Source organism: Coregonus lavaretus (genome assembly GCF_964263955.1).
Source record: "Coregonus lavaretus genome assembly, chromosome: 12".
Lineage (NCBI taxonomy): Eukaryota > Metazoa > Chordata > Actinopteri > Salmoniformes > Salmonidae > Coregonus > Coregonus lavaretus.
This window is the reverse complement of record NC_139999.1, coordinates 27,021,463-27,309,820: the sequence shown is the minus strand read 5'-3', so window position 1 is coordinate 27,309,820 and position 288,358 is coordinate 27,021,463. Positions and strand designations below refer to the sequence as shown.

Sequence of the window (288,358 nt, the reverse complement as noted above, 5' to 3'; positions counted from 1 at the left end):
AACTTTCCATACACCAAGTCCCTATCTACCTTTCATTGACCCCAACATATACATTCCTTATACATGTAAAGTAATCAATAAGTTCTAGTATGGTAACATGAATAAGTATATTTCAAGCTAGAATCCAACAATATTAAACACCAAGTTGATGGTTTATATTTAGGATAATTTCTTACAGCTTTGTCATTCTATTTTGTATTTATCTTATTTAATGATTTCATATATTTTACACGTGATAAGGCCACACAGAGGGCCAGAGATAATTACAGACACCTGTAATAATCTGAAGTACCCAAAAGGGCCACTAGACCTGTTTAAGACCTTCAAACAGGTCAACATTCAGATCCTAAAAAAGTTATACAGCTGCTCCATTGAGAGCATCCTGACTGGTTGCATCACCGCCTGGTATGGCAACTGCTCGGCATCCGACCACAAGGCGCTACAGAGGGTAATGCGTACGGCCCTGTACATCACTGGTCCAAGCTTCCTGCCATCCAGGACCTCTATACCAGGCGGTGTCAGAGGAAGGCCCTAAAAATTGTCAAAGACTCCAGCCACCCTAGTCATAGACTATTCTCTCTGCTACTGCACGGCAAGCAGTACCGGAGCGCCAAGTCTAGGTCCAAAAGGCTCCTTAACAGCTTCTACCCCAAGCCATAAGATTGCTGAACAGTTAATCAAATGGCTACCTGGACCATTTGTTTATTATCTATGCATAGTCACTTTACCCCTACCTACATGTACATATTACCTAAATTACCTGGACTAACCTGTACCCCCGCACATTGAGTTGGTACCGGTACCCCCTGTATATAGCCTCGTCATTGTTATTTTATTATGTTACTTACTTTTTCACTTTAGTTTATTAAGTAAATATTTTCTTAACTCTTATTTTTCTTTAAATTGCATTGTTGGTTAAGGGTTTGTAAGTAAGTATTTCGCTGTAAGGTCTACACCTGTTGTATTTGGCGCATGTTACAAATAAAATGTGATTTGATTTGATTTGAGATGTGATAGCTTGTGATAGATTACATAAAATCCTTGAAAGATACCAAAATTCGGGTAGTTTACCGATAAACCTCGAAGGTAATATACCCTCCCTTTGCAACCCTAGTTGGGAGTGCCTTTCTTCTTCTTCTTCCTCCTTTTTCTCTTCCTTTCTTTCTTTTCTCTCTCCCCCTGTGAGAGCATCTGGGAGAGGTCTTAATTAACGAGTAACCGATCTGTTAATGATTCATTCCTGCTGAGCTCCTAACGAGAACGGAGGCTGATGTCTGGGAGGAGGAGGAGAAGGGGGAAGAGAAGGAGGAGGAGGAGGAGGAGAGCAGGGGGCTGGCAGCCCCAACGAGCTGTTGATTAATACAGGGGCTGCTGGGCTGTGTCTCCTGAGTCCTGCATGGTGCTGCTGGGTTGACACATCCTCAGGCACACACACCTGTGATTCCTCCCAGTCAAGGACACGGTGACTGCCTTTGTTGTTCTGAGCATTAAAAAGAGCTCTCATTGCATTAGAAACAATCCTCCAGAGAGGCTTTCTGTGAGTGAATTCCAAAGCCATAAAACTAAGTAATGCCTCATCAGTATTGGATCGACCATATTTATGCTTGTTTTAGCATTACTTTGGAATTTTGTAAGTATTCTGTGTAAAAGAAGAAGGAATGGCAATGAGGCTGTTCCCTAAAGAAGATAACTAACTCTGCACACCTTGTCAGCCTCACATACAAGGCATACAGTATTTACCACTATGTGTGTGGTTATTGTTAGGAGGGGTCAATATGTCCCTCTTTTCTCCTCCTACTTCCTTCTATACTGCGACACTCAGAGGCAGATAGAAGGGAATCAAGAAGAGGCCAAGGTTCCAGCGTATTATCTTGAGCTGTAACACACTGCTACATTATGATGTATTTATCTGTTCTTCACAGGAGTGTGACTATACAGACAGCTGGAAAAAGGCCTTCCATCACTTCTCTGCGTGTGAGTGACCCAAACGGTGTTTGTGTTCCTGCCCTGGTGTCAGTGGATCCAGTGGGTGGGTCCCTGTGTGGGCTGGCCACTGTGTTCTTGTCACTCTGTTCCATCAGCATCTCAGCTCCTGGTCTTCAGAGAGACAGGGGTCAGATTAGAAACCTATGCTGAAAGACATCTTTCAATTATACAGCTAAGAGACAGGGAATAGTAAAGGAAATTGACTTGCATTGACATTGTCAGTGAGCCTGTGTGCGTGCACATGTGTCTGTGTGTGTGTGCACATGTTGAGTGTCTATGTGTGTCTGTGAGTGTGTATGTGAAGAGGTTGGTTTGGTGCTAGTGAGATATGTTTTTTCCTTTAAGATCAACAATCCCATGGGACTACTCTCTCACCCTCTGACCTTTTTACATGGCTGCCCCTGCACCTGTCACAGTGGTGATAAGGGCATCAACATTGATTCCAATTACTGTCCAACACTGGCCATCAGGCTGGGATCAGTCACGGGCCGTCAACATCACATCCTCTATAGTCGACAGGGGATGAAATAAGGTTTAGTTTAGATGTTCAAGTACACCCTGATCCATGTACCCAGGATGGTGGCCTATATCCCAGACAAATAATACGGGTTCTGAGGATCATTTTGGTCCTTTAACCTCTTTCGACTTTTCCAATGGATTTGTGCAATATTTTAGGATCATTCTGTCATGCATGTACACAACAGTAAAGGTTACAGGAGTCTGTGTTTAAGGCTGTTGCTAGAATGATCTGAAGCACAATAACCAACCAGTAAGTGTGCAGAGAAAGTATGAGGAGCCAGTTCAATGAGGGGAAATGATATACGACCATGGGGAGGCAGTGGAGGCACAGAGCAGTGGCACACTCATTTTTTACTCTGCTGTCACAAATGTATTTTTAATGAGTGTGCACCCCTGACTCCTCTGCACAGGAAAGGCCCTGTTCTGTTCTGTAGGGCAAGTCTGACCCTAATATTTTCTGAGAAGCAGCGGGCTGAACAGACCTAGACCCACATACTATAATGTAAATAACCTTCAGCCTCTGCTCTATAGAGACATCCATCTGTCTGTGGCCTGGTTTTACTGCATAGTTTACTGCATTAATTTAATTTATACCAACGTTAAAACATTTTTTGTGAAGGGTTCAGATCACATTCAGGTAATAATGTTCAAAAGGTACATACAGTGCGAGGTACGTCAGGTAGATACAGTGCATTCGGAAAGTATTCAGACCCCTTCCCTTTCTCCAAATTTGGTTACGTTACAGCCTTATTCTAAAATGGATTAAATTAAATCATTTCCTCATCAATCTACACACAATACCCCATACTGACAAAGCAAAAACAGGTTTTTAGACATTTTAGCACATTTATTAAAAATTAAAAACAGAAATACCTTATTTACATAAGTATTCAGACCCTTTGCTGTGAGACTCGAAATTGAGCTCAGGTACATCCTGTTTCCATTGATCATCCTTGAGATGTTTCTACAACTTGATAGGACTCCACCTGTGGTAAATTGAATTGATTGGACATGATTTGGAAAGGCACACACCTGTCTATGTAAGGTCCCACAACTGACAGTGCATGTCAGAGCAAAAACCAAGCCATAAGGTCGAAGGAATTGTCCGTAGAGCTCCGTGACAGGATTGTGTTGAGGCACAGTTCTGGGGAAGGGTACATAAAAATGTCTGCAGCATTGAAGGTCCCCAAGAACATTCTTAAATGGAAGAAGTTTGGAACCACCAAGACTCTTCCTAGAGCTGGCTGCCCGGACAAACTGAGCAATTGGGGGAGAAGGGCCTTGGTCAGGTTTGTGACCAAGAACCCGATGGTCACGCTGACAGAGCTCCAGAGTTCCTCTGTGGAGATGGGAGAACCTTCCAGAAGGACAACCATCTCTGCAGCACTCCACCAATCAGGCCTTTATGGTAGAGTGGCCAGACGGAAGCCACTCCTCAGTGAAAGGCACATGACAGCCCACTTGGAGTTTGCCAAAAGGCACCTAAAGGACTCCGACCATGAGAAACAAGATTCACTGGTCTGATTAAACCAAGATTGAACTCTTTGGCCTGAATGCCAAGCGTCACGTCTGGAGGAAACCTGGCACCATCCCTACGTTGAAGCATGGTGGTGGCAGCATCATGCTGTGGGGATGTTTTTCAGTGGCAGGGACTGGAAGGCTAGTCAGGATCGAGAGAAAGATGAACGGAGCAAAGTACAGAGAGATCCTTGATGAAAACCTGCTCCACAGCGCTCAGGACCTCAGACTGGGGCGAAGTTCACCTTCCAACAGGACAACGACCCTAAGCACACAGCCAAGACAATGCAGGAGTGGCTTTGGGATAAGTCTCTGAATGTCCTTGAGTGGCCCAGCCAGAGCCTGGATTGGAACCCGGTCGAACATCTTTGGAGATACCTGAAAATATCTGTGCAGCGACGTTCCCCATCCAACCTGACTGAGCTTGAGAGGATCTGCAGAGAAGAATGGGAGAAACTCCCCAAATACAGGTGTGCCAAGCTTGTAGCGTCAAACCCAAGAAGACTCAAGGCTGTAATCGCTGCCAATGGTGCATCAACAAAATACTGAGTGAAGGGTCTGAATACTTATTAACCTGTTTTTGCTTTGTCATTATGGGGTAAAATGAGGGATGAGGGAAAAAAACGATTTAATCAATTTTAGAATAAGGCTGTAACGTAACAAAATGTGGAAAACGTCAAGGGGTCTGAATACTTTCCAAATGCACTGTATGTAAAGTAACGAAAAACAATAGAGAAAAAATAAAATAAGCATTATTTGTCCTGTCTGTCCCATCTCCCCTCTCCCTCCCGCTTCTTAGTAAGTGCGACCAATCGCTATTCCCCCCTCGCTCCCTCCCTCAGGTCATTCCTGTTTCTATCCACAATATAAGAGGGGGATATTATACTGAACAAAAATATAAACGCAACATGCAACAATTTGAAATGTTACTGAGTTACAGTTCATATAACGATATCATTCAATTGAAATAAATTCATTAGGCCCTAATCTATGGATTTCACATGACTTGGAATACAGATATGCATCTGTTGGTCACAAATAGCTTTAAAAAAAAGTAGGGATCAGAAAACCTGTCATTATCTGGTGTGACCACCATTTGCCTCATGCACCGCGACACATCCCCTTCGCATAGAGTTGATCAGGCTGTTGATTATGGCCTGTGGGATGTTGTCCCACTCCTCTTCAATGGACGCACACACAGGTAAAGACATGCATACGCACACACACACGCTAGCACACACACTCTACACACACGTACATTGTAATGTTGTTGTATGGTGGTATTATACATTATACATTATGTATTGTGGATATGTAGTGGTGTAATAATGTTATATGGTGTACTGGTTTATCTTTTGTTTTATGTGTGATGTAAGTGCCTTAATGTGTTTGCCTTAATGTGTTTGGGACCCCAGGACCCCCTTGGCAGCAGCTAATGGGGATCCCTAATAAATCCAAATACAAATAAATACAAATGGCTGTGCGAAGTTGCTGGATATTGGCGGGAACTGGAACACGCTGTCGTACACGTCGATCCAGAGCATCCCAAACATGCTCAATGGGTGACATGTCTAGTGAGAATGCAGGTCATGAAAAAACTGGGACATTTTCAGCTTCCAGGAATTGTGCACAGATCCTTGCGACATGGTGCCGTGCATTATCATGCTGAAACATAAGGGGATGGCGGTGGATGAATGGCACGACAATGGCATCCGCAGGATATCGTCACGATATCTCTGTGCATTCAAATTGCCATCAATCAAATGTAATTGTGTTCGTTGTCCGTAGCTTATGCCTGCCCATACCATAACCCCACCGCCACCATGGGGCACTCTGTTCACAACGTTGACATCAGCAAACCGCTCGCCCTCACGACGTCATACATGTGGTCTGCGGTTGTGAAGCCGGTTGGACATACTGCCAAATTCTCTAAAACGATGTTGGAGGCGGCTTATGGTAGAGAAATTAACATTCAATTCTCTGGCAGCAGCTCTGGTGGACATTGCTGCAGTCAGCATGCCAATTGCATGTTCCCTCAAAACTTGAGACTGTGGCATTGTGTTGTGTGACAAAACTGCACATTTTAGAGTGGCCTTTTATTGTCCCCAGCACAAGGTGCACCTGTGTAATGATCATGCTGTTTAATCAGCTTCTTGATATGCCACACTTGTCAGGTGGATGGATTATCTTGGCAAAGGAGAAATGCTCACTAACAGGGACGTAATTAAATTTGTGCAGAACATTTGAGAGAAATAAGCTTTTTGTGCGTATGGAACATTTCTGGGATATTTTATTTCAGCTCATGAAACATGGGACCAACACTTTACATGTTGCGTTTATATTTTTGGTCAGTGTACTTACCGGGGAAGCAATTACTTTCTAAGGAATATTTTGCACATTACTAGTAGCCTATGTTGTGGACCTTATTATACAGACAAATATTCAATAGACAAGTAACAAAAAAACAAAGCAAAATACACCAGATAGAAATGTACAGTTAAATCTTTATTGAATTCAAAATTAAAATGTGTGCGATCTATGTTTACCTGGTACGAAAAGGGCAAAGGAGGATTCAAGGGGAATAGAGAGAGAGAGAGAGAGAGAGAGAGAGAGAGAGAGAGAGAGAGAGAGAGAGAGAGAGAGAGAGAGAGAGAGAGAGAGAGAGAGAGAGAGAGAGAGAGAGAGAGAGAGAGAGAGAGAGAGAGAGAGAGAGAGAGAGAGAGAGAGAGAGAGAGAGAGAGAGAGAGAGAGAGAGAGAGAGAGAGAGAGAGAGAGAGAGAGAGAGAGAGAGAGAGAGAGAGAGAGAGAGAGAGAGAGAGAGAGAGAGAGAGAAGCCTGCTGATTTCCTGGTGGGGGGAAACCCTGGAGCGTGCTGCTGACACTTTACTAATGTGCTGGAGGAGAGGACAGGGAGGAACACGGAGGAATACATTTCCTGGGCTGTGCCTGTGCCTCGGAGGGGTGGAGAGAGAAGGAGAGAGAGGGGGGACCGGGGGGAGAGAAGAGGTGGCAGGAGAAAGGCGGAAGGGATGCCTGCCTGCGCCTTACATACGTTTCACCAATTTGCTGCTTATTCTTGGGTAAATTAAGGAAACCATGCTATCAACACTCACCCCATTTCACCATGATTAATGCACAGTTTACATGCACATTAATGCATTATACACATGACTGCACTTTACATTTGGACTGTTCTATTTGTTGGTGTCACACCATAACTATCTATGACCTCCTGAGGATGAGGACCAGCAAGCCATCCATCACCAGATAGGTACATTCCCCTATGTACTGAATATGACAACTAGTGATCATATGATACAAATACAACTATTGGTTTAAGAACCATACAATCAGACAGAATTGACCTTTCAGGATAACTCACAGCATAACAGCATATTACAATATCAGAAATATAAACTAAGGAAGAACTCTTCCTCTGTATGCTATTGTAGGTCTGAACCATGCATCAATGATTCAGTCCATAATGAGAGGTGAGTCTATCAGATTGATCTTTTCACGTTGAGGAGTGAGATCAGAGGGGATTCACCCCACTCTCAGTGAGTCCATTTGTTTTTGTATTTATTAGGGATCCACATTAGCTGCTGCCACTCTTCCTGGGGTCCAAACACATTAAGGCACTTACAGTACATATAAAACAAAAGACAAAACAGTACATCATATAACACTATTACACCACTAGATATTTACAATTCAAAATATATAATACCACCATACAACAATATTACAATGTACGTGTGTGTAGAGTGTGTGTGCTAGTGTTTGTGTGCATATGCGTGTGTCTGTACCTTTGTGTGTGTCTCTTCACAGTCCTCGCTGTTCCATAAGGTGTATTTTTACCTGTTTTTTAAATCTGATTATACTGCTTGCATCAGTTACCTGATGTGGAATAGAGTTCCATGTAGTCATGGCTCTATGTAGTACTGTGCGCCTCCCATAGCCTGTTCTTGACTTGGGGATTGTGAAGAGACCTCTGGTGGCATGTATTGTGGGGTATGCATGGGTGTCCGAGCTGTGTGCTAGTAGTTTAAACAGACAGCTCGGTACATTCAGCTTGTCAACACTTCTTACAAAAACAAGTAGTGATGAATTCAATCTCTCTTCCACTTTGAGCCATGAGAGATTGACATGCATATCATTAATGTCAGCTCCCCGTGTACGTTTAAGGGCCAGCCATGCTGCCCTGTTCTGAGCCAATTGTAATTGTAAACACTACTGAACAGTAGTCCAGGTGTGACAAAACTAGGGCCTGTAGGACCTGCCTTTTTGATAGTGTTGTTAAGAAGGCAGAGTAGCACTTTATTATGGACAAACTTCTCCCCATCTTAGCTACTGTTGTATCAATATGTTTGACCATGACAGTTTACAATCCAGGGTTACTCCAAGCAGTTTAGTCACCTCAACTTGCTCAATTTCCACATTATTCATTACGAGATTTAGTTGCGGTTTAGTGAGTGATTTGTCCCAAATACAATAGACACACTGGCATTACTCAAAGCCAGTGCCATGTTGTTAGTAAAGATTGAAAAAAGTAAGGGGCCTAAACAGCTGCCCTGGCGAATTCCTGGTTCTACCTGGATTATGTTGGAGAGGCTTCCGTTAAAGAACACCCTCTGTGTTCTGTTAGACAAGTAACTCTTTATCCACAATATAGCAGGGGGTGTAAAGCCATAACATATACGTTTTTCCAGCAGCAGACTATGATCGATAATGTCAAAAGCCTCACTGAAGGCTAACAAAACAGCCACCATAATCTTTTTATCATAAATTTCTCTCAACCAATCATCAGTCATTTGTGTAAGTGCTGTGCTTGTTGAATGTCCTTCCCTATAAGCGTGCTGAAAGTCTGTTGTCAATTTGTTGTCTGTTGTCTCACTTTACGGAATTCAAAAGTACAATGCTTGTCTTTTATAATTTGGTCAGATATACTTGGATGTGTAGTGTCAGCATTTGTTGCTGACATGTCATACCTAAGTTTGCTAATCTTGCCAATGAAAAAAACATTAAAGTAGTTGGCAATATCAGTGGGATTTCTGATTAATTCAATGAATGATGGGGCAGTTTGCCTTTTTTCCAAAAATGTCATTTAATGTGCTCCAAAGCTTTTTTACTATCATTCTTTATATCATTTATTTGTGTTTCATAGTATTAAAAAATAAAAATAAATTACAAACGTTTTTAATGGGGGTAGATCAGCTTTAACATTGCAGATAGATTGTAACTTCCATCAGTGTAATTGTCTGCATCACTTCCAATCCCCCATATGTTTTTTTCTCGCATATATATATATATATATATATATATATATATATATATATATATATATATATATATATATATATATATATATATATATATATATATATATACACACAAATATATACATATATACATATACACATACATACATATAAATACATATACATACATATACAGTGGGGAGAACAAGTATTTGATACACTGCCGATTTTGCAGGTTTTCCTACTTAAAAAGCATGTAGAGGTCTGTAATTTTTATCATAGGTACACTTACCACCTACCAACCAGTAAGAATTCCGGCTCTCACAGACCTGTTAGTTTTTCTTTAAGAAGCCCTCCTGTTCTCCACTCATTACCTGTATTAACTGCACCTGTTTGAACTCGTTACCTGTATAAAAGACACCTGTCCACACACTCAATCAAACAGACTCCAACCTCTCCAGAATGGCCAAGACCAGAGAGCTGTGTAAAGACATCAGGGATAAAATTGTAGACCTGCACAAGGCTGGGATGGGCTACAGGACAATAGGCAAGCAGCTTGGTGAGAAGGCAACAACTGTTGGCGCAATTATTAGAAAATGGAAGAAGTTCAAGATGACGGTCAATCACCCTCGGTCTGGGGCTCCATGCAAGATCTCACCTCGTGGGGCATCAATGATCATGAGGAAGGTGAGGGATCAGCCCAGAACTACACGGCAGGACCTGGTCAATGACCTGAAGAGAGCTGGGACCACAGTCTCAAAGAAAACCATTAGTAACACACTACGCCGTCATGGATTAAAATCCTTCAGTGCACGCAAGGTCCCCCTGCTCAAGCCAGCGCATGTCCAGGCCCGTCTGAAGTTTGCCAATGACCATCAGGATGATCCAGAGGAGGAATGGGAGAAGGTCATGTGGTCTGATGAGACAAAAATATAACTTTTTGGTCTAAACTCCACTCGCTCGTGTTTGGAGGAAGAAGAAGGATGAGTACAACCCCAAGAACACCATCCCAATCGTGAAGCATGGAGGTGGAAACATCATTCTTTGGGGATGCTTTTCTGCAAAGGGGACAGGACGACTGCACCGTATTGAGGGGAGGATGGATGGGGCCATGTATCGCGAGATCTTGGCCAACAACCTCCTTTCCTCAGTAAGAGCATTGAAGATGGGTCATGGCTGGGTCTTCCAGCATGACAACGACCCGAAACACACAGCCAGGGCAACTAAGGAGTGGTTCCGTAAGAAGCATCTCAAGGTCCTGGAGTGGCCTAGCCAGTCTCCAGACCTGAACCCAATAGAAAATCTTTGGAGGGAGCTGAAAGTCCGTATTGCCCAGCGACAGCCCCAAAACCTGAAGGATCTGGATAAGGTCTGTATGGAGGAGTGGGCAAAAATCCCTGCTGCAGTGTGTGCAAACCTGGTCAAGACCTACAGGAAACGTATGATCTCTGTAATTGCAAACAAAGGTTTCTGTACCAAATATTAAGTTCTGCTTTTCTGATGTATCAAATACTTATGTCATGCAATAAAATGCAAATTAATTACTTAAAAATCATACAATGTGATTTTCTAGATTTTTTGTAAGTAGGAAAACCTGCAAAATCGGCAGTGTATCAAATACTTGTTCTCCCCACTGTAGATACTTTTGTACCTGTTTCCTCCAGCATCTTCACAAGGTCCTTTGCTGTGGTTCTGGGATTGATTTGCACTTTTCGCACCAAAGTACGTTAATCTCTAGGAGACAGAACGCGTCTCCTTCCTGAGCAGTATGACAGCTGCGTGGTCCCATTGTGTTTATACTTGCATACATTGTTTGTACAGATGAACGTGGTCCCTTCAGGCATTTGGAAATTGCGGTCTTGGCTGATTTCTTTTGATTTTCCCATGATGTCAAGCAAAGAGGCACTGAGTTTGAAGGTAGGACTTAAAATACATGCACAGGTACACCTCCAATTGACTCAAATTATGTCAATTAGCCTATCAGAAGCTTCTAAAGCCATGACATCATTTTCCTGAATTTTCCAAGTTGTTTAAAGGCACAGTCAACTTAGTGTATGTAAACTTCTGACCCACTGGAATTGTGATACAGTGAATTATAAGTGAAATAATCTGTCTGTAAACAATTGTTGGAAACATTACTTGTGTCATGCACAAAGTAGATGTCCTAACCGACTTGCCAAAACTATAGTTTGCTAACAAGAAATGTGTGGAGTGGTTGAAAAATGGGTTTTAAATGACTCCTACCTAAGTGTATGTAAACTTCCGGCTTCAACTGTATGATATACCTGAGCTGTTGTCAGACAGAAGTTAAAACCTTCTGGTTTCTGGGAAATTGTCATTTTACATAAAAAGGGGTGGTCTGAATGGAACTCCTGAAAGGTAACTTTATAATAATAATCTGGGGAAAAGGAAGGTTCATAGTGATCGGGGTCATTTCCAATAGGGCAATCTGGATCCCCAATAAAGGGTGAAACAGTGGCAAGATGCGTCAGGTCATTTAAGTTCACTTCTTTGGTCATGACCATCTGGTGGGCAGGAGATACTGCTGTTTCACACAATCTCCTCACCAAGGTCATCAGGCATGAGAACATACAGAACATTCTTGACCCATCACCACACAGGTGCCTCCCTGAGATGCTAGGATAAAAAAAAGAATTTATGCACTCACTAACTGTAAGTCGCTCTGGATAAGAGCGTCTGCTAAATGACTAAAATGTACAGAATAAAAATATTCCAAAATATGCATCCAACGCCAATATATTCTGTAAGACCATAGTACGCATAGCCACAAGTTCAGCAGTTAATTCTTCAATAGCATGACATAGGCAGCATAGCATGATCCTGACCAGTTTGTAGGCAGATAATAGTAGGCTTTCCCCCCACACACATAAATAGTTCCACTTACTGTACTGAGGAAGTAGGTTTAGCATACACACTGGTATTATTGAGTCTATAATCTATTCTCAATGACATGTTAGGGTGGAATGTTACATTTTTCAACAGTAAGGGTAGGGTAAGGTTATTGTAGACAGAAAGGTTATATTTACAGTGACTTTCCCCCAACTGGGGACCAGTTCCATTTTCTATATAACCCAAATAACCTGGGGGAGAGTATGCCCTGGTGATGGGTTGCTTGGGCAGAGAGGTGTGATTATTAAAATCAAATATTCTCATATAAAAGCACCTCATCCTCCACCCAATCAAGCTCTCGGTCTGAAAGGTTACCTGCTTTGGTCCACATCAATATTTCATAAGCATTAAGGGGTATAGCTAGCAATGGCATAGTCTCAGCATTGTCTGGTAACAGTCCACAAACCCAACAATCGGATACATTCTGTAGTACAGAAACATTACTAGCTACTTGTAAGAAAGTGTTTGACCCGGGGGAAACCCCATAATGTTCATGTTCTCTTTTTCTTCTCTTCAGCTCAGCGGGGTCATCAGAGTCCAGGTTCAGGTCGGCGGGGTCATCAGAGACCAGGTTCAGGTCAGCGGGGTCATCTACTTCTGGGCTTTCCCCTGTGGAAGCCGGGTCTCGTTGGACCGAAGAGGTTGGGGAGAGGTTACTAGCACGTTCACCCGCCTCTGGCTCGAAGTCTGCTACAACCCAGAGGATACCCACAGCCACAATAGCTGCGAGTCCCAGGGTAAGCAGAGTGCTCCTACTGGGTTGTAGGAGTAACAGGAGTAGCATCTTCTTCTGGCTCACCTACTTGCTTACAGTGGATCCTGGTGTCTTTCCCTAAGCACTTTGCCAGCGTTGGGGTGGTGAGAGCGACACGATGTGGTCCCTTCAACATTTGTCGTGCCTCCTGACCATTACCCAATCTCCAGGCTGGAGATCGTGATAGGTACGGTCGTCTGGGGGAGTTCGGGCCTGTGAGTCAACAGCTCGAATACAGTTAGTCAGAGCTATACAGTGCTTAATTATAGTGTCATTCAACAGATGCAGATCTTAGACTGCAGCTGGTGGTGTGGGATTCCTCATGCGATGTGCCATCAGTACCTCATGTGGACTGAGGCCAGTTTTCCTGACTGGGGTGGAACGCATTGAAAACAAGGCTATGGGTAGAGCATCCACTCAGGTAAGTCCTGCTTGAGCACATATTTCTGCCAGTTTATTTTTCAGAACACTGTTGTAGCGTTATACAAGTCCAGAACTTTCCGGGTGAAACGGTACATGCAAATGTATCTTAACTTGCATCATGTCACACAATTCATTCATTATCTTTGAGTTTAAATGTGTCTCCCAATCTTAATCATAACTTTGTGGTACACCGAATCATGGAACAATATCATGTAACAGGCATTTAGCCACAGTCTTTGCTTCCTCATTAGATGTGGGGAAGGCTTCAATCCATTTGGAGTATCTTTCAACCATTACCAACATATATTTTATTCTTTAACAGACAGGCATGTGAACAAAATCACTTTGCTTATCTACAAAAGGGCCCCAGGGGACTGGTAGGCTTGACAAAGAGGTCGGTACTGGCTTTCCTGCGTTGTGTTCTTGACAAATTAGACATTGGGCACAGATTTGTGCGGCGATCATAGTAAATTTGGGTGCGTACCATTCTTTTCTACAAGCACTTACCATCATTCCCCCTTTGGACACATGACTCACACTGTGATTCATCTTTCCAAAAAAACAACAACACTGCCAGTTAAATAAAAATAAACTAAATCAGAATAACAAATAAAATTAGAATTACAACCCTTGATAACTCCACAAGGAAATAATTTGATCCCATAAGGGAATTCAAGGAATAGTCAAATAGAGCTTCCCTCACACCACTCATGCACTTGTTGTGTGTAAGTAGCTCACCCCCCCTTTGTGCTTTCTTCACAGTTCAGGGGCAGCGCGCTGTCTCTCTCCTTTTCGCCCGTCCCAATCAGAATTAGAATTATTGATAAATTATAAAGAAAAAAAAGACTGAGATATAAATACAAATCTTGTGAGATTTGTATCAACAACAATACACTTCTTCATACTTTTCATATTTTAAATTTCAACCAATGTCACTGATCTTTCTAGCGAGGGTGATCAGGCCTCACCAGAAGGTCAGAACAGAGGTCAGAGGTCATTCAAGAACATTAAGTGAGTCTGTTCTTTCCCTTTTCTTTCCCTGTACTTCAGACTCATTGTTTTAAATCATGTTAAACATTCTCTAGACCAGGTTTACATGTGATTTTTCAGTACATTTCTCATCAGGAGAACTTACATGTGTTCAAACAAAATTCGGACAATAGACACTTCAGTACATTTAATGTGTGTGCCCTTTAAGATGCATCCTTTCTAACCGTGATGAACCTACTAAAACCAAATAGAAAAACCCCATACAATAAACCAGACACGGTATTAACACCACTAACAAATATTCATAAGTATAGACGGGTGGGTTGTGTGTGTATGCAGGTGTGTTTGTGGTAAAACTTAGGGATCCGGGTACCTTTATACTTTATAGTACTGCAGAATTTCACTAACTGCTCTCCCAAGGCACCTGCCTCAGGAAGCATTTCAAAGGGAGAGATACAGAATCATTGTTAAACTCATCAGAAAACTTGGTAGTGGACATTCCATCAGTCCTGGAAGAAAAAATAAACATGTACTTAGTTCACTATGCTACATCTTAAATCAGTCCTAAGAATGAATATTCAGTACTACTATGCTATGTACCACCCTCCCTTTTTCAATGGAGCTTACTGCATTTTGGGCAGGAAGCCTTGATAAAACCATGTGTATACATAATCATACTGGAGACAAATCAGATGATATAGGGTCCCATTAAGTATTTAATTAAATATTTGACATTGGATTTCTGTCGTTTTGTATTGATGGGAGTTGTAGTCTGTAAGGGATTTATACCATATCTCGTTATTACCTGGGTTCTAGGCACTCCTTAATCTTGGCGATAGACAGGATGTATGGTCCAAAATGTTGGGCAATGGTGGTTAGGTCCGAGTTCTCCTGCTTCAGCTGCTGCAGGTCGTGGAGCTGTGCTAGAATGTGGTCAAACACAAATACCATGTCAAAGTATGGAACAAAGCACATGCATCACATCCAAACACACGTGTAAAAGCATTGAATTAGATCATGATGCATGTTACCAAGTCCACATTAACATACATATAACAGATCGATATTTCGCTTACGGGTAAACCTTACCTTCATATATCTCCTGCTCATTAGTGTCCCTCTGAAAGGTCTCCTCCCAGATCTAAAGGGAAATAATCATCCTCTAAGGCAAAATTCAGTTTATATTGAACAGTAAACAATTATTCATGTGCACCAAAACATGTGAGCTGCTGTCTAATCACTCCTAGACATCCTAAATATGTCCCCACTGTTAGATATGGGGCCTGTGGAGGTACTTCTTCAAACAGGGTCCTCATGTTCTCCACAGAGCAGTACTGAGAGGTGACATCTGCTGATGTAAAAAGGGCTTTATAAATACATTTGATTGATTGATTGATCTGTCCGTCGATATGCAGGGAGCGGTCCAGGATCTCATCCATGGTGTCTGTGTTGATGAGGGAGTGGTACTTGGTCAGGTCCCTGTGTAGCTCCTGTAACTGGTCCTTCAAGTTCTAGATCTCAGTCTGGAGGATTTGGGTCAATAAAACACACACACACACACACACCAACACTGTCACCCTATGGCCGAGCCCCAGGGCATGTCACTGAGGGGCGGGGAGTGGCAGGACATGGAGAGGGGTGGCCCAACCACAGGGCATTAGGGCACGTTCACTCTGTCTCATATTTATTACGGTATTTCCTTGCCGCAATTGTTAAGGTGTTGAAGGATCAAGTGCCACCCTCAAGGGTTATGCACAAATACTTCAAATGAGGATGAGGTAAAGATACTATGTTTCATTTTAAGGCTCTAATTATGTACTTGCGTATCTTTCCCAGCCTATCTATCCCATTTTATATCCCTTAAGTTCAATATTACATTTTGTTCACAACTTCTCCTCACTGCTAATGTTCCAGAGAGAGTGATTCCTAGTTGAAGCGTGTACTTTAAAACCTTAACTCAACACTCTGTAGAATGCCATGTTTACAACTAACAATGCAAAACATTTGCTTGTCGAGTTCCAGTTCAGAAAATAACTTTGCTATAAAAATGGAGAACAGTAGAACCACAGTACCTTGCTTCATCTATTTGCAACAAATGGAAACAATAAACTATTGTAAACTGTACTTGAGTCCCTTAAGTGCACTGTTGAGGCCTGGCTTAACTGAAGACAGCTAATTCTTGCTGTCTCTAGTGAGCTTTAAGACAGAGACACCAGGACAGGCAGACAGTGGGTCCTGACCTGGCTTTCCTCACTCCTTACCACCACCACTACTACTACTGACACCAACACCACCACTACTACTGCCACCACCACCACTACCACTGGAGTAATAGTTACAGTGCCTTCAGAAAGTATTCATACCCCTTAATTTATTCCACATTTTGTTGTGTTACAGCCTGAATTCAAAATGAATTAAATATTTTCTCACTCATCTACACACAATACCCGATATTGACAAAATGAAAACAATTTTATAAAAATCACATTTACATAAGTATTCACACCCCTGAATCAATGCATGTTAGAATCACCTTTGGCAGCGATTACACCTGTGAGTCTTTCTGGGTAAGTCTCTAAGCGCTTTGCACACCTGGATTGTACAATATTTGCACATTATCCTTTTAAAAATTCTTCAAGCTCTGTCAAGTTGGTTGTTGATCGTTGCTAGACAGCCATTTTTAAGTCTTTCCATAGATTTTTAAGCCGATTTAAGTCAAAACTGTAACTAGGCCACTCAGGAACATTCAATGTCGTCTTGGTAAGCAACTCCAGTGTATATTCGGCCTTGTGTTTTAGGTTATTGTCCTGCTGAAAGGTGAATTTGTCTCCCAGTGTCTGTTAAAAAGCAGACTGAACCAGGTTTTCCTCTAGGATTTTGCCTGTGCTTAGCTCTATTCTGTTTACTTTTATCCTAAAAAACGTCCTAGTCCTTGCCGATGACAAGCATACCCATAGCATGATGCAGCCACCACCATGCTTGAAAATATGAAGAGTGGTACTCAGTGATGTGTTGTGTTGGATTTGCTCCAAACATAAAGCTTTGTATTCAGGACATGAAGTTCATTTCTTTGCTATTTTTTTTGCAGTTTTCCTTTAGTGCCGTATTGCAAACAGGATGCATGTTTTGGAATATTTGTATTCTGTACAGGCTTCCTTCTTTTCACTCTGTCATTTAGGTTAGTGTTGTGGAGTAACTACAATGTTCCATCCTCAGTTTTCTCCTATCACAGCCATTAAACTCTATAACTGTTTTAAAGTCACCATTGATCTCATGGTGAAATCCCTGAGTGGTTTCCTTCCTCTCTGGGAACTGAGTTAGGAAGGACGCCTGTATCGTTGTAGTGACTGGATGTATTGATGCACCATCCAAATTGTAATTAATAACTTCACCATGCTCAAAGGGATATTCTGTGTCTGCTTTTTTGTATTTTTACCCATCTACCAATAGGTGCCCTTCTTTGCGAGGCATTGGAAAACCTCCCTGGTCTTTGTGGTTGAATCTGTGTTTGAAATTCACTGCTCGACTGAGGGACCTTACAGATAATTGTATGTGTAGGGTACAGAGATGAGGTAGTCATTCAAAAATCATGTTAAACACTATTATTGCACACAGAGTGAGTCAATGCAACGTATGTGACTTGTTAAGCGAATTCTTATTCTTGAACTTATTTAGGCTTGGCATAAAAAAGGGTTTGAATACTTATTGACTCAAGACATTTCAGCTTTTCATTTTTAATTAATTAGCCAGAATTTCTACAAACATAATTTCACTTTCACATTATAGGGTATTGTGTGTAGGCCAGAGACACAATATCTCTATTTAATCAATTTTAAATTCAGGCTGTAACACAACAAAAATGTAGAACAAGGCAAGGGGTGTGAATACTTTCTGAAGGGACCGTAGCTATTCCATTATATTGTACACCACTTTAACAGCCCTTCCTAACACTTAATATCACCATTTTAACCAAATGTTTGCCATAGTTTACCATTGTACTGTACACCATGAATGAGAGAGGGCTACTGTATGTATGTTGCAAATGAAACATTGAATAAATACTGTATAATTAGCCAGTAGGTAAAGACAGATATTCTATAATTACCGAAAAAGTTTATCGGCACACGACTAGAGAAGCCATGCAGCTTACCTGGGCTCTGGGATGCTTTTAGTCCAGATTTTCTTGCCTGGCACATGCCTTGATACAGCAGTAGAACTATACCTAGAGCAAGTGTGATTGTTTGCTGTGAGCGTCTCTCTCTCTCACCCTGCCATATGCATTTAGTCCTGTGAGTATCCACCTGCTGCCGCCACCACTGATACCAATTTAAGACATTGGCAAAGGCAGTGATATCAGTGGCATGGAACAAATTGGCCCCGCCACTTCTGTGTGTGCCTAGCTACCAGATAAATCCTGGAAATGTCTGTGAAATTCTGGTAAAAATAGTGCCAGCCTGCTCAGTGCCATCCCTGCCCACTCCGCATCTTACATGGAGTGGCACTGGTTGGGAGGGAGGACAGTCAGTATGGTGGGGGTTTGGGAACCTGTGAACAGTTGGGAGTAATTTATGTGGAATATTGGTCAGGGAGCATGTGTCACTTGTGTCCACATGGACTTGTGTCCACATGGACAGTGACCCTCTCTGTCTGTGTCAAAAACCTACAACTATAGCTTACGCCAACTAAGAATCAAGGCTCTCGAAGGAGACATTTTGATTCTGTTAAAACTCTGGTAACAGCTAAGCCCAATGCCCAATGCTTGAATTTGAGTCCAGGCATCCTCACTGGATCTTATACTTCAGCCAAATACATTCATACCCAATTTGTGTGTGTATAGAGAGGCACACTGTCATACAGTGGGGGAAAAAAGTATTTAGTCAGCCACCAATTGTGCAAGTTCTCCCACTTAAAAAGATGAGAGAGGCCTGTAATTTCATAGGTACACGTCAACTATGACAGACAAATTGAGAAAAAAAAATCCAGAAAATCACATTGTAGGATTTTTTATGAATTTATTTGCAAATTATGGTGGAAAATAAGTATTTGGTCACCTACAAACAAGCAAGATTTCTGGCTCTCACAGACCTGTAACTTCTTCTTTAAGAGGCTCCTCTGTCCTCCACTCGTTACCTGTATTAATGGCACCTGTTTGAACTTGTTATCAGTATAAAAGACACCTGTCCACAACCTCAAACAGTCACACTCCAAACTCCACTATGGCCAAGACCAAAGAGCTGTCAAAGGACACCAGAAACAAAATTGTAGACCTGCACCAGGCTGGGAAGACTGAATCTGAAATAGGTAAGCAGCTTGGTTTGAAGAAATCAACTGTGGGAGCAATTATTAGGAAATGGAAGACATATAAGACCACTGATAATCTCCCTCGATCTGGGGTCAAAATGATCACAAGAACGGTGAGCAAAAATCCCAGAACCACACGGGGGGACCTAGTGAATGACCTGCAGAGAGCTGGGACCAAAGTAACAAAGCCTACCATCAGTAACACACTACGCCGCCAGGGACTCAAATCCTGCAGTGCCAGACGTGTCCCCCTGCTTAAGCCAGTACATGTCCAGGCCCGTCTGAAGTTTGCTAGAGTGCATTTGGATGATCCAGAAGAGGATTGGGAGAATGTCATATGGTCAGATGAAACCAAAATAGAACTTTTTGGTAAAAACTCAACTCGTCGTGTTTGGAGGACAAAGAATGCTGAGTTGCATCCAAAGAACACCATACCTACTGTGAAGCATGGGGGTGGAAACATCATGCTTTGGGTCTGTTTTTCTGCAAAGGGACCAGGACGACTGATCCGTGTAAAGGAAAGAATGAATGGGGCCATGTATCGTGAGATTTTGAGTGAAAACCTCCTTCCATCAGCAAGGGCATTGAAGATGAAACGTGGCTGGGTCTTTCAGCATGACAATGATCTCAAACACACCGCCCGGGCAATGAAGGAGTGGCTTCGTAAGAAGCATTTCAAGGTCCTGGAGTGGCCTAGCCAGTCTCCAGATCTCAACCCCATAGAAAATCTTTGGAGGGAGTTGAAAGTCTGTGTTTCCCAGCGACAGCCCCAAAACATCACTGCTCTAGAGGAGATCTGCATGGAGGAATGGGCCAAAATACCAGCAACAGTGTGTGAAAACCTTGTGAAGACTTACAGAAAACGTTTGACCTGTGTCATTGCCAACAAAGGGTATATAACAAAGTATTGAGAAACTTTTGTTATTGACCAAATACTTATTTTCCACCATAATTTGCAAATAAATTCATTCAAAATCCTACAATGTGATTTTCTGGAGAAAGAAATTCTCATTTTGTCTGTCATAGTTGACGTGTACCTATGATGAAAATGACAGCCCTCTCTCATCTTTTTAAGTGGGAGAACTTGCACAATTGGTGGCTGACTAAATACTTTTTTCCCCCACTGTACATATCCTTTAAAAATATATATTTCCCTTTATTACTTTCCAACCCCACCACCCCTTCCCTAATTGGAGTAAACTAGTGAACAACAATGTTTAGGTCTCTACTTCCAGTTTATACATCCTATAAACATTTTATGGACACAGTCAATTTTACAATAATTCTATTTTGTTTGTTTTTACTCCTGAACTTCCTCTACCCTCAACCTCTCCGATCATTTTCATGATGTCCATCCGGTTTGCTTCTATATGCCATATATTTCTAACTCTTCTCTTTCACAAAAGCTCTCAACCTATAACCTATATACTTATTATGGACACAGTATGCTTTACATTAGTTATCTTGTTGTTATTATTTGTTGTTAGTTGTTATTAGTCCCATCCTTCAACTCCATTCAACACCTCCCATCTATCTCTTAACACCATCCATATTGGATTTCTATTTGCCATATATTTTTCAACTGTACTGTGATGTTTTACAAAAGTTCTGAACCCTTCTATTCTCATTGTTTCTACAGATTGTAAATTGAAAATAAACATTTTTGCTAAAAGTATTATTATATTATTGATCGATTGACTATGACTTTTCAGATCACCCAGTAGTGCTATCTGCAGGGTTAGCTCCAGGTAAATATTGCAATCCTTTAGCCATTCCTGGACCTGTGTCCAAAAACAAGCTACAAATGGACAGTACCAAAACAAATGATCTAATGATTTTGTCTCTTCGCAGCAAAATCTGCAGAGCTGGGAAGACTGTATCCCCCATATAAATAACATTATATAGGTAGCAAGAATTTTGTATAATAATTTAAATTGAACAATTATACGTTTTGAATCCGGCGTCGTTTTGCGTATCAGTTCATAAACACTATGCCATGGAATCGGTACGTCAAAAATCTCTTCCCAACTATTTTGCAATCTATATGGGACGGCTGTCAATCCTTTGGTCCTTAAAGGAAACTGGTATACTTTTTTATTTATCACAATTATCTTTAACCAATTATGTTCTTTAATGCAGGGCCGACAGACAAGTTCCTTACTTTTTCCCCCTTCCACTTTCCTCTTCCATTTTTGCGGTAATGCTGCAATTATTTGGTTGTAATTTTGGGTAGAGCAGACATTTCCATATGTTTTTGTTAGCTGCATGTGCAACATAACTCCACCAGTCCTACCTATGATATAATTTACGAAGATTATCCTTTTTTTAAATTTTATTTTTCAAAAAGTAATGTTTTTTTAATCAATTAGTATATTTGAGTTTAACCACAATATTTGTTGCATTATTTGTTCTGGAGTTTCTGGAGGATTATATTGAAATTGCAACCAACTTTCTATGGCTTGTTTTAGAAATAGTGATATTTGGGAGATTATTTCCTTTTCAAATAACTGAAAGTGAGAGGTTGTAATCTGAATAAAGGGAAAAAGGCCATTCTTGAACATCGGGTAAGACAATCTTACTAATTTGCTAGAGAACCAGTTCGGATTTAAGTATAACTTTTGTATGACTGAAGCTTTTAGTGATAGGTCTAATGCTTTAATATTTAATAATTTCTGTCCTCCGAACTCATATTCATTATATAAATAGGCCCGTTTAATTTTGTCTGGCTTGCCGTTCCAAATAAAATTGAATATTTTTTTCTCATATAATTTCAAAAACTGTTCGCTAGGTGTAGGCAACACCCTAAGCAAATAGGTAAACTGGGATAATACTAAAGAGTTAATCAGGGTGATTTTTCCACAAATTGACAGGTATTTACCTTTCCATGGTAGCAAGATCTTATCTATTTTTGCTAACTTTCTATTAAAATGTATTGGAGTGAGATCATTTATTTCATATGGGATATGTATTCCGAGTATATCCACATCACCATCAGACCATTTTATTGGTAAACTACATGGTAATGTAAATTTTTTATTTTTTAGTGATCCAATATGTAATATAGTACTTTTTATCATATCTCATCTTTTATATGTGTGAATGATATTGAAATATTACATTCAACCTTATACACTGAAAGCCAGAGATGAGGGGAGATTTCAGAGCCTTTCAAGCCAACGATTATATTTTAAGGCCAAAAAGACTCACAGGGCTGCGGTACTAGTTGCCCTGGTGATGGGGCTGGGCGGCGCTGTCCCAGCAGCAGTAAGGGCTCCAGACAGCGAGCAAACTCACACCTATAGTCTGTGTTAATCTGAGGGGAGAGAGAGATCATCTAGGTCAGAGTTTGGCTAGCACCTTTCTTTGAGGGAAGAGACAAGACATTTACTGTAGGTCTAGTATACTGTATACAATACTAATTCTACATGACAATGTTGAGTAAAATCACATTGTTTTGTAAGGTCAGAATAGACGGGTCACACTCTCTTTGCTGCTTTGCACTGGTCGCATTCGATGAGGGAGCTTCACAATCCTCCTCAGCCTCTCAGTTTCTGTGGAAGAGAGAGACGCCATGCGTGATGCAAACCTCTGGTGAATTTATCCATTCTATCTTTGATTCTCCCCAGAATATGAAGTGCCAGTACTCACATATCCCATGTCCAGACACTCAAACTTGTTGGCTGAGCTGAGGAAGGCTGAGCAGGTGACCAGGTGAACCTTTGAGAGGGCATCAGTGAAGGTCAGAGGTCAACCACACTGGAGGGCTGGTGAATAATTAACTGTTCATGTAATAACTAACAATATATACCACTGTCAATTTTATTTATGGGTATCATTTAGCTCCATATGAGTTTGGCAATTAGTTATACACTGTTAATTCCAGACCTGGGGATATGGAGATATGAATTAGGGGTGTCTGATGACCTAACCTGCAATGTTGGCAGGAGGACTGCAAGGTGTGATATCTGCGCTCCTTTAGCGCCTTCTCCTTTTCTTCATGTTGGCTGCAAACACACACACAACATTACCACTTCACAACTATCCCCTCGATGCAGAGGATTAAAGAAATACCCACACAACAACACAGAAACTCATGCTCCATATATCCAGGTCCTTATCTATAGTCTGCTTCCCATTACAAACACATACACACAGACAGACACAGAGACAGAAACACACAGCCTGCCATAAATAGCCTTTAACTCCCTTCCGGGAATACAGACAGTCACTTGTCTGCTTCCAGGCAGCGGTGCAAGAAAGATGGAGGACTAAGGGCACAAAAATCTAATTAAAGATCTCTACACAATGCAACCTGATACACTTCCTCCCTCACACACTCCAGAGTAAGTAATGCTGCAGTCCAGTGGCCCCAAGGCTGTAGCTTCCTGCTCCACTAGCTGTGATGGAATGCTACCAGAGAGTAAATATCAATACCTCAGAGGTTATCTACACATTTTCATGGATTATATGTAACCATGAACTGCAGCCGTGGACATGGAATGATGAGTATTGTTTTGAAGCAGTCCTCACTCTGTTTGCCTTGCCATTCTTGTTTTAATTGTGTACTGTAAAGTCTCTCTCATGGGGCCAAATGGAAACTAGCCTACACCAGGGTTCTGGCATAAAATGGCTGCAACACATTCTTAGTGGTAAATTAGGTTTGTTAACCCTGTACAATGTAAGGCACTTTGAGACCTTGGGGAAATTGCTAACTTCAATCTATGCCTAAAATATTGCCTATCCATTGTCTTTATGGCATCAAAGCAACAGTTTCATAGTAAAGTAATGCAGTACCTGTGAGCCACTAGCAACATAATTTTCTTCCTCTCTTTCCTGACAGATGAGAGCAGAGAAACAGTTCATCACAAGGACCAGTACAAATTAAAATGTATGCACTTACTACTGTAAATTGCTCTGGATTAGTGTCTGCTAAATGACTCAAATGTAAAATGGCTGTGGGCTAAGAAGTCATCCACTAGTAGTAGGCCTACCGTGAAAAAGACTGTGGTCCTTGTTTGCCACCCTCTATTTGAGCAAATAACTGTCTGGGGATTTAACTTCTAGTGAGTTTTCTCTAAAATGTAATTTTGTGGTACACATTGTTTTGTAATTGTACCAGTATGTGTTTGGTTTAACTCCATTCATAGAGTTTTTGGTGAGTGCAGAAGACCTTTAAATCTTTTCACAAAAAGAGCAAGAGAGACACCCAGTGGTGAGGCACCATCATCACATATTCCAATTTGGAACTATATTTATTTTCTTGCACTTAGATAGTTAAATTTCACAATGTTTATTTAATACATTTGTATCTCAATAACAACATTATCAATACCATCTGTTTTTTCCAGGTGACCTGAAAAGAGTCCTTTAGTGATGTCTTACCTGTATACTGTTGAAGAGGTTGCAGATTGCGTTCTCCTCTTCCTCCATATTGGAGCACACCTCCCCTATCATGGCCCTCAGCATGATAATAGCTTCACGGGCCTGCAGCTCCTTCACTGCCTACAGAGGAAGCAAGGCTCACACATGGACATGGTAGATATTCTCATTCACCTAGAACTAACCTGTAGCTAAACCAAACACACATGATCATATGCTTTATCTCAAACCCAAGACCCAGCCTGTAGCTTTTCAAAATCAACAACATAAGGATCCTATACTATGGCATGTAAAATACAGCATGGAAACAATTCAGAGTTGCTGAAGGAGATTCATATTTTAACATACTACATAGGCCATGGAGTTGTGAGGACTATACAGATAAAACAGGGATTTCCAGAGGGGGTGACTGCGAACCATCGATGTTATACCACACAATGTATCTCGAGAATAAAAGTAAATCCACTCACCAGCACTGCCTGGTCTAGAATCTCACAGCCTTCCCAGCTAGAACATTTGGTTCCTTGGAAGTTGTGGGAATGTACGTTTTTGGTTTCCCATTGGTTCTGGGAACGAAGCCATACATTTCCTGACCGGTAAAACTGAACATTTTTTAAACGTTCTAAGAACGGAAGTGAACATTTCGCCTGTTCTATTCTTAGGTTGCATGGAAGTTCTGAGAACGTTTTACTCTGGTTCCTTCTGGAAGGTTTAATTTACTCTGGTTCCTTCTGGGAGGTTTAATTAATGCTCTGAGAATGGAAATTATAGGTTATTTTGAGTTTTTTTAATAATGTCCTCAAAAATGTCACTGAATGTTTCAATAAGACTTTAATAACACTGCTATCTTATTTGTTTTACTCCAAGCACAGATAGGACACATGTAAATTCATTTCCTTAGGCATTAATCAGGCAAACACATTTATTTTTTATTGCGACACCGCATCAGTGAGATTCAAACCTATAATCTTCTATTCTCTATCCATGGAATTAGTCCATTGCGCCCCCAGGATGGAGCTAGCATGCCATGTTGTTTTTTTTACGCTTACAAAGCTGTTCATTTTTGTCAATTTAAACAGACCCCATTTCAAAGGAAACAAGCACTCCTTAACGTCAGGTGTGGCCAATTAGTGGGCGTGGCCAACACACCTGAACACACTGAACAAGATAGAGGATAGAGAGAGTTTTGTTGATGCTGAGAACGGAATGTATGTGTTTTCAAATAACATTCTTAGAACGTTCTCTGAATGTTACTAAAGTTTTCTTGTGGCTTTATGAAAAGTTTCCTTAACATTCTCAGAACAATTTGAGAACATGACTTTGAATACAACCATGAGGAAACCTGTAGAAAAACGTTATGCTGAAGTACTGAAAATCCCACAGAAGAACTGAAGTACTGAAATTCACACAGAAGAACATTGTTTCTTAACGTTCTTGGAACAAATGAGGAAACCTATTGGAAACATTATGCTGAAGTACTGAAATTCCCACAGAAGAACGTTGTTTCTTAATGTTCTCTGAACTATTTGAGAACATTCCCAATGCCAAACCAATTGGAGAAAGTTCCTAGAACATTACCAAAATTTAAATTAAATCTAACCATGTTTGAACTTTTAGGAAACGTTCTGTCAAAGTAATGGAACACCAAGAAAATACTGTAATGTTTCTTAAATGTGCTGAGAAAGTTCCAAAGCCAAGCAACTATCCTGCACCATTCCCAGAATGTTATGGGAAGGTTGCATGCAAAACAACCATAGGACAACCACGCTCTCACCAAGCTCTAAGAAACATATGGTTCTCAGAACGTTATGTGCTAGCTGGGTTGCAATTATTCTGTCGCAATGTCAATGCAGTGTGTCAGGCTCTCCCTGTTGAATTTCAAATCGAATCAAATGTTATTTGTTACATGCTTCGTAAATAACGTGTAGACTAACAGTGAAATGCTTACTTTCGGCCCCGCTCAACAATGCAGAGAGAAAGAAGATAGAGAAATAATAGACAAGTAAAACACATAATAATAAAAGTAATAATAAATACACAATGAGTAAAGATAACTTGGCTATACATGGTACCAGTACCAAATCGATGTGCAATAATTTGGCAGAAACATAAATTAGATTTACTCACAGTGTTCCTGTGTGAATCTGGTGTTGCTGTAGTAGGAGCTTCACTCCTTCACACTTGTCTGAAACACTTGATGCAGATAATAGACTTATTCTCTGTGGAGAACATGATGTAGGGCTCCTTATGGAGAGCTGTGGAGACAAACACCAAGTTAAACCATCACTATCACATCACTGTTCCTTTAATACATATTTCAATGCAATGAATAGTATTCGAAAAATATTCAATAAATAAATAATTGTTCTTATGCAAGGGATAATCAACGAAGGGCTATGTGTTCTCTGGAAAATAATGCACAACGTGGAATGTGTGTTCCACGACGCGTTACCAGAGTCTACCTAACCTTCCACAGTTGCATTATTTTCCAGAGAATGCATAGAGCCCTGAGTTGATTATCCCTTTTATACCATGGCTATACATTAACATATTTGCTGCTAGAAATGTATTCATTTGCCAGTAGAAATGTGACAACACCCTGAAGTAGCTAGCAAGTTTACTAGCTAGCTAAGCTACAGTAGTTGCCTTGGTAACCAACCAATTTATACGGGTGTAATAACAGTGGTGGTTGATGCTTTTTGCCTACACGGAAATTACGATATGAAACGTTGATTTGGAAACCTTCTGACCAACTACTGGGTCAGGCGGCGCCCCTCTGTCTATTTCATTTGTCGTAGTAAATATAAAATGTTATAGATTGGTCTGACTAAAATGTTGTGCAAAGACCCGTTAGGAGCTTGTTTTCAATAAATGTTCTGTGTCATGTGTCTGATACTAACAGTGTGTTAGTTGTCTGTGCATAACATTTTAGTAGCGAACAAAGAACAGAGCACCAGATGGCCTAATCTTACAGGAGTACGATAACTGGACAACACCCACGCCCAAGGCCACAATCACCAGATCCTCCTCACGAGTTCCTGGACACACACAAAACATTTCATTTGCACGCACACTCATTCTCCACTTCCTTCTACTGGTCGGGTGCCAAGGGCAGAGGACTCTGCCGTGCACCAATGGGGCTTCTACTCTGGACAGAGCAGACCCGCCTCCTACGCCTCGGGAACCAATCAAGGGACTAGAAGAAGGACCCCTTCCTTTATGTTACATTGTATAAAGTAATGCTGCAAACTCTGTTTTAGACATCCTTCTCAACTGTCTCCATAAGAGGCAATTGATTGGGTCCATGCATGTTAATTAGCAGGATCCCATGCATGTAGCCTAACAGTACAAGATATCTCTGGGTTTAATAAACTGCCTTTTGCTTAAGCAAATTCCTCTCTGTCTAGCGTCGTTGGTTTGTACTCCCTCTCCTAATTATGTGTTCACCAACACATATCACATGATTTCTGATAATAGTTCTCGATTGTATCGACTGATTGGCACCCCATACTATAGCAATCAGTCGATATAATCGAGAACTATCATCAGAAATCACACGATATGAATCAGACAGTGGGGCACCGCCTGACACACTAAATTGACAATTAATGACACAATAACGCCAGATAACATTTCCAGCATGGCCGACAACCAGACCTCCGTTGCCCGCCATAGGAAGCAAAATGGTCATTAAGAAATAATAAATGAGCATTGCGTTTGCAGCTCATAAATTAATACAATAATTTAAAACGTAGTTATAAACGTCACCTCTGTCAGATGCTCTGAACGAGCTTCAGGCATAGGCTACATGAAACATTAACTGCTTTTTTCACTCATGCTTATTCACTTCATTTTACAGGGATGCCAAGGATTTCAAGCCAGGGATGCGCTGCAATCCAAACCCAAAACCCAGAAACTGTACATAACTGGTGTGATTGGGATGGCGTGCAGGCAGGAGCATCTGCTGAAGTTCCTTAACCTGAAGAGAGGAAAGAAGTATGTGGATGGATGCATGAGGGTGGATGGATGCTTCAGATGTATAGCTGATGCATTTTAGTTATATACAGTGCATTCGGAAAGTATTCAGACACTTTCCCTTTTTCCACATTTTGTTACATTGCAGCCTTATTCTAAAATGGATGAAATTGTTGTTGTTTTCCTCATCAATCTACAGACAAAACTCCATAATGACAAAGCAAAAACTGGTTTTTCGAATTTTTTGCGAATTGATTCAAAATAAAACGCATAAATGGCTTATTTACAGAAGTATTCAGACCCTTTGCTATGAGACTCGAAATTGAGCTCAGGTGCATCCTGTTTCCATTTATCATCCTTGAGATGTTTCTACAACTTGATTGGAGTGCACCTGTGGTAAATTCAATTGATTGGACATGATTTGGAAAGGCACACACCTGTCTATATAAGGTCCCAGAGTTGACAGTGTATGTCAGAGCAAAAACCAAGCCATGAGGTCGAAGGAATTGTCCATAGAGCTCCATGATAGGATTGTGTCGAGACGCAGATCTGGGGAAGTGCACCAAAAAATGTCTGCAGCATTGAAGGTCCCCAAGAACACAGTGGCCTCCATCATTCTTAAATGGAAGAAGTTTGGAACAACCAAGACTCTTCCTAGAGCTGGCCGCCCAGCCAAACTGAGCAATCGGGGGAGAAGGGCCTTGGTCAGGGACGTGACCAAGAACGTGATTGTCACTCTGACAGAGCTCCAGAGTTCCTCTGTTGAGATGGGAGACACTCCCAGAAGGACAACCATCTCTGCAGCACTCCACCTATCAGGCCTTTATGGTAGAGTGGCCAGACGGAAGCCACTCCTCAGTAAAAGGCACATGACAGCCCGCTTGGAGTTTGCCAAAAAGCACCTAAAGGACTCATATCATGAGAAACAAGATTCTCTGGTCTGATGAAACCAAGATTGAACTATTTGGCATGAATGCCAAGCGTCACGTCTGGAGGAAACTTGGCACCATCTCTACGGTGAAGCATGGTGGTGGCAGCATCATGCTATGGGGATGTTTTTCAGCGGCAGGGACTGGGAGACTAGTCAGGATCGAGGGAAAGATGAACGGAGCAAAGTACAGAGAGATCCTTGATGAAAACCTGCTCCAGAGCACTCAGGACCTCAGACTGAGGCAAAGGTTAACCTTCCAACAGGACAATGACCCTGAGCACACAGCCAAGACAACGCAGGAATGGCTTCGGGACAAGTCTCTGGATGTCCTTGAGTGGCCCAGCAAGAGCCCGTCCTGGAACCCGATCTAACATCTCTGGAGAGACCTGAAAATAGCTGTGCAACCTGGCAGAGCTTTAGAGGATCTGCAGATAAGAATGGGAGAAACTCCCCAAATACAGCTGTGCCAAGCTTGTAGCGTCATACCCAAGAAGACTCGATGATGTAATCGCTGCCAAAGATGTTTCAACAAAGTACTGTGTAAAGGGTCTGAAGACTTATGTACAGTTGAAGTCGGAAGTTTACATACACCTTAGCCAAATACATTTAAACTCAGTTTTTCACAATTCCTGATATTTAATCCTAGTTTAAATTCCCTGTTTTGGGTCAGTTAGGATCAACAATTTATTTTAAGAATGTGAAATGTCAGAATAATAGTAGAGAGAATTATTTATTTCAGCTTTTATTTCTTTCATCACATTCCCAGTGGGTCAGAAGTTGACATACACTCAAATAGTATTTGTTAGCATTGCCTTTAAATTGTTTAACTTGGGTCAAACGTTTCGGGTAGCATTCAACAAGCTTCCCACAATAAGTTGGATGAGTTTTGGCCCATTCCTCCTGACAGAGCTGGTGTAACTGAATCAGGTTTGTAGGCCTACTTGCTTGCACACGCTTTTTTAGTTCTGCCCACATATTTTATATAGGATTGAGGTCAGGGCTTTGTGATGGCCACTCCAATACCTTGACTTTGTTGTCCTTAAGCCATATTGCCACAACTTTGGAAGTATGATTGGGGTCATTGTCCATTTGGAAGACCCATTTGCGACCAAGCTTTAACTTCCTGACTGATGTCTTGAGATGTTGCTTCAATATATCCACATAATTTGGTGGATGGTGTTCTTCGGCTTGCAAGCCTACCCCCTTTTTCCTTCAAACATAACGATGATCATTATGGCCAAACAGTTCTATTTTTTATTCATCAGACCAGAGGACATTTCTCCAAAAAGAAGATATTTGTCCCCATGTGCAGTTGCAAACAGTAGTCTGGCTTTTTTTTATGGCGGTTTTGGAGCAGTGGCTTCTTCCTTGCTGAGCGGCCTTTCAGGTTATGTCGATATAGGACACGATTTACTGTGGATATAGATACTTTTGTACCTGTTTCCTCCAGCATCTTCACAAGGTTCTTTGCTGTTGTTCTGGGATTGATTTGCACTTTTCGCACCAAAGTACGTTCATCTCTAGGAGACAGAACGCATCTCCTTCCTGAGCGGTATGGCGGCTGCGTGGTCCCATGGTATTTATACTTGCGTACTATTGTTTGTACAGGTGAACGTGGTGCCTTCAGGCGTTTGGAAATTGCTCCCAAGGATGGACCAGACTTGTGGAGGTCTACAATTTTTTTTCTGAGGTCTTGGCTGATTTCTTTTGATTTTCCCATTATGTCAAGCAAAGAGGCACTGAGTTTGAAGGTAGGCCTTGAAATACATCCACAGGTACACCTCTAATTGACTCAAATTATGTAAATTAGCCTATCAGAAGCTTCTAAAGCCATGACATCATTTCCCTGAATTTTCAAAGCTGTTTAAAGGCACAGTCAACTTAGTGTATGTAAACTTCGGACCCACTGGAATTGTGATACAGTGAATTATAAGTGAAATAATCTGTCTGTAAACAATTGTTGGAAAAATTACTTGTGTCATGCAAGAAATGTGTGGATTGGTTGAAAAACGTATTTTAATGACTCCAATCTAAGTGTATGTAAACTTCCGACTTCAACTGTAAATGTGATATTTCAGTTGTTTATTTTTTATACATTTGCAAAAATTTATAAAAACCTGTTTTTGCTTTGTCATTATGGGGTATTGTGTGTAGATTGATGAGGAAAAAAAACAATTCAATCAATTTTAAAATAAGGCTGTAACGTAACAAAATGTAGAACAAGTCAAGGGGTCTGAATACTTTCCGAATGCACTGTAGGCTACTGCACATTACACACGACAGAAAAACATAAAAGCCCATATATGTAGCTAGCTATATACTCTCTTGGGTAAGTCAATTAAACTAGCTCCAGTAGGCTAATCTTTTTGAGTGTGAACTGTATTATTGTTCTGTATTGTATTATGCTGTATATACAGTACTAGTCAAAGGTTTGGACACACCTACTCATTGAAGGGTTTTTCTTTATTTGTACTATTTTCTACATTGTAGAATAATAGTGAAGACATCAAAAGTATGAAATAACACATATGGAATCATGTAGTAACCAAAGAAGTGTTAAACAAATCAAATAGCCACCCTTTGCCTTGATGACAGCTTTGCACACTCTTGGCATTCTCTCAACCAGCTTCATGAGGTATTCACCTGGAATGCATTTCAATTAACAGGTGTGCCTTCTTAAAAGTTAATTTGTGGAATTCCTTTCCTTCGTAACGCGTTTGAGCCAATCATTTGTGTTGTGACAAGGTAGGGGGGGGGGTATACAGAAGATAGCCCTATTTGGTAAAAGACCATATCCATATTATGGCAAGAACAGCTCAAATAAGCAAAGAGAAACGACAGTCCATCATTACTTTAAGACATGACGGACAGTCAATACGGAACATTTCAATAACTTTTAACGTTTCTTCAAGTGCAGACGCAAAAACCATCAAGCGCTATGATGAAACTGGCTCTCATGAGGACCGCCACAGGAAAGAAAGACCCAGATTTACCTCTGCTGCAGAGGATAAGTTCATTAGAGTTAACTGCACCTCAGATTGCAGCCCAAATAAATGCTCACGTAACAGACACATCTCAACATCAACTGTTCAGAGGAGACTGCGTGAATCAGGCCTTCATGGTCGAATTGCTGCAAAGAAACCATTACTAAAGGACACCAATAAGAAGAAGAGACTTGCTTGGGCCAAGAAACACGAGCAATGGACATTAGACCGGTGGAAATCTGTCATTTGGTCTGATGAGTCCAAATTTGAGATTTTTGGTTCCAACCGCCGTGTCTAGGTGGATGGATGATTTCTGCATGTGTGGTTCCCACCGTGAAGCATGGAGGAGGAGGTGTGATGGTGTGGGGGTTCTTTGCTGGTGACACTGACAGTGATTTATTTAGAATTCAAGGCACACTTAACCCGCATGGCTACCACAGCATTCTGCAGCGATACGCCATCCCATCTGGGTTGCGCTTATCATTTGTTTTTCAACAGGACAATGCCCCAGCACACCTCCAGGCTGTGTAAGGGCTATTTGACCAAGAAGGATAGTGATGGAGTACTGCATCAGATGACCTGGCCTCCACAATCACCCGACCTCAACCCAATTGAGATGGTTGGGATGAGTTGGACCGAAGAAGAGTGAAGTAAAAGCAGCCAACAAGTGCTCAGCATATGTGGGAACTCCTTCAAGACTGTTGGAAAAGCATTCCAGGTGAAGCTGTTTGAGAGAATGCCAAGAGTGTGCAAAGCTGTCATCGAGGCAAAGGGTGGCTACTTTGAAGAATCTAACATCTAAAATAGATTTTGATTTGATTAGCACTTTTTTGGTTACTAGATGTGTTATTTCATAGTTTTGATATCTTCACTGTTATTATACAATGTAGAAAATAGTAAAAATAAAGAAAAACCCTTGAATGAGTAGGTGTGTCCAAACTTTTGACTGGTACTGTATAAATATATATTGTTTTTTATTGGTCGGGTTTCAACCCCTGGTATCATATAAACACACATATGACATGGAAGAATGCATAGAATTGCAGGAAATTAGCTTAAAACAGCAAAACATATCTCTGCCCCATGCAAAACGTGTAGAATTGCAGGAAATTAGCTTTAAAACTGCAAAATGTTCTCTCTGCCAACAAGAGGGGTGTAAACAGTTTGGGGTCGCATGGGTTGCACGGTGGGGGTTTGTCGATGATAAATTACATTATCCATCCGGACCTTTCCCACCTAGGAAATGTGTGTGACCGGACCGTCTCAAATAGTACTTGAGTACCCTGTTATATAGTGCATTCGAAAAGTATTCAGACCCCTTGACTTTATCCACATTTTGTTACATTACAGCCTTATTCTCAAATGGATTAAATAGTTTTTTCCCCCTCATCAATCTACACACAATAACCCATAATGACAAAGCAAAAACAGGTTTTTAGATTTTTTTGCTAATTTATTACAAATACAAAATGTAAATATTACATTTACATAAGTATTCAGACCCTTTACTCAGTACTTTGTTGAAGCACCTTTAGCAGCGATTACAGCATTGAGTCTTCTTGGGTATGACGCTACAAGCTTGGCACACCTGTATTTGGGGAGTTTCTCCCAACCTTCTCTACAGATCCTCTCAAGCCCTGTCAGGTTGGATGGGGAGCGTTGCTGCACAGCTATTTTCAGGTCTCTCCAGAGATATTCGATCGGGTTCAAGTCTCTGGCTGGGCCACTCAAGGACTTTCAGAGACTTTTCCCGAAGCCACTCCTGCGTTATCTTGGCTGTGTGCTTAGGGTCGTTGTCCTGTTGGAAGGTGACCCTTCGCCCCAGTCTGATCCTGAGCGCTCTGGAGCAGGTTTTCATCAAGAATCTCTCTGTACTTTGCTCCGTTCATCTTTGCCTCGATCCTGACTAGTCTCCCAGTCCCTGCCACTGAAAAACATCCCCAAAGCATTATGCTGCCACCACCATGCTACACCGTAGGGATGGTGCCAGGTTTCTTCCAGACGTGACGCTTGGTATTCAGGCCAAAGAGTTCAATTTTGGTTTCATCAGACCAGAGAATCTTGTTCTCTTGGTCTGAGCATCTTTAGGTGCCTTTTGGCAAACTCCAAGTGGGCTGTCATGTGCCTTTTACTGAGGAGTGGCTTCCGTCTGGCCACTTTACCATAAAGGCCTAATTGGTGGAGTGCTGCAGAGATGGTTGGCCTTCTGGAAGGTTCTCCCATCTCCACAGAAGAACTCTGGAGCACTGTCAGAGTGACCATCAGGTTCTTGGTCACCTCCCTGACCAAGGCCCTTCTCCCCCGATTGCTCAGTTTGGCTGGGCGGCCAGCTCTAGGAAGAGTCTTGGTGGTTCCAAACTTCTTCTATTTAAGAATGATGGAAGCCACTTCGTTCTTGGGGACCTTCAATGCTGCAGAAATGTTTTTGTACCCAATCAAGTTGTAGAAACAACTCACGGATGGAAACAGGATGCACCTGAGGTCATTTTTGAGTCTCATAGCAAAGGGTCTGAATACTTACAGTACCAGTCAAAGGTTTGGACACAGCTACTCATTCAAGGGTTTTTCTTTATTTGTACTATTTTCTACATTGTAGAATAATAGTGAAGACATCAAAACTATTAAATAAAACATATGGAATCATGTAGTAACCAAAAAAGTGTTAAACAAATCAAAATATATTTTGAAATTCCACAAATTAACTTTTAAGAAGGCACACCTGTTAATTTAAATGCATTCCAGGTGACTACCTCATGAAGCTGGTTGAGAGAATGCCAAGAGTGTGCAAAGCTGTCATCAAGGCAAAGGGTGGCTATTTGAAGAATCTCAAATATAAAATATATTTTGATTTGTTTAACACTTTTTTGGTTACTACATGATTCCATATGTGTTATTTCATAGTTTTGATGTTTTCACTATTATTCTATAATGTAAAAATAAAGAAAAACCCTTGAATCAGTAGGTGTCCAAACTTTTGACTGGTACTGTATGTAAATCATGTATTTATGTTTTCTATTTTTAATACATTTGCAAAAATTTCTAAAAACCTGTTTTCGCTTTGTCATTATGGGGTCTTTTGTAATAAAGAACCATATAACTTTGTCTTTGTGTAATTACAGAAAGCTTTGGCCAAAAATGTCATTCCAAAGAGCGATTCAGTTCATAATAAGAGCTTGCGATGCAGTACGCTGATGACGAGTTCTCTTTTTTTGACAAGTGCTTTGTATTTTTTGTTAATGAGCGTTATACATGCAAAGCAAAAAGAAAATTAGAGAAAGACAGTTTATTTATGCACATGGAATGATCTTTTTTTACAGAGTGTGAACACACTTATTTGTCTTCCCTCAATGTTCTTGTTGTCTGTATTTTGTATTTGTCTCTGACTTGACTCTGTGTTGTTATTGGAGTGTGTGGTGTGTTCTGTTCTGTGTGTCATAACATAATGTATTGGTCATGTTAAAGGTGACACAAAAGCTACTTAAAAATGTTTTTCACACAAAGTAAAACCCTCCTGATAAAAAAAATGAAGAAAATAATCGAGTAGTAACAGAGATGTTGCTCTTGGTCGTGTGGTTGGCTGTGATGATTTAATTGATGAACACATTTTTTTATTTTATCCATTTCAGAATAAGGCTGTAACGTAACAAAATGTGGAAAAGGTCAAGGGGTCTGAATATTTTCTGAATGCACTGTAGACTATGCTGCAGCAAATGTAGGCCTACCTGTCACAAGAAAAATAGTTACCATGATGAGATGATAGATCTACATGCATTGTGAACTGCGCTCCAATCTGAGATGGGCTGTCTGTCCCCACCCTGAGCGTTGATGATTCATCATGCAGAGGCTGTAGAGAAGCCATATTTAGACATCACATATAATTTAACAATTCCATTTCACGCCATGCTTTTCATATAAATTCTTTATTATAATTTACCGGTATCTCACAGTTATTTATCCCGGGAAAAGGGAGTGGTTTTGGGCGGTAAATCTCGGTAACCGGGTTCCCGCCATTCAACCCTAATTCCAGCTCCACTGCAGACATGTGGAGTAGCTCCCTCAACACCTTCCAGGCCTCAACATCTGCTGCCTTCCTTTTTTTTATGCTGTTGGAGGAGGTGCATCACTGCAGCTGGGCACAACTTCTGCTGCAGAGGGAACCGGCTGTGTTCTCCCAGTACTCCCTAGAGAGTAGTGACAATTGTTACTGAGTGGACTATCCTGGTTAAATTAAGATGAACAGAACTGAACAGAGCAACTTTCTCACCGATCCAAATTGATGGCAGGGGTGTACGCTCTATCACGCCTCTAGTCAGGTCTCTGTAAACCAGCGTGGCTCTTTTTCTTCTAAAAGATGGCATCTGTAGAGAAAAATAAGACAATGACAACTAAGTTTGATTTATTCTAAATGAAGATACTGTATAATATTAATTACATTTAAATAATCTGATACATAGGACACATAATGATCTTTCATAATGCATGACTAGTGGAGTTACTTTGCTTACACTCAATTATTTTCTTATAGGGAATCTAAAGACGGTTATTGGTAGGAAGTTGTGCTTCGCATGGACATAAGTAGTCTGAAATGGTTCCAGAGACAGGTGATGACACATCTTTAGGCTTCAACAAGGAAGGGACAGGAATATATTGGGCATCTTGGCTAATGGATGATTATTGTTAGAGTTATAATGTACTATCTAATACTTGCTTAGTCCAGTGGTTCTCAACCTTTTTTGGTCATTGTAGCCCCAATCACATCTTGCTCTGCCAATAATGCCCCCAAAGCACCCCCTCATACGTATTTTAAATATAGACATATTATCATATGAAATGAGTCTTTCTAAGTACCCACTTTGGATATTGGTTCCTGGTTGGGAACCACTGGCCTAGTCTATCTACATAAGCCACATCAAGTCATGGTTTTGTCTATCTGTTCCTTTCATCCCAATTGTCATCTTATTTGATTGGTGTAAACTAAGGATAGAGGGATTTTGCTCCATAACGCTTATACCAGTCATTTAATTTATTAAAGCGAGAGATCAAGAGCGCCTTCACGCTTAAGGACATAGGCTGCATCCTGATTCTCCATCCCTTTTCAGAAGTGTGCACTTGCACACTCCCTGTCATGGATTTAAAATTATAGGAATGGTGTAAGCATTGGCTAGAGGGAGTTTACATCCATGCGAGAAAGTGTACTAGTGAAATTGACTATATATATTCAGATCAAATTGCACTCAAGAAATGTTCTCCCCTACTATGGGTCATATTAGCTGGCTATCCTGGGGTAAAAACACTTTTTAAAATCCATGACATTATCTTTGTAAATCATAGTTTAAAAAAAGAATGTGATTACGTACCTTTGACGACGGGAAAGGACGTCAGAAGATCTTCTAGTTATAGTTACAGCACAATAAAAATTGTCATTACCGCCACCAACTTATACGGGGTGTAATAACGGCCGTGGTTGATGCTTTTTACTTGTAAATTACGATATGAAACGTCGATTGGAACATTCTGACCAACTAGTGGGTCAGGCGGCGCCCCTCTGTCTGATTCATATCTCATGATTTCTGATGATAGCTTCCGATTATATATGATATATTACTATCGACTGATTGGTTCTGTACGGGGTGTGCTAGCTTAGCTAACCAAACCATCATCTTAGCTTTCTGTTATGAAAATCAAATTCAACAATGCAAATAATGTTTTCAATTAGACTTTTGCTTTCAAATGCAGCAAAAAAATTGAACATGTAAGAATGAACTTCATAGCCATTCAATTATACCGTGCATTCAGTAGAGGTGCGTGGGTAAAATCACCAGGGAAGCCAATCCATAAAAAAAAGCCATATTACAACCTGTGTTGTGATATTTGCGTTGTTTGCTCTATAATTAGTTCATATGCCTTGACGCCGTTACATATAGGCCTAAGGCCGAGACAATAAGAAGACAAAGTGGCAGAATAAATTCAACCACACATTTGTTTCATTACAAAACCAGAGAGGAACATCTGTCCGGTGAAGTCCACAAAACATATTGCATGTAACAAACAGTTACATGATTTACAGCATGGTCAAGCAAGGTAATGTTTTCGACATTTTCGGACTTCTAAACAACTATTGATTTAGAACCACTAGTTACCGGAAGTCGCAAAGAAAACAGGAGCTGCCTCCACTATTCCAGCACCATTTCAACTTCAACATTTCAACATCATCTAATCACCTATGCTTAGTCTAATACAACTAAAATATACCAAAACGATTTAGTCCCAATCAACGTAAGCTAAATATGATGTGGCTGTCCATGGTACTGATTTCTGTGTGTGGCGTGTGTGTGTGTGTGCGTGCGTGTAAGTAGAAAAAACATGTTGACTCACCCTACTTGTAGACAAACGCCAATGCCATCCTCCTCTTTCATGTTGCCTAAACGGTCTATGACTCTGTCATACAGTACACGCTTTTACACTGAACAAAAATATAAACGCAACATGCAACAATTTCAAACATTTTACTGACTTACAGTTCATATAAGGAAATCAGTCAATTGGAATAAATGTATTAGGTCCTAATCTATGGATTTCACATGACTTGGCAGGGGCGCAGCCATGGGTGGGACTAGGAGGGCATAGGCCCACCCACTGGGGAGCCAGGCCCAGCCAATCAGAATGAGTTTTTCCCCACAAAAGAGCTTTATTACAGACAGAAATACTCCTCCGTTTCATCATCTGTCCGGGTGGCTGGTCTCAGACGATCCTGCAGGTGAAGAAGCCGAATGTGGAGGTCCTGGGCTGGCATGGTACAGAGTATGTGAGCGGAGTCGAGTGGTTGAAAATTGGGCTCATTGCTCATGGAGCGGTGCTCCATGTCCTTTCCAACCACTCCCTAAAAACAGCTCAGCGCTCACAGGAAAAAAAACTGCTGCTCCAAATTCGCTCCATTCATTAAAATCACAATTTAACTAACACCCATTTATTTTTGTGACTACCTGGACCTACCATTTGGTTTTGAAGCATTGAAACCAAACCATATGATTTGAATGAAAAGTATTTGAATAAACATGAAAAGGTGAATGTACGAAGCACACATCATTTAAAATAGGCTACATGTCATATTAAACAGCATAAATAGGTCAGGAGCCAGACAGGGAGCCTAAGAAGGAACAAAAATGATTTATTTAGGCTATATTATTTCAATTATTTCAAGGCTATAGCCTACAAAGAAATACATTGTGAAGCGTTTGCAAGTGCGACACAATAGGCTGGTAGGGAAATAAAGCGCTCAGCATTTATAGTCTATAAATTGCGCATATAGGCTGTAACTTACTTAGAATTAAATACAAATTAAATGAAAAATTACATATTAGTGCCTTTGAATTCATTTTTAGAGTTTGGCCAGTCTGTGGCTTCAGGCTCATGTGATGATGTTTTTTTTCTTCTATTGGTAGGCCTAAAGGTTTTTAGGCAAAATAACCCAATCAAAACGGAAAGCTCCTTGAACGTGGGTTTATGCCAGGCCTATTGGGCCAAAATCATATATGACCTATTGTATAGATAATAGAACAAAAATGAACGAAACGTTTAAGAGATCTGATTTTTAGTTTTTAAATACTTTTCTACAATGACACACTTAGTTATCTACCCACCTCGTTCCTTTCTTTTAGCATGTGCACGTAGTAAATACACCATCATGCTTTCGGGATACGTGTCTTTTCAGATTCCACAATGATTCTTTAGTTGTGGACACTACATCACCGCATGCTGGGCATGCCCTGAACTAGTGAAGTGAGCGCTACTGGAGCGAAATTCGAGTGGGCGAGAAGTCCGATGCTCCAGCCTTTGGGAATCTCGCTCCACCCTCCAGTCAAATTGGGCACGCTCCGCTCCGCTCCTCGCTCTGCTCCAGCTCTGCTCCGCTCACATACTCTGGCGTGGTTACACGTGGTCTGCGGATGTGAGGCCGGTTGGACCTACTGCCAAGTTCTCTAAAACGACGTTGGAGGCAGCTTATGGTAGAAAAATTAACATTAAATTATCTGGCAACAGCTCTGGTGGACATTCCTGCAGTCAGCATGCCAATTGCACACTCCCTCAAACTTGAGACATCTGTGGCATTGTGTTGTGTGACAAAACTGCACATTTTAGAGTGGCCTTTTATTGTCCCCAGCACTAGGTGCACCTGTGTAATGATCATGCTGTTTAATCAGCTTCTTGATATGCCACACCTGTCAGGTGGATGGATAATCTTGGTAAAGGAGAAATGATCACTAACAGGGATGTAAACAATTTGTCCACAACATTTGAGAGAAATAAGCTTTTTGTGCATATGGAACATTTCTGGGATCTTTTATTTCAGCTCATGAAACATGGGACCAACACTTTACATGTTGCGTTTATATTTTTGTTCAGTATACTTTTTGCTGTCCTAGGTTACCTGGCTAAAATACTTGCTCGCTAGCCTAACTTCCTTTCATGGGCAACGATATACCAGGCTAGCTAGTTAACATTAGCATACTATATCTAGCTACATGTTGAACTTCCATCCTCTCAGGCCAGGGGCACAATGTATGAATTTATGGTTGGATCAGAATCGCCGTTATAATCATTTGCCAGTACAGAGAATGAACTAAAACCACAAATCCCTATCTCTATCCATGGCTAATTTAGGAAAGGGACGATTTTAGCTCTAGCCACCGGATGACAACAACACATTGAAATGCAACAATTCAAGTTTTATTTTCTGTCAATAATTACGTTTGGCTTCTGATGTGATTGATCTGAAGCCAAATCCAAACTGTCTCCCCTTGACACTTTTTCTTGGTGCGCCAGGACCATTCACAGCTGAGCTAACTCAGTTTAGCTCAATGCTGATTGGCTATTATTTTTTATTTTATTTTATCAAGGGAGGCCAAATACTCGCTGGCTTCCCTTGCATTCAATGCTATGGGCGGCAACAATGTCATGCTCTTTCTGACCAGACAGCATCAGATAGATACCCTACACATATTGAGACAGAGGGGCGCTGTTTCGTTCACTCGGATGCTTTCTCAGGTGAGATACATTCAACAGCCTTTTGCGAATTGAAGGAAATTACTGAAACAAAGAGACTAAATAAATTAATTTGTATCTTGGTTAAAAAAAAATGGGGAAGCTTGGCCTCCCTTGGCATCCATGAATACACGCCACTGCGTGCATTATAGGGAAATAATGCACGCTTTAGAATGCCCTTCAAGCCAATCAGAAACAAGTATTCAACAATGCCATGGTATAAGTAAGGGATAATCAACTAGGGGCTATGCTTTTCTATGGAAAATAATGAACAATGTGGAAGGTGTGTTCCACAACACGCTAGCAGAGTGGAACTGACCTTCCAAGGAGTTGCATTATTTTCCATAGAACGCATAGAGCCCCGAGTTGATTATCCCTTTCATACCATGGCTATAATTTAAGACATTTACCGGTAGAAATGTGTTCAACATCCACTGAAGTAGTTAGCAAGTTTACTAGATAGCTAGCTACAGTAGTTGCCACGGTAACCAAACAAACAGACTTGCTACTTTAGCTAACCAAACCCCCAGCCCTAGCTTGCCATTATGAAAATCGAATTCAACAATGCCAATAATGTTTTCAATTTGACTTTTGCTTTCAAAAGCAGCTCAAACAAACCTTGTAAAAATTAACTAGCCATTGAATTCTACCGTGCAAATATACTGTGCGTTATAGGGAAATAATGCACACTCTAGAATGCCCTTCAAGACAGTCAGAAATGAGTATTCAACAATGACATGGTATAAAATAAGATAATCATCCATGAACATTTTGACAATTGTGTCAATAGGTTATTATTAAATAACAATGTAATTATACCTAAATGCCACTGAGCACTTGTTGTAGTGTGAACATAGTACAGGTGGCACTCACAGCACTTCCGGTGGCCCACTTTGGTGCGTTTGGCCAGGGACACAATCTCATGGTGGGAGAACATCTTGGCCTTGTGTGTGGAATCCCTGGAGGCCCCACACAGGGGCTGGCTACACATGTTACAGTAGTACATCGCCCGTGTCCTGTAACACTCACACATGCACATGTGCACGCACACACACACGCAAATAAAACACACACAATGATCCATAATAATTAATGAGCCATGTTAAGAGCTATAGCATGTCATTTCTGAGAGCATCTGTTGTGTTGTACCTGTTTGTTACTCTCCTGGTCACAGTTGGCACACTGGACTGTCTCTTCACAGTCATCAGTAGAGTTGTCAACCAGGAACTTCAGCAGACGGTCCCCTGGTGGGAGTGCGTTCATTCCCTTTACAACTGATGGGTTCAGCAACAAAAACACAGTAAAACATTCTTCCTTCAGATTTCTATTTTCTGCTACACTGATCATAAAAAGTAGTGAGTTGCATTCCCATGTCTCTCCAGGAGATGGTGCATAATCATATCTAATCACAGAAGCTTTGCTACAATTCTTTCAATTCAGTACATGACAGTACTTTGTATTACAGGCAAGATGAATGGCATCTCATAAACATGTCAAACATTAATACATTTTAGAGCATAGGCATGCACCCTCTAACATTGACACACAGTATTGGGACGTACCATTGACTGGAAAAGAATAGGGGAACTACTCATTCATCCTTGGTAATATTCTGCTAAACAATATTAAAACACACTTGTATTGGTGAATTGCAAGACCTTCAGGAAATTCCTCTTGCTTCTGTTAGGCCCGTTGGTTCCTTGTTATGGGAACATACGTTTTTGGATTCCCATTGGTTCTGGGAAAGAAGCCATACGTTTCCAGACCGGTAAAACTGAACGTTCTTTAAAACGTTCTGAGAACGGAAAATGAACATTGCCTGATCTGGGAACGCACATTTTTAAGTTGCAGGGAGGTTCTGAGAACATTTTACTATGGTTCCCTGAAAGTTTTTCTGGGAGGTTTTATTAACGAGAGAGAACGTAAATTATAGATTATTTAGATTTTTTTTTTTATCACTGAATGTTTCAAGTAAGACTTTTAACAACACTGTTAGCATGATTTGGTTTAATTGTTTTGAACTTCAAGCACATATAGGACACATGGAAATTAATTTGCTTAGGCATTAAATCATACAAACACATTCCTTTTTTATTGTGGCACGGTATCAGTCAGATTCAAACCTATGATCTTCTGTTCTCTAGCCATGGAATTAGTCAACTGCACCACCACGATGGATGCCATGCTTTTTTGTCTATTCAAACAGACGCAATTTCAAGGAAACAAACACTCATTAAGATCAGGTGTGGCCAATTAGTGGGCGTGGCCAACACACCTGAACACACTTAACAAGATTGAAGATAGAGAGAGTTTTGTTGACGCTGAGAACGGAATGTATATGTTTTTAAATAACATTCTTAGAACGTGCTAGCTGTGCCACTAGAGATCCTGGTTCGAATCCAGGCTCTGTCGTAGCCGGCCGCGACCGGGAGACCCATGGGGCGGCGCGCAATTGGCCCAGCGTCGTCCAGGGTAGGGGAGGGAATGGCCGGCAGGGATGTAGCTCAGTTGATAGAGCATGGCGTTTGCAACGCCAGGGTTGTGGGTTTGATTCCCACAGGGGGTATGAAAAAATAAATAAATGTATGCACTAACTGTAAGTCGCTCTGGATAAGAGCGTCTGCTAAATGACTAAAATGTAAATGTAAAATGTTACTAATGTTTTATTGTGGTTTTTATGGAAAGTTTTCTTAGTGTTCTGAGAACATTACTTTAAATGAAACCTGCAGAAAACGTTATGCTGAAATACTGAAATTCGTATGATATGTTTTACGTTTGGTATGGTTACATAAGACAGAAGGTTACTTTAACGCAAACATCTAGCAACCCAAAGGTTGCGTGTTCGAATCTCATCATAGACAACTTTAGCATTTTAGCAACTACTTACTACTTTTTACTATAGCTACTTTGCAACAACTTAGCATGTTAGGTAACCCTTCCCCTAACCCAGGGGAGGGCAAACATTTTGGCTCAAGGGCCACATTGAACTTTTGAAACCAAGTGAAGGGCCACATACTATATGCGTGACAAAACATGTGAAGCCTTTGTTCACGTTGACACACAACTAGTTGTAGGTGTACGTATGCTGCTAAGATTGTAGAATAATTATGTCACTGTACCATCTCTACCCTTCTAAAGTACAATCAGACTCACAACCACAAAAGTGCAAACTTTTGAAATATGAAAAATGCATGTTTATATGATTGGAAACAGCAGATGTCTGATACAGCACTGTAAAGACCATCTCAACTCCTAAAGTACAATCTGAGTGACAAAACGTATATAATTTGAGTTCATTATTTGTGTATGGCCTGTTTATGACAGCATATTATGGAACAGTTCTCATTTCACCTCCACTCTAAAAAAGAACATTGTGAGCCACATACAGAGCATACATAAAACAACATTTGGCTTCATGTTGATATATAGATGGTCTATATATTAAAGCATATTACTGAACAGGTCTCAAATAATCTCAACCCAAATAAAGTACAATCTGAGCCATTGTAGTAAGTGTTCAGTGTCAAATGAATGGGGACAAGGCCAGTATCCAAGTGCATTGCTGGATAGTTCTCACTGCAATAACCATCACCATAATAAAAAATACATAGCCTAAGACTGTTGAAAACAGGGAAAGAAAACATAGGCCTGACCTACCCCACTCTTGGTGATTTCGGTCTTAATGTGAGCAAATGGGTCTATTCACCTCTCTTGGAAAGGGCATCAAAGTCTGGTGTCATTGTTTAAGTAGAGATGCTCAGAACAGCAGACAAGTGGTAATTTGTTACATTTGACCTGTGACGGGATTTGTTGTAGTTCATGACTGAGAAAGTTTATTCACATACATTTGGACCTGAATAAAACCAGCATCCTCTGGGCGTGCTTTTTCATGTTTGGAAAAGTTAGCCATAAAACTGTTCTATTGTGGCTGTGTTGTACTTCTCCTTTAAAGCACTGTCACACTGGATGTCGATGAGCTCCAGTTGTGTGTCTGGTGGTGCTTTCTCGCTGTCGAAAGACAGCGGGCATGATACAAGCTCCAGCTCAGTCTCAATCTTGCCAAAGTCTGAGAAGTGGTGGGAGAACTCAGCATGCAAATTGCTGAATGTGCTACTGTATGTCACAGTGCTGCACAGCGGTGTGGGCGCGTTTAGTGCTGCCAGTGTCGGGAAATGAGTGAGAGACCTGTTGCTCATTTGTCTGGAGAACAACATACACTATATAAACAAAAGTATGTGGACACCCCTTCAAATGAGTGGATTTGAACCACAAAGCCATGCAATCTCCATAGGAAAACATTGGCAGTAGAATGGGCTCAGTGACTTTCAACGTGGCACTGTCAAAGGATGCCACCTTTCCAACAAGTCAGTTCATCAAATTTCTGCCCTGCTAGAGCTGCCCTGGTCAACTGTAAGTGCTGTTATTGTGAAGTGGAAACGTCTAGGAGGAACGGCTCATCCACAAAATGGTAGGCCACACAAGCCGAGTGCTGAAGCGCGTAGCACGTACAAATCGTCTGTCCTCGGATGCAACACTCACTACCGAGTTCCAAACTGCCTCTGGAAGCAATAACTGTTCGTGAAATGGGTTTCTATTGCCGAGCAGCCGGACACAAGCCTAAGATCACCATGCGCAATGCCAAGCGTCGGCTGGAGTGGTGTAAAGCTTGCCACCATTGGACTCTGGCGCAGTGGAAACGCATTCTCTGGAGTGATGAATCACGCTTCACCATCTGTCAGTCCGACGGACAAATCTGGGTTTGGCGGATGCCATCAGAACTCAAACTGCCCGAATGCATAGTGCCAACTGTAAAGTTAGGTGGAAGAGGAATAATGGTCTGGGGCTGTTTTTCATGGTTCGGACTAGGCCCCTTAGTACCAGTGAAGGGAAATCTTAACGCTACAGCATATAATGACATTCTAGACGATTCTGTGCTTCCAACTTTGTGGCAACAGTTTGGGGAAGGCTCTATCCTGTTTCACCTTGCACAAAGCGAGGTCCATACAGAAATGGTTTGTCGAGATCGGTGTGGAAGAACTTGACTGGCCTGCACAGAGCCCTGACCTTAACCCCATCGAACACCTTTGGGATGAATTGGAACGCCGGCTGCGAGCCAGGCCTAATGACCCAACATCAGTGCCCGACCTCACTGTGGCTGAATTGAAGCAAGTCCCCGCAGCAATGTTCCAACATCTAGTGGAAAGCCTTCCCAGAAGAGTGGAGGCTGTTGCCGTGACGTGCCTTTCATTATTGTGATAACTATTATTTCTCGAATAATTACCTACTATGTTTAATTGTTACTAGATTAAATTAATAATGTAACAATTAATTCATTAGGAATTTGGGGCACCACGGGAAAAGTTGTTTAACAAGTTACCGTTTCCCGAATTAACTCTAAAGATATATTGATATCTCTTATCATTTAACAGTCATTTATTCATCATTTACCTCATATCAGTCTCATTCTGAAAGTCTGCACGAACCCGGGTCTTACTGATCATTCCGTACCACACAAATTAATTTAATTATTTATTTACTAACTAATTAAAAATGATAACACAAGATACACGGTATAAGTAGGGATTAGAAACTTAATACAATGAAAACGGGTCTCTAGTGGACTAACACAATAATACTTGTTACAAAAGATGGTGATTTAAAGAGAGAGAGAGAGCGAGAGAAAACACTTGGATACACATGGACCTATACTCATAGTAATCCTAATAATTTGCCAAGAACTGCCGCCCGTTTGGTAAGAAGTAATGCATGTATTTACCTGTTTGTCTTCGTCGTCTCTGTTGGACCCAGGCCTTTGTGGGAAGGGTTGATTGGGCCTTCTCTTTTAGATGTAAGGTTCAGATGTAAGGCTCAGATTGTCCACAAGAGGTCAAAATGTCCTTCTTCTTTGTCGTCTGTTTACTTTCACTCGTTCTGGAAGTGGTCTTCTGAGGACGGCTAATCAGCCATGTCGATGATCCCCTGTGGGGTGATGAGAGCAGTGTAGTAGACAATGGTTTGAAGAGAGTAACAGGATGGTCCCACTTAAATTCACCTTCTTAGATACAGTACTTAGAACAGCTACTCAGCCGTAACATTGATTGTTAGTGGAGGCAACTTTGTCGTCTTCACCTCGTGTTGATTTTCAGGGTCGGGAGCAATATGGACAACTGCTGCAGCTTGAGGTCCGTCTAGTCTAATCTGATCATTCTTAACTCAGTCTTTTATGCACTCTGGTAAAGAGGGACGTTTCCGTTATACTGACACGCTCTCTGAGCTCCCTCGGGCGTGGCTAGTTACGAGGCAAAAGTATTATTATCACTATGATTTTGTTAGAAAGCTAAAATCACATTCCTATCTTCACGGAAACATTGTCTTCCTCCTTGATATTTTCTACACAATGTAAAGGATGTCAACCTGATATACACAGTGTAAAAGCTCTTCAAGTCACAATGTTTTCGTTATAACGCCTTTATACCATTTTTAATGACATCACAAAATAGACATACATTTTCCATATTCCATTTCTCATCATTCCCAACATTTGGATGTTGAAATATATTGTCCCAATGTTCATTGTTTGATGTTGAAGTTTTTGGGCGGCAAAAGTATCTGAAACAAAGGACATTCCCTTCACCATACTACAGGGCCAGAGATTCTCCTATCTCCGTGGGTAAGAGAGTCTGGTTGTTGTCTGCCATTGTCCTGGCTGATATGAGGCCTTTGATCCTCACCCAGGGAGAGTAATGAGTGTTATAGCAGCAAAGGGGGGACCAACTCCATATTAATGCCCATGATTTTTGAATGAGATGTTCCACGAGCAGGTGTCCACATACTTTTGGTCATGTAGTGTAAGTTTGGCCTTGAGCCCTTTCACGTTGGAATACAGTTCATGCATTCATTTTTTTCCAAGCAGGCAGACACTGTGTCATATAAGTCCGAGCCCCTGGTTGTCTGTCCCCATTATCGATTCCATTGCAAGAAGTTCCTCTGTTATTTCAAAGTTATCATTAATCCAAAAAAAATCTAAAATTAAAAGTTGATGTCAGTACTTTCATCCAGTGAGATAGAAAAAATATTGAAGTCTTTCGTTTTCTTTTTCAGCTTGGAGGTTAGCTCCTTGCCTATCACTTCCACATGATAAGCACATTTTCTCGAATTGGCTTTTACTGTCCGGACAAAGTATGCTAGCAGTCTCCACCATACAGTCTTTCACAAACTCCCCTTCGGCGAAAGGCTTGCACAGCTTTGCAATTTTATGTGCCACTTTGTAACTTGCCTTAGTTACCGATTCTTGAGTAGAGGACTGTTTGGTAAAAGGATTTTGTTGGGCTTGCAAGTTTGTGGCAATTGTAGAGGCCTTGCTTGCCTTTTCCTGGGAGGACAGATTGCTAGCATAGTTAGCATGCTTCCTTAAAAAATTACGACTGACGTTGTATTCCTTCAAAACTGTGATATTTTCTTGGCATATCAGACATACAGCCTTCTGTCCCACATTAGTGAGCACACGACATTCAGAGTCCACTTTTCTCTCTTTCGCCTCACTCATTTTTCATGTCAACATTTTCAAGAATGGACGGTGAACGCAGATTCGAATTGAGAGCGTGAGCACAGTGTGGCTGTCTGAATTTAGGCCTAATACGAGCAGCTACTAGGCTACAGTGCCATCTATCATAGTTTGTTTGTATAGCATGGAAGAATACATTTTTTGGCAAAAAATATAATTACATTTTATAAATGTTAAAAAGTGCCCGCGGGCCGTACTTTGCCCGCCTCTGCCCTAACCCGAACCTTAACCCTTTAACCTAACTCCTAACCCTAACCTTAACCCTAACACTAGCCTAGCTAATGTTAGCCACCTAGCTAACGATAGCAACAACAAATTGGAATTTGTAACATATTGTACGAATTGCAATTTGTAACATAATACGAATTGTAATAGAGCTCGCTTGCTTGTTGTCATAAAACCCGGAAATGATTTACCTCTGTTTCGTTCAACCATCCCTATGGGAACAATTAATGGGGAAAGAATAGGGTTTTGGAATAAACATAGAAAATAAGGTCTGAGGTTAAGACAGGCTTAGGAGATCTTATATGTTTTGTTCTGTGAGATAATAGCAGGTCAGTTAACATAACCTTTATGAATTATGAAGCTTTATGCAAGGTCAAACAGACAGGCTTGGATGAGATCTTTAAGGTCAGACCCAAGCCATCCCCTGTACCCGGACTTTAAACTACTCCCCTCTGGGTGCAGGTATAGGGCACCCCCAGGCAGGAAAAACAGAACTAGACAATAATTTGTGCCAGGTGTGATATCCCTCCTAAACTGGCCGGGCTAATGTTCCTATCCACCCAGTAAGGCCAGCAGGCTAGACTCTTTTATTGGTATGTAACTGTTATAAATTTTGTATTGTCAATTTGTTGTCTACTGTATTTAAACGCCACTTTAAATGTATACATGATACTGCAACAAAATGTTTAATGGGGACAATAAAGTCAGTAAAGTTATGTGCTTTATCTGCTTTTTTAATAAAATAAATTCTTCAAAATCCACAAAAGGTGACTTTAGCTGATGAAGACTATCTCATAGAACAAAAAGTATAAGATCTCCTAAGCCTGTGTTTACCACAGACTTTATTTTGGCAGTTTATCAAAAAACGCTACAAAAATGCCATTAATTTTCCTCATAGACTTTGTCCAATGAACCATGGAGGAGTTAGTGCCTACAAAGAGACGCCATTACTATCTCTCTCTATTCGTAACATATAATACGAAATGGATGATGGACATCCACAAATGAATACCTACCATACTAATTGGAGTGTTCTGGATTTACATTTACTATGTGACGTCTACCCTTGAGTCCAGGTTGCAGCAGCTAGCAAGCAACAAGAAGAAACTATGAATTACAGGCAACATCCGCACTGAGCTGAATGTTAGAGCTGCCGCTTTCAAGGAGCGGGACATTAACCCGGACGCTTATAATAAATCCCACTACGCCCTCCGATGAACCATCAAACAGGCAAAGCGTCAATACAGAACTAAGATCGAATCCTACTACACCGGCTCTGATACTCGTCAGATGTGGCAGGGCTTGCAAACTATCACGGATTACAAAGGGAAACCCAGCCACGAGCCGCCTAGTGACACAAGCCTACCAGACAAGCTAAATGCATTCTACGCTTGCTTTGAGGCAAGCAACACTGAACCATGCGTGAGAGCACCAGCTGTTCCAGACGACTGTGTGATCACGCTCTCCGTAGCCAATGTGAATATGACCTTTAAACAGGTTAACATTCACAGGTTATCATTTACAGACGGATTATCAGGACGCGTACTCGGAGCATGCGCTGGCCAGCTGGCAAGTGTCTTCACTGATATTTTCAACCTCTCCCTGACCCAGTCTGTAATACCTACATGTTTCAAGCGGACCACTATAGTCCCCGTGCCCAAGATCGCCAAGGTAACCTATCTAAATGACTATCGCCTGTAGCACTCACATCTGTAGCCATGAAATGCTTTGAAAGGCTGGTCATGGCTCACATCAACATCTTCCCAGACACCTTGGAGCCACTCCAATTTGCTTACCGCCCCAACAGATCCACAGATGATGCAATCTCTATTGCACTCCAAACTGCCCTTTCCCATTTGGACAAAAGGAACACCTGTGTGAGAATGCTGTTCATTGACTACAGCTCAGCGTTCAACACCATAGTGCCCTTGAAGCTCATCACTAAGCTAAGATCCCTGGAACTGAACACCTCCCTCTGCAACTGGACCCTGGACTTTCTGGCGGGCCACGCCCAGGTGGTGAGGATAGGCAACAACACATCCGCCATGCTGACCCTCAACACGGGGGCCCCTCAGGTGTGCGTGCTTAGTCCCCTCCTGCGCTCCCTGTTCACCCACGACTGCGTGGTTGCGCACAACTCCAACACCATCATTAAGTTTTCAGATGACACAACGGTTTTAGGCCTGATCAAATCAAATCAAATGTTATTGGTCATATACACATATTAAGCAGATGTTATAGCGGGTGTAGCGAAATGCTTGTAACTACAATGACTACTGACTACGATGAGAGGTCAGGGACCTAGCAGTGTGGTGCCAGGACAACAACCTCTCCCTCAATGTCAGTAAGACAAAGGAGCTGATTTTGGACTACAGGAAATGGAGGGCTGAGCACAGCGCTGCTGCAACTTCGACAGGGCTGTAGGGGAGAGAGTATAGAGCTTCAAGTTCCTCGGTGTCCACATCACTAAGGATCTATCATGGTCCAAACACACCAACAGAGTCGTGAAGAAGGCACAACAACACTTTTCCCCCACAGGAGGCTGAAAAGCTTTGGCATGGGCCCTCAGATCCTCAAAAGGTTCTACAGCTGCACCATCGAGAGCATCTTGACTGGCTGCATCACTGCTTGGTATGGCAACTGCTTGGTATCCGACCGCAAGCCGCTACAGAGGGTAGTGCGTACAGCACAGTACATCACTGGGGCCGAGCTCCCTGCCATCCAGGACGTCTATTCCAGGCAGTGTCAGAGGAAGGCCCAAAAAAATGTCAAAGACTCCAGCCACCCAAGCCACAGACTGTTCTCTCTGCTACCGCACGGCAAGCCAACAGGACCCTGAACAGCTTCTACCCCCAACCCATAAGTCTTCTAAACAAGACTGCTAAATAGCTAATTAAATGGCGACTCGGACTACCTGAATTGACCCTCAGAGTGGGGGACTGGGAATGGTGCCAAAGGTGCAACCATACTGTCACAGATGACAAAAGGGAAATCAGATATTGTTGCCATGTCAGCAGGGGGAAAAATACCTTAAATATTTAATAATCTCCCCTTGATTAATAAGGAAATCAGGATAGAATGGGTATCATCACCAACCCCTATTCTGCAGTCTTAGAAATGTTGAAATGAAGGCAGGCTTTTTGGCTCAATTGTAGAGAAAAGCTATCTTCCTTTGAACAACTCAAAAGGATTTAGAGGATACCTGTAGCCCAGAGCCATGTATTTAGAACTCTCTAAGTATATGGCTCTGCTGTAGCCCACCTATGCCTGTTGAATCTATAATAATTGTGGAATAGTCCTACCCTCAAAATGGGGTTCGTAGATGATTTCAGCTGGTCTGTAGCCGAAGTGTAGAAAGATGATAAAACTGTTTTGCCCAGATAATACTTTATCAGAAAAATATGTAAAAATAAATAAATAAAATGATATAATTGAATACATTGTTTTCTTATCAGTTCAGAAACATATCACTCAAACTGGGTCAAAGAATCTCTCCTGGCTGAATCTATCCCCGATTCTTGGATTTCATCTATTTATCTAGACCGGATATATGGTTTCAACAAACACCGCCTCTTCCTTTCTGGACAAGAATCGTTGGCCAACATGGCTCCGATTGTGAGTACTCACGGTGAAATATGTTGTATAGCTAACTATAAGATGTTTTATTGTCTGTCGTTTATTGTACTTAATGTGCACGTAATAAATCCACATTGGACTGTGTTTCCGTGAGACCAAATAAGTAAAGGAGTACCAATAAATGGCTTTGTTTACCAGTTGGGCCTGCACCCAATGAACCACGTTGTAGCAATTTAGTTAATGCGTTAGCGAGCTAGTCGGCAACTGTGTAGTTGTAAACGTGAACCATTGGCAAGCCAGCTGGCAATACACTAGATATAAGTTGTCGTGCTAATTAAAATCCGATTAATGGCACTTTTAAAAATGTATATAAAACAAATGTTGCCAAAATGTTATACTAAAGTCGAGTCTCGCTAGTTAACAAACGTCAAGCTAACGAGCTAGCTTATCATATTTCCTGGGCCCGGTTTCCCAAAAGCATCCTAAGGCTAAAGGCAAAACGGACGAGTGTGCTCGCATACTGCCTTAATTTAAGACCATCGCTTGAAAAACGAGAAAGAAGCGGCAATAGTACTTTTGTCCATATTGGACGCCGTAGTCAAATACACTTCCTCAAAGTAGTTTGAATTAAACGAAGGATGCGTTCGTATAGTCACTCTGGCTATCTAAAGTTATTCCGATTTCAGAGCACTATCGTTTGAGTGCCAGAACGCAGAATAACTGATTAATTTACGAATGTGCAACACCCGTTGAATATGACCTGTGTCAGTAAATGTCGAGAGAAAATACGTGATTTAAATTGTTGCCAGCAGCACAGTTAGTCACCAAAGCTCTAGATAACATAAACAGCCTAACCAGCTCTACTATGACAGGTAAATGGTCAGTGAGGTGTTCTCTCATTTGTGTCTTGAAGTAACTAGCCAACTTTAGCCAGCTAGCTTGGGTACTTGACTGCCATTGTGAGGTCAGAACGCTCTGATCAACCCTACTCCTTGGCAAGAGCGTCCAGTGTGCGCTCTCGAAACGCTCTGAATTTACCAATGACAATTGGACAATGCTCTGAATTTACCAATGCCGAGAGCGCACTCTGGTACTCCAGAGTGAATTTGTGAGCACACCCTAAGATGTTTGGTGCAGTATTTTGGCTCCGAACTTAGGCTTGCCTCAAATGTGGGGTATGCACGACCACTTGAAATAACACTTGCGGAACACCAAAATGAACAAAAACGTTAAATGTTGTCATAATATATCCATGAACTGATGAGAAGCATGCGCGGACGCCTTTAAGTACATCGCTAGAACCATTGCGCTCAATGGTTCTAACGACATACTTAACATTAAGAAGCTTTTGGGAAACCAAAAGCTAGCTAGTTTTAAACACAGATTATCCATTATATTGACCAGATACTCAAATGGCTTATATAAAAATGGAAATAACTATTTTCAAAAATGGAAGGCAGTCAGGAGGCAAGATCAGGTGGTACCATTCTAGCCAATGAGAGTGCAGGTACATGTGTACAACAGGCACAACTCCTATATAGTGTTTTTTCCCCTCAAAGGATCTGGGATATCACGTGGCCTAATTATATCAGTACACTCCTAACAACTTACGCATTATGAAACTTCTAGTTGATCAAATAAGCCGCACATAGCAAATAAGACCCATGTGGCTCAGTTGGTAGAGCATGGCGCTTGCAACACCAGTGTGGTGGGTTTGATTCCCACGGGACCAGTACGGGGAAAAATTTAACCTGCTGGAGAAAGATTTTGAGCCCAGTTATCCCTCTCGCTTCGCTTCTTCCTGTTTTAAACAACCTAGCACCAAAGACAGTACAGTATGAAGATGGGCAGAAACTGCTTCTTCAATAGAAATCCCAGATCACACTTGTAGGCGAGGTCATGGCGATGTTGGCTAGCTAAGCTCATGCGCAGAAACATGTCGTTGGGTCTGACGGTCGTCACGCACGCCAAAATACGCATGTGCAGGCCATCAAATCAAAGGCACTCCTTCGATATAACGTTTTTTTTGACGAATGAAAATGTCAGTTTGTCACTCACGAGGTTGGTGTAATAACATGTTCAACTACTTAAGACATTGGCTGGTTGTGCCTTTTAGATTTCGAGCAAATTAACAAAGGAATACATTTTTCACTTTTCTCATTGACTTCTCAAACCCCAGCTTGGTCTGTTTCTCAAATGTTCCCGGAAGTCTCGCAATGCTGCGCCTCTGGGTTTAGAAACACTGTGCTAGCATGTTAGATACTTGAACGAAACCATCTGGGGTGTGTTCATAATGCCGATTCTGTTGCAAAACGTTTTGCACCAGAAAACATTTACTCCAAACTGAGTTTCTATTGGACAAATTTGGGTAGGTCCCTCCCTGTTCCATTTGGTTCTTAAACGGTAAACAGCTTCCGTTGCAAGGCGTAATGAATACACCCCTGGTGTCGTCTTTCAGTATTTATCAAGTAGTTTGGAATAACGTTAGCCCCTCTGCAATGTCTTGACAGAAGAAGCAGGTCGTCAAAAAGACCAAAACAGGTGGCAAGAAGAAGAAGCAGGTCCTGAAGTTCACCCTGGACTGCACTCACCCAGTGGAGGATGGCATCATGGATGCTGCCAACTTTGTAAGTAGCAGATGTTAGAGAAAATAACATGCAATATCCTAGGGCTGGGAATTGCCGCGAAGTTCACGATATGATATTATCGCAATACTTAAATGCAGATACCATATTATTACGATTCTATATGTATTGCTATTCTATACTATTATTGCGAGGGATGTTCCAAACATATTGCTCACTATATATCATGAGAAAATGAGTTTTGATCATTCATGGAAATAATTGCTGAAAACATGTTGGCTCCCTATTTTAAAAAGATGGAGAACAATACTGGAGTTTTGGAACAGGCACAGCTGATGTTTAATGAGCATTAATTATTCAACAGCAGTCAAGGTTGTTCTGGCTCTGAGGCCTATAATGCGCTAATGTTATGTTAAGTGGACCATACAGAATATTTTCTTAATTTATAGACTAATCAACGCTGATTTTACGGGGGTGTGCGTGTGAGTTCGCTGATTCTCTCTATTGGCCTATATGTCCATTCAGAAAGTTTCCTAAAGTAGCCTGTCAGAACTCCAGGTCTTTAATAAGAATCAATCACTCCTGTCATGATTTAATCTTGTAAAAGGCCTATTTTCAGTAGCTTAGGCTACATTATTTCTCTCATTACGGCGTCTTCTCTTTGAAGAACCAACCCCGAACGGTTATGTCTGTGACTGTGTTCATTGGCCTGGCCAATTATCGTAACCTCAAATTCCAAGACTGGCACAGCCCTAATTGTAATGTTATTTTTGGTGTTGATGAGATACTCTGCAGAAAGTAATTAGCCTAGGCACAGAAGAGACTGAGTGAGCTTCCTGCTAGCCAGCTGCACAGAAAGATGGATGGGACACATTTCCAATTCACTGGTATTTAGCTATGTTTTTATCGATTGTAGGGCTGTAGCCACTGAAATCTGGTCGTCTTTACTTGAAAGAATAAAACCCTTAAAATCAAAATGTGCCACTAGCACAATACAGCTAATGCTGCACAGCACTGCATCTCGCCCGGCTTGTAGCCTCAGCGAACGGTGTGGGGCACTACCACACAGCTAGCAAGCTAGCACTCGTCGTGGAAATGGGGGTTGTGAAACATGAATTTGGACCAATCCCCGACAACCCATACATCATTTTTGTCTCTGAAAACATTTGAATGACAGTAGTGATTAAAAACATATTACTTTATATTTCCGTCAAAAGGTGTCAGATGACTGAAACACCTTCAGGACTTTCCCATACTTCTTGGAAAGACAATGTTACATTGATATTACTGTGATATGTTGAGGAATACTCATTGCAAAGAGCAAATATGAAAACAGATTTAGCAGGTTTCACAAAAAGGGCTGTCCCACAGATCTGAACGTTCTTAGCACGGCACTTGCTTTACATTTAGGCTCATATTGTGTAAATGTAATGCACAGTATTGGGATTATTAGACATGGGTAACAACTGCCACATTAATGTTTTCAAATGATTTATGTATTTTGACGACCACATTATTGACATTTATTGAAAACAGATTTGTTTACTGTTATTTGGGGTAGAATTCTCGCATAGCGGCCATTGTTTGTCGCGTCAACCTAACACCCTAATAATATTGGCCAAAATACTATTGCGATATTTAACTATCGATTGTTTTATTCGTAATTATTTTTTTATTACTTCAATATCCTATTAAATATGTCCTACTTTATAGAGAAGGGCCATATTACCTATTTCAATGTACAGTTGAAGTCGGAAGTTTACATACACCTTAGCCAAATACATTTAAACTTAGTTTTTCACAATTCCTGACATTTAATCCTAGTACAAATTCCCTGTCTTAGGTCCGTTAGGATCACCACTTTATTTTCAGAATGTGAAATGTCAGAATAATAGAGAGAATGATTTATTTCAGCTTTTATTTATTTCATCACATTCCCAGTGGGTCAGAAGTTTACATACGCTCAATTAGTATTTGGTAGCATTGCCTTTAAATTGTTTAACTTGGGTCAAACGTTTCGGGTAGCATTCCACAAGCTTCCCACAATAAGTTGGGTGAATTTTGGCCCATTCCTCCTGACAGAGCTGGTGTAACTGAGTCAGGTTTGTAGGCCTCCTTGCTCGCACACGCTTTTTCAGTTCTGCCCACAAATGTTCTATAGGATTGAGGTCAGGTCTTTGTGATGGCCACTCCAATACCTTGACTTTGTTGTCCTTAAGCCATTTTGCCACAACTTTGGAAGTATGCTTGGGGTCATTGTCCATTTGGAAGACCCATTTGCGACCAAGCTTTAACTTCCTGACTGATGTCTTGAGATGTTGCTTCAATATATCCACATCATTTTCCTTCCTCATGATGCCATCTATTTTGTGAAGTGAACCAGTCCCTCCTGCAGCAAAGCACCCCCACAGCATGATGCTGCCACCCCCGTGCTTCACGGTTGGGATGGTGTTCTTCGGCTTGCAAGCCGCCCCCTTTTTCCTCCAAACATAATGATCATTATGGCCAAACAGTTCTATTTTTGTTTCATCAGACCAGAGGACATTTCTCCAAAAAGTACGATCTTTGGCCCCATGTGCAGTTGCAAACCGTAGTCTGGTTTTTTTATTGGGGTTTTGGAGCAGTGGCTTCTTCCTTGCTGAGCGGCCTTTCAGGTTATGTCGATTTAGGACTCGTTTTACTGTGGATATAAATACTTTTGTACCTGTTTCCTCCAGCATCTTCACAAGGTCCTTTGCTGTTGTTCTGGGATTGATTTGCACTTTTCGCACCAAAGTGCGTTCATCTCTAGGAGACAGAACACGTCTCCTTCCTGAGCGGTATGACAGCTGCGTGGTCCCATGTTGTTTATACTTGCGTACTATTGTTTGTACAGATGAAGATGGTACATTCAGTCGTTTGGAAATTGCTCACAAGAATGAACCAGACTTGTGGAGGTCTACAATTTTTTTTCTGATGTCTTGGCTGATTTATTTTCAATTATTTATTCACTTTAATTAAATTATATTATGACTTTATTTAATTCCAAGTTATCTCATCTCTATAGTGCTCCTGCCTATGCTGTCTGACAAAATCACTATTTTAGTAATTAATTAATATGCCATTTAGCAGATGCTTTTATCCAAAGCGACTTAGTCATGCGTGCATTAGTAGTTCTATATAGTAAATAAGGCATACTTTTATGAGTGCTGAATACCAACTATCAATCACTTAGATCATTTACATTTTAGTCATTTAGCAGACGTGACTTACTGTTAGTGAGTGCATACATTTTCATACTGGCCCCCCATGGGAAACGAACCCATGCTCTACCAACTGAGCTACAGGGGACTACATGTATGTTCACGCTCGCGAAGTAACTGCTTTCTATCCCTCTCGATCTGTGTTCACTCTTCGCTGTCTGCTTCGCACAGACCAGACAAGTTTAAGCGGGCACACAATGGATTATGGTTATTGTAGTTAATTACCACGTTTTCTACACTAAACTATGTAGAATATTTGCCTACTACAGTTGCACTGTTCAGGCTTCATCTGATTTATCTCTACAGAAACTGCGCATCGAGCTCACAGAAAAAAACTAACAAAGTGGAATTCAAATAATTGAACCGACGTCAGTCAATTAGTTGTTTAAAGACAGAAAAATAACACATTTCGGTTAATCGCTCAACCCTAATTCAGAAAAAAGGGAATTAGTAAATGAAGTCGTATCCTGAAAGTTGCAATGACACTTGTCTTTTCTTACTAGCATTGATTTTGCTGATAGCTGCTTTGAGGAACTTTTAGATACTATGACTGATATGTGGTTGTCGTACCTAACTACCTTAAGTTAAAGGCATTAACTGTAAATTCCTTTTTATTAGAGCGTCTACTAAATGTTTAACATGTACATTTATATTGACGGAATATTTGCAGCAGGATGTAGCATTCATTACAGCTTTGGTCTTGTTGGTTAGGAGCAATTCCTGCAGGAGCGCATCAAGGTCAACGGTAAAGCTGGGAACCTGGGTGGTGGTGTGGTGTCCATTGAGAGGAGCAAGAGCAAAATCGCTGTGAATTCTGAGGTGCCCTTCTCCAAAAGGTATGTTTGAATCAAATCTTGATTTAGCTTATGAATTGCCCAGCTTGCAATGTGATGTGCCGAGCAACATAATTTGCCATTTTGTGTTGTCTGATGGTGGGACTTGGTTTGTCTCCACAGTTATGCATGTAAGGGGTATTGCATTTTCACCTGTTCAATTAGGAAGGTGGATCTGTCTTTTGCTCTAAGTTGTGTGATGTGTTTGCCATGTTGCTTCTTGTTAAGCCTCTTGGCACTGTTTTGTAATCGATGTTAGGCCTTTATTGTTTTAGTTGTTTTGCCTGATGGACAGTCTGGGGCAAATCCATGTATCATTCATTATTTGAAGCACTCTTAAAGTGAAGTGTTTGAAATAAGGTCTGAGGCTCATAAAATACTATTATTAGGGGGACTGAGATGTACATGAATAGAAAAAGTTAAGAGACATGGATAGAACGCATGTTATTTTTGGACTTCAGTCAGCTTTATTGATGCTGTGATCTGATCAATGTCTCCAGCAGTGAACATGATTTTCATCTGTCGTTTAAAAAAAAATGTTGTCACCATGTATCCTCAGACATTCATTGATTCTTAAGTACCTTCTGAAGCTATATTTAGGCCTATATGGCAGGAAATTATAGAACACTAGCAACCCCCCCCCCCTCCCCCACCTGGTAAATAATTTGACATTTATACTAATAATAATGGATTTATTTTATATCGTGCTTTTCATTACAAGAACAATCTCAAAGTTGCTTTAAAAACAAATTTGGGGATCTGGCAGTACTTGGGCAATGGTCTTCCACATCCTCAGATGATAGGCAGTTCGGAAAGGTATCTTGAGCGGAGGGAGCATTGATGGTACAGCCAGGCAGGGTGGTAGAAACATCTGACAGGCCCCGGAGCTCTTCATTGGGCACCTGGTCGTCGCCTACGTTCACAGCTCCTCCTCCTTTGGTAGGGTCAATCGTCCACAACTGAAGTGTAGCACCCACCTGGGTGATGCTTAGGCGACTCTAAAAGCGCCAGTAAGACCACCACACCTCAGTAATAATCTGAAACCGTCCCCATATGAGGCAAACCTCTGTATCCTCTCACCGCAGTCCACGTTCCAAATGCTTTTGGTGTCTGAATATGCTGCTAATATTCTCAACAACAAATCATGGCACTTGTTTTGAATCAAATTTCCCCCTCCAGTGTGGGTTGACTTATGTTTCAGATCCTATATTTTAGGCCTAGCGGTTATTTGAGTCATTATTATCCTTACTTTTTTGCAGATTTCCTTTTTTTATGTATTCTTTCTAATAACGATAAGTAGAAACTGGGGGGAAAAAAGACAGAGGATCACATACACAAAACCACAGATCCTTTAAAATGACTAGTTCTAATATCTAATTCTATTGTTTCATCATTGAGGTTTTACCAAAAGCATTGTGATGCGTCCAAAATAAACAAATGCATTACACAGTGGAATATAAAGTGGCCAGTGGCATGTCCCCGGATGTCATGCTTCTTTTGAGCCTAAAAAGAAGAAAATAAGCACAATTGTAGGAGCAGATCCCGCTGTAGGGATCTTATAATAAAGATGGTTGCAGTACAGGCAGGGAAGCAAACCGGGCTCTTTAAAACAAGCCTTTTTACATCAGTACCCTCTACATCTGGGATGGGCAACTTTAATGGGGGTGGGGGCCACAAAATCTGAACATCATCATCATGAGGGGCTGCAGTGGCTCATGGGTCTGCGTACCCACATCCATACCCACCCATGCAGTCAGAGCTGGCCCTAGCCTTTTGGGGGCCCAAGTGAAATTTTGTTGTGGCCCAGCACGTTTTAGAGTTAATTTCCTGCAATTCCAAAAATGTTGCCATGGGGTGTAGAGAACATTTGGCAGTTTTAAAGCAAGTTTGCTGCAATTCTACACATTTTGCCATGGGATGGAGAGAAATGTTTGCAGTTTTTAATATGATATGAGTGCGAGTGACTAACAAATGCAATGGGTGCCCCCCGGTCGGTAATTCGACCATGATTGCTACGAGTTTAGATAGCTGACTAGACTACTTTACCAATCTAAAAAATGTTAGCTGACATGGGCTAATTGAGTGACTGTCAGTGAGTACATTTACATACACACAAATAATTCAAAATTAAGCTGGTTATGGCAATAGTCATGTAAACACCTTACTCATAATCAAAGTAAGCATACGCCGGTGAAAAAACACCTGGTTTTCTGAGCAATCTTTCAAATTATTAGGACATGTGAACGCCTTAATCAGTTATAGCGGTGTATTTGAACTGCGCATGTGCTAGCATGAGCAGCGCAAGCTTCTTTCTTTTGCGGGAGTGAAGTGAGTTCGGAACAACTGAAAGTATGCATCATATAAATAGTTTTCATATAGAAACTTATGTCCAAACTCAGAATCAAATATGCTTCACAAAAATAAGATGGTCGCTGTGGTAGAACCTTTTTATTTTGATTGGCAATTTTCTGCATTTATCAAAGTCCCATCAGGTAGCCCAATTTCAGATGTGTCCATGTAAACATGATTATTAGGGAAATCGTTCATCTTGCAAAGCAAGGTTTAAATCGGAACTATTATATTAATGTATTCACAATCGTATTATTGTGTGCATATAACCAAACTCAGTGACTGACATAACAGGAGAAACCGCTAATGTACAACAACATTTCAAAATTGCAGCTTATGTATTCTACTATTCTAACTCAACAGTAAATTGACTGAGTTTCTAAATATATATTTCGTTTTTGGAAATTGATCCACGGGCCGCCAGTTGCCCATCCCTGCTCTACATACATCCCTGTATGTATAGTGTCTCTGATATGGATAGGTTCAGTACTTTGGACTAACAGATTGTTTGTTGGTCAGCTCGGGCCCAGATTATTTACAGTTGTGAGACGTGAATGCCTTTTGTGGCTAGCATTAATGCAAGGTGACTTGTACATCTTGATTTAATGGGGGTCAGGGTTCAAATTATACGTTGACTCTTGGCTAGCCCCGAAGTGTTTTTGGGGTGCCCGACGTCCATCTTTGACAATTGTCGGGGGGGCTCACATTGATATTTCAATTGTGAAGAGAGAGCCATGATTTGTTATGGGGGTGCCAAGCCCTGCTGTATGTGAACCCTGATGGGGGTGCAAATTGTTTAGGAAATTGTAGATAGAAAAGTTAAACATGGAGTTGATTCAATGTTCTGCAAGTCATTTTGTCTGTTTATCTAATTGAACTGTAATGTTGCACCCTCCTGAATAAACCCCAGGCCTCGCATGATAAGTTCTCAAAATGTAAATCGAACAAATTTACAGTACACCTTTGTCACAATGTAATCTTCAATGGGGTTTACGTTGCTGACACTGCTGGTCTTTCCTCTCCTTTCTGACAGGTATTTGAAATATCTGACCAAGAAGTACCTGAAGAAGAACAACCTGAGGGACTGGCTGCGTGTGGTGGCCAACACCAAGGAGAGTTACGAACTGCGCTACTTCCAGATCAACCAGGATGAGGAGGAGGAGGAGGACGAAGATTAAATCCATGCCACTGTCTTTTGTCAATAAAATTTCAAAAGAACAAAAGCTTCTCACATGGTTTTATTTGCTGATTTGGTACTAAACCTGCATTTTTGAAAATAATTGTACATACTCTTGCAATGAGCTGGTTAGACTTGAGAACCCATATTCTTTATAATGCAAATATATTTGTGCTCTGTGCTTACATGCAGTTGACCTGCGAAATATTGCAAGCAAGAAACTATTTGTTACAAAGGCCTTTCTACTTTGACAACACTCAACATTGAAACTGACAGTTGATTGCATTCGGTTTTAGTTATGTGTTCAATAGTGTGATAAGTTTATACATAAAAAATAATAATGTCTCTTTATCAATTAATGCTTCAAAATAGTAGTGTAGTAAGTGTTAGGTGCAATGACTTCTCGAATCTGCTTTTAGATAAATGACGGCTTCTAAAAATGACGTTTCCTTCGTTTTATGTGGTCCATCCATAGAGTGTATGGGCAAAGATGGTTTAAATAAAATGATGTAGAAGCTGCTTCTCCAATAGAAATCCCCGATCACGCTTGCAGGCGACGTTGGCTGGCTTAACTCATGCGCACAAACACGTAATCGGGTCGAACTGTCTTTCGCGACGAACTGCGCATGTGTAGCCCGTCAGTCACTCCTTAGAAAATGAAAACGTATCAGATAGTCACTTTCACGAGGTTGGAGTAATAACATGTTAAGGTACTTAAGACATTGGGTCGAATCGATGTGACTTTTAGATTTCGAGAAAATTAACTAAGGAAGAATGTGTCACTACACTCATTGATTTATCAAACTCTGGTCTGCCGAGTGCTGTACAAGCTTTCCCGGAAGTCTCGCGATGTTGGGCCTCTGGGTTTAGAAACTCTGTGGGATGATCGCAAGAGCGTCTTGTTCCGGCGGTGGTAACCTTGACAACTATTCAAGCAAGCGACTTTGCACAGGCTGCGCACTTGCCAATAAATGGGATTTCTTGTCAGTGAAAGGAAGTTTGTTGAATACAAGCCTTTGCTAAATACTTTCTAAAACCGAAAGGAAATGGCCTACTATACTTGAAATTGCCAATTCAACCAAGTCTACTGTAGGCTACAATAATGTCACGAACGAACGCCCTCTCTCTTTAATGTAGGCTAGCTGATTGGTTACTTTGTAATATTCGCACTTCTGCACACGTAGCCTACATCAATCAAGTTACAATATAGACAAAATGACCGCTACCTAAAACCGATATCATATTGGCAGGGAGAGGACTGTTGTCATTGTTATAATAGCCTACATTTCGTTAAACGACAATGTTGGCGGTTATTCAAACCCAGTTTGATTTAGATCGATTGTCTTACTGGATACATTACGTTGCATCAAATCTATTTGAAACGAAATGCAAAGTGGGGATTGAATCCCCCCACCCCCCATACCTTGGTGTAACCTCAATTTCTACGGGTTTGCTTGGGAAAATGGGCAAAGCGACAGGCTGGCGGTGCACACAGTGGCATTACTACTTGCAGCACTGCTCACGACTAGTAAAAGTGGTAACTAGAGGAGCATGCCTAACTAGTTATGGTGAAAATTATGGGATGGATTGTCATGGCAACAGACCAGACGTCACAATTTGGGCATGTGTTCCATTTTTGTCTTTCTTATTTTCAGACTGGAGGACTTGGATAGAGAAGAGTTGAAAAGGAAACAGATTTTCCCATACAAAAAGAGGGAAGCCATCTTTCTTCAAAATATAGAAATAAATTGTATTCACACAAGACACATACAATTATTTTCCGGGAGGCACGAAGAGGTGAACAGTGGCATTTTCAGGGTTAACTTTCAGAGAGGGTTTTTGGTATGCGATAAAGATGCCTGGGTCGTTAAGCTATGAAGACGAGGGACAAGACGACATGGATTTTGAAGACGAGATACCAGGTGAGGGAATGAAGTAAGGGGAGGGGGAGTTTCTGCCCTGAAGATATTTTGCGCTGCTATACGCCTAGTTGAATGTGGGGGAAAGGGCTTGCCCTACGTTCTAGGAGGAAAGAGGAGGGGTGGGGTGCAGTAAGCATTCCAATTTATTATTTTAGTACTACCCGTTTTCCTCAGGGGCATAGGTTTGCACTTGTCACCACTGTTTCATCTTCAAATATGATATGGCCGAATGAAAAGCCGCCATCTGTGGTAACCTACTGAAATGACCCGGTCCGAGAAAAGGACAACCGCAGGCATCAGTGCATTCTTGTGAAAAAAATATGAAAACCACCCGAACTCCATTTTACTTTGACTGCGATCAACATAGATAGCCTACTAGATTTTTGTTATTAGAATTGGGCACATGCACAATTTTGTTGGTGCTGTTTTGAGGGTGCACCGTTTTATACTCTTACCATATAATGTTTTGTATTGTTTCTGTATGAGGTCAGAAGTTGCACCGATCGATCACATGCTGTGACAGCTGAAAAAAAGGTATTCGTTATCTCTAAATTAATGTCAATATACGTCCCATCTCACCCAGGTGCTACTGCACCATTATCTAAATTGTGCAGCTGTGTCCCAATTGTTTTGAGGCTCTTGTCCAAAGTCAGCAGTGGCCGCGGAGGTGCTGGTCTGTGTCTCTGAAGCCACGTGTAACAGGAAAACAATGGTTCAGAGCAGGGGTCCCAAATTACATTCAGCCATGGGCAGATTTTTCCTTGAAAGGATGGTCGGGGGACCGGAACATAGTTGTAAATAATTTGTAAACTGCGAATTGACTCCAATAATCCCTAACAGTGCCTTCAGAAAGTATTCATACCCCATGATTTATTCCACGTTTTGTTGTGTTACAGCCTGCATTCAAAGTGGATTAAATATATATTTATTCTCACCCTTCTACACACAATGCCCCATAATGACAAAGTGAAAACATGTGTTTGCTAATTATTTAAAATTAAATACAGAAATATATAATTTACATAATTATTCACACCCCTGAGTCAACACTTTGTAGAAGCACCTTTTGCAGCGATTACAGTTTTGAGTCTTTCTGGGAAGTCTCTGAGCTTTCCACACCTGGATTCTTTGCCCATTATTCTTTTCAAAATTCTTCAAGCTCTGTCAAATTGGTTGTTGATCATTGCGTGACAACCATTTTCAGGTCTTGCCATAGATTTTCAAGTAGAATTAAGTCAAAACTGGAACTCGGCCACTCTGGATCATTCATGTCTTCTTGGTGAGCAACTCCAGTGTAGATTTGGCCTTGTGTTTTAGGTTATTGTCCTGCTGAAAGGTGAAATCATCTCCCAGTGTCTGGTGGAAAGCAGACTGAACCAGATTTTCCTCTAGGATTTTGCCTGTGCTTAGCTCAATTCAGTTAATGTTTTTTATCCTGAAAAACTCCACGGACCTTAACAATTACAAGCATAGCCATAACATGATGCAGCCACCACTATGCTTGAAAATATGGAGAGTGTTACTCAGTAATGTGTTGTATTGGATTTGCCCCAAACATAACACTTTTAATTCAGGACAAAAAGGTTTTGTTTTGCATTACTTTAGTTCCTTGTTGCAAACAGGATGCATGTTTTGGAATATTTGTATTCTGTACAGGTTTGCTTCTTTTCACTCTGTCAATTATGTTAGTATTGTAGAGTAACTATAATGTTGTTGATCCATCCTCAGTTTTCTCCTATCACAGCCATTAAACTCTTAACTGTTTTAAAGTCACCATTGGCCTCACGGTGAAATCCCTGAGCGGTTTCCTTCCTCTCCGGCAACTGAGTTAAGAAGAATGCCTGTATCTTTGTAGTGACTTTGATACACCATCCAAAGTGTAGTTAATAACTTCACCATGCTCAAATTGATATTCAATGTCTGCTTTTTATTTTTATTTTTTACCCATCTACCAATAGGTGCCCTTTGTAAGGCATTGGAAAACCTCTCTGGTCTTTGTGGTTGAATCTGTCTTTGAAATTCACTGCTCGGCTGTGGGACCTCACAGATAATTATATGTGTGGGGTACAGAGATAAGGTAGTCATTTAAAAATCATGTTAAACACTATTATTGCACACAGAGTGAGTCCATGCAACTTATTATTTGACTTGTTAAGCAAATGTTTACTTTACATAACAGGGTTGAATATGTATTGACTCAAGACATTTCAGCTTATCATTTATAATTAATTTGTAAACATTTTGAAAAACATAATTCCACTTTGACATTATGGGGTATTGTGTGTAGGCCAGTGACAAAAACTCTCAATTTAATCAATTTAAAATTCAGCTGTAATACAACAAAAATGTGGGAAAAAGTCAAGGGGTGGGAATACTTTTTGAAGGCACTATTTGAGAAAAACAATAATTTCAAACCTTGATTACATTGGGATGCTTCTCTATTTATGTGTGGGAATACTTGGGAACAGACTTCCCAAATTTAAATCACTGTGAACTCATTTCCTGGTGATTTTACAGTCTTATATCCAAGAACGAAAATTATATAAAATTTTAAACGAAATGCAATCAATTGAATTTACCACAGGTGAACTCCAGTCAAGTTGTAGAAACATCTCAAGGATGATCAATGGAAACAGGATGTACCTGAGCTCAATTTCGAGTCTCATAGCAAAGGGTCTGAATACAGTTGCTCTAAACCAGGTTCCCCAATGGGCGGCCCGCGGGCAAAATTCAGCCTGCAGGTGAGAGATTAATTAAGTTAAGTTTAATTATATATATATATATATATATATATATATATATATATATATATATATATATATATATATATATATATATATATAAATCTACACACTACCCCATAATGACAAAGTAAAAACAGGTTTTTAGAAATGTTTGCCAATTAAAAAATAAAACCTTATTTACATAAGTATTCAGACCCTTTGCTATGAGACTCGAAATTGAGCTCAGGTACATCCTGTTTCCATTGATCATCCTTGAGATGTTTCTACAACTTGATTGAAGTCCACCTGTGTTAAAATCAATTGATTGGACATGATTTGGAAAGGCACACACCTGTCTATATAATGTCCCACAGTTGACAGTGCAGGTCTGAGCAAAAATCAAGCCATGAGGTCGAAGGAATTGTCCGTAGAGCTCCGAGAAAGGATTGTGTCGAGGCACAGATCTGGGGAAGGACACCAAAACATTTCTGCAGTATTGAAGGTCCCCAAGAACACAGTGGCCTCCATCATTCTTAAATGGAAGAAGTTTGGAACCTCCAAGACTCTTCCTAGAGCTGGCCGCCAGGCCAAACTGAGCAATCGGGGGAGAAGGGCCTTGGTCAGGGAGGTGACCAATAACCTGATGGTCACTCTGACAGAGCTCCGGAGTTCCTCCAGAAGGACAACCTTCCAGAAGGACAACCATCTCTGCAGCACTCCATCAATCAGGCCTTTATGGTAGCGTGGCCAGACAGAAGCCACTCCTCAGTAAAAGGAGTTTGCCAAAAGGCACCTAAAGAAACAAGATTCTCTGGTCTGATGAAATCAAGATTGAACTCTTTGGCCTGAATGCCAAGCTTCACGCCTGGAGGAAACTTGCCATTATCCCTACGGTGAAGCATGGTGGTGGCAGCATCATGCTGTTGGGATGTTTTTCAGAAGCAGGGACTGGGAGACTCGTCAGGATCGAGGGAAAGATTAACGCAGCAAAGTACAGAGAGATCATTGATGAAAATCTGCTCCAGAGTGCTCAGGACCTCAGACTAGGGCAAAGTTTCACCTTCCAACAGGACAACGACCCTAAGCACACAGCCAAGACAACGCAGGAGTGGCTTCGGGACAAGTTTCTGAATGTCCTTGAGTGGCCCAGGCAGAGCCCGGACTTGAATCTGATCGAACATCTCTGGAGAGACCTGAAAATAGCTGTGCAGCGACGCTCCCCATCCATCCTGACATAGCTTGAGAGGTTCTGCAGAGAAGAATGGGAGAAACTCCCCAAATACAGGTGTGCCAAGCTTGTAGCGTCATACCCAAGAAGACTCAAGGCTGTAATCACTGCCAAAGGTGTTTCAACAAAGTACTGAGGAAAGGGTCTGAATACTTATGTACATTAGATTTTTCAGTTTTTTTATTTATTTATTTATTGCAAAAATGTGTGTAGACTGATGATGAAAAAAAAAACGATTTAATAAATTTTAGAATAAGGCTGTAACGTAACAAAGTGGAAAAAGTCAAGGGGTCTGAATACTTTCCAAATGCACTGTAGTCATGGGTGTTATGGAGCAAACTGACTCACAAAATACTGTACTTTAAAATGATTTGTACAATTTAATAAAGAACAGCTTAGCTTTAATAGGAGGAGAGTTCTCTACAATTTCAGCACATAGTCTGCTAGCCACAACCTGAGGGATAACACAATCACTGATGCATGTCCCCAATAACCAAAGACTTGTGGTTTAAAAAGGAAGGGTAAATGCATGCAATTGGCTATGAAAATGTGTAATTAAATAAATCCTTCTTGTTATGTTTAAGTTGATTCTTCATACGTTTTATATACACTACCAGTCAAAAGTTTGGACACCTACTCATTCAAGGGTTTTTCTTTATTTTTTACATTGTAGAAGAATGGTGAAGACATCAAAACTATGAAATAACACATATGGAATCATGTAGTAACCAAAAACGTGTTAAACAAATCAAAATATTTTTTAGATTTTAGATTTTTCAAATAGCCACCCTTTGCCTTGATGACAGCTTTGCACACTCTTGGCATTGTCTCAACCAGCTTCATGAGATAGTCACCTGGAATGGATTTCAGTTAACAGGTGTGCCTTCTTAAAAGTTAATTTGTGGAATTCCTTTCCTTAATCCATTTCAGCCAATCAGTTGTGTTGTGACAAGGTAGGGGGGTATACAGAAGATAGCCCTATTTGGTAAAAGACCAAGTCCATATAATGGCAAGAACAGCTCAAATAAGCAAAGAGAAACAACAGTCCATCATTAATTTAAGACATGAAGGTCAGTCAATACGGAACATTTTAAGAACTTTGAAAGTTTCTTCAAGTGCAGTCGCAAAAACAATCAAGCGCTATGATGAAACTGGCTCTCATGAGGACCGCCACAGGAATGGAAGACCCAGAGTTACCTCTGCTGCAGAGGATAAGTTCATTAGAGTTAACAGCCTCAGAAATTGCAGCCCAAATAAATGTTTCACAGAGTTTAAGCAACAGACACATCTCAACATCAACTGTTCAGAGGAGACCGTGTGAATCAGGCCTTCATGGTCAAATTGCTGCAAAGAAACCACTACTAAAGGACACCAATAAGAAGAAGAGACTTGCTTGGGCCAAGAAACACGATCAATGGACATTAGAATGGTGGAAATTTGTCCTTTGGTCTGGAGTCCAAATGTGAGATTTTTGTCTTTGTGAGATGCTGTGTGGGTGAACGGATGATCTCCGCATGTGTATTTCCCACCGTAAAGCATGGAGGAGGAGGTGTTATGGTGTGGGGGTGCTTTGCTGGTGACACTGTCTGTGATTTATTTAGAATTCAAGGCACACTTAACCAGCATGGCTACCACAGCATTCTGCAGTGATACGCCATCCCATCTGGTTTGGCCTTAGTGGGACTATAATTTGTTTTTCAACAGGACATTGACCCAATACACCTCCAGGCTGTGTAAGGGCTTTTTTACCAAGAAGGAGAGTGATGGAGTGCTGCATCAGATTACCTGTCCTCCACAATCCCCCGACCTCAACCCAACTGAGATGGTTTGAGATGAGTCGGACGGCAGAGTGAAGGAAAAGCAGCCAACAAGTGCTCAGGATATGTGGGAACTCCTTCAAGACTGTTGGAAAAGCATTCCAGGTGAAGCTGGTTGAGAGAAGGCCAAGAGTGTGCATAGCTGTCATCAAGGCAAAGGGTGGCTATTTGAAGAATCTAAAATATAAAATATATTTTGATTTGTTTAACACTTTTTTGGTTACTAAATGATTCTATATGTGTTATTTCATAGTTTTGATGTCTTCACTATTATTCTACAATGTAGAAAATAGTAAAAATAAAGAAAAACCCTGGAATGAGTAGGTGTGTTCAAACGTTTGACTGGTACTGTATTTTCCCCCAGTGTATAAATCAGTTTTGTTCTACACTTAGTGAAAAAAACATTAGAAACACCTTCCTAATATTGAGTTGAACACCCTTTTGTCATCAGAACAGCCTCAATTCGTTGGGGCATGGACTCTACAAGGTGTCGAAAGTGTTCAACAGGGATGCTGGCCCATGTTGACTCCAATGCTTTTCACAGTTGTTTCAAGTTGGCTGGATGTCCTTTGTGTGGTGGACCATTCTAGATACACATTGGAAACTGTTGAGTGTGAAAAACCCAGCAGCGTTGCAGTTCTGGACACTCTCAAACCGGTGCACCTGGCACCTACTACCATACCCCATTCAAAGGCACTTAAATCTTTTGTCTTGCCCATTTACCCTCTGAATGCACACACACAATCAATGTCTCAAGGCTTGAAAATCCTTAATCAACCTGTCTCCTCCCCTTCATCTACACTGATTGAAGTGGATCAATAAGTGACATCAATAAGGGATCATAGATTTGACCTGGTCAGTCTATGTCATGGAAACAGCAGGTGTATAATTGTGCATGCAGCATGTTAACCGTGCATGATGCTTTCATGTGTGTTTTTCATATAGACCCAGCCAGGCTTGACAGCAGTCTAATGAACTTCAGGATTGGCAGGGGCCCTTCACAAGCCATGGAGGGAGAGCTGAGGACCGACAGTACAGTAGCTTCCACTGTTAGCTGTCACAGCCATACAATCATCACTCACTGTCTCAAATCATTCAGTTGTCCTTCCCGTTGTCTAATTTTTTGTCATGTCACTAGCACAGTCCCTGTGTCTCAGTTTTACATGTTGCTACTGCATCTCTTTTTTATGGTGTGGTCCTTCTCTGAAATTTAAAGATTATCATGGGCTTTTATGTGCCTACTAAAGTCATCCCTGATTGGTGGGGGCTATTTTTGGAGACTCCACTGTGAAAGCTGACACCGTTTTTGGTCCAACCTTGTGTGTATGTGACGTGTGTGTGATGCTTGCCCAAGTATATGTGTGTTTTACATGGGCAAGCATCACCTTTTACACTTGTCACCACTACATTTGTGTTCAACTGCACATGTATGTTCTAATTACACTTTCATAATATACTACTACCATATAATTTTTATGGTGCGTGAGCAAGAATAGCAAACTTCAAAGGAACTCTAATGTTGTAATGTTACATCTGCCACCACCAGGCTCCTACTGACTTGCCCTGAATTGACCCACAGTACATAGCTAGCTCACTCACACACCATCACTCTCTACCCTTAGATCTACACTGCCCTGCCACCATTTATTATCACTAACTTCCAAGACCCAGGAGCAGGGAAGTGAGTTCACAGTCAATGACTACTGCTCAGACTCCTACTCTTGCTCTGCACAGATTTGCAAGAAGATGGCTTACTGAGTATCATGAAGTCATACAGTCTGCTACACTATGACATCATATCCGCTACTAGATTGACCAAACTTTGGAGTAAATGTGTGTGAGTTCGCTTTTGTATTTCCCAAGACATGACTAGAGTGGGCTAGAAACACCTTCTCAATGAGGGGAGAACCCTGAAGTCAATCGCTCTCCACAGGGCAACATTAACTGGGTATTTCCATAAGGAGCCTGTCAAAGACAGAGGCCCAATGCGTTTTCCGGCACTCATGGTCCTCTGTAGCTCAGCTGGTAGAGCACGGCGCTTGTAACGCCAAGGTAGTGGGTTCGATCCCCGGGACCACCCATACACACAAAAAAAAAATGTATGCACGCATGACTGTAAGTCGCTTTGGATAAAAGCGTCTGCTAAATGGCATATTATATATTATTATTATATTATATTAACTTTCCACGAGGGAGAGGGTCATGAATCTCCCCTCTAATGGAACGGTCCAGTGGCCAAGCCCTTGCAGGAAGTTCAGAGCGGTGCTGCCTGCCCACCGTCCACGCTTTAAAGTGGGCACAGTGTGCGAAGTGGGGCTGCGGCCTGGTTCAAACAAGAAGTCTGTGGTTCAAACAGGGCCTGGTGCCAGCTGCCCTGTGACACATGCCACATTGATCCCCCTCAACACCTGGCACAGTCAGATCCGCACAGCCAGCCACCAGGCTGGTTACCAGGCAGCCACCTCTGGAAGACATCACAGAGCATTTAGAACAATAGCTGCCAGAATGCCAGAGGCTCCTCTCTGGGATCACACATTTAGATGTGGTGCCTTACATACATTCCATGTGCAGACATCATGTGTTTATCTCAATTACATTTATACAAGTGGCCATTTCTGGTCAACTTGGTGGTAGATAATGGTGGGTGTCACATATCAGCAAGGAGGAGAATTATATCATTTTCTTGAGCCGGTAACAGACAATTTTTTCTTTCTCAACCTGCCTGTATTTCAACTGCATTTCTTCTCCTCATCTCAGTCAATTGCATCATCAGTGCATTTGAATGAACTGTAACATTAGCTGAGTTGTCGTGATAATGACATGCCTGGCAGGCAGCAAACATGTACAGTAGCTCAGACATGAAAGAGCTCCCATGAGATACTGCAGACATGTTGGCCTATTAACTATAGCGCTTGAGGCACTAGCACCATTATGCATGTGTATGATAGAGCCTCAATCTACACAAGTGGGAAGATGCATCCAGTTTAGTCAGTGGTGAATGGGAATGTATAGATAGACAATTATATGGGTCTCTCATTGATAATGAACCTTGGAAGCCCCTAGTCTGTGTGGCCCCTCCTGACTAGCCTGGCTAAATGGAGGATAAGTTGATTGCAAGCCAAGGTTTGTGCTTAAGAGACAGGGAACCCCTCCTCCCTACTCAGTGTTCCTCTGGGAGTGGTAGGCTGCAAGGCTAGTCTAGTGTTGGCTGGCTGAATGACTCTAATACACTGGCTGCATATTTCATGCCCTCCAGTCTGTGTGTTTGTGTATGAGGAGTGTGTCTCTTTATAGTGATGTACTGTCTACCGTCTGTCTTACTCCTCTGTGACCCACTGTGTCCACACTGAAGTCTGGCACGCCGTAGTACACCGTAGTCAGCATGCTTCTATGTATACAACAACATTGAGACAATACAGTTGATGGATGACTACAACCCCACTTTGAGTTTTACCTGGCTGACAGGATATAAGCTAAAAGGGGAGGATGGATAGGTGATGATGACTACCAGAAGCCCTATCTTACAGTAAGAGTAAAAGTTGTGTATACGTGTATCATGTTGTTCTGAAGGCCATGTTTGTGTTTGTGTGTCAAGTTGAGGATGAGGAGGGTGAACGCAACACTGTCCCGCTCACACCTCTGGACAGCTTCTTCTCTGATGACGACTCCCTCAAACAACAGAAGAAGAAGAAACCTAAAAAGATGGAGGGCAAGATGCCCAAAGTCAAGAAGAGGAAAAAGGAGGTAAGCTCTATCAGACTACAAACATTTTGTGCACAATAACACACAACCTGTAAGAAGCTACAGTAGATGTTGTGCCATAAACTGTAGTAGTCCCTTGAGCAGCCATTCATATTGGCTAGGATTTAACTACAATTCAATAGTCTTTGTTTCTTGGACTATCCTCGAATCTCAACGAGAAACAGTAGAGTGTCTTTGGTTTAGGGCCATGAGTGCCAGTGTAAGCTGTGGGCTTTGAGTGCCAGTGTAGACTGTGGATCAGGAGGAGTGCCTGTGCCTGTGGTAGTCAACATGGACGGTAGGTTAGGAGTGCTAGAGCGTGTGCCAGTGGGTGCCAGTAACAGTGTTGTAACAGAGCTGTTCTGACAGCTGAACTCTCCCAGGCATTAGTTCCTGACATTCAGGCAACAGGCTTTAAACAGCAGCACTGAGCTGGGACTCTCAATAGACTACACCACAACCATTATATCAAAACAGACATCAAACAACTCCTGAATTGTATTAGTTTCCATGGCTGCTCCTTAGATTATTGGCTAATTGAGGTTAACCACTAAGTGTGCCTTGAAAAATATCATAGTAGAGTCAGGGGAAAGTGTTTGGTGTAACACGGTTACAGTGAGCCAGGGGAAAGTGTTTGGCGTAACACAGTGACGGTGAGCCAGGAGAAAGTGTTTGGGGAAACACAGTGACAGTGAGCCAGGAGAAAGTGTTTGGGGAAACACACCCACATGAAATAATACTACAGTTTACTATAGAATACTACAGTACTTACTATAAAAATATGTAGTAAACTAAACTGTAGTATATTGTAGAATACTATACTACACACTGTAGTATCCCTCGATGTAGTACTTACTATAGCATTTTGTAGTATACTGTAGAATACTATAAACACTACAGTATTATCCCCCCAAAAACACTGCAGTAAATACTACAGTATACGACAGTCCACAAAAACACTACAGTAAATACTATAGTATATACAACAGTATGCTACAGTAAATACTACAGTATTCACTCTAACGTGACTTAAATCCGCAAAAACACTACAGTGACAACTATAGTATTTATACCATAGTATACTATAGTATTTTCTTATGTGGTTTTCCCTCTGTCATTTGAGGGCCTTGCCCTTTATACAGTTTGTGTTGGCTTTGTGTTGCCTGTTGCTCATCTGTGTGTCCTCTGCCTGGGTTTGGGATTGACCAGTGTTCTGAATAGTGGCGGTGACAGAGCGGGGATGTCCCTGTCCACGGCTGCCAGCGGCACTAGAAGGAGCTCTGGTGGCCCTTTGGCTGGCCGCGAAAAACACAGAGCACTGGACCCTGTCATGCTAATGAGGGGTCCCCCCTCTCTTTCCCCTCTGTCACACTCTCTCTTTCTCTCAATCACTCTCTTACCATGCTCAGTTCACAAGCTCTGCTCGACAGTACACTGTACATGTTCATAGGGCAGCACTCCCTGCTAAGGGAAACCACGACTAGCTGTTATTCACTTAAAATCTCTCCCCAAAGTCTAGTGTCAGACATGGGTCACGGATCAATGGAGGTTACATCCCCACCAGTGGGCCTCTCTCCCCCCAGGTCAGTCTCAGAGCTGAGGGAAGGAGCCAGCTGTGCTCAGACTCCCTCCAGCAGGGCCCGAGCACGCCACAGGAGAGCTGTTAGTACTGATGACTGGCTAGATCTGTTTTAAGGAGAGAAATCCCTTTAGGGGACTGTGCATGTTGATAGTAAGCAGTGTTTTTTTCACACTGTATAATTGTAAGGCTTGGGGTGTTTAAGGTATCGTGAGGATACGTTTGTATATTCAACCTGACATTTATTTCTGACATAATGGCTGAACATTGTAAAATTAGTATCTACTAATTTAATTTAGTTCTGAAAGTCCTTAATTCATCCGAAATGAAGGTGATACAAAGGGAATACATTATATAAAGGAATAAACAATTGGAATTTTCTTTAAGACTTTCTTTCTTTTTCCTGATCTCCCAGCAGAGTCCTCCTCTTTGTTTCCACTCTGATCTTGTGCCCTGTGATGTGTTTGTGTAACATTGAACCCTCTGCACTGTGCAGTCAGTGGTTGGGTTAAGACTCTTCTCTGTAGTTACTCTCTCTGGATTAACAGTGGTTCTGGTTCCCTGCCTCCATCACCCCCCACCCCTTTTTCATTTGAACCCCCCACACTCATTCTCTCTCCTTCTCCGTATGCATAAATGAGATTTGTCTAGACGGGCGCTGGAACACAGGCTCTGCAACCACAGGGCTCTGCATAACAAGCTCGTTATGCAAACGTGTCTGATTGGATGGCGCTGTTCCATTGGCTGCTGCTGCTATAGAGTGAGGGGGAGAGAGAGGAACAGAAAGGGGGAGAGAGAGGGGAAGAGAGAGAGAGAGAGAGGGGGAGAGAGAGAGCTCCAGACTGCACGGTTTGGTCGCCATAGCAACACAGACGGACTGGCGATGGGGTTGGCAGGCGCTGCGGCAACATGAGCCTTTCCTCTGCGCCGCAGAGCGAGACGCCTGCGAGTCTCTCCATGGATCCACACAGGCCTACTGTGCAACGTTCATGCACGCACACACAAACACACGCACGAGCGCGCATGCACCCACGCATACAACCCAATGCCATGCCAGTGCTCACTCATACGCTCCATCTATAAACGTTCAACTGCGTAGCCTTCCAGATGTTGCGATAGCAAGGCCATGGAGACAATACTTATACAATATATGCCCTAGTCTTATTGACTGGCTAGGAGGGGGAGATGTGATTGGCTGGGCTGCTGAAGGTGTATGTTGCTTTGTTGTTGCTGTTCTCTATGTAAGCAGCATGTTTAAAGTTGAACGTGCCTCTGATGATGCCTTCTATGGAGCTCTCAACAAGCTGGGAGCTAGATATTAACTCAGTTGATTAAATGTTAATTGTTATCCAGATTGTATGGGGGTGGAGGAGTAGGAGGTCAAGTCAAGAACAACATTATTCATGTGTTTTGCTGTATGCTCTTTCTCCCTCTTTCCTCTTGAAATACAAAGACTGTGTACAGTTGAAGTTGGAAGTTTACATACACTTATGTTGGAGTCATTAAAACTTGTTTTTCAACCACTCCATACATTTCTTGTTAACAAACTATCGTTTTGGCAAGTCGGTTAGGACATCTACTTTGTGCATGACACAAGTAATTTTTCCAACAATTGTTTACAGACAGATTATTTGACTTATAATTCAATTCCAGTGGGTCAGAAGTTTACATACACTAAGTTGACTGTGCCTTTAAACAGCTTGGAAAATTCCAGAAAATGATGTCATGGCTTTAGAAGCTTCTGATAGGCTAATTGACATAATTTGAGTCAATTGGAGGTGTACCTGTGGATGTATTTCAAGGCCTACCTTCAAACTCAGTGCCTCTATGCTTGACATAATGGAAAAATCAAAAGAAATCAGCCAAGACATCAGAAAAAAAATTGTAGACCTCCACAAGTCTGGTTCATCCTTGGGAGCAATTTCCAAACGCCTGAAGGTACCACGTTCATCTGTACAAACAAAAATGCGAAAGTAGAGCGACTTACAGTTAGCGCATACATTATTTTATCGAACCCACAACCCTGGCGTTGCAAACGCCATGCTCTACCAACTGAGCTACATCCCCTGCCGGCCATTCCCTCCCCTACCCTGGACGACGCTGGGCCAATTGTGCGCCGCCCCATGGGTCTCCCAGTCGCGGCCGGCTACGACAGAGCCTGGATTCGAACCAGGATCTCTAGTGGCACAGCTAGCACTGCGATGCAGTGCCTTAGACCACTGCGCCACTCGGGAGAGACAAAATGGGACCACGCAGCCGTCATACCGCTCATGAAGGAGATGCGTTCTGTCTCCTAGAGATGAACGTACTTTGGTGCGAAAAGTGCAAATCAATCCCAGAACAACAGCAAAGGAAGATGCTGGAGGAAACGGGTACAAAAGTATCTATATCCACAGTAAAACGAGTCCTATATCGACATAACCTGAAAGGCCGCTCAGCAAGGAAGAAGCCACTGCTCCAAAACCGCCATAAAAAAGCCAGACTACGGTTTGCAACTGCACATTGGGACAAAGATCGTACTTTTTGGAGAAATGTCCTCTGGTCTGATGAAACAAAAATAGAACTGTTCGGCCATAATGACCATCGTTATGTTTGGAGGAAAAAGGGGGAAGCTTGCAAGCCGAAGAACACCATCTCAACCGTGAAGCACAGGGGTGGCAGCATCATGCTGTGGGGGTGCTTTGCTGCAGGAGGGACTGGTGCACTTCACAAAATAGATGGCATCATGAGGAAGGAAAATTATGTGGATATATTGAAGCAACATCTCAAGACATCAGTCAGGAAGTCAAAGCTAGGTCGCAAATGGGTCTTCCAAATGGACAATGACCCCAAGCATACTTCCAAAGTTGTGGCAAAATGGCTTAAGGACAACAAAGTCAAGGTATTGGAGTGGCCATCAATCCTATAGAAAATGTGTGGGCAGAACTGAAAAAGCATGTACGAGCAAGGAGGCCTTCAAACTTGACTCAGTTACACCAGCTCTGTCAGGAGGAATGGGCCAAAATTCACCCGATTTATTGTGGGAAGCTTGTGGAAGGCTACCCGAAACGTTTGACCCAATTTAAACAATTTAAAGGCAATGCTACCAAATACTAATTGAGTGTATGTAAACTTACATTTACATTTACGTCATTTAGCAGACACTCTTATCCAGAGCGACTTACAAATTGGTGCATTCACCTTATAATAGCCAGTGGTACAACCACTTTACAATGTATTTTTATATATTTTTCAAATGTTAACATTTTTAATTTTTAGAGTATATTTTAAATTTTCATTTGTTTTATATATATATATATATATATATATTTTAAATGTGGGGGGTGGGGGTAGAATGATTACTTTTATACTATCCCAGGTATTCCTTAACTTCTGACCCACTGGGAATGTGATGAAAAAAAAAAAAGCTGAAATAAATCATTCTCTCTACTATTATTCTGACATTTCACATTCTTAAAATAAAGTGGTGATCCTAACTGACCTAAGACAGGGAATTTTTACTAGGATTAAATGTCAGGAATTGTGAAAAACAGAGTTTAAATGTATTTGGCTAAGGTGTATGTAAACTTCCGACTTCAACTGTATGTTAGTGATATTTGCTTAATCATCTGTCTGTGTATAAAATGTATCCTGATTGATTGACAGACAGAGGGGGTGGGATTGTATACTGTAAACAATGTGTGTGTGTGTGTGTCAGGGAGGAGGAGGTGGAGGAATAGGAGTTGGTGACAATGACCCGGAGGAGCAGGCCTCAGAGCGGGACGATGACCATCCACTGCAGCGTCCAGAGATTGGCTCAGAGAGCGAGAGCAGCACCTATGCCCCCGCACCCACCACAAAGAAGAAGAAGAAGAAACCTAAGGAGAAGAAAGAGAAGAAACCCAAACGGAAGAAGAGAGAAGAGGAGGAGGATGACGATGATGATGACGATGATGATGATGATGATGATGATGATGATGATGAAAATAATAAGGTACAGTAAGCGTGTCTCTGTTAAAGCATCTCTGTGTAGTTTGACCTGTATTTGTGTTGTCATAGACTGAAATCTTACTTGTGTTGTTCTGTCCCAGGAGCCCAAGTCGTCCAGCCAGCTGATGCAGGAGTGGGGTCTGGAAGATGTGCAGTATGGCTTCACAGAGGAGGACTATACAACCCTCACCAACTACAAGGCTTTCAGCCAGTTCCTCAGGTACTCTACATGTAGGGTCATCATTTATTGCTTGTCTTGTCTATGGATGACTGTCATGGCTTTGTTGCTTAGTTGTTGCTTGAATCTATCCAAATAAAAACTGCATAGAGAAACTGGAGCAGTGTGGTGAACACTGGACCTTTTTTTAGAGAGAGGGGGAGGGGAGGGGAGGGGGGAGATGGAGGCTGAGGCTGTGTGTGACAGCCTGGACGTTCAGAGACTGAATGTATTGACCTGATATCTTAGAGAGGCCACTGTGCCAAACCACAAGACACTGGCTGATAAATCACAAACATGCCACGCACACAACACAGATGGGTCACCACTAGTTCTGGGGAATAAAGATACAGGTCACTCTAGTGCAGATTGTTATATAATTAACTGAGAAAATAACAAGGTAAGACTACAGTGTTCTTTCTCTTTCCCTGACTTTTCTCAGGCCACTTATTGCCAAGAAGAACCCTAAGATCCCCATGTCGAAGATGATGACAGTGTTAGGGGCCAAGTGGCGCGAGTTCAGCGCCAACAACCCCTTCAAAGGCACCTCCGCAACCGCTGTGGCTGCCGCGGTGGCTGCTGCTGTGGAAATGGTCACTGTGGCCTCGCCCATCTCTGTCAAAGAGATCACTACCCTACCAAGCTCTCAGCCTGGGCCAATCAGAAAAGCCAAAACCAAAGATGGAAAGGGTAAGGGCTGTCTGTCAAGAATGTGGTATATCAGAATGTATAGAAATATAGTAATAAAGTACCCTCTATACCTATCTGGTCTGTGCCTGATCTTGTTGTCCTATAGGGCCTGGGGTAAGACGGAAAACAAAGACTGTAAAGGAGGTGAAGAAGAAAAGTAAAGGGAAGAAGACCAAATCAAAGAAGAAGGCATCCTCGGTAAGGTTTGGAGCGGCACAGGTCTCCTTTCTTACCTTCAGTCACATTACTATGACTTGAATAGATACAGTAGGTTGTTGTTCCCAAACTCTAGTATGGATGAGGTATGTGCTTATTGTGTTAGTTATACAGTTACCAAAATACTCATTTATGGTTTTATGTCCAAAGTTGAGTGTGAACATTACTGGCTCTCATTGCTGATTGACTGTGAGGTTGTGAATGACTTGTGTCTGTTGGCAGAGTGAGGAGGACTTTGGACTTGAGGAGTCGGACTTTGATGATGTCAGCATCCACAGTGCCTCTGTGCGCTCTGATACCTCTGTGAATGCCAAGAAGAAAGCCCGGAAGGGTCGGAAAAAAAGGAAAAGTATACTATTCCTGTTATCTACACTAACCAGTTCCACTAGTTTATATCCTCCCATCTTTTCATAACCCTCATAACCCAATGACTGTTAACTGCTGTGTGTGTAGACACAGACTACATTGACTTGTATCTGAGTTTCCTGTCTTGTGTCCAGGAGAGGATGGGGATGGCTATGAGACAGACCACCAGGACTACTGTGAGGTGTGCCAGCAGGGAGGGGAGATCATCCTGTGTGACACCTGTCCCAAAGCCTACCACCTGGTGTGTCTGGACCCTGAGCTGGAGAAGGCCCCCGAGGGCAAGTGGAGCTGCCCCCACTGTGTGAGTAGTACACCTTAACCTTGACTCACTAAACACAACAGAAGTACATCATCACTATCACATTATGGCAGAAGTGCATTGTTACAACAAATTGCATTATCACTATCCCTCATCTGTGCATTCAGGAGAAGGAGGGCATCCAGTGGGAGGCCAAAGAAGATGATGATGATGATGATGATGATGAGGAGGAGGTTGCGGTTGAGGAAGAGGATGACCACCTGGAGTTCTGCAGAGTGTGTAAAGATGGAGGGGAGCTGCTGTGCTGTGACACCTGCCCCTCCTCCTATCATATCCACTGCCTCAACCCTCCCCTGCCTGAGATACCCAATGGGGAGTGGCTGTGCCCACGCTGCATGGTGAGTGACAAGTTCTCCCACCAATCAGTGTTCAGTCAGTGTCACATGCTCCACAATGGTCCAGTTGATGAACCATGTTATTTGTGAGAATGCACTTTGCTCTCCATTAATAAAATAGACTGCTGGAAACAAAATGAAAGTGTCACCCTCTGTGCAGGCTCCCAAGAGAGAACAGAGATAGACTAATGAGGATAATACCATGTTGTCTCACACAACTCTCTTTCCCCCTCTAGTGCCCACCTCTGAAGGGGAAGGTACAGAGGATTCTCCACTGGACTTGGGGGGATCCCCCCTTACCCACTGAGGTGCCCCCTGGCCCTGATGGAGAGATGGTGGACCCGCTGGTCAAGCCCCCCCTGAAGGGCCACCCGGAGAGGGAACTGTTTGTCAAGTGGGCTGGTCTCTCCTACTGGCACTGCTCCTGGGTCAGCGAACTACAGGTGAGACAATCAATCAATCAATCAATTTTATTTTATATAGCCCTTCTTACATCAGCTAATATCTCGAAGTGCTGTACAGAAACCCAGCCTAAAACCCCAAACAGCTAGTAATGCAGGTGTAGAAGCACGGTGGCTAGGAAAAACTCCCTAGAAAGGCGAAAACCTAGGAAGAAACCTAGAGAGGAACCAGGCTATGAGGGGTGGCCAGTCCTCTTCTGGCTGTGCCGGGTGGAGATTATAACAGAACCATGCCAAGATGTTCAAAAATGTTCATAAGTGACAAGCATGGTCAAATAATAATCAGGAATAAATCTCAGTTGGCTTTTCATAGCCGATCATTAAGAGTTGAAAACAGCAGGTCTGGGACAGGTAGGGGTTCCATAACCGCAGGCAGAACAGTTGAAACTGGAATAGCAGCAAGGCCAGGCGGACTGGGGACAGCAAGGAGTCACCACGGCCGGTAGTCCCGACGTATGGTCCTAGGGCTCAGGTCTCTCAGTTGGCTTTTCATAGCCGATCATTAAGAGTTGAAAACAGCAGGTCTGGGACAGGTAGGGGTTTCGTAGCCGCAGGCAGAACAGTTGAAACTGGAATAGCAGCAAGGCCAGGCGGACTGGGGACAGCAAGGTGTCATCATGCCCGGTAGTCCTGACGTATGGTCCTAGGGCTCAGGTTCTCAGAGAGAAAGAGAGAACGAGAGAATTAGAGAGAGCATACTTAAATTCACACAGGACACTGGATAAGACAGGAGAAGTACTCCAGGTATAACCAACTAACCCCAGCCCCCCGACACATAAACTACTGCAGCATAAATACTGGAGGCTGAGACAGGAGCGGTCCGGAGACACTGTGGCCCCATCCGAAGAAACCCCCGGACAGGGCCAAACAGGAAGGATATAACCCCACCCACTCCGCCAAAGCACAGCCCCCGCACCACTAGAGGGATATCCCCAACCACCAACTTACAATCCTGAGACAAGGCCGAGTATAGCCCACAGAGGTCTCCACCACAGCACAAACCAAGGGGGGGGCGCCAACCCAGACAGGAAGATCACGTCAGTAACTCAACCCACTCAAGTGACGCACCCCTCCCAGGGACGGCATGAAAGAGCACCAGCAAGCCAGTGACTCAGCCCCTGCAACAGGGTTAGAGGCAGAGAACCCCAGTGGAGAGGGGAACCGGCCTGGCAGAGACAGCAAGGGCTGTTCGTTGCTCCAGCCTTTCCGTTCACCTTCACACTCCTGGGCCAGACTACACTCAATCATATGACCTACTGAAGAGATAAGTCTTCAGTAAAGACTTAAAGGTTGAGACCGAGTCTGCGTCTCTCACATGGGTAGGCAGACTGTTCCATAAAAATGGAGATCTATAGGAGAAAGCCCTGCCTCCCGCTGTTTGCTTAGAAATTCTAGGGACAATTAGGAGGCCTGCGTCTTGTGACCGTAGCGTACGTATTGGTATGTACGGCAGGACCAACTCGGAAAGATAGGTAGGAGCAAGCCCATGTAACGCTTTATAGGTTAACAGTAAAACCTTGAAATCAGCCCTTGCCTTAACAGGAAGCCAGTGTAGGGAAGCTAGCACTGGAGTAATATGATCAAATTTCTTGGTTCTAGTCAGGATTCTAGCAGCCGTATTTAGCACTAACTGAAGTTTATTTAGTGCTTTATCCGGGTAGCCGGAAAATAGAGCATTGCAGTAGTCTAACCTAGAAGTAACAAATGCATGGATAAATTTTTCTGCATCATTTTTGGACAGAAAATTTCTGATTTTTGCAATGTTACGTAGATGGAAAAAAGCTGTCCTTGAAACAGTCTTGATATGTTCGTCAAAAGAGAGATCAGGGTCAAGAGTAACGCCGAGGTCCTTCACAGTTTTATTTGAGACGACTTTACAACCATCAAGATGAATTGTCAGATTTAACAGAAGATCTCTTTGTTTCTTGGGACCTAGAACAAGCATCTCTGTTTTGTCCGAGTTTAAAAGTAAAAAGTTTTCAGCCATCCACTTCCTTATGTCTGAAACACAGGCTTCTAGCGAGGGCAATTTTGGGGCTTCACCATGTTTCATTGAAATGTACAGCTGTGTGTCATCCGCATAGCAGTGAAAGTTAACATTATGTTTTCGAATAACATCCCCAAGAGGTAAAATATATAGTGAAAACAATAGTGGTCCTAAAACGGAACCTTGAGGAACACCGAAATGTACAGTTGATTTGTCGGAGGACAGACCATTCACAGAGACAAACTGATATCTTTCCGACAGGTAGGATCTAAACCAGGCCAGAACTTGTCCGTGTAGACCAATTTGGGTTTCCAGTCTCTCCAAAAGAATGTGGTGATCGATGGTGTCAAAGGCAGCACAATCATCTGTCTGTTTGTCTGACTGCTGCTGAGGGGTTTGTCAGAGTTATCACAGTGTTTGAAAGTCAGCAATGGTCAAATATAGTAGCTTACAAGCAGGGCTGTGCACAGACCTTTCAGGGGGCAGGTGCTCCAAAAAATATAGATTAGACTTTCATAATTCATATCTAGAAATTCATAACAGGCCTACTAACTGCCTCAGTTTTTTTGTTGTTGCATATTCCTATTTATTTCTGCAACAACACACTCATCACAAGTTTTAAGCAATCTAGTTACAGTGAAGATGAAATTATAGTCCTAAAAAAGCTTTCCAGTTTCAATGACTCACCCAATGAAGTGCAGCTCACTCGCTGACAATGGCGGAAGCGCTCGTGCCAAAAGCCTACCTCTCTCTTGTTTTACTTTGTAAAACAATGTTCGCTCAAAAGGCCAATTTGGAAGTTGATAAAATATTTTGGTAGCCTACAGGAGACAGATTAGAGTCTTCTCTTTTCAGCAGTAGCAATTTGCTTTCCAGCCTGTGTTATTCCGCAATTTTATTTGAAATATTATGAAAGGCCTGTTTTGTCTTCATGCTGTTCACTGACAGATCTGCTGCACGTTCCCGACTGTAGCTATGTCTTATTATTGTTATTGGGCTACACACAATCCACAGCTTTAAAAAAAATAAGCTATTGGCCCTCTGTGGCTGTTCCCTCTGCTACCGCACTGCAAGCGGTACCAGTGCACCAAGTCTGGAACCAGCAGGACCCTGAACAGCTTCTACCCCCAAACCATAAGACTGCTAAACAAGACTGCTAAATAGCTAATCAAATGGCTACCCGGACTACCTCATTGACCCTTTTTTAACTAACTCTCTTGCACTGACTCTATGCACACACACTGGAATCTACATACACACACACACACACACACACACACACACACACACACACACACACACACACACACACGCTGCTGCTAGTCATTTTACTCCTACCTATACAGTATGTACAGTACATAGCTACATCAATTACCTCATACCCCTGCACATCAACTCGGTACATGTACTCCCTGTATATAGCCATGTTATTTTCTACTCCATATATACTGTATAGCCATGTTCTTTTTACTCATTATTTTTATTCGTTATTCACTGTGTCACTATTTCTATTATTATAATTTTTAAAAATCTTATATTTAACTCTGCATTGTTGGAAAAAGACCCATAAGTAAGCATTTTGCTGTTAGTCTACACCTATTGTCTACAAATAATATTTAATTTGATTTGAAATGATAGGCCTACTCATGGTGTAGTAGACTATACAGAATTATTTCATCTCTTTCTGAACAGACAATATTTCCATTTATCACAAGTTGCTGCAGCACCTCTAGTACACTTCCCGCAGCTATGATTCTATAGTGCTGCACATAGGCTATCAGACGACCAAACCCAGTGTTGATGATGATGTGAATCAAGTGTTCAAGTGTTATGCTGCTGTGGCAATACTGTTGATATTTACACTAGGTAGCTTGCTACACACACTTGACCTGTGATTGCATTTCAAGCCATGCATGTTTGGATACCGGGCGTGCACAATCTCCGTACATGACAGACTGGGAAACAACAACAAAAACGGTATACATAAAAATATAAATTATACCACCATCCAAAAGGGCACTTGGTGAGTGGGAGGGCAAAGGGGCAGGTGCTGGTGCCTGGTAGACCCCTATCTGTGGACTTGGCTGCTTACAAGACAACACGTCACAGCACATTGTCACAAATATGACAAGAATATGGAAAACAACTTCATATCATACTTTTCTGCAGCATTGTTGGTTAAGCCCTTGTCTCTGTGGTGTGTGCAGTTAGAGCTTTACCACGCAGTGATGTACCGTAACTACCAGCGGAAGAACGACATGGACGAGCCCCCTCCGTACGACTACGGCTCTGGGGAGGAGGAGCTGAACAATGAGAAGAGGAAGAGTAAAGATCCGCAGTACGCTGCCATGGACGAGAGATTCTACCGCTACGGCATCAAGCCAGAGTGGATGATCATCCACAGGATCCTCAATCACAGGTGCTCACTCCAGACACACACTGTCCTCTCCCTGTAGGGACATTCTCTCACCCGGACTCACACTCACCACTTTACATACAGTGGAGGAAAGACAGTCATATCTACAGCATCATTAAACATTTTGTCCCAGGTTTGAAATGTGTACAAGTCATTTTCTTTGTATTCTGAGATTCAATCCAAAAGCTCACAGAGTTGTGATGGTCATTGTTACTTGCGTTCCCTGCAGTTATGATAAGGATGGAGATGTGCACTACATGATCAAGTGGAGAGACTTGCCCTATGACCAGTGCACCTGGGAGGTGGATGACTTTGACGTCCCTGATTATAACAACGCCAAGCACTCCTACTGGGACCACAGGTCAGCTCAGATCTCACACTTTGTTTTAGCTCTCTCTGTCTCGCTCTGTCTCTCTCTCTCTGTCTCTCTCTCTCTCCCTCTATCTGTGTCTCTGTGTGTGTGTGTGTGTGTGTGTGTGTGTGTCTCGCTCTTTCTCTCTAGTACACACACAAGCATTTTTCTTCACATGATTTTACAACCTGAGTTGACTATTTGTTTGTTTACTGGGATTTGACAGGGAGCAGATGATTGGTGACGACCAGCGGCCCTTAGTGGTGAGAAAGGGAAAGAAGGGCAAAGAGGAGGAGAAGAGGAGGGAGAGAGAAATCCCCCCTGACGCCCCAATTATAGATGTGAGTGACCATCATTACTAGGGACTAAAACATACAGTCCTATTGGCTTAACAATCAACTGATATACCTCTGGTTGTTCTTTCTCTGTCACTAGCCTACCATCAAGTTTGAACATCAACCCTGGTACATCAATGCCACTGGGGGCACCCTGCACCCGTACCAGCTGGAGGGTCTGAACTGGCTACGGTTCTCATGGGCACAGGGCACAGACACTATCCTGGCAGACGAGATGGGCCTGGGCAAGACTGTCCAGACCATCGTGTTCCTCTACTCACTCTACAAGGAGGTGGGTGAGGAGGACAGGCTCATACAGGACAGGGGTCAATTTGTTTAGTATTAATGTTCTATGACATTATTAAAGGAAAGGTTTTATTTTTTACAATCAAATCTCTATTTTTGATGTAAATGGAATTTTATAGAAGGGTCCAGACACCTTTTTCTATAACATACCATTTACATCAAAAATAGACATTTGGTTGTATAAAAGAAAACGTATCTTTTGGGTAAATACAACACAATAGAATCAGTACTGATTAAAGTAATACAATTTATGTTGCGTATATTGTCAAATAGTGTCTTTAGTCATGACTGAAACATGTCCTCCCCTCTCAGGGTCACTCCAAAGGGCCATACCTGGTCAGTGCTCCCCTGTCCACCATCATCAACTGGGAGAGGGAGTTTGAGATGTGGGCCCCAGACTTCTACGTGGTCACTTACACTGGGGACAAAGACAGCCGGGCGGTCATCAGGGAGAACGAGTTCACCTTTGAGGACAGTACAGTCAAGACAGGCCGCAAGGTCTTCCGTATGAAGGTATCCCCATAAACTACAGTTACAATATATTGAATCTCAGTGAACATCGACAAGCATGTAATTTACATAGAAAGGAGAATGGTTGTCATATCTAGAATCTCTGTTTTTGTCTTGACAGAAAGGCACTGCCATCAAGTTCCATGTTTTGCTGACGTCATATGAGCTGATTACCATTGATCAGACCATTCTGGGCTCCATTAACTGGGCCTGTCTAGTGGTGGATGAGGCCCACAGACTGAAGAACAACCAGTCAAAGGTAACCCAACACCTCAAATTAAACCAATGCATTCTATAAATGGATGTAATTGGTCATTATTGTCTTTGTCACTGGCAAATTGTCTAATAGTCTGTTTCTTAAGATCTAAATTCTGATTTCTTTACAATCTATTATCTATATATTATCTATATTCTCCCTTTTCAATATCATCAACCTTGTATAGCATTATGACTCAACTCTATTTGTGGCTTGGTTGAGCCTCTAATGTTGCTGTCACTGTACCTCAGTTTTTCAGAATCCTCAACGGGTATAAGATCTACTATAAGCTGCTACTGACTGGCACTCCTCTGCAGAACAACCTGGAGGAGCTGTTTCACCTGCTCAACTTCCTCACCCCAGAGAGATTTAAGTAAGAGCTGTACTGTACCTCCTCCTGTGGCCCTCCATTTGCCTGGCAGTCTGCCTATGGGGCCTGCTACCTGCTTCTGTAGCGGAGAGGAAAGACCTACAGGGTCCTCCTTACAGTACTACCTGAAGCCAATGCTTCCATTGCTCATTTTAACATCAACTGTAAAATGTGTCTATAAACTGTTTTCCTGTGTCTGTGCTCTCTCTGTCTGCAGTAACCTGGAGGGTTTTCTGGAGGAGTTTGCAGACATCTCCAAGGAGGACCAGATCAAGAAGCTGCATGACCTGCTGGGCCCACACATGCTCAGGAGACTGAAGGCTGATGTCTTCAAGAACATGCCTTCCAAGACCGAGCTCATTGTACGAGTGGAGCTCAGCCCCATGCAGAAGTTAGTTAATCCTCTTCTAGTACTTTTCTATTGGACCTCCCATTGTTGTATAAAACCTCTTCTGAGTTGGACCCCAGGCTTAATCCCACCTCTCACCTTTGACTTTTGACCAACAGGAAGTACTACAAGTTCATACTGACGCGGAACTTTGAGGCGCTCAACTGCAAGGGCGGGGGCAACCAGGTGTCCCTGCTCAACATCATGATGGACCTGAAGAAGTGCTGCAACCATCCCTATCTGTTCCCCGTGGCAGCCATGGTGAGGGAGGGAGGAAAGATAGGAGAGGGAGGGAGGGGGAGGAGAGAGGGCAGAGGGGGGAGGCCATGCTAGAGGCTAATGGGAAGGACTGATGTTTAGGAGGACGTGTGTGTTTCTAAATGTGTGTATTGTAGAAGTTTACAGGTTGCCAACATGCAGGTACAGTTGAAGTCGGAAGTTTACATACACTTAGGTTGGAGTCATTAAAACTAGTTTTTCAACCACTCCACAAATTTCTTGTTAACAAACTATAGTTTTGGCAAGTCGGTTAGGACATCTACTTTGTGCATGACACAAGTCATTTTTCCAACAATTGTTTACAGACAGATTATTTCACTTATAATTCACTGTATCACAATTCCAGTGGGTCAGAAGTTTACATACACTAAGTTGACTGTGCCTTTAAACAGCTTGGAAAATTCCAGAAAATGATGTCATGGCTTTAGAAACTTCTGATAGGCTAATTGACATAATTTGAGTCAATTGGACGTGTACCTGTGGATGTATTTCAAGGCCTACCTTCAAACTCAGTGCCTCTTTGCTTGACATCATGGGAAAATCAAAAGAAATCAGCCAAGACCTCAGACATTTTTTTGTAGACTTCCACAAGTCTGGTTCATCCTTGGGAGCAATTTCCAAACGCCTGAAGGTACCACGTTCATCTGTACAAACAATAGTATGCAAGTAGAAACACCATGGGACCACGCAACCGTCATACCGCTCAGGAAGGAGACGCGTTCTGTCTCCTAGAGATGAATGTACTTTGGTGCGAAAAGTGCAAATCAATCCCAGAACAACAGCAAAGAACCTTGTGAAGATGCTGGAGGAAACAGGTACAAAAGTATCTATATCCACAATAAAACGAGTCCTATATCGACATAACCTGAAAGGCCGCTCAGCAAGGAAGAAGCCACTGCTCCAAAACCGCCATAAAAAAGCCAGACTACGGTTTGCAACTGCACATGGGTACAAAGATTGTACTTTTTGGAGAAATGTCCTCTGGTCTGATTAAACAAAAATAGAACTGTTTGGCCATAATGACCATCGTTATGTTTGGAGGAAAAAGGGGAGCTTGCAAGCCGAAGAACACCATCCCAAACGTGAAGCACGGGGGTGGCAGCATCATGCTGTGGGGGTACTTTGCTGCGGGGGTGCTTTGCTGCAGGAGGGACTGGTGCACTTCACAAAATAGATGGCATCATGAGGAAGGAAAATTATGTGGATATATTGAAGCAACATCTCAAGACATCAGTCAGGAAGTTAAAGCTTGGTCGCAAATGGGTCTTCCAAATGGACAATGACCCCAAGCATACTTCCAAAGTTGTGGCAAAATGGCTTACGACAACAAAGTCAAGGTATTGGAGTGGCCATCACAAAGCCCTGACCTCAATTCTATAGAAAATGTGTCGGCAGAACTGAAAAGGCGTGTGCGAGCAAGGAGGCCTACAAACCTGACTCAGTTACACCAGCTCTGTCAGGAGGAATGGGCCAAAATTCACCCAACTTATTGTGGGAAGCTTGTGGAAGGCTACCCGACACGTTTGACCCAAGTTAAACAATTTAAAGGCAATGCTACCAAATACTAATTGAGTGTATGTAAACTTCTGACCCACTGGGAATGTGATGAAAGAAATAAAAGCTGAAAGAAATAATTCTCTCTACTATTATTCTGACATTTCACATTCATAAAATAAAGTGGTGATCCTAACTGACCTAAGACAGGGAATTCTTACTAGGATTAAATGTCAGGAATTGTAAAAAACTGAGTTTAAATGTATTTGGCTAAGGTGTATGTAAACTTCCGACTTCAACTGTATGTTTGTTTATTAGTGAGAGTTGACTGTCTGTGTGTGAGGGGCTGTGCTCTCTCATTGGGTTATTTACTCTTTGTGTAAATGAAGGAGGCACCAGTGTTACCCAATGGCTCTTATGATGGGAACCAGCTGGTCAAGTCCTCAGGCAAACTCACCCTGCTCCAGAAGATGCTGAAGAAACTCAAAGATGAAGGACACAGAGTTCTCATCTTCTCCCAGATGACTAAGATGCTGGATCTGCTTGAGGACTTTCTGGAATACGAGGGCTACAAATACGAACGCATCGATGGAGGCATCACTGGGGGGCTACGACAGGAGGCTATCGACCGCTTCAATGGTAAGTTACGCTGCTGTTCTGTCTTTCTCCAGCAGGGTACAGCACAGACAGCACTCATACTCAAACACTTCCGTACACACTCCATGACTGTGTGCCTTGATTTCTACTGCAGCACCGGGCGCTCAGCAGTTCTGCTTCCTGCTCTCCACCCGAGCTGGAGGCCTGGGCATCAACCTAGCCACGGCAGACACCGTCATCATCTACGACTCAGACTGGAACCCTCACAACGATATCCAGGTACTGTGGGACATGGTACACACTAACACAGGCTGCATAATACACTGTTGTCTGTATGCATTAGAACCATCACAGTGTTGTCAATAGTCTCTTTCCATTTCTCTTCCTCCTTGACTCCCTGTTCTGTTTCTTTGTTTCTATATCTGCCTCTCTCCCTCTCTCTCTCTCTGTCTCTCTCTCTCTCTCTCTCTCTCTCTCTCTCTCTCTCTCTCTCTCTCTCTCTCTCTCTCTCTCTCTCTCACCATCTATCTGCTGCAGGCGTTCAGCAGGGCCCACCGTATAGGTCAGAACAAGAAGGTGATGATCTATCGCTTTGTGACGCGGGCCAGCGTGGAGGAGCGCATCACCCAGGTGGCCAAGAGGAAGATGATGTTGACCCACTTAGTGGTGAGGCCCGGCCTGGGCTCCAAGACCGGCTCCATGTCCAAACAGGAGCTGGACGACATCCTCAAATTTGGCACTGAGGAGCTCTTCAAGGACGAGATGGAGGCGGCCGCTCGGGCCATGGGTTCCCACCAGAAACTGTGTAAGACTAATGATACGCACACTGACTACACTGGACTACACTGTGTCACAATTACAACTAATTTTTGTATGAAAAAGTAAAACCTGTTTTGCCAGGAACATATCGTAGTTTTTAACTGATTTGAACTAGATATAAACCAATCTGTGTTCCTCTGATACAGTATATTGTGATACTTGTGTTTACTCCAGGGGACATAAAGGATGGAGATGAAGGTAGTGTGATCCACTATGATGACAATGCCATCTCCAAGCTGCTGGACCGTAGCCAGAATGCTACGGAGGACACTGAGATCCAGAACATGAACGAATACCTCAGCTCCTTCAAAGTGGCCCAGTACGTGGTCAAAGACGAGGACGCAGAGGTGAAGACACTCACACACACACACTCAGTCAGCATTGGAGGTGTCTATGTCTAGGAGTGGCTCTGTTATGTATTCTCACTGTGTGTGTGTGTGTTTCTGTGTGTGTCTGTGGGCATGCGTGTGTTCAGGAGGAGCCCCAGCGCGAGATCATTAAGCAGGAGGAGAATGTGGATCCAGATTACTGGGAGAAGCTGCTGAGGCACCACTATGAGCAGCAGCAGGAGGATCTGGCCCGCAACCTGGGCAAAGGCAAACGCATCCGCAAGCAGGTCAACTACAACGACACGTCTCAGGAGGACCAAGGTTTGCCTCATACTGTACTGTACACTCTGGCCTGCTTTTCTCTTCTGCTTTAACAGGAATTATATGCTTATTCCACCTCCTAGGGAAAAGTTTAGTGAACTAAGCATCACTCTAGAGATAACTCTGGTAACACGAGTGGCATGCTATACCTCCCTTTGGTTGTGTGTCTATATCTATAGCAGGTTGCTTGAAAATATTGACACATTTAAAAGCTTGATTGCTTTATGTTGGTTTAGCTTTACAGTATGTAAGTTGTGTAGAGGTCCTCTGTAACACTACCCCCCATAGTTCAACGATAGGTATTTGAGACTGAAGGGGAACCATTTTAAAACCCATCTATAGCAAAAGCACACTCAGAGACGAAATGTTGATGAAGTGCACAGTCCACCAGTGTAGTGGCTGGGAGGACAGAGCAGACAGAGGCTCTGCTGCTAGTCAGTAGTAGTCAGTAGAGGATGCCTGCCCCCTAGTGGAGTAGTGTCAGTGTGCATGCCCACTGTAGTGGTCTGCAGTGCCAGCCCCCCCCACCCCACACCCCCCACCCACCCCCCTAGTGGGCCCCTGCAGAAGTGAATGCACTGTGCTGTTTCTCTCTGATCTGATCTGTGGCTCAGAGTGGCAGGATGATCTTTCAGACAATCATTCCGAGTACTCCGTGGGGTCCGAGGACGAGGACGAAGATTTCGAGGAGAGGCCGGAAGGTGGGTGTCAATGAGACCTGCGTAATCACTACGTTATAGATAACTCGCTCAGTGCCTGCTCTGCTCTGAGTAGATGGGCCTGGAACCTATCATTGGTAAGATGTTGCTGAGGCACCTGGCTGATGGTGGGAGTGTTTCTCTGTAGGTGGGCGCAGGCACTCTCGCAGACAGCTGAAGAGTGACAGGGACAAACCTCTGCCACCCCTGCTGGCACGCGTAGGGGGCAACATCGAGGTAAGGAAGGAAGCAAGCACTCTGGTTTTAATGTAGTATACATCGTGTGTGCGCATTGATTTGACAAATGGGTATAATGCCATGTGCCAGGTGCTGGGGTTCAACACCCGTCAACGGAAGGCCTTCCTCAACGCCATCATGCGGTGGGGCATGCCTCCTCAGGACGCTTTCAACTCTCACTGGCTGGTCAGAGACCTGAGAGGGAAGAGTGAGAAAGAGTTCAGGTATTTAAATCTCGTCTTGTATCCAGGGGTATTTTAACTGGGAGTCAACGGCATCTCAACAGTCTACTGTTCACCATTACATCCATTCAAATGCATACCTGTCTGTGTATGATGGCTCCCTGTCTCTCTAGGGCCTATGTGTCCCTGTTCATGAGACATCTTTGTGAGCCGGGGGCAGACGGGGCGGAGACCTTTGCAGACGGGGTTCCACGAGAGGGGCTGTCCCGCCAACATGTCCTCACCAGGATCGGGGTTATGTCTCTGGTTAGGAAAAAGGTACACATCAACCAATCATTAAATAACACTCCATGGTTACATTAATAAAACCCACAGAAAGCAATTTGTTTGCCTCCTAACTGGGATGAGAAATGTCTTGTAGCGTATGTTTAGATTTAGTAAGGCTGGTTCCCTGCCTCTAGCATCTGGTTTTAGATAGCATGTCTTCAATACAAAGTATAGAATGGTGGAGAAACCCAGTGTCCTCTCATAGATTGTTACCTCACTGTTGTCTGTATCCAGGTCCAGGAGTTTGAGCATGTCAATGGAAAGTACAGCACTCCAGACTTGATCCCACTTGGACTGGAGTTGAAGAAACTGACCGAGAGTCTGTCATCTGACCCCAACACCCCTGTCCTTGCCAGCCCTGCAGCCACACCCCAGCCTCCTGGCACTCCTGTCCCATCAGGTCAGAGTCACATTCGTTTTTTTGTTTTTTACCAGGTTTGTCTCATTGAGATAAAAAAAAAACTATTTTCCAAGAGAGACCTGGCCAAAATAGCAGCACACAGTTTCAGACATAATTACAACATAAAACACAAAGCACTACAGTTTAAAAACATACATTTACACATTGAGCAGGCAATACATATTTGGGGAGGTGTGGTGCATCTAGGGGTCAAAACATTGACAGCCCCTCACTTTATTGTCCACCATAGATTTGAGCCTAGCTTTGAACTCATTCAAGGAGACGAGCTCCTGCAGTTTCATGTCCATTTGTAGCTTCTTCCAAGTGGTGACATGAGCTACACATCCTTACCTTGACCAGTGTGTGTTTCACTTATGTTAGTTCGTTAGATTCATTAGACAGGAAATGAGAGACACTGTTGGTGATTGTTTTGCTGTTTTTACAGAGAAGACGGACTCAATCTCAGGGCCTACTGAAGACAAGGAGACCACAGAACTAGAGTACAAGAAGCTACCAGAACTGGAGGTCAGAGTTCACTCCTCTTCTTCTGAAATGTCCCTTTATTGCCCTGTCTCTTATCCTTCTCATCCCTCTCTTTTACTGTCTTCATACTGTACTTTTCCCTTACATCTAATTTTAAATGTTCTTATCATTCAAAACATATATCACCTTTTAATGTAAACTGACTTCTTTCTTTCAACTATTCTCTCTCTCTCTCTCTCTCTCTCTGTCTCTCTCTCTCTATCTGTCTGTCTGTCTGTCTGTCTGTCTGTCTGTCTGTCTGTCTGTCTGTCTGTCTGTCTGTCTGTCTGTCTGTCTGTCTGTCTGTCTGTCTGTCTGTCTGTCTGTCTGTCTGTGATGGTTGTCTCTCCAGACTCATGTAAGAACAGAGTCATCTTCCCAGGTAGAGAAGACAGACAAGGCTCCTGACAGTGATGAGACAGTGAAGGGCAGCACAGAGGACAAACCAGTCTCCTCAGAGGAGAGTAGTGAAAGGACAGACACACCCTCCACACTTACAGAGACATCCACCAATCCTAAAGAGCCTCCATCCAAACAGACAGAGCTGTCGTCCAATCAAAGCTCACCAAAAGGTGAGTGGTGCATTGCATGGTTATTATGATCCAATGAGATGTAAACGGTTAATGTATTGGCTTTGGTTTGTCCCACCTCAGAAAAATCAGTTGTAACATTTCTCTGTTTTCATTTGGCCATGTGTCTGTCTATGACCCCCTAGCGGAGCCTTGTAGCGAGACAGAGAAGTCCTTAGATAAAGCAGACAGTGATGCTGCCCCAGCCAAACCTGAGGAGAAGGAACTGAAGCCAGGTAAATGCAGAACAGGAAAAACCTGAAAACCTTCTCACTCTTTGAGTAGCAAGAGTGAAAGACACATTACTATATATTAGTGAGATAACACTTTTTCCTGAGAGTGGAACTCAAAAATGGAATCTAGTCAATCCATTTACTTAGTTGTTTCAGATGAGCCCAAGAGCGAGGACATGCCAGGTCCAGAGGGCCGGCTGAATGGTGAGAAAGAAGCACAGGAGGAGACGGAGGACGTCAGGAGGGAGGTGGAGAAGAACGGCTTCAAAATGAGGTTCATGTTCAACATTGCCGACGGAGGCTTCACAGGTGAGGGATGAGCAGGAGATACAAATAATATGATATATGCCATTTAGCAGACACTTTTATCCAAAACACTTACTCGTGCATACATTTTTCGTATGGGTGGCCCCAGCGGGAATCAAACCTACAATCCTGGTGTTACAAGCGCCATGCTTTACCATTTGAGCCATACAGGACAGCTAAGGTGTAGGAAGGAACACTACATGTTTGGTCAGGTTTAATGTTTGTTATTCTCTGTCAGAGCTACACACCCTGTGGCAGAACGAGGAGCGGGCCGCTGTGTCATCTGGGAAGATGTATGACATCTGGCACCGTCGCCACGACTACTGGCTGCTGGCTGGCATCGTAACGTATCCTTCCTCTGCATCTTACAGAGCTGTTCAGAATTCACAGTGCACAGTAATTCACTTGTCTGGTCTCAGAGGAGCTGAAGTCTTTAAGCAATTTGTGATGTGAAGTTCTTTTTATAATGTTTGTTTTCACTGATGGGGGAACCTCAGACATGGCTATGCCCGCTGGCAGGACATTCAGAATGACCCACGTTATGCCATCCTCAATGAGCCCTTCAAGACTGAGATGCACAAGGGGAACTACCTGGAGATGAAGAACAAGTTCCTGGCTCGCCGCTTTAAGGTGAGACACTTGTTGCTGTCATACAAACACATTTGTGAACATCCTGAATCTGAATAGTGGGCGAAACAACAGCAGGCAACTCTCTCTCTCTACTCGCTCTCTCTCTCTACTCTCTCTACTCTCTTTCTCTCTACTCACTCTCACCCTCACTCTCTCTCTCTCTACTCTCTCTCTCTACTCTCACTCTCACTCTCACTCTCACTCTCTCTCTACTCTCTCTCTCTCTCTCTCTCTCTCTCTTAATCTTTTTTATTTCACCTTTATTTAACCAGGTAAGCCAGATGAGAACAAGTTCTCATTTACAACTGCGACCTGGCCAAGATAAAGCAAAGCAGTGCGATAAAAACAACAGCACAGAGTTACATATGGGGTAAAACAAAACATAAAGTCAAAAATACAACAGAAAATATATATACAGTGTGTGCAAATGTAGCAAGTTATGGAGTTAAGGCAATAAATAGGCCATAGTGCAAAATAATTACAATTAGTATTAACACTGGAATGATAGATGTGCAAGAGATGATGTGCAAATAGAGATACTGGGGTGCAAATGAGCAAAATAAATAACAATATGGGGATGAGGTAGTTGAGTGGGCTAATTTCAGAAGGGCTGTGTACAGGTGCAGTGATCGGTAAGCTGCTCTGACAACTGATGCTTAAAGTTAGTGAGGGAGATAAGAGTCTCCAGCTTCAGAGATTTTTGCAGTTCGTTCCAGTCATTGGCAGCAGAGAACTGGAAGGAATAGCGGCCAAAGGAGGTGTTGGCTTTGGGGATGACCAGTGAGATATACCTGCTGGAGTGCATACTACGGATGGGTGTTGCTATGGTGACCAATGAGCTAAGATAAGGCGGGATTTGCCTAGCAGTGATTTATAGATGGCCTGGAGCCAGTGGGTTTGGCGACGAATATGTAGTGAGGACCAGCCAACAAGAGCGTACAGCTCACAGTGGTGGGTAGTATATGGGGCTTTGGTGACAAAATGGATGGCACTGTGATAGACTACATCCAATTTGCTGAGTAGAGTGTTGGAGGCTATTTTGTAAATGACATCGCCAAAGTCAAGGATCGGTAGAATAGTCAGTTTTACAAGGGCATGTTTGGCAGCATGAGTGAAGGAGGCTTTGTTGCGAAATAGGAAGCCGATTCTAGATTTAACTTTGGATTGGAGATGCTTAATGTTAGTCTGGAAGGAGAGTTTACAGTCTAACCAGACACCTAGGTATTTGTAGTTGTCCACATACTCTAGGTCAGACCCGTCGAGAGTATTGATTATAGTCGGGTGGGCGGGTGCCAGCAGCGTTCGATTGAAGAGCATGCATTTAGTTTTACTAGTGTTTAAGAGCAGTTGGAGGCTACGGAAGGAGTGTTGTATGGCATTGAAGCTCATTTGGAGGTTTGTTAACACAGTGTCCAATGAAGGGCCAGATGTATACAAAATGGTGTCGTCTGCGTAGAGGTGGATCTGAGAGTCACCAGCAGCAAGAGCGACATCATTGATATACACAGAGAAAAGAGTTGGCCCAAGAATTGAACCCTGTGGCATCCCCATAGAGACTGCCATAGGTCCAGAAAACAGGCCCTCCGATTTGACACATTGAACTCTATCTGAGAAGTAGTTGGTGAACCAGGCGAGGCAGTCATTTGAGAAACCAAGGCTATTTAGTCTGCCAATAAGAATGCGGTGGTTGACAGAGTCGAAAGCCTTGGCCAGGTCGATGAAGACGGCTGCACAGTACTGTCTATTATCGATTGCGGTTATAATATCGTTTAGGACCTTGAGCGTGGCTGAGGTGCACCCATGACCAGCTCGGAAACCAGATTGCATAGCGGAGAAGGTACGGTGGGATTCGAAATGGTCGGTGATCTGTTTGTTAACTTGGCTTTCAAAAACTTTCGAAAGGCAGGGCAGGATGGATATACAGTGGGGGAAAAAAGTATTTAGTCAGCCACCAATTGTGCAAGTTCTCCCACTTAAAAAGATGAAAGAGGCCTGTAATTTTCATCATAGGTACATGTCAACTATGACAGACAAAATGAGGAAAAAAAATCCAGAAAATCACATTGTAGGATTTTTTATGAATTTATTTGCAAATTATGGTGGAAAATAAGTATTTGGTCACCTACAAACAAGCAAGATTTCTGGCTCTCACAGACCTGTAACTTCTTCTTTAAGAGGATCCTCTGTCCTCCACTCGTTACCTGTATTAATGGCACCTGTTTGAACTTGTTATCAGTATAAAAGACACCTGTCCACAACCTCAAACAGTCACACTCCGAACTCCACTATGGCCAAGACCAAAGAGCTGTCAAAGGACACCAGAAACAAAATTGTAGACCTGCACCAGGCTGGGAAGACTGAATCTGCAATAGGTAAGCAGCTTGGTTTGAAGAAATCAACTGTGGGAGCAATTATTAGGAAATGGAAGACATACAAGACCACTGATAATCTCCCTCGATCTGGGGCTCCACGCAAGATCTCACCCCGTGGGGTCAAAATTATCACAAGAACGGTGAGCAAAAATCCCAGAACCACACGGGGGGACCTAGTGAATGACCTGCAGAGAGCTGGGACCAAAGTAACAAAGCCTACCATCAGTAACACACTACGCCGCCAGGGACTCAAATCCTACAGTGCCAGACGTGTCCCCCTGCTTAAGCCAGTACATGTCCAGGCCCGTCTGAAGTTTGCTAGAGTGCATTTGGATGATCCAGAAGAGGATTGGGAGAATGTCATATGGTCAGATGAAACCAAAATATAACTTTTTGGTAAAAACTCAACTTGTCGTGTTTGGAGGACAAAGAATGCTGAGTTGCATCCAAAGAACACCATACCTACTGTGAAGCATGGGGGTGGAAACATCATGCTTTGGGTCTGTTTTTCTGCAAAGGGACCAGGACGACTGATCCGTGTAAAGGAAAGAATGAATGGGGCCATGTATCGTGAGATTTTGAGTGAAAACCTCCTTCCATCAGCAAGGGCATTGAAGATGAAATGTGGCTGGGTCTTTCAGCATGACAATGATCCCAAACACACCGCCCGGGCAACGAAGGAGTGGCTTCGTAAGAAGCATTTCAAGGTCCTGGAGTAGCCTAGCCAGTCTCCAGATCTCAACCCCATAGAAAATCTTTGGAGGGAGTTGAAAGTCTGTGTTGCCCAGCGACAGCCCCAAAACATCACTGCTCTAGAGGAGATCTGCATGGAGGAAGGGGCCAAAATACCAGCAACAGTGTGTGAAAACCTTGTGAAGACTTACAGAAAACGTTTGACCTGTGTCATTGCCAACAAAGGGTATATAACAAAGTATTGAGAAACTTTTGTTATTGACCAAATACTTATTTTCCACCATAATTTGCAAATAAATTCATTAAAAATCCTACAATGTGATTTTCTGGATTTTTTTTCCTCATTTTGTCTGTCATAGTTGACGTGTACCTATGATGAAAATGACAGGCCTCTCTCATCTTTTTAAGTGGGAGAACTTGCACAATTGGTGGCTGACTAAATACTTTTTTCCCCCACTGTAGGTCTGTAACAGTTTGGATCTAGAGTGTCACCCCCTTTGAAGAGGGGGATGGCCGCGGCAGCTTTCCAATCTCTGGGGATCTCAGAAGTTACGAAAGAGAGGTTGAACAGGCTAGTAATAGGGGTTGCGACAATTTCGGCGGCTACAGGATGCAAATTTCTGTTTGAAAAAGCTAGCCTTTGCTTTCCTAACTGCTTGTGTATATTGGTTCCTAACTTCCCTGAAAAGTTGCATATCGCGGGGGCTTTTCGATGCTAATGCAGTACGCCACATGATGTTTTTGTGCTGGTCAAGGGCAGTCAAGTCTGAGGAGAACCAGGGGCTATATCTGTTCTTAGTTCTGATTTTTTTGAATGGGGCATGCTTATTTAAGATTGAGAGGAAAGCACTTTTAAAGAACAACCAGGCATCCTCTACTGACAGAATGAGATCTATATCCATCCAGGATACCTGGGCCAGGTCAATTAAGAAGGCCTGCTCGCTAAAGTGTTTTAGGGAGCGTTTGACAGTGATGAGGGGTGGTCGTTTGACCGCGGACACGTTACAGACGCAGGCAGTGATCGCTGAGATCCTGGTTGAAGACAGCGGTGTATTTAGAGGGTAAGTTAGTCAGGATGATATCTATGAGGGTGCCCATGTTTACGGATTTAGGGTTGTACCTGGTAGGTTCCTTGATAATTTGTGAGATTGAGGGCATCTAGTTTGGATTGTAGGATGGCCGGGGTGTTAAGCATATCCCAGTTTAGGTTACCAAGCAGTACGAACTCTGAGGATAGATGGGGGGCAATCAATTCACATATGGTGTCCAGGGCACAGTTGGGGTCTGTAGCAAGCGGCAACAGTGAGAGACTTATTTCTGGAAAGGTGGATTTTTAGAAGTAGGAGCTCAAACTGTTTGGGCACAGACCTGGATAGTATGATAGAGCTCTGCAGGCTATCTCTACAGTAGATTGCAACTCCACCCCCTTTGGCAGTTCTATCTAGACGGAAAATGTTGTAGTTGGGGATGGACATTTCTGAATTTTTGGTGGCCTTCCTAAGCCAGGATTCAGACACTGCTAGAACATCAGGGTTGGCGGAGTGTGCTAACGCAGTGAATAACTCAAACTTAGGAATGAGGCTTCTGATGTTAACGTGCAGGAAACCAAGGCTTTTACGGTTACAGAAGTCAACAAATGATAGCTCATGGGGAGTACATTCACAATTACATTTACGTCATTTAGCAGACGCTCTTATCCAGAGCGACTTACAAATAGGTGCATTCACCTTATAGCCAGTGGGATAACCACTTTAAAAAAAAAAAAAAATGGGGGGGTGGGGGGGGGGTGGGTTGGTTGGAGTAAAGGGGGGGGGTAGAAGGATTACTTTATCCTATCCCAGGTATTCCTTAAAGAGGTGGGGTTTCAAATGTCTCCGGAAGGTGGTGAGTGACTCCGCTGTCCTGGCGTCGTGAGGGAGCTTGTTCCACCATTGGGGTGCCAGAGCAGCGAACAGTTTTGACTGGGCTGAGCGGGAACTGTGCTTCCGCAGAGGTAGGGGAGCCAGCAGGCCAGAGGTGGATGAACGCAGTGCCCTCGTTTGGGTGTAGGGACTGATCAGAGCCTGAAGGTACGGAGGTGCCGTTCCCCTCACAGCTCCGTAGGCAAGCACCATGGTCTTGTAGCAGATGCGAGCTTCCACTGGAAGCCAGTGGAGTGTGCGGAGGAGCGGGGTGACGTGAGAGAACTTGGGAAGGTTGAACACCAGACGGGCTGCGGCATTCTGGATGAGTTGTAGGGGTTTAATGGCACAGGCAGGGAGCCCAGCCAACAGCGAGTTGCAGTAATCCAGACGGGAGATGACAAGTGCCTGGATTAGGACCTGTGCCGCTTCCTGTGTAAGGCAGGGTCGTACTCTCCGAATGTTGTAGAGCATGAACCTACAGGATCGGGTCACCGCCTTGATGTTAGCGGAGAACGACAGGGTGTTGTCCAGGGTCACGCCAAGGCTCTTCGCACTCTGGGAGGAGGACACAACGGAGTTGTCAACCGTGATGGCGAGATCATGGAACGGGCAGTCCTTCCCCGGGAGGAAGAGCAGCTCCGTCTTGCCGAGGTTCAGCTTGAGGTGGTGATCCGTCATCCATACTGATATGTCTGCCAGACATGCAGAGATGCGATTCGCCACCTGGTTATCAGAAGGGGGAAAGGAGAAGATTAGTTGTGTGTCGTCTGTGTAGCAATGATAGGAGAGGCCATGTGAGGATATGACAGAGCCAAGTGACTTGGTGTATAGCGAGAATAGGAGAGGGCCTAGAACTGAGCCCTGGGGGACACCAGTGGTGAGAGCACGTGGTGCGGAGACAGCTTCTCGCCACGCCACTTGATAGGAGCGACCGGTCAGGTAGGACGCAATCCAAGAGTGAGCCGCGCCGGAGATGCCCAGCTCGGAGAGGGTGGAGAGGAGGATCTGATGGTTCACAGTATCAAAGGCAGCAGGCAGGTCTAGAAGGACAAGAGCAGAGGAGAGAGAGTTAGCTTTAGCAGTGCGGAGAGCCTCCGTGACACAGAGAAGAGCAGTCTCAGTTGAATGACCAGTCTTGAAACCTGACTGGTTTGGATCAAGAAGGTCATTCTGAGAGAGATAGCAAGAGAGTTGGCTAAAGACGGCACGCTCAATAGTTTTGGAGAGAAAAGAAAGAAGGGATACTGGTCTGTAGTTGTTGACATCAGAGGGATCGAGTGTTGGTTTTTTGAGAAGGGGTGCAACTCTCGCTCTCTTGAAGACGGAAGGGACATAGCCAGCGGTCAAGGATGAGTTGATCAGCGAGGTGAGGTAAGGGAGAAGGTCACCGGAGATGGTCTGGAGAAGAGAGGAGGGGATAGGGTCAAGCGGGCAGGTTGTTGGGCGGCCGGCCGTCACAAGTCGCAAGATTTTATCTGGAGAGAGCGGGGAGAAAGAAGTCAAAGCATAGGGTAGGGCAGTGTGAGCAGGACCAGCAGTGTCATTTGACTTAACAAACGAGGATCGGATGTCGTCAACCTTCTTTTCAAAATGGTTGACGAAGTCATCCATAGAGAGGGAGGAGGGTGGGGGGAGGGGGAGGAGGATTCAGCAGGGAGGAGAAGGTGGCAAAGAGCTTCCTAGGGTTAGAGGCAGATGCTTGGAATTTAGAGTGGTAGAAAGTGGCCTTAGCAGCAGAAACAGATGAAGAAAATGTAGAGAGGAGGGAGTGAAAAGATGCCAGGTCCGCAGGGAGTCTAGTTTTCCTCCATTTCCGCTCGGCTGCCCGGAGCCCTGTTCTGTGAGCTCGCAATGAGTCATCAAGCCACGGAGCTGGAGGGGAGGACCGAGCCGGCCGGGAGGATAGGGGACATAGAGAGTCAAAGGATGCAGAAAGGGAGGAGATGAGGGTTGAGGAGGCAGAATCAGGAGATTGGAGGGAGAAGGATTGAGCAGAGGGAAGAGATGATAGGATGGAAGAGGAGAGAGTAGCGGGAGAGAGAGAGCGAAGGTTGCGACGGCGCATTACCATCTGAGTAGGGGCAGAGTGAGTAGTGTTGGAGGAGAGCGAGAGAGAAAAGGATACAAAGTAGTGGTCGGAGACATGGAGGGGAGTTGCAGTGAGATTAGTAGAAGAACAGCATCTAGTAAAGATGAGGTCAAACGTATTGCCTGCCTTGTGAGTAGGGGGGGACGGTGAGGTCAAAAGAGGAGAGGAGTGGAAAGAAGGAGGCAGAGAGAAATGAGTCAAAGGTAGACGTAGGGAGGTTGAAGTCCCCCAGAACTGTGAGGGGTGAGCCATCCTCAGGAAAGGAACTTATCAAGGCGTCAAGCTCATTGATGAACTCTCCAAGGGAACCTGGAGGGCGATAAATGACAAGGATATTAAGCTTAAATGGGCTAGTGACTGTGACAGCATGGAATTCAAATGAGGAGATAGACAGATGGGTCAGGGGAAAAATAGAGAATATCCACTTGGGAGAGATGAGGATTCCTGTGCCACCACCCCGCTGACCAGATGCTCTCGGGGTATGCGAGAACACATGGTCAAACGAGGAGAGAGCAGTAGGAGTAGCAGTGTTTTCAGTGGTAATCCATGTTTCCGTCAGCGCCAAGAAGTCGAGGGACTGGAGGGTAGCATAGGCTGAGATTAACTCTGCCTTGTTGGCAGCAGAACGGCAGTTCCAGAGGCTGCCTGAGACCTGGAACTCCATGTGGGTGGTGCGTGCAGGGACCACCAGGTTAGAGAGGCAGCAGCCACGCGGTGTGAGGCGTTTGTATAGCCTGTGTGGAGAGGAGAGAACAGGGATAGACAGAGGCATAGTTGACAGGCTGCAGAAAATGGCTACAATAATGCAAAGGAGATCGGAATGAAATGAACTAAACATCTGGGAAAGGAGAGAGCGGGGCCTCCCTCACCACAACACCCAAATATAACTCTCCCAACTTCCACCTCAGAAACTATAATTGTTGTAAACTACAGCGGTTCAATGTTTTCTAGGAATAGACTAACTTAGTTTATTCAGCTAGCTAACTAGGTACAGTATTCTTCTGTGAAAATCGTCCAGGGCACCTAGTCTTAAGACGCCACAGCCAGCTAGCATGCCGAACTCCAACAACACGGTTTAGCACCAATACTCGGCCACAACAAACCACCAGTGTGTCAACACGCCAAGCAGATCGTTCGTGTCCGTGTCTAACGTTGTGGGTTAGTCCCGACAGCTTGAGCAAGTCCGTCGTCAACTTATTCAGCCAGTTAGTTAGCTAGAATAGTTAGCATACTAGCTAGCCATTGCTTTCAGACAAAGAAGAAACCCCTCCTTTCACGGCACGAACACACAGAGAAAGCCAAGCTAACGTTAACTAGTCACCCATGTCCCGAATTCCTTGAACGACTCTGGCTACCAATATGTAAAAACAAAACACAAATGTAGGTTATAACTTACCCCTAGCAGCTACTGTTAGCTAGCCAAGTGCAAAGCTAGCCACTGAATTGAGTCAGCCAGTTCGCGTCTGTTTGCTAGGTCGTTCCAGCTATTGTTTACTAGTAGCTATCCAGGTAGCAACAAGCTAGCTAAATTTCAAGCACAGTAGCCACTTACTACCTAACGTTAACGGTTCAGACAATGATTAGCCAACAACAACATCCATTTGGTTGCAGCTAGCTAGTTGCGATGATCCGGTGTTAAAGGTCCAGTGATTTAGTGATTCCGGCAGAAAATCCGATATGTTCTGGGTCGATAACGCGCTGTGCAGACAGTGCAGACTGGCCGATAATAGTCCAGGCTAGAGCTGGCTGGTAGGTAGTGCAGGCCACGGACAATGGTGAAAAACCGCTAACGGTGGCTAATAGCAAGTAGCTAGTTAGCTGGCTACTCCCGTCCAGTAGACAAAGAGGTAGATAGCCGGGATATGGGCCTGGCACGAGGCTAGCTCAAGGCTAACTGGTGCTTGCTTCGGGGGCAGTGGTGATTAGCCTACAGCAACATCCATTCAGTTGCGGCTAGCTAGTTGTGATCCGGTGTTAAGGTCCAGTGATTCAGTTATTCCGGCAGAACATCTGATGTTCTGGGTGAAAACCGCTAACGGTGGCTAATAGCAAGTAGCTAGTTAGCTGGCTAGCTAGTTTCAACTGGAGATTCTAGATAAAGGTGAGTAAATAAATATAATCCGTTCCACATTGAGTGAGGCGGGTTGCAGGAATGTATATTTAGTAGAAGGATGAAAAGTGTGATAGGGAAATATATGTAAAATACAAAACAAAATAAAAAAAACAGGCTATTTACATGGACAAACAGAGAACACGACCGCACTGCTACACCATCTTGGATATCTCTCTCTCTCAGCTGTTGGAGCAGGCTCTGGTGATAGAGGAGCAGTTAAGGAGGGCAGCGTACCTGAATATGACCCAGGACCCCAGCCACCCGGCCATGGCCCTGAATACCCGCTTTGCTGAGGTGGAGTGTCTGGCTGAGTCTCACCAGCACCTGTCCAAGGAGTCTCTGGCCGGGAACAAGCCAGCCAACGCTGTGCTGCACAAAGGTCTGTCATCTCCCAGTGTGTACACAGCAGCAGGACTAAAACACTGTCTACAAACTCAAGATCTGGGTGAATAAAAATTAAGTATTGCATCAACTGTAGATAAGATTGGATACATTAGTGCATTCTTGTCATTGATGGTGCGTGCATGTGTGTGTGTATTCCAGTACTGAACCAGCTGGAGGAGCTGCTGAGTGATATGAAGGCGGATGTGACGCGACTTCCCAACATGTTGTCCCGGATCCCCCCGGTGTCTGCCCGACTGCAGATGTCTGAGAGGAGCATCCTCAGCCGCCTCACCAGCCGCGGCAACGAACCTCCGCCCCAACAGGTACTGTACAGGCATGGGCTCGGTTATGGTGATAGGTGGGTTAGGATTTGTACAATTAGGTTTAGTTTGGTTGGGACAAGATTAGGTTCAGGGTTCTGTAGGTTTGGCTTTGTTTAGTTGGGGTGGTTTGGTTTGGTAAGTAATTTTGGTTGATTCCTTCATTGACAGGGTGTGTAAAATGTGTTCTGTACTCTACCTCCAGCCGTTCAGCCAGGGCTCATTTGCCTGTTCCCAGATGTACAGCACTGGTTTTGGGGGCAGCTTCCGGGGGCCTGTGGGAGGAGCCATGGTCAACTACAGCCAGATGCCCCTGGGACCCTACGTCAGTGGTAAGAGGCCTGTCTCTGCATGACTGTATTTCTAACTGTAGGATAAGATGTTTCATATCTGATCAGCTGAGGACAGATGGAACACTGTAAGATGAAATGCTACTCTGCGTCCCTTTCTAATAATATGTTAGGGAATGAATAGCTTAAAATGTTTTATGTGGGTCATTTATTTTTCTGAGAACACTTTCTTTGGTATTCCTGTTTGGTATCCCTTCACCCCCCCCTCCCCAAATTATTCCCCCCTTGGGGCCCCCTCTTCTAGTGTCCAACGGCCCCCCACCCCCGTCCAGCCACCTGGACAAGAAGTCCTGCGACCCGCTGAGGGACGTCACCACCCCTGATCTCAAGTCAGGCAAGCCCAGTGATGTCATCTGTATTGAAGATTAGATCAGCTACCCCAAAACTGATCTGGAGTCAGCCAAGCCCAGGGATGTCAACTATTATATCAAGGATTACAGAATCCCCCCCCCCCGACCCCCTCCTCATCCTCCCCTCCTGCAAGAAGCTCTCTGTCTATGGATCAGAGGATAAACCTAGGAATAATACATATATGTATTTATCTATCGTATCAATTGCACTTCTATCTTTCAAGGATTCTTCAACATACTTCATGCAGTAGCTATTTGCTTTTATGACTTAGGTTGGTGAGTCAAGCAGAGGAACTGTCTATTAGGATGTGAGAGTCAAACGACTCAGACGCCAGACTTCTGCTACCTGACACGTGGAAGGGAAGTGATCTTATAGAATGCCTGGAACCGCCCTGTCTGAAGGGGAAAGTCTTGGCTACAGGAAGAGCAGCAAAAAGTGAAAGTACACATGGTGGATGAGCCGGTGGAGGTGCCAATGCTCTGGAGCTGCTGTAATGAGAATCATTTGTGTCTATTCGTTGACTTTAGGCCTGGCTCTGCTCCTTCATTCCGGGTCTTTTCCTTCTGCGTTCATCTTTGGCCTTTTCTTTGTGCATCGGGACTGACCTCTGCTGGAGCTGTGTGCTTTAGCTACGTACATATAGAAGGAAAATAGAACTATGAAGGCATAAGGCTCCCATCCTAGAATTATAGAGATGATAAGTGGGTGCTGATACGGCAGCCAATTCTCTGATTATGTTTACTACATGTTTGTTTTTATAGTTTTATGGCAGAGCCTTGAGTTGGAACTTGTAAGAATAAAAGTGACTTTAAGGAAGTACAGCTGCACTATGCCTCAACCCCTAAAGACTGCCATCTCCCTCCTCTGGAGGAAGTGATCCTAGTTACAGAGCTGCATTCGCTACTAATATACCAGGGTTTCTCCCTTGTAATGTACATAGTTCAAGAGACTGCTGTTTATTTTGCCTTGCATAATCATTGTGAATTTAACGCAAACATGCATAAAACTGGAACAGGCTGGATTAGTGCAAAAAGTGAAGATCACATAGAAGTTACTAGCCTATTTCTGCAAATGTTACGTACATGTTTTCTTTAACATTTGAATGTGATTATTGGCTGTTAAGCCAAACCCCAGGGCCATGAAGAGTGTGTGCTATAAACAGAATCTCCTCCTGTCCATCATATGGTTGGGATGTCAAGCTAATTGTGTGATGTACATGGTGCTGGATGGGAGGGATCCTGTCGCCTTTACCATATACAGTTATTGTGTTATAGTTCCCCAAAGCCCCTCCCTCCCTCTTCCATTGTGAGAAATGAAAAACTAAAAAGTGCTTACGACACTACGTCACCTTTTGGCCTAGGTTTAATGTTTTCCATGAAATGTGCGTTATTGTGTGTTCTTCATGTTAAGGTAAAGTGTTATTTCAGAATGTACTGCTTTAGTGCCACTAAAATAGGGCTGCTCACTCCATGTCCCTGATGGCTAATGTCCCAGATTGTATGCTTGATAATCTTATAAGTGGGTGGAATTCTTTCCATTGAGAACTGAGGGCAGTGGTTGAATCAGATAGATAATTCAATCATCAATAGATTATAATCTTCATAGAGTTTGATAGCCATCAAGGACCAATGTTGGATAGCCATACAGTAAAAGTATCAAAAGCTGTTTTGTTTTCTTGTTTTTTTATGTTTAGTTTTATATGGGTTCCTTGGAAGGGAACTGTTTATTGCATTACGTGTTGTGAGGACTAAACCGTATCAGAGCGACAGCATGGATTCACTTGACAATACTGTTTATTCCAACTGTCTGCTAATGTGATTGTCCAAAGTGAAACTACCTTTTTATATGTTCAATGAGACTTCATTTGTTCAGATTTTTCATGAATGTGTGTTTTACATTTTCTCATTGAAAACCTTAAAGGCCCAGTGCAGTCAAAAATGTGATTTTCCTGTGTTTAATTTTTTCCACACTGAGGTTGGAATAATACTGTGAAAATGATGAAAATGCCCTTTTAGTGTAAGAGCTGTTTGAAAAGACTGGCTGAAATTTCAGCCTGTTTTGGTGGGATTGATTTTTGGTGACATCACCAGGTGGTAAATTTGTTAAAAGACCAATAAGAAAGAGAGTTCCAAACCTCTCAATAACAGCTAGTTTTCAGTTTGACCTCCCCACTCAGACCAGACAGTCCTAGCAAAATTCTTGCTTGAGATATTGTTCTTTGCTAAGAAGCTATTTTTGTTTCATTTTTATCATTTAAATTTAAGTTAATCACAGTAAGGTACTTAATTGTTACCCGGAAATGATTTTATATTAAGATAAGATATTGGACCTTTAAATGCGATGTTTGCTCTTATTTTTCTCTCAAAGACTAGCGGCATGACCTATTTGTATTGTTTTTAATGACACGGCTATAGCGCTCATGTGGAGGTCTTGAGAAAGGATTTGTTTATGGACTGTCCTGAACTGAAGAGATTACTGTATACAGGATGTGATTGTAGCTCTGCTCTATAGGCTTTTTATATGAATGTCCTGAGGTGCTCTGTTGGCTGAATAGTGTTACTGCTCAGTGTCTGTCTTCTCAGACAAAGCACTTTACCTGAAGTTTAACTGAGTGCAGTATCACACGGCCTTGACTGATCTCATTAAATTACAAACACAACAATAGATATTGGCCAGTTAAGATAGGAATTCCTAACAAATAGGGCACATGTCAGTTCTTAGGCTATTATTTTGCACCCAATTGAGTGTGTGTTTATCAGTGCTGTTCTGTCCATGGAGTGTACAGTCCCAGTGTTTCTGTTCAGCCTGTTACTCAATTTTTAAGTCATATGAGGGTCCCTGTGTGGACTAGCTATAGTGTAGGTTTGGATGGTTTGGACAAGACCCACACCTTGTCATTGATTGGATTAGTGTCCCTGGACAGCAGCATATAACAACGCTATGTACATACTAAGATTTACAGTGCTTTGTCTCTCTCATACTCTTATCGATCATGTATCTAGCTACACAGTATGCATGAGAGAAACTGAATGTTGCAGGGTAGTTGCCATAGAACTGCAATGTGCGCACAGGATGTGTTCAATCAAATCCACATGTCTGTTTCCTTACGGAGTGCCGAAGTGACTATGAAATCAAAAGTGTTTAAATGAAATGCAATCAAACTGAAGTCAGTATGAATGTAATGTGTATGTAAGAAGGCCTCAGTCTAATACTATAAATATATTTACAGTGTATGTACATGCTTATAAACAAGGCTTCAAAAGCTACCAAAAGACCCTGGTAAAGGCACCTTTGTTGCAGTGAATGTACAGCATGTGAAATGTTTTGTATGAAGGTTCAATTTGGTAAGGTTCAGAGATGGTTGCTCTGTGTAGCTAGCTTTGAGAGAGACATTGAATTTAAGCAGTGTTATAATGGTACAGATGTTTGTGCTAAATTGCAAATGAATGAAAAACAGTGAATTGTCATCTTTTACTTTGGACTCTGTGTATTTGTTCAATGTGTTTTAATAAATCCTCTCAACAACAATAGACATACCTCATTGCTTAAATGCACATCTGAGAAAATAAGCAAATTCTCAGTTTGAGTATGCGTGAACTGTGAAGTTTGATATTTTAAGTTGACTTTCTGTTGCTCAGAGTGAAACCCACAGGGTACGCAGACGACACCATTTTGTATACATCTGGCCCTTCATTGGACACTGTGTTAACAAACCTCCAAACTAGCTTCAATGCCATACAACACTCCTTCCGTAGCCTCCAACTGCTCTTAAACACTAGTAAAACTAAATGCATGCTCTTCAATTGAACGCTGCTGGCACCCGCCCACCCGACTAGAATCACTACTCTCGGCGAGTCTGACCTAGAGTATGTGGACAACTACAAATACCTAGGTGTCTGGTTAGACTGTAAACTCTCCTTCCAGACTCACATTAAGCATCTCCAATCCAAAGTTAAATCTAGAATATTCCTATTTCGCAACAAAGCCTCCTTCACTCATGCTGCTAAACATGCCCTCGTTAAACTGACTGTCCTACCGATCCTTGACTTCGGCGATGTCATTTACAAAATAGCCTCCAACACTCTACTCAGCAAATTGGATGTAGTCTATCACAGTGCCATCTGTTTTGTCACCAAAGCCCCATATACTACCCACCACTGTGACCAGTACGCTCTTGTTGGCTGGTCCTCACTACATATTCGTCGCCAAACCCACTGGCTCCAGGTCATCTATAAATCACTGCTAGGCAAATCCCCGCTATATATATCTCACTGGTCATCCCCAAAATCAACACCTCCTTTGGCCGCCATTCCTTCCAGTTCTCTGCTGCCAATGACTGGAACGAACTGCAAACATCTCTGAAGCTGGAGACTCTTATCTCCCTCACTAACTTTAAGCATCAGTTGTCAGAGCAGCTTACCTGTTGGAGGAGCAGCTTACTGCACCTTTACACAGCCCATCAGAAATTTGCCCACCCAACTACCTCATCCCCATATTGTTATTTATTTTGCTCATTTGCACCCCAGTATCTCTATTTGCACATCTATCATTCCAGTGTTAATACTAAATTGTAATTATTTTGCACTATGGCCTATTTATTGCCTTACCTCCATAACTTGCTACATTTGCACACACTGTATATATATTTTCTGTTGTATTTTTGACTTTATGTTTTGTTTACCCCATATGTAACTCTGTGTTGTTGTTTTTTATCGCACTGCTTTGCTTTATCTTGGCCAGGTCGCAGTTGTAAATGAGAACTTGTTCTCAACTGGCTTACCTGGTTAAATAAAGGTGAAAATAAAAAATAAAAGGAAGGTTGGCCGCCCAAAAAATACATGGAACAGGACAAATGAGGAGGAGATGAAGATTGCAGGAACCACCTGGAATGAAGTCAAGAAAACGTTCCAGAACAGAGTTTTCTGGAGATGCAGCTCTGAGGCCCTTTTCTCCAGTAGGAGCTGAAAGGAATAAGCCAAGTAAGTCAAGTTGCCCTGAAACAAAAATAAAGAGAATTAATAAACTGTAGAAAAGCTTTTCTGATCTCTGTAGATGTGTTTTGAACTGTTTATAGTTTGATTTTAGAACTGCAGGCTTGTTAATGGGGCCTGACCTCCGATCTAACCTCATCCTGATGTCTGCCAGCGGTCCAGGTCACTCACTGCCTTGCCGTAAAGTAAAATGTACTTAGGAGCAGAAATAGAGCCATTGACATAATAGGTCAGAGGTCAAGATATTCAGCCAATCACAGTTTTTACAGTACATTATTATCTTTCCTTGACTAGATAAATTGGCTTCATCAATAAGTGCATCGATGACGTCGTCCCCACAGTGACCGTACGTATATACCCCAACCAGAAGCCATGGATTACAGGGAACATCCGCACTGAGCTAAAGGGTAGAGCTGCCGCTTTCAAGGAGCGGGACTCTAACCTGGACACCTATAAGAAATCCTGCTATGCCCTTCGACGAACCATCAAACAGGCAAAGAGTCAATACAGGACTAAGATTGAATCGTACTACACCGCCTCCAACGCTTGTCAGATCTGGCAGGGCTTGCAAACTATTACAGACTACAAAGGGAAGCACAGCCTCGAGCTGTCCAGTGACACAAGCCTACCAGAGGAGCTAAATCACTTTATGCTCGGTTCGAGGCAAGCAACACTGAAGCATGCATGAGAGCATCAGCTGTCCAGGATGACTATGTGATCACGCTCTCCGTAGCCGATGTGAGTAAGACTTTTAAGCAGGTCAACATTCACAAGGCCGCAGGGCCAGACGGATTACCAGGACGTGTACTCCAAGTGTGCACTGACCAACTGGCAAGTGTCTTCACTGACATTTTCAACATGTCCCTGACTGAGTCTGTAATACCAACATGTTTCAAGCAGACCACCATAGTCCCTGTGTCGAAGAACACTAAGATAACCTGCCTAAATGACTACCGACCCGTAGCACTCACGTCTGTAGCCATGAAGTGCTTTGAAAGGCTGGTAATGGCTCACATCAACACCATTATCCCAGAAACCCTAGACCCGCTCAAATTTGCATACCGCGCCAATAGATCCATAGATGATGCAATCTCTATTGCACTCCACACTGCCCTTTCCCACCCGGACAAGAGGAACACCTACGTGAGAATGCTATTCATTGACTACAGCTCAGTGTTCAACACCATCGTGCCCTCAAAGCTCATCACTAAGCTAATGACCCTGGGACTAAACACCTCCCTCTGCAACTGGATCCTGGACTTCCTAATGGGCCGCCCCCAGGTGGTAAGGGTAGGTAACAACACATCTGCCACGCTTATCCTCAACACGGGGGCCCCTCAGGGGTGCGTGCTTAGTCCCCTCCTGTACTCCCTGTTCACCCATGACTGCATGGCCAAGCACGACTCCAACACCATCATTAAGTTTGCCGACAACACAACCGACAACGATGAGACAGCCTATAGGGAGGAGGTCAGAGACCTGGCCGTGTGGTGCCAGGATAACAACCTCTCCCTCAATGTGATCAAGACAAAGGAGATGACTGTGGACTACAGGAAAAAAAAGAGGACTGAGCACGCCCCCATTCTCATCGACGGGGCTGTAGTGGAACAGGTTGAGAGCTTCAAGTTCCTTTGTGTCCACATCACCAACAAACTATCATGGTCCAAACACACCAAGACAGTCGTGAAGAGGGCACGAAAAAGCCTATTCCCCCTCAGGAGACTGAAAAGATTTGGCATGGGTCCTCAAATCCTCAAAAAGTTATACAGCTGCACCATCGAGAGCATCCTGACTGGTTGCATCACGGCCTGGTATGGCAACTGCTCGGCCTCCGACTGCAAGGCACTACAGAGGGTAGTGCGTACGGCCAAGTACATCACTGGTCCAAGCTTCCTACCATCCAGGACCTCTATACCAGGCGGTGTCAGAGGAAGGCCCTAAAAATTGTCAAAGACTCCAGCCACCCTAGTCATAGACTGTTCTCTCTGCTACCACACAGCAAGCGGTACCGGAGCGCCAAGTCTAGGTCCAAAAGGCTTCTTAACAGCTTCTACCCCCAAGCCATAAGACTCCTGAACAGCTAATCATGGCTACCCGGACTATTTGCATTGCCCACCCCACCCCCTCTTTTATTCTGCTACTACTCTATATATTATCACTTTAACTCTACCCACTTGTACAGTTGAAGTTGGAAATGTACATACACCTTAGCCAAATACATTTAAACTCAGTTTTTAACAATTTCTGACATTTAATCCTAGTAAAAAGTCCCTGTCTTAGGTCAGTTAGGATCACCACTTTATTTTAATAATGTGAAATGTCAGAATAATAGTAGAGAGAATGATTTATTTCAGCTTTTATTTATTTCATCACATTCCCAGTGGGTCAGAGGTTTACATACACTCAATTAGTATTTGGTAGCATTGCCTTTAAATTGTTTAACTTGGTTCAAACGTTTCGAGTAGCCTTCCACAAGCTTCCCACAATAAGTTGGGTGAATTCTGGCCCATTCCTCCTGACAGAGCTGGTGTAACTGAGTCAGGTTTATAGGCCTCCTTGCTCGCACACGCTTTTTCAGTTCTGCCCACAGAGTTTCTATAGGATTGAGGTCAGGGCTTTGTGATGGCCACTCCAATACCTTGACTTTGTTGTCCTTAAGCCATTTTGCCACAACTTTGGAAGTATGCTTGGGGTCATTGTCCATTTGTAAGACCCATTTGCGACCAAGCTTTAACTTCCTGACTGATGTCTTGAGATGTTGCTTCATTATATCCACATAATTTTCCTTCCTCATGATGCCATCTGTTTTGTGAAGTGCACCAGCCCCTCCTGCAGCAAAGCACCCCCACAGCATGATACTGCCACCCCGTGCTTCACGGTTGGGATGGTGTTCTTCGGCTTGCAAGCTTCCCCCTTTTTCCTCCAGACATAACGAAGGTCATTATGGCCAAACAGTTCTATTTTTGTTTCATCAGACCAGAGGACATTTCTCCAAAAAGTACAATCTTTGTGCCCATGTGCAGTTGCAAACCATAGTCTGGCTTTTTTATGGCGGTTTTGGAGCAGTGGCTTCTTCCTTGCTGAGCGGCCTTTCAGGTTATGTCAATATAGGATTTGTTTTACTCTGGATATAGATACTTTTGTACCTGTTTCCTCCAGCATCTTCACAAGGTCCTTTGCTGTTGTTCTGGGATTGATTTGCACTTTTCGCACCAAAGTACATTCATCTCTAGGAGACAGAACGCGTCTCCTTCCTGAGCGGTATGACGGCTGCGTGGTCCCATGGTGTTTATACTTGGGTACTATTGTTTGTACAGATAATTCAAGCAATTGGAAATTGCTCCCAAGGATGAACCAGACTTGTGGGGGTTCAATTTTTTTTCTGAGGTCTTGGCTGATTTCTTTAGATTTTCCAATGATGTCAAGCAAAGAGGCACTGAGTTTGAAGGTAGGCCTTGAAATACATCCACAGGTACACCTCCAATTGACTCAAATGATGTCAATTAGCCTATCAGAAGCTTCTAAAACCTTTACATCATTTTCTGGAATTTTCCAAGCTGTTTAAAGGCACAGTCAACTTAGTGTATGTAAACTTCTGACCCACTGGAATTGTGATACAGTGAATTATAAGTGAAATAATCTGTAAACAATTGTTGGAAAAATTACTTGTGTCATGCACAAAGTAGATGTCCTAACCGACTTGCCAAAACTATAGTTTGTTAACAAGAAATGTGTGGAGTGGTTGAAAAACAAGTTTTAATGACTCCAACCTAAGTGTATGTAAACTTCCGACTTCAACTGTACATATTACCTCAATTACCTCGACTAACTGTTGCCCCCGCACATTGACTCTACCGGTACCCCTTGTATATAGCCTCCCTACTGTTATTTTATTTTATTGCTGCTCTTTAATTATTTGCTATTTTAATTTTTTACTCAACACCAGTAACTTTTCTTGTTGGTTAAGGGCTTGTAAGTAAGCATTTCACTGTAAGGTCTACACCTGTTGTATTCAGCGCATGTGACAAATCAAATTTGATTTGAATTGACCAAAATGTTTGTAGCTAAAAAGGAAGATGTGTTTACTGACTAATTGTTACACAGTACTTATAAAACACGTATTACACTAATATTGTCATGTACTTATCTTTCTCTTTCTTCTCTACTGATGTGCATCTTAGTTCAGTTGACATTAGTATTTTTTCATTTTCACATTTTAATATTCCTCAAGTCCTTGGCTTGGTGATGTAATCACTAACATTGTTCCAAACTATTCCCCCTTTCACCCCGAGTTTCCCATCCTAATTCCTCTTGACCCACCCTCTACATCTGCATATTTGCTCTGATTGGGGCATGTGCCATACTTTAGCATTTCTATTGGCCAATGCCAAGACTTTTACTCTGTCATTGGCCAATCATGGCTGAGAGAGCCCTTTGGCCTGCTTTGTGTCTGTTAAGCAGCAGGGGGCAGGAGATTGGAGGAGGGAGGGACTAAACAAGAGGGGAGATAAAGGGAGGGAAGAGGGACAGAAAGACAGGGCAAGAAATTGTGAGAAAGAGAGAGTGGAGGGAGAGAGAGGGAGGGACTGAACCATAGAATCTAGAGAGAGGAGGGAGTAGGGGGGAGCCTCATTCAGAGCAGCTAGTTTGAGGAGCGGAGCTGACTTGATGTGGGAAAGTAAACAGTATTTCCAGTCTATTCTGCCGGAGCCCTAGGAGCTCTTAAAGAAGACATACAGGGGAATGAGTGAGGAACCAGTCAGTATATAAGTAGAATGTTCATGGGAGGTAACCAGGATTAAAGAGTCCACAGGGAGTAACTGAAGCTTGTTGGAGGAAATACTACTGAGGACAAGAAGGTGAGAAGTGTATTTTTAATGTCTTCTACAATACACACACTCTCCCTCTTTTCTGTTTTACTTCTCTGCATGGTCACCAAGACAGGAGCTTTGTCGAAGTGGCCTTGGATGGAGTGGGGGTGGGTGAGTGGTTGTGTTGTTTTGTGCTCTCAGTTCCTGGGTCCGACAGCTTGCAGCTTGGGGCAGCTGAGTTACGGAGGAGGAAAGGAGAGCAGAGGCAATACCCAAAGCCGGGTGGCCTCTTTGTTGAATACACACTTTCACAGACGATTACACCAGGACTAACCTTCAGAGAGGGCTGTGTCAGGGGCTTGACTACCCATCTTATCAAGGGTAAGACCATGAGGCACTCTGGTCCAGAGACATACACCATCTATAGGGAGGATCTATACCAGACAGACAGAACTGGGCCAGAGATACTCCACTGCACTATATACACATTACTGTACCACCTCCATAGCCCCAGGCTGAAACAGGAGTCCTCTATCCAGCCCTAGTGTAGGGGCTGCTTCCTGGAGTACAATAGCCCCTCCCTGAATGAATTTCACGCTGCCTCATCCCCACAGAGGAGAAAGGAATGGGGAGAGGGGGACCTCTGATCTGCATTTTGGAAAGATGTAGTGTCTCCCTCGCTAGCCGGATGTCCCAGCATTCCCTGAGTCAGACTGTTAAACTTTTGTTTGACAATCAAGTCCCATTAATTAATAGTCCATGCATGTCTGGCCTGGAGCTTAAACCACAAAGATTCTCCTATGAATGGGACCCCACTCGCCTTTTCCTCTCACGCCACAGCCAATACACAGCTGAGGCCTTCCCACTCCCGGAAGCCCTAGGGGAATGAGTACAGACAATTATGGATGAAGACTGTCATGAAAATAAAAGAACCATCATAACCATTTAAAAAATAATTGGAACGAACGGCTGACTGAAGACTGGGTGGTCGGCCATTCGTGCGGTTGAGCCCGTTTCTGCGGTAACATGAAACTTTGTTGCTTCTTGCTGAAACAAGCAAGGTGTTGTAGCAAATAAGTATTCTAGGCAACACCCCCCTCCCTGCAGCAGCAGCACACATATAAATATAATATATTTATATGGCAGCATATGCAGTCAGGAGCAGAGGATAAAAAAAAAACAAGCGGTTATAACAGTGACTGCGGTCATTTGGCTGACCAATAACAGTCATCCAAAATTCCATGACCATCTCTCTGTTTGCACCGTGTCACATCCTTCATGCTTGCTGTAACTGTGCTTGCTGTAAGTTGCATTCGTACATTTATAACAAAGTGACATCCCTACGACTGCATCAAAGGGACAGCCCAACCTCCCTCTATTCTGTATACTGTTACTGAACAACAACCCTGGCTGGCCGAGACTGAACAATAGGGAAATATCAACAATGAACATGCACACAAAGCTCCAAACCGAGCTTTCATTGGCCAAAGAAAAGATCAGTCAGATAAGCCAATGACAGAGATCACAATGGAGAGTGTGGGAACAGGTCAGTGAACCTGCTGTCACACAGTGACGTGTTGGTCATTCTGACACCCAACCATAACCCTAGATGGGAGTGTTTGATTATTAAGGACTTACCATACACCTAGATCGGAATGTTTGATCTTGGTTAAACTCCACATGCCTTTAAAATCAAATAAAATTGTATTTGTCACGTACACAGTTTACAGCAGGTATAAAAGGTGCAGTGAAATGCTTACGTGCTAGCTCCCTCAACATTGTAGTACAGTATCAATACCAATAAAAATTCAAATTCAAATAAAAAAATAAGTAATTCGAAGAAGGTAGTGTGCATAGTAATAAAACGGATATGTACACAACAGGATGTACAATATACATGTATGAATGTGCTATGTCAAGTATGACTGTGTTACAAATATAAACTGGATTTATATTACAATTACATTGTTGTTACTGAAGTGACTTACCTGCAGTATTTGGACTTAGGTATGTATAGTCAGTACAGTCAGTGGTCAGAGCCCAGATAGAGAGGCAGTGGAGATACAGTAATACTCACTGTGACCTTGAGTAGTGTGACTACCATCACACACAGTGGGCACAGCAACAGCTTCTGTAGTGGAGGGCAACTGAAGGCCAATGGGGCTCTCGTATGAATGATGTATACCTGAATGTCTGAACAGTGCAGATCATGGCAGTGCATCATGAATGTTTCACTATGCTGACCATACAGTCTATGATTCTGACACACATTTGTTCTCAATGTTCAGTAATCAGTACACTATAACACAGCATTCTGTATTGTATAACACAGCATTCTGTATTGTAGCTTATTGTAGTTTACAATGGAGCTTACATCTGGAGAAAAACAAACTGGGTTCTGGTGTATTTTTTAACATTTAAGTCATTTTAGCAGACGCTCTTATCCAGAGCGACTTACAGTTAGTGAGTGCATACATTATTTTTCATACTGGCCCCCCGTGGGAATCGAACCCACAACCCTGGCGTTGCAAACGCCATGCTCTACCAACTGAGCTACATCCCTGCCGGCCATTCCCTCCCCTACCCTTGGCCGATTTTGCGCCGCCCCATGGGTCTCCCGGTCGCGGCCGGCTACGACAGAGCCTGGATGTGTATGATTAATTCTACTCTAAATCTGACAGTCAGATAATCTAAGTCCCTATGCTAAATGTTTGGCAGGAGTTGTTTGGGGAATCAAGGAGGAGGAATACAATCCATTAGTATGGGTTACAAACACTCCCACTCATGGAGCTCTGGTTTTGACAGCTAAAGGATGACACAGTCAATCTGGTCAGAAGCAGTTTTCTTGTGTCTAAATGGGTTGTCTCACACCCCTATCTCTTGACAAGATGATTTCCTTTCGGATCTTGATATTCAGAGAAAGGAGGAAGAGCTGCTTTGGACTGATATGTTCCATTCCATCTCCTGTCTAGTAGAGAGTGGAAGTTTGGAAACCAGTCAAACCACCCTCCATAAAACCAAGGAAGACCCTAGATAAAAGAAGGCTGTTTTAGCTGCCTTCTGTAAGATTTCCATTGCTGTTTACTCAGTCTATACTCGCCACCAGCTGCAGCTCTGTTCTATTGTCCATTGATGCACCCTGACTCCCTCTCCCTGTCTGACCAATGACTGGCCCGGCCTGGGCATTATGCGTGCAGCCAGCACTGGACTCAAGTCTTTGTGGGTGAAATTGCACATTCAGTTCAGCAGATCTCTCCCAACTCATGTTCGAATTCAAACACATCTCTATGAATCCAGCTTGCAGTTGCACACTCTATACTCCCCAAAATTTCATCATTTGGCAATATGTGCCTTCCTCCTGTCTGTAATTTCACCATCTGCTTTTGCATCCAACAGTGGACAGGGAGTGTTCTGGAAGTCAAGCTCCAACCATACCCCAAAGACCTCCTTGTCGCCTCTACACCTTCTCCAAACATTACCACACCACGGCTGTGCTGAACACTTTATTTGCGTTAGGGTGTGTTTGGGTGTGTTTGTTTCATTTTAATTCTGCAAGGTACTGTGCCCAATTTCCTCAAGAATGCCTTTAGGACAGAACCAGTTCAAGCTTTGTTTCCTCTTGTCCTAGTCTCTTTTGACAGGCAGTCTAAAGGATTTTTCACACCAAGTTTGGTTTTTAAATGTATGTTGTACTAAAGTATTTCAACATGAGGAGGGGGTTTCCTGAGTTTGAAGAGGCTAGTCAGGCAACAAACAATTTTCTGCTGGAAATGTCAAGTGCATTTTTTATGCAAAAAGTGACATCAAATTGTATTGGCCACATGCGCCGAATACAACAGGTGCAGACATTACAGTGAAATGCTTACTTACAGCCCTTAACCAACAGTGCATTTATTTTTAATAAAAAAGTAAAATAAAACAACAACAAAAAAGTGTTGAGAAAAAAAGAGCAGAAGTCAAATAAAATAACAGTAGGGAGGCTATATATACAGTGGGGTACCGGTGCAGAGTCAATGTGCGGGGGCACCGGCTAGTTGAGGTAGTTGAAGTAATATGTACATGTGGGTAGATTTAAAGTGACTATGCATAAATAATTAACAGAGTAGCAGCAGCGTAAAAAGATGGGGTGGGGGGGGCAGTGCAAATAGTCAGGGTAGCCATGATTAGCTGTTCAGGAGTCTTATGGCTTGGGGGTAGAAGCTGTTGAGAAGTATTTTGGACCTAGACTTGACACTCCGGTACCGCTTGCCGTGCGGTAGCAGAGAGAACAGTCTATGACTAGGGTGGCTGGAGTCTTTGACAATTTTGAGGGCCTTCCTCTGACACCGCCTGGTATAGAGGTCCTGGATGGCAGGAAGCTTGGCCCCAGTGATGTACTGGGCCGTACGCACTACCCTCTGTAGTGCCTTGCGGTCGGAGGCCAAGCAGTTGCCATACCAGGCGGTGATGCAACCAGTCAGGATGCTCTCGATGGTGCAGCTGTAGAATTTTCTGAGGATCTGAGGACCCATGCCAAATCTTTTCAGTCTCCTGAGGGAGAATAGGCTTTTTCGTGCCCTCTTCACGACTGTCTTGGTGTGTTTGGACCATGATAGTTTGTTGGTGATGTGGACACAAAGGAACTTGAAGCTCTCAACCTGTCGTGCCCTCATAGCATTCTCACGTAGGTGTTCCTCTTGTCCAGGTGGGAAAGGGCAGTGTGGAGTGCAATAGAGATTGCATCATCTGTGGATCTGTTGGGGCGGTATGCAAATTGGAGTGGGTCTAGGGTTTCTGGGATAATGGTGTTGATGTGAGCCATGACCAGCCTTTCAAAGCACTTCATGGCTACAGACGTCAGTGCTACGGGTCGGTAGTCATTTAGGCAGGTTATCTTAGAGTCCTTGGGCACAGCGACTATGGTGGTCTGCTTGAAACATGTTGGTATTACAGACTCAGTCAGGGACATATTGAAAATGTCAGTGAAGACACTTGCCAGTTGGTCAGCACATGCTCGGAGTACACATCCTGGTAATCCGTTTGGCCCTGCGGCCTTGTGAATGTTGACCTGCTTAAAAGTCTTACTCACATCGGCTACGGAGAGCGTGATCACATAGTCATCCGGAACAGCTGGTGCTCTCATGCATGCTTCAGTGTTGCTTGCCTCGAAGCGAGCATAGAAGTGGTTTAGCTCGACATGAGCTCATTCATTTTCATTGTGCAATTGTATTGTGTCCTAGTAGCTGTAAGATGTGCCATTGCTAGAGTATTTAATCAATATTGCTCAATGTCAAAGATTTTAGGGGACGCTCTGCTCGAAAGATCAGATCAATTACACCAACAGAACTTATTATGAAACATTATTTTGCCAGTCCTGCCTTTCCTCCTCTGGAAAAACCCTGGTTTTATACATGGCGGTAGACTACTAAAGTATTTCACTCTGAGGGAGGAGCAGTTCTCATTGATTTTATCCCACAGATCCTCCATTATACTGAGCAGAGCCTGGCTCTGACATATCACATACAGCACAACATGGCCGTGACCCTCTGACCTGTGATCTAACTCCCAGACAGCCCAGCAGTTCAGTGACCAATGCAGAAACAATGCTTTCTGAGGGTGAGCAGAGGTTTTCCCCTACAAAAGGCTCATTATTTATTAGAGCAGTAAGTGGGCCGGCTGGAGAAACTGGGTTTGTGGTACAGTGAAGAGGATAGAGCCCATGGTGGGCTGGGTCCACACATGACTAGAATTGCACCGACCGAGTGAGGATATGGTCTTAGTATTACCCCTGAAGAAAAGTGACTGCAATTCTCAAACCTGGCCTACTTTGCCACTCATGTTTAATACGTCTCAAATTAAGACTAGAAAAGTATCCCTGTGTAGTTTCAAGCCATCACCATGCCAACAACATTATAGCACCTCACTCCCTAAAACTGACATAATTTCCTCATAGAACTGTCAGGAGACTGCTTGTGTTGATGAGGCTTGTAAAATCGTAATTGACATTGTTGAGTCAGACTTTGTATTCAGGGGAGGATTTGGGATGAAAACGAATTGTGCAATGATCTCCAAATGGGCCAGCTCCAAACTCTTTTCCCGCATAGCCGCCCATGGTTGGGTCCACCCCACTGTACCCTATGCTGTCATTCCCCAAGGGGGCGTGCAAACAGGCCTATCAGGGTCAGGAATGTTCCTGCAGAGGAAACTAATCAAAATGTAAAGCAGATGCTGTGCTATGAGACTTCACCAGAACTCCAGGACTCAAGAGTGGTGCTCTGCTACGGATACAGAGCCGCCCTCTGCATGTAGGGAAACCCCCCCAGCTATGAGGTTGAGGTATTTAGGCCAGACACGTTGTATGTAGTGAGAGGAATACCCTATTAAAATGACAAAAAAAAAACTAATGGGCGCATCACTCTCAGGGTATAGATATCTCTATTAATCTTCAGGTAAGCCCTCTCAGACTGTTTAATTATGCTAACAGCCTTTCTCAGCCATTTGTCCATTTGTCCTTCCTTTGTGGTTCTGGAGGCAGCCATAATTCTGCCATGCTTAAAGGATTGGAATTTTTCAGTCCTGAGAAAGCAAACTAGTCAAAACAACCTGTTACTAGTGACCCACATTCAGTAATGTAGGTAATACAGCATAGTGTTCACAACAACTCAACTCTGACCAGACTTAACTATTGTGGTTTTTCTTTTGATCAGATGATCCAGTGAAAGGACTTAGTGACCTAGTTTTGCCTGTGAATCCAGGAATAGACTGTTTCCCTGCAAAATCTCTTACAGTCGTCTAAATGTTATTTTGTATTTCAATACATTTCTATGTAAATAGTATGAGCCTAATGTTTCCAACCTGGCGTAACATAGTAAATGTAAATCCGGGACACTCTAATTAGTATGATAAATTAAGTTTGATATGGTATGTATTCATTTGTGGATGTCCATCATCCATTCAACCAACAAATTGCAAAAATCTCTGAAGCTGGAGACTCTTATCTCCCTCACTAACTTTAAGCATCAGTTGTCAGAGCACCTTACCGATCACTGCACCTGTACACAGCCCATCTGAAATTAGCCCGCCCAACTACCTCATCCCTATATTGTTATTTATTTTGCTCATTTGTACCCCAGTATCTCTATTTGTACATCATCTCTTGCACATCTATCATTCCAGTGTTAATACTAATTGTAATTATTTTGCACTATAGCCTATTTTATTGCCTTACCTCCATAACTTGCTAAATTTGCACACACTGTATATATATGTATTTCTGTTGTATTTTTGACTTTGTTTTGTTTTACCCCATATGTAACTCTGTGTTGTTGTTTTTATCGCACTGCTTTGCTTTATCTTGGCCAGGTCGCAGTTGTAAATGAGAACTTGTTCTCAACTGGTTTACCTGGTTAAATAAAGGTGAAATAAAAAATAAATAAATAAAAATTTCTTATGATATGTTACGAATTACAATTCTTATGATATGTTACAAATTGCAATTCGTACGATATGTTACGAATTGCAATTCGTATAATATGTTACAAATTTGCAAAACGTATGACATGTTACGAATTCCAATTTGTTGTGGCTAACGTTAGCTAGGTGGCTAGGTGGCTAACGCTAATGTTAGCTAGGTGGCTAAAGTTAGCTAGGCTAGGGGTTAGGGTTGGGATTAGGGGTTAGGTTAAGGTTAGGGGAAGGGTTAGCCAACATGCTAAGTAGTTGCAAAGTATCTCAAAAGTAGTAAGTACAGTTGAAGTCGGAGGTTTACATACACCTTAGCCAAATACATTTAAACTCAGTTTTTCACAATTCCTAGTAAAAATTCCCTGTCTTAGGTCAGCTAGGTTCACCACTTTATTTTAAGAATGTGAAATGTCATAATAATAGTAGAGAGAATTATTTATTTCAGCTTTTATTTCTTTCATCACATTCCCAGTGTGTCAGAAGTTTACATACACTCAATTAGTATTTGGTAGCATTGCCTTTAAATTGTTTAACTTGAGTCAAACGTTTTGTTTAGCCTTCCACAAGCTTCCCACAATATGTTGGGTGAATTTTGGCCCATTCCTCCTGACAGAGCTTGTGTAACTGAGTCAGGTTTGTAGGCATCCTTGCTCACACACGCTTTTTCAGTTCTGCCCACACATTTTCTATAGGATTGAGGTCAGGGCTTTGTGATGGCCACTCCAATACCTTGACTTTGTTGTCCTTAAGCCATTTTGCCACAACTTTGGAAGTATGCTTGGGGTCATTGTCCATTTGGAAGACCCATTTGCGACCAAGCTTTAACATCCTGACTGATGTCTTGAGATGTTGCTTCAATATATCCACATAATTTTCCTTCCTCATGATGCCATCTATTTTGTGAAGTGCACCAGCCCCTCCTGCAGCAAAGCACCCCCACAGCATGATGCTGCCACCCCCGTGCTTCACGGTTGGGATGGTGTTCTTCGGCTTGCAAGCTGCCCCCTTTTTCCTCCAAACATAACGATGGTCATTATGGCCAAACAATTCTATTTTTGTTTCATCAGACAAGAGTACATTTCTCCAAAAAGTAAGATCTTTGTCCCCATGTGCAGTTGCAAACCGTAGACTGGCTTTTTTTATGGCGGTTTTGGAGCAGTGGCTTCTTCCTTATTGAGCAGCCTTTCAGGTTATGTCGATATAGGATTCGTTTTACTTTGGATATAGATACTTTTGTACCTGTTTCCTCCAGCATCTTCACAAGGTCATTTGCTGTTGTTCTAGGATTGATTTGCACTTTTTGCACCAAAGTACGTTCATCTCTAGCAGACAGAACGCGTCTCCTTCCTGAGCGGTATGACGGCTGCGTGGTCCCATGGTGTTTATACTTGCGTACTATTGTTTGTACAGATGAACGTGGTACCTTCAGGCGTTTGAAAATTGCTCCCAAGGATGAACCAGACTTGTTGAGGTCTACAATTCTTTTTCTGAGGTCTTGGCTGATTTCTTTAGATTTTCCCATGATGTCAAGCAAAAAGGCACTGAGTTTGAAGGTAGGCCTTGAAATACATCCACAGGTACACCTCCAATTGACTCAAATTATGTCAATTAGCCTATCAGAAGCTTCTAAAGCCATGACATCATTTCCTGGAATTATCAAAGCTGTTTAAAGGCACAGTCAACTTAGTATATGTAAACTTCTGACCCACTGGAATTGTGATACAGTGAATTATAAGTTAAATAATATGTCTGTAAACAATTGTTGGAAAAATTACTTGTGTCATGCACAAAGTAGATGTCCTAACCGACTTGCCAAAACTATAGTTTGTTAACAAGAAATTTGTGGAGTGGTTGAAAAACAAGTTTTAATGACTTCAACCTAAGTGTATGTAAACTTCCGACTTCAACTGTAGTTGCAAAATTGCTAATTAGCTAAAATGCTAAAGTTATCAATGATGAGATTCGAACACGCAACCTTTGGGTTGCTAGACATTCACGTTATACACCTACCCATCCACCCCGACCAACCACCCTACTTCGTTTTTGCCTTAGGTAACCTTCTGTCACACCCTGACTCATGGGACTCTTGTATGTTGAGTCAGGGTGTGGATATTCCTGGATGGAAAGGGATCCTGTACATGGGAGGAGATTCAGGCTGGGATGGATCGCCGTCCTTGGGAGGAGACAGTGGAGGCCCGGTTTAGAGAGGAGCAACGGCAACACAGAAGGCACCGACCGAGGAGGAAGCCCGAGAGGCAGCCCCAATATATTTTTTTGGGGGGGCTAAAGGAGTGGTCGGGGAGCGAGAGAGAAGAGCCCCGACCACTGCACCCGGTGGGTTTCCAGATTGAGTCCATACGACCATGGGAAGAAGAGTGGGAACAGTTTTATACTGAGGAGTCGGAGGATGACGACGATGATGAGTTTCTGTTCCCTAACTCGTGGGGGCTCCCGGAGGAGTCCTCACTGGAGGAGGAGTGCCGAGAGAGAGAGAAGGATCGGATCTGCAGGGTAAGAGAGGAGGCCACCATATTACGGGGGCTGATAGCAAGAATAGAGCGGGAGAGCTCCATTCAAGAGGAGGCACTGCAGGAGGCTCGTAGGGAGAAGGAGGAAGTAGAGGCACGGAGAGAGGAACTGGTTACGCAACATAAGGAGCGTGGGTTAATAGAGGAACCCATGTATGCAGAGATACGCACTGTATCGCCAGTGCGCATGCACAGCCCAGTGCGTTCTGTGCCAGCGAAAGTGGGCAGCCAGCCAGCCAGGACGTGTTGTGCCGGCTCAACGCTCCTGGTCTCCAGTGCACCTCACCAGTCCTGTACGGCCCGTACCTGCTCCTTGCACCAAGCCAGTGATGTGTGTCCTCAGTCCGGCCCAGCCCGTTCCTGCTCCTCGCATCAAACCAGTGGTGCGTGTTCCCAGTCCGGCCCGGCCCGTTCCTGCTCCTCGCACCAGACCTGTGGTGCGTGTTCCCAGTCCGGCCCGGCCCGTTCCTGCTCCTCGCACCAGACCTGTGGTGCATGTTCCCAGTCCGGCCCGTGCCTGCTCCCCGCACCAAGCCAGTGGTGCGTGTTCCCAGTCCGGCCCGGCCCGTTCCTGCTCCCCGCACTAAGCCAGTGGTGCGTGTTCCCAGTCCGGCCCGGCCCATTCCTGCTCCCAGCACCAAGCCAGTGGTGCGTGTTCCCAGTCCGGTCTGTTCCTGCTCCTCGCACCAGACCTGTGGTGCGTGTTCCCAGTCCGGTACGGCCCGTGCCTGCTCCTCGCACCAAGTCAGTGGTGCGTGTGTCCAGTCCGGCACGGCCCGTGCCCGTTCCACCGGAGCCGGAGCAGTCCGCTCCACCGGTACCTGATCCAGCTCCGGTCAGTTGCTCCACTCCGGAGCAGAGCAGTCCGCTCCACTGGGGTCCAGTCCAGCTCCGGTCAGCTGCTCCACTCCGGAGCTAGAGCAGCCCGCTCCACCGGTGCCCAGTCCAGCTCCGGTCAGAGGCTCCACTCCGGAGCCAGAGCAGTCCGCTCCACCGGTGCCTAGTCCAGCTCCGGTCAGCGGCTCCAGTCCAGACCCAGACGTCAGCCCCTCTCCAGGTTCGGGGTCTCCCACACCAGGGTCCAGACAGGGCTTGGAGTATCGTGGGAAGAAGGAGAGGGGAAGCAGCGCGCCGAGGTCCAGACCAGACCTGGGGCGTAACGGGGAGGCTAAGAGAATGTGGTCGTCACGCCCGGAGCCGGATCTGCCTCCGAGGCGGAATGCCCACCCGGACCCGTCCCTGTCATGTCAGGTTGGTGCGGTCGGAGTCCGCACCTTTGGGGGGGGTGTACTGTCACGCCCTGACTCATGGGACTCTTGTATGTTGAGTCAGGGTGTGGATATTCTATGTTAGTTTTTCTATGTTGCATTCTAGGTTGTGTAGTTCTATGTTTGGCCGGGTGTGATTCCCAATCAGAGGCAGCTGTCGCTCGTTGTCTCTGATTGGGGATCATACTTAGGCAGCCTATTGGCATTCATTAGTTGTGGGATCTTGTTCCGTGTGTAGGCTTGTTTTGTGTTTAGCCTGAGGACTTCACGTTACGTTGTTTTGTTCGTGTGTTTATCGTTTAAATAAACATGTATGCATTTCACGCTGCGCCTTGGTCTGACCCGTCCTTCAACGAACGTGACACCTTCTGTCTTATGTAACCATACCAAATGTAACATATTATACTAATTTCAGTGTCCCAGAATAACGTTTGCTGTGAGACAAGTCTGATGTCTCACACCATTGTTTGTTCTGGAATTTAGATTGGAATGAAACTAAAACCAGTGGTGGAAAAAGGACCCAATTGTCATACTTGAGTAAAAGTAAAGGGAAAGGGAATGGGGATACCTAGTCAGTTGTACAACTGAATGCATTCAACTGAAATGTGTCTTCCGCATTTAACCTAAAAATACCTTAATAGAAAATGACTCAAGTTAAAGTGAAAGTCACCCTGTAAAATACTACTTGAGTAAAAGTCTAAAAGTATTTGGTTTTAAATATACGGTACTTAAGTATCAAAAGTAAAAGTAAAAATCATTTAATTATATTAAGCAAACCAGACGGCACCATTTTCTTTGTTAATTTATTTACGGATAGCCAGGGGCACACTCCAACACGGACTCACTAAACAGCATGTGTGTTTAGTGAGTCCGCCAGATCGGAGGCAGTAGGGATGACCAGGGATGTTCTCTTGATAAGTGCATGAATTTGACCATTTTCCTGTCCTGCTAAGCATTCAGAATGTAATGAGTACTTTTGGTTGTCTGGGAAAATGTAAAAAGTACATAATTTTCTTTAGGAATGTAGTGAAGTAAAAGTAAAAGTTGTCCAAAAATATACATAGTAAAGTACAGATACCCCAAATAACTACTTAAGTAGTACTTTCAAGTATTTTTACTTAAGTACTTTACACCACTGGCTAAAACAAACTAAAACAATTTTGTAATAGGGGGAACTGGAACCCATTCCAACATGATTCCACCTTTAAGTTTCATCCTGATAGATGCCAGCACCCATACACAAACTACAGATTAGAGTCTTAGTACTGTGTAAAGTTTAAACAACGATTAGTAATTGAAAAAAGAGCACAAAGTAAATAGGCTTTACCAAAATAATTTATCATGTATTTGAAAAGGAGGTTCCACTTGAAGTGTCTTAATACCTTTGTATTTTTATGGTAGTTACATAGGTATGTTAGTACACTTTATTAGTACTTTTTGTGGTTTGTGTATTTATACATTTAACAATTTATATGTGTTTACTTTGTAAACAAAAACTCCTATCAGTTTATAAATTGTAGCTAATTTTGGGAAGTCAGGTGCATGTCAGGTTTTGTCAGACAAGGAACATTATTTCTGGTATTTCTTCTTCAACATTTGTACTATCCCTTTGTCTCTGCTCTCTGTTCCAGAGCTTATGTCCACTGTGACCTATCAGCAGCAACAGAGGGAGGAAGAGGAGGAGGAAGATGAAGAACAAGGAGAGAAGTTTGAGTTTGACGACAGTGCTGATGAGGAGAAAGACCCAGTGGAAGCCAGTCAAACATCAAACGAGTCATCTATGAAGGCCACAAGGCAACCACAGGACAATGCAGTAACAACACCCCCTGCACACTCACAACAGCACCTCAATGCAATGCCCCCTGCTGGTCAGGAAGACAACCCCTCCCAGGGACAAGTCTCCATGGCCTCTTCAGGTAAAGTGTTCTTTCTATTACAACACATTGTGAGTGACTCTTCTCCACTGGTCTCATAAGGTGCTGCCAGTTCTTAAAGGGATTTCATAATAGCTTCAGACAGACAGTCATAAAGAGAGACGGGTTCTAATTGGATAAAGAGCAGTGAAACTCTGGTTGATATCAGTATGCTATTGACTACCTGACTGAGTCATGTTGCCAAACAAGCTCTGTTAATTACACTCCTTGCTAAAGAGGGAGATTTAAATATATGTGAACTTCTGTCTGACAAAATTAAGTGATTAGTGCTTAGTTAAAATACTTCTCACAAAGCCTACTACGTGTAGTAATCCGTTAAGTGGGTTGTGGAGCATTTCTCCGCTGCACTGGGGAATTCTGGGGTTGATGATGCTGTACGGTGGAAGCTTGTTACCCAGCGGATGGTGGAGGAGACGGGCGTAAGGCTGGGACTTAGCCCTCCCAGGTCAGATGAGAGGGTTCACATTGTCTCTGGATAAATTAAATAATATTTTGGACAGGAATATCTTCCATAAAAGCTGATATACACACAGGACCTATATACTGCTCACAATAAAATTCCCGTGGTCTGTTTTCATCAGAGATTGTCTTCTTGGAGACACAGGACTGACCGCTCTATTCATAAAACAAGGTCAATTAAGATGAAGTAAAGATCAAATAAGAAATACTTTTGTTTAGTTTGGCTCATATTGAGACCTATTTAGATATATTCCAAACTTTTTAACTGTCCTTCCCATATGGTACCCGTTGTACAAGTTATAGTAACAAACACAAACATGAAGTTATAAAAGAAAAGGTTTTCTTGGCTAATGTCTCCCGCTTCATTTCTCCCCACAGATGTTCCAGATATCGACCCACCCAGGCGGTAAGAGACTCCCTGCTTTCACAGTATGCTGGAATCTGCATTACATCTTCAGGGGCTGTGTGGTTTGGCCTCGTAGGAGGAAACATCTGTCTTCATTAGGTTATCAATGTACTGTATTAGCATGACCCAAAATCAGATACATCTCTATTTTCATAGAGGAAGGGCGTGTCAAAGTAAAAAGGTTTAGGACTGATATGTTTGGAAAAGGAAGTCAAAGGAGATGGCAAATATGTGACTGAGGCTATGTTGGAAATAAAACTCTTCCATGTCTAACATATTGAATCAGTAGCCTTAACAGGTACTCTGTAGTCTGCAGGTTATAGCAGTTTGCAGTATAAAAAGTTGTATATGAGTTAGGGGGTTCACTAGAATGTACATTATAAACATGTTATCAACCAGTGTAATGTATCACCCTCTTAAATTTGTGGTCCCTGTCTTGGTAGGGGCCACTGGTCATGGTTAAGTCCCAGCATGATGGTGTGCTAGGAAGTGTGCTGGGAAACCTGTGCCGATAGGAGAGCCAGGGCCTGCCATTCCTGTGGGCTTTCCTGTGCTGAGAAGAGGGGTGTATGTGAGTGACTGTGATAGTGTGTGTTTGTGTGTATCTCTCTGTGTGTGTGTTTGAACAGGGTTGGATTGTGAGAGAAGGGACTGTGGTCTCTGCGATTTCTCCTCTGGAAGATTTCTGCTGAGTACACTGTTCCACTGTGGGTCAATATTCTCCCTTTCCTAGTGGAGCTATTAATAGCTTTTTCCGCCAACAAGGTGTAAGGTGTGTGTCAGCGCGTTTGCTCTGTGTGTCTGTTTCAGCTCAGATTCAGATATTTTTGCATCACAAAGAACACTTTGTAATATAAACATTGTTGCAGAACATGCATAACATGTCTACAGGTCTATTCAACTCAGGAAAGCAGTGGTATTGTGTTTGTGTGTGTGTGTGTGCGTGTGTCTAGTTGCATCTGTAGGACCTTTGACAGATACCTTTCATTAAGTGACACCCTTAAGATTAAAAGTCCTGGACAATGGTCACCATGACAACTTGACACTTGACATTTATATGGCTCTGCTTTATGTTCAGTTGAGCTGTAACCTTACACTAGAGGGGCACACATTTAACACTCCACCTAAGCAACCCCACTTTACAACACTCCTTTTTCCTGCATTCCACACTTCCTTGCTGTCTGCTCTGCACAGTATTCTGCTTAGTGGTAGATCTGCAAGCTGGGTTTGCAAGCTGTTCAAGTAAACAATGTTACAAAAGACACAGATACTGTATACAGACCTGTGTACGCTGACAGGGGGCAGACGCAAGATGCAGTTGCTATAGCAGGTGGTGTGTTGTTAAATCAAATCAAATCAAATTGTATTTGTCACATGCGCCGAATACAAGTGTAGACCTTACAGTGAAATGCTTCCTTAGTGAAATGCTTACCCAGGCAATGTAAATAGTCTGGGTAGCCATTTCATTAGATGTTCAGGAGTCCTATGGCTTGGGGGTAGAAGCTGTTGAGAAGCCTCTTGGACCTAGACTAGGTGCTCCGGTACCGCTTGCCGGGCGGTAGCAGAGAGAACAGTCTATGACTAGGGTGGCTGGAGTCTTTGACAATTTTTAGGGTCTCCTCTGACACCGCCTGGTATAGAGGTCCTGGATGGCAGGAAGCTTGGCCCCAGTAACGTACTGGGCTGTACGCACTACCCTCTGTAGTGCCTTGCGGTCGGAGGCCGAGCAGTTGCCATACCAGGCAGTGATGCAACCAGTCAGGATGCTCTCGATGGTACAGCTGTATAACTTTTTGAGGATCTGAGGACCCATGCCAAATCTTTTCAGTCTCCTTAGAGGGAATAGGTTTTGTCGTGCCCTTCACGTCTGTCTTGGTGTGCTTGGACCATGTTAGTTTGTTGGTGATGTGGACACCAAGGAACTTGAAGCTCTCAACCTGCTCCACTACAGCCCCGTCAATGAGAATGTCTTGATCACATTGAGGGAGAGGTTGTTGTCCTGGCACCACACGGCCAGGTCTCTGACCTCCTTCCTATAGGCTGTCTCGTCGTTGTCAGTGATCAGGCCTACCACTGTTGTGTCATCGGCAAACTTAATGATGGTGTTGGAGTCGTGCCTGGCCATGCAGTCATGAGTGAACAGGGAGTACAGGAGGGGACTGAGCACGCACCCCTGAGGGGCCCCCGTGTTGAGGATCAGTGTTGCAGATGTGTTGTTATCTACCCTTACCACCTGGGGGCGGCCCGTCAGGAAATCCAGGATCCAGTTGCAGAGGGAGGTGTTTAGTCCCAGGGTCCTTAGCTTAGTGATGAGCTTTGAGGGCACTATGGTGTTGAACGCTGAGCTGTAGTCAATGAATAGCATTCTCACATAGGTGTTCCTTTTTGTCCAGGTGTGAAAGGGCAGTGTGTAGCGCAAAAGAGATTGCATCATCTGTGGATCTGTTGGGGCGGTATGCAAATTGGAGTGGGTCTATGGTTTCTGGGATAATGGTGTTGATGTGAGCCATGACCAGCCTTTCAAAGCACTTCATGGCTACAGACGTGAGTGCTACGGGTCGGTAGTCATTTAGGCAGGTTACCTTAGTGTTCTTGGGTACAGGGACTATGGTGGTCTGCTTGAAACATGTATATATTACAGACTCAGACAGGGAGAGGTTGAAAATGTCAGTGAAGACACTTGCCAGTTGGTCAGCGCATGCTTGGAGTACGCGTCCTGGTAATCCGTCTGGCCCTTCGGCCTTGTGAATGTTGACCTGTTTAAAGGTCTTACTCACATTGGCTACAGAGAGCGTGATCACACAGTCGTCCGGAACAGCTGATGCTCTCATGCATGTTTCAGTGTTACTTGCCTCGAAGCAAGCATAGAAGTAATTTAGCTCATCTGAAAGGCTTGTGTCAATGGGCAGCTCACGGCTAACTTCCCTTTGTAGTCTGTAATAGTTTGCATGCCCTTCCACATCCGACGAGCGTCGGAGCCAGTGTAGTACGATTCGATCTTAGTCCTGTATTGACGCTTTGCCTGTTTGATGGTTCATCGGAGGGCATAGTGGGATTTCTTATAAGCTTCCGGGTTAGAGTCCCGCTCCTTGAAAGCGGCAGCTCTACCCTTTAGCTCAGTGCGTATGTTGCCTGTAATCCATGGCTTCTGGTTGGGGTATGTACGTATAGTCACTGTGGGGACGACATCATCGATGTGCTTATTGATAAAGCCAGTGACTGATGTGGTGTACTCCTCAATGCCATCGAAAGAATCCTGGAACATATTCCAATCTGTGCTAGCAAAACAGTCCTTTAGCTTAGCATCTGCTTCAGCTGACCACTTTTTTATTGACCAAGTACTGGTGCTTCCTGCTTTAGTTTTTGCTTGTAAGCAGGAATCAGGATGATATAATTATGGTCAGATTTGGCAAATGGAGGGCGAGGTAGAGCTTTGCACGCATCTCTGTGTGTGGAGTAAAGGTGGTCTAGAGGTTATTTTCCCTCTGGTTGCACATTTAACATACTGGTAGAAATTAGGTAAAATGGATTTACGTTTCCCTGCATTAAAGTCCCCGGCCACTAGGAGCACCGCCTCTGGATGATCGTTTTCCTGTTTGCTTATGGCCGTATACAGTTAATTGAGTGGGGTCTTAGTTCCAGCATTGGTTTGTGGTGGTAAATATACAGCTGCGAAGAATATAGATGAAAACTCTCTTGGTAGATAGTGTGGTCTACAGCTTATCATGAGATACTCTACCTCAAGTGAGCAAAACCTTGAGACTTCCTTAGATATCGTGCACCATCTGTTGTTTACAAATATACATAGACCACCACCCTTGTCTTACCAGAGGCTGCTGTTCTATCCTGCCGATACAGTGTATAACCCACCAGCTGTATGTTATTCATGTATTCGTTCAGCCACGACTCGGTGAAACATAAGATATTACAGTTTTTCATGTCCTGTTGGTAGGATATACATGCTTGTAGTTCGTCCACTTTATTATCAAGCGATTGTAAGTTGGCCAATAGTATCGATGGCAAAGGAAGATTAGCCACTTGTCGCCGGCTCCTTACCAGGCACCCCGATATCTTTCCACGAAATCTCCTTTTCTTTCTACTGCGAATGACGGGGATGAGGGCCCTGTCGGGTGTCTGGAGCAAATCCCTCTCGTCCGACTCATTAAAGAAAGATTATTCGTTCAGTTCAAGGTGAGTAATTGCTGTTCTGATGTCCAGAAGCTCTTTTCGGTCATAAGAGACGGTAGCAGCAACATTATGTACAAATTAAGTTACAAACAATGCGAAAAAACACACAAAATAGCACGGTTGGTTAATAGTCCATAAAACGGCAGCCAATCCCCTCCGGCAGCCATCCCCTCCGGTGCTAGGTTAGACTCGTTATAGTAACTGTTGTTACAATGAAGATCTAGCTAGCCCATCATCAGCATGGTCAGCACTATTTCCAGAGAGACAAGAGGAAAGCCAAGTAAACAAGGCTCCCTGGTCGACTGTGTTCTGTAGTTAGAGGGAGTTGAAACACATCTAAGGCCTTCCATTCAGGCTGCTCACACTGTGCCTCAGTCTATTCTATTTGCATTGAAAAACGTTTGCCTTTTCTTCTGCTGTAGGCCTATGACTCACAGGGGCTTGTATAGACAAGTGAAGGGCGTAGGCCTACAAAGATTAACCATAAAATATATACTTTTCCAGTCTTTTAAACATTGAAATAGTATGTGTTCTCAAAAAGTGTTCTGTTAAATCCCCATTTGAAACCACAGTAATGAGACATGCATTCTGTATGAATTTTACAGAACAGGTTTCATGGTGAGGCATTACTTACGCTGAGCCACATTCTACCCCAGCATCGTTTTTCTAATAATTTATTTTAGAAAGCTCTTATTCATAGAAAACTGCTTGAGTAGACATTACTCTGTAAAAATTCTTGGCTGTAATATGCCATTCCTGTGCGCTGCTTCCTGACTGAGTCTGGTGTCTTTGGGGGAGGCAGTGAAGGTGAAGAGTTGAAACGTTTATTAGCAGACATTACTAGAAAGTGGATTTGAAGTTTCAACATTACTCAAACAAGCTTTAGCTAACGCTTTTATTGTTGTCTTGCCAAAGAAGGTAACGCAATGATATATACAGAAAATCTGGCAAGCTATTTCTGGCTACAAAATATTTCCTACACTACTAAACTGTGTAATTCTGTAAACATTGTGGACTGTCAGGCATGCCTGGAACAGGGGAGAGGTACAGTATCTTGCTGACTGATACAGTATTTTGCTGACTGATTGACTTTCTGGCTGTTGGCATAGCCGAGAGGGATGGTGGGAGGGATGCATTTAATGAGATTGGTTTCTCCTCCATCCCAGATCTAGCTGTATAATCAAGCATGTGGGAGGATTGCTGTAACTCTCACTGGTAGCTTGAAAACATAAGCAAGTGGTATCTCTTTACAGAATACCTACAAGATCAGTATTGGGAGATGTCTCAAAGGCAATAGTCTAGGGCTAGTTTTTATTTCAATCTAGTCATTATTATGGTCAGGCTTTAGGTATGGCAGGTGATCAATGGCTATCGTTTAGGGGGAACTTTCATGGCTCACAGTTAATATAACAAGCAGGAGGTACGGTCACAATATCATATTCATGGTCTCACATGAGTTCACCTGGATCAGATGACTCTCTCCATCCCTCACAACAGAAGTCAGCAGAATCATCACACCACAGTGAATAGGACTGACCAACCTAGCAGAAATGAGCTGCACTAGGAACATATAGCTGTGGCAGGTTTAAGGAAGTGTTACGCCTTGATCACATCGACAGCGTCATTGCGTTTTGGTACACCAGAAGTAAATTCATTTCCAATGGAACGCTGTGTTTGCCTTGCAGCATTGTATTGCAGAAGCAGTTGCAGTGCATTCTGTGTGGTGCATACATTGGATTTATCGAACGTATGCATCAAATTGAATGCGTAGACGGCTTGACAGAAATGGTAGCAGAAGGTGAATGTTGAACTTTTGTTGCACACATTTCCAGATGATGCTGCGTACCATTTTGCGCAATGACACTGTCGGTATGATCGAGGCGTTAGCATGCTGAGACGGCAGTGCTTCAGACCCTTTGCCCCCGGCTCCTCCTCCTCCTCCTCCAAACTGCAATTCACTTGTAATGAGCCACACAGCACCCAGGCTAGAGTGGTCATAACTGCTTTCCCTACTCTGTCTGATATGTTCCAGGGTCTCTGGCCCGGTCGAGCTCGTTGAGCCCATTGCTGCAGCACCTTCAGTGGGAGAGCAGCCCCTGGAGGAGTCCCAGGGAGGGTCTGGTCCTAGAGACGTGTTACCTGTGGAGAACCAGACCGACTCGGAGGACCATAGTGTGGAGACGGAGAAGAAGAGCTCCAGCCTGAGGGAACACTCTGAAGGTACAGAACTGCATAGATACAGATACATGAAACATGATATAGACAGAGGAGAGCAAGCTTACACCAATTACAGTATAGGCCTTCATAACCTTCACCACCATTGTTTTAAAGGAATAAACAAAACTGTATTGGTCTGTAATCGTTGCGTGGAACCTCCAGAGGGCAATGGCGAGCACACACACTCTCCCTCCCATGATTTGATTTCAACATGGACATGACATGAATTCAATTAATTCAGGATGAGGATCAATAGTGGACTATTGGTCTATTTCCACCAAGGGAAATTGCTCTGGCTGACATTAGGCTATTTGAAGGTGGTCCACTAAAAGACTCTGTAAGGAGCCTGACTAAGCCCTGCTCCACTTTACTCCCTGTTCTTGTCGATATTGATAAATGTAGGCCTCAGTTGAGGTTTATAATAGTAATCTACCTTAAATGTGGTGTAAAAATGTTTGTCATCATGTATGGATACCGTCAAAATCTGATTTAACAAAGTGTACCTCCGTTTTGTGATCAGTTAGGAGTGCTATCATTATTTTTCTATAATTGGGTACCATTGGGTTGTTGTGTTTTCAGTGGACCAACGTGTCATAGGTAGCCTACTGGCACCATGATATGGCTAATGAACCATTGCCTGTTTATAGCCAACAACCAATAGCATTATACCTCTCTGTTCAAGCCTGTGAACAAAATCAAATCAAATTGTATTTGTCACATGCTTTATAAACAACAGGCGTAGACTAACAGTGAAATGCTTACTTACAATACACAGTAAATGTCAATAATGAGTAAAAGTAACATGGCTATATACAGGAAGTACCAGTACTGAGTCAATGTGCAGGGGTACGAGGTCATTGAGGTAGCTTTGTACTGTACATATAGGTAGGGGTAAAGTAACTAGGCAACAGCATAGATAATAGACAGTAGCAGCAGCATATGTGGTAAGTGTGTGTGTGAGTGTATGTAGTGTGTGTGTGTGTGTTGGGGTGTCAGTCAGTGTAAGTATATGTGAGTGTGTGGGTAGATTCCAGTGTGTGTGCATAGAGTCAGTGCAAGAGAGTTATTGGAAAAAGGGGTCAATGAGGTAGTCCGGGTAGCCATTTGATTAGCTATTTAGCAGTCTTGTTTAGCAGTCTTATGGTTTGGGGGTAGAAGCTGTTCAGGGTCCTGCTGGTTCCAGACTTGGTGCACTGGTACCGCTTGCCATATGGTAGCAGAGAGAACAGTCTATGCCTTCGGTGGCTGGAGTCTTTGACCATTTTTTGGGCCTTCCTCTGACACCACCTGGTATAGAGGTCCTGGATGGCAGGGAGCTCGGCCCCAGTGATGTACTGGGCTGTACTCATCACCCTCTGTAGCGCCTTGCGGTCGGGTACCTTGCAGTTTCCATACTAAGCGGTGATGCAGCCAGTTAAGATGCTCTCAATGGTGCAGCTGTAGAACTTTAATTTCAGCATCCTGACCAACATTCCAATAGACTGATACAAATCTATTCGACAAATGAACTTTGATAACACTGTGGCAATTTATTCATACTACAGTATGGATATTCTGTGTTACTATCAGTACTGTATTACTACAGTGTAATAGTACATTTGTAACCGATTAATAGATTCTGGTAACTGGGCTCTCCGTCATTGAGTTCAATACCACCTTTACACTTGCTTCTGGTCCTAACATTAAGACCAGTTTGAGTCCTAATCCCAGGACTACCATCAAGCAATGCCATACTGTGCTAAAAAGTGTTTCACCAAACCAAGATGAAACTTGCCTGAGTTCTGTTGTGTTTCCTTCTGGGATTGTTGGGGAAAATAAACTCAGCTTGAAGAAATACAATCAGGCTGTTTGAAATAACAAGCACTGTTCTCAGAAGACTGAGTCAGTTACTTTGCAGATCTGCAGATAGTCAGGCTGATTCAGTTATTCCCTTTTCGTTCGGTACACATTCTTCACAGAGAGAGGATGTGTCTGTGTCTGTGTGTGTGCACGCTTGCGTAGGTAATCCCTATTGTTGTAGAAGAACACTGTCTGTTTTGTCTCTCTCTTGGACTGTGTCCAAGGTGATTTAGAACCTTATATAGAGCCGTGGTGGCTAATCCATGTCAGAATACACATCTCTCATCAGATTAATTGAATCCAGTGATTGTTGATGTTTGAGGTTTATAAGGAACCATTCCAGACAAATCACAATTTAAAAAAAAATCAATAAAGCCCCTAAGATAAATTAGGCTGAAACACTCTCAAAGCAGTTAATGACAAATCCTGCGGACCGTGGAGATAGGGTCGGTACATTACAAACAAGGTGGATATAATCATGCTGCCACAATTCCACAGCACAACTTAACACAAATAACAGCACTAAGTCCCTGCTAATATAATCAATTAACTGTTTATGTTTTCAACACTATGATATACATCTAATTGATGTAAATGTATTGACAATTACTACATAGAAGTGACAGAACCTTGGGGTATAATGTTTGGGGGAAAAAGCTTGTGGTTTTGCTCTTGAAGTTTTGTTGCTTTGCAAAATAATCACTGACAGGCCCTCCACCTGGCTCTGAGGTTTGGAATTGTGACTGGTCCTTACTGTCTTCCCCAATAGGTGAAGGTGTGGATGATGCTGAGGCCAATGCAGAGCTCCAGACAGGGAGCCCAGAGGTGATCTATGATGACGTGCCCTGTGAGGGACCACTCTCTCCTGACAAAGGTGAGTTCTGGGGCAGGGGCAGGGGCTGGGGCCACTGACTGCTTTCATTGGATGTCTCCCCTGTCTGATACTGCACCATGAGTCTTTGGATCAATGCACATCAGACATGGGTTCAAATGCGATTTGGTTCCTCTTAGATACTGCGTTGTGCTTGATTGAGCTTGAGGATCTGCTGTCTAACAATGCACTGTCAGTCTTTGGATCACTGTACAGTCTTTGTGCTTTGTTGATGTCAGTATATATATGTGTGTGTGCGTGTCAGGGGATATGATCTATGAGGATGTGCACAGAGAAGAAGTGCCCCAGGGTGCAGGCAACGGTTGGAGCTCCAGTGAGTTTGAAAGTTACGACGAGCAGTCTGATACCGAGAGCAAACTACCAACCCGCAGCAAGGTAGGAGAGATGGTGTTCTATTGTATATGTCTGTCTGTCTGTCTGTCTGGCTATCTGCCTGGTGTCTGTTTGGATTTTTGTGTTTATGTTCAATGCATAAGACATGACTCAAAGAGAATTTTTCACCCATTGCTACTGCTCTATTCATGTGAGAAACTGGTGGGGAAAATACAAAGAACATGAAACATGTATCAGCCCTGTCTGGGTGGGTTAATATTCTCGCTTTGTGTCCTGAGAATAAACAAGCTTTATTCTCACTTGAAAGGCATCAAAGTCATGACACTGTCTAGGTGCGGTATGTTATAACCATACAGCAGGTGACTCTCTCTCTCCTCCACATGGTGGCAGTATATCATTGACGTTGTGCTCTATTCTGGTCAGACTTGATCCAGTCTCATCCCTTTTTATATACCATGTACAGTACCAGTCAAAAGTTTGGACACACCTACTCACTGAAGGGTTTTTCTTAATTTCTTTTACTATTTTCTACATTGTAGAATAATAGTGAAGACATCAAAACTATGGAATAACAGTAATCCTTCTACCCCCCCTCCCCCACCCCCCCATAAAATAAAACAAAACTAAAAAACTAAAAAAAAGGAGTGGTTGTCCCACTGGCTGAATGCACCAATTTGTAAGTCGCTCTGGATAAGAGCGTCTGCTAAATGACTTAAATGTAAATGTTAATAACACATATTGAATCATGTAGTAACCAAAAAATTGTTAAACAAATCAAAATATATTTTATATTTGAGATTCGTGAAATAGCCACCCTTTGCCTTGATGACAGCTTTGCCCACTCTTGGCATTCTCTCAACCAGCTTCACCTGGAATGCTTTCCAACAGTCTTGAAGGAGTTCCAACACTGGTTGGCTGCTTTTCCTTCACTCTGCCATCCGACTCATCCCAAACCATCTCAATTGGGTTGAGGTCGGGGGATTGCGGAGGCCAGGTCATCTGATGCAGCACTCCATCACTCTCCTTCTTGGTGAAATAGGCCTTACACAGCCTGGAGGTGTGTTGGGTCATTGTCCTGTTTAAAAACAAATGATAGTCCCACTAAGCCCACACCAGATGCGATGGCGTATCGCTGCAGAATGCTGTGGTAGCCATGCTGGTTCAGTGTGCCTTGAATTCTAAATAAATCACAGACAGTGTCACCAGCAAAGCACCCCCACACCATAACACCTCCTCCTCCATGCTTTACGGTGGGAACTACATATGTGGAGATCATCCGTTCACCTACTCTGCGTCTCACAAAGACACGGCGGTTGGAACCAAAAATCTCAAATTTGGACTCAAGATCAAAGGACACATTTCCACCAGTCTAATGTCCATTGCTTTTGTTTCTTGGCCCAAGCAGGCCTACTCTTCTTATTGGTGTCCTTTAGTAGTGGTTTCTTTGCAGCAACTTGACCATGAAGGCCTGATTCACACGGTCCCCTCTGAACATTTGATGTTGAGATGTGTCTGTGACTTGAACTCTGTGAAGCATTTATTTGGGCTGCAATTTCTGAGGCTGGTAACTCTAATGAACTTATCCTCTGCAGCAGAGGTAACTCTGGTTCTTCCATTCCTGTGGCGGTCCTCATGAGAGCCAGTATCATCACAGCACTTGATGGTTTTTGAGACTGCACTTGAAGAAACTTTCAAAGTTCTTGAAATTCTCTGTATTGACTGACCTTCATGTCTTAAAGTAATGATGGACTGTCGTTTCTCATTGCTTATTTGAGCTGTTCTTGCCATAATATGGACATGGTCTTTTACCAAATAGGGCTATCTTCTGTATACCCCCCACCTTGTCACAACACAACTGATTGGCTCACATGCATTAAGAAGGAAAGAAATTCCACAAATTAACTTTTAAGAAGGCACACCTGTTAATTGAAATGCATTCCAGGTGACTACCGCATGAAGCTGGTTGAGAGAATGCCAAGCGTGTGCAAAGCTGTCATCAAGGCAAAGGGTGGCTATTTGAAGAATCTCAAATATAAAATATATTTTGATTTGTTTAACACTTTTTTGGTTACTACACGATTCCATATGTGTTACTTCATAGTTTTGATGTTGTCACTATTATTCTACAATGTAAAAAATAGTAAAAATGAAGAAAAACCCTTGAATGAGTAGGTGTGTCCAAACTTTTGACTGGTAGTGTATGTAGAGTACAGTATGGGGAAGTTTTGGCAAAAAATATTTGATTGAGCTGGTGCTATTGACACATAGATTTAGAAAACATTCTATGAAATGACATCATTATACAGAGGGGAGCGATGACCTGCTTGTTATGAACACTTGCTTGTTATGTTTGGGCAGAAACAATGGTGGCTTTACTGAAATGAATATCACATTAGGAGGTAGCCTATGAACATCCCCTCCTCCCTCTTCATGTCTGCCTCAACCTCCCCTCCTGCACTCACTTCCTTCACCAAGATCATTGCTATTAGTCTAGGCTGACATTACCCTTTGACCAGCGCAGCGCTCTAAGCTTCCGCTCTCCATCCTTGTGATTAATCCAGGTGTTGCCTTGCTTGTTTTGTCTTGATCCTTTTCTCTCAATTTCCTGCTGTCTCATCTTCCTTCCTTCATCCCTGTGCCCTGCTGTGTGGTTTAACGCCACCTGCCCTGACCTGCCTCACACCACACTGCCCCAACACCTGTGGTGTTCCCGGTACTGTAGCAGTACTCCCCTGACGTGCGTCGGCTGAGGGAGCGTTGTGCCAGGACCAAACGTGAAATAGCCATGAGGCTGGGTGGGAAAAACAACTATGACACCAAGGTATATCGCTGGCAGTAAGAAAACACAACATGACACCAAGGTATATCGCTGGCAGTAAGAAAACAACATGACACCAAGGTATATCACTGGCAGTAAGAAAACATAACATGACACCAAGGTATATCACTGGCAGTAAGAAAACACAACATGACACCAAAGTATATCACTGGCAGTAAGAAAACACAACATGACACCAAGGTATATCACTGACAGTAAGAAAACACAACATGACACCAAGGTATATCACTGGCAGTAAGAAAACACAACATGACACCAAGGTATATCGCTGGCAGTAAGAAAACAACATGACACCAAGGTATATCACTGGCAGTAAGAAAACATAACATGACACCAAGGTATATCACTGGCAGTAAGAAAACACAACATGACACCAAGGTATATCAACTTAGAACTCAAAATTACAGCACCCAGGAGGCTATGCAAGGATTACAATGACCAAAGCCAAAATATGCCTGCTGTAGTTTGAAGTGCATTATACCTGATTAGTTATTCACATGATTCACTTTCTTTACCATCCTGTCCTTACTAATGTTTCTGTGCTATTCTCCAAACTGTCGCTCTCATGAGAGATTTGTCTCTCTCCTTCTAGTTTAGTATCAGGACAAGTTTTGGGGACACATGAATAAGTAAAACACATTTACATCCATAAACACGTTGCCAGTTGCTCCCAGTTGATAACCTAGTTTCCTGAAGTGGCATCATTTAAAAATACCATCACCATGGGTATATTCTGGCTCTGTGGGCATCACATGAGTCTGCCGGGCCTCAGTGATGCTCAGGGTGGGGTTTGTGTTTAGCAGAATTGATGATCTCTTCATAGACTTCCTGACTAGAGACTAGATCAGACCGTTACAGGCGCATATGGTGGTATTCATGGCTTGATGCATCCAGTGTCCTCTCCTTGTGGATTACTGTGCAGTGTTTCCTGGCTCTGTCCTCTCGCTGTCCTCGTGGATTAACTGTTTTGGCCTCTTTGTCCTTTTGAACCAGGTTCATCAGCTAATGAAGGCAGCTAGAAGTGGGACCAAGGATGGATTGGACAAGACCAAAATAGCCTTCATGCGGAGAGTCTCCTTCCTGCACAAGAAGGACCACTCAGGTAATCAGGGAAAAAGTTATTCAAAATGACTTTTTGTCAAATGACTGTCTCAGATGGAAGTTTCCTTCTCATGTGTAAATTTGTTGTGAAGTGAGAGTTTCTGTGGAAGATAGGAGTTCACATACATTTCATCTGCCTCTTTGAATTAAGCTGCGGTGGAGAACTAGCCGAGCCAAAAGTAATGTTAGAGACAGATAGAGGAGAAAGCCTCCCATTTCCTTTCCAATCCCAGCTTTAAAATAGAAAAGACTTGTGGAAAAATGATCTAAACGATGTACGATATTTCAAATGACACAGCTGGGATAAGTCGAGTGGCTCGCGCCGATTAAAGACAGACGTTGTGGCCAACTGAAGGGTTTGATGTGTGGGAGAGGAACGGGCAGAAAATCTCACATGATAGAGGTTTTTACCCCAGGAAGTCTCAGTACACAATGGAACCAGATTAACATCCATTAATGGAGTGTCGAGCAGCTCCAGAAACCACAGATAACAGAGACACAACTCAAACAATTTTTTAAACAATAAAAAAGAGGAAAAGAGGCCAGTGGTTCTATTTGTAGCTGTTGATCAGGGGGAATCTGGGCAGCATGATATATTTCTGATACTGACACACAATTATCGCTCCAAAGTCATTCATTGGAGTGGTGTTGGCGGGCGAAAATCAGTTTTAGTATCTATGTCTGTATGGTTGCAGGGAAGGATTCTGTTTAGTGCATTTTGAACGCTTTTGTATTCATGCTGAGTGTGTGTGTGCGAGTGTTTGAACATGTTTTTGCAGATGGACTGTCTGTTCTCCTCTTTACTTCTACTAAGATACATTATTGTTTGAAATGTATTTTTCCCTCCTAAGTCTTTCAAGCAGAGTGCAAATCTCTTTATATTTTATAGGTAATAAACTTTGAGTGCATCTGGGAGTGTGGCTCCAGTTGACATGTGAAAGCTTTAAATGTGCCTCTGTGTATGTGTGTGTGTTTCCCTGTGCAGAGGATGTGGAGGATGACGCAGGGTACCTGGATGTGGCTGTGTCGGAGGTGAAACAGCCTCCTGCACAGCTGAGCCCCATGCCTGAGGGACTGAGCAGCCAGCAGGTGTGTATGTGTGTATGCAGATGTTTGTGTGTGTGTGTGTGTCATAGTATTCTGTGAATCTCTAGATTCATGTGATATGCATGCAATTATATTTCTATTGCCAACACTGACTCGGTAGGACGATTGGGAGAAATATGTCTGCTACAGTTAAGGACAGGGCTACTCATTTCAAGGGAAACCTCAGGGTAAATCTGGGCCTCATGAAAAGAAGGCTGCCCCACCCAAACTCTCTTACCCTATTACAATCACACAACCAGGCATGACTACAGTAGCCTAGTACTATCACACAACCAGGCATGACTACAGTAGCCTAGTACTATCACACAACCAGGCATGACTACAGTAGCCTAGTACTATCACACAACCAGGCATGACTACAGTAGCCTAGTACTATCACACAACCAGGCATGACTACAGTAGCCTAGTACTATCAAACAACCAGGCATGACTACAGTAGCCTAGTACTATCAAACAACCAGGCATGACTACAGTAGCCTAGTACTATCAAACAACCTGTCACACACAACTGAGGCTGTACTGCATACAATTAACTCCCATCATGCCGTTTTCTGTGCGTGGCCGTTGACCTCTGACCTGTATGTTTCCCTGACTGGCCTCCTCTGTCCTCAGGTGGTCAGACGCCACATCCTGGGTTCCATCATTCAGAGTGAGCGCAGTTATCTTGAGTCCCTCAGGAGAATCCTTCAGGTGAGTGCTTTACCCCCTACCACCCCTCCTCTGCCCTATGCTTACTCTGACAGATGTAATACGTTCATCTTTTCAGCATTTAAGAATGAGTCTGAAAAGGAAACTGGAGATAAGTATGAAATTACCAGGCTTGCTCCGCATAAATAATCATGATAGAACAGATTCCTCTCACATCTGTGGTACCCCGCTGCTGCTAAGAGAGAGATTTTCTCTCTGTCAGGTTTTCACAGAATCACAGAATGGGATTCTCTCTTCTTTTTTTATCTCTCTTTTTCTCTGGTGGAGAGAGAAACATTCATTATCTCTCCTCAGAGATGAAGAGACACACCTGCTGAAATGGAATCAGGTGTGATCAGTGGGAGGGTTATGTGCGGCGAAATATTTTCTGATGATGTACTACCTTTGTTTTGGCATGAGATTATTGTGTTTGATAATTGCGGATGTTAATCCTTTTTTTGTGATTTTGCTTACCATTCAACAAGTCCAACTCACTGCTAGAGGAAACATAAAAGAAAATAGCCATGAGCACAATTTCTATTACATTAAGAACTGCGACTTCAGTCCTGTAAAAACAGAAATTGCCCTGTCCATATTCCACTTGTCGATAATTCATTTGCTGTGGAGGATTTATGGTTGGGCAGGGGAGGCTCGTAAAACAACAATAGCAGCACTAGTCTATCATCTATTGTTGATTCCAAAGATTGCCTTTCATTGCTGATTTTCTGCTGACTGCATCTGGCAGTTTCTGATTGCACAGATTACATTCGCCATATTTAAATGACTCTCACTTTAAAAGACACTGCAGTCATGTGCACATGTTTTACACAGTTGACTAGTTTTGATACTGTACAGTGTCTTAACTAATTGCAATTGCTTATAAGAGTGTTACTAACTTATGAGTGCATCAATGTGCCTTTCAGTAAGGGTCCAAGCCCTGTTGGATGCTGCTGTTGTATCTGTTGAGAGATGTTGCATTTTATGATCAGGGACTACCTGTGTGTTTTATATTGTTCTCTACCGTAAAGCATACCTAATCCAAGTTAACTTGGGTGTACTATTTCCCCAGGAGTACCAGAGGCCCTTGCTAGAGGCGGACCCACGCATCCTGAGCCCACGGAAGATCCGTCCCATATTTTACCGTCTACGGGAGATCACTCAGTGTCACTCCATGTTCCAGATCGCACTTGCGTCACGTGTGGCTGAGTGGGACAGCAGTGAGAAGATTGGGGACCTATTTGTGGCCTCGGTTAGTGAGACTTTGTGTGTGTGTGTGTGTGTGTGTGTGTGTGTGTGTGTGTGTGTGTGTGTGTGTGTGTGTGTGTGTGTGTGTGTGTGTGTGTGTGTGTGTGTGTGTGTGTGTGTGTGTGTGTGTGTGTGTGTGTGTGTGTGTGTGTGTGTGTGTGTGTGTGTGTGTGTGTGTGTGTGTGTGTGTGTGTGTGTGTGTGTGTGTGTGTGTGAGTGAGTGAGTGAGAGATTTTCAGGGACTTATTTGTCCAAGTAAAATGAGACAATTTCCACACACACAGTTATAATGAGCTGCACTTAAAATTGAGAAAACAACACTAACCGCATGCATGGAGACAATTACAGCTTAGATTAATATCTATTTTGCAGCAAATACACTCAGAATATGTCTGCTTATTGCATTGGCACTGGTCCATTGGACTAATGTATGAATGTGCTGCTGTGACCCTCTGCAATGTGCTCATCCATAAGGCTAGCTCATTATTTACCTATCAAAGAGACCATTTCGACCCTCTGCCTTCCTGCTGGCCCTGTTTATTGTGATGTTTCATTGATATCCTGACACCAGCCAAATTAGCCTGTTGTGAGAGGTGTTAGGGAGGCTGGGGGTTGGGACCCAACACTCCTCATTGATTTCTTTTTTTCACCTGAGAGTGGATTTGTCGCCCAGCTGTTAATGTTTTATGTTATAGGTCTCATACTTGTATCTGTGTGTTGTTTGTGCCTGGCTTGCAGAGCAGATGAAGTATAGGGTTCATTTCTATGTGAGACTGGCTAATGTTCTAGCTACTGCTCCTCCAGCTACTGCTGCCGTCAGCAGCCCGCTTAGTGTTTAATCAAAGGAGAGTGAATGACTGTGTGCCGTCGCAGCCGCCTCTCAATATCCCCACCTCACCCCTTCTAATGGATTGTGAAGGGTGTTTTTGGTCTCCTGGATGGTAAACAGATCAGGGTCTTAAATACCACATTGAACCAACATTGAAATTACCTGTGGATTTCCAGGATTAGGATTTTGCTAGATCAGCTGTTGAGCTGTTGAATTTCTAAGAACTTTGAACATCTGTCAGAAGAAAGATGTTTTCAGATGTTTTTAAAGATTAAATAACCAAACATGACTTGTCCCTGAATTAATTTGTTTCCTGAAAACCCCAACATATTCCTGATGTGAAATCCAATGGTTGTTCCTCTTGCATTTCCGATAATCCCACTTTTCTGGATTTCCACAGTTTTCCAAGTCCATGGTGCTAGATGTTTACAGCGACTATGTCAATAACTTCACCAATGCCATGGCCCTCATAAAAAAGGCATGCATGTCCAAACCAGCTTTCCTGGAATTCTTAAAGGTGAGTTACAAAGTAGACTTGTCCATGTGTTTTTTCTCTCCAAAACACTCTATTTTTCTTTCAATACACTCTAACCCACGGTCACAGTCAATCTTCAGCTACTATTTAATTTGGCTCTTATAATATACTATATTCTACTGGTGTCTTGATACTTGGTTAAAAGTGTAGTTGCTTTATTGTTTCTCTTTCAACTTGAAGGCTTTTCTTTTTTTTGCGATATACTGCACTAATAGAGAATATTTATACTGCACCAATTAGCAATTCTCACATACTGTACAGTACACCTTGTCAAACCTAAAGTCTGACACAGTAAACTGTATTTAATGATGAACCTGTTCGGGTGATGATGTCAGTGTAGCACATTGTGGCTCTGATTTTCAGCAGTTTTCTATTCATACACAGCAGTAGGACTTCACTCCCTGTGTTATGACCTACACCCACACTCATATACTGTACGCTGACCACCTCCACTTACTCATTCTCTAATGACGAGCACAGCCACCAGAGTCTGTTTCTCCACACCTTACTAACCTAAACTCACTCCTACTCCCACACTCCTAAACTCTATATATCTTCCTCCTTTGAATAAGCACTAAAGGTGTCTTTCTCTTAGTGTATTGATTATCTCCTGACTGTACTATGCTATGTTGTTTATGTAAACCTACTTGTCCTGTGTTGTGTAGAAGAAGCAGGCGTCCAGTATTGATCGCATCACCCTGTACGGCCTCATGGTGAAGCCCATCCAACGCTTTCCCCAGTTCATCCTATTACTGCAGGTATATGCCTTTACCAGCACCGTCATCACTGCTAACAGTGACTAGATAATGTCATATTAGAAAACATAAAAGATAAACAATCTGAGATTTACATCAGAATGTTTTATACACCTAATCAAGAGTTCTGCACATGGCATGATTTGTATTTGTATTTATTATGGATCCCCATCAGCTGCTGCCAAGTCAGCAGCTACTCTTACTGGGGTCCAGCAAAATTAAGGCAGTTTATACAAGTTTAAAAACATTACAACACATTCACAGATTTCACAACATACTGTGTGCCCTCAGGCCCCTACTCCACCACTACCACATATCTACAGTACAAAACCCATGTGTACGTGTGTGTATAGTGCATATGTTATCGTGTGTGTGTATGCATGTGTCTGTGCCTATGTTTGTGTTGCTTCACAGTCCCTGCTGTTCCATAAGGTGTTTTTTTAAATCTGTTTTTTAAAACTAATTTTACTGCTTGCATCATTTACTTGATGTGGAAAAGAGTTCCATGTAGTCATGGCTCTATGTAGTACTGTGCTCCTCCCATAGTCTGTTCTGGACTTGGGGACTGTGAAGAGACCTCTTGTGGCATGTCTTCTGGGGTATGCATGGGTGTCCGAGCTGTGCGCCAGTAGTTCAAACAGACAGCTCGGTGCATTCAACATGTCAATACCTCTCATAAATACATGTAATGATGTAGTCAATCGCTCCTCCACTTTGAGCCAGGAGAGATTGAAATGCATTTTATTATTATTAGCTCTCTGTGTACATCCAAGGGCCAGCCGTGCTGCCCTGTTCTGAGCCAATTGCAATTTTCCTAAGTCCTTTTTTGTGGCACCTGACCACACGACTGAACAGTAGTCCAGGTGTGACAACACTAGGGCCTGTAAGACCTGCCTTGTTGATAGTGCTGTTAAGAAGGTAGAGCAGCGCTTTATTATGGACATACTTCTTCCCATCTTAGCTACTGTAGTATCAATATTTGTAGTTTTGACCATGACAGTTTACAATCCAGGGTTACTCCAAGCAGTTTAGTCACCTCAACTTGCTCAATTTCCACATTATTGTCACGTTCGTTTATAGACGGGACGGACCAAGGCGCAGCGTGATATGCATACATGTTTATTTATACTGAATAAACACCACGACAAAACAACAAATGAAATGAAACGTGAAGTCCAAGGTAGACAAACAACATACCTCACACGGAACAAGATCCCACAACCCACTAGTGCCAATAGGCTGCCTAAGTATGGTCCCCAATCAGAGACAACGAGCGACAGCTGCCTCTGATTGGGAACCACACCGGCCAACATAGATCTAGACATACTAGAACTAAACATAGAAAATACAACATAGAAAAACACAACAAGGAATATACACACCCTGACTCAACATATAAGCGTCCTCTGAGTCAGGGCGTGACAATTATTTATTACAAGATTTAGTTGAGGTTTAGGGTTTAGTGAATGATTTGTCCCAAATACAATGCTTTTAGTTTTAGAAATATTTAGGACTAACTTTTTGTTAAGTGTTGCAGTAATTTCAGTCGCTGTAGTAGCTGACATGTATAGTGTTGAGTCATCCACATACATAGACACTCTGGCTTTACTCAAAGCTGTCACGATCGTTGAACGGAGTAGACCAAGGCGCAGCGTGATGAGCGAACATACTTTATTATCTTTAGTGATAACAAGAACAAAACAACAAACGATAACGACACGTGAAGTCCTTGGCTACAAAATACAACCAACACGGAACAAACCAAAAGGAACAAGATCCCACCACTACTGTGGGAAAACAGCCTGTTTAAATGTGGTTCCCAATCAGAGACAACCAGCCACAGCTGACACTCGTTGCCTCTGATTGAGAACCACACTGGCCAACATAGAAATAGAACAACTAGAAATATCAACACAGAACACAAACACATAGAATCTACACACCCTGGCTCAACATATAGAGTCCCCAGAGCCAGGGTGTGACAAAAGCCAGTGGCATGTCATTAGTAAAGATTGAAAACAGTAATGGGCCTAGACAGCTGCCCTGGGGAATTCCTGATTCTACCTGGATTATGTTGGAGAGGCTTCCATTAAAGAACACCCTCTGTGTTCTGTTAGACAGGTAACTCTTTATCCACAATATAGCAGGGGGTGTAAAGCCATAACACATACGTTTTTCCAGCAGCAGACTATGATCGATAATGTCAAAAGCCGCACTGAAGTCTAACAAAACAGCCCCCACAATCTTTTTATCATTAATTTCTCTCAGCCAATCATCAGTCATTTGGGTAAGTGCTTGTTGAATGTCCTTCCCTATAAGCATGCTGAAAGTTTGTTGTCAATTTCTTTACTGTAAAAAAGCATTGTATCTGGTCAAACACAATGTTTTCCAAAAGTTTACTAAGGGTTGGTAACAGGCTGATTGGTCAGCTATTTAAGCAAGTAAAGGGGGCTTTACTATTCTTAGGTAGCGGAATGACTTTTGCTTCCCTCCAAGCCCGGGGGCACACACATTCTAGTAGGCTTAAATTGAAAATATGGCAATTAGGAGTGGCAATATCGTCCGCTATTATCCTCAGTAATTTTCCATCCAAGTTGTCAGACCCCGGTGGCTTGTCATTGTTGATAGACAACAATACTTTTTTCACCTCCATATTTATATTCCATATTCACTTTACGGAATTCAAAATTACAATGCTTGTCTTTCATAATTTGGTCAGATATACTTGGATATGTAGTGTCAGCGTTTGTTGTTGGCATGTCATGCCTAAGTTTGCTAATCTTGCCAATTAAAAAATCATTAAAGTAGTTGGCAATATCAGTAGGTTTTGTGATGAGTGAGCCATCTGATTCAATAAATGGAGCTGAGTTTGTCTTTTTCACAAAAATGTAATTTAATGTGCTCCGAAGCTTTTTACTCTCATTCTTTGTTTCATAGTTTAGTTTCTTCTTCTTTTTATTCAGTTTAGTCACATGATTTGCAATAAATTTGCCAATCGGTTGTGCAGCCAGACTTACTTGCCATTCATTTAGCCTCATCCCTCTCAACCATAAAATGTTTAAATTCCTCATCAATCCACGGGGATTTAACAGTTTTTACCGTCATTTTCTTAAATGGGTGCATGCCTATTAGTAACTGGAATAAGCAATTTCATAAATGTGTCAAGTTCAGTGTCTGTTTGCTCCTCATTACACACCACAGACCAACAAATATTATTTACATCAACAGCATAGGAATCACTACAAAACGTATTGTATGACCTCTTATACACTATATTAGGCCCAGCCTTTGGAACTTTGGTTTTCCTAGATATGGCTACAATATTGTGATCACTACATCCGATGGATCTGGATTCTGCTTCAAGCTAATTTCTGCAGCATTAGTAAAGATGTGATCAATACATGTTGATGATTTCATTCCTGTGCTGTTTGTAACTATCCTGGTAGTTTGACTGATAACCTGAACCAGGTTGCAGGCAATGGTTACAGTTTGAAGCTTTTTCTTGAGTGGGCAGCTTGATGAAAGCCAGTCAATATTTAAATCACCCAGAAAATATACCTCTCTGTGGATATCACATACATTATCAAGCATTTCACACGTTATCCAGATACTGACTGTTAGCACTTGGTGGTCTATAGCAGCTTCCCACCAGAATGGGCTTTAGGTGAGGCAGATGAACCTGTAGCCATATTACTTCAACAATATTTAACATGAGATCCTCTCTAATCTTTACAGGAATGTGGTTCTGAATATAAACAGCAACACCTCCACCATTGGCATTTCTATATTTTCTGTAAATGTCATAACCTTGTATTGCTACCACTGTATCATCAAATATATTATCTAAGTGAGTTTCAGAGATAGTCAGAATATGAATGTCATCTGTTACTAGCAAATTAATGATTTCAAGAACCTTGTTTCTTAAGCTACATATGTTAACGTGGGCTATTTTGAGCACTTTTCTTCTGGGATGCTTACTTGTTTTTATTGCTTTTCTGGGAAGCGTAGCAGCAGTAGATGTGCTCATGTTATTTATGTTAGTGCAGGGTGAGCTGCACACTGTACATTGGGCAGTTGAAATCTACTATAGTAACATTTTCTAAATCAAACACCAGGCATGGCTCTACTTAGGGCTGCCAAGTGCATAACCATATTAGCTTTTCATGCAGTCAGCTCCTTTTTCTTCCTTTACTCTTCCTCTCTCAAGATTGTGTGTGCGAAGATTTTGATTTGAACTTGCGTACTGGAACTGCAGTACCTCATTTCATCCCTCAGTAGGCATCGATTAGCCATGAATTCAAAGATAAGTTATGAATATGAATTAGGCGTTTTCCTCTTGCCTAAAACTCAAGACTCCGGAGAGGGAGTGTCTGTGTTAAATCATACATTACACAGGGAACTAAATTTAAAGCACTTAAACCCTTCTGGGACTCACACACAGAATACAAGGACATATTTCTGCAGGTCCACAAGCACACACAGTTGCAGGTAAGCCAGACACACACACAGATCTGTGATGAAACTCAATGGATTTCTTAAATAAATATGAAAATGTAAATTATGGGGTTTTACATTGCTCTGGGCGTTCCACACAGAAACACGTGCACACACACAAACCAACACCTATTCACTTTATTTAGTGTTTGTTTCTGTGTTTGTTTAGGACATGCTGAAGAACACACCTAAGGGTCACGTAGATCGCCTGCCTCTGCAGCTGGCTCTGACTGAACTGGAGATGCTGGCTGAGAAGCTGAATGAACAGAAGCGTGTGGCCGACCAAATAGCTGAGACTCAGCAGCTAGCACGCAGTGTCAGCGACCGCTCGCTCAGCAAGGTGAACGAACCACTGCAATACACATGGATACACACTTGCACACACACAGAAAGCACATGCATGGCATAGCACGCACACACATGCATGCACGCTTGCACACACACACACACACACACACACACACACACACACACACACACACACACACACACACACACACACACACACACACACACACACACACACACACACACACACACACACACACACACAGTAATCAACCTGCTCACTATGTGGCTCAACCCCAGAGCCCTTCCTCTACCTCCACTGTGTTATCAGCATGAGCCAAACATCTATGCATTAGGCTATATAGCCATCACTTACATTACCTTCCCAGACATTAGTCTAGGAAAGCCTTTTTATTTAGAAAAATCATTGCCCAGAAATGATGCCCATTATCGCCCCTGAACAGCATCCAAACACCACGGCAGGGGCGTTCCTTCTCCATTACCACACTGGAATTACAGTCTAGACGCTGCAAATCTGAACAAATGCATTTCTGAATAAGAGGAATTAGGGGGTAAATGAGACATTTAATTGGAAACCGTGAGAGAGTTATCTCTCCCCAGTCTCTCGCCTTCTCCTTTCCCTCTCGTTTCCACCCCCCCTCCTTTCCTGCTGCTGTTCTTTTCTTCCCTCTCCATCTCTTTCTCATTCTTCCTCGCTCTCTCTCTTTCTCACCACCCGCAGCCCAGCATCTCCCACTCTCCCTCTCCCTCCCTCTGTCCCTCCTTCGCTCTCTTTCTTTCTACTGTTCCATGGTGGTGAATTTTCCAGAGCCCTGAGATGAGCTGATTCGGCCAATCTCGTCTGCTCCACACATAATTCCATTTATTGCGGTGAGACTGCAGAATTGCAATAGGAAGCAGCTCTCTTCCATAACCCCATAACCGTCTAATGAAATATGAATTATTTGTCTCTAAGTATCTAAGTCAGTGGAATAGGGGAGATAACACTGTTAGTGGGAACAGGTTGAGGTTTCTGTTTTACTCTATCTCTCAGACACACGCTCACACAAAACAGTCACTCATGGACACACGGTTGACACTTTGGACATTTCTGAGGGGCCCTTCCATAACTTACATCTGTCTGCCTCTTGAGGGTGCTGTAGTTCTGTGATCATAGATGACAGGCTACTGTTTGACTAATGACTCATTTCATAGCCATCTGAACAAATGCCAAGCACTGTTACTGATTCCCCACAGATATAATAATCAATTTTGTGAGATGTGATGGGATGTAGAACACTGTGCATTGTAATATGGACAGAACACAAATTCATTATTCATAAAATTGTGATTATATGGAACAAACATAAACATTAAAGTGGGACACAGTATCTGAGCTGCATATTTGTACTTTACCATCCATTCAGTCTTTGGGCTTTACTGTTGTTGTAATTATTATTTTTTCAGAAGATTGTTTTAGAATTCATAAAACTGACTGTATTGATTCAGCTGGACATAAAAAGTTACCGGAACATGTCATAAAACTACTTCCTATTATATTACCCTTTGCCATGCAGGAAAGTATGCCTTGTGTGTTTTCACATACTGTAGCATACAGCAACATTTCTGTGAATATTTCCATTTGTGAGTGTGTGTGTGTGTTAGCGTGTGAATGTGTTCTGTGTGCCCTGACTGCACAAACCTACCTTGATCTGCTACTGATTCCCAATGAAACACTCACTTAACCAGACTTTAGCCTGCCTGCTGTGCTCCTTAGCAATTGAACTGAAACCCTGGGGAATTGGCCCTTTGTGATGTGTCTTTTGAGACAGTGTCCTGATTGCTCTGTCCCTTTAGCAACTGAACTCAGACCAGGGGTCGCTGGTGCTTTGTGAGACGTTGATTGAGACGGTGTACGGGGAGCGAGGCCAGATCCTGAAGTCTAAGGAGCGCAAAGTCTTCCTCTTCAATGACATACTCATCTGTGCCAACATCAACGTCAAGTAAGTGGTGGGTTGTTCCACCTCAAAAAGCACAAGAAAGAGGATTTTGACACCCACTATGTCAGATTTTTCTGAAATCGTTTCTGTGGTTAGAAACAGATAAGATTAGCATTCCTGCAACATTATTGTGTTGAAATATAATTTTATCTCTGAGAAATTAAGCTAGTTGATTGCACCCAAATTGGCGATTTTAAATGATAGAATTCATATAATATTCAATAAATATAATACATAACATCAGATTTCGACCCGAAATAAATCTAACAATGAGTAAGACATGAGGATTCCAAAGAAATGGTCAAAAGCCACTCACAGACCCCCCACAACCACATGCCAATCCCAACCCAACAACGAGTACACAGTATCAGTTCTCTATGTTTGACACGTAGTATGGAGCTGCAGTTCAGAGTATTGTTTCTTCATCCTATGTAATGCATTCTCAGTGAATTTGGGGATGTTTTTTTCCCTCCACTGTTCAGAGAAATGAGTCATTTAAGTTTTTAGGTTTATATCCCATCCTACATTCTGATATTACCAGATTCGGACCACTAGATGGTGGTGTTCCTGCTATTAGATTATAAAAAAAAAAAAATCCACCCTCCCCCTGAATGTTAAAGGAATAGTTCACCCAAATTACAAAATGACATATTGGTTTCCAATGCAAGTCAATGCAAGTCAATGGTACCTATATTAGCATTTTCATGCTTCATGTTCAAATCATCCTAAATTATCTAAAAATGTATTGTGTAACTCAATTATTGTTACTTGTGAAAATGCTGATATAGGTGCCATTGACTTGCATTTTAAACGGTGGCCAGGTAAACACAACCAAAGCATGGGTTGCTGTCGTACATTGTCCATAGACTGCTTACAGGGTAAGGAAACCAATTTGTCATTTTGGGATTCTTAAAAAAAATATCACCTAATAGCAGGAACAGCACCATCTAGTGATCAGAACCTGGTAATATCAGGATGTAGGATGAGACATAAACCTATCAACTAAAATGACTAATTTCTCTGAACAGGGGGAAAAAACATTACCAAATTCACTGAGAATGCATGACATACTTCAGAAAATATTAACACCCCTTGACTTTTTCCACATTTTGTTGTGTTACAGCCTGAATTTAAAATTTATAAAATATAAAGTTGTGTCACTGGCCTATACACAATACCCCATAATGTGAAAGTGGAATAATTTAATTCGAAATTTTTACTAATTAATTGTAAATGAAAAGCTGAAATGTCTTGAGTCAATAAGTATTCAACCCCTTTGTTATGGCAAGCATAAATAAGTTCAGGAATTACAATTTGCTTAACAAGTCACATTATAAGTTGCATGGACTCTGTGAGCAATAATAGTGTTTAACATGATTTTTGAATGACTACCTAATTTCTGTACCCCACACACACATACAATTATCTGTAAGGTTCCTCAGTCGAGCAGTGAATTTCAAACACAGGTTCAACCACAAAGACCAGGGAGGTTTTCCAATGTCTCGCAAAAAGGGCACCTATTGGTTGATGGGTAAAAAAAAAGCAGACATTGAATATCCCTTTGAGCAAGGTAAAGTTATTAATTACACTTTGGATGGTGCATCAATACACCCAGTCACTACAAAGTTACAGGCGTCCTTCCTAACTCAGTTGCCAGAGGGAAAGGAAACATCTCAGGGATTTCACCATGAGGCCAATGGTGACTTCAAAACAGTTACAGAGTTTAATGGCTGTGATAGGAGAAAACTGAGAATGGATCAACAACATTGTAGTTACAACACAATACTAACCTAAATGACAGAGTAAAAAGAAGGAAGCCTGTACAGAATAAAACATATTCCAAAACATGCGTCCTGTTTGCAATAAGGCACTAAAGGAAAACAGCAAAAAAAAGTGGCAAAGAAATTAACTTTATGTCCTGAATACAAAGTGTTATGTTTGGGGCAAATCCAACACAACACATCACTGAGTACCACGCTTCAGATTTTCAAGCATGGTGGTGGCTGCACCATGTTATGGGTATGCTTGTCATCAGCAAGGACTAAGGAGTTTTTTAGGATAAAAAGAAACGGAATAGAGCTAAGCACAGGCAAAATCCTAGAGGAAAACCTGGTTCAGTCTGCTTTCTAACAGACACTGTGAGACAAATTCACCTTTCAGCAGGACAATAATCTAAAACACAAGAATAAATATACACTGGAGTTGCTTATGAAGATGACATTGAATGTTCCTGAGTGGCCTAGTTACAGTTTTGACTTATATCCTCTTGAAAATCTATGGCAAGACTAAAAATTGCTGTCTAGCAATGATCAACAACCAACTTGACAGAGCTTGAATAATTTAAAAAAGAATAACGTGTAAATATTGTACAATCTAGGTGTGCAAAGCTCTGAGAGACTTACCCAGAAAGACTCATAGTTGTAATCGCTGCCAAAGGTGATTCTAACATGTATTGACTCAGAGATGTGAATACTTACTGTCACGATCGTTAACGGAAGATACGGACCAAGGCGCAGCGTGATAAGCGTACATTTTATTAAGTACTTAACACAACACAAAACAACAAACGATACGTGAAGTCCTAGGTTACACAAAACAAACCTTTACAGAACAAGATCCCACACTGACTAGTGCCAAACAGGCTGCCTAAGTATGGTCCCCAATCAGAGACAACGAGATACAGCTGCCTCTGATTGGGAACCACCCTGGCCAACATAGATCTAAACGATCTAGCACATCAACATAGAAAATATAACACAGAAACTACACACCCTGGCTCAACATTTCAGAGTCCCCAGAGCCAGGGCGTGACAGTACCCCCCTCCCCCCAAAGGCGTGGACTGCGACCGCGCCACACAAACACAACAGGGTAGGGGCCGGGTGGGCGGATCCGGCTTCGGGCGTGACCACCACTTTCTCTCCACCTCCCCGTTGCGCCCCTGATCTGGTCTGGCACCGCTAACTGGAACTGGAGCTGGACCCGACGACGGTGGATCAAACCGTACAGGCTCCGGACTGGAGCCGCTGGCCGGAGCTGGACTGGACACCGGTGGAGCGGATTGCTCTGGCTCCGGAGTGGATCCGCTGACTGGAGTTGGACCGGACCCCGGTGGAGCGGATTGCTCTGGCTCCGGAGTGGAGCAGCTGACCGGTGCCGGACAAGGCACCGGTGGAACAGGCACGGGCCGTGCCGGACTGGACACACGCACCGCTGGCTTGGTACGGGGAGCAGGAACGGGCCGGACCGGGCTGACGATGCGCACCACTGGCTTGGTGCGGGGAGCAGGAACGGGCCGGACCGGGCTGACGACGTGCACCACTGTCTTGGTGCGAGGGGCAGGAACAGGCCGGACCGGGCTGGCGACGAGGGGCAGGAACAGGCCGGACCGGGCTGGCGACGCGCACCACTGGCTTGGTGCGAGGGGCAGGAACAGGCCGGACCGGGCTGGCGACGCGCACCACTGGCTTGGTGCGAGGGGCAGGAACAGGCCGGACCGGGCTGGCGACGCGCACCACTGGCTTGGCGCGAGGGACAGGAACAGGCCGGACCGGGCTGGCGACACGCACCACTGGCTTGGCGCGAGGGACAGGAACAGGCCGGACCGGACTGGGAACACGCACCACTGGCTTGGTGCGGGGAGCAGGAACAGGCCGGGCTGGACTGGGAACACGCACCACTGGCTTGGTGCGGGGAGCCAGAACGGGCCGGACTGTGGAGGCGGACTGGAGGTCTGGAGCGGAGAGCTGACACAACCCGTCCTGGCTGAATGCCTACTTCCACACAATACGTGTGAGGCATCAGCACAGGACGTACGGGGCTGTGCACTCGTACTGGCGCTACAGCACGTGGCACTGGCGCAGGATATACAGGACCGAGGAGGCGTACTGGAGACCACGAGCATTGAGCCGGCACACCCCGTCCTGGCTGAATGCCCATCTTACCGACACGTGCGTGGTGCTAGCACAGGACGTACAGGACTGTGCCGGAACACTCGCGGCACAGTACGTGGCTCCGCATAACACGGAGCCTGCCCAGTCACACGCTTCCTAGCCTGAGTACGGGGAGTTGGCTCTGCTCTAACCCTAGGCTCCGCCAACCACCCTTTTAGCCCCCCCCAACATTTTTTATTGGGGCTGTCTCTCGGGCTTCCTCCTCGGCCGGTACCCTCTGCGTTGCCGCTGCTCCTCTCTATAGCGCGCCTCCACAGTCTCCTCCCAAGGACGGCGATCCATTCCGAAGTGAATCTCCTCCCAAGTCCAGGATCCCTTCCCGTCCAGGATCTCCTCCCAGGTCCAGGCTGTCTGTTCCTGGACACGCTGCTTGGTCCTCTTTTGGTGGGATCTTCTGTCACGATCGTTAACGGAAGATACGGACCAAGGCGCAGCGTGATAAGCGTACATTTTATTTAGTACTTAACATGACACAAAACAACAAACACACAATATGTGAAGTCCTAGGTTACACAAAACAAACCTTTACGGAACAAGATCCCACACTGACTAGTGCCAAACAGGCTGCCTAAGTATGGTCCCCAATCAGAGACAACGAGATACAGCTGCCTCTGATTGGGAACCACACTGGCCAACATAGATCTAAACGATCTAGCACATCAACATAGAAAATATAACACAAAAACTACACACCCTGGCTCAACATTTCAGAGTCCCCAGAGCCAGGGCGTGACAACTTACAATATGTACATTTGATATTTCGGTATTTCATTATGGTGTATTGTGTGTAGATGGGTGAGATTTATTTATTTTTAAATCCATTTTGAATTCAGGCTCTGTAACACAACAAAACGTGGAATAAGTCAAAGGGAATGGATACTTTCCGAAGGTGTCTCCGTAGAGTAGAGTAAATTCTGCTAAACAGCTCTTCAATCTAAATACACAAACACCTTCCCAGCGCCACAGCAGCAGCAACACGAGGCTCAGCCTACAAGGCTTTGCAGGGATATATTTAGGCAAAATGCATAGCAAAGAGTAATACAGTGTTCTCTAGCACTATCTGGAGTTACCAGAGCTTTATCAGCTTTTAACAAATGTCAGGCAGCTTAACTAGAGCAACAGGAGTCCTAGATTACTGACATAACATATTTCTTGGTCCCTCTCCAATTTATCCTCTATGACAGCGCCATTGATCACATCTTCTCAGAGCTATAGGTAAACAGGAAAGATGTTCCTCTATTTGCAAAGCTCCTGTCTGAGACGTTCATACCTCAAAGCTCTCTTGTTCAGCCTTCAAAGTAATTATCACCCCATGTTTTGTTCAACTTGATTCCCCTGAAGTTGACTTTGCCTGCCCTCTAGAATCTTGACAAACTGATCACAATGTTGATTGTGTGCTTGATTACAGGAATATATGAATATAAAATTAACGCTGCTCACAGCCGGGGGTCCTGCTTTCTGCCGTGAACACAGCTGATCAGACGGATTCTAATTCTGCTCCCCAGCTATTTTTGTGATAATTCAAAGAATGACACCTCAGTTCTCCTCCTGTTGGTGGTTTGGGATTAGTGCTTCTGTTAGGAGGAGCGGGACGCTGGGAAGAGCTTTGATTTAACTTGTTTTCTTATTTTTTTCCATCACCAGGGGCCTCCCTGATATCAGCAGCCTGGTCCCTGTTGGTCCTAAGTACACCATGAAGTGGAGCGCCCCCCTGCTGCAGGTCCAGGTGGTGGAGGTGGGTCAGGAGGCCTCCCAGGCCAAGGAAACCTTGTTCCAGCATGGCGGTGCCAAGCACCCTGGCAGTGCCTGTCCCCCAGGTTGGTAAACCTCCTGAGTCATCCATCCATGACCTCTCTATCCCTGTTCATCATCTCCTACATGTAGTCCAGTTAATCTCATCACTTGGCCAGACTCCTAGTCTCAGCCCTGTGGTCTGATTCAGCACAGCCCTCTAATCTGTTTCCTACTGTGAACTGTCCCAGTGAATTCTGGTGACACAGCGCTGTCACTCTGATTGAGGATGTGTTTGTGAAAAAAATTGCGATGATGGAAAACATAGCCGCACCCTCCACAGTCTCATTTCACTCTCTGATAGACCACAAACATATCTGGAGTGGTGTCATCAATCTGCAGAGATTATTCCCTTCCTCTCCAGCTCCAATTAGAGAAGCAGCAGCACTAGATAGGAATCGAATGGTGCAACAGTCCTTTTCCCACAAAACTCTGTTGTGCGTACAGCTTGGTGGAGAGATCCCTGATAAATGTGCCATGGGAAGGAGGAGATACAAAGCCTTATCAGGATGTAATGGAACAGCCTTTTAAAGTTGGAGCTCCATGACTTCAATATTAATGGCGACTTTTACAGTAGCGTCTGACCGTGTCACGCTCAGCGAACAGCAACAGTTTAACAAGGAGGCCAAGATTAGGCTTAGATTCTCTGAAGATTAAGCCTTACAGTCTTATAAGTGTACTGCAACACTGTGAGATCATTTAACGGTACATTTAAAGGTATATCACTCTCTCTCTCTCTTTTCCCAGTCTTTTACTAGCCTGTCATGTGTTTGAAAAGCTATGGTTGATTTGAGATTTTAGCACTGGCCCAATGCAAGCCATTCCCTTAATCATGCCTTTCCAGGAATCTTCCTCTGTGCATCTGTTGAATTACTTTCCAGCCTGCCAGTCACACAGACTGGCCCGTCTATTTATAGTTCCCCGTCCCCTGTGATGTCATTCGGCGAGGTGTCCTGCCTAAATCCCACGCTCCCACGGCTTGGAGAGAAATTGACTAATTTTTCATCTCTGGCCCTGGTGCCCTCCTTTATTGATGGAGAAGGCTGGCCTTCTGAGAACTACAGGGATCTCTCAATTCTCTCTCTCTCCTCTCTCTCTCTTAGCTTCTCCCGCCCCATTACAGACTTATTATTGTCCCACATGTTTTATACTGACACTGAAACGAGAATGCAATGCTGCACTTACATGCAGTGAGCTGGTGTGCAGGTTCGGATGGGGATTAGTCTATGGTTTTGGTGCATATTTGGACCAATGACTGTATATATTGGGGATTTGGAAGCAGTGGCTGCTGTAAATTCCCTCAGGTTAGTTCCCAGAGCTGGATGCAGCACCAGCTGGACTATAGGTTGAGGATGGATATTCCTGCTGGCTGTTGTTACATGAGGTGGCTGCCCTTGGAAGGATGGGCAGGGGCCCCTGTGGGCTCAGCCCTGCCTTGCTGCTACGTGCCCGGCGGCCACTGTGAATAACCTTGTCTGAGTGTGAAAACCAATCCTGCCACACCAACGGGATTACGCTGGATTACAACTCAGCACATTCACCTCCGGGGCTGAGGCCAACTCCAGGCGGGCGGGGACACAACGGACCTGTGTGCCAGCGCATCCCAATGCCTCACAGATACAGGGAAGCCATTGTGTACAGAAGCTCATGGCAGGCACACCTCTTTATATTCAGATGTCTGCTATTGATCGTGTCTCACAGATGACAGATGTCTGTGCCCGTCCATGTCAGAGATCCCATTAAATCCCCAAAGGTTACAAAGGCTCTCTTTAAGAGAACAATACTTGCCTCTCTCTGCTCTCGCTGGGGGTTGGAGAATGTGAAGACAGTATGCTCCCAAGTCGATTGGTAAATCTCACGTCTAATGAGACTCCTGCATTCCTTTTGCCGGGAAAAAGGGCGTCATATTAGCTCCAAATGGCCACGTTTCTCTATCTACTTTTTAGTTATACATTCAGACTCCAGACTACATTCAGACCATTCAACAAATAACGGCAGCGATCGATCCATCACACATTGAGCTCCTTTGTTAGTGGAAATTCAAGTTTTCTTTTATCACTTCTACTAGTGATTGTAGTTCAGGAATGTAAAGAATTACAGTTCTATTGGGGATTGCAATAGTTGTTTGACCTTGAGCTCTTACAAGGCCCTCCCTTGCCCTCCCTTTGGCAAATCAGACCATAATTTTATCCTCCTGTTTACAAGCAAAAACTCAAACAGGAAGTAAGAGTGATGTGCTCAATACAGAAGTGGTCTGATGAAGCCGATGCTAAGCTACAGGAATGTTTTGCTAGCACAGACTGGAATATATGCCATGGATTTATCCAATAACATGTATGAGTTTACGAACAGTCACCGGCTTCATTAATAAGTGCATCAACAACGTCATCCCCACAGTGACCATACGTACATACCCCAACCAGAAGCCATGGATTACAGCAACATCCGCACTGAGCTAAAGGCCAGAGCTGCTGCCTTCAAGGAGCGGGACACTAATCCGGAATCATATAAAAAATCCCGCTACGGCCTCCGACAAGCCATCAAACAGGCAAAACTTCAATACAAGACTAAGATCGAATCCTACTACGCTAGCTCTGATGCTCAACGGAAGTAGCAGAGTTTGTAAACTATCATAAGATTACAATGGGAAACCCAGCCACGAAAAAGCCCAGCAATGCAAACATACCAGACAAGTTAAATGCCTTCTATGTTCGCTTCAAGGCAAATAACACGGAACCATGCACGAGCGCACCAGCTGTTCCAGACGACTGTGTGATCTTGCTCTTCGTAGCTGATGTGAGTAAGCCCTTTAAACAGGTTAACATTCACAAGGCTGCGGGTCCAAACGGAATACCAGGACGCAAACTCAGAGAATGCGCTGACCACCTGGCAAGTGTCTTCACTGACATTTATAACCTTTCCCTGACCCGGTCTGTAATACCAACTTGTTTCAAGCAGACCACCATAGTCCCCGTGCCCAAGAACGCCAAGGTAACCTGCCTAAATGACTATCTTCCCGTAACACTCACATCTATAGCCATGAAAAGCTTTGAAAGGCTGGTCATGGCTCACATCAACACCATCATCCCAGACACCCTGGACCCACTCCAATTCACATACCACCCCAACAGATCCACAGATGGTGCAATCTCTATTGTACTTCACACTGCCCTCACCCACCTGGACAAAAGGAATACCTATGTAAGAATGCTGTTCATTGACTACAGCTCAGCATTCAACACCATAGTCCTCTCCAAGCTCATCACCAAGCTCAGGAACCTGGGACTGAACACCTCCTTCTGATCCTGGACTTCCTGAGGGTAGGCAACAACACATCTGCCACACTGACTATCAACATGGGGCCCCTCTGGGGTGTGTGCTTAGTCCCCTCCTGTATTCCCTGTTCACCCACGACTGTGTGGCCGCACACGACTCCAACACCATCATCAAGTTTGCTGATGACACGACGGTGGTAGGCCTGATCACCGACGAAGATGTGGCAGCCTATAGGGAGGAGGTCAGAAAAACCTCTCCCTTAATGTCAGCAAAACAAAGGAGCTGATCATGGACTACAGGAAACAGAGGGGCAAGCATGCCCCCATCCATATCGATGGGGCTGTAGTGGAGCAGGGTGAGAGCTTCAAGTTCCATGGTGTCCACATCACTACGGAATTAACATTGTCCACACACTCCCACACAGTTGTGAAGAGGGCAAGACAGCACCTCTTCCACCTCAGGAGGCTGAAAAGATTTGGAAAAGGCCCTCAGATCCTCAAAAAGTTATACAGCTGCACTATTGAGAGCATCTTGACTGGCTGCATCACCACTTGGTACGGCAACTGCAAGGCACCTGACTGTAAGGCGCTACAGAGAGTGGTGCGTACGGCCCAGTACATCACTGGGGACGAGTTCCCTGCCATACAGGACCTCTATACCAGGCGGTGTCAGAGGAAGGCCCTAAACATTGTCAAAGACTCCAGCCACCCAAGCCATACACTGTTCTCTCTGCTACCGCACGGCAAGTGGTACCAGTGCACCAAGTCTGGAACCAACAGGACCCACACTGGACTCTAACCACACACTCACACACCAACACACACATACACACACTACATATACCCACACACACACACGCTGCTGTCTATTATATATCCTGTTGCCTAGTCACTTTACCCCATAGTTATATGTACATAGCTACCTCAATTACCTCAAACTTCTGCACATCGACTTGATACTGGTACTCCCTGTATATAGCCATGTTTAAAAAAAACGTGTTATTGTTATTCGTTATTCACTGTGTATTTATTCCTAGTGTCACAATTTCTATCTTTAACTCTGCGTTGTTGGAAAAGGACCTGTAAGCATTTCACTGTTAGTCTACACCTGTTGTTTACAAAGCATGTGACAAATAACATTTGATTTGATGTTAATGGTGTAACCTGTTGATGTGTGTACTGTGTTGTGCCATGTTGTGTGTTGTCCACAGGGAAGGTAATCCTGGGTCCTCCTCGGCTCTACCAGGAGCTCCAGGAGCTGCAGCATGACCTGTCTGTGGTGGACGAGATCACACTACTGGTGGGAACGCTACAGGGGACATACCAGGTAACTGTATAACACCAGCCCACACCACTACAGCCAAACCACTGTCACACGCCACCTCACTACTTAGAACACAGCCCAAACCCCAACCTGTGGGTCTACTGTTGTAATTTTTCGCACCACTACACAGCCCAGAGTTACTCACAAAAGCCTACATCCAAATTACCCACTTTAAAAACATGCACCACAACTTGACCTCCAAAAGCACTGCTTTTTACTTAAAATAGATTTAATTTGCAGCTTGACAAATTATTAATAAAGCTGATATTTCAAAATACTGCTTGCAAATGTAAGGTTGATCAAAGGTGATTTGTTTCTACTACAACCCAACTAACTACAGGTCTAAATCCCTGAGAACACATAATGCTTTGAACATGAACAAAGTGTTATTTTGTAAAATGCTCAGTACTGTACAACAACAAATTTGAAGGCTATCTCCTGAAGAACGGAGTGCCTCTCTCTTGCAGTGAGCTATGCTGTCTTCAAATCAGGACACCTCCCAGTAGTGTGTCTGTCTGCCACCATGACATTAAAGCCACTGTACATAACACAGTCACAGTGTACTCCAGCAATCACCAAAGAGCCTCTCAGTGGAAAGGTGGCCTTTTTGTCTCTCTGTTTTTAATGAGCTCAATGTCCTTAGGTGGAGTAAAATCAGCTTTTCTCCATATCACTGATTTCACACCCCACCCAGTTATAATAAAAATGTCCACCAAACAAATATAGGAAATACTTCTGCATGGCTCATTGACTTCAAAATGTATTTGATTCTATTTAACCAGGAGGACTAAACTGTAAAAGTGGAGTAGGAGATGTAATGTGTAAACGTTATATTTGATGGAATAAAAGTGCTTTGGCCATGGGTTGATGAAAGGGTCTATAAATCAGAGCAGTTTTATGAGGAGGGTGTGGTCGGTTCTTTTAATAGAGAGTGTAAGTATGTCATTATAGTCCATGCATGATGGTGTGACTATAAGCATGGCATACTTAAGTTATGGTTTTGAATGTAAGGTTGTGAATGTAAGCAGAAGTACATCATGTAGGAGTGGATGGGAGAATTGCATGCACATGGGAGTATGTACTGTAATGTAGCTATATTTTCATGTCACAGCTGAATGTTCTTGTGTGTTTGTGGATCATAGAACCTGAACACGACCGTGGCCCAGGACTGGTGTCTAGCTCTCCAGAGACTCATCCGGATCAAGGAGGATCAGATTCAGAGTGCCAACAAGTGCCGCTTACGCCTGCAGGTGCCTGGGAGACCAGACAAGTGAGTATTACCTCAATATTACTGGGCCTTGTGATAAAGTCAGCCATACTGTAGTACCATCCAATGTGTGGATTTCATCCACTATCTTCACTCGTGTGATTTTATGATTTAAAGGGGCCAAATTGAACTGTGAGGGCTTGTTTTACACTGCTATCTTCACTCCAGAAAACAGGTTGCTGGAGAAATAGCCTAATCCATAACTCGGAAAACAGGCCGTCACACGCAGCACATAAAGATAATAGCTGGTGACAAGTATTTTAATGTGCCTGGGCGCTAACGTTATGATGATGAAGGAGCCTGATGCTGTGTTCACTTACCCTCAAAGAGCACATTACCTGCCATTATGCTCAGCCAGTGTTAAAAGCCTGCCCCCACCCACCTCTGCTACAGCTGGCTGGCAAATGAGGTCCAGACTGCACACCACGATGGGTCATTAACTGATCGTTACATACAGTATTCACTTCCTTGAGAACTCAAATGGAATAATTGACAGCATTAGCCATGTTATTTTCATAAATTAAATGTGTTTTTCACTTGTTCAGAATCATTTTTTAAAATGTTATTGTAGTTCACCTCAAGGACACATAGGAAGTGGTATTTGACTGACAGCTCATTTTGTCATTTTTAGATTTACCAAATCTAAAGGTGCCACAATGGGAGCTTCTATAATTCTCTCACACTGTGGTGAATCTGAATGTGCATATCGTATTGTGCTGAAGTGGCTATGGACTCAGCTGAGAGTAGAGGAGGTGGATCGAGAATGAAGACAGATTAAAGAGGGAGTCGTGCTGTGGCTGCTAGTGTGTGGAGGATGAGAGGAGGAGGAGGAGGAGGAGAGGAGGGGAGTAGCAGGACCAGGGAGGGAAATAGACCTTGATCCACCTCCACCACAGGAACATGGCTAGGCAGGGTGACAGAGGTGGGCACGTAGCAGCGAAGTCCTAAATGTACCCATCGAACCTAAGGTGATAGCTTGAGCAGCAGAGCACTGCAGACTGGTACCTCTTTCTCTCTCTCTCAATTCAATTCAAGGGATTTATTGGCATAGGAAACGTATGTTAACATTACCAAAGCAAGTGAAGTAGATAGTACACAAAAGTGAAATAAACAATAAAATTAACAGTAAACATTACACTCAGAAATTCCAAAAGAATAAAGACATTTCAAATGTCATATTATGTATACAGTTGAAGTCAGAAGTTTACATACACTTAGGTTGGAGTAATTAAAACTAGTTTTTCAACCACTCTACACATTTCTTGTTAACAAACTATAGTTTTGGCAAGTCGGTTAGGACATCTACTTTGTGCATGACAATTGTTTACAGACAGATTATTTCACTTATAATTCACTGTATCACAATTCCAGTGGGTCAGAAGTTTCCATACACTAAGTTGACTGTGCCTTCAAACAGCTTGGAAAATTCCAGAAAATTATGTCATGGCTTTAGAAGCTTCTGATAGGCTAGTTGACATCATTTGAGTCACCTGTGGATGTATTTCAAGGCCTACCTTCAAACTCAGTGCCTCTTTACTTGACATCATGGGAAAATCAAAAGAAATCTGCCAAGACCTCCGAAAAAAAGTGTAGACCTCCACAAGTCTGGTTCATCCTTGGGAGCCATTTCCAAATGCCTGAAGGTACCACGTTCATCTGTACAAACAATAGTACGCAAGTATAAACATCATTGGACCACGCAGCCGTCATACCGCTCAGGAAGGAGACGCGTACTGTTTCCTAGAGAAGAACGTACTTTGGTGCGAAAAGTGCAAATCAATCCCAGAACAACAGCAAAGGACCTTGTGAAGATGCTGGAGGAAACAGGTACAAAAGTATCTATATCCACAGTAAAACGAGTCCTATATCGACATAACCTGAAAGGCCGCTCAGCAAGGAAGAAGCCACTGCTCCAAAACCGCCTTAAAAAAACCAGACTACGGTTTGCAACTGCACATGGGGCCAAAGATCGTACTTTTTGGAGAAATGTCCTCTGGTCTGATGAAACAAAAATAGAACTGTTTGGCCATAATGACCATTGTTATGTTTGGAGGAAAAAGGGGGTCGGCTTGCAAGCCGAAGAACACCATGCCAACCGTGAAGCACGGGGGTGGCAGCATCATGCTGTGGGGGTGCTTTGCTGCAGGAGGGACTGGTGCACTTCACAAAATAGATGGCATCATGAGGAAGGAAAATTATGTGGATATATTGAAGCAACATCTCAAGACATCAGTCAGGAAGTTAAAGCTTGGTCGCAAATGGGTCTTCCAAATGGACAATGACCCCAAGCATACTTCCAAAGTTGTGGCAAAATGGCTTAAGGACAACAAAGTCAAGGTATTGGAGTGGCCATCACAAAGCCCTGACCTCAATCCTATAGAAAATTTGTGGGCAGAACTGAAAAAGCGTGTGCGAGCAAGGAGGCCTACAAACCTAACTCCGTTACACCAGCTCTGTCAGGAGGAATGGGCCAAAATTCACCCAACTTATTGTGGGAAGCTTGTGGAAGGCTACCCGAAACGTTTGACCCAAGTTAAACAATTTAAAGGCAATGCTACCAAATACTAATTGAGTGTATTTAAACTTCTGACCCCACTGGGAATGTGATGAAAGGAATAAAAGCTGAAAGAAATCATTCTCTACTATTATTCTGACATTTCACATTCTTAAAATAAAGTGGTGATCCTAACTGACCTAAGACAGGGAATTTTTACTAGGATTAAATGTCAGGAATTGTGAAAAACTGAGTTTAAATGTATTTGGCTAAGGTGTATGTAAACTTCCGACTTCAACTGTATATACAGTATTGTAACAATGTGTAAATAGTTAAAGTACAAATGGGAAAATAAATAAACATAAATATGGGTTGTATTTACAATGGTGTTTGTTCTTCGCTGGTTGCCCTTTTGTTGTGGCAACAGGTCACAAATCTTGCTGCTGTGATGGCACACAGTGGTATTTCACCCAGTAGATAAGGGAGTTTATTTTTTTACATTTTAGTCATTTAGCAGACGCTCTCATCCAGAGCGACTTACCGTTAGTGAGTGCATACATTTTCATAATTGGGTTTGTTTTCTAATTCTTTGTGGATCTGTGTAATCTGAGGGAAATATGTGTCTCTAATATGGTCATACATTTGGCAGGAGGTTAGGAAGTGCAGCTCAGTTTCCACCTCATTTTGTGGGCAGTGTGCACATAGCCTGTCTTCTCTTGAGAGCCAGGTCTGCCTATGCGGCCTTTCTCAATAGCAAGGCTATGCTCACTGAGTCTGTACATAGTCAAAGCTTTCCTTAAGTTTGGGTCAGTCACAGTGGTCAGGTATTCTGCCACTGTGTACTCTTTGTTTAGGGCCAAATAGCATTCTAGTTTGCTCTGTTTCTTTTTTTATTCTTTCCAATGTGTCAAGTCATTCTCTTTTTGTTTTCTCATGATTTGGTTGGATCTAATTGTGTTGATGTCCTGGGGCTCTGTGGGGTCTGTTTCTGTTTATGAACAGAGCCCCAGGACCAGCTTGCTTAGGGGACTCTTCTCCAAGTTCATCTCTCTGTAGGTGATGGCTTTGTTATGGAAGATTTGGAAATCGGTTCCTTTTAAGTGGTTATAGAATTTAACGGCTCTTTTCTGGATTTTGATAATAAGCGGGTATCGGCCTAATTCTGCTCTGCATGCATTATTTGGTGTTTTTCGTTGTACACTGAGGATATTTTTGCAGAATTCTGCATCTCAATTTAGTGTTTGTCCCATTTTGTGAATTCTTGGTTGGTGAGCGGACCCCAGACCTCACAACCACAAAGGACAATGGGTTCTATAACATATTCAAGTATTTTTGTCCAGATCCTATGGTATGTCGAATTTTATGTTCCTTTTGATGGCATAGAAGGCCCTTCCAGCCTTGTCTCTCAGATCGTTCACAGCTTTGTGGAAGTCACCTGTGGCGCTGATGTTTAGGCCAAGGTATGTATAGTTTTTTGTGTGCTCTAGGGCAACGGTGTCTAGAAGGAATTTGTATTTGTGGTCCTGGCAACTGGACTTTTTTTGGAACACCATTATTTTTGTCTTACTGAGATTTACTGTCAGGGCCCAGGTCTGACAGAATCTGTGCAGAAGATCTAGGTGCTGCTGTAGGCCCTCCTTGGTTGGTGACAGAAGCACCAGGTCATCAGCAAAGAGTAGACATTTGACTTCAGATTCTAGTACGGTGAGGCCGGGTGCTGCAGACTGTTCTAGTGCCCTCGCCAATTCGTTGATATATACAGTGGGGAAAAAAAGTATTTAGTCAGCCACCAATTGTGCAAGTTCTCCCACTTAAAAAGATGAGAGAGGCCTGTAATTTTCATCATAGGTACACGTCAACTATGACAGACAAATTGAGATTTTTGTTTTCTCCAAAAAATCACATTGTTGGATTTTTTATGAATTTATTTGCAAATTATGGTGGAAAATAAGTATTTGGTCACCTACAAACAAGCAAGATTTCTGGCTCTCACAGACCTCCACTCATTACCTGTATTAATGGCACCTGTTTGAACTTGTTATCAGTATAAAAGACACCTGTCCACAACCTCAAACAGTCACACTCCAAACTCCACTATGGCCAAGACCAAAGAGCTGTCAAAGGACACCAGAAACAAAATTGTAGACCTGCACCAGGCTGGGAAGACTGAATCTGCAATAGGTAAGCAGCTTGGTTTTAAGAAATCAACTGTGGGAGCAATTATTAGGAAATGGAAGACATACAAGACCACTGATAATCTCCCTCGATCTGGGGCTCCACGCAAGATCTCACCCCGTGGGGTCAAAATGATCACAAGAACGGTGAGCAAAAATCCCAGAACCACACGGGGGGACCTGCAGAGAGCTAGGACCAAAGTAACAAAGCCAACCATCAGTAACACACTATGCCGCCAGGGACACAAATCCTGCAGTGCCAGACGTGTCCCCCTGCTTAAGCCAGTACATGTCCAGGCCCGTCTGAAGTTTGCTAGAATGCATTTGGATGATCCAGAAGAGGATTGGGAGAATGTCATATGGTCAGATGAAACCAAAATATAACTTTTTGGTAAAAACTCAACTCGTCGTGTTTGGAGGACAAAGAATGCTGAGTTGCATCCAAAGAACACCATACCTACTGTGAAGCATGGGGGTGGAAACATCATGCTTTGGGGCTGTTTTTCTGTAAAGGGACCAGGACGACTGATCCGTGTAAAGGAAAGAATGAATGGGGCCATGTATCGTGAGATTTTGAGTGAAAACCTCCTTCCATCAGCAAGGGCATTGAAGATGAAACGTGGCTGGGTCTTTCAGCATGACAATGATCCCAAACACACCGGCCGGGCAACGAAGGAGTGGCTTCGTAAGAAGCATTTCAAGGTCCTGGAGTGGCCTAGCCAGTCTCCAGATCTCAACCCCATAGAAAATCTTTGGAGGGAGTTGAAAGTCCGTGTTGCCCAGCGACAGCCCCAAAACATCACTGCTCTAGAGGAGATCTGCATGGAGGAATGGGCCAAAATACCAGCAACAGTGTGTGAAAACCTTTGACCTGTGTCATTGCCAACAAAGGGTATATAACAAAGTATTGAGAAACTTTTGTTATTGACCAAATACTTATTTTCCACCATAATTTGCAAATAAATTCATTAAAAGTCCTACAATGTGATTTTCTGGATTTTTTTTCCTCATTTTGTCTGTCATAGTTGACGTGTACCTATGATGAAAATTACAGGCCTCTCTCATCTTTTTAAGTGGGAGAACTTGCACAATTGGTGGCTGACTAAATACTTTTTTTCGCCATTGTATGTTGAAGAGGGTGGGGCTTAAACTGCATCCCTGTCTCACCCCACGGCCCTGTGGAAAGAAATATGTGTGTTTTTTGCCAATTTTAACCGCACACTTGTTGTTTGTGTACATGGATTTTATAATGCCATATGTTTTTCCCCCAACACCACTTTCCATCAATTTGTACAGCAGACCCTCATGCCAAATTGAGTCCAAAGCTTTTTTGAAATCAACAAAGCATGAGAAGACTTTGCCTTCATTTTGGTTTGTTTGTTTGTCAATTAGGGTGTGCAGGGTGAATACGTGGTCTGTCGTACGGTAATTTGGTAAAAAGACAATTTGACATTTGCTCAGTACATTGTTTTTCACTGAGGAAATGAACTAGTCTGCTGTTAATGATAATGCAGAGGATCTTCCCAAGGTTGCTGTTGACGCATATCCCACGGTAGTTATTGGGGTCAAATTTATCTCCACTTTTATGGATTGGGTTATTATTATTATTATTATCAGTCCTTGCCTCCAAATATTGGGGAAGATGCCAGAGCTAAGGATGATGTTAAAGTGTTTAAGTATAGCCAATTAGAATTTCTGGTCTGTATATTTTATATTTTCATTGAGGATACCATCAACACCACAGGCCTTTTTGGGTTGGAGGGTTTGTATTTTGTCCTGTAGTTCATTCAATGTAATTCGATAATCCAGTGGGTTCTGGTAGTCTTTAATAGTTGATTCTAAGATTTGCATTTGATCGTGTATATATACCTGCTCCTGCAGGTCTGGGAGAGTGTCTCACTGGTCTGGGCGGGGTGTCTGTTGATCTGTTGCTCCTGTGTGAGGTGTTGGGTCTGCGGTTGAGGGCGATATCCTTTAGGGTCCGGGCGAAAGTGGCCACTGCTATCTTGTATAGGTGGACCTGGTCATAAAGGCTGTTCAAGTCCAGGGTGGAGTGGTGGGCCAGGTAGACATTTGGTTTTGAGGCACATTCACGGGAAATACTTGCGTTTACCCGCTGTGTGGTAGCGGGGTGAAAGTATTTTCGTGGTAGCAGGGTTGAGATAACTACTTGTGCGTTGGGGAAAGTAGAAGAAGCTTTTTCTATCACTCCCTTGAGTGCTGTGGCCACCCTTTCCTCGCCACAGCACTCAGAGGGTACTGTATTTTAATTACCTCTGAACATGGGGAGGGTGCTTCTAAGGCCTCTCCATTTTGTTTGGATAGACTGTGCGACTCTCCTGCCATTGTTGGGCTCAAGGGCTTTGACACCTCTCACTTCACACGTCAGTGCTAATTGAAGTTGTATCTCTTTGTCCTAGCAAGCTTGCTAGCCTTAGCATTCAGTCCTTATAAAGTAAAATATATCATTGTAATGTATTTTTCTTCTTGCTTTTTGAAAGTAAAAAAAATAGCTTCAGACTAAACATTACTCACTCAGTTCCAGGTTGGATGATGTTTTCAGGTTTCTGTTTGTTTGCCAGAGCATTTGCTGTACAGCTTGGGAATAGTAATCCTTGGTAGTAGAAAGCCTTCCAGGTAATTCCGTCCAAAATCAGGTTGTAGGTTTGGAGTTTTGGTTTGGAATGAAGGTTATGTTGTGGAGGGTAGCATCCTGTATATGTCCCTGCCAAAAAATCCAAGTTTATCTAACTCTAAATCTATCTTTTTTGTAAAAACATGCTGGAAATTGCGGGAGCAACATCTTTGAGCTGTCCCCTACCCATCTCTGTGAGCTGTATCACATAGTGTAACATTATTTGTTAGTAGCATCCTACAGACCTCATTCTGCCACACAGAGAAGCAGGTTTCTACAGCATTGAGTGTGGGGGTGGGGATGCTTTGAGCAAGTGGAATCCTATAGAGACCTGTACTCTAGTGTAGAGTGTAGATTGTGAGGAGAAGCAGGAGATAAAACCTGAGGATGAAAAAGAGAGAGTTCCTTTAGGAGAGAGAGCTGGGCAGGGACTCTGATAGCAGACTAATTGAGGCCAGGCCTCTGTGGCGGGTGGCTGGCTGGTTGCTTGGCAGGCAGGGCTGGGGGTTGAAGGTGGCAGGGCCAGCAGAGGGCCTTAGGGCTGGGGGTTGGTGGTGATTGGTGGGGTGACAGGTGGTGCATCTCTCTCTCTCTCTCTCTCTCTCTCTCTCTCTCTCTCTCTCTCTCTCTCTCTCTCTCTCTCTCTCTCTCTCTCTCTCTCTCTCTCTCTCTCTACCCTTCCCTCTTTCAATCACGCACACATGCACACACGCACACACGTTGATACTCTACACAGTCTTGTTCGGTCTCTGTGAGAGTGGATCCACAGCAGGGCCCCCCTGTACCGAGTTGGTCCCCTCCTGTCAGCCTGGGAGAGCCAGGAAGTCAGCACATTACAGCCTCCCCTTCCCTCCATCCCTTCTCACAGAGCAGGGACAGGCTGAGCTGAGGACATGGGGGAATCTCTACCACTGCCTCAAAGGCACCGCAGTATGTGTGTCAGCACATCGTTAGCACACGCTTTAACTATGGCTGCTTTAGTATGGCTGTAGGCACACACACACAGGCCAAATGTGTAAAGAACAGCAATCATGGGTCAATGCCAAGGCTGTGCCAGATGACTTGTGGTTTATTTTCTGTAGGTGTCTCGTCTTTGACTTGCTGCATGCCACATGCATGACTTTCACTCACCTCTCAATGAGCAGCTAAGTTGTGACTTTCCCAGTCCAGGCAGGTCCTGGTCTAGGCACACTGTAGCTCCCACAGGGGCCTCTGACTGACCTCTATCAATGTCTGGAGAATAGGTGTGTGCCGGCTGTGTGACAGGCTCTCGCTCAGCACTCACTCCAACATCTGTCCCGTCCTTGTGCATTAGTGTCCCATGTGTGCCTCAGCAGTGACCCACAGCCATATATCAGCCCGGGTCTATGCTGCGGGGCTGGGACCTTGCTCCACACCACTCGGCTCTGTTCCGCCAGCGTGCCCATGCCTACTTCCCCATTCTGCCCGTGTACCAGCACACCTGCACTGCGCCTGTCAATCAGCCGGTGCGAGGACTCAGAGTCCGCTCTGTTTAGCATGTTTGGAGCAGTGAGAGAGTAGAGTATTACCCTTCCTCGCAATCCGATGAAAGGAGCAGTTTCATTCTCATCTTTTCCCCCCTCTCTTTCCCCTCTCGCCTCGTCTCTCTCTTTCTTCAGCAAATTGCTTCTGCTGTATTTAAGCAGTGAAGGGTATGAATTACATCTCGGTGTGAAAGCTCCACTTTTGTCAAAGAAGTTGGAGATCTTACTCACATCTTCCTGTCCTTGTCTACTCTCGCGCTCTCACTCTGTCTGAGTGAAAATGAATTGGGAGCGGGCTGGGCAGCAGGCAGGTATGACAGAAGCAGATTCTCAGGCTGCACACCGTTCTCCACTCAATTACCCTCTAATGATGTCTGAACAGCTGAATGTGAAATGCCTTCCCTTTGTGTGTGTGTGTGTGTGTGTGTGTGTGTGTGTGTGTGTGTGTGTGTGTGTGTGTGTCAGGAATGGCTCTTTAACAAGCAGGGCATTGGGTACAGTGACAAATGTACTTTCACTGGCTAAGTGAAGAGAGAGGGAGAGAGATATAGAGACAGAAAGGAATGTATGAGAGCTTCACCTTTAAGATGGGGCCAGCTTTCAGGGAAAACAGCTATCCGGAGGCCTGCTGCTGAATCGAATCACTGAGGATGTGTGCTGCTGTTGTATCTTTTAGCCTGGCACTCAACTTGAAGCAAGTAGTATCTGTGTCCCTGTTTATTCATGTAGAACAGAGGAAAAAACTAACAGGTATTTTGCGTATACAGATGTATTGCATATACAGATGTAGGATCTTCATTTTACCTATATTGTCACAGCAAAATAATCCTGCAGCAACAGGATTTGAACGTTTAGTCCATAATGTTGCTTGATCAGTGGTTAGGCTATACATGAAAAGTGCAATACTGTTACTATAACCTTGTGTTAGCGTGGGTTTTCAGTGAATTTATGTAAATCACTAACTCCTAACTCATCTGCGGTGCAGGAAAATTCTCAGCAACAAAAGAGTGATCAAATTAAGATCCTAAGTCTGTACAGACTGCAAGGACGAGAGCGTGAGCACTGAGCCGGAGGACTTGTGAGCGGTAACCTGGTGGCTGGTTCACAGCTGCTGATCGCAGAGTACTAAGCCCCTACCAGACGCATATGACCTTTAATAGTTCCACACTGAGCTCCCCTGTTCAAGGATCACATTATTCCCACATGCAGGACCAGAACTGTCAGCTTTTACCCATAGTGTAAAAGGCATGTCGGCGGGTGAGGGGCAAGGAGCAGGGGGGCTCCTTCTTTGTGTGTTAGCAGCTCATGCTCCCCTCTCATCCTCTCTCTTATCTGATCTGGGCATCTCAGTGTGGCGGTGACTGCACTGCTACCTTCAGGGTCAAACGGCGCGTTGCATCATTTGACCTTCACATCACTTCCAATATCCTGATTGAAACAGGGGGAGAAACGTGCTGTTTGTCACAGCTCTGTGGTTACAGGACTCTCCTCCCTTTCCCTCTCCTCCCTGTCCTCCTGCTACCAGAAGGACCTCCAAAGGGGAAGAGTAGGCAGTCTTATAGTACACTAGAATAAAGCTACAGTATGTTTTCATTTTTTCAGTGGGAGTTTAAAATACATGTGTAAAATACAGCACAAACCGCTTCAAGAAATCACATAAAGATAAGTTTACACAATCAGCAGCCTAGAATTTCATCATCATATAATCCAACCATATCACAATCTCATGACATATCCAAACCCAACATACATCCATAGAACAGACCAGTCTGCAGCACTGTCCTGGTTTTGGAAGCTGATGACTACAGTCCCAGAGCCATATCTTATATGACCCTGCATAGAACAAAAGAGTCCTTGGCTTTATTGGATTTCAGTTTGAAATTCTGAAATGGCACCTGGAACTTGTTATTTAGTCTGTGTGGGCTGTCATTGAAAAGGAACTGGCCTTTGCAGGACATTTGTCTGTGGTATTTGTCTTTGTGCATTGATTGGCTCTATGGAGTACTATGCCACTATTCCTACAGCTTTAGGCTATTTTCCAGTGCAGTGCATGACCCATAAAACACAAATGGGCTTTTAGCTGCTGCTTTGCTGTGTACAGTAGAACAATGGTCTTGATGAGGTCCCCACAGAGCATGAGTCAGGTGTTTTACGTTGTGTGTGTCTGTGTGGGTATTCCCCTCTAGGTCGGGACGTCCCGTCAGCTTCATGGTGGTTTTCAACACCCCCAGCCCCCTCAGCAAGATCTCCTGGGTCAACCGGCTGCACCTGGCCAAGATTGCACAGCGTGAGTACTACATTACATGACCCTTCCTTACTGAAATCAGTGGGGGGTGTACATAAAACACAGTTACATACATAATACATAGTTACAGCTGCAAATTACACACGGTGAATTGATTTCTGTGGTGTTGTTTAGGCTTTATAGAGTAGTGGTTAAAACATTTCATTTACAAATCCTCACAAAAGAGCAGTAACATATCAGATAAGGTGGTTAAGGCACATGCTCCAGCTAAGGCACTGTGTGGTTTGTTTTATGGTCATTGGCTCAGTGAAAGTCTGGTGTTGTGTGTTATTGAATCAGATTAACCAAAGACCTCCCTCAGGGATAATGTGTATATTCTGTATAATGTGTGCTTGGCCTCAGAGACTAGGCAATATTGAGCTGAGTATGAAGGCACACGCAGTCTGAGGGGACTGCACCAGCACTGGTCCCTTTCCAGCAGGGAGCAGCACTGTGCTTTCCTACTGCCTACCGCTCCAGTTTCCCCCTCCCCACTACCGAAAGCCTGGCTCTATAGCCTGACTCCACCCATTGATGCTGGAGACCATCCATTGGGAGGTTCATCAAAGCGTGTTCTGATCAACTGGCACGTGCAGAGCCAGCCAGGGCCACTGCACACGATATTAATCTGATTATTTGGCCATGGTGACATTAGCTTCCCTCCCATCATTCCTATTTCCCCATCACCCCAGGCACCCCCTCCTGACACACGCATACACTCACCCAAACATATACGCACACACATAACCCACTCATGGTTTTGGGTCTATGGTGTTGCTCTCTAAGTGCTCTGATATCATATTGCTTGGGCACTGCTCTGTGTTAGGCTGCTTAACTCCCAGAGGCCGTTGGTTTCACAGTAAGCTCCTGCACAGATCTGTAAAGGTTTCAAAGGAAGTTACTGGAACCAGATTAAATACCACAACATGAAATGCATTTTACAGATGAGCAGCCAGAGATGCAATTGAACAACATCCTGTTGTGCAGCCCCAAGGGACAACTCATACAGGGATCGATGGGGCCGGGATTAAGTCTACTGTTATGTGTTATAGGTTAAAGTCGTGTCTGTTTGGCTATCCCCGGTGTTCGTTTCTCCATCAGACATCTGAATATCTCTATCTGTCCTCAGAAATGCCAGTGAAAAGACCAATAGAGTGGATCTCTGCATGGTGCTGCAGCTCTCACAGGGCGTGAGGTTGTGTGCTGGAGTACATCTGTAGGCTCTCCAGCAGAGCCTGGGATGTTGTCTGACTGTGTCAGAAAGGAATAAAAAACATCACCATACACTGCCTTGCAGTGCTGCCCACACTTACATCAACAACACAGCAGGAGTACTGATTAGGACATGGGATCTATAGAAACGATGTAGCATATAGATAGCTTATAGCAATCATAGCATAACAGCTACCTCCCTACCCATATGATAATCATTTGGTGGGTGCTTATATTTGTCCAGTTTCACACAAGTGTGTATTATACGGATGTGTGACAGAGTGGGGTCACGGCCAGGGTCAGCCATAATCAGCAGCGACCCTGGAGCAATTAGTGTTAAGTGCCTTGCTCAAGGGTACATCGACAGATTTTTTCACCTTTTCAACCTTTCTGCTACTAGCCCAATGCTCTAACCACTAGGCTACCTGCCGCTGATTGGACGAAATGCAACGCCAAATTACTCTCAAAACACATTTTAGTACCATTCTGAAAGCTTTAGTCTGTGTAGTATACTCAATATGTTTTTCTAAGACAAGCTAGGACAACAACAGTGTGGAGATGTTTGTTTGGTATTTGTTTGGTATTTTGGTTTGCGTTGTTTCCTCCGCTTCCCCAGCTTTTGCCAAGTGCTTGTATCATCCTTTTTGCAGAGCTTTTCAACCTCTGCCATATTGTGGATTCAGAGCTATCTATCTAATAGAACACAGAAGGTTTTCTTTAATGGAAGCTTCTTTAATGTTAAACATGTAAAGTGTTGTGTACTGCAGGGCAGCTATCTTGGCCCTCTACTCTTTTCTATTTTTACTATTGACCTGCCACTGGCATTAAACAAAACCTGTGTGTCCATGTATGCTGATGATTCAACAATATACACGTCATCAACCACTGCTAGTGAAATCACTGCAACCCTAAACAAAGAGTTGCAGTCAGTTTTTGAATGGGTGGCCAGTAATAAACTGGTCCGGAACATCTCTAAAACTAAGATCATTGTATTTGGTAATCTGGTAATTAATGGTGAGGCTGTTGAGCAAGTTGAAGAGACTAAATTACTTGGTATTACCTTAGATTGTAAACCGTCATGGTCAAAACATATATTGATTGATTGTGTGTAAAGATGGTGAGAGGTCTGTCCTTGATAAGAGATTATCTGTTTTTTTTGGCCCCACAGTCCACAAAGCAAGTCCTGCAGGCTCTAGTTTTATCTTATCTTGATTATTGTCCAGTCATATGGTCAAGTGCTGCAAAGAAAGACCTAGTTAAGCTGCAGCTGGCCCAGAACAGAGCAGCACATCTTGCTCTTCATTGTAATCAGAAGGGTAATATCAATACTATGCATGCCAGTCTCTATTGGCTAAGAGTTGAGAAAAGACTGATTGCATCGCTTCTTGTTTTTATAAGAAACATTAATGTGTTGCAAATTCCAAATTGTTTGCAGAGTCAACTTACACACATCACTGACACACACACACACTTACCCCTGTTGGGGTCTTTTCACAGTCCCCAGGTCCAGAACAAATTCAAGGAAACGTACAGTATTATACAGAGGCATGATTGCATGGAACTCCCTTCCAAGTGAACAGCAAACCTGGTTTCAAAAACCAAATAAAGCAACACCTCACGGCACAATGCCTCTCCCCATGTGACCAGATTTTTGTGTGTATGTACTGACATGTATGTGTAATTGATAGATACACACACACACACACACTAAATGTCAATGTTTTTAAATGGGTGTAAATTGTAAAGTATTTTGTCTGTAATGTCTTTTTCGTTATGTGTCGGACCCCAGTAAGACTAGCTATCGCCATTGGAGTCAGCTAATGGGGATCGTAATAAAATAAAAAAGTAATCCGGTTATTACTTGGAGAGCTAATGTTTTTGCAGAATACACTGGCTGCACAACAACGGCAACCCTCCCCAATGCCAAGCTCACGATGCTTCACAAAATGTTTTTATGGTGATGAGCAAATAACAATCTGGGCTGACACTAATAAGTGGTTGTTGGGGTCTAAGTGTAAAGATCCCCGAAACACAGATAGCAGCTAGATACTCAGCGAGAGGGACAAGCATTTTCAACAGCCTATTTAAAGTTCAATATTTGGAATGTTTTTAATACAAAACATCATGACCTGCCCTAAAACTTTCTCTCCATCACTTTACCTGCCTGTATGCATTCCATATCCACTTATTTCTCTGGCTTCCTAATGTCACAGGTTATATTCACTATGCATTATTGTGGTAGTTTCATAGATTAGGACTATAGGTTTAGACCTTACATACTGACACTTACAGTGGGGAAAAAAAGTATTTAGTCAGCCACCAATTGTGCAAGTTCTCCCACTCAAAAAGATGAGAGAGGCCTGTAATTTTCATCATAGGTACACGTCAACTATGACAGACAAATTGAGATTTTTTTTCTCAGAAAATCACATTGTAGCATTTTTTATGAATTTATTTGCAAATTATGGTGGAAAATAAGTATTTGGTCACCTACAAACAAGCAAGATTTCTGGCTCTCACAGACCTGTAACTTCTTCTTTAAGAGGCTCCTCTGTCCTCCACTCGTTACCTGTATTAATGGCACCTGTTTGAACTTGTTATCAGTATAAAAGACACCTGTCCACAACCTCAAACAGTCACACTCCAAACTCCACTATGGACAAGACCAAAGAGCTGTCAAAGGACACCAGAAACAAAATTGTAGACCTGCACCAGGCTGGGAAGACTGAATCTGCAATAGGTATGCAGCTTGGTTTGAAGAAATCAACTGTGGGAGCAATTATTAGGAAATGGAAGACATACAAGACCACTGATAATCTCCCTCGATCTGGGGCTCCACGTGGGGTCAAAATGATCACAAGAACGGTGAGCAAAAATCCCAGAACCACACGGGGGGGCCTAGTGAATGACCTGCAGAGAGCTGGGACCAAAGTAACAAAGCCTACCATCAGTAACACACTACGCCGCCAGGGACTCAAATCCTGCAGTGCCAGACGTGTCCCCCTGCTTAAGCCAGTACATGTCCAGGCCCGTCTGAAGTTTGCTAGAGTGCATTTGGATGATCCAGAAGAGGATTGGGAGAATGTCATATGGTCAGATGAAACCAAAATATAACTTTTTGGTAAAAACTCAACTCGTCGTGTTTGGAGGACAAAGAATGCTGATGGAAACATCATGCTTTGGGGCTGTTTTTGTGCAAAGGGACCAGGACGACTGGTCCGTGTAAAGGAAAGAATGAATGGGGCCATGGATCGTGAGAGTTTGAGTGAAAACCTCCTTCCATCAGCAAGGGCATTGAAGATGAAACGTGGCTGGGTCTTTTAGCATGACAATGATCCCAAACACACCGCCCGGGCAACGAAGGAGTGGCTTCGTAAGAAGCATTTCAAGGTCCTGGAGTGGCCTAGCCAGTCTCCAGATCTCAACCCCATAGAAAATCTTTGGAGGGAGTTGAAAGTCCGTGTTGCCCAGCGACAGCCCCAAAACATCACTGCTCTAGAGGAGATCTGCATGGAGGAATGGGCCAAAATACCAGCATCAGTGTGTGAAAACCTTGTGAAGACTTACAGAAAATGTTTGACCTGTGTCATTGCCAACAAAGGGTATATAACAAAGTATTGAGAAACTTTTGTTATTGACCAAATAATTATTTTCCACCATAATTTGCAAATAAATTCATAAAAAATCCTACAATGTGATTTTCTGGAAAAAAAATTCTCATTTTGTCTGTCATAGTTGACGTGTACCTATGATGAAAATTACAGGCCCCTCTCATCTTTTTAAGTGGGAGAACTTGCACAATTGGTGGCTGACTAAATACTTTTCCCCCCCACTGTATCAACATAGAGAAAATGTATCCATGCAGGTTTCCATGCCATATTTTCATATTTAGGTGAAAATCCATTGAGACGTTGTTCGTTGAATCTCTGGTGTGAAATAGAATGGATCCGCACCAACCTGGCCAGAATGTCAATTACATGTTAATTGCATTATACCCACACTTTGCCTTCCCATTTAACCAAATGTAATTACAATAAGGGAGTTGTTGATATGATTTTACGGATGGCCTGCCGTCACTAGGCTCTCCTTTCATTTCATGGTAATGCAGGCCTGATGCACGCCCTGGGGAGTCCTCCAGTTCAATCAGCAGTTGCACTCCACTCAGCTGTATCCTGTATGGACAGAGGGGTGCCATGCTCCAAAATGTCTCCAAATGGCTGATGCCCCAAATAGCAAACGCTCTTATGCATGATTTAGTGAGCAATTAGACATCACAAAGCTCATTTTGTAGCCAAACTCTGTACCAGCGTTTATGACTGTTACATTTATATAACACACTTATATCCCTCAGGTATGTTTTCATATACACTCCTTACTGTACCGCACAGAATACGCTTAGTGCCAAATGCTATCCCCAAAGTGTACTTTCAAAACACATAAATCTCATCTCATTTCTTACACTTAAGCTACAGGAACATAATTGTATGCCTGAGGTACAATTTGAAGCACATTTATAGCATGAGTTGTCTTGTAGTGTAGCTCTTTGTCTTGGGCATTCACATTATATATACAGTAGGAAAGTCTGCCAGATATGAAAAGTTTGCTGATGTAGAGATAGTTTTTACTTAGGATGGGTCCAGCCCTGAGGCCTAACATCACAGATAGAATATAGAACAGATGCCTCCACTAAACAACATTTGTCACTTTTCCACAGCATCTCACATGCCGCTTCAATTTTGCCTACTGTTTCTGAAGGGGTCCTATAATAACATAGCCAGGAGCATAGCCTAATAAATGGGTTGATTCTTTGCAGAGGAATTAATTGCTATTTCAATGTACGGACCTCCAGCCTTTCCAGGCAGGGATAGGACTGCTGATTTGACAAGGCGCTGAGGCAGATAGATGGAGGCATGAAGAGAGATATTGAAAGGAGGGAAGGGGGGGGGGGGGGGAGTGTGGAAAGGATGATTGAGACAAGCAATCAGTCCCACCACAGGGAGCAGAGGGCAGGCAGGGGGCTGTTGACTGCGGTTACCCTGCTATCTCTAAGTGTGTCAGACTCTCCTCCCCAGCAGCCGATCGATAGACAGCGCCTGAGAAGTGGAGTGTGGCTTGACCGTCCTGGTACACACTCTGGCACGCCCTCTTAATCCACTGCTAGCCAGTACTATGGTGAAGCACCAGGGAGCAAAACACAGGAGACGGGCCATGTGCTTTCTGTACCATGTTGTAAGTTCAAGTACATAAATTGTCCTTCCATGCTGCAGGTTCAAGTACTGTAGCAATGTGGCGTCGGTCAATCTCCTTCAATTTCAAAGCAGGAGGACTCATGTTATGTATTCTGGTTATGCACTGATCTCTGGGGGCCCATGCGCCTGTCAACTATGTCTATTTTCTTTAATTGAATAAATAATTTTGACAGTAACCCTCCAAAAAGTCATCCATATTAACCTTTATAATTTCCAAACGTATGTACTAGGAAGCTAAGTGTTTGTTTCTTGGGCTTCAGGAATATGACTGAAAATGTGCCTCAGGCCTAGAAAAATATTGTTTTTACTGATTGAATGTACGCTACATGTATGTGGACACCTGCTCGTTGAACATCTCATTCAAAAATCATGGGCATTAATATGGAGCTGGTCCCCCCTTCGCTGCTATAACAGCCTCCACTCTGGGAAGGCTTTCCACTAGATGTTGGAACATTGCTGCGGGTACTTGCTTGCATTCAGCCACAAGAGCATTAGTGAGGTCAGGCACTGATCAATCAATCAAATGTTTTTACATCATCCGATGTCACAAAGTGCTGATGTTGGGCGATTAGGCCTGACTTGCAGTCGGCGTTCCTATTCATCCCAAAGCTGGTCAATGGGGTTGAGGTCAGGGCGCTGTGCAGGCCAGTCAAGTTCTTCCACACCGATCTCGACAAACCATTTCTGTATGGACCTCGCTTTGTGCACGGGGCATTGTTATGCTGGAACAGGAAAGGATCTTCCCCAAACTGTTGCCACAAAGTTGGAAGCACAGAATCGTCTAGAATGTCATTGTATGCTGTAGCGTTAATATTTCCCTTCACTGGAACTAAGGGGCCTAGCCCAAAACATGAAAAACAGCCCCAGACCATTATTACTCCTCCACCAAACTTTACATTTGGCACTTTGCATTCGGGCAGATAGCGTTCTCCTGGCATCCGCCAAATCCAGATTCGTCCGTCGGACTGCCAGATGGTGAAGCGTGATTCATCACTCCAGAGAACGCGTTTCCACTGCTCCAGAGTCCAATGGCGGCAAGTTTTACACCACTCCAGCCGACGTTTGGCATTGCGCATTGGTGATCTTAGGTTTGTGTGCAGCTGCTCCGCCATGGAAACTCATTTCATGAAGATCCCGTCTAACAGTTCTTGAGCTGACGTTGCTTCCAGAGGCAGTTTGGAACTCGGTAGTGAGTGTTGCAACTGAGGACAGACGATTTTTACGCGTTACGCGCTTCAGCGCTTGGCGGTCTCGTTCTGTGAGCTTGTATGGCCTACTGTACCACTTTGCGGCTGAGCCGTAGCTCCTAGACATTTCCACTTCACAATAACAGCACTTACAGTTGACCGGGGCAGCTCTAGCAGGGCAGACATTTGACTACTGACTTGTTGGAAAGGTGGACATGGCGCAATTTCAGCACCATGGACAGCGATCGGTTTGTGAGTGGCTGTCTGGCTGACACATTCAAACTCCGACCTTGCTGGGGTCCAGAGAAACTGCGTTATGTGAGTGTTGTTATGGCAACTGCAAGTCATTCGCTTTGCTCAAGCAACATCAATTTCTATATATTCATTGTTGTAATTATGTAGCATTGGATAAGAAACATGGAAAGATGACTTGTGATGATGACTCAAATATAAACAATAAAGCCTTTGCCACATGCTCCAATGTGCTGCTAAACTTTTGAATTTTTATGCCCCAAAATGTATCTGTCAGACTGCAAAGATTATCTCAACATCTCACTGTGCTGAAATGTGGGAAATACAGTTGAAGTCGGAAGTTTACATACACTTAGGTTGGAGTCATTAAAACTAGTTTTTCAACCACTCCACAAATGTATTGTTAACAAACTATAGTTTTGGCAAGTCGGTTAGGAAATCTACTTTGTGCATGACACAAGTAATTTTTCCAACAATTGTTTACTTATAATTCACTGTATCACAATTCCAGTGGGTCAGAAGTTTACATACTGTACACTAAGTTGACTGTGCCTTAAACAGCTTGGAGAAAAAAAAGAAAATGATGTCATGGCTTTAGAAGCTTCTGAAGGCTAATTGACATCATTTGAGTCAATTGGAGGTGTACCTGTGGATGTATTTCAATGCCTACCTTCAACCTCAATGCCTCTTTGCTTGACATCATGGGAAAATCAAAAGAAATCAGCCAAGACATCAGAAAATATATTGTAGACCTCCACAAATCTGGTTCATCCTTGGGAGCCATTTCCAAACGCCTGAAGGTACCACATTCATCTGTACAAACACTAGTACGCAAGTATAAACATCATGGGACCACGCAGCCGTCATACCGCTCAGGAAGGAGACGCGTTCTGTCTACTAGAGAAGAACGTACTTTTGTGCGAAAAGTGCAAATCAATCCCAGAACAACAGCAAAGGACCTTGTGAAGATGCTGGAGGAAACAGGTACAAAATTATCTATATCCACAGTAAAACAAGTCCTATATCGACATAACCTGAAAGGCAGCTCAGCAAGGAAGAAGCCACTGCTCCAAAACCACCATAAAAAAGCCAGACTACGGTTTGCAACTGCACATGGGGACAAAGATCGTACTTTTTGGAGAAATGTCCTCTGGTCTGATGAAACAAAAATAGAACTGTTTGGCCATAGTGACCATCGTTATGTTTGGAGGAAAAAGGGGGACACTTGCAAGCCGAAGAACACCATCCCAACCGTGAAGCACGAGGCTGGCAGCATCATACTGTGGGGGTGCTTTGCTGCAGGAGGGACTGGTGCACTTCACAAAATAGATGGCATCGTTAGGAAGGAAAATTATGTGGATATATTGATGTCTCAAGACATCAGTCAGGAAGTTAAAGCTTGGTCGCAAATGGGTCTTCCAAATGAACAATGACCCCAAGCATATTTCCAAAGTTATGGCAAAATGGCTTAAGGACAACCAAGTCAAGGTATTGGAGTGGCCATCACAAAGCCCTGACCTCAATCCTATAGAAAAGTTGTGGACAGAACTGAAAAAGCGTGTGCGAGCAAGGAGGCCTACAAACCTGACTCAGTTACATCAGCTCTGTCAGGAGGAATGGGCCAAAATTCACCCAACTTATTGTGGGAAGCTTGTGGAAGGCTACCCGAAACGTTTGACCCAAGTTAAACAATTTAAAGGCAATGCTACCAAATACTAATTGAGTGTATGTAAACTTCTGACCCACTAAGAATGTGATGACAGAAATAAAAGCTGAAATAAATCATTCTCACTACTATTATTCTGACATTTCACATTCTTACAATAAAGTGGTGATCCTAACTGACCTAAAACAGGGAATTTTTACTAGGATTAAATGTCAGGAAATGTGAAAAACTGAGTTTAAATGTATTTGGCTAAGGTGTATGTAAACTTCCGACTTCAACTGTATTTATGATGAGTAAACATTATCAGGGCAGCCTGGTGGCATAGGGAAGGAGCCCCACAGCTGCATTCAAGACTGGAGTGGATGACTGTTTGACCTCCACAGTATCCGTCTTAAGTATCCATCCTTAGTGTATTGATACTGTCACACCCTGATCTGATCTGTAATTTGCATTTTATTGCATGACATAAGTATTTGATACATCAGAAAAGTAGAACTTAATATTTGGTACAGAAACCTTTGTTTGCAATTACAGAGATCAAACGTTTCCTGTAGGTCTTGACCAGGTTTGCACACACTGCAGCAGGGATTTTGGCCCATTCCTCCATACAGACCTTCTCCAGATCCTTCAGGTTTCGGGGCTGTCGCTGGGCAATACGGACTTTCAGCTCCCTCCAAAGATTTTCTATTGGGTTCAGGTCTGGAGACTGGCTAGGCCACTCTAGGACCTTGAGATGCTTCTTACGGAGCCACTCCTTAGTTGCCCTGGCTGTGTGTTTCGGGACGTTGTCATGCTGGAAGACCCAGCCACGAGCCATCTTCAATGCTCTTACTGAGGGAAGGAGGTTGTTGACCAAGATCTCGCGATACATGGCCCCATCTATCCTCCCCTCAATACGGTGCAGTCGTCCTGTCCCCTTTTCAGAAAAGCATCCCCAAAGAATGATGTTTCCTCCTCCATGCTTCATGGTTGGGATGGTGTTCTTGGGGTTGTACTCATCCTTCTTCTTCCTCCAAACACGGCGAGTGGAGTTTAGACCAAAAAGCTATATTTTTGTCTCATCAGACCACATGACCTTCTCCCATTCCTCCTCTGGATCATCCAGATGGTCATTGGCAAACTTCAGATGGGCCTGGACATGCGCTGGCTTGAGCAAGGGGACCTTGCGTGCGCTGCAGGATTTTAATCCATGACGGCATAGTGTATTACTAATGGTTTTCTTTGAGACTGTGGTCCCAGCTCTCTTCAGGTCATTGCTCAGGTCCTGCCGTGTAGTTCTGGGCTGATCCCTCACCTTCCTCATGATCATTGATGCCCCACGAGGTGAGATCTTGCATGGAGCCTCAGACCGAGGGTGATTGACCGTCATCTTGAACTTCTTCCATTTTCTAATAATTGCGCCAACAGTTGTTGCCTTCTCACCAAGCTGCTTGCCTATTGTCCTGTAGCCCATCCCAGCCTTGTGCAGGTCTACAATTTTATCCCTGATGTCCTTACACAGCTCTCTGGTCTTGGCCATTGTGGAGAGGTTGGAGTCTGTTTTATTGAGAGTGGACAGGTGTCTTTTATACAGGTAATGAGTTCAAACAGGTGCAGTTAATTCAGGTAATGAGTGGAGAACTGGAGTGCTTCGTAAAGAAAAACTAACAGGTCTGTGAGAGCCGGAATTCTTACTGGTTGGTAGGTGATCAAATACTTATGTCATGCAATAAAATGCAAATGAATTACTTAAAAATCATACAATGTGATTTTCTGGATTTTTGTTTTAGATTCTGTCTCTCACAGTTAAAGTGTACCTATGATAAAAAATTACAGACCTCTACATGCTTTGTAAGTAGGAAAACCTGCAAAATCGGCAGTGTATCAAATACTTGTTCTCCCCACTGTACATATACAGTCGTGGTCAAAAGTTTTGAGAATGACACAAATACTATTTTTCACAAAGTCTGCTGTCTCAGTTTTGATGATGGCAATTTGCATATACTCCAGAATGTCATGATCAGATGAATTGCAATTAATTGCAAAATCCCTCTTTGCCATGAAAATTAACTTAATCCCCAAAAAACATTTCCACTGCATTTCAGCCCTGCCACAAAAGGACCAGTTGCCATCATGTCAGTGATTCTCTCATTAACACAGGTGAGAGTGTTGAAGAGGACAAGGCTGGAGATCACTCTGTCATGCTGATTGAGTTAGAATAACAGCCTGGAAGATTTAAAAGGAGGGTGGTGCTTAAAATCATTGTTCTTCCTCTGTTAACCATGGTTACCTGCAAGGAAACACGTGCCGTCATCATTGCTTTGCATAGAAAGGGCTTCACAGGCAAGGATATTGCTGCTAGAAAGATTGCACCGAAATCAAACATTTATCGGATCATCAAGAACTTCAAGGAGAGAGGTTCAATTGTTGTGAAGAAGGCGTCAGGGCGCCCAAGAAAATCCAGCAAGCGCCAGGACCGTCTCCTAAAGTTGATTCAGCTGCGGGATCGGGGCACTACCAGTGCAGAGCTTGCTCGGGAATGGCAGCAGGCAGGTGTGAGTACATCTGCATGCACAGTGAGGCGAAGACTTTTGGAGGATGGCCTGGTGTCAAGAAGGGCAGCAAAGAAGCCATTTATCTCCAGGAAAAACATCAGGGACAGACTGATATTCTGGAAAAGGTACAGGGATTGGACTGCTGAGGACTTGGGTCATTTTCTCTGATGAATCCCCTTTCCGATTGTTTGGGGTATTCGGTGAGGTGAGCGCTACCATCAGTCCTGTGTCATGCCAACAGTAAAGCATCCTGAGACCATTCATGTGTGGGGTTGCTTCTCAGCCAAGGGAGTGGGCTCACTCACAATTTTGCCTAAGAACACAGCCATGAATAAAGAATGGTACAAACACATCCTCCAAGAGCAACTTCTCCCAACCATCCAAGAACAGTTTGGTGACGACCAATGCCTTTTCCAGCATGATGGAGCACCTTGCCATAAGGCAAAAGTGATAACTAAGTGGCTTGGGGAACAAAACATAAACATTTTGGGTCCATGGCCAGGAAACTCCCCAGACCTTAATCCCATTGAGAACTTGTGGTCGATCCTCAAGAGGCGGGTGGACAAACAAAACCCCACAAATTCTGACAAACTCCTAGCATTGATTATGCAAGAATGAGCTGCCATCAGTCAGGATGTGGCCCATAAGTTAATTGACAGCATGCCAGGGCGGATTGCAGAGGTCTTGAAAAAGAAGGGTCAACACTGCAAATATTGACTCTGCATAAACTTTATGTAATTATCAATAAAAGCCTTTGACACTTATGGAATGCTTGTAATTATACTTCAGTATACCATAGTAACATCTGACAAAAATATCTCAACACTGAAGCAGCAAACTTTGTGAAGACCAATACTTGTGTCATTCTCAAAACTTTTGACCACGACTGTACATATACATACATACATACATACATACATACATACATACATACATACATACATACATACATACATACATACATACATACATACATACATACATACATACATACATACATACATACATACATACATACATACATACATACATACATACATACATACATACATACAGTACATACATACACATAAAGTGGGGGAAAAAAGTATTTAGTCAGCCACCAATTGTGCAAGTTCTCCCACTTAAAAAGATGAGAGAGGCCTGTAATTTTCATCATAGGTACACGTCAACTATGACAGACAAATTGAGATTTTTTTTTCCAGAAAATCACATTGTAGGATTTTTAATGAATTTATTTGCAAATTATGGTGGAAAATAAGTATTTGGTCACCTACAAACAAGCAAGATTTCTGGCTCTCACAGACCTGTAACTTCTTCTTTAAGAGGCTCCTCTGTCCTCCACTCGTTACCTGTATTAATGGCACCTGTTTGAACTTGTTATCAGTATAAAATACACCTGTCCACAACCTCAAACAGTCACACTCCAAACTCCACTATGGCCAAGACCAAAGAGCTGTCAAAGGACACCAGAAACAAAATTGTAGACCTGCACCAGGCTGGGAAGACTGAATCTGCAATAGGTATGCAGCTTGGTTTCAAGAAATAAACGGTGGGAGCAATTATTAGGAAATGGAAGACATACAAGACCACTGATAATCTCCCTCGATCTGGGGTCAAAATGATCACAAGAACGGTGAGCAAAAATCCCAGAACCACACGGGGGGACCTAGTGAATGACCTGCAGAGAGCTGGGACCAAAGTAACAAAGCCTACCATCAGTAACACACTACGCCGCCAGTGACTCAAATCCTGCAGTGCCAGACGTGTCCCCCTGCTTAAGCCAGTACATGTCCAGGCCCGTCTGAAGTTTGCTAGAGTGCATTTGGATGATCCAGAAGAGGATTGGGAGAATGTCATATGGTCAGATGAAACCAAAATAGAACTTTTTGGTAAAAACTCAACTCGTCGTGTTTGGAGGACAAAGAATGCTGAGTTGCATCCAAAGAACACCATACCTACTGTGAAGCATGGGGGTGGAAACATCATGCTTTGGGGCTGTTTTTCTGCAAAGGGACCAGGACGACTGAGCCGTGTAAAGGAAAGAATGAATGGGGCCATGTATCGTGAGATTTTGAGTGAAATCCTCCTTCCATCAGCAAGGGCATTGAAGATGAAATGTGGCTGGGTCTTTCAGCATGACAATGATCCCAAACACACCGCCCGGGGAACGAAGGAGTGGCTTCGTAAGAAGCATTTCAAGGTCCTGGAGTGGCCTAGCCAGTCTCCAGATCTCAACCCCATAGAAAATCTTTGGAGGGAGTTGAAAGTCCGTGTTTCCCAGCGACAGCCCCAAAACATCACTGCTCTAGAGGAGATCTGCATGGAGGAATGGGCCAAAATACCAGCAACAGTGTGTGAAAACCTTGTGAAGACTTACAGAAAACGTTTGACCTGTGTCATTGCCAACAAAGGGTATATAACAAAGTATTGAGAAACTTTTGTTATTGACCAAATACTTATTTTCCACCATAATTTGCAAATAAATTCATAAAAAATCCTACAATGTGACTTTCTGGATTTTTTTTCTCATTTTGTCTGTCATAGTTGACGTGTACCTATGATGAAAATTACAGGCCTCTCTCATCTTTTTAAGTGGGAGAACTTGCACAATTGGTGGCTGACTAAATACTTTTTTTCCCCACTGTACATACATATACATACATATACATACATACAGTGGGGAGAACAAGTATTTGATACACTGCCGATTTTGCAGGTTTTCCTACTTACGAAGCATGTAGAGGTCTGTAATTTTTATCATAGGTACACTTCAACTGTGAGAGACGGAATCTTAAACAAAAATCCAGAAAATCACATTGTATGATTTTTAAGTAATTAATTTGCATTTTATTGCATGACATAAGTATTTGATACATCAGAAAAGCAGAACTTAACAGAAACCTTTGTCTCTCACAGTTGAAGTGTACCTATGAACTGTTGCCAGTTCGTTTTGTTTCGTCAAGCCTACCAGTGGTTTTCCCCTTGCTCCTGTCTTTCTCAAGTTCCTGTTTTCTAGTTTTCCCGGTTTTGACCATTTCTGCCTGCCCTGACCCTGAGCCTGCCTGCCGTTCTGTACCTTGTCACACCACCCTGGATTATTGACCTCTGCCTGCCCTGACCCTGAGACTGGCTGCCGTTCTGTACCTTTTGGACTCTGATCTCGATTACAGACCTCTGCCTGCCCTTGACCTATTGTTTGCCTGCCCCCTGTTTTTGTAATAAACTTTTGTTACTTCGACACTGTCTGCATCTAGGTCTTCTCCTGAAACATGATAGATACTAAGGTTTCATTTTGAGTGGATGACATCTGAGACCTTCCACACGCAGCTCCTGCCAGCAATTTTTTGTGATGGAGTGTAAGCCGTCACAACTGATCTATTCAAGGTTTTGGCAGTGGTGTACTGACCAGTGGTGTAGTAAGTGGCTAGCCCAAGCTCTCTCTTTCCTCTCTCTTTCATTCAGACCTCCTGATGAGACTCATTGTTGTTGTTGTTTATCATTCTCCATGAGGCTTCAGTTGACATCACAACATCAAACAGAATAATGGCAGCTGCAGAGAGTGAGAAACAGAGAGAGGGAGAGGGAGGGAGAGCGAGATAGAGAGAGAGATTTGGCTGTGGAGCTCTGGCTTTCTGAGCTGTCTGTGAAAGGGTTAGGGGGTCTTATGTGAATAGAATGCTTTATCTCTGATTCATTAGTGACTTTGGCCCTGTGTGTGTGCTTGTGAGCGTGTGTGTGAAGTGACTGTCTGTCTGTCCTCATTAAGGCCTCTGTTAGAATGACTCTGTATTTACCATTTGTTCCGAGGGGCAGGCACCATTATTTGTCATCATTTATACATAGTAAAGGCTGAAGGTCAGGGCCAGGCTGTGTTCACACACTGCCTGCATTTCACTTCTCCCTCCCTTCATGCACACAGTACTTAAGGAAATCAGAATGGGTAAACACGGCCTTGGGCGTACTCAGGTATTTAATCATATTTAATAACACCCTCCACGACAAATAACAACATTAGGACCAATACCTTTACTGACCCAATAATCACTTGGACGGTGAACATAGCGGAGTGTTATTCATGCTAATTGAATGATTAGCTGAAGAAAGTTGCTGAGCGTTCAGGTGCAAACGAAAGCAGTGGAACCTCTGAACCACACCGACCAGTTCTGGCAATATGCCTTCAATTACAGCCTTTTAATAAATGACCCTCAAAGCCCTGATCATCCCTGGGAAAGGCTCTATCTGAGACAGACTCAGAGGTCATCTCAGACGGGGATCATTAAGAAATCCTCTGCAGGTACTGTATTAAGATTTTATACATGATTGCAACCCAAACACTAAATAGCCCAACTTCATCATTATTGATTATTCAATCTATGATCTGGCTGAGCCTGCTCCTCTAATTGCTCAGGTAGTCTTCTCTGGCAGGAGAGACTTCATCTTGTTGCTCCTGTCAAATACAATGTCTATTATGTATTGTTCTTACATAGAGCATGTGCACTTCTAATATATTTTAATTTGCAACCTACCTTTCAACATGGTCCTAAATACTGCTCCTCAGTCATTGAGACTAGTGGAGTTTAGCGATACAGTATGCCTCATGAGAAAATCTTAAAAATCTCTTAGCATTGTTGTCAAAAGACCTCTTAACTCTATCATTCAAAAGACACACTCAAGGTTCCATCGATCCTATTCACACTGGTTCAGAGAAATATGGAATAAGTTATCATATGAAATATAAAAGCACTTGTTTGAAAAATTAAAGCATCTCAACAGAAGGGGCTTTTGTTATTGAACAATGTTAATGTCGACCCTGTCCTCTCACTCTCTCTAAACATCACTGCATGGATGAATATTCTGAAGGTAATCAATCTCAATGAGGTTATAAAAGTGTATTATCATGAACAATGATTGTTACTGTACTGGAAATATATGTTTTAACTGTTGCTTGTCAACATGAAGTTATGCAGAATTCAGAGATGTTGAATGTGTGTGTCTCTAGTATATATTTAGGCAATTAGGCATGAGGGGGTATGGTATATGGCTAATATGCCATGGCTAAGGGCTGTTCTTATGCACGACACAATGCGGCATGCCTGGATACAGCCTTTAGCCTTGTTATACTGGCCATATACCACAAACCCCCCCGAGGTGCCTTATTGCTATTATAAACTGGTTACCAACGTAATTAGAGCAGTAAAAATACATGTTTTGTCATACCTGGGGTATACGGTCTGATATACCACGGCTGTCAGCCAATCAACATTCAGGGCTCGAACCCAGTTTATCTAATTATCTTTAGAAAAGCAGAATAAGGGTTTAAAAGCAGTGCAACATCCTGAGGTACTATATCACCTGCAAATTGACTCCCTATTTTTGTGTACCAGTCCTGTTAAGAGAAACCCATCTGAAATGTTATGATTTGTGGAGACCAAACTCAACTAATTGGCCCTTAAGTCTGCTGTATTCCTACCTGCACTGCAACAGCCAAACAACAAGTAAACAACCATGCTTGTCAAATGAACTGGTCGCACATCTCAAATCAAATGATGAGTTTAGGCTACACTGGGATGTTAACGCTTTGGAAACAGCAACTCTGTATTTCTGTGGCTTATTACATATTGATATATGCAGTTATGCACAAGACACAGGGAGTAAATTAAAACAAGCTGTTTGATTGCACACACAATTGCGTTTTAGTTAGTTGCAATTGACAGTTACTAAATTACTTAATGGTGGAATGTTGGCAGATTTGTGTTGTGCCTGGTGAGGGGGTGCATAGTGGCTTCAAGGTATTCAGACGGCGTGCACCAGCCAAATTCTCTCCTTTATTAACTGCAATCCGGCAGATGCCTTTCTCCTGCTGCGGTGGAATCTTGCTCTTGTTTTGAATCTCATAAAGGCTCATTACCAGTGCCTTAATCAGTGTTGTGCCCTAGCGTGGGGCTGCTGCGCGTGGGCTGTACCTGGCCCAATCTCCCCCTGCCTCTGGCTGATTACACACACAATGCTAATTATCCTAGCTACTCATATTTCATACCTGTAGCCAATTCATTGTGTCACACTTTGTTTCTGAAACACGAAAATAGACCAGTGTCCACTTTGTTCAGCTAGTGCATATTTTTAAGAAGCACAGGAAGTGAATGCTTATTGGAATGGGTCCTAAAGAGCCCATTTGGAATTTGTTTAACTGCAGAAAAAAGACAGTTATTTAGGCCATTAACTACGTATAATTGAGTGGAAGTAAAACCTGTCGTCCTTTTCTTCTAGGAGAGGAGAACACACCAGGATGGTTCTGTGCAGAGGATGAAGGGAAGACTATGGCACCATTTTGGCCTTTACTCACCTGCAGTGTGCCTGTCTTCGCCACCAAATCCTCGGACAGGAAGGTGAGTTCCAGCTTCAAAAGCCTCTTTGTTCGGCTCAAGTCTTCTAGTTAAACAGACTAGTGTGCGGTCTTCGTTAGTTTTAAGGATTGTTTCTCAGACATGAACTGAGATACACTGTATGGCTTAACAGAATGGCCGCCCCCCATCGACATCACCACTCAATCAATAATCACAGCAGCTACAAGCAGAGAATGAGGGGCATGTCTACTGTGATACATTGCAGTGCAGTTAAACACAGTCTTTTCCCATTGACGGGTAATCAAAGAGTACTTGCTGCTGCACCCCAGGAGCTAAAAATGCACCATCTCAGGGATGATCTAACTCCAACGGTCCTAGAGTCTTGGAACAGTACCTTCCCCAGCAAAGCTGGCTAGAAAGTGGCGATCAATAGAGCCTGTTAAGAGTTGGGAGCCTCGCATAGATCAACTGGCAAACTGTGAGAGATGGACTAAAAGGGTTTCAGGACTCAGTCAAAAAGGTATCAAATCAATTTGCAGTGGCTGGAAGATGATATTTCGGACTACATTTTCAGCTATAATGTGGTTACGGGGCTTGCAGTTCAAGGTGGGTGGGGGATGCCAAATTACCATGGCCACCAGGGGAGGATGTTATAAAGTGATCATGCAATTACCTTAATGGCCGTGGGACACCCAAGCATAAATCAATGTTCTGACATTAGATTAAGATCCCACACAACCCAATAGTCTGTCTGGAAGCCATATGGGCAACGGAGAAAGGGGGGTCCTCGGCAGCTGGAACAGTAAAGTCTGGAGGAGACAAACATCCCTCTGTATTATTGTGGGTTTTAGAATGGTCCCAGAGGATCACATGGAGCTTCTGGATTCTTCTACTAATGTCTGGTACACCTGTTGAGAGAGTGAGCCAAGGCAATTAATGGATTTGGAGCCAGCAGGACCACACTGCCTCAGAGGATTTTCCCACATTCTTTTTTCCTAACACAAACAAATGAGACACCTGAGCATGCCAACAGAAGGGCATGGAAACCATGTCTGTCATATGAGCTGACCACAAAATTGCCTGATACCGAATTCTTTCCTCGGGATGAGAGACAGTGTTGTTGTTGTTGTGTTTGTGTTTACATGAATGTGCGGGTGAGTTTCTGAAATGTATGTGTTTATGCGTGTGTTTGTGCCTGCACTGTGTGTCTGTGTTCACATTAGCTGTTGCTGGAGAGGATGTGGGGGCTGGTAGAGGCAAGCTGAATGTGTTTTGTCTTTAACCAAAAGAAGGTGGCATTAAAGGGAGTGACTAAGTCTTCCATGCAGAACAGCCTGTGATTAGGGGCTTAACTCAACAACAGCCCCCCCTCCTCTCTTTTTCTATCCCTCCCTCTTTCTGTGTCTTTCTCTCATTCTTTCTCCCTCTTTTATCATCCTCTCTTTCTCTCACTTTCTTTCTCTCTCTCCGTCCCTCTCTCCCTTTCTGTCTCCCTCTCTCTTCTCTCTCCAGCTCAGCCTTTGCACTACCACTGGGAAGCACACGGCTATCCGTGCCAAAGCTCCCAACATCTCTTTCTCCAGTGTTGGCAGCCTCACTTGGCAGTCTGACTTACAGTTAGGGCGAGAAAATCAAAAAAGAGATGTGACTGAAAGAGCCTGAGCCGTTTCCAACGGAAAATAAAGTTCTAAAGCAGCGTAGCATGAACATGCGAGCGGAGAGTGGGTCACCTGACGGAGCTCAGGCCGCTGATCACTGCTGTGCGCTCTGGACTCTGAGCAATGCTCTGCTCTGCTCTGCTCACTGGGAGATGGAGAGGGCTGCTGGGCAGACTCGTTAGGCACCGGAGATAACCCTTATCACAAGTCTCTGTTGAGTGAGATCAGTAGGGACTGACTGACACAAACACACACACACACACACACACACACACACACACACACACACACACACACACACACACACACACACACACACACAAACACACACAAACACACACAAGACCCAGTCTATTCAGGCATGGTTTGCTCCACTTCTGAGGCACATAAGCAGAAGCTGTTATCGTTAATGTAGCACATCCTGTAGCCCTTTGTTGTGCTTGGAATTAATTAGAATCTGTCAACCATGCAATGCCTCAAACTTTAAACTCTACTGTATGTTGAAATTAGGTCTTTGTAGAATGTATTATATTATTAGGACACCATACCCCTACCCCATTGCCCACCTCACCAACCATGTGAACTTGTTGTTCATATAACTATACTGAGGGGTGAAAGAGATGGCTGTTTCAAAATGCCCAGGGAGCTGGCCGTAGGCTGTTGCCTGTGTCTAAGTGCTGGGTGGTAAAAGGATTTTAGTTGGCTTACAGTCTGTGGTACTCAACTTGAATCCCCCAGCCAGGGTCCAGCTCTCCATCCACCACTTCACTCTCCACTCTCCTCCAATCTCCACCCTGAGTAGGCATCTGAATGTCACAGGGATGTGGTCTGCGGCCACCTATTTCCATTCCATCTAGCATATGTCACACTCAGACGCTCCAAGGCCGGACTAATGGAGCGGATGCAATGATGATGATCCCCACTATCCTAGAGCAGATGAGTGGTTCAGTGTATCATATAGCATGGAGGACATTGTATGTGTGTGTGTGTATGTGAGCTTGTGTGTGTGTGTGCGTGTGTCTGTGATGAACCTGTCTTCACACAGCAGAAACCCTCCACATATCCTCCAGACTGAAAAGGCCACATCCTCAGCGCCTCGTAGGGCTCTCACAGATCCAAGACCACAAAGAAAATAAATGTTTCCATATTCCGTTTATGAGGCATTAAGAGAAGGAAAGAAGCTGGTGATGGCTGGAATGCAGCAGTAGAGCTATTATAATACCTTTGGGGATTTCATCATATAGGCTTTGAAGTGGAGAATGACAAGCTGGAAAAAGGGTTTGGGCTGCATCAGGGTTATCTCCTGTGTCTCGGAACAGAGACTGGCTGGCTTGCATCTCTGCCTAATACACTCGATTAGTTCACAGAGATCACTAGCCTCTCCAAGCAAGGTCACTGTTATTGAGTTTTTTAATCCATTAAACAGACGTCATGGCGAGACCATCTCCTTTGTCCCCTTCATTGAGTGCAGTGGAGAAACATTAAACATGGTCACTGGGGTCTCTGCGCTGGACTTGTTGTGCGTGTTTGTGCTGTTTGCTATTCATGTCCCTCCCGCTCTCCGTCTCATCCATCTTTCCTGCTGATGGTGGGGATAAGAGAAGGGGCAGTGGTGTGTTCTAATACTGGTCCTAAAGGAGTGACTCAGTGCTGGAGAGGAGTTTGTAGAGGGGACATCACCACTGGTCTCAGGCTCTAAGTGTTGGAGTCTATTTATAGCTCTGTTGGGTTTGAAAGAGCTGCTGATTAACGACAATAATGACTCAAAGCTGTTATGGCGTTGGTGACAAAGATGGCTCAATTTGAAGGCTGTATGTGTGTTGCTCACCACACTGTAGACGATGTGCCCATGAAATATGGATCAAAAAAGGGGGAGAAGAAAGGAAAGGGAGAAAGTATTTTCCCTGATGATGCAACATCCTTCTGTTGATTTTGTTTTCTCTCCCCAACATGTTTTTGGGTAAAGTCATCAAGATGACACCTTATGTAATCGCTCTCTTCCTCGGTTCTTCATGAAGGTCGTTCTCTTCCTTTCTGAGCAGCAGATATCATCCTCCTCTATGATTTGTGGGGAACAGATGCCACAGCATGGATTAAAAGCTCTTCCTCGACACAGATCCGCTGGGGCGTAGCAGGCTCCCTTTCTAGTCTGCAGCGCTATCCCTCTGGCAAACACAAACATACAAACAGCAGGGTGCAAAAGTGCCTGTGCCTGTCTGTTTGGAAGCACACACTGTCCCCACAGCCATGTTCCCCAGCCCTCATCAAGGCTTTGCTTTATTAATTGCTAAAGCCGTAACCTCCCCAGCCCCCCTGTCTCACAGGAGTGGCGTGATTCATCAGGAGGGCTATAGATTTTTGGTGAAGGAGGGTTCATTTCAAACAGCACTAATCTGCCACTTGTTTATTCATCTCCTTCTCCTCTCTCCCGGCGTGTCACCCAGCATCAGAGGAGAACTGATCTCTCCACACAAACAGACTGCCGCTGCTCATCCCCACAGTTCAAACGGGGCAAGGAGACAGGCCCTCAGAGGGAGGATTATGGGGATGCAGGAGGAAGTGTCAATCTGATTTCTCTGTGCTAGCTGGATCACAGCAGACGTGTCGCCTGGACTGATATGGCCGGGCCTCCTGGTCAATGCTGCGGGGTTGCTGGGCTCAGCAAAAGAAAAACTGCTTCAGTCCAGACACGCCTAGCCTAGCCTAGCTTGTCACCGTCACCATCGCGGGGACACAGTGACAGCACACTATCTCATACTGCTTAACACTCCACATCAAAAAAGCACTCACTACAGGGTCATGGCAAAACCCAAACTTCTGTTATTTAGAGAAAACAACTCAGTGTGAGTTGTGGTGGTTCCAACATCTTGACCCAGGTATAGTGTAGACAGTGACCAAGCTCTCATCTTCAGCACTAAAGACTATCAGATGCCAAGCATATTGAGCCAAACTCAGCCCACCTCAGCCTTCTGCTGTGTAGATTGGTCTATCTCTCCTGTGAGTAGTGTTAGTGCTGTGCCGATCTGTAGAGACTTCAGAGGTAAAATCAAATAGCACTGATGAATTATATGAATTTTATTTGAAATAGACCTACATTATGGCAATTAAATATGTATGAAGACAGGATTAATCACGTGCTTTACATTATCATCCATTCAGGCCTCTGAATTATGTCGGCATCATTATGAGTTGTTTGTGTGATTACCATGGTATTTAAATGGTTTTCACAACCCTCAGTTTTTCCTTGCTTAAAGCTCTTTCAGTCTGGCTTCCATCCATGTCTTCTCTTCTCTCTTTTACTGCTCTCCATACCAACAGAGGGCAGTGTGGTGCTAGTGTTCAGATGCAGGGGCAGCCTGAGCCGTTGTGCTGCTTGACTGCGAGGTCATCTGCAAAGGGGCTGATCCGTGGCTGTGACAGTTAACATACTAATTACTGTAAATCATCCGTTCTCTAGCAATGCCTTGGAGAGGAGAGTGCCGCTCCCGTCCTCCACCTCTGAACCAGCGTCTCACTTCACTCTGTTCCTGTCAAGATAGTGCACAGACAAATTGTACAACCAGGAGGGGAACACAGAAGATGGGCTAAATGTTAGCCTACTGATGTAAACATTCCTCCTTTTGTATGATATTAAAGGATACTCTAATTTGCCAGAATATGAAATCCCTGCATCATTGAAGAGAAAGCAAAGTAGTTCTGCATCCCACCCTGTTCTGAATGTTCCTGTTGCAGTGTTCCTGTGTGTTTGTTCTGTTGGTTTGGTCTATCCTTCTCTCTGTTTGTTCTCTCCTTCTCTGTGTTCTTCTATACTAATTACTCTGTCAGTCTCCCCTCTACCTGAACAATACATGGCCCACTGCCAGGTTTTACAAGAACACAAGCTACCTCCATGTAGAAAACTGTAAGACAAAACAAAAGGGCAACTCTTTTGAGCACATAGTGGCTAATTGACAACCGTGTTCATATTCACAAATGTAATAGTTCTTCCCTATTGTCAGAAGTTGGCTTGATTTTCACACTGTCCAGAAAAGTGGGTGGGCAAATGAATCAAATCTTGCCTTACAAAAGCAGAAAACTGATTAGTATTTTTGAGAGAGTCGTGCATTGAATTTCTGTTTTGTTGAGCCAATCTGGCCACAATAGAATGGGTTCCAAGGATGGCAGGGGAAATTTGAAACCCAGGATATTACTCCTTGATCCTATGTAGAGACGCCCTGGCAACTGTGTCCACGTCCCCCTGTTTTTGTCTCAGTGGGCACCAAATGACCCTTTGTTCTGAGTTCCATGCCATCTGATCAGGAGGATTAAACAGCCTCTGCCACCCACCCTGTGCCTCCCGTTTGGTGCCATCCAGGACCCCTGTCGAGACAGAGTTGTGTTTGTGGAATCTTATAGGTGGGCAGAGATCCCCATAGCCTAGCACAACTGGGCCTCATGCAGATATATTTGTGCCTGGCAGGGAGAGATGGAGGGAGGCGATTGACGCCACAGAGAACTCTTGGACCGTGGTCCTCTTTTGAAACCTATTATTCGGGGGACAGTCCATCGCTTTCATCCAGGCGAGTTGGAGTCGCCCGCCATGGCCACTGGAGCCAGCGGGGACGGAGAGAGCGACATGCAGAATTTGCATCACATTAGCCGGACGTGTTGCTATTGCTCAGCCAGCAGCTGGGAAGGACACGAGGAACAGAAAAATCTGTGTTGAGTCACGAATATGAGTTTGTGATTTCATGACAATGTCAGGCCACGCTCAGAGCAGAGATATGCAAAACTATTCTCCCATTTAATTCCACTTACTGCCTGATATGATCTGGCAAAAGGAACAGCCAAAGGAGACACACAATCGTTACTTTACAGACAGTACTTATTAAATTGAAGGAGACATCCTTGGCCAGGCTTAATAATAAGATGATAGCCGTATGTTTATCCCAGAGCTTTGACCATACTGTGAGCTTAGCTACAGGCCAATAAAGAGTTAAAAACAGAAAGCAGCAGCACCCTATTCAATTCATTCCTACTGCTGCAGATGCTTTAATCGTAGTCTTCCAATGACTTTGAATATTCTCAGTAATAGAGGGCTGCAAGCACAGAAGGTGGTTGACGCTCATGTAATTTAAATCACTGGATGACATCCAGATCATGAAATGATAACATGAGCAGAGTGTCTTAACATTGATCCTGCCATCCTTCTGGGTTAGATTCACTGGAGGATATTGAACAACAACTAACAAGCAAACACAGGGCTTTGGTGTCAGTGCCATGTGCTCCTTAGACTGGAAGCTGTCTAAGAGAGGGTCTCTATACATACTGACACTGACTGTGTGTGGGCGTTAACTGACTGCCACTCTGTTGATTCAATTCCTGGGGGGGGGGGGGTAGTGGGGGGGGGGGTGTAGTTGGGAGTGAGTGCCGGAGCCAGTCAATTATCAGTTAATAAACAGCAGAAGTTTTCTATTAGTGCCTATTACTGCGTGTGATAGATTGTTGCTATGTGGAATTGACCAGGAGAGGGGAAGGGAGGTGATGGGAGGAGGTTGCTTTTTATTGGCTGGTTTTGTTATTGTAATTCTGAGCTTAAAATATAATACATCTGCAAACAAACTCACAATTCTCTGACTGTCCAAACTGTAAGCTCAGGAATCACACTCCAGAATAAATCCCACAAGTGGTAATACAGCACACTTTCCAATAAAGAGAATCCATTACACAAGAAAGAATGGAGCCAGACAATGCAATGCCTGCCTGCTGCAGTGTGACTACTCATTGATAACGTTACAAGCCTCCAGTGGGTTCGATGCATGTGCCTCGTGGAAGTGCACACAGCGATCGTCACACATCTAATGTGTGTTAAACTTAGACACAGTGGAGTATAGATTTCACAGCAGATGCACAGGAACATGACTTTAAGGGTTAACAAACACGTCCACCTGTGTTTCCCTCAGTAAGTCATCCCTCCCTTGTGGAACCAGAGACAAAAGCCTGACAACACATGCCAACTGTATAAATAGTGTAAAACATGGTTCTATTGTGGACTGTTACCAGTGACAATACCTTCAATCAAAGGCCAGATTCTTAGATTTGACCGCAGGTGCTGATGCATATTACTCTCTGGCTGCCATTGATGTAAGATAAAACATGAATGGTGACTATCATAGGGGGGAAGGCCAGTCCCTGATGATGTGTGTAGGAATATCTATGGCTATAGGGCCTTCCCCTGTTTTCCAGCATGCTGCAGTGCATGTTCTGGCCTACACTAACCATAGTGGCCACCTGGAGGCGGCATATGGTCTGGCACCCCCTTGGGGTAATGGGTGGGGCGGACCCAGTGTCGGGCGTTGGGTCATTGGGAACCGGCAGCCCTCTCATTGCATCAACAAATCTCCATTTAATTAGCTCATCTGCTGATCCCCTCCCTCTCTTCCTCTCTCTTCCCCGCATTCTCCAGTCCTCCATCAAATCTCCCCTTCGATCTGGTTTACCTGCCTCCCTACATCCCCCCCCCTTCAACTGGGATCTCCTCTTCTGACTGACAATTGCCTTAGCGGAATCTTGTATAACAATTCGTTTTAAATGGTTCCTCACTGATACCTTATCAACATTGGCAACCTCAATGGCATGTGCATCGCTCAAAACCCCACGTTGCCTCTGTACCTTTCCATGCTCGCTTTAGGCTGAACTGGTGTTTATTCAGCTCGACTTGTTTACACCTTCCAGCACTATTTTTAAGGTACTTTGATTTGTGATTTACATTATTGAGTGTACGCTTTAGCGGTGGGCAATCTATCTTGCTGGGAGCATTTAATTCCATTCGGTCGAGGTCCTAGCTACATGTGTAAATATATACCTAGGACAGGAGGGGTACATATAGAGGGACAGTTCTGATAGAGTAGGGATCCCTTTAGTATTAGCTGACTTTCTCCAGAGAGTGCTAACAGACAAAGCAATTGCCGTCTGTGAAGATTGCCCGCGAAGGCTAGCAGTCTCCGGTGACTGATAAAACCCACCGTCTGCAGCCCACAAAACCACCAGCATCCCATCACTACTACTGCTGTCCCTCTGGTTCAGCTACCAGCCTCTTCCTCCTAACCTCAGGGCTTCCATATGCGGCCCTATTATGACTGCTGTTTAATTACCAATCAAAAAACTGCTCACTCCTCTTAAGGGATGGCTAGCCGAGAGGGAGAGAGTGAGGGAAAGACGGAGAGTGAGAGAGAAATGGCTCACATGGGCTCTATAAGCAGAGAGAGAGAGAGAGGAAGACAAAGGGTGAGGGAGAGCATGCGATTGAGAGAGAGAGAGAGAGAGAGAGAGAGAGAGAGAGAGAGAGAGAGAGAGAGAGAGAGAGAGAGAGAGAGAGAGAGAGAGAGAGAGTGAGAGTGAGTGCATCTGCATGATGAATGTAAATAGATGTAGAGAGACAGAGGGAGTGTGGAGGAACGCACTTGCTGGACAGATGGGCAGAAGCAGTCATCTGGCCGGCATAGTTTTTCTGGGGATGTGTTTGTGTTTACAAACAGACCCTGCCAGGAAGAGAGGGAGGGGCTTAGCAAATTAATGTTATAAATTACCCATGATTTATGTTTCCTGCCTTGGGGACAACAGTAAAAGGCGTGCAGCATCCATAGCTGACCCGGCTGAGCCTCATCCCCACACTAGCACCACACAATTATATGTTCCGTCTGCCACATGGCCCAGCATCACCACTTACACACATACACAATAATAAACATTCACTCACGGCCATGGTGTTGGTCAGGGAGGCTGCATGCTTGGACAGATGGGCATTTGCAAAAGAGACCTAGGTCTCTAGTCTTCCCTGTTAAAATAAAGGTTAAATTAAAAATAAATAAATGCACACAGTGCTGTCTCATGGGGACACTAAGGGATAGAAACAGCTATTCATTGGACAACACTGAAAGCCTCCATGCCTAAGACTGCTGTTGTTGCTATTATTCTCTGGATGTCTATTTCTATACTTTTACAATTGACTCATGGATCTGAGAGCTGTGCTATTCTAAGCGAGTCATTGGCCTTGTATTGCAGCCATTCATACCACTCCAACTCTGGACTGGTCTGTTATGGTCTACTCTAGATCCTCAGGAAATCTCAGGTAGGAGCCATTTCATTTCACACTCCCATAGTACTTACGTATCTCCAGTGGATTTCCTATTTTTTCATGTATACTGTAACTTCACAACCTTTTAGCAATAGAAAATTAGTTGATGCTAAAGTGGCTCTTTCAATATCCATCCATACACCTCCAGAAAAAGCCTCACTCAGGAGCAACAGAAAACAGATTGGCTGAAAGTGCTCTGCAGGTCCCAGGTACTAGTTGTGCTCTTTCACTTGTGAGGGCGCAAGTAGCACAAACCAAATACATGTACATTTATTGTATTTGAGGAGGTGTTGGGAAACCGAAAGCCACAAAGGGCTGTGGGCAGTAGGTAGGATAGATCTAGACAGCAGTGGAACGGCAGGTGTTTCCATTATTATATCCGTAAGAGCTATGGAGACCATTGTTCAAAATCTGGCCAGTTATTTTAGCCCAATCTAACTATTAGACAGTCATGAAAGGCCTTCGTAACAGGAGGTCACTATTACGATTGACTAATGAAAAGCCTACATTCGTGTCTTTGTTTATTTCGACTTGAAACAGTGGGTCCCCATCAATTTCCGATGCCTGGTGCAATTTCCCAATGTGGTACTGTCATTTTGTCAGTAGGAGAACTGTGCTGTGAGCACTGCTTGAAAGGATGTTACCAATATGAAAAGAGTGGCCATCAGACAGCTGTTTATTCAAATCTAAAAACACCTCTCAGACTTCAGGGTAATAAATGTCACTCACTAGTTGACAACTTAGAGCTGCTGGACAGAGCTGCTGGACATGGTAACACTTGTTTATAATGGAACATGTGAACTGACACCACACCACTGAGAAACGGGACTATGTCTTGGCTGAATCTAATCCTCCTACTAGCCTCTACAAGCCAGATATAGATCCAGATGTATAGAGTCGACCCCAAGGGAAATCAGTCTCCCGCTATAAGAGCAACAGTAACTCAACCATATGGGGATGATGAATATTGAATTATCTAAATGAACAAAACAACATGTAATATTTATGGTTACTTAATATTTGTTTTGTATCCATTACAGCTTGAAGCTGCCCTTCACAATCCGGTGCAGTGTGCTTTGCTGGGCTTCTCTGCAGCGAGCACCTCGCTACCTCAAGGCTATCTCTGGGTGAGTGACTTACACATGCACAGCTTACAGGCACACATATACATGCACACATGCACACAAACACACAAGTGCACACACACACACACAGAAGTATTCAAAAACCATTAACCATGACACCTTTTGATACAAATATTCCTCTGCAATATTCAATTTGTAGTGGCCTCAGGGTTGTTCACATCTATTAATCGAAAGTACAAAAAATGTAGCAATGAAAGGGATACAAAGAGTATTTTCTCTCCAAAAACAATTGTCGCCATGGAAACTGACCCTTCACTTTCATTTAGTATAGACCTTTTCAACTGTCAAAACAATAACACATTCTATATGCATGCGCAAGAGGTTCCCCAGTAAACATCTGGCGCTATAGCGCGCCATAATTACTAGCTAGGTAGTTAGTTGGCTAGCTAGCTAGCACAAAATGACAAGTTCATATTTCTTGATCCAACCAAAAAACTGAACAATCTAGTTATATACACACATTGACTTGTTGCTATCAATGTTTATTTCCCGTTAATTATCCGTTTGCTCTGGTGGTGTTACATTTGGCTAGCACAGCAAATAACCACAGAGCTAGCGTGACATGAAGGTAGAGAAATATGAACTTACCTTGTTTGCCAGCTAATGTTAGATAGATGCATTTTTCTCACGACAGCCAACATTATAACTAAACTAAATGTAGCTAGCATACGAGTCCAATGTTTGACGTCCATATTGCTTACATCAAAAGTTAGCTAGCAGCAGTAATTACCCCACTATCAACCTCTCTTCCCCCTCACCAATCTTTCTCTCCTAGCTCTTCGTCTGCTTCCTCCATAATGCAACTATAGTTTACCCAGGTGTATTGCCCAGGTGTTTTACCCAGGTGTATATGAACCACTAGCTTGTGCTAGGCATGTATTATGGACCTCACGTTACTGCATATTAATTGCACCAGGTTGATACAAAACATGAAGCAAACAATTTGCAACTTTATTTCAAACAACATGTATTTTGAAATTAAATAAAATTAACCGTAAAATATTCATTTCTGCACACCCTCATGATCGTGATATTTAAGTGATAATGCCCTCGAAGCTGGTGTTTGGAGGATATATTGGCACAGGTGTTGTTAGCAAACCGTGCCAATATATCCTCCAAACACCGGCCTCGAGGGCATTATCACTTTTCTACAACGGGTTACCAACATATTCAAATAATGATTGACATAATTTCATTAAAAACGTTACTTTGATTAATTTATTCATACTATTTCATCCTTCCACAAGATATAGTCCCGACACAAATCTAGGGTTGCTACCCAAGCCGACTGGTCGTTCGTTCTATCAGTTCGGTTGCTAGAGATGCAACCCAGTCGTTCAGTCTTTTTGTTCTGTATCCCAGTCGTTTGTTCTAAATGTTCCATTGCCATACTGGCTGGTAACAATTCTTATCCCTTGCTTGCTAGCTAGCCAACTACGGCTAACTTAGTCACGTCAAAAAGTGCAGCCAGAATAACAGCAAAGTAGCTGCATATGTATTTGTTAAAGCTGTTTTCTAAAGACATTTATTTGGATACATCCATAACAATGAGCTAATGAGGCGCGATTTCGCCTGGCATAGGAAATGTGCTCACTCGTCAGGACACTGTTGTTCAGAGGAGCTAGCCAACAACACAGCTAACACAATCACTTCAAACTGAAGCTGGAAAGACTGCAAACTAGCTGCACTTTACCTTTTTTCAATTGAAATTGATTTGTATATATCCATAAAAATGATGCCAGCTGATTCATAATTTTGACTGTTTGAGAAACGCTGCCTGCCTGTCTGTCTCGTCCCGACTCCTGACACGTTCATTACTATAGGACAGCTGGAGATCGAATTTGAATATTGAAACAATGTTGAAAATGTCGGAGCGACAGACAGCAAGGTTTATACAAATCTCCGCTGTTGAAAACGCCAATGTTAGTCTAAAATAAATGTGAGATAAATTGCTTGGATGGGCTGATGAGACAGTGGATTGCGCAGTCAGATGGAACAGAGTAAATAAGCATTTTAACGTCATAGATTTAGCCGGTGGTAACTTGTGGAATAGACACCGGCTGGAATGCGATTTTAACCAATCATTATTGCTAATAATGTATCTCTTTTGTGCATGTCATCCTTAAGGCATACCTTCATTACAAGGATAGGGCTTGCACTAATCCAATTCATGAGGGCATGTACAGTAGCTGTAGAAGTCAAACCTGGTATCCTTCAAAATGGTTAGCCTCCATAATTGTCTAATAAAAAAGAAAAGCCCACACACTGATCTTGCCAGTATCAGCCTTTTTCTTTTCTTTCAAGTTATTAGCAAATGATTCCAACACACATAAGTAATCTCAGATGTGTGAGTACTTTCCCTATTTCTAATAGTATCATTTGAAATGGAGAAAACATAACAAAAATGCGAACAATGTGTGCTAATCCTGTTTCAGTATAGAAATGTACAAGCCACATGTACAAGTGCATTGGACATGACCACAAGGCCAATACTAATCCCATCATATGTCTGCATTGGGCATGCATGCCATAAATAATATGACTTCCACTGTAACCAAAAGGGTAGAGCACGGATATTGGAGGCAAGAGAAACGTACCCTGGAGAGTGACCACAGTAAAGGGTCACTTTTACATGGGCTGCAGAGTAGCTATGTAATGTATGAGTTCCATCCCTGTATGGCTGACCGGGTCGGGACGCAAACCCTAATCAAATGACACTTGTAGCTAGCATGCTAACCATTGGGGAAGGATGACAGTGAGTGTAGCAGAATGAAGCAAATAGGCGCAAAATTGCAGGAGGAGATCCTCCTGCAGCTGAGATCCTCCTGCAGCTGAGATGCTTACAGTATTAAAATATAGATACATTCATGACAGACAGGAGGAGACACTACTTGAAGTCTCAGGGGAGATGACATCACATCACAGTGGCTACTAGAACTCACCTGCAGCTCACCTCTGCTACAGTCACACCCCTTTCACCTCCTACGCCACCAACAGTATAACTCAGCCACCATCTATTCTAGCTGAAGTTGCCTAGAATAGATGGTTAACTTGATAAACAACTTACCCGTTACTATCCATGCAGGCAATGCAGCACACTGCAATGCTTCTTTGGGAAATCTATAAACTTTAATTTTCTAAAATAGATTTGTCCCCAGACGTAAGGACCATCCCACCTTCGAATACTCTTGAGAAAACAACTAGACTAAGTTAGCTAGCTTAGCTAGCTAGCTGTTTACAGCCGCGACGGAACAGCTGTTGTTTACAAACACACCGGAAGTTATTTGGGGTTCCAGGGTTCACTTCCGCTCAAAAAGCCATTAAAAAGATCTATACCAGAGTGTGGGAGAAATAAAAGACTACAGAGGGGTTTTTGGATGAGTGGAGCAAATTGCACTGGCAGACAAAAGTGCCACAATCCCTGGACTTGTTGGAATTATGCTGGATTTAAGAGGACCACTTTCTGTGAAAAACCATGCCTCAGAAAAGAAATTGTCTGTTAATCTTAAAGTTACATTTTTTGGTGCCCCCTCCTAGTTGGGAAGAGTGGGCATTTTATTGGGTAATCCTCATAAAGCATAAGGCCCTTTAGGAACCAGCTAGACAGCCTCAGCTCCCTCCCACTAGGCATTAACTGGTTGAATCAACGTTGTTTCAACATACAGTAATTTTTCAACGTATTGTGACGTGGAATCTACAGTACGTGTAAAATACATTGGATTTACAAAGAGTCATCAACATAAACAGTTATTTTGAGGGTGCAATTTCAACCACAAGATCATGTCATCATGGTAACCACTTTTCAACATAGACAAAGGTTTAAAGGTTTCAAATATGTTGAATTTGTACCTCTGAAACAATAGACTCAGCATTATTTTAATTTTTATTTAACCAGGCAAATCAATTAAGAACAAATTCGTAATTACAATGACGGCCTGGCAGGAGGCAAAAGGCCTCCTGTGGGGACGGGGGCTGGGATTAAAAATAAAACAAATCAGCACAAATACAACAGTAAACAAACAGTGGATGTGTGTGTGGTGTGTGTGTGAAGTAAAACAACATACTTCCTTACATAAGGCAACACAAACTAGTGACATTGGGTGACAACTAGAAACAACTACATGTCTCAACAACCTGTTCATCTATTTGTTCTTTGAACTGCTCCAGGGCTTGGAGGGATCAGGGGGCTGATTAATGAAAGGACCTTTTTCCATGCTCGGTTCTAATTTTTGGGACTGTTAGCATAAAACAAGATTGAGATCTGAGCTTATATGAGTTTTCATTTTGAGCTAGAAGAGAGGATAGATAAAATGGCAGTTTTCCTAAAATGACCTTATAAATAAGAATGTACCAGTGTTTGAGCCTGCGTGTTGCTAGTGATGTCCACCCGACAGCACTGTAGAGATCACAATGGTGAGTTAGATGTCTCTGATTGGTGACAAAATGAAGGGCTGCATGATACACATAGTCAAGAGCCTTCAGTGTAGAGCTTGAAGCTTGCACATACATACAGTAAATAGTATCACCATGGTCCAACACTGACAGAAAAGTACAATGAATCAAGTCTTTTCTGGCGGCAAAGGAAAAGCAAGCTTTGTGCCGGTAATAAAACCCAATATTTACATTTACATTTTTGTGTAATTTAGCAGACACTCTTATCCAGAGTGACTTTAAGGGAGCAATTTTGGGGTTAAGTGCCTTGCTCAATATGCAGCTTCCATTTCCTGACAAGGTTCTCTACATGGGCGGTGAAGCTCAACTTCTCATGTGTTTAGTATTGGAAAATACCATGGATTTTGTTTTAGAGGAATTTAGAACAAGCTTAAAAACATACATATTCGGTTAAATGATGTTAAAAGCTGTTTGAGCTTTTTCAAAAGCCAAAGTCAAACTACTGTCACTTGAATAGAGAACCGATTCATCCGCATTCAAATTTACATCAGCTGTCTCAATATGTCTCCCAATGTTGTTTGATATAGATAATAAACAACAGGGGACCTAAAATGTATCCTTGAGGTACACCCGAGCAGAGCTTTATGGTGTCGGACTTATAACCATCTGCCTTAAAGGAAAGATTCATCCATTTGGAATGTTATACTGTTTTTGTGCATCTCTGAGTGATGTTCTGTCGATTCCCTGGGTCATTTCAAGCAGACAGAAATTCTGCCGGTATGACGTAGTACTGTGATAAAGCCGCTCTCACTACACTTGATGTTAATAGGAATACAACTTTTAGATCGCGAAAACGTCTATCATACATGTCAGATTTCAACACTGGCCGATGTCATAACTCGGGAGGATGTCTTCTCTCGAATGAGCCATTGATAATATTTTTGAGAAATTCCTACCTCTAGAAATATGTCATTTAACAGAGGGTCTAGCACATTTTTCCTATTTGTCTGCCTCTTCAGTCCAGGTTGCATTGCATGGTGCCGTTGCCAGAGATATTAGAGAAAGGAGATAGGAATCCCATTGGGCAATGATTGAAGGAACGTATAACGCCCCACCCAGCAGACTGTCGACTAATCCCGTTCACGTTGTCATGCTGCGTCATGCAGTTGCTAAACTAATCATCACGCAATCCCTTCTCAAAGTCAGGGTATTAGTCGAGAAACGTGTCTATCTTCCTTGAAAGTACATAATGTCACGATTCCAAAGCTATACAATATTACAGATATCAAGTTAATTATTTCCTCTGAAAAGATTTGTTGTACTTCCAGTGGTGTAAAGTACTGAGGTAAAAATACTTTAAAGTACTACTTAAGTAGTTTTTTGGGGTTTCTGTACTTTACTATTTATATTTTTGACAACTTTTACTTCACTACATTCCTAAATAAAATAATTTACTTTTTACTCCATACATTTTCCCTGACACTCAAAAGTACTCATTACATTTTGAATGCTTTTTCCTGATAGGAAAAAGATCCAATTCACACAGTTATCAAGAGAAAATCTCTGGTCATCCCTACTGCCTCTGATCTGGCAGACTCACTAAATACAAATGCTTAGTTTGTAAATTATGTCTGAGTGTTGGAGAGTGCCCCTGGCTATCCATAAATAAATAAAAAACAAGACAATTGTGCTGTCTGGTTTCCTTAATATAAGGAATTTTACATTATTTATACTTTTACTTTTACTTTTGATACTTAAGTATATTTTAGCAATTACATTTTATTTTGATACTTAAGTATATTTAAAACCAAATACTTTCAGACTTTTACTCAAGTAGTATTTTACTGGGTGACTTTCACTTTTACTTGAGTCATTTTCTATTAAGGTATCTTTACTTTTACTCAAGTATGACAATTGGGTACTTTTTCCACCACTGTGTACTTCTTGTTGACGAAATTCATGCTAATGTTGGGTTTTTGAGCTAGCGCCCAATTGACTCCCATTATTTCCTTGAAGGAGAGCTCTCCTTGTCCCAGAATTGCCCAGAATGTAACGTGCAAAATGGGCGTTAATACGATTCCAATGGTATTTCCCATCTCCTCAAAAGTATCTCTGTCGTTGTGAATGCCAGACTCCACTCTGTGAGGCACATCAATCTGCAGGTTGAACATGGTGAGATTGTAGACTCCTAAATTGATAGTGCAGTTTGTTTAGGCAATTTTACAGCTAACTAGCTACTTCACATGCTGATATTGTCTTTGGTATTATTGTGTGTAGCTATGTTAGCCAGCCAGCCAGCCCATAGAGAGAAATGCATTGTGGATTTTGTAGTCGACTTGAGCTGCAACAGATTTCCACAACGATTTTCATATGTTGCTACCAACATTATTATAACACCAAAATCAAACATTTGTTCACAAAAAATATTGTTATCACGTATTAGTGTTATTTAACATTGTAAATGATATGAGTGAGTGGTTTTGGGTGGATTTTTCCTTTAACACACTGGGTTCTTTTATTTATTTATTTCATTTTATTTAACACTTATTTTTTACCATGCATGTTAACTGAGAACACATTCTCATTTACAGCAACAACCTGGGAAATAGTTACAGGGGAGAGGAGGGGAGATGAATGAGCCAATTGGAAGCTGGGGATGATTAGGTGGCCATGATGGTATGGCTAGATTGGGAATTTAGCCAGGACACTGGGGTTAGCACCACTACTCTTATGATAAGTGCCATGGGGTCTTTAGTGACCACAGAGAGTCAGGACACCCGTTTAACGTCCCATCCGAAAGACGGCACCCTACACAGGGCAATGTACCCAATCACTGCCCTGGGGTATTGGGATATTTTTTTTAGACCAGAGGAAAGAGTGCCTCCTACTGGCCCTCCAATACCACTTCCAGCAGCATCTGGTCTCCCATCCAGGAACAACCCTGCTTAACTTAAGAGGCAAGCTAGCAGTGGGATACAGGGTTGTATGCTGCTAGTTATGCTGCTGGTTATGCTGCTGGTTCAATTTGACAAGTAGTTCACAAACCACTCCGGAGCATGACAAGTAATCCCAATACACTTACATCTCTGCACCAAGACAGTATGGTCCACAGTGTCAAATGCCTTTGACAAGTCTATGAATACAGATACACAATGCAGCTTCTTATCCAGGGCACAGTGAATATCATTCAAAACCTTCAAAGTTGCTGTGACAGTGCTGTGGCTAGACCTGAAACCTGCTTGCATACCACTCAAAATATTATTTTCCTGGAGGCAGGCCTTAAACTGCTTATTGACTAGGGACTCCAATACCTTTGCCAGAACAGACCATTTAGATATGGGGTGATAGTTATTCAGTAGACTGAGTTCACCTCCTTTCAAAAGAGGTAGGACAAATGCTGATTTCCACAACTTGGGGATTTCATTACATTCTAGGGTGAGGTTAAAGATGCATGTCAAAGGGGGAGCAATGATGTCTGCAGCTAATTGTAGTAGGTGGGGGTCTAGATGGTCAGGGGATTTTTTGACATCAATTGTTTCAGGGCTCTAGGCACTTCTGAGTCAGAGAAGGGCGAGAAGGAGAACCTGGAGAATGAGTGCTCGGGAGTGTCAGGTAATTTCACATGGGGCTCCTGTTTACCTCATGTTGATCAAATAATCTGCCTGCATCAAGAAAACGTTGATTGAAAGAGTTCAGAATAGAGGTTCTCTCAGGTACCACCTGTGAGTCAACCAGCAGTTGTTTAGGGAGCTCTGCATCTTCTTTCACTACTTGCCCAAATTTCAAAGGATTATTCAAATTATCAGCAGTAGATTTGAGATAGTGGTCTGCTTTCAGCTTTCGGGTCACAGCCACACCATGATTCCAAAGCCATTTCCTAATGATTTAAGACTAGTTAATCTGAGAACAAAGGGTTGTCTCTGCCCTTAATTCTGTATTGTTTGAAAGGGGCATGCTTGTTGCATACATCCTGGAATTATTTTATGGAGGTAAGAAAAGGCTAATTCAACATCAGAGATTAATTAAACTCTATTCCGGGCAATGTTTAAAACATCATGTAAAAAACCCTGAGTATCAAACTGCTTCCAGTTTCTTTTCATGATGATACTGTACATGGAGGTAGTTTAGGAATTTTACCATCCCTTATCCAAAAATTCACAAAATCTAGTTTCGGAAGAAGACTTCTTACATTTATGTCCAGAAACTTCAGACCATTCAGACTTTTTAATTCAGATGGGGTAGAAATGGCAGGACCTGGGTTAGATTGCACATTTCCTGACAGTAAAGCAGCAAAATAATGGCAAGTCTAGATCGAATTTTACAACATTTGGATTCACAGACAGTACTAAAACCATAGTCAAGGGGAACCAGTCTTTAACACAAGGTATTTCAAAAGGTGCGTACAGTCCAGAGACATGGTTAAGTACCGAAAGAACAATCCACACATGTAAACGCAAGCATGCGGTTTCTCCCATGTCGAATGGGAAAAACTTGCACAGTTTGCCAGTGCAATAGCGGGGCAAGCATATGGTTTCTCCCAGGATGCAACATGGGAAAAACACTCAAAGTTCTCTGCATTTAAGGGGCATAACCATAAAAAAATTGGCCTATGAGGTTGCACACTAATCAAACATAGGCCTAAACTACAATAAATAATCTACCTAAAAATAACAATAAAGGCCAAGTAATAAAATCTTAAATGCATACAAGTTCCTGAGTAAAAGCTCACAGAAGTCCACAGGCTACAGGTACAATTCGGATCAGAGACTGCGGTGTGTGCGTGTACGTGTGTGCTGGAGTGGTGAGCGAAGATCGGGTGTACCTGTACCAGACGGGGGGAGCAGGCCTGGGTAATCGGGAGTAGACCGAAAGGTGGGGGCCAAGCAGTGCAGCACACCATGGGAGTAGCCTAGGTATCACACCCGCTTGGGAGAGGCTTGTGTCGGGAGGCTGGGTAGAAGAGGAGGCTTTCAACCAGACAGGTGCGTGGTGGAGGAGCTTTCAGCAAAGGCACTGGAGCGATTTATATCTCTTTGCTTTCCCCGATTAGCAAAAACATGGAGGATATTTTATATAGCCAAGCAACTTCTTGACTATATCAAAATATTACTGGAGTATTTGGAATTATAAAAAAATAAACAAACAAACAGAAGTGCACAGGACACACAGGTTCAGATGCCATCTTTTTTTTACTTTTCCTAATCAGATTACCAAATTTACGGCCAAATTGAAGTTATATCCACTATCAGAAACAAAACAATAGGCTGGGCAGCACTAGCCTGACGACTCAAACTGAATTATTCCGCTGCTGTATCATTCACTACATGAAGAAACATTTGTGAGCGGGGCGTGGTGTTTGGCCTGAGCAATGTGGTTGGGTAGACAGGCAAGGCAGCAGCTTCTACTGGATAATTTATCTACAGGTATACCTTTGGTCTCCCATCCAGGGTTTTAACCAAGCCCAGCTTTGCTATTTGTCACTGATCTAGTACATAATGACCAGTATGGTCCCGCTTTAAATTACGTGCATCTTATAAAGGCTTCATAAAGCCTTCATAAACACTACATAAATGTGTCACAAATTGTCTATAACCGTATGTCATGCTCTATAAAGGGTTCATAGCCCACTAGGTCAAATATGACAAAAACCTGTGCTTTATAAAGGGTGGCATAAGCACCGCTTAATAAAGAATAAAGAAATTGAGAAACTTATTGAAGAAAGATCAAGTGTAATATATTATAAAAATATAGCAAACTGGATGGAATATGGGGGAAAAATGTACCAAATTATTTTTTAATCTTCACCATAGGAATGCTACCAAAAAGGTTACACTGGTTACAAATGACGGAATCACCCATGATTCACCAAATTATATTTTGAAGCAGGAAACAAAGTACTTTAAGCATATGTTTTCATTTCAGTCACCTCCATCTCCTTTAACTGAAGCTAATTGTAGAGATGTATCTATTTATCTATTGATAATGTAAAATTAACAGCCATACAGAAAGACTCATGTGAAGGTGAAATTACAGAGGAGGAACTTCTGGATGCAATTAAAGACTTTAAGTCCGGGAAAACTCCAGGGTTGAATGGCATACCAGTCGAGGTATACCAAACCTTTTTTTATATACTCAGAGGACCGTTATTAGCATGTTTTAACCACTCCTATGTAAATGGTAGATTATCAGACACTCAAGAAGAAGGTCCGATTTCATTATTACTGAAACAGGATACAAGTGGAAAATATAAAGATCAAGTCCATTTAAAAAATTTGATCCCCTTACACTTCAGTGTTGTGATGCAAAAAATTCTAGCAAATAGAATTAAAAAGGGATTGTCGGACATCATTCATTCTAATCAGACAGGTTTTTTACATGGAAGATACATTGGAGATAATATAAGGCAGGTACTGGAAACAATAGAACACTATGAAAAATCTGGGAAACCAGGCCTGCTATTCATAGCAGACTTCGAAAAGGCATTTGATAAAGTACGACTGGGGTTTATATATAAATGCCTGGAGCATTTCAGTTTTGGAGAATCTCTTATAAAATGGGTTAAAATCATGTATAGTAACCCTAGGTGTAAAATAATAAATAATGGCTATTTCTCAGAAAGTTTTAAACAGTCAAGAGCAGTGAAACAAGGTTGTCCACTTATTGGATCAATAAAAAATACAATTTTTACATTACCATGTAGTTTACCACTAAAATGGTCTGATGGTGATGTGGATATACTCAGAATATATATCCCAAATGAAATAAATGATCTCACTCCAATACATTTTAATAAAAAGTTAGCAAAAATAGATAAGATCTTGGTACCATGGAAAGGTAAATACCTGTCAATTTGTGGAAAAAACACCCTGATTAACTCTTTAGTATTATCCCAGTTTACCTATTTGCTTATGGTCTTCCCTACACCTAGCGAACAGTTAAAACAAAATTAAAGCATTAGACCTATCACTAAAAGCTTCAGTCATACAAAAGTTATACTTAAATCCGAACTGGTTCTCTTGCAAATTAGTAAGATTGTCTCACCCAATGTTCAAGAATGGCCTTTAACCCTTTATTCAGATTACAACCTCTCACTTTCAGTTATTTGAAAAGGAAATCATGTCCCAAATATCACTATTTCTAAAACAAGCCATAGAAAGTTGGTTGCAATTTCAATTTAATCCTCTAGAAACGACAGAACAAATAATGCAACAAATATTGTGGTTAAACACAAATATACTAATTGATAAAAAACCTTTTTTTGACAAAATGTTTTAAAAAGGTATAATCTTCGTAAATGATATCATCGGTAGGACTGGTCACACATGTACAGTGGGGAGAACAAGTATTTGATACACTGCCGATTTTGCAGGTTTTCCTACTTACAAAGCATGTAGAGGTCTGTAATTTTTATCATAGGTACACTTCAACTGTGAGAGACGGAATCTAAAACAAAAATCCAGAAAATCACATTGTATGATTTTTAAGTAATTAATTTGCTTTTTATTGCATGACATAAGTATTTGATCACCTACCAACCAGTAAGAATTCCGGCTCTCACAGACCTGTTAGTTTTTCTTTAAGAAGCCCTCCTGTTCTCCACTCATTACCTGTATTAACTGCACCTGTTTGAACTCGTTACCTGTATAAAAGACACCTGTCCACACACTCAATCAAACAGACTCCAACCTCTCCACAATGGCCAAGACCAGAGAGCTGTGTAAGGACATCAGGGATAAAATTGTAGACCTGCACAAGGCTGGGATGGGCTACAGGACAATAGGCAAGCAGCTTGGTGAGAAGGGAACAACTGTTGGCGCAATTATTAGAAAATGGAAGAAGTTCAAGATGACGGTCAATCACCCTCGGTCTGGGGCTCCATGCAAGATCTCACCTTGTGGGGCATCAATGATCATGAGGAAGGTGAGGGATCAGCCCAGAACTACACGGCAGGACCTGGTCAATGACCTGAAGAGAGCTGGGACCACAGTCTCAAAGAAAACCATTAGTAACACACTACGCCGTCATGGATTAAAATCCTGCAGCGCACGCAAGTTCCCCCTGCTCAAGCCAGCGCATGTCCAGGCCCGTCTGAAGTTTGCCAATGACCATCTGGATGATCCAGAGGAGGAATGTGAGAAGGTCATGTGGTCTGATGAGACAAAAATTGAGCTTTTTGGTCTAAACTCCACTCGCCGTGTTTGGAGGAAGAAGATGGATGAGTATAACCCCAAGAACACCATCCCAACCATGAAGCATGGAGGTGGAAACATCATTCTTTGGGATGCTTTTCTGCAAAGGGGACAGGACGACTGCACCGTATTGAGGGGAGGATGGATGGGGCCATGTATCGCGAGATCTTGGCCAACAACCTCCTACCCTCAGTAAGAGCATTGAAGATGGGTCATGGCTGGGTCTTCCAGCATGACAACGACCTGAAACACACAGCCAGGGCAACTAAGGAGTGGCTCCGTAAGAAGCATCTTAAGGTCCTGGAGTGGCCTAGTCCTTGGAGGGAGCTGAAAGTCCGTATTGCCCAGCGACAGCCCCGAAACCTGAAGGATCTGGAGAAGGTCTGTATGGAGGAGTGGGCCAAAATCCCTGCTGCAGTGTGTGCAAACCTGGTCAAGACCTACAGGAAACGTATGATCTCTGTAATTGCAAACAAAGGTTTCTGTACCAAATATTAAGTTCTGCTTTTCTGATGTATCAAATACTTATGTCATGCAATAAAATGCAAATTAATTACTTAAAAATCATACAATGTGATTTTCTGGATTTTTGTTTTAGATTCCATCTCTCACAGTTGAAGTGTACCTATGATAACAATTACAGACCGCTACATGCTTTGTAAGTAGGAAAACCTGCAAAATCGGCATTGTATCAAATACTTGTTCTCCCCACTGTAGCTAACAAAAACATATGGAAATGTCTGCTCTAACCAAAATTACAACCAAATAATTGCAGCCTTACCGCAAAAATGGAAGAGGAAAGTGGGAAAAAGTAAGGAACTTGTCTGTCGGCCTTGCATTAAAGAAAATAATTGGTTAAAGAAAACTGTGATAAATAAAAAAGTATACCAGTTTAATTTAAGGACTAAAGGATTGACAGCCGTCCCATATAGATTGCAAAATAGTTGGGAAGAGATTTTTGACGTACCGATCCCATGGCATAGTGTTTATGAACTGATATAGAATCATTAGATTATTTGTTTTGGTACTGTCCATTTGTAGCTTGTTTTTGGACACAGGTCCAGGGATGGCTAAAGGATTGCAATATTTACCTGGAGCTAACCCTGCAGATAGCATTACTGGGTGATCTGAAAAGTCATAGTCAATCGATCAATAATATAATAATACTTTTAGCAAAAATATTTATTTTCAATTTACAATCTGTAGAAACTATGAGAATAGAAAGGTTCAGAACCTTTGTAAAACATCACAGTACAGTTAAAAAATATATGGCAAATAGAAATCCAATATGGATGGTGTTAAGAGATAGATGGGAGGTGTTGAATGGAGTTGAAGGATGGGACTAATAACAACTAACAACAACTAATAACAACAAGATAACTAATAATGTAAGCATACTGTGTCCATAATAAGTATGTAGGTTATAGGTTGAGAGTTTTTGTGAAAGAGCACAGTTAGAAAGATATGGCATATAGAAGCAAACCGGTTGGACATCATGAAAATGATCGGAGAGGTTGAGGGTAGAGGACGTTCAGGAGTAAAAACAAACAAAATAGAATCATTGTAAAATTGACTGTGTCCATAAAATGTATATAGTATGTATAAGCTGGAGGTAGAGGCCTAAGCATTGTTGTTCACTAGTTTACTCCAATTAGGGAAGGGGTGGTGGGGTTGGAAAGTAATAAAGGGAAATATATATTTTTTAAAGGATATGTATGTGTATATATGTATGTATGTGTATGTATGTATGTATGTATGTGTATGTATGTATGTATGTATGTATGAATGTGTGTGTGTGTGTGTATATATATATATATATATATTTGCGAGAAAAAACAAACATATGGGGGATTGGAAGTGATGCAGACAATTAAATTGATGGAAGTTACAATCTATCTGAAATATTAAAGCTGATCTACCCCCTAAAAAATAAAAAAACCATCATATTAAATTGAGGCTTCACAAAGCATTTATAACCTTGTCATGCAATTTGGTAGAGCATTGCAACACCAGGATAGTGGGTTCGACTCCCGGGACCACCCATACTTAAAAGTATATATGCACACATGAGACTGTAAGTCACTTTGGATAAAAGCGTCTGCTAAATGGCATATATTATTTTGTATTATATTACTCTAAAGCAAATATTTCACCTTCTTTATTACTTTATAAATGATAGTCAAAATGTTTTAATTTGTGAAATTCTAGATCAACATTTGGGCCATTTAAACAGAGTGCATCGCTCCTATTGACAAGGGGGAAAGGGCCATGAAAAAGGCTATTTTTCTTAATTCTGATGACTCTGGGTAAGTACAAAAACAACCTACATCTCAAAATCTCGCAGTATCCTTTTAAAACAGTGCTTTACGTGCCCATTCAGTGTTTATGTTATGTTAGCTCACAAAACAGAATAACCTTTAAACCTTCATAAATAAAGCATTACATTGAGAGGATTTGCTTGATATTGCCAAGTGCTGGAGTTATGTAGGCCTAATGTGTGACAGGTTGCAACACGACACCTAACTTGAAAGATCAAGTGTTTTAAGCACTCCAGCTTCCACTGTAACAAACCATGCAATCATTACAGATAGCTTTTCAAAGAGCATACATCTGCACCTAATTAAATGTTATTTCCATGCCTGTAATTTATTCCGTAACATCCCAAAGTTAGGAGAAAAAGGTTTAATAAAATACACAATATCTATCACGCCTCATGAAAAGACCCAGATGCAGACAGTTCGAATAACGGATGTTTATAATATAAACAGGGGGCAGGCAAAGGACAGGTCAAGGGTAGGCAGAGGTCGGTAGTCCAGGGAAGAGTCCGTAAGGTACAGAGCGGCAGGCAGGCTCAGGGTCGAGGCAGGCAGAGGTCAGTAATCCAGGGCAGTGTCAAAACGGTACAGAACGGCAGGCAGGGTCAGGGCAGACAGAAAGATCAAAAGAGGGAAAACTAGAAAACAGGAGTATGAAAAACACACTGGTAGGCTTGATGAGACAAGACGAACTGGCAACAGACAAACAGAGAACACAGGTATAAATACACAGGGGATAATGGGGAAGATGGGCGACACCTGGAGGGGGTGGAGACAATCACAAAGACAGGTGAAACAGATCAGGGTGTGACAATATCATTATTAGAGCCAGTGGAACCATGAATAAACAACTGGTCGAGTGCTCTGCTCTGCTCACTCCCCCACTTGTCTCAGATCTACCTCCCTGGCAGGCTTGTCAAATGAAGGATGACACTAATCATGTTAAAGTGAGATGGGCTGGTGGGATTCTCCTGGCTTTGATCAGAGTAATGACATTTTTTCTAATCAGCCTGATTCACATGCATTTCCCTGTTTGCCTACGTTACCAGTTCACTCCATTTTTCTGACTGGTGTATTTCCCTCTTATACCATAAATTAACTATCCTCTCACCCCGCTCCTCAGCCACTCCAGACAGGTTCAGATTAATCCTCATGGTGTGTAAAGGTGTTAAAAACAGCAGGTTTGAAACAGAACATGAGATAAGGTTTAGAATGAGTCATTGTCAACCTTACAAAGGTTGATTTTGGCACATTGTGACTAATAACATGGACTTGAGTATTCATTCAGCGTCACCACCATGACATGTCCATGATCATCCTCTCCCACTGCCTCCCTCGGTCCAGACCTATCTAATTAACACTGGGAGAGCAGTTAGTTACTTTCAGGAAGTTTCTTCTGCACTCTGACAAAACAACCGAGCTCTGGCCAGGGCACGACTCCAGATATCTATTCCCACAAACAAGTAGTGATGAGTTTGTCAGGGCACAGTAATTTCACTGGATCTGTGGAGGAATTGGATGTGTGAGTGCTTAAGTGTAGGAGAATGTGAAAGTTGGGGTTGCTTCGGGCTGTGGTTGCACAGAGCCACTTGTCTTGAAGCTTTGTTTTTGGGGAGCTCGTCTCTGTAGTTTTCCCTGTGCAACAGTCCATTATTTGCTCTGGCTCGCTCTCCAGAGCCCACGGGACTACTCCTGTCCAGATCAGCATGCTGATACAAATCTAACAAATTACTGCATGCAAAAAAGGCCGGGCAGTGGGAGCGAAAGGGGCTGAAGACTATATTTATCCCATGTCTTATTCACATAATGTGACTCATGTGGAAAATCCATCTTTGCTCTTCAGTGTCAGCTTTTGTGAGGAACATTACACTTCAGTTGGACAGTTGCACCAGTCCCATATCTAGAGAAAAACAACTTGGGTGAAAGAATCCTGTAAAAACACATGAAGACTTCACTTATGATTGGAGAGTGTGATTTGGAGCCTCCTAATTGAAATTGCTACAGCTCCAGGTGTTCCCCCTGCCTCTCTTCCCTTCCCCTGTATTGACATTGGCAGGCTTGACACAAGGCCAATATGAGTGTGACACTTGCAGAATCAAGCTTCTATTCATGCATGCAGCCACTCAGGCCTACAGCAGAGAGTGTGGAACCCCAAGGGGGAGTTGGTGATTATTGCCAGGCGGTTTTTTGATTATATGAAGTCTGCTCTCTTGTTTTGTCTGTGATTCTTATTGGGTTTTGGACTTTTTCTTGAAGTTGGACTGCTATTCATGGCTCACTCTGAGTGTGTTGGTGAATATGCTATGTCGAACTCAGCCCCAGTAGACACTTTAGACTGTGGGTAAAGGAAGACCACTAACATACAACGACTGGTCAATGTGCCCTCTCCTAATGACCAATAACCTTGTCCCTGTCACGGTCGTCTAAGAGCGAAGGAGACCAAGGCGCAGCGTGTGCAAGAAACATGACTTTATTAATTAAAGTTTCGAACTACAAACAAAAGACGACTCATGAAGTCCACGGTACACCGACCGAAACGGAACAAAAACCCACAACACCCAAAGGAAAACATACAGATAAATATGGCTCCCAATCAGAGATAACGAGCCGACAGCTGACACTCGTTACCTCCGATTGGGAGTCACATGACTACACAAGAACTAACCAAAACCACACACACCCAAATGAACACACCCTATTCCCAACCTAACCAAAACAAACCCCAACAACACGAATACACCCTGGCTCAAATACAAGTCCCGGAGCCAGAGTGTGACAGTCCCATTCTGTCCATTCTGTGAAGATGAGTTTTAATGGGGTCACCTTGTCACCTAATTCAACAGTCAACTGCTGTATTTCATCCCTTCATTGGGCTTGAGTGTGTCATTGCTCAGTCCCCGACTCAAGCATTTGATCAATCATCATCTTATAGACAACCCTTAATTGTCAAGCGATGCACAGTCTTTCAAAGTCTATTTTTTCATCTGTATGTTCTCTGCTGATGAAAAGATCTCTGTTTTACAAATTGTTTGATGTTCTAGAGATGACATTGTGAACCCATTACAATTTGTGGTTTCTGAATTTGAGGGATATTTAAAAGTGAGGGAGGAATATAGACAGGATTTGAAGGGATATTTGATTTTAACTTTACTCTTTGCTGAAACTGCTTGGATTTGCTGACAGGTGCGGATATCAGAGCTAAGACGTATTACAGGAGAGCAAGTGTTCTCTGTCTTCTACAATTATTCAGAAATTCTACCAAGACTTGCATATTGTAAGCATGAGCAAGTAACTCTCCTATGCTACAGTACATTTTCTAAACCACCATCCACCCTCTCCGCCTGTGCTGTGTTAGCCGTTGATTGCTGTGACCTTCAGTCTTTACTGACCTTTAAATGGCCACCTCTTTCTCTGCAGGTGGCTAGTGGAGAAGATGTCTTGACCCAGATATTTCTTATTGACTATAGATGCCCACGTCTCTTTCTCGCTCTCTCTCTAGGTGGCTAGTATAGGAGTATCTTACTGACCTTACATACCTAACTTCCCTCTCTGTAGGTGGCCAATGGAGGAGTATTTAAATGTCCCTCTCTGTAGGTGGCCAATGGAGGAGTATTTAAATGTCTCTCTCTGTAGGTGGCCAGTGGAGGAGAATGTCTTACTGACCTTGGATACCTGCCTTCTCTCTCTGCAGGTGGCTAGTGGAGGAGATGTCACCCAGGGGCAGGTGGAGATCTTCTCCTTGAACAGGCCCACTCCACGCCCAGTGAAGAGCCTCCAGGTGGGGGCCCCAGTGAGGTGTCTGGAGTATGTGCCTGAACCCAGCCCCCCAGAGGAGATGGAGGCTGCAGCCCTCAGGAGCCCTACTGGGGTGGGGAACACCATCTGTCTGGGACTGGACGATGGAAGGTGAGGTCAACACAGCTTTTAGAGAAATTGTAAAATACTATAGTGTAAATTACATTTAAGTAATGTGGATGAATGCATGGATGGATGATGATGATGATACAGCAATATTCTTGTATTTATTATTGTTGGTCACCACTATTATCCTACTTACAAAGTATATTTGTTTTCACAGCGAGTCATATTCTGTATTCAACATACAGTATAGTATGTTAGGTTTATCTCAGACTAGCAAAATCTGTCAATAGTAGATGGGACCAAGAAATCAGAGTTGATTTCATATACCTCGAATCCAGGTGCACACCCATTTCTTATTTTCAGATTTCTACTGCATGTAATGGAGGAATAGTTTAACCTCAGACTGTCACAGTCCTGGTGATTACATTACTTTCTTAGAGAAAACAGTCCTCTTGCATCTCATATTGCCAGTTTACTGTAATTATTTTCCTCTGCAATTTTTTTGTTATTCATTTGGGCACCAAAATAAAATGAAAAGTGTGCAGTTTATTTGTTTATGTTGACTCATTCACTCTATTTGTCCTGAGAGGAGAGAAAAGACAAAGTGTAATAAAAGCACAATTTCAGCATTTATTTTTGCAGTACACAATCGACTGTCAACTCCAAAGCTAGTTAACGTTCTCTTTCGAGAAATAAATACATTTTTCCAAAGGTGTGCATTTGTCACTGTAAAGGAGAAAAAATGTGCAGCACAGTCAGTGAAGTTCAGATGGAATCTTAAACATGAGAAAGAGCGAGGGGCTGCACACACACACAATACTGAAGCTCCAAAGTGCCCAGTTACATCAAGGTACTCAGTCTTCATAAATGGTGTTCATTTATCATGTACAGTGTACATTGTTCCCGCTCCTTTTGCCACCAGCATCCTGGTGTATGGCAGTGTGGACACTGCAGCCCAGTGCCTGTTGACCATGCGTAACCCTCAGCACTGCCCTGTCCTGTGCCTCAAACACTCCATCAACTTCCTGTTCGCTGGGCTCAGAGATGGAACCATGATGGTGTATGGACGAAGTAATGGAGGTAAGGTCTTTCCAAGGTCTCTCCCTGTATGTCACAAAGATAGTCATCAGATTTCAATCCAAAATGACAGAATTGTTGAATCATCACATTACTAACATAGCAATTTATTTAATGTTATCTACCTAGAAGTATATGTTTCAAGCCATCACCATTATAGCAAGGAATGCAATCGCAGCACAATTAAAGCAGGAGAATGGAATAATTTTATAATTATGTTACGCCACTAATGCTCTTAGCTAGTAATTGATATTAATTCAGGTAATCATTTAATTCACTCATTAGCCTACTGTAGCAACAATGTTTAAGGATTGTATTATCTTGTATGAAATGTGACATTAAAATTGAATGGTTATTTTGTTATTAGACATTATTAACAGGGCTTGTATCTGTAAAAAAATTAAACGGCTTTTGATTAAGTAAACAATCAAATGAGTAGTGCAAATATTAATCTTATTGTTTTCTTGTTTCGATTTGTACATCTGTCAAATGCTCATGTATGCATTTTTCTTCTGCAGTGTGTGAGAAATATCATTTCTGTCATGCATTCAGTCTGCTTGCAGAGACGTGCTATGCGTGATAGGATTTTCAGGGAATCCATCAAGTGGATGCATTTGCAAAAAGCAAATTAATTTCAGACTAGCAACCTTGGAAAATATTTTTTATACTTAAAATACCTATTTTCATGCCTATTCTTGGTGATCTTCACTACCAGTTACTGTAAGGAAATGACACCGGAAGTCACCATACAGTGGTTGGCGTGCTCATGTTGTGGTCAGTCAGGCATATCATAGGGCTAGGAGCACCATCTCAACACTCATTCTCCCAGTCAGTCACCACAGCCTGCGGGAGCACATTGGCTCTCTCACCGCCCGGTTGCGGTGCGGTGCGTCTTACCTGGCTGTGTCAGTGTGGCTGCCTGCATCCGCCCAGCACTGTGCTCTCCTCTCACCTCCAGCCAAGCAGAAAGGATGATTAATTACGGCAGTGTGCTGCATGCTGATTAAATATTACTATTCATGTTATGTAAAATAAATAAATAATAAAGAGGTAGAAGACAGGGAAGAGCGTGGATGGTGCCAGGCAATGTTTGTGCATTCTGCACAGCTGTTAAAGATTGATGCCCCTGGATGGCACACTACTGCCTGGAAACCATGTCTGCAAGAGTAGGAAAATATAAACTCTTCATATGGAACTTCTATCAAAACGCATATGAATAGCCTGCCCAGCACATTGTTGCTTAGTGGAAAATCCCAATTTATTTTCTCATATAAATATAATTCATACTCTTCATAGAGTTGAAGGTCTGGGCTTCAGAAACGTATTTAGAAAGTCTTTTGATGGTCTGAAACCGTTTTTGATCATTTTCCAGTGTTTTGCATGGTTCCTACTGTGGTGCGTGAGGTAGAGCTGTGACATGGCCAAGGCTTGTGCATGGGACTAGGGGGACTTAAAAGAAAGTGAATTTTAAAATGTGGAAGAATGACATTTAGAACACGCCAAGCAATTAACCTGAGGAAGTTAGAAGGCATTGTGAAGCTATTCTGGTTTGAAAGGCATGAAATAAACAACTCAAAATGTTAATTATATGGCTGGGTGCACTTCCTTCTCTAATTTTGCTTCATTAAAGCACCGCAAAGGAAAAGCTTATGTAAGGCGCTTCATAATGCACTGCCATGGTAGCTGCAACGGGTGCTCCATGTTTACAACTCAAAGGAAAAATGTCTGCTAACATTTTCACACCGATGGGGGTGGAAATGAAGTTGCGATAAAGAAGTTAGGAAGCTGATTAAATAGTATGGCAGATTGTTTAGCACACAGAGACGAGTCTCAAAGCATAGTCCATAGACACTTTGTTTTTATCAAATTGTGATTCATGCTGGTTTTTGTGTATGTGAGTGCATGTGTGCGCACTGCGCATGTGCATGCTTAGTTGCACATGCACGTGTGTGAAACAGTAAGTGTAAGTATTTTCTTGTGTTTTCACTTTGGAATATTTGTCTAGAGAACACCAGGGCAAGTTCCTTGAGTGTAAGTAGAAGAAATTGAGTTTAATTGCCTTGCTCAAGGCAACAGCTGCTGAATCACCACACTGCGCAGTCAACCAGAAAGTGTTGCATGTATTTAGAACATAATCATAAACTGGTGATAACAAATCATGATTTTGTTAGCTGTTTTAGCAGAGCTTTGTTTTGTCCTTAGTAAAGTAGGAGTTTAAAGTGTTCTGATTCTGAGCATTTGTTGTGTTGTGTTCTCAGGTGAGCTGTGGGAGCCAGACTCCTGCAGGACTGTGAGTGTGGGCCCAGAGCCTGTGCGAACTCTTCTGGTACTGGAGGACTCTGTGTGGGCCAGCTGTGCCAACTCTGTGACCGTCATCGAGGGCTCCAGCCTTTCCACCCAGGTACAATAGGAGATGCACCAAGTGCTTTCTAGTTTGAACAACAGCACACAAATACAAGCCTCTCGAAATGCTCCCGGAAAGCCTCTTCACCTCCGTCTTGCATCCTTTTCACAACTACTTAAGAGCAGAGGTTCATGCACAAAATAGTCTCAACAATTTCGACAATACACTGTCATTTCCTTCAACTGAACACACTTTATGTTGGAACTATAAACTATATTGGAACTCAAAACTCCTTGAGTTCTACATTGATACTTTGAGCTAAAGTATTTGTGGGGATGTTGGCATCAGAATGAGCTTTCAGGCAGCAGTGGCTCTCTATGCTTGTACACTTTCCTCCCTGTTCAATCCTCTGGAGATCAGAGCTTAGCCAGCTGAGTGACCACGCAAAGGAGACAAGGTTCTGTCTGGCTCGCCCCAGCGTATCCCCCCTCCATGGTGAACAGGCGTGTGTGCTTGTGTCGGCGCTGGTTGCACCTCTCTTAGCCTTGTCTTCCTTACTAATGCATACCCTGGAGGGCTAACTTCACTGGGGCTGTGATGCGGTACAGGGATCAGGGAAGCAGTCCTTGCGGCCAGGACTGAGCCATAACTTCAAGATGGGGGGCGCAGGCCAGGGTCGTGATCACTCGGACTTACCCCTCTTCTACTTTAGTGGTCTAGCCCGGTTACCTAAGTCAGAACAGCCTTATTGTCAGCGCTGCTCTGTCTTGAATTGATGATCCTTAATAGAGCTGGCAGTTAACACGGAGGGCTACACTGCAGCCCTGTGGATCTGCATCCATCTCTCCTCCTTCTCCTCCTGTGTGTGTCTGTGCTTGAAGGGACCCTTGTGTGTGCTCTGCATTATGACAGAGCTCCAGGAATGAGCTAAAAAAGAGGGGTCTAAATTTGGCCTGTCGTCAGAGCCTGTGTGGATGCAGGGCCTTTCATCAATATTGATAGGCATGGCATGGCATGTCTCCTTCCCTCCCTCTCCTTCTCTCTAGAAGAGGGGACGATGCTTACTCCCCCTTCCTCTCCTCCCTGTCCTGCCCATGCCCACTCCCCTCCTTCCCTCCTTCACCTCCGTGGCTGTGTGACTGTGACTGTGGATTTGCTCCTCTCCTAAGAACAGACACCTTGTCACCCAGTGTAATGCAGCTGTTCAGGCGGTGGGGCTTTAGCGCTGGGGCTTTAGCCTGCAGTGATTCTCCCCTCTGCTGATGAAGGACTTGGGTGGTGCTGCTGTTTGTGTGACACTGCAGTGCTGGGAAGGGGCATATTACCTCTGTCACACTCTGCTACCACTCTCATGGCTGTAAGCAATGCAGAACTCATCTCACTAATACCAGTGTGTCAATTGGGTGAACAGTTGTTGCCATCACTTTATTTGACAGTGAGGAAAGAGTGCTCCACTACTTGTTCAGCATCACCATCCATTTTAGAAGAGACCTTAGTACCAAATATGTGCTCTATTAGGCTCTCCAGGCAGTATCACATTTTGTCAAGGCCGGCAGTCATGCAGCCCTGTAAACAGATCTCACTTCCACTAACCTCTTCTATTCAATTACCCTACTAGTTAATTCATTATTAATGTGGCTATGGCATTGTTTTACGTTTGGCCTCACTGGGATACAGGGGACAGATCAAATTGAAAGCAGTCAGATAATGACATATCCAGTGAAACATATGCTAGACAAGGTGTCATAATGACAGGGTGTCAGCCAACAATTAGCCTGTTAATTAACAATTGGTCTGTTCATGCCAAAATTACTGATTTAAAACCCCAAATGATTTCTCATGGTTCACTGACATTTTCAATGCTCTTTTAATTTGATATATTTAGTTAGTAAATTCTTTGAAATAGGGCTCTTTGAATTAAAATATTTTATAGAAAAAAACATTTTTTTTAAATAAGGTTTGAAAATGGAAGGGATGTGATTTCCTCTCTTCCTAGGCGGAGCAGAGCAGGCACCTACTGCCACAGAGTCAATTAAAAGAGAAAACACATCAAAGGGTTCTCTCCTCTCCCCGCTCTCAAACAAAGGAGGTCCCTCTGGCAAGGGCACACAAACAGGTGGTAATCCCCGTCCTCCGGTGCACAGGAGGGAGCATCCCTCCTCAGCCCTCTCTCTGACTAATCTCTCATCCCCCAACTCATGAACCGAGAGTGATAGGAGTGGGGAGACGATGCCAGAGCCAGCCCCTGTCATGGTGCAGACCTTGGGGGTAGCATGCCTAGCCATGATAAGGCGCGTTGCTCTTCCTCAGCTACTTATTAAAAATGTGTGCCTGAAACGCCTCCTCTTTTGCCGTGGTCTTGAGAAATCGGAGGGTGGGAGGATGATGTATACTGACACAGTAGAAAAGATGCCCCTGTCTGTGAAACATTGGTGCAGTTCATTACCATCTCAAGAGAGACACGCTATAGCCTTTTCTGGGTTGGTGCAGGGTTGTTAATATCCAGTCATCTGGCCTACTTGGGTTTTGTGAAAGAGCTCTAAAGAGGGGTACTCAAACCTACGCTCAGGCATTCTATTAGCCTTTTGTTAACAAGTAATATCCGAATGTCATTTGTTAATGGCGTTCATGTGTAATTCACTTCTTATGATTATGTCTGAGCACATTAGCAGTGTTGGCCATGGATACAGTGAACTAGAACTCCTGGAGAGGGGTTCTTATGCCATGGATACACCATACTTTATGTAGTGTGCGTATGTGTGTGTGTGTGGGTGGTTTATGCATTTGTTTAATGAAGTCATACTGTATATCCATGATTTTATAACTTCATTATGGATTGGATGTCTACGTAGATGGACATACATTTTACAATGTGCAGAGCAATGGTAAATAAGCAATTACAGACAGTAACGTCACACTTTATATGGTAATCAGTTATCCATAGCCAGAATGCAACATATTATAGATTTCCAGATTTCTGTAAGAACCCCCCCCCCCCGACTGGTCCTATGTACCTCAGCAGTTTCTCCCATTACCCTCATATATCTGATAGCAGAGAAAGCCAACCCAGACAACATCCTGGTTCATATCTTTTCATATCTCATCCTGACAAGATAAATCACATCTGTTCTGTTGCATTTAGACCAGGATCTCTGCAGAAACTCAGATCTACAGTATATTTCATTTAAAATACCAATGTAAACTGTGTCTAAAGGGGGCCATACTGTTTTGCCATTTATTTTATCTACATGTTCTGTGTAAGCGTTTGCTTGGCAGCTCTATGCCTATTCTAAGTCCCATCTCTACTCTAGTTTCCATGGTGATGTTATTCACTGCTTCTCTCCTTCTCTCTTCCAGAGGTTTGAGGTGCACCCAGAACCCATGGTGAGTGTGGCCCATATGGTGCGGGCTGGAGGAGGAGTCTGGATGGCCTTTAGTGAGGGCTCTTCTATTCGCCTGTTCCATACTGAGACACTGGAGCATCTGCAGGAAATCAATATCTCCACGCGAGTATCTTTGCACAACCCAGGTACAGTACAGTACGCCTACACTCAGGTTGGTATAGGGATTCGTCTTGACCTCCTCATTCCGGGGGTCAACGTTTTCATTCCGTTTATACAGTAGAGTCAACCACATGTCTTTGCTAGTGTTCTATCACAACATCTATTTTGTCATGAGCCTGACCTGCTGTATTAGTGGGGTTAGGAGGAAAACCCATGGCATACATGGGTCCTTTGTAGCTCAGCTGGTAGAGCACGGCGCTTGTAACGCCAAGGTAGTGGGTTCGATCCCCGGGACCACCCATACACAAAAATTTATGCACGCATGACTGTAAGTCGCTTTGGATAAAAGCGTCTGCTAAATGGCATATTATTATATTATACATTAGTCAATTTTTTACATTAGTCTATTAAGCCACGCCGACGCTGAATGATATTCTGGTCTTGTCTTGCTGGAGCTAGCTGCTCCTTGGGTCCTGTGCTCTGGGACTGACCTGAATAAGTAGCCATCTCAAGACTCTGAGAAGCCCCAATGGAGCCATAGGGTGAGAGGCAGGAATTAATAAAAGGAGTTCAATCATTGAGGAGCTGTTACAATGCTGCCAGACAAAGGTTTTCACTGCACAAGTTTCCATGGAAACACTCTTGTCTTTCCTTCAACGTCCCTGCAACGCTTGTATCGTGCCAGTTTTGCCTTCTTTCTATCTGCGTCTCTATTTTCTTCTCTTCTCTCTCTCACTTTTTCTCTCTTCTCATCTTATCTGTCTCCCTTTTATATTGTACTGCCAGATCTCTCTTCTTCTCACCCAACTTCGCTGTCTTCATATCAGCCTAATTTTACCTCTCACTGCAACCCCTTTAAGATGCTGTATACATTCTCCTCACTCTCCATCTTCCTTCCTTCATGATAAATGAAATATTTATCAACCAATACAGGTATTTCCAGTGTTAGTATGGGGGAGTCAGGGTAAACACGTCGGACTGGCTGAAACAGAAAAGAGCCTGTTTCAGGGTGGTCCTTCCACACATTGTCAATTTGATTCAATATCAGCCCAGGAACCCATGGCCCAGGGAGCCATTACAGCCTAAAAACCTGGGGCCTCAACTCAGTCAAGCCTGTGCTCCCTTTCTCCTAATGGTGTCTGGATGTATTCAAATGTGCCTTCTTCCCCCCATGCATCTCAGCTCAGACAGAGTTTGATATTCTGCACGTCAAAAGGACTGAGGATCAGAGTCAGACAGAACTGAAAGGAGAGAAAGGCAGTGCACCAAATCAAGCTTCAGCAGCCGGACAAAGAGAGTTACTGTCAACAGGTCCACTGTTGTTGCCCTCTTTCATTAGTTGGATGGAGAAGGAAAGAATAAAAAGAGACATGGTTCAGAAAGCACAAACTTTTCTTTCTCAGATCAAAGTTCATTTTTGTTAGGAATGTCTTCTTCTTCTTCAAGTGCCTATTGGTCAGATGTCTAGACTTTAGATAGTTCAGTGACCCTGGGGTCATTTCCTCCCTACTCCAACACTTCCGATGAAATATGCAGCATGTATGAGAATGAGAGAGAGTGGCAGGTTGGCTTCAGGGGAAGTTAGGAGACAGGGCACGAAGGGGGTTAGGGGGCCTAGGATGAGGGGTGGCTAGAGGGCTCCTGCTTACTTTCTCTTCTGCAGTGCTCATGGGTAAAGGAGCACCCGGTTCCTCTGGATACACTGAGTGCACATGAAACATGGAAAACTGATAGAGTTATTACAGATCTATGCTCTTCCATTCCCATCGGTCTCTCCCTTAATTTTGATAGGACATGAATTAATGATCTATTCCCCAAATCCTCGCCCTTTAATGTGCTGCTCCTCATCGGGGGTTTCTGTCTGATGTAGTCAACAACTGGGAGTTTTCTAAAGCCGAGAAGAAAAACCCATGTATTTTGCTAATGGATTTAATAGTCATTTTCTATTAATACAAAAATATGTAATTCAAAAGGTCCTCATTGAAATATCACAGCGAAATAGTTATCTTTAGAGACTTATTTTTAGCACATAAAACATCTCCTTAGATCAGCCCACTGAAGACCTCTGCATTACTGTAAAAATCGGAGGTGGAGGATTGCTTAATACCTCCCTAATCTCCAGTCTTTGTCATTATCCTCTTTCATTGCTGTTCCTAGAGGATGCCTGGCTGGCGCCTACATGCTCTTACTTAACTTGACAGTTCATGTTAAAGAAACATTCCACCCCAAAACAATATTTTTGCATATGATGCAAAACGCAGCATCATATGATACAAAATGCATCATACTGGCTGTATTTCTGTATTTTGAAAACTTAATTGCTGACATGCAAAACATTTTGGGACTATATCAACAATGGACTAATGAAACAAATACCAAAAGATCGTTTTTGGGTGGAGTGTTACTTTAACCCTGGAGTGGGTGGTCATGTCAACCGCTGCCCCTCTGATACAGCTCTTTGTGACATAGACTAGAAATAGACAGAATCTCTATGTAAGTAGTCAGCTGACATTTACAGTGCTTTTGGAAAGTATTCAGACCCCTTGACTTTTTCCACATTGTTACGTTACAGCCTTATTCTAAAATAGATTAAAATGTTTTTTCCCCTCATTAATCTACACACAATACCCCATGATGACAAAACAAAAATAGGTTTTTAGAAATTTTTGCTAATACAAACAAATTAATAAATGAAATATCACATTTACATAAGTATTCAGACCCTTTACTCAGTACTTTGTTGAAGCATCTTTGGCAGCAATTACAGCCTAGAGTCTTCTTGGGTATGATGCTACAAGCTTGGCACACCTGTATTTGGGGAGTTTCTCCCATTCTTCTCTACAGATCCTCTCAAGCTCTGTCAGGTTGGGTGGGGAGCGTCGCTGCACAGCTATTTTCAGGTCTCTCCAGAGATGTTAGATCGGGTTCAAGTCCGGGCTCTTGCTGGGCCACTCAAGAACATTCAGAGACTTGTCCCGAAGCCACTTCTGTGTTGTCTTGGCTGTGTGCTTAGGGTCATTGTCCTGTTTGCTCCGTTCAACTTTCCCTCGATCCTGACTATTCTCCCAGTCCCTGCCGCTGAAAAACATTCCCCACAGCATGATGCTGCCACCACCATGCTTCACCTTAGGGATGGTGCCAGGTTTCCTCCAGATGTGACACTTGGCATTCAGGCCAAAGAGTTCAATCTTGATTTCATCAGACCAGAGAATCTTGTTTCTCATGGTCTGAGAGTCCTTTAGATTGTCACACCCTGGCTCTGGGACTCTATATGTTGAGCCAGGGTGTGTTCATTCTATGTGTTGTATTTCTTTGTTGGGAGTTCTAGTTTGTTTATTTCTTTGTTGGCCTGAGTGACTCCCAATCAGAGGCAACGAGTGTCAGCTGTGGCTGGTTGTCTCTGATTGGGAGCCATATTTAAACTGTCGGTTTTCCCTTAGTGTTTGTGGGATCTTGTTCCAGGTGGTTGTGTTTAGACTTAGGACGTCACGGTATCGTTTGTTGTTTTGTTATTCGTGTGTGCACTTTAATTAAATAAAGTATGTTCGCTCAACACGCTGCGCCTTGGTCTACTCGATACGACGATCGTGACAGAAGATCCCACCATACCAGGACCAAGCAGCGTGTCCAGGAGCAGGCAGCCTGGACGTGTGAGCAGATCTTGGACGGGCAGGGGTCCTGGACCTGGGAGGAAATCCAGGCCGGGATGGATCGCCGGCCATGGAAGGAGACGGTAGAGGCGCGACGGAGAGAGGAGCAACGGCGTAATCAGTGTCGTCGTCGGATGGACGAGAGGCAACCCCAAAAAATGTTTAGGGGGGGGGCACACGGCATGGGCGACGGGGCAGCAGGAGGCAGCTACAGGGCGTAGTAGGAGGTTAGGTGAGGAGGCCACCAGGTTAAGGGGGCTATTGGCGCAGAGGGAGCAGGAGTTAGTGGTGCAGAGGGTAGAGTTACTGGAGGCGATAAGGAAGAGGGTGAGAATAGAGGCACGGCGAGAGGAACTAGGTAGGCAGCTGAGGGAGCGGAGGGTTAGGACGAAACCCAGTCCCGCTCCTCACACCAAGCAAGTGGTGTGCGTCACCAGTCCGGTCCGGCCCGTTCCTGCTCCCCGCACTAAGTTAATGGTGCGCGTCGCCAGTCCGGCCCGACCTGTTCCTGCCCCTCGCACCAAGCCTAGGGTGCGCGTCGCCAGCCCGGCCCAGCCTGTTCCTGCCCCTCGCACCAAGCCTAGGGTGCGCGTCGCCAGCCCGGCCCAGCCTGTTCCTGTCCCTCGCACCAAGCCTACGGTGCGCGTCACCAGCCCGGCCCGGCCTGTTCCTGCCACTCGCACCAAGCCTACGGTGCGCGTCGCCAGCCCGGCCCGGCCTGTTCCTGCCACTCGCACCAAGCCTACGGTGTGCGTCGCCAGCCCGGCCCGGCCTGTTCCTGCCACTCGCACCAAGCCTACGGTGCGCGTCGCCAGCCCGGCCCGGCCTGTTCCTGCCACTCGCACCAAGCCTACGGTGCGCGTCGCCAGCCCGGCCCGGCCTGTTCCTGCTACTCGCACCAAGCCAGGGGTGCGAGTCGTCAGCCTGGTAAAGCCCGTTGCTGCTCCACGCACCAAGCCAGGGGTGCGAGTCGTCAGCCTGGTCCAGCCCGTTCCTGCTACTCGCACCAAGCCAGGGGTGCGAGTCGTCAGCCTGGTCCAGCCCGTTCCTGCTACTCGCACCAAGCCAGGGGTGTGAGTCGTCAGCCTGGTCCAGCCCATTCCTGCTACTTGCACCAAGCCAGGGGTGCGAGTCATCAGCCTGGTAAAGCCCGTTGCTGCTCCACGCACCAAGCCAGGGGTGCGAGTCGTCAGTCCGGTGAGAACCGTTCCGGCTCCACGCACCAAGCCAGGGGTGCGCATCGTCAGCCCGGTCCGGCCCGTTGCTGCTTCACGCACCAAGCCAGGGGTGCGCATCGTCAGTCCGGTGAGGCCCGTTCCGGCTCCACGCACCAAGCCAGGGGTGCGCATCGTCAGCCCGGTCCGGCCTGTTGCTGCTCCACGCACCAAGCCAGGGGTGCGCATCGTCAGCCCGGTCCGGTCCTTTCCTGCCTCACGCACCAAGCCAGGGGTGCGCGTCGTCAGTCCGGCACAACCCGTGCCTGGGTCACCGGTGCCTAATCAGGTACCGGTCAACTGCTCCACAACGGAGCTGAAGCTAACCGTTCCTGCTACGTCCAGTTCAGCTCCAGCCAGCGGGGCCAGACCGGACCAGGGGCGCTATGGGGGGTTTATTGGAGGGTGGTGGGCAAGCCCGGAGCCAGAACCGCCGCCGAGCAGGAATGCCCACCCAGCCCTCCCCTGTTTTGTTCTAGTTGAGTCGCGGTCGCAGTCCGCGCCTTTAGGGGGGGGTACTGTCACACCCTGGCTCTGGGACTCTATATGTTGAGCCAGGGTGTGTTCATTCTATGTGTTGTATTTCTTTGTTGGGAGTTCTAGTTTGTTTATTTCTTTGTTGGCCTGAGTGACTCCCAATCAGAGGCAACGAGTGTCAGCTGTGGCTGGTTGTCTCTGATTGGGAGCCATATTTAAACTGTCGGTTTTCCCTTAGTGTTTGTGGGATCTTGTTCCAGTTGGTTGTGTTTAGACTTAGGACGTCACGGTATCGTTTGTTGTTTTGTTATTCGTGTGTGCACTTTAATTAAATAAAGTATGTTCGCTCAACACGCTGCGCCTTGGTCTACTCGATACGACGATCGTGACATAGATGCCTTTTGGCAAACTCCAAGCGGGCTGTCATGTGCCTTTTACTGAGGAGTGGCTTCCGTCTGGCCACTCTACCATAGAGGCCTGATTGGTGGAGTGCTGCAGAGATGGTTGTCTTTCGGGAACGTTCTCCCATCTACACAGAGGAACTCTGGAGCTCTGTCAGAGTGACCATTGGGTTCTTGGACAACTCCCAGACCAAGGCCCTTCTCCCCCGATTGCTTAGTTTGGCCGGGTGGCCAGCTCTAGGTAGAGTCTTGGTGGTTCCAAACTTCTTCCATTTAAGAATGATGAAGGCCACTGTGTTCTTGGGGACCTTCAATGCTGCAGAAATATTTTGGTACCCTTCCCAGGATTGTGCCTCGACACAATCCTGTCTCGGAGCTATACAGACAATTCATTCGACCTCATGGTTTGGTTTTTGCTCTGACGTGCATTGTCAACTGTGGGACCTTATATAGACAGGTGTGTGCCTTTCCAAATCATGTTAAATCAATTGAATTTACCACAGCTGGACTCCAATCAAGTTGTAGAAACATCTCAAGGATGATCAATGGAAACAGGATGCCCCTGAGCTCAATTTCGAATCTCATAGAAAAGGGTCTGAATACTTATGTAAATAAGGTATTTCTGTTTTTTATTTGTAATACATTTGCAAACATTTCTAAAAACCTGTTTTTGCTTTGTCATTATGGGGTATATTAGAATAAGGCTGTAACGTAACACAATGTGGAAAAAGCAGAGGGGTCTGAATACATTCCGAATTAACTGTATAAGATGGAATTCTTCACTGTGCCTTTAACTCTGTCCTGACCCTCTGAGATCTCTTTCCTAAATACCTCGCTCTCTGCAGAAGCTTAACATGCACCTCAACGATGCTGCCTCAACTCCCTCCTTGCACAGCGCTGCTGCTGCTTCCAAACTTGGGCTGTGTTCATGCGTGGTGAAATGAATCAATTAAGGCACTCTCTAAGCACTCATGCGAATCACACGTCATAATCTGAGCGTGACACAGAACAACCATGTAAATGCAGCTCTATATGTAAATGAGCATTCTCTCAGTAGTGATCACATGGCTGTTGTTGTAATTCAATTAGGTGGTTGCCGTGGATATTAAGTTAAGCTCTAGATATCAGGACCACAAGAGCCAATGACTGAGGAACCAGAAAACCATAAACATCATGTGTAGGCTCCTGTTTTGTGTGTAAATTCACAATTATAGCGTCTACATATAACTAATGCCTATTGTACTGAAACAAAGAAAGTGCATGTAAACACAACAGCACAACACAACATGCATAACTGTGCACTGTTGAATGACACTAATGACTGACGTGATGTAAACATACTGTATGCAGTGCCAGAAGTAATTGGAATACAGTACTAAACAAAACTCTCATGTTTCCCTATTCCTATGTTGTAGGCCAGAAGAGCATGCGTGTCACCAGCCTGCTCATCTGCCAGGGGCTTCTGTGGGTGGGCACTGCCCAGGGAGTCATCATCACCCTGCCCGTGCCCAAACTGGAGGGCATTCCCAAAATAACAGGTACAGATGAGGGGAGGAGGATATTACATTTTTCACTATGAAAAGTGATCCATTATCAAAATGGGAATACTAATTGCTTCTGGGGGTATGTATGTCAACATTGTGATTTTCTGGTTGTGTCTCTGTCCTGCAGGAAAGGGGATGACCTCGCTGAATGCCCACTGTGGTCCGGTGGACTTCCTGGTGGCCACCTCCAGCACCCTGTCTGCAGAGCTCCTGAAGAGGGACTCAGTGGGGGACGGACCTGACTCTGCCTGTGGAGGGGAGGACCGCAGTGACTCCTCCTCCCAGGAGTCTCTTCAGCAGTCAGGCTCCTCCCAGGGGGAGGGGCGGGGCAAGGGGCGGGGTGTGCTGCTACAGTACAGGCTACGCTCCACGTCTGGGTTGCCGGGGCGAGCACTGACGGCACGGGGCGACGAGGCGTCTGACTCCTCTCTGGAATCTCTGGAACAAAGACTGGAGGACGGCTCCATCTATGAGCTCAGTGACGACCCCGAGATGTGGGTGCGGGGGCGCCCCTGTGAGCGAGACGGGGGGCGCAGGGACAGGGTGACCTCGGCCGCGGTCATATCCGGGGGCAGGGGCTTCCACAGACTGAGGGAAGGGACAGCAGAGCGCACAGGGGTGGAGTCTTCAGAAACAACCCTGATGGTATGGCAACTGCCACTAACTGTGTGACCTGGATATCAACATTCAGGCAATGTAGAGTGGAGAAGCAGCTCTTTGCCCCAGCCCCGAATCCTCTCCATCCCATAATGACAGGAACATGAACCATGTGAGAGAAGTGTATTAGTGCTGGTACAGAGCACAAGACCAGGCTGATGACTCCTTGTGTGGGTTAAGGAGCTCCTGCCTCCTGCATGCTCCATCTGAGGAGACCTGCTGGTGGCCTGTGAGGCATGGGGCACTGCCATCCCATTGGTGGCTCTGTGTGTATCCTCCTCCTCAGCCACAGGCCCAGGGCATTTCTTGTGACAGCTTAAACTGGTCCTCTCCCCTCCTTGCCAAAATGGATATGCCGAAATCAAGCGTCATTAGAGCTGACTATGCTCACCTCACACACATTTCTCTCCCACTGTTGACAGCATTCCTCTGTGAGTAACAGTGGACCACATTCCTTTGAGAGTGACAGTTTGTTGAATTTACCATGCTGCAGTGCCGGAGATGGACCTCTTTTATCTGATCCTTTGGGAGAGAACCCATCAGATGAGCTGAGAAACTACTGTAGGTTTACGAAGTACTTATTTAGCTCTGTTAGTTCAGCAAGCCTCGTGCTCACTCCCTGGCAATGTGAAATATGTGAAATGTCTGTCATAGTGTGTCACAATTGAATCTGTGCTTTTAGGAAATTAAAGTGTGTTAGACACTGACTGTGAGTCCTTAATTGTCTGATGTTTTACAGGATACTGCATAAATAGATGCTTTATCTGAGGTATCATTGACAAGGAGGATTCCTGAGAGGGAATAGAAGTCAATGTCTTAGATGTGTCCTGGTCTACCGCAGTTTAGTAGTTTTAACTTTAAATGTTCCGACTCACATTACTGCAAAGTGCAAAACGCATACCATACTGTAGATCTTTATTGTGGATGACGAAGACATTGTACATTGTTCATTTTAAGTTAGTTAAAGCAAACACATATGCTCACCATTATTTAACCTTTGTTACACATCAAAAGGCCTTCTGAATTAACTACGGAATACAACAACAACAACAACTGCAGCCATCAAGACGTCATTAGTGGCTGTGTAGAGGCAATCGGAGGGGAGAATGCTTCGTATGGGGTTTTGTGGCAATTTAACACACACAAACCTTTGATAAATCTATCCCCTAGTAGCATTTCTGTCTCCTTTCCTTCACTTCCTTTGTGAAGCCGTTGCCATTGGTGGTCTGGTGTGCTAACACCTTTTATTATCCTGGTATTATCCTGCCCTGTTTCTGTTTTTATTCTAATCTGCCACAATGGAAAAGACCTTTGACAACATCGTTGAAAAGTGTTCATTTACAAATTAATTGAGATGTTTGGCTATGAATGCATGGCATTGAAGTGTTCTTTTAAATTGCCTATGCTGCTGGATGGAAGTGATGGTTGATTACATATTTTGTCACGACTTCTGTAGAATCTGTTAATAATTCTAGTTACATCTCCACATCTGAGTTCTCTATTTCATCCCAGTTGAAGGTCATGCTTTCTATGGTTCTGAAACATTCTTTGTTATTTTACTTAATCTCCCCGTCATTGACAGAGAGCAGCTTTTCAAAAGAAAACACAACTCAATACAGAGCGTTGAGGTGTTTCTATCCAAATGTACACGTGAGAAAAGCTGTTTAAAGCATACTGTAGAAAACCACAGGACTTGTTTAGTGTTTCTATGATAATACTATTCCACAACACTTTTATGGAGGTCACCCACAAGTCGAGGTTATTTGGATGTAGCCAGAGGGTACATGAGTGTATGATTGAGTAACCTTTATGTAGTATACATTATTCATCCACAAACACTACCTGTATGTACAACACAACTGTTTCAGTGGATTGCCTTTCCCACTGCTGGGGTGTTTACTCAGACGTATTGCACCCTATATCTTAGTGTGTTTCCATCCTCTCATCCATTCACACTCATTATTCTTTTATCTATTCAAACTCCTAAATGGAGATTGTCCATTATAACTTCACACTCATAACGACCATACTGTCTGTTCTTATAAAAACAGATCTTGCAGCTTCTCGAAGCTACCCATAATTCCGCTTTCATTCACATAACTGAAAATAATGTGCCATTATAATACTATAGACTTCGACACCCCTGTGTTAGAGGAAGAGGCTTGTGATGAGTCGACTGGTTTCACTTTTGATTATGATGAAATAATTATGTGACTCAGTTGTGTAAGTTGATAGAGTGAGAAGTCTTTAACATTAGATTAATAATGTTAAGTTACATTGCACATATAAAACATTACTTTACATGTCAATTCCAATTTCCTATTGGTACGTTAATAAATACATGCTTATATATTGTACTGTAAAAGTGTTTCATAATTCATGTGTAATACGTCAATGTTAAATAAATACTTCATAGTGATAACATGATATGCCAATTACCTATTGTGGGGCTCAAATTAAGGTTGGTGTGTTGATTTTGAAGATGTACAGTTGATTTGAAGATGTACAGTATCTTTGCAAGTCTGAACCAGTTCAATAACCAACAAACCATAAAATGTGTCTACATTTTGACCCATTTTGTGACGCCTAATAAGAGTCTGTCTGTTAGAGGCCAATGTATCCAATCCCTTGGCTCGTTGATTTGGAACCAGACTTCACGTTTCTCTGTTCGTACAGCCCATAGCAGTGAGGTCCAGCCCAGTCTGTTGGGTAGCTTGACCTGGTGTGGCCCTCCATGCTCAGTCTGCCCATATGTCTCCACACCTAAGGTTGCAAATGGAGTGTATATTACTGGAAACTTTCTAAATGTACCAGTAAACTACCAGAAATGTATGTAATCACAAGACACCTAGTGGCCCTTTTGGGTACTTCAGATTATCACAGGCGTCTGTAATTACCTCTGGCCATCTTATATCAAATAAAATATATGAACTCATTAAATAAGGGGAGTGGCTCCGAATCGGTGACCGGATCTTTTATTTCTGAGGCTCCATATCCATAAGTGCGCAAATTCTCCCAGTATCTCACCGGAATTTGGGACTTCACTCATACCGAAACCGGATTAGATACATACCGGTAGTTAAATCCGAGTTTAATGCCAAAAAGATGATATTCGCAATGTCACTAAGCAAAACACAAAAAAACTAAACATCAATAGCAACTACAATGGCAAAACATGATTTTATCACGACTACACTCTAAAAAGTAAAGGTTCCTGGAGGATCCTTTAGGGGTTCTTCAAATTGAAACTGTGGGGGAACCCCTAGAAGTTCTTTGAAGAACTCTTTAAAAGGGTTCTTCAAAGAACCCCTTTTAATGGATCCTCGATTAACCTTTTGAAGAACCTTTTGGGGTTAATTTTTGAACTACCTCCCCCCTATTATTATTATTAATAATACGCTTAACAATAACAACAATAACACAATATTTTAGTTGTCAGTGTTTATTATGATTTTAGTGGCAAAGCAGAATTAAAAAAATCAAAATATGAGGTAAACTCCCAGCAGAGCCCCAAGTCCAATGGGTATATCCTCTGGCATGTTGATGTTCTCCATATCCATAGCCAGAATAATTTTGCAGTGCATGGTGATCGAACAGGTTTCCTGTTATATTCATCAGAGGTGTAGGGAGGGTGAAGTCTGTGAATCCAAAAAATAGTAGTTATACGGACAATTAACAAAACATGCACACAACAGTATTCATACCTTGGTTTTTGTGGTAAATGTGAATGAAAAAAACTGTTTTAATAATGGTTTTCATACACATACCTCCTGAGTGGCGCAGTGGTCTAAGGCACTGCATCGCAGTGCTAACTGTGCCACTAGAGATCCTGGTTCGAATCCAGGCTCTGTCGCAGCCGGCCGCGACCGGGAGACTCATGGGCGGCGCACAATTGGCCCAGCGTCGTCCAGGGTAGGGGAGGGAATGGCTGGCAGGGATGTAGCTCAGTTGATAGAGCATGGCGTTTGCAATGCCAGGGTTGTGGGTTCGATTCCCACGGGGGGCCAGTATTAAAAAATATATATATATATATATATATGTATTCACTAACTGTAAGTCGCTCTGGATAAGAGCGTCTGCTAAATGACTAAAATGTAAAATGTAATACCTTGTCCACAATGTAGAGGCCTATGGGATATTCATTGAAGAGGTAAGGGAGGAGGATGGTGAATCTGATCTGCATAACATACAACCAATTGACAAACCTTTGTATGCCTCCTTGTCTGTATACCTACAGACACAAAAGTGAGCAGTTCAGTCATCTGCACCCAATACAGCTAGCCTTCAACATATTCTTACCTCTTTATTGATTGATATCCATTGAATTGTGTCCATTTTCTGTTTTAGAAAGATCTGCATGAATATGAAAATATGGATACTGTCATCGGAAAACGTAGATCATACAAGGGACAAACATTACCTTAAATTGAGGAGATCTTTAAATTTTTCAGTTAAGTGCCTGCACCTGCTGTCTTTTCAAATTCAAATCCAAATGTTTCAGTTGGGCAGGTAGGTTCCTGCAAGAACCCCCACCAACTAAGGAGGTTTCTAGATTAACCCCACCTCCTATGGGGTTCTTGGAAGAACCTTTTGGGTGTAATTTTCAGTGCCAAGAACCCTAAGGTTCTTCGAAGAACCCCAAATTTTTTAGAGTGTATGGTGTATCGACATTAGCTAGCTAGCTAATGTTAGCAGATTACCGGCTGCTACATGATAATCAGCTCGCGTTAGCTAGCTAGCATTAGCTGCCTAGCTAGCCAGCCTAGCTAACTCTAGCCCAATGGAAATCGATGCAACCCTGCTGGCTAAGTGGCTAGCTAGATTACCAGTGGTGACAGTGAGGTCCCTATGAGATTCAAGGCTTTAATAAGTGCCATCGTGCAGAAATTGCAAAAAAATACTGCTTGATGAGCAATGGAAGACAGCTATGACAGTTACCAATGGGCATGCAGAAATGCATGATGACACATTGTGTCGAAGTCTAGAAGGCATGCAGAACGGACTGCCTCTCTGGGACTGGACTGCCCCATCTAGCTAGATAGCAGAGGGGTACAAAAACCGGTACACAGATGCATAGCTCATATAATTATATTTTGTTCTAGTCAATGACACTACATGTTGCAAAGTAAATATCTGCGTAAAATATACTTCATTGCACTGCATGCTAGTCCATAAAATATCTAGTTGTGTGTTTTTTTTTGCATAGGAAAGGAGTCTCACTCAACATCAAGCTTGTGAAGGAGGAATACACATTTATGATGGCTATTGGCCGAGAATGAAAAACCCGGTGACCACTAGATGTCCTCGTATACCCATATTTACTGCAGATCAAACGCACTTGATTTTTCATCAGTACTGTTTGAATGACAAGCCCATTCAATCTATTTTGTGGGATCTATAATCATCTTAATTTTGTATACTCAGCAGATAGGGGCCTACGTACTTCAGATCATTTGTCTTCATGAATGGTTTCATGTGAGCTTGGTTGCATCCCCCATCTTAGCGTAAGAAGGCATTTGATATCACAAAGTATGCTGTATTTCCATTTCTCCTGGATTGCCATTTCTCATTTAGTTAGCCCCACCTCACCCTAGAAATGCAAATCAGTTGTCAAATCAGTTTACAGAGAAAATACATAGTATTTTAGTATGTTCTCCAAAATGTCCCAGATATGTTAATATACAAATCATATGCAATAGTGACATTTGACACCAGTGCAGCAAGTGGACTCGATCAGTGCTTAATTTGTCAAATCGGGGGGTCCCGGAACACATAGTGAGCGGAGGGTGATCTAGGGGGCTCTGAGGTACCGGAACGCATGAAAAAAAAAAGTGACAAACACAACATAGCCGTGCAGCAGACAGAGTAAACAGCCATGTAGCCTACTATCTATGGTGGTAAAATGAACAGCGCTCTCCAAGGTGCTGATTAATTCAAAGCATTTTAGACGTCACTGCAGAACTCACTGCAGAACACCCGCCATATGCATAGCCTATAGTGTGCCCACATACTTGAGTATAGCTGTGGGGCTTACATAAGTCTGAATGTCTTATAGCCTAATTTTCAAGACATCAATGTACAGAAACATTTTAGACATCAGAACACCTGCCATATATATATGCACACATGCTCATCTGTGGGGCATAGAAGACTCGAATTTCATATAATTTTCAAGACATCAATGTAGCAGTAGAACAAACATCACAATCTCGGAATATACTTCAAATAAAATAAATCAATGTATGCTACAGCAGAACACACATATCAGAATATATAGGCCTCCTGCCTATGTGAAAATATGAAGGGCATATTCAGTTGTCCTGATATGGTGGAGGTATGCAGGGAGGCACAGGTCAAGGTGCAAATCAGATTCATTTGAGAAAATCCCTGCTTGCATTCTGTACTGGAGATGGGGATGGTGCTGACCGTCACCAACGGCTCTTTCAGTCCATCTGGAATGTTTCCTTTACCATTGGTGTCCCTGTATTGCCTGTAGGCCTGTATGGCCGTATGTGGACTGTCAATGCCAGACCGCTGGCAGAGAGACTCTATCTCAGTTTCTCCGTACAGTGCTCCTGTGTCCTCTGGCCAGTATTGCGCGTAAATGAACAGGCTGTATCCTGTATTATCCACCGTCCATCCTTCTTGAGAGAACATTCTAGCCTCCATGTTGCTCGCTAAGCTCTCGAAAAACTCCCTCTGATTAAGGATTCTGTCCCTGGGTCTTCCACCATTCAGTTTGACGCCTTGGAAAGGGTTCTCCTGAATCCCTCTCTGGCTGAGTTGTATGTGTCGGCCTGGCTGCTAACACCCTCGCTTCCCTGAAGAATGCCTTGTGTGCAGTTAATATTGTGAAGTCCCTCTTTTGGAGCTCGAGTGACAATTCAGATATGTGTGATGCACTTCAAGACCTAAGGCCTAGACTGTTAATAAATGCATGAAGGATACAGTGCATTCGGAAAGTATTCAAACCCCTTTTCCACATTTTGTTACGTTACAGCCTTATTCTAAAACGGATTTTTTTTTAAATAATCCTCATCAATCTACACACAATACCCCATAATGACAAAGGGAAAACAGGTTTTTAGAACTGTTTGCAAATGTATTAAAATAAAAAAACAGAAATACCTTATTTACAGAAGTACTTAGACCCTTTGCTATGAGATTCGAAATTGAGCTCAGGTGCATCCTGTTTCCATTGATCATCCTTGAGATGTTTCTAGAACTTGATTGGAGTCCACCTTTGGTAAAATCAATTGATTGGACATGATTTGTAAAGGCACACACCTGTCTATATAAGGTCCCACAGTTGACAGTGTATGTCAGAGCAAGAAACCAAGCCATGAGGTCGAAGGATTTGTCCGTAGAGTTCCGAGACTTGATTGTGTCAAGGCACAGATCTTGGGAAGGGTACCAAAACATTTCTGCAGCAATGAAGGTCCCAAAGAACACAGTGGCCTCCATCATTCTTAAATGGAAGACGTTTGGAACCACCAAGACTCTTCCTAGAGCTGACCGCCCGGCCAAACTGAGCAATTGGAGGAGAAGGGCCTTGTTCAGGGAGGTGACCAAGAACCCGATGATCACTCTGACAGAGCTCCAGAGTTCCTCTGTGGAGATGGCAGAATCTTCCAGAAGGACAACCATCTCTGCAGCACTCCACCAATCAGGCCTTTACGGTAGTGGCCAGACGGAAGCCACTCCTCAGTAAAAAGCACATGACAGCCCACTTGGAGTTTGCCAAAAGGCACCTAAAGGACTCTCAGACCATGAGAAACAAGATTCTCTGGTTTGATGAAAACCAAGGTTGAACTCTTTGGCCTGAATGCCAAGCGTCACGTCTGGAGGAAACCTGGCACCATCCCTACGGTGAAGCATGGTGGTTGCAGCATCATGCTGTGGGGTTGTTTTCAGTGGCAGGGACTGGGAGACTAGTCAGGTTTGAGGAAAGCGTCATACCCAAGATGACTCGAGGTGTTAATTGCTGCCAAAGGTGCTTCAACAAAGTACTGATTAAAGGGTCTGAATACTTATGTAAGTGATATTTCAGTTGTTTTATTTTTTAATACATTTGCAAAAATGTCTAAAAACCTGTTTTTGCTTTGTCATTATGGGGTATTGTGTGTAGATTGATGAGGGGAAAAAATATTTAATCAATTTTAGAATAAGGCTGTAACGTAACAAAATGTGGAATGCGCTTGGCAAGGCCACTATAGCTCTGACAGGTCACGCCGTCATGGGAGGCATCCTCAGCTGCTGCAGTGAAATGCTTGTGAAGAGCCGGGTAATTTCTCTACGCGGACTCTACAGTTCTAAAACTGGATACCACCCATCTAGTGTCCAAGATCCTGCCAATTTTGCACAGCTGAATTTTTTTCTCTTCCACTCCCTCAGCTCCATTCGTTTTTTGTTCGATATGCTATGAAGCACATATAGCTTGTCCATAAGTATTTTAAAATGATTGATAGCTCCCATCTCTTTTACCACATCGCCTACTGCGAGGTCAAGCCTGTGTGCTGAGCAGTACCAAACAGTTATAGTAGGGAAGAGGGCCTGGAGCCTTGCTAGAGCATGACAGACGCACCATCACACATAATTCCAATAAGGGTTTTGAAGAGAAAGTCTTCAGTAAACATTACACCCTCTAATGCAGATAACAGATTACGGACAATTCACCCATCAGATAACTCATCCAGTTCCACAAGATCAACAAAATTGCTTGCAGGTATGTCCATATCTGCCAGCTGAAGTCTGATGTATACAATCAAGGCACTCTTTTTACTCAAACTATACTGAACAAAAATATGAACACAACATCTAAAGTGTTGGTCCCATGTTTCATGAGCTGAAATAAAAGACCCCATAAATGTTACATACACACAAAAAACGTATTTCTCTCATATTTTGTACAGACATTTGTTTACATCCCTGTTAGTGAGCATTTCTCCTTTGCCAAGATAATCCATCCACCTGACAGGTGTGACATATCAAGAAATGGATTAAACAGCATGATCATTACACAGGTGCACCTTGTGCTGGAGACAATAAAAGGCCACTCTAAAATGTGCAGTTTTGTCACACAAGACAATGCCACAGATGTCTCAAGTTTTGAGGGAGCGTGCAATTGGCATGCTGACTGCATGAATGTCCACCAGAGCTGTTGCCAGAGAATTTTATGTTACTTTTTCTCCCATAAACCGCCGCCAACGTCGTTGGCAGTACGTCCAACCGGCCTCACAACCGCAGACCATGTGTAACCACGCCAGCCCAGGAACTCCACATCCAGCTTCTTCACCTGCGGGATCATCTGAGACCAGCCACCCGGACAGCTAATGAAACTGAGGAGTATTTCTGTCTGTAATAATGCCCTTTTGTGAGGAAAAACTCATTCTGATTGGCTGGGCCTGGCTCCCAAGTGGGTGGGCCTATGGCTGCGCCCCTGCCCAGTCATGTGAAATCCATAGATTAGGGCCTAATTAATTTATTTCAATTGACTGATTTCCTCATATGAACTGTAACTCAGTAAAATCATTGAAATTGTTGCATGTTACATTTCTATTTTTTTTACGTATTGTAGCCTCATCAAGCATTAGGCAGATTTTGGGAGAGCACTGTACTATTCTTTCAAATAGTTTTTGCTTAATTTTGGATGAAATACGTTGTTATATGTTGGAGCAAGCAACATTGGAATGGAGAATACTCCAGGTCAAGTCCATGACAGTCAATTTCTTGCTCAAAACCATGAGTGGTCCTGTGATATTTATCCTCCTTGTAAGCTGTTTGGAAGACACTGGCTATAGTGTTTATGTTTTTATTTAGGGTGTTAACAATAACCTGTGTTAAGGTGTCCTCTTTAGCCTTGTCTACAATGCTTGCTGCCGCTAAATGGGCCTTGGTTCAGGCATGTTCAAAAACCTTTTTGCTGAGAGCTCTTTGTTGTTTTTTACGTCGGAGGCAGAGGACATTATGTAGCCTACATTCAACCCACTATTTTGCTAGTTTCATCCCTCCTGTATTTTCTGGACCCAAGTTCCCTACCATTTTGCATGATGTCCAGCCCAGATTAGAATTTTGCATGACAAGCCAGGGGTTTATACGTTTGCTTGTTCTTGAATTGAGCCTCCATCCAAATTACTCCTGCTCTGGGCGCTTCGTTGTCGGTGGATGCACTGTCGCCTCCTGGCTCCCAGTTTGCATCTTCCGCCAAATCTGACTTGCTGGTAGGCCTACTAGCTAGTGGAGGTGCCTGTGGTGATGCTGAACTAGCGGGATTAGCAGCGCTGCTAGCTAAGGCATCGCCATCAGGAGCAGTTTGCCCATCACTCCTCTCATCCAGCGCTGACAGTTCTCTGGCTCGTTTCGGGTTCGATTCACCATCTTTCTCAGGATTTTTGGACTTGAGAAATGTAATCAAACTCGATTGCCTTTTCTTATGCATTTTTTATTTGGCTTTCCCACATTTCAAATTCAGTAGAGAGATGACTAGCCTAGGCTACGTGATGTGATTACGTAGGGACCTCTTCACTAGCTGACCACCACTGACAAGACCTGTTTCAAGATCAGTTACTTACCTCGCCGGCCCGCCCCATAACCTCTATGTACAAATAAGAGAGCAGGTCTGGAATCAGTGTGGAAGGATAGGATGATTACACAGAAGGATCACTGTGCTTTTACGTGATGGTTTTTCTGGGGGCGGGAGAAATAACGAAGAGGCAACTTGATCTCTGATCGCTTTTATTACAATGTTTACAGTGCAAACAGTGACATTTTATAAATCATGCCACTAGAGGTACCGGAGCCAGGCAAATAGGGGCCGGAACGAACAAAGTCAAATCTGAGAGGTGCCGGATCCTGTTCAAGTATTGTTCAACTCAATTTCATCTGTGGGGATACGACACCTAGTGGTCATATGGTTGATATCTCCCTAACCATCATTTATCTCCCCCTCGCTGTTCACTGTTTGTTGTGATCTGGTAGGTCCCTGAAAACTGTCTCCACTTCTTTCTTCTGCTAGAACTACGAGCCATATGTCAGAGAAATTGTAGACTAATATGCAATGTATTGAGAGATATTTTGCAATAGCAAGATAATGAAGATGACACATCTAGCTAGCTGGTCCTCTGTAGCTCAATTGGTAGAGCATGGCGCTTGTAACGCCAGGGTAGTGGGTTCGGGACCACCCATACGTAAAAATTTATGCACACATGACTGTAAGTTGCTTTGGATAAAAGCATCTGCTAAATGGCATATTATTACTTTATAGTTTACAACATTCGCTCATAGCTATGTGGATTTATGTGTATTGAGTGTTAATAACTACAGCTAATAAAAGGTCATTGCATGAGAGTTTTTGCGTCCCATAGGACAGTCCGTCTTGGTTGTAATGTTGACAACACCAGAGATGGTCTAGCATCTTTGACAACACTGGTCCTGCTATGCATGCAACACTAGCTAGCATCCTCTTTGATAACTGGTATACCTTGCTAGCTAACTTAACTAGCTCAAACTGTTTTTTTCTTAGCTATTTCTGCACAATGGCACTTATTAGAGAATTGAATCTCATATGGACCTCACTGTCACCACTGGTCATCTAGCTATCCACGTAGCCAGAATGGTTGCATCGGTTTCCATTGGACTAGAGTGTGGTAGCTAACGCTGGCGTTGCTAGCATGCTAATGTTAGCTAATGACAACACACCATAGTGATGGGTCTGCAAAATCAAGCAAATTGTACTGAACTCATTAAAAAATCATGTTTTGACATTGTGGTGGCTATTGATGTTTTGGTTGTTTGGTTTTTGCTTAGTGATATTGCAAATATAATATTTAAGCCTTTTAACGTTGATTTAACTAGCTATGTATTTAATCTGGTTTCGGCATGAGAAAGTGAGTGAAGTCCTAAATTCCCACGAGATACTGCGAGAATTTGCGCACTCACGGATACGGAGCCTCAAAAATAAAACATCCGGTCATAGAAAGACAAAGCTGTCAAGCATTATCCTAAATATAAACCGTAGCGAATTTGGGGGGGTAGACCCGACCGGGACTCGAACCCGGGTCCAGCGACTGGCAAGCCAACGCCTTAACCGTTACGCATAGAGGTCCGAACCGCTTGACAAAGTTGCTAGGTGTTGTGTTAAGGTCGGTACATAAACTATCAACTTTGTGAATACCATTGTTGTTTAATATGGGGGTTATAATCTCCACCCGTCACAGCCAGAAGGGAACTGGCCATCCCTCAGAGCCTGGTTCCTTTCTAGGTTTCTGCCTTTCTAGGGAGTTTTTCCTTGCCACCATGCTTCTACACCGGCATTGCTTGCTGTTTGGGGTTTTAGGCTGGGTTTCTGTATAGCACTTTGTGACATCTGCTGATGTAAAAAGGGCTTTATAAATAAAATTTGATTGATTGAATATACCATGTCCCTCATGTGTACACGCCTCTCCGATGGCCGCCCTTGCTCCATCCCACTTCTGACACCATTGTAGCAAATTCGGGAGGTAGCCCCGACCGGGACTCGAACCCAGGTCATGCGTCTGTCAAGCCAACGCCTTAACCGTTACGCATAGAGGTCTGAACCTATTGATAAAGTTGCTAGGTGTTGTGTTAAGGTCGGTACATAAACTATCAACTTTGTGAATACCATTGTTGTTTAATATGGGGTTTTTAGCATGAAATATATTTTCTTTTTTACACACGTCTTTATTTTACTACAGTGCCAGTCAAAAGTTTGGACACACCATTCCAGGGTTCTTCTTTATTTTTACTATTTTCTACATTGTAGAATAATAGTGAAGGCATCAAAACTATGAAATAACACATATGGAATCATGTAGTAACCCAAAAAGTGTTAAACAAATCAAAATATATGTTACATTTGAGATTCTTCAAATAGCCACCCTTTGCCTTGATGACAGCTTTGCACTGTCTTGGCATTCTCTCAACCAGCTTCACCTGGAATACTTTTCCAACAGTCTTGAAGGCGTTCCCACATACGCTGAACACTTGTTGGCTGCTTTCCCTTCACTCTGCGGTCCGACTCATCCCAAACCATCTCAATTGGTTTGAGGTAGGGTGATTGTGGAGGCCAGGTCATCTAATGCAGCACTCCATCACTCTCCTTCTTGGTCAAATAGCCCTTACACAGCCTGGAGGTGTGTTGGGTCATTGTCCTATTGAAAAACAAATTATAGTCCCACTAAGCCCACACCAGATGGGATGTCGTGTTGCTGCAGAATGCTGTGGTAGCCATGCTGGTTAAGTGTGCCTTGAATTCTAAATAAATCACAGACAGTGTCACCAGCAAAGCACCCTCACACCATAACACCTCCTCCTCCATGCTTTACGGTGGGAAATACACATGCAGAGATCATCCGTTCACCCACACCGCGTCTCACAAAGCCACGGCGGTTGGAACCAAAAATCTCAAATTTGGACTCATCAGACCAAAGGACAGATTTCCACCGGTCTAATGTCCATTGCTCGTGTTTCTTGGCCCAAGCAAGTCTCTTCTCCTTATTGGTGTCTTTTAGTAGTGGTTTCTTTGCAGCAATTTGACCATGAAGGCCTGATTCATACAGTCTCCTCTGAACAGTTGATGTTCAGATGTGTCTGTTACTTGAACTCTGTGAAGCATTTATTTGGGCTGCAATTTCTGAGGCTGGTAACTCGAATGAACTTATCCTCTACAGCAGAGGTAACTCTGGTTCTTCCATTCCTGTGGCGGTCCTCATGAGAGCCAGTTTCATCATAGCACTTGATGGTTTTTGCGACTGCACTTGAAGAAACGTTCAAAGTTCTTGAAATGGTCCCTATTGACTGACTTAAAGTAATGATGGACTGTCGTTTCTCTTTGCTTATTTCATCTGTCTTTTACCAAATAGGGCTATCTTCTGTATACCACCCCTACCTTGTCACAGCACAACTAATTGGCTCAAACGCATTAAGAAGGAATGAAATTCCACAAATTAACTTAAGAAGGCACACCTGTTAATTTAAATGCATTCCAGGTGACTACCTCATGAAGCTGGTTGAGAAAGCTGTCATCAAGGCAAACTAGCCTCGGTATTTGAAGAATCTCAATATCTCATATATTTTGATTTGTTTAACACTTTTTTGGTTACTTCATGATTCCATTTGTGTTATTTCATAGTTTTGATGCCTTCACTATTATTCTACAATGTAAAAAATAGTAAAAATAAAGAAGAACCCTTGAATGAGTAGGTGAATCCAAACTTTTGACTGGTAGTGTATGTCAATATGTATTTGTTGTCAATGTTTTGGCATCAAAATGGTGGCAGTTGTGAAAAAAGTAAATAGTTGGTCCTTGTGGGACCAGCTGCTTATCTAATCGCTGGCTCACTACAGTTCGGGAGATGTTCTCTCTGTGTATGATCCCGGTGTGCCAACCCAGCCTAGGCAGCAGCTGACGACCCTGCATGCTAGGGTTGTTACCTGAAAATGGCGGCCTCGCGACTAGCTCTTAGGAAACTTTGCAGTATTTTGTTTTTTTATGTATTATTTTTTACATTAATAGCTCAGAAAGTGTTTTGTATCATTACATACAGCCAGGGAAAACTACTGGATATCAGAGCGGCGGTAACTCACCAGAACTACCAGCATTACGACCAGGAATACGACTTTCCCGAAGCAGATCCTTTGTTTGCTCTCCCCAGGGCAAATTAACTGATTCCAGTGGCTGACCCAAAACATTGCCAGCGGAGGAGAGGCACTCGTAGTGACCTGCTGGTTCGACTTAGGAGGCGCGCACACCACCCACCGCTTCCAAGTATATTACTCGCTAATATTCAGTCTCTGGATAACAAAGTCGACGAGCTTAGGGCAAGGATTTCTTTCCAGAGAGACATCAGGGCCTGTAACATACTTTGTTTCATGGAAACATGGCTCTCTCTGGATATTCTGTTGAAATCGGTCCAGCCAGATGGGTTCTCAGTTCATTGCGCAGGTGTGTTTTTCATGATTAACGACTCCTGGTGTAATTGTAGTAACATAGAGGAACTCAAGTCCTTTTGTTCACCTGACCTAGAATACCTCACAATCAAATGCCAACCGTATTATCTCCCAAGATAATTTTCTTTGGTTATAGTCATGGCTGTGTATATCCCCCTTCAAGCCGATACCACGATGGCCCTTAAAGAACTTCACTGGACCTTATGCAAACTGGAAACCACATATCCTGAGACTATATTTATTGAAGCTGGGAATTTTAACAAAGCAAATTTGAGGACTAGGCTGCCGAAGTTCTATCAACATATCGACCGTTGTACTCGGGCTGCCAAAATTCTCAACCATTGCTATTCGAACTTCCGGGATGGTTATAAGGCCCTCCCCCGCCCTCCTTTCGGCAAATCTGACCACGACTCCATTTTGCTCCTCCCTTCCTATAGGCAGAAACTCAAACAGGAGGTACCCGTGCTAAGGAATATTCAATGCTGGTCTGACCAATCGGAATCCACGGTTCAAGATTGTTTTCATCACGTGGACTGGGATATGTTCCGGGTAGCTTGCGAAAAAATAATTTAGACAAATACATTGAAATGGTGACAGAGTTTATCAGGAAGTGTATAGGATATGTTGTGCCCACTGTGACTATTAAAACCTACCCTAACCAGAAACCGTGGATAGAAGTCAGCATTTGCACAAAACTGAAAGCGCGAACCACTGCATTTAACCATGGCAAGGTGACTGGGAATATGGCAGAATACAAACAGTGTAGCTACTCACTCCGCAAGGCAATTAAACAGGCAAAACATCAGTATAGAGACAAAGTCGCAATTCAACAGCTTAGACACGAGACGAATGTGGCAGGGTCTACAGACAAACACGGACTACAAAAGGAAAAACAGCCATGAAGTCAGCCATGAAGTCTTCCACCGAAGTCTTCCTTCCGGACAAGCTAAACAGCTTCTTCGCCCGTTTTGAGGATAACACAGTGCCACCGACGTGGCCCACTACCAAGGACTGTGGGCTCTCCTTCTCCGTGGCAGACGTGATTAAGACATTTAAGCATGTTAACCCCCGCAAGGCTGCCGGCCCAGACGGCATCACTAGCCGCGTCCTCAGAGCATGAACAGACCAGCTGGCTGGGGTGTTTACGGACATATTCAATCTCTCCCTATCCTAGTCTGCTGTGCCCACATGCTTCAAGATGGCCACCATTGTTCCTGTACCCAAGAAAGCAAAGGTAACTGAACTAAATGACTATAGCCCCATAGCACTCACCTCTGTCATCATGAAGTGCTTTGAGAGATTAGCCAAGGATCATATCACCTCTACCTTACCTGTCACCCTAGACCCACTTCAATTTGCTTACCGCCCCAATAGATCCACAGACGATGCAAACGCGATCACACTGCACACTGCCCTATCCCATCTGGACAAGAGGAATACCTATGTAAGAATGCTGTTCATTGACTATAGCTCAGCATTCAACACCATAGTACCCTCCAAGCTCATCATGAAGCTCGAGGCCCTGAGTCTGAACCCCGCCCTGTGCAACTGGGTCCTGGACTTCCTGACAGGCCGCCCCCAGCTGGTGAAGGTAGGAAACAACACCTCCACTTCACTGATCCTCAACACTGGGGCCCCACAAGGGTGTGTGCACAGCCCCCTTCTGTACTCCCTGTTCACCCCTGACTGCGTGGCCAAGCACGCCTCCAACTCAATCATCAAGTTTGCAGACGACACAACAGTAGTAGGCTTGATTACCAACAATGACGACACCGCCTACAGGGAGGAGGTGAGGGCTCTGGGAGTGTGGTGCCAGGAAAATAATCTCTCACCCAACATCAACAAAACAAAGGAGATGATCATGGACTTCAGGAAACAGCAGAGGGTGCACCCCCCTATCCACATCAACGGGGCCACAGTGGAGAAGGTGGAAAGCTTCAAGTTCCTTGGCGTACACATCACTGACAAACTGAAATGGTCCACCCACGCTGACAGTGTGGTGAAGAAGGTGCAACAGAGCCTCTTCAAACTCAGAAGGCTGAAGAAATTTGGCTTGGCACCTTAAACCCTCACAGACTTTTACAGATGCACAATTGAAAGCATCCTGTCGGGCTGTATCACCGCCTGGTACGGCAACTGCACCGCCCGCAACCACAGGGCTCTCCAGAGGGTGGTGGGGTCTACCGAATGCATTACCGGGGGCAAACTACCCGCCCTCCAGGACACCTACAGCACCCGATGTCACAGGAAGGCCAGAAAGATCATCAAGGACATCAACCACCCGAGCCACTGCCTGTTCACCCTGCTATCATCCAGAAGGCGAGATCAGTACAGGTGCATCAAAGCTGGGACCGAGTGACTGAAAAACAGCTTCTATCTCAAGGCCATCAGGCTGTTAAATAGCCATCACTAGCACATTAGAGGCTGCTGCTGCCTATTGAAATCACTGGCCACTTTAAGAAATGGAACACTAGTCACATTAATAATGTTTACATATCTTGCATTACTCATCTCATATGTACAGTGGGGGAAAAAAGTATTTAGTCAGCCACCAATTGTGCAAGTTCTCCCACTTAAAAAGATGAGAGAGGCCTGTAATTTTCATCATAGGTACACGTCAACTATGACAGACAAAATGAGGAAAAAAAATCCAGAAAATCACATTGTAGGATTTTTAATGAATTTATTTGCAAATTATGGTGGAAAATAAGTATTTGGTCAATAACAAAAGTTTCTCAATACTTTGTTATATACCCTTTGTTGGCAATGACACAGGTCAAACGTTTTCTGTAAGTCTTCACAAGGTTTTCACACACTGTTGCTGGTATTTTGGCCCATTCCTCCATGCAGATCTCCTCTAGAGCAGTGATGTTTTGGGGCTGTCGCTGGGCAACACGGACTTTCAACTCCATCCAAAGATTTTCTATGGGGTTGAGATCTGGAGACTGGCTAGGCCACTCCAGGACCTTGAAATGCTTCTTACGAAGCCACTCCTTCGTTGCCCGGGCGGTGTGTTTGGGATCATTGTAATGCTGAAAGACCCAGCCACGTTTCATCTTCAATGCCCTTGTTGATGGAAGGAAGTTTTCACTCAAAATCTCACAATACATGGCCCCATTCATTCTTTCCTTTACGCGGATCAGTCGTCCTGGTCCCTTTGCAGAAAAACAGCCCCAAAGCATGATGTTTCCACCCCCATGCTTCACAGTAGGTATGGTGTTCTTTGGATGCAACTCAGCATTCTTTGTCCTCCAAACACGACGAGTTGAGTTTTTACCAAAAAGTTATATTTTGGTTTCATCTGACCATATGACATTCTCCCAATCCTCTTCTGGATCATCCAAATGCACTCTAGCAAACTTCAGACGGGCCTGGACATGTACTGGCTTAAGCAGGGGGACACGTCTAGCACTGCAGGATTTGAGTCCCTGGCGGCGTAGTGTGTTACTGATGGTAGGCTTTGTTACTTTGGTCCCAGCTCTCTGCAGGTCATTCACTAGGTCCCCCTGTGTGGTTCTGGGATTTTTGCCCACCGTTCTTGTGATCATTTTGACACAACGGGGTGAGATCTTGCATGGAGCCCCAGATCGAGGGAGATTATCAGTGGTCTTGTATGTCTTCCATTTCCTAATAATTGCTCCCACAGTTGATTTCTTCAAACCAAGCTGCTTACCTATTGCAGATTCAGTCTTCCCAGCCTGGTGCAGGTCTACAATTTTGTTTCTGGTGTCCTTTGACAGCTCTTTGGTCTTGGCCATAGTGGAGTTTGGAGTGTGACTGTTTGAGGTTGTGGACAGGTGTCTTTTATACTGATAACAAGTTCAAACAGGTGCCATTAATACAGGTAACGAGTGGAGGACAGAAGAGCCTCTTAAAGAAGAAGTTACAGGTCTGTCAGAGCCAGAAATCTTGCTTGTTTGTAGGTGACCAAATACTTATTTTCCACCATAATTTGCAAATAAATTCATTAAAAATCCTACAATATGATTTTCTGGATTTTCTTTTCTCAATTTGTCTGTCATAGTTGACGTGTACCTATGATGAAAATTACAGGCCTCTCTCATCTTTTTAAGTGGGAGAACTTGCACAATTGGTGGCTGACTAAATACTTTTTTCCCCCACTGTATACAGTGAGGGAAAAAAGTATTTGATCCCCTGCTGATTTTATACATTTGCCCACTGACAAAGACATGATCAGTCTATAATTTTAATGGTAGGTTTATTGGAGAAGATCTGCAAAGAGGAATAGGACAAAATCCCTCCTGAGATGTGTGCAAACCTGGTGGCCAACTACAAGAAACGTCTGACCTCTGTGATTGCCAACAAGGGTTTTGCCACCAAGTACTAAGTCATGTTTTGCAGAGGGGTCAAATACTTATTTCCCTCATTAAAATGCAAATCAATTCATAACATTTTTGACATGCGTTTTTCTGGATTGTTGTTGTTATTCTGTCTCTCACTGTTCAAATAAACCTACCATTAAAATTATAGACTGATCATTTCTTTGTCAGTGGGCAAACGTACAAAATCAGCAGGGGATCAAATACTTTTTTCCCTTACTGTATACTCTTTTCTATAATATTCTACTGTATCTTAGTTCATGCCGCTCTGTCATTGCTCATCCATATATGTATATATTCTTAATTCCATTCCTTACTTAGATTTGTGTGTATTGGGTATATGTTGTGAAATTGTCAGATATTACTTTATTACTTCTTTTTTTATTGGGGGAGAGGAGGGGGAGAGGGAGGAGGGATAGAGGAAGGGGAGAGGGAGAGGGAGGAGGGATGGGGAGGAGGGAGGAGGGATAGAGGAGAGGGAGGAGGGATAGAGGAGGGGGAGAGAGATGAGGGATAGAGAGGAGAGGGAGGAGGGATAGAGGAGAGGGAGGAGGGATAGAGGAGGGGGAGAGGGAGGAGGGATAGAGAAGGGGGAGAGGGAGGAGGGAGGAGGGATAGAGGAGAGGGAGGAGGGATAGAGGAGGGGGAGAGGGAGGAGGGATAGAGGAGGGGGAGAGGGAGGAGAGATAGAGAAGGGGGAGGGGGATCCCCCATGTTTTTATATATATATATGTATATGTATATATATATGTATGTATGTATATATGTATATAAATGTACATATGTATATATATATGTATATATATATATATATATATAGATACATATATATATACATATATACATATATATACATATATACATACATACATATATATATAAATACATATACACATATACACACATACACACACACATACATACATACATACATACACATACATATCTTATAAAAAATATATATTCCCATGTATTACTTTCCAACCCCACCACCCTTTCCCTACTTGGAGTAAACTAGTATATAACAATGCTTAGGCCTCTATTTCCAGCTTATACTTACTATCTACATTTTATCGACACAGTCAATTTTACAATAATTATATTTTGTTTGTTTTTTCTCCTGAACTTCTTCTACTCTCAACCTCTCCGATCATTTTCATGATGTCCATCCGGTTTGCTTCTATATGCCATATCTTTCTAACTGTGCTCTTTCACAAAAGCTCCCAACCTACAACCTATATACTTATTATGGACACAGTATGCTTACATTATTAGTTATCTTGTTATTGTTTGTTGTTAGTTGTTATTAGTCCCATCCTTCAATTCCATTCAACACCTCCCATCTATCTCTTAACACCATCCATATAGGATTTCTATTTGCCATATATATTTCAACTGTACTGTGATGTCTTACAAAAGTTCTGAACCTTTCCATTCTCATTGTTTCTACAGATTGTGAATTGAAAATAAAACTTTTTGCTAAAAGTATTAATATATTATTGATCGATTGACTATGACTTTTCAGATAACCCAGTAATGCTATCTGCAAGGTTAGCTCCAGGTAAATATTGCAATCCTTTAGCCATTCCTGGACCTGTGTCCAAAAACAAGCTACAAATGGACAGTACCAAAACAAATGATCTAATGATTCTGTCTCTTCGCAGCAAAATCTGCAGAGCTGGGAAGATTGTATCCCCCATATAAATAACATTCTATTGGTAGCAAGATTTTTATATAGTAATTTAAATTGAAAGATTCTAAGTTTTGAATCCGGTGTCGTTTTGCGTATCAGTTCATAAACACTATGCCATGGGATCGGTACGTCAAAAATCTCTTCCCAACTATTTTGCAATCTATATGGGACGGCTGTCAATCCTTTGGTCGTTAAATGAAATTGATATACTTTTTTATTTATTACAGTTTTCCTTAACCAATTATGTTCTTTAATGCAAGGCCAACAGACAAGTTCCTTACTTTCTTCCCCTTCCACTTTCCTCTTCCATTTTTGCGGTAAGGCTGCAATTATTTGGTTGTAATTTTGGGTAGAGCAGACATTTCCATATGTTTTTGTTAGCTGCATGTGCGACATAACTCCACCAGTCCTACCGATGATATAATTTACCAAGATTATACCTTTTTTAAACATTTTGTCAAAAAAAAGTATTTTTGTCAATTTGTATATTTGAGTTTAACCACAATATTTGTTGCTTTATTTGTTCTGTCGTTTCTGGTGCATTAAATTGAAATTGCAACCAACTTTCTATGGCTTGTTTTAGAAATAGTGATATTTGGGAGATGATTTCCTTTTCGAATAACTGAAAGTGAGTGGTTGTAATCTGAATAAAGGGAAAAAGGCCATTCTTGAACATTGGGTGAGACAATCTTACTAATTTGCTAGAGAACCAGTTCGGATTTAAGTATAACTTTTGTATGACTGAAGCTTTTAGTGATAGGTCTAATGCTTTAATATTTAATAATTTCTGTCCTCCGAATTCATATTCATTATATAAATAGTCCCATTTAATTTTGTCTGGCTTGCCATTCTAAATAAAATGGAATATTTTTTTCTCATATAATTAAAAAAACTGTTCGCTAGGCGTAGGCAAGACCATAAGCAAATAGGTAAACTGGGATAATACTAAATAGTTAATCAGGGTGATTTTTCCACAAATTGACAGGTATTTACCTTTCCATGGTAGCAAGATCTTATCTATTTTTGCTAACTTTCTTTTAAAATGTATTGAAGTGAGATCATTTATTTCCTTTGGGATATGTATTCCGATTATATCCACATCACCATCAGACCATTTTATTGGTAAACTACATGGTAATGTAATTTTTTAATTTTTTAGTGATCCAATACATAATATAGTACATTTGTCATAATTTGGTTGTAATCCAGAGAGGTTAGAAAATGTATCTAGATCCTCTATGAGGCTGTGGAGGGATTCTAGTTGTGGATTTAAAAGAAGACATGAATCATCAGCGTACAATGACACCTTTGTTTTTAAGCTATAGATATTACTTGTTAGATATTACTGAAATGTCGGAGCTAGAAGCACAAGCATTTTGCTACACCCACAATAACATCTGCTAAACACGTGTATGTGACAAATGTGATTTGATTTGATTTGATTTCTGGATGGTCCAGGTCGGCTTCCACATGGCCATTCTCAGCTAGCACATTTGGTTCTTGGAAGCTGTGGGAACGTATGTTGTTGGTTTCACATTGGTTGTGGGAACGAAGCCATACATTCCCTGACCGGTAAAACTGAATGTTTTTTAAACGTTCTGAGAACAGAAGTAAACATTTTGCCTGTTCTGAGAACGTTAATTTTTAGGATGCAGGGAGGTTCTGAGAACGTTTTACTCTAGTTCCCTAAACGTTTTAATGGGAAGTTTTCTTAACACTAAGAACGAAATGTAAAGGTTATTTAGAGGTTTTTTAATAACTTCATTAAACCTTCAATAAGAAAAACTTTACACAATAAGCCCTTGAATAACACTGCTAGCTTACAGTGGGCAAAAAAAGTATTTAGTCAGCCACCAATTGTGCAAGTTCTCCCACTTAAAAAGATGAGAGAGGCCTGTAACTTTCATCATAGGTACACGTCAACTATGACAGACAAAATGAGGAAAAAAAATCCAGAAAATCACATTGTAGGATTTTTAATGAATTTATTTGCAAATTATGGTGGAAAATAAGTATTTGGTCTATAACAAAAGTTTCTCAATACTTTGTTATATACCCTTTGTTGGCAATGACACAGGTCAAACGTTTTCTGTAAGTCTTCACAAGGTTTTCACACACTGTTGCTGGTATTTTGGCCCATTCCTCCATGCAGATCTCCTCTAGAGCAGTGATGTTTTGGGGCTGTCGCTGGGCAACACAGACTTTCAACTCCCTCCAAAGATTTTCTATGGGGTTGAGATCTGGAGACTGGCTAGGCCACTCCAGGACCTTGAAATGCTTCTTACGAAGCCACTCCTTCTTTGCCCGGGCGGTGTGTTTGGGATCATTGTCATGCTGAAAGACCCAGCCACGTTTCATCTTCAATGCCCTTGCTGATGGAAGGAGGTTTTCACTCAAAATCTCACGATACATGGCCCCATTCATTCTTTCCTTTACAGGGATCAGTCGTCCTGGTCCCTTTGCAGAAAAACAGCCCCAAAGCATGATGTTTCCACCCCCATGCTTCACAGTAGGTATGGTGTTCTTTGGATGCAACTCAGCATTCTTTGTCCTCCAAACACGACGAGTTGAGTTTTTACCAAAAAGTTATATTTTGGTTTCATCTGACCATATGACATTCTCCCAATCCTCTTCTGGATCATCCAAATGCACTCTAGCAAACTTCAGACGGGCCTGGACATGTACTGGCTTAAGCAGGGGGACACGTCTGGCACTGCAGTATTTGAGTCCCTGGCGGCGTAGTGTGTTACTGATGGTAGGCTTTGTTACTTTGGTCCCAGCTCTCTGCAGGTCATTCACTAGGTCCCCCTGTGTGGTTCTGGGATTTTTGCTCACCGTTCTTGTGATCATTTTGACCCCACAGGGTGAGATCTTGCGTGGAGCCCCAGATCAAGGGAGATTATCAGTGGTCTTGTATGTCTTCCATTTCCTAATAATTGCTCCCACAGTTGATTTCTTCAAACCAAGCTGCTTACCTATTGCAGATTCAGTCTTCCCAGCCTGGTGCAGGTCTACAATTTTGTTTCTGGTGTCCTTTGACAGCTCTTTGGTCTTGGCCATAGTGTAGTTTGGAGTGTGACTGTTTGAGGTTGTGGACAGGTGTCTTTTATACTGATAACAAGTTCAAACAGGTGCCATTAATACAGGTAACGAGTGGAGGACAGAGGAGCCTCTTAAAGAAGAAGTTACAGATCTGTGAGAGCCAGAAATCTTGCTTGTTTGTAGGTGACCAAATACTTATTTTCCACCATAATTTGCAAATAAATTCATTACAAATCCTACAATGTGATTTTCTGGATTTTTTTCCCTCATTTAGTCTGTCATAGTTGACGTGTACCTATGATGAAAATTACAGGCCTCTCTCATCTTTTTAAGTGGGAGAACTTGCACAATTGGTGGCTGACTAAATACTTATTTTCCCCACTGTATTTTGGGTTAACTTTTTTAAACTCCAAGCACAGATACAGTAGGACACATGAAAATTAATTTACCTAGGCATTAAAGGAGGTTCATTTTTACAACCTGTTATGATGAGTTTCTGGTATCAAGAAGTTCATGATGCAAGAGAGTATGGGACACAGATGGAGAGTTAATTCAGACATTATTTAATGGTTGCAATAATGGATTCAATGACAGGCGGTACGGACGTAGCCTCTTGTCATATGAATGACTTCCATACAAAATCTCTCAGTTGATATAATGCTCTCCGAGCTGCTTCTTGATATTATCTGCCAACCATCATTGAGTGTCACTTATCTACCACAATAGCATCCCCATACTTGGTTTGTGTCACCCTAGCCAGGCCATTCCCTCACGTACACCTTCTAAGATTATCACAAGTGGCCCCCAATCTATCGTGGCACGCAGACCTTCTGACCCTCACCAGTGACCTCTATAACACATGGCTTGTCCTTGTCCTCTCTCCTACATGCAGCTTAGGAGTTTACCAACATTAAGAATCTTGTATCAAAACTCATTATAACAATCCCTCATTTTCTTTCTTTTTGTTGTTGCAAGAATAATTCCATTAATATAACAGTAATTGAACCAAACAAACCAAACATAGAAATGAATTCCTAACCTCTTGACATCATTCCAGAAAATACCTTGATTCATGACAATTTGTAAGTTACATGGAGATTATAATATATTCAAATGAAAATATCTAAATAAAAAGAATGTCAGTCTTCTTCCATGTTCCTTCAGAGGAACCCCAAGCTTTTTCTGGTCACTTGGGGCGCTATCTGATTGACTGAGATAGTCTTGTTTCCACATCTTCAATCATGTAAACCCTAAATTCCACATTATACAGTTCCAACTTAACATTCCCCATTCCTCAATCAACATTATCAATAGACTCTACACTGGAATAAGATGATATAGATGAAGAATTAGTAATCTTAATACCTTCCTGTATGTCTCTAATATTTCCCATAGCTTTAGTTAAATTCACAAGACCTTCCTAATCCTGATGGTAAGTATGTACAACATGCATCTCACCAAATAATCACATACATTCCCCCTTTATCTACTGTAATAGCATCCAATGCTATGCAATTATCAATTGCATAGTGTCCAATAAGTGATATTTCAGACCCAATTGCTTGAAAATCCAACACTGTTAATAGGTACAATATTCAACTCTGTTCAACCCTGACTCTGCTCTCCTAATATGCCTGAGGAGAGATACACAGGATAACACTCTGTTTTCAGTCCCTGTTAAATCAGTACACCCCTGAACTAGTTAGGATTGAGGAATTCGACCAAAAGTCAGATCAGATGGAAATATCATAAACATTCCTATGTCACAAATACCAAAACCCCATGATAGGAACCAATTAAGCTCTTGCCTAGCAACAGAGATATGTACCACTCTAAACATCCACATCAATCCCCCCTCCTTGGGAATACATAGTCACCTATCAATACCTCCAAATACTTCAAATGTATATAGTGACTTTCTATTTTTCTGCATTACAACCTGTAATTTAAATTGATTTTTATTTGGATTTCATGTAATGGACATACACAAAATAGTTCAAATTGGTGAAGTGAAATGAAAAAAATAACTTGTTTCGAAAAATTCGAAAAAATAAATAACGGAAAAGTGGTGCGTGTATATTTATTCACCCCCTTTGCTATGAAGCACCTAAATAATATATGGTGCAACCAATTACCTTCAGAAGTCACATAATTCGTTAAATAAAGTCCACCTGTGTCCAATCTAAGTGTCACATGATCTGTCACATGATCTCAGTATATATACACCTGTTCTGAAAGGCCCCAGAGTCTGCAACACAATGAAGCAAGGGGCACCACCAAGCAAGCGGCACCATGAAGACTAAGGAGCTCTCCAAACAGGTCAGGGACAAAGTTGTGGAGATGTACAGATCAGGGTTGGGTTATATAAAAATATCAGAAACTTTGAACATCTCACGGAGCACCATTAAATCCATTATTAAAAAATTGAAAGAATATGGCACCACAACAAACCTGCCAAGAGCGGGCCTCCAACCAAAAAACTCACGGACCAGGCATGGAGGGCATTAATCAGAGAGGCAACAAAGAGACCAAAGATAACCTTGAAGGAGCTGCAAAGCTCCACAGCGGAGATTGGAGTATCTGTCCATAGGACCACTTTAAGCCGTACACCCCACAGAGCTGGGCTTTACAGAAGAGTGACCAGAAAAAAAAGTGCTTAAAGAAGAAAATAAGCAAACGTGTTTGTGTTCGCCAAAAGGCATGTGGGAGACTCCCCAAACCTATGGAAATTGAGCTTTTTGGCCATCAAGGAAAACGCTATGTCTGGCGCAAACCCAACACCTCTCATCACCCCAAGGGTGGTGAATAGTTATGCGCGCTCAAGTTTTCTGTTTTTTGTGTCTTATTTCTGGTTTGTTTCATAATAAAGAATATTTTGCATCTTCAAAGTAGTAGGCATGTTGTGTAAATCAAATGATACAAACCCCCCAAAACCTCAACCAAATTTAGAATGACAATTCTTATTGATTCACTTGGCCCTTATCAATCAAAGTTAAAACCCTCAACTTTATCACCCATTACAACTGTCAAAATGTACACTTGTATAAATATCCATAATTCTATTATGACCTTCCTCTTCCTGAGAATAAATACAGATCATCATCTCAATGCATTCCTAGTACTATTAATTTAGCAGTGTATATACCTCCTACCCAAATTATTACATTTAGATAAATCTAAATGTATTATCCAACCCCTTCTTTCTCCGGCACTTAAATATTTTGGCGTCATTATGTTCTTCAGACAGCTTCATAGATCAAAATGCATTGCCCATGACAATGTCCCAACTTCAATGTCTCATCCGAGTCACCGCCATCTCTACACCCCATTGTCTTGTCCATTTGCCAACCATTATACCAATGTTGTGGAAATTCGTCACTATACTTTATTAACAATCAAAGTTCTTACAGAGTTTTTGTTGAATCAAGATTTACTTTATTGAATTTCAATACTCATTCTTAATACCAATTTCTAATACTTGATATTGCTGCCTGATAGACTTTTCTTTGAGGGGTGTCTGCATTCCAAAGGCTATCTGTTTAAATGCCACATAGTTTCACATTCTCCCTTGAATTCTCCCAAATTATATAACCCAATTGTTTTATTGTAACACTCCTATATTTGCTCATAGTCTATTTGATATTACTCTGGCATTTTCCTTTTCCTTATTCCTATTGTAGTGTCGAGAAAACGATGCTGAGATGCTGTGAGAACAAGAAATCCGCTGACACTGTCCTCGATTATAATTATTTATTACATTTGAAGATCTCAGCGCCAATTTACAGACTTCTGCAGACATCTGGAGAATAACCGGCCCCAATCTCTAATATGTTATTCTCCCCTCCTTTGTCCCAAACCATAGTATATATATCCTATGTAACCTGATATGGGTGTTTTCCCCTACAGACCAATCCCAGGACTCCACCTAACAGACTTCCTCTGTTTTAGGGTTCCCCTATAGAAATGCTCTCCAGATGCTTCCCCAAGCTGAGTCAACATCCTCTAAGACACCATTTGCAGATGTCAGCAAAGTCATAAATTGTCCAGACACTACATATTTACCCCCTTCGAGACTAACTAAGTCTCAAAAACAAAAAGAATATGATTATGACAAATAACAATTTTTCTCTTATTGAGTAACTTTAACAATAAACCAAAAACAATTTTTTCTATGGAGTGTAAATAAATTTCTATGAAATATGAACAAATCTTTATGGAGTGTAAATACATTTCTATGAAATATGAACAAATCTTTATGGAGTGTGAGAGCGAAAAACCTGTCTGGCAGCTTTCTTTCCAAATATCCATCAATCAATCAAGACAGTAAAATTCTCTCACGGCCCCTCTGCCCCAGGCAACCACCTAAGTACTCCAGATCAATTCATAAATCTTTATCAATGCATTTTAAACTATGATGCAATTAAATACACATGAAAGCCTCAGCAAACAAAATACAATCAAAAATGTCCACATTCAGGCTGATCGACCCATCGGACCCTCCTGTGGATTCTCTCTGTCCCTGCCTAGACCCAATATCCCTAAGCATCAACAAAATAAACAAAAACATCTGAGATCCCCACATGCATCCAACTACAGCAAATATCATTCTTCAAAAATTAATACAGAAAGAATATGACACAAATTATGTATTACACATGCAAATACAGTGGGTAAAAAAAGTATTTAGTCAGCCACCAATTGTGCAAGTTCTCCCACTTAAAAAGATGAGAGAGGCCTGTAATTGTCATCATAGGTACACGTCAACTATGATAGACAAAATGAGAAAAAAAAATCCAGAAAATCACATTGTAGGATTTTTAATGAATTTATTTGCAAATTATGGTGGAAAATAAGTATTTGGTCACCTACAAACAAGCAAGATTTCTGGCTCTCACAGACCTGTAACTTCTTCTTTAAGAGGCTCCTCTGTCCTCCACTTGTTACCTGTATTAATGGCACCTGTTTGAACTTGTTATCAGTATAAAAGACACCTGTCCACAACCTCAAACAGTCACACTCCAAACTCCACTATAGCCAAGATCAAAGAGCTGTCAAAGGACACCAGAAACAAAATTGTAGACCTGCACCAGGCTGGGAAGACTGAATCTGCAATAGGTAAGCAACTTGGTTTGAAGAAATCAACTGTGGGAGCAATTATTAGGAAATGGAAGACATACAAGACCACAGATAATCTCCCTCGATCTGGGGCTCCACGCAAGATCTCACCCCGTGGGGTCAAAATGATCACAAGAACGGTGAGCAAAAATCCCAGAACCACACGGGGGGACCTAGTGAATGACCTGCAGAGAGCTGGGACCAAAGTAACAAAGCCTACCATCAGTAACACACTACGCCGCCAGGGACTCAAATCCTGCAGTGCCAGACGTGTCCCCCTGCTTAAGCCAGTACATGTCCAGGCCCGTCTGAAGTTTGCTAGAGTGCATTTGGATGATCAAGAAGAGGATTGAGAGAATGTCATATGGTCAGATGAAACCAAAATATAACTTTTTGGTAAAAACTCAACTCGTCGTGTTTGGAGGACAAAGAATGCTGAGTTGCATCCAAAGAACACCATACCTACTGTGAAGCATGGGGGTGGAAACATCATGCTTTGGGGCTGTTTTTCTGCAAAGGGACCAGGACGACTGATCCGTGTAAAGGAAAGAATGAATGGGGCCATGTATCGTGAGATTTTGAGTGAAAACCTCCTTCCATCAGCAAGGGCATTGAAGATGAAACGTGGCTGGGTCTTTCAGCATGACAATGATCCCAAACACACCGGCCGGGCAACGAAGGAGTGGCTTCGTAAGAAGCATTTCAAGGTCCTGGAGTGGCCTAGCCAGTCTCCAGATCTCAACCCCATAGAAAATCTTTGGAGGGAGTTGAAAGTCTGTGTTGCCCAGCGACAGCCCCAAAACATCACTGCTCTAGAGGAGATCTGCATGGAGGAATGGGCCAAAATACCAGCAACAGTGTGTGAAAACCTTGTGAAGACTTACAGAAAACGTTTGACCTGTGTCATTGCCAACAAAGGGTATATAACAAAGTATTGAGAAACTTTTGTTATTGACCAAATACTTATTTTCCACCATAATTTGCAAATAAATTCATTAAAAATCCTACAATATGATTTTCTGGATTTTTTTTCCTCATTTTGTCTGTCATAGTTGACGTGTACCTATGATGAAAATTACAGGCCTCTCTCATCTTTTTAAGTTGGAGAACTTGCACAATTGGTGGCTGACTAATTACTTTTTTTCCCCACTGTATGTCTATATATCATTGCAGACACTGGAATGTAGTCCACTACACTTCATCTCCTCAGCAGTGTCGATTTTCAATGCAACGTCGATGATGGAATCTGAACATTTCTACACCTTCCTTGTTCCACTTCCTCCAGTCCATTCATATTGTCCATTCATATTGTCCATGTTTGAGTATTTGAATCCCCTCTACACATTCCCCCATATGCTTCTGGAAGAAAATAAAAGACCAAACAGTATCTTTTGCAAAACAACACATTCAAATTAAAACATCAATATCAACTAAAAATGATATATAAAATGATATATAAAATGAATCACATTCCATTTCCCCCCTTTGATTCATCACAAAATACTAAATATCACAATAATATGTAAAAATATGTGAAAAATGATCGGATATTCAAAATTGATATCTATCCATCAATACTCCTTTGAGTCTTGACAGAAGGTTAAACCCTCTTCTCGTTTCATTTGCAAAACCCTTCAAAGTATAGGTAATATTATCAATGTGATCTGCCAAAAATTTTACACCATAACATTGAAAAAGTCCAAGTCCCCACTTCTCTCCTAGACTTATCCTCCAATGGTAGGCTTCCAGACTATGAAATTTCTCTCTTTCAGAATCAGATTTATCTGTTTCCGGTGCTTCCCCTCTTTTAATTGTAAAAACCTCATATGGAAGCTTCAACATCGACATGTAACAACATCCTTTCCATCCATAGGGTAAGAATATATTCTTTCTCACCACAAACCCCAGATGTTTCTAAAATTCCCAATAGTCACATTACCATGCAAAAGCTGATCTTTCACCATCAAAGTCCTGCTCTTCTTACTAACTTGAACATAAAAAGTTACATTATATTTCTCATTACTAACCTTATGTTCATCCTTACCCAAAGTCATCATATAATCATCACAATCTGATATTCCCCTAAACATCCCCTTTCCATCATATGTTTTATTTGAACAAAAACAGCTTTTAGCCCTCACGGGTTTCACCTCCAATGCTTCATGAAGCGCTGTTAACTGATTTTCCTTCCTATCTAACAAATTCACATAGGGTAATTCATTTAACCAATAACACTTAAACCTAGGCCTAAACAAATGCTTCCACAACGACATTATTGTATCTGTTAATGATTGTTGCTGATACAACAGCCATGATAAAGCATAAGATTTACACATACTTGATAGAGGTTGAGCTACCTTCTCTAAGATTCAACCCCATGTTCCTGGTGCTGGAATTCTCAACAGACATGGACCCTCAATATTCCTCACTGATCTTACAGAATGAGGTAACTGCTGGAACCAAAGATTCCTACCTGCCCATCCATCTTTAATTTGCAAAACAGAAGAATCAAATCCATATGCCTTCCATTTAGTTTCTCTCTTCCCTAGCAGTGTTGATCAGATATATCTTCTTGTCTTCCATCAAAATCAAAGAACTCATCCTGTACCTCCATGATAGTATTCTCCCTGATCTTCCCCTCTAACATTACTCAAAATAAGTGAGCAATCACTCATAACCCTCTTCCACTTCATATCGTTGTACAAAATATACTTCCTTTGACTAGGTGAAACAGCTTCTACTTCTTGTCCTGATAACAACACTTCTTCTCCATAATTATCTCTCCACTGAACTCTAAATTTCCCTTCACCACTGTTCTCTCTCTCGTACTAACATTGAAGCTGAGCTGACTGTCCTAGAGTTCCTTCATCGCTAGTTTTCATAACTTTTTAGTCTGACTTTTTCTCCTAATTTTTTCAAAAACCATTTCACTGATCTATCCACAAATTCCTGTCCCACTAATTTTTTGAAAAACCATTTCACTGATTTATCCACAAATTCCTTTCCAACTAATTTGAGGATATTTGATCGGGAAGTCCCCACCTGCTTATGACTTCTTTACACAAAAACTTGGCAAACGATTGAGCATCTTTTAGCTTAGTTTGACATTTTATGCACCTCTTGGTGTAGGAATGTAACCAAGAATAACAGTCACACCCCTGCAAACATTATTTTTCAGACAGATTGTGCACCTGCCTATGACATAGTCAATCTGTTCAAGCAAATATGGTTCCCAAAAACCCTACTCCTTTGTGATCTTTCTCCTAACCTCCCCCCTTGCAACATTAGCTAACCCATAGCTTCCTAAATCATCAGACCTAATAGGTCTAGAGGCGCTACTATCAACCCCTCATGGTTTCTCCAAAGACAATAATGGATTGCTACTCTAAGGATTTTTTATTATCTTCAAAACACCTGCTTTCGAAAGTCCTTCAATTTATGGTTCAATCCCTTAGATTGCTTCATCTTTCAATGGATACTGATTCTTCCAAGGAGGTCTGGCTCCTGGTTGAAGTTCAACTTTCACCTCAATTGGGCTGATTTCACAAGTCCAATATCGGTACTACTTTGACACCACAAACATTCTTGAACTTTTTGCAACATATTTTCTTTCACAGATTCTTAATTCATCTTCACACTGCAAATAGATTCATGTGTCATCAGTACAGCTTATGACTCTCCTTGTCCTTGAGCCAAAATCATTATTTTGAGAAATCGCTGATCTTCACTCCTCCAAATCCCCCAATTCTCTTTCATCAGTACGAAAACAACTTTCTCTGCTTCTGTCATCATTTCTCCTATTTGCTTCTGCTCATATCCTTCAGAAACCAACTAGGTCACATGTGGCACACTCTTCTCAATCTCAAATTCTTTATCCAGATAATCGTCTGTGTTTATCTTCATATCTGCTCCTTGTGGTCCTAAAACTATGCAACGTAAACTGAGTTGAACTTTCTTTGGTTGATAACTCAACCATTCCCCTGAGTTCAATTGGGCAGCATTCTTGAAATACTTGAGCTGAGTTGAAATGGATATTCCAGAAGCCTCGCATCTGGTATATTTTTCCCCTTAAATTTCTTCCATATCTTAGCCTGCTTCAAAAAATCTTCACTGAGATTTCCAATCCAGAATACTGTAGACGAATCCATCTCTGTCATCATCAACAATTGGTAAACCTTTTCCTTTGGCACTTCTACCAGACAGCCGTCTGGTGTACATCTTATTGTACAGTTCAACTTACACAATGCATCTCTTCCCAACAATGCAATAGGTGTATGTTCTGATACCAGTATAGGTATTGTAATTTTCTGATTTTTATAGCAGAGCTCAATTGGTTCCGTGAGAGGAATCAACTGTTTCACTCCCTCAAATCCCTGTCCTAATTAGTTGATTGGACATAGTGAGATGTGTAATCTCTTCAGGCTGAACACAGATAAAAGCAGTTCCGCTATCCACCATCACTTCCAATGGTCGGTTGTTTATTTTCACCTCAATTGTTGGATCTTTTTCCGGTCCTGATGCTACCAGCTGACACCCCCCTTTCGGATCTTCTCGGCACCCCTAGAATCCTTGCTCCTGGCCCCTATAAAGGTTCACCTGTCCTCCAGATGATCTTGACTTGCCCCTGTATCTTCCTCTGAAATTCCCTCTGATGTTTCCTTCTGGCCCATTACACTCACAGGCAAAGTCACCAACCTGTCCACAATCATAACACACTTCTGAAGATTGTTGGAAGTATGGCTTAAATCTTCCTCCTCTTCCTCTTCCTAAGTCTTCTCGACCTCTTCCTCTCCAATTCCGTATCTGTCCAGAGACTGGCTATGGATATGAAACAACTGGTACCACTATTTGTGGCTGGTACAATTGCAGTTGGAACTGGTCCAGTTGAAGCTGTGGCAGTGATTGTTGATTTGGTGCACACTGATTCTTCATAACCAAAGCTTGTTTCTTCTCCTTCTTATTCTCCCCCAGTTTTATTTCATTGAGTTTTCTGAGAGTTTCTTGGTCCTGTTCTTTCTGGTTGTGTTCCTTTTTTCTGTACAGATCCACTTGATGGGCTATATGATCTGTATAGACGCCTTTTGTCATGCTTCCAAGTCCAACCACCTCTGCCAGTTTGCTCCTTACTGGTGAGGGCAGTCCCTTCTGCAGTTTAGCTCTCAAAATTGACTGCTCAATTTGACTCACATCTGGATCATTTCCGGTAATATTTCTCCACACATGATGAACTCTTGACACATAGGCTCTTGGATTTTCTTGTTGTCCTAGAGGGTCAATCAGAATGTTGTCAGGATGCACATTTGTTGGAAACGTATCTTTCAGTGCTCTCCACAGCCGATTTCTACTTGCAGCCAACAATTCAGGGTCATTCACCGCAGTCCCCACATATCTATTAAGTCCAGCTCTCTGAAAAATGTCTTCCGTGGTCCTCTGTAGCTCAGCTGGTAGAGTACGGCGCTTGTAATGCCAAGGTAGTGGGTTCGATCCCCGGGACCACCCATACACAAAAATGTATGCACGCATGACTGTAAGTCGCTTTGGATAAAAGCGTCTGCTAAATGGCATATTATTTATTTTTATTATTTATATATCTGGAATCCCAAGGAGATTAGCCAAAAGTATCTTAATGTCTCCTATGGCAGACTGTGTTCCCACCGTAATTTCTTCCAATTTTGAAATCCAAGGATATGCTCCATCTTGAAGAGTAGGCAACTTCTCAAGTATATCTGACATATCGGTATTCTGCAAAGGTTTATATTCTAGGTTCTGTCCTCGAAATATCACTGGCATCATCTTCTTACTTGTGCTCTCTTTCATTGGCCTCAATGTATACTTCTTCTCCAATTCTTGGGATCCTTTTCTAAGCAGTTTTTTCTTCTGTATCTTCAGCTTCTTGAGTTGTTCTTCCAGTTCTCTTACTTCATCTAAATTATTCTCCTTATCCAGGCATGATACGCATCGGTCTATATCTCTTTATTTTATTTTGTGCTAATCATTGTAGGATAAAATCCTCTTGAATATGAAGCACCTTTAATCTCCAAATCTTCATCGCTTTCTCCATCTTGACTTTCATCAGAGACCAAATCTCTTGTATTCTTCTTCTTCAAACATCCATCACCCCTTCTTTCCTCTCTTGCCAACCTCCATCTGATCACAGAGTCATATCCACCCATGATCTCTTCTGAATCACTCTGATCATCATCATCATCATCTTCAAGTTCCATCCTCCTGAACCTTACTCCACCCTTAGTTTCCAGACATCTCGTTTTCTTCTTACTTTTGGAGTTTGGATTCATCTTTATGGTCGTTTCTGCTTTTCCTCTCTCTATTATTCAAGCACTTTCATTATGTTGATGACATCAGGGTTAAGAGTCCCTTCCACTGGCCATGGTTGTTCAATGTCAGGCCAACGTTTATTCCACTTTCCAGATAACCTTGCAATACCATTAACTAGAGGATTACTATTTTCTACTACATCAACAGGAGTAATTACTTTAACAGTTCTGATGTCCTTTTTCCCCATTGTAACAACTCTTTTATATTCCTTTATTGTGAATTATTTTATTATTTTAGACTATGTAGCTTATGGTTCCCTCCCTTTTTTTCTCTTTTCTTTTTTTTCTTCCCAAATTAATCATCAATCAATTCATCAATGTATTCATCAATTTACTTATTTGTATCAATTTATTTTATTTTATTTTACCAAATTATTGATTAGTGGCAATCTTACCACATCCGATCAGGAAAAGTAAATGAAAGTAGTCAACTTCAGAGCAATCCCAAAAAGAAAGACCTCTAATCCAGCAACACTACAGCACTCACAAACCAATTGCTTAATAAGCACCCAATTACCTTAATTTTACAGAATAATGTCAGTGCTGGATTTCCCAACTCAACTCTAATCAAACCAACCCATGCACAAAAAACTCCAAAATGCAATTCTTAATTACATCAATTGATCAGTCTGTTGCCAAGTCCCTGTCAAATTGTCACAACATGAAATATGCTAGGCACACAAAATATCCTCTATGGGAAGGTAAGTTTTGTGAATAGAACAGTACTAGCCTTGATTTGACTTGATCCGTTGCAGCACACCCTGTCGCGTGATGCACTCGTCAGCACCTCCTCTCTGTCTCTGTCTCCTCCTTATCGTCTATATCACAGAAGAACAAAGAACAGACAAGAATTTAGTATTTTATGCACTCACTGGGTTATTTCAACCATGCAATACTCCTCTGTTCACACTCGCGCTAAAAAATAAGCAAACAGCTTAACTCAGGAATAGTATAAATAGCTCAATAACATTTTATTTTATTTATTTATTTAATTATTTTTAATTTTTAATCCGTCAACATATCTCTCATTTATCAATTCAATAGATCTCAATCAAATAGTTTCATCGTTAAGCAACAGCCGATTTAACAAACAGAACACTTTATTAGTGTGTAAGTCTCCCCCTCCTTCTCTGTCTGCTCTGAGTCTGCGTCTCCCAGCAGCTCAGTGCAGGCAGGGGAGTGGCATATTTGCTCTACGTAACTCTAAACTCATAAAATCCCATGCATGCGTAGTTCATTCACCAATGTGATTTCAGAGTGAGAAGAGCTCCCAAGCAGCTCTCTCCAAGCTAAACAACAGAAAGTAGACAGACCAGCTGTCCCTCCGTTATTTCCCCAACACAGACAAACAGTAACACTTAACAGAGCTCACAAACCAACACAAAACATAGAACACAAATCCTACTCTCTTCCACACACACACACACACCCACACACACACACACACACACACACACACACACACACACACAGTTTAAGAGGCTTATATCCATTCCTACGGACCCCTAAAGCATGCTACTACCATCGCGCCGTTTTTTCATTGTTCCTAAATTTATGCTACCTCGAGTTTGCAGATATCCAAATGAGAGGTTACATCGAACATATACCTCGTCAACTATAAGTCGAGCGGTAACTTTCAACCGAATGTATCTACCACAATCTCCAGTTCCCGGAACTGACCTCAAAAACCAACCTAGTGAGTTTTCAGGATTTTCGGCCCATCCTAATGATCGCCTCGTTTGAGGGCTTGCCATAGATTTGCGACGTCCTAATTTGTATACATTTTCCTTGGCCTTATTCCTTCATTCTATTCTTTTTATTTTATTTTATTATTCAAGCAAAATATCACTGTGTCCAGTATTATCAATCCTATAGACACTCCCCCCTGTTTGCGTTGCTTTCAACGCAAACAAATTTAGAAATTTAGAACGGACTCTTATCCCACAGCAAATAACAGCAAAGCACACATGCAAGTTCTTAACGGTGCATTCATTCAATGCACACACACGGACACACGAACTGACCAGTGCCAAAGTGGTGAGAAAACTCACCCTTATCTGCCGGACTCTGGAGCGAGAGTCAGCTCGGCGCCCATGAATGGAACGCTGAGAAAAGACGCAACACGTCCCAAATACCTCGTCGCCATTAATGTAGCGTCCCTGGGTGGGCATCCTCGTCGCCATTAATGTAGTGTCGAGAAAACGATGCTGAGATGCTGTGAGAACAAGAAATCCGCTGACACTGTCCTCGATTATAATTATTTATTACATTTGAAGATCTCAGCGCCAATTTACAGACTTCTGCAGACATCTGGAGAATAACCGGCCCCAATCTCTAATATGTTATTCTCCCCTCCTTTGTCCCAAACCATAGTATATATATCCTATGTAACCTGATATGGGTGTTTTCCCCTACAGACCAATCCCAGGACTCCACCTAACAGACTTCCTCTGTTTTAGGGTTCCCCTATAGAAATGCTCTCCAGATGCTTCCCCAAGCTGAGTCAACATCCTCTAAGACACCATTTGCAGATGTCAGCAAAGTCATAAATTGTTCAGACACTACACTATTCTAACAATTGCTTACACTTCTCTCCTCATCCTGGTTGATCATAAAATTGTTTATACTTAGGATTTCCTAGATATGACAAACATTCTGATAGGCAATATGGTCTTTCCGAGTCCCTTACATGACAGAAGTTGTGGTTGAATCATAGCACAGTCCTGGTAACTGTGAGGATTTGGAATTACTGTTAATTCTTTTACAGGAGATGTGATGCATACTAGACTATTTTCTTTATTTAATTGTAATGTAATATATTGTACTCATCTATACTAATCATTGTCTAATGACTCCTTCCTTTCCATTTCTTCTGCAGTTGGTATGGCTCTAACATGTACAAGGTTTAGTGCACTTTCCCAAGGAATAACTACTTCACCAACACTTCCCCCTGGAAATGTAGCACTAAGTACTACATCAAATTGTTTATCTAAGTCTTGGGCGGTTATCCTTATGTCTATTATCCACCTGCCTTTTTCTTTTATTATCCTACGGTCACACTACCCCATGTAATTTCCCCATAATCCTTGTGCTGGTTCCTCCCACACCAATAACCATTTAACCCTTGTACTTTAATAGCGATCCCCTTCTGTATTCTAGTTATGGTTCCTGCTTGCGCAGGAATATACATTTTAATCCTTTCTATATCTCTATGTCTTGATATTTTGCTCTTTACTAATGTCAGTATGCTATTCCCCTTATTTTTAGGGGAACTAATCAAGGGCAGAGAAATCAATGATGGGGATATCTGGTGCAACTTGGATGTATAGTATGAAATATCCTGAAGATCTTGAAGATCTTAAAGGTCTCGAAAGTCTCAAAGGTCTCGAAGGTCTAAGTTCTTCACCTTTCTCATCACTTGTCTTCCCCCCATCTCTTTGCCCATCATACTCTTGTTCATCTATCCCATAATCTTCCAGTTTTGTTAACATCCCCCTCAGTCTTCCATAAAAGTTTATATCTAAATGTGATTGTTCTCCTCTCCTTGGTGTGGAAACCTGCTGCTTCCTTTTTTCTGCTTCTATCTCTACATTCCCTGTTATTGAGACTAGACCCGTAACCTGAGAATACTGCCCTCCTTTTGTGTATGGTGGTGGTGTAGTTAAACCAGCCTTTTTTGGTTCACTCTGCCTCTCCATTATTATCCTTCTAGCCTTGGCTATGCTGTCCCTCCAACTCTTTCCTTCCTCCCAGAATATTTTTCAAGATTTCTCTCTTTCTCTCTTCCTCTTCTTTCCAAAAAATGAGATTTTATCCCTTGCCTTTCTTTCAATATTCTTCCTATCCTTTGTTCCCTTGTCTCATCTCAAACCTATAAAATAGCCCTGGAGACTTTTCCTGTCCCTAGGTATTTTCCCAGTACCCTATTCATTCTAGGTCGCTAGACCACACCCTACTTTCCCCGATCAATATCCTCATTACTCTACTTTTCAAAAACCCTCCCGTTGTATTAACGTACTCTATTTTCCCCGTATCTGCACTTTTGTATCTGTTTTCCTGTGGTTCTCTTTCTAATCTTCGTCTCGTCATTTATTCCCAAACCTTGGCTTTCAGCTTTCCCTTTTACTCATTTATATTGGGACAGCAAGTCCCTGTCTTAAATTCTCCTGTCTAGATTTATATTATTACTCTCATCCTGGTCTCATTACTGGATCAATGACCTAGGTAATAGCTGTTTCCCATTAGCTTGTGCCTTTTCCGGATAATGTTATAATTGTAGTTTATTGTATTAATTTAGTTAAAATATATAATAAAACAAATCTAGAACCGACTATAAGTTGGTGCTATTCCATCAGCATAATAGCTAAAGCTAAAGCTAAAGCTACGCTAAAGCTACGCTCTACTTAATAAAACAAATACTTGCTATCGTTGACAAGCATAGATTTAATTCACATCCATATTCAATTCAATATTCCAACTTACAACTATATTCTCAGTAGTTTTTTAAATTATCAACTCATTCGGGCGGCAGGTAGCTTAGTGGTTAAGAGCGTTGTGCCAGTAACCAAAAGATCGCCGGTTCCAATCCCCGAGCCGACCAGGTGAAAAATCTGTCGATGTGCCCCCGAGCAAGGCACCCAACCCTAACTGCTCCTGTAAGTTGCTCTGGACAAGAGCATCTGCTGAATGACAAAAATGTAATTTGGCGCCACAGAAAATAACTATCTTTCTCCCCCCACTATTCCTATGGAATAAGTGAGTTGTTCACTGCAAACTTCTAAATCCCAGTCTTACACTCTAATCAGAAAATCTAGTTTTTAGTCAGTAATGCAGAACTATGCTTCATTGAAATGACAAGTAAATCCTCCTTTATTCAAATTATAAGGATCTGTAGTTTTAGTATCTGGCACCTACCATACTTATCAGAAAATAGCTTTAAAGGACACAGATCTCACAAGCTCATCGGAAATAACTTTGCAGTCAACGAGTCAAACCTACATTCATTGATTTGGAAACAGATCTAATGAATTTACTCAACTGGATTAAGTTCTTCCCCCCTAATATACTACAATTCCTTTACTATATCACCTCTGCTTCTGAAATGATAGATAGTTATTATAATGCTTAATTTTATTTCTATCACATGATCTATGTATTGTCTCCCACCCCCCACGTACGTCTACGTGTTTGGGCGCGCAAGCCAGCACTTATATATTATTCCACTTTTATCCACTCTCTTATCACATTCACACAACGTTGTTCCCAAACATGCTTAATCACTATTTGTATAATCTACAGGAATCTCTTATTCTACCAACGGGCCCCAATTCGGAATGTTAACCCTATCACAGTTATTCTTTTACTGTGGTCAATTTTACCATAATCCTATATTACTTCTACATTTCCCAACTTTAATTACCCCCTAAAAGCTTGACCGAAATTCAATGTGTTGACGTCATATGATCACCCCCGTACACGTGACCTGTTCCTCCAACAGGATTTCTCTCTCCCCTCCAGGAAAAGACACACACACCTCTTCCTTCTTCTCCCAGTAATCTGAATTTTCCACACTCCGTTAGTAAATGAATATCCACATACTATTAATTCTTCTCTTCCTAATGCAAGATTGGGCTTGCCCTTTTTCCACCAGCTTTAGAAGCTTCAAACAACCTAAAATATAGTCCCTTTCCTTATACTTTCTCCACAAAGAAAAGGCTATTATTTACAGGATTTATTTTTGTTGTCCGATCACCCACACAGACAAGCAGCCACTCGTGCTTAAATGAATCAGACAGAATGAATCACTGAATGACTCACAGCCGCTCAAGCTAACCATTCACCCGTACGAGATGAGAAGACCTACTCTATCTAATTATTTCTCTATACTTTGAAGCTCTGGTGGCGTTGACAACTGTTCACCTACCTGAGATGAACGGAGCGACTTCCAATTTATGGTGTCACCTACTTGGATGACCTACTTTTTTTTACCCTATTAGCTGTCTAATTTGTGCATCCCCTCATCCAGAATGATGCACACCTACCCCTGAGCAGCCTCTAACAATGATAAACACGTTAGAGCGGTAACCGTAGGCCGTTTTAGTAATGTATGTAGCACCTACCCCCGAGCAGCCTCTAACAATGATAAACACGTTAGAGCAGTAACCGTAGGGAACTCTTGGCCAGCCACCTACCCCAGAGCAGCCTCTAACAATGATAAACACGCTAGAGCGGTAACCGTAGGATTTAAGTTATTCACACTTATCAACAATAACATTGCATGCATGCTTATTTCTTATTCCAACAAAAACTCTGTTCTTCTGCTAAATTTGGTCCTTAAATTCTGGAGAGAACCCTTCCGTACCCTACCCTCAGATTCAGCTTGATCGAAACACACAGTTTAAGTAAGAACATTGCTTACCTTTGTTTAAACAGTGGCCACTGATTGTGTGATTCGTCAAAACCTCCTCCGATGGCAAAGCACTCAAAGATCTCTATAAACAGCTCCTGGCAAGCTCACCAAATATGTTGTGGAAATTCGTCACTATACTTTATTAACAATCAAAGTTCTTACAGAGTTTTTTTCAATAAAAGGAAGCTGGTCTGCAGAGTAGCCTAGCCTCCCCCGCCCTCTCTCCATCTTATATAGTGCCCTCCACACACCCTAGCTTTATAATCCCTCCCTCTTCAGTTTCCCGCTCTTTTATTGCTCTGCCCACTCCCTTTGTCTATGGTGGCGGCTAAATTCAACTTTCATTCAGTTCAGAATCAATAGTAATACCATCAATCAATCCCTTATCTTGCAAAAACACTCATGTTTAGTTTAAACTCTGTTCAACCCCGGCTCTCCCGGGCTTGACCTGAAGACCGATTGTTGGACATGACAGGTCCCTAAATCCTTGAAACATAGACAAACCCCCCCCACACACAGTGAAATGATCCAATTAACTTCCTGGCCCAATAACAAAGAACTCTAACTCTATGTTCGTGATTAACCCAGTTTTATCTCATAGTCCACTAAAAAATCTCCATCACCAACAACATGAGAAATGTTGCATTTGAACAGATCTTTCTCCATTCTCACTCAATGGTGGACTCCTGTCCCACTCTCTCGATATAAAAAGATGAGAAAATCAGTTGATAGCTTCGATTGGCTGTTGTACACCGGTTGCAGATAGAAGTGGAGCTGTATAGGAATGTCTTCAATGCCTCTTATGTTCATCTTCAGCCGGTTCAAAGATTGTTTCTTTTTTAGGTTCACACCATTCTAGGCCAAATTATCCCTGCTATGCATCAAGACACCATCTGTATTTACCTCAATAGAAGACAGAACATAACAGTTTAGTTGATTTCATTTCTAATCCAAGAAACCATATAAGCATTGACTATATGACAAATTATTATGTTTTACCAATTATTCTTAATACCAATTTCTAATATACTTCCCAATTTCTGTTAGGTAAACCCTCCAAATACAGAAAAATTAATGATGTGACAGTCAGGTGACTCTTGAAATTCTGGAAGATCTTGAAGTTCTTGGAGGTCTCTCCCTCCGCTGAGGGAATCAGCCATCACACGTAGCTCATCAGTAGCATTCCCCTTGCCATCATCTCCCATCACCTGATCCTGGTCAACTCCAGCATCCTCAGTTCCCTCATCTCTAGGTCGTCGGTTTCCTCGTAGTACTCTGTTGCATTGGTTTAGATGATACCAGGTCTATCTCCCCTCTATCCATACATCCATTGGTGTAGACTGGGTGACGATGTATGGTCCTTTTAGATCTGACCCTTCTTCATTCACTATGGTCTAGGATCATGCAGAGTCCTTCTCCATTTATCAACATCGATCTGTGGAGTGTGTCCTTCTTGCAGCGTACCAATAGGGAAGTTGAGAGTCCCTGCTGCAAAGACACACAGACATAGACACAAAAGAAAACAATGCTCCGCAGTGGCTGTGCCATCTTCCTCCTCTGAGTTAGAATACTCCTACAGTTAGACACCTGGATCTAGGTATCTGTCTCTGCTACTTTCCCCTCCATCGATGTAGCCAGCAACACCTAGTACTGACTTTATCACCTAGAGTCTGTCCAGCTCTTACTTCTGTAATCCTTTACTGCCACAAAGCCTCCAGGGTGCAGAAAATGCACAGATTATCCTGTTAGGTTGGGCAGAGTTGCCTTCACCCATGGGAAGAAAGTATTAAGAACATTGTTAGGTGAGACACCATATGCTACTATATCCTGTCATCATATCAGTCAGCAGAAGCCTTGATATTAGGAAGTGCACATTCTTGCAGCTTGTTGCAGTCCCCCAGTTTAATAGACAGGCCTCATCTACATACTGCCTTATACCACAAATACACTTTCACCTAAAATATTTAGTCTAACCCATAACACATTAATTACTACTGCTCATATTCTTAATAAAATCTGCATATTTACCAGAAAAACTCATTCGAGCTTTACTTCCCCCCTTTGGACACATTACTCACATCGTGATTAATGCGTTCAAAAACAAAACAATGACATTGTTTGTTAAACCAAAATAATAAATGACATTAAAATCACAACTTTTGATAATACCTTAACTTAATCGTATCCCCTAAAGTAATTCAAGTAATATCAAAATTGACTAGTGCCAGGTGTTCCTCATTCCGGACTAGCTCTCTCATTCTGACCTTATTATGGTCAGAATCATACAGTAGGTATGACTATTGCCAAATTATAAACTTCTTCATAATTATCAGTATTATAAATTACCCTCAACCCGGTATAATAAATTACCTTAAATTCCTCACCCATGCCTCTAGGCTTTCCAGTGTGGGTGATCAATTCACACTAGAAAGTCAGGACAGAGTTCAGAGGTCATTCAAACCCTTCAAAGAAGTGTTCCATTCTATAGTATAAACTAATCATTAACAACAGTCAAAACATTTCATAAATGTTATGTATTCCAAGCGTACAGTAAGTCCTCATGACATTTCTTCTCAAAAGAAATCACGTTACCCAAAACATACTCATGAAAGAAAAAAACTTCAGAAAGCTCCATGTGTGTGCTCCTTTAAGACTTATCATATTTGACCCGTTAAAACCCCCTAAAATCAAAATAACAACCCTATATTACCATTGTGGTCCTCTGTAGCTCAGCTGGTAGAGCACGGCGCTTGTAACGCCAAGGTAGTGGGTTCGATCCCCGGGACCACCCATACACAAAAAATAAAATAAAATGTATGCACGCATGACTGTAAGTCGCTTTGGATAAAAGCGTCTGCTAAATGGCATATTATTATTATTATTATTGTAATAGGTGGGTTGTGTGTGGTTATTTGAAAAAGCCAATTGGAAAACAAAAATAGCCAGGCCTGATCTAATTTGGTAACGCCCTATTACGACCTAATTATAAGACTGCCGAATTTTACTAACTGATCCCCCTAGCCCATAGACTTAGG

At 42.9% G+C, this 288,358-nt stretch overlaps 3 protein-coding genes and 1 pseudogene across 4 annotated transcripts; 3 read left to right on the top strand and 1 right to left on the bottom strand.

The window, feature by feature from the left end:
* Window positions 1-13,100: 13,100 nt before the first annotated feature.
* LOC311138786 (RING finger protein 207-like) lies at window positions 13,101-43,317 on the bottom strand (annotated as a pseudogene). Its single transcript has 15 exons — window positions 43,120-43,317; window positions 42,844-42,986; window positions 27,218-27,293; window positions 26,879-26,906; window positions 25,042-25,161; window positions 24,454-24,492; window positions 23,993-24,069; window positions 23,589-23,663; window positions 23,304-23,376; window positions 23,146-23,210; window positions 22,867-22,972; window positions 15,654-16,007; window positions 15,448-15,499; window positions 15,164-15,281; window positions 13,101-13,158 (listed from the first exon to the last, which is right to left on the bottom strand). The product of its transcript is annotated as an RING finger protein 207-like (transcript).
* Window positions 43,318-53,318: 10,001 nt separating this feature from the next.
* Window positions 53,319-63,572, top strand: LOC311138403 (large ribosomal subunit protein eL22). Its single transcript, XM_084173073.1, has 4 exons — window positions 53,319-53,374; window positions 55,846-55,962; window positions 59,874-59,998; window positions 63,378-63,572. Exons 1-4 carry the CDS (start codon window positions 53,363-53,365, stop codon window positions 63,520-63,522), a joined length of 399 nt encoding a protein of 132 aa, XP_084029199.1. The 5' UTR covers window positions 53,319-53,362; the 3' UTR covers window positions 63,523-63,572.
* A 1,526-nt stretch (window positions 63,573-65,098) lies between these two features.
* LOC311137819 (chromodomain-helicase-DNA-binding protein 5-like) lies at window positions 65,099-108,561 on the top strand (the record flags this gene model as incomplete). The annotated part of the gene is made up of 40 exons (XM_084172417.1): window positions 65,099-65,146; window positions 65,356-65,443; window positions 74,807-74,955; window positions 80,229-80,504; window positions 80,602-80,720; window positions 81,160-81,407; window positions 81,514-81,605; window positions 81,846-81,972; window positions 82,124-82,290; window positions 82,416-82,646; window positions 82,880-83,086; window positions 87,299-87,510; window positions 87,737-87,868; window positions 88,086-88,200; window positions 88,295-88,486; window positions 88,813-89,013; window positions 89,132-89,269; window positions 89,518-89,639; window positions 89,854-90,027; window positions 90,144-90,285; window positions 92,187-92,436; window positions 92,549-92,673; window positions 92,932-93,199; window positions 93,388-93,560; window positions 93,689-93,863; window positions 94,478-94,564; window positions 94,710-94,798; window positions 94,889-95,022; window positions 95,154-95,298; window positions 95,542-95,707; window positions 96,153-96,232; window positions 96,612-96,801; window positions 96,945-97,034; window positions 97,179-97,340; window positions 97,576-97,684; window positions 97,835-97,967; window positions 107,322-107,583; window positions 107,682-107,845; window positions 108,048-108,174; window positions 108,437-108,561. The coding sequence occupies 40 exons, from the start codon at window positions 65,099-65,101 to the stop codon at window positions 108,559-108,561; spliced, it is 6,234 nt and encodes a 2,077-aa protein (XP_084028543.1).
* A 9,478-nt stretch (window positions 108,562-118,039) lies between these two features.
* LOC311138617 (rho guanine nucleotide exchange factor 10-like protein) lies at window positions 118,040-245,853 on the top strand. The gene is made up of 26 exons (XM_084173377.1): window positions 118,040-118,393; window positions 131,216-131,500; window positions 132,356-132,383; window positions 138,604-138,791; window positions 141,397-141,501; window positions 141,764-141,894; window positions 145,685-145,793; window positions 146,778-146,881; window positions 147,512-147,589; window positions 148,656-148,835; window positions 150,061-150,177; window positions 150,861-150,953; window positions 155,614-155,784; window positions 157,590-157,735; window positions 163,328-163,500; window positions 167,961-168,076; window positions 169,216-169,343; window positions 180,335-180,435; window positions 198,803-198,921; window positions 209,694-209,780; window positions 228,386-228,600; window positions 229,478-229,635; window positions 231,891-232,033; window positions 235,334-235,505; window positions 242,637-242,759; window positions 242,893-245,853. Exons 2-26 carry the CDS (start codon window positions 131,221-131,223, stop codon window positions 243,435-243,437), a joined length of 3,810 nt encoding a protein of 1,269 aa, XP_084029503.1. The 5' UTR covers window positions 118,040-118,393; window positions 131,216-131,220; the 3' UTR covers window positions 243,438-245,853.
* Window positions 245,854-288,358: the final 42,505 nt, after the last annotated feature.

Excerpts from the sequence above, each read along its gene's own strand:
- LOC311138403 (XM_084173073.1), top strand. Across the intron at positions 55,963-59,873 it reads TCATGGATGCTGCCAACTTT|GAGCAATTCCTGCAGGAGCG; the intron begins GTAAGTAGCAGA and ends CTTGTTGGTTAG. Across the intron at positions 59,999-63,377 it reads GAGGTGCCCTTCTCCAAAAG|GTATTTGAAATATCTGACCA; the intron begins GTATGTTTGAAT and ends CCTTTCTGACAG.
- LOC311138617 (XM_084173377.1), top strand. The coding sequence starts at position 131,221 with ATGTCCACTGTGACCTATCAGCAGCAACAGAGGGAGGAAGAGGAGGAG. Across the intron at positions 163,501-167,960 it reads TGGCAGTGCCTGTCCCCCAG|GGAAGGTAATCCTGGGTCCT; the intron begins GTTGGTAAACCT and ends TGTTGTCCACAG. Across the intron at positions 168,077-169,215 it reads CGCTACAGGGGACATACCAG|AACCTGAACACGACCGTGGC; the intron begins GTAACTGTATAA and ends TGTGGATCATAG.